This window comes from Musa acuminata, chromosome BXJ1-6 (genome assembly GCF_036884655.1).
Source record: "Musa acuminata AAA Group cultivar baxijiao chromosome BXJ1-6, Cavendish_Baxijiao_AAA, whole genome shotgun sequence".
Lineage (NCBI taxonomy): Eukaryota > Viridiplantae > Streptophyta > Magnoliopsida > Zingiberales > Musaceae > Musa > Musa acuminata.
In genome coordinates this window covers 43,885,809-44,122,347 of record NC_088332.1, presented here as the reverse complement: position 1 = coordinate 44,122,347, position 236,539 = coordinate 43,885,809, and the positions used below count along the sequence as shown (strand labels likewise).

The window sequence follows — 236,539 nt, the reverse complement described above, 5'->3', positions numbered from 1 at the left end:
AAATACTAGACTATGCAAATCTAAACTAGTCCGGACTGTCACGGACTTAGCTGGAATTGCCTAAGTCGTGAGGCACCTTTACATTATTTGTCCGTAAAGGATCAGCCTAGTTGTAACCTTGCTCAGGTTCCGAAGGACTTGTAAAAAGAACAAATTGATTAGTTTCGAAAACGAGCAACATATAAGTCTCAACATCTTGCAAAAAAGATAGCTTTACAAGCAATTCAGCAAACACTTTGTGTATAAGAAAGAAAAAAGAGGAAGAAGAAAACAAGGATTTTAGAAGATAAATGAATAGTTGCAAGTCCGTAAATGACTGCTTACTGGGTGTCGGACACGTTGGCAAGTTCCCATAGGCCTTACGTGTAAACTTGTGAATTCAATCAACACCCAACACTATCCCAAATCCCCATCCAACCCTGTGCCACCCAGGTGGATCTAGGATGCTAAAATGGCTGACATTTTGCACCGCATCGCAACTTACAAAAAACAGGCCATGACACAAGAAAACTAAGCCATTTTGGGACAATTTTGCCCATTCTAGTGAGTGATCGCTCTGCAACCTTACAAACTATTCTTGTTCACTTGTCCTACAATCCGCTAAATTGACTTCAACTCGTTTTTTGTAGGAGGCACTGGTATGTAGTAGCCCAGTTAAAACACTTCGGGAAGCATATTACAAATTTAAGTGATAGGCTTTCAAGTTGCTCGCATGGAAGACATTGTGAATTTTGAGTCACGCCAATAGCTGCAACTTGTAGGAGACATTACGTATCCTGCTGATAATTAGGAAGAGCCCTTCATACTTGAACACCAATCCCTTGTGCACTTTATGCCTAAAAAACTAGAGTGATACTGGTTGGAGTTTCACCAGCACCAAGTCGTCGACTTAAAACTCTTATGGTCGCCTTCTCATATTTGCCCACCACTTCATCTTTTTGGTCGCTTTCTCCAAGTAAGCCCAGACAATATCTGTTTTGGTGTCATTCCTTTACAAAGTAATATGCTGACAGTCTACTCTCGGTATAACCGATTGCCAAGGTGTAAGGAGTTGACGACTACTGTCCAATAATAATCTCAAAGAAGCACTTGTTGGATGTACAGTTCCGCTACAAGTTGTAGGAGAATTTGACTATGTCCAACTTCACCCAATCTCGCTGGTAGGCACTCATGTAGTGCTGAAGATATTGCTTTAGGAGCAAATTTATTCTTTCAGTTTGGCCATTTGTCTAAGTGTAGAGGCTTGTGGAGAAGTATAACTTAAATCCCAACAATTTGAACAACTCGGTCCAGAACCGTCCCAAATATTGTGTGTCTTGATCGTTGATGATATTGTGCGGAACTCACCAATACTTCACAATATTTTTCGTCATCAACTTGGTCACCTCCTTCGTTGAGTAGTGTACGGATGCAACAATGAATGTTACATACTTTGAAAACCGATTGACCACCATGAGTATCGAGCCAAGTCTCCTTATTGTCGGCAACCTTGATATGAAGTCCAAGGAAATGCTCTCCCATAGGATTTCTAATATAGGCAATGACTCCAAAAGTCCCACCAGTTTCTGTTGCTCTACCTTATTTTGTTAGCAAGTAAGGCACGTCCGAACATATTCCTCTACATCGGTCCCCATCTTAGGCTAATAGAAAGCCCTCTCCACGAGAGTCATCGTGCGATGAATACCCGAATGTCCTACCTAAAGAGAATCGCGACACTCCTTTAAGAGTTCACGCATCAAATTGTCCGCTTAGGAAACATAAACTCTATTCCCTTTGGTGTAGACGAGTCCCATCGGGACCCAAAATTGTCGTGCTTGCCTTCCTTGATCAGTTGCATCAAGGTTACCACCTAGGGATCACTGTATAGTCCATCTATGATCCTGGAAAGAACGTTGGAGTGCATTTGACTTGCTTGGCCTTCGCCTTCCAATTGTACAACATTCACCAGCTCCACTTTCTACTCAATGCATCAACCACGACATTTGTTCTTTCAGTCTTGTGCCCCATTGTCATAACAAATTCAGTTAGGAAATCTTGCCACCATGCCGAGAAGGTAGTGCCGCCATACTCGTAGACAGTGGACCACTGCTGTCATCTTTTTCTCGTGCATCGGATACTGCTACTCAGTCTTGCGACTCTTGTAGGGCACGGGGTGACCCTCCGGCATAAGTACTCCTTCAATAGCGAAGTCCTAAGCATCTATATGGACTTTGAAAGGTTTCTCATAGTCCGATAATTTAAGTGTCGGTTCTTCTAACATTGCAGACTTAAGGTCTTGGAAAGCCGCTTTACGTTTGTCCGACCATCGGAAGGCTGCTCCTTCAGCAACTCCACCAGTGGAGCTGTGTGCTTCAAGTACCCAGCTATGAAGAGCCAATAATAGTTGACGAAACTAAGGAAGGATCCAATACCTTCTTTGGTGTTTGTCACTCCACCATAGCTTGCACCTTCGATTTGTCCATCCGAATGGATCCTCTCTGCCGATTCAACACCCTAAGAATAAAATATTCGTTTAGGCAAAGTAGCATTTCTCCTTTTTCATGAACCAAGTGTTCTCCCTCAAAATCTTGAAAATTGTTCGAAGATGTTTGATATGCTCCTCAAGCGTTTGGTTGTACACAAAGATATCGCCAAGTAGATGACCACAAACTTGTCCAGATACTCCTTGAATAGTTGATTCATGAGAGTGAAGAATGTAGTCGATGTATTGGTTAGGCCGAAAGATATTAAGATCTCAAACGCTCCATACCTAGTCACACAAGGAGTCTTTGCTTCATTGCCTTCAGCTATACACACCTGCCAATACCTCGACTGAAGGTCAAGTTTAGAGAAATGCTTCGCGTTGCCTAGTTGAGCGAACAAGTCTACGATGAACGGGATAAGAGACTTGTTTTTCACTGTCACCTTATTTAGGGCCCGATTGTCGACACATAATTGAAGACTCTCATCATGTTTCTTCTCGAAGAGACATAGAGCTCTAAATGGTGCTTTAGAATCGCGGATGAGACCACCACTTAGTAGTTCATGTAGTTACTTCATAAGCTTTGCCAACTCTAGAGGGACCATGCTGTCACGGACTTAGCTAAAATTGCATCAACGATCGAGGCACGGTTCTTAGGACGATTCTGGACCGAGCTGTTTAAATTGCTAGGATCTAAGTAATACTTCTCCACAAGCCTCCACCCCCAGACAGATGACCAAACTGAAAGAATAAATTCACTCCTTTAGTAATATATTCGGCACTATGTGAGTGCCAACCAACAAGATTATGTGAAGTTATTGGACATAACCCAATTCTCCTACAACTTGCAAGGGAGCTTTACATCCACCAAGAGCCCATTTGAGATCATTACGGGATAGTAGCCATCAAATTCTCACACCTTGGCAATTGGTTATACCGGGAGTAGCCCGTCAACATATCATTTTGCAAAAGAATGGAATTGAAATATAGATATTGCATGGGTTTACTTAGAGAAGACGACTAAAAAGATAAAGTGAGTAGATTTTAGAAGGCGATCATAGGAGTTTAAAGTTTGTGACTTGGTGTTGGTGAAGCTTCAACCAGTATCACTTCAGTTCTTTAGGCATAAAGTGTACAAGGGATTGGTGCGCAAGTACGAAGGACTCTTTCCAATTATCAATAGGGTAGACGATGCTTTATACAAGTTGCAACTGCCGATATAACTCAAAATTCACAATGTCTTACATGCGAGTAACTTGAAAGTCTTCCACTCAAATCCGTAAGATGCTTCCCAAAGTGTTCCAACTTGACTACCCCCCATCAAAACCTCTCATGAAAAGCGAGTTGAAGCCATTTAGCATATCGTAAGACAAAGCTATCCAACGGAGTAGAGCAGATCAAGTACTTGGTGAAATGATGAAAGCTTCCACAAACAAAAGCCAATTGGGAGCATGAAGACGCCCTACGACACGAATAAGTAGTCATCAAAGCCTACCAGCAAGCATCGACGAGGGCATTAACAGTTTAGGTGAGGGAGAATATCATTGATGGTCATCGTGCACCCGCAACGCCTTTATCAACGGACCGTTCGTCGCTTTTGTTTGCTTGTATATATGTTTGGCAGTGTGTTTTGCTTTGTTTATGTGTGATATCGCTTGAAAAATATAAACAAGAATAATTTGCAAGGTTGAAGAGTGACCACTCACCAGAATGGGCAAAACTGCCCTAGAATTGCCCAGTTTTCGTGTGCCATGGCATGTTTTATATAGGTTGCGATGTAGAGCAAAACAGTAGCCATCTTAGCACCCCAGAACCCTCCGAGTGACACAGGGTTGGATGACGATTTGGGGTAGTGTTGGGCGTTGATTGGTTTCACAAATTCGTAGGTTAAGCCTACGGGAACTTGCCAACGCGCTCGACACCCGATGAGCAGTCGTTTGCCGACTGTTTGGTTGTCTTCTAAAGTCCTTGTTTTTTACTTCCTCTCTTTTCTCTCTTGCACACCAAGTGTTTGTTGAATTGCTTGTAAGGCTATCCTTTTCGCGAGACATTGAGGCTTGTCCATCTCTCGTTTTCGAACTAATCAATTTGCTCTTTTATAGGTCCTTCGGGACCTAAGCGAGGTTATAACTAGGTTGACCCTTTGCAGATGAATAACACAAGGGTGCCTCACGACTTAGGCAATTTCAGCTATGTGCGTGATGGTGTGCATGAACTCTATTTTGAGAATCACTTGGAAGTCATCCAGCGACACTGCCATTATGTTTGTGCTTTCGCTCCACATCGTAATTTTGATAGGGACCCTCCTTGCTAGCCCGAAGATCTGCTTAGCCTCCAAGTTCACAGCCTTCATCCAACTTGGGCTCTTCTCTAGGTTCAGCCCAAGTCTCCTTGCTTCTTGGTTGGCAATAAAATTATGGGTAGCACCCACGTCCACCATTGCACGAGTTGTTCGACCATTTAGCATGATGTCTATGTACATCAGCTCACTACTTCTTACTTTCTATTGCTTCGTCTTCACGTTCTCACCCACCTAACACTGCAACGTGTTCAACAAACACATTGATCCCATCCGGAGTCCTTGCGACTCCTCATCGTCCTTGTTGGATTCCAAACTATTTAAACTAAGCGCGACGACCTTACCCTTGTCTGATCTAGGGGGATGAATTGATGATGTCAACACATTTAGTGCTTGCTTTTGCGGGCACTCCCTCACTATGTGCAGTCCTCTGCACAAGAAGCATCCATCAGGTATTGGGGCCTTGTCTTTTAAACTCGACCCTTTGTGGGAACTTTTTTTTTTGCTCGATTGCAAACTCCTTCCCTCAGGAATACTTAGATGAGCGATTTTCCAAAAAATTGTTTCTTCTTCCCCAAATCCTCCGAGGAAACCGATTGCCCCAACCAAATCAATGACATTACTTTGATGCAGTTCCTATTGTACTTATAGCTTCAGGCCATCGAGGAAGCTAAACAACTTGTCCTTCTCGGACATGTCTTATATGTCCAACATTAGTGCTGAAAACTGCTTTACGTAGTCCCGAATGGAAGTGTTTTGGCGGAGTTATCTCAGCTTCCGTCTTACGAGAAATTCAGTGTTCTGAGGCAGGAGAGGAGTTCTCAATTCCTGCTTCAAGTTCTCCCATGTGTTCACTTGACACCAACTTTGTTGGATCTCTGCTCAACGTGATCGCTACCAAAGTTTTGCATCCCCATTCAGATACATGGTTGCTATCGAAACTTTAGTTTCTTTATAATCAAGCCTCGTAGCTAGAAAGTATTGTTCCACGTCGAACAAAAAATTCTCGAACTCCTTCACATCCCTAGCACCCCCGTAGCAATGTGGCTCGGGTGCACTTTAAGTTTTGTAATTGAGCAATGCAAGTGATGCTCCCTCCCGTATTAAGAGACCTGGTAAGTAACATAATACCGGATGTGAGTTCCGCCATGACTTCGCATGGGTACTACACAGAGTCTTTAATGTCTTTCGTCAATTGATCTACTTAGGACTTGACCTTGTCGATCCGAGATTTTGCCTGCCCAAGAAGCCTTCATTGGCCTTAGTGGAGTTCCTCTAGACTCATCTCGAGAACATCAAAGCGGGTTTCTGCAACTGTAAGCCTCTTTTTATGGCTTTTCTTTCCGGTTGAAGCTCCGAAATGCACTTCCTCTGCTCGAGGGAGAATAGCCAACTTCTCACTCGCCATTTTCGTTGTCACACTCCTCTTGAGCGACTCCAACAGCTTGAGAGTGAGTTTGCACTTGCAACCTGCCTATGACTGCTTGGGGCAATAGTCCGACTTGCTTCATCTTACTCGATTCACTATGGTGCTTCGCTATGACAAGATTATGAACTTTTGTTGTTTGCATGAACTGCTTGCCCGCTTTGATACCACAATGTCACAGACTTAGTTGGAATTGCCTAAGTCGTGAGACACTCTTGTATTATCCGTCTACAAAGGTTCAGCTTAATTACAACCTCGCTCAAATCCCGACGGACCCATAAAATAATACGTTGATTACTTCCGAAAACGAGCAATGGATAAGACCTGACATCCCGCAAAAAGGATAGCTTTACAACCAATTCAGCAAAAACTTGGAATGTAAGAGGGAAAAAACATGAAAGATAAAACAAAGACTTTAGAAGGCAAATGAACAATCGCAACTCCTCAAATGACTGCTCACCGGGTGTTGGGCGCATTGGAAAGTTTCCGTAGGCTTTATGTGTGAACTTATGAATTTAAACAACGCCCAATATTATCTTAAACCCCATCCACCCTGTGCTACATTAGTGGTTCTAGGGTACTAAGATGACTGACATTTCGTACCGCACCGCACTTTGCAAAAAACAAGCCATGGTGCGAAAATTAAGCCATTCTAGGGTAGTTTTGCCCATTCTGGTGAGCAATCACTCTGTAGCCCTGCAAATTGTTCTTGCTCACAGTTTTCAAGAAAAAATATATAAAAACAAGGCAAAATACATTGCCAAACATATGTACAAGCAAAAAAACCAATGAATGATCCGTTGACAAAGGTGTTGCAAGTGCGCAATGACCATTTATAACAGGTCGGTTCAGTGATTCATTGTAGCTGCAACACCAACAACCATACAAATACAAATAAACTAAATCATCATATGTAAACTTTGCTAGTTTATAAATAAGATCAACCTGATCCATGATGGCTTGGTTTTGAATGATCAAATAGGGTGGTATGCTCAGTTTGGGGTTATTCATTCCATATTTAGTCAAAAATATTCCTACAAGTAACCAACATTAATTAAAGATTTAGGTTAAATAACTAAGACAAGTTGAAGGAAGTCTTAGAATCCATTTCAACCAATATGTCAATAAGTCCGTTTATGGTTTATTCTAAAATACAGGTCTAAATCATCTGTTGTATGATCCTAGAAATGAACTAAATTTATATACAGTGAGGAAAAAACTTATTGGCAAGAGAGAACGACATACACAACAAATATGGCCTTCCAAAAAAGTAGGAAAACCATTAGTTTCTGCTACCAAAGAGACTCAGTTTCACATTTCCACAGTTTGGAAACTCCAACTTTAGAGTAATTGTTGAACAAGTTTAGAATTGACAGGCTTTCATATTTTCCCACATACCATATGTATGTTTTATGATATAAATGTTCCCTCACTCAAGCATAACATCAAATCAACTAAAGCATCAATAAAAGCTACTAAACATGTGAACTTATAAGATTAGTCAGGATTCTTTTAATGACCACCATCTCTGAATAGGTACAGAATGTAGTAATATAATGTTTACTTCTTGACATCCGGAAAGAAGTGACTACAACTTCAAGAAGCAGCAGCAGCAAGGCATAAATTAAGATGCAGCATCGAGATTATACTAAAAGACACCCGAAAAGATGACCCTCATGCAGAAGAGTTAAGAACAGCACCAACCAAACTTCAATCTTGTAATGCACAGCATTTCTTGGATTCAAAGCTCGAATTCCTCTTCCCGCAGTGCAGCTTCAGCAGCCTGCTCTTCCTCATCATCAAGCGCAAAGTACTCGTTCCTCTCCTTTGGCCTGAACATATAAAACATGACGACATAAAAAGCAAAGCTCACAGTCTCCTCTGCCGCCATGCTCACCCACCGATACTTGTAGGATGCGATCGTCTTCAAAGCATACACCACGATCCTTGTGAAGTACAAGTATCCAATCACGGCCATGTAAAATTGCCGAAAAAGAGAGAGCTTGGCGAGAGTCCTTGCGGCCTTGCCATCAGTCTTGGAAGTCTCCTTCAGGGTTCTTATCGACCAGATGATCGGGAATATGATAGCACAGCAGCAGGCGATGTCGATCAAAAGGAAGACCTGGTTCCATGTCACCCAACCCTGGATGAATGGCCCGGTCTCGCCGATCACGGCGGAGGCAATGTTCGCAAGGACCTGAAGGGGGATCACGATCATGAGCACCTTCTTCTCGCGGTCCTGGAGGAAGGGCTTCAGGAAGGACCATCCGGTGCCAATGAGGACGATGACGGTGAAGAAGAGGACGCCTTTTACGAACTTGAAGACGTAGAAAGCGACGTCCCAGCCGTGAGGCGTGCCGGTGGTGCGTGTGTAGTGCAGGTCCTCGGCGGCGAAGAGGAGGTCGAGGGCCTTCGCGAGCAGGAGGCCGGCCATGAGAAGGTGGATCCGGTGGGCGTCAAGCCGGTTCCGGAAGCAGATGTAGATCCAGGCAGCGAGGGCAGCGAAATAGGCGACGGCGAAGAAGGTGTAGAGGGAGGGGACAGCGGACTGGCCGACGGAGAGATAGTCGGGGGTGCCGTCAGAGCGGGAGTTGTACATCCCGGTGTGGACCGACATGGAGACGACTGCGCCGGGGGCGCAGTTGGCGAAGAAAAGGCCGTACTCGTCGGGGTGGGTGATGAGAAAGGTATCGTTGAAAGAGTGGGCACGGGAGAGTCTGGCGAAGGTGAACAGCGGGCGGACATAAGGGCTCTGGAGGGCGCAACTGGGGACGGGGGCGGGGTTCTGGTGGGGCTGCTCCGAGTCGTGGATGGACTGGAGGAGGCTAGCGTCGGAGAGGAGGAAGAAGCCGAAGAGGTCCGGGGAGGCGGCGGAGGACGAGAAAGAGACGGCGGAGAGGGCGATGAAGACGCCACCGGACGGGGCGAAGCCGAACTCCTCCAAGAGGATGAGGGGGCGGGAGTCGGAGGTGATCTTTAGAGCTTTGATCTCCGCCGAAGAGGGGGAGATCAGCGCAAGGAGGAGAGCGAAGAAGGCAAGGGGGGCGGCGCTTCCGCCCATGACGCGAGGCGGCGGTTCCGACGACGCAGACTCTGATCTAATGGTTTCTCGGCCGAGGTCGAACAGAAGTCGCCGCCGCGGCCGATAGCGTGGGTTGGCCGACCGGGGAGACAGGAAGCTTATTGGTGGTTGTGCCGTCAGCCGTTTGTCGTCTTCCGCGGCCAACGCTAAGACTACGGCAGCCTAATCTGCGAGCCAGGTCAAATAGTCCGTCCACAGTCTCAACTTACCGTCCATCTTTCACATATCTATCCTTGTAATCTTTCATAATGACATCTTTACCATCGCAAATTTTAATTACTTCAAATATACAATTAAAAGTTATTTTTGATGCATAAATTTTTTTTATGAATGAATCCTTAATTATTAAGGACTATTCCATGTATCTTTGAAAGTGTTAAATTGCCTAATTAGTAAAAACTCTGTCAAATCATTACAAAATATCAAATTTCACTTTTGTCATTTATTTTTTATAAAAAATAAATTATGAATAATGATGACTATTCTAAGCTTACACTATTAAATTAAATAAGAAAATAATGATAATATCAATCAACATGATAAACATAAACTTTTTTAAATTTAAAATAACATATGACAATATCTAAAAAGTATTAAAGAACTTAAAATAAATGGTTCAACAATATAAAAAACTAATTTATTTAATATAATTATCATAAATTAAATAACATATGCTATAAAGTCATTCTCGTTACGTTCAGGGATAAAGAAAATAATAGATCAATTTCTTTTTATATATATACATATACATTATATTGAAGTTAGCATCGTTCTTGACATAACGGTGGTGTGGTTGAGGTCGCTATGTTTAGAGCGGCCGGAAACCACGGCGGTGCACCACCACTCCGTGGCCGCGCCACGTAACCTTTCGCCACGCGCCCCTCGCTGACCCCTTCTCTATCAAGTTGCTCCTCCTCCATCTCCGAGATAGATCAAACCCTGTTCCCTCTCCTCCTCCTCCTCCACTCTCGCGTTCTCCTTTCTTGATTTGACCCTTCATCGTTTCTTCTGCGATTCGTTTGCATTACTCCTCCTCCTCCTCCATGTCGTGGTTGAGATCGGCCGTCGTTAAGGCCGTAGAGGTGGGCGGCCAGAACAACATCACCCGCACCGTCAAGAGCTATGCCGGCACCGTCGTTTACCACGCCGGGCAGGCCGTCACCGGCGGAGCCAGGATCATTCAAGATCGCATGGTAAACTCTCATTCTCCTCCTTACGCTCATCTTTCTTTCGATTCTTGCGCCAGACCAGGCTTGTCTCCGACAGGGCCACCCAAGACCCGTGGTAATCCTTCTCTCTCTCCCTTAATCCTCAAATTCATGTTTCTTTCCATTTTTGGGCCACAAAAAAAGGCCGTTGCCGGCGGGACCAAGATCATCCAAGACCGCCTTATTAAGTCTCTCTCTCTCTCTCTCTCTCTCTCTCCCCTCAGTTTTGGTTTCTGTCGATCCTAAGCTGGGCCAGGCCATCTCCAGCGGAACCAAGATTATCCAAGACCGCATTATATGGATCTTTTGTATCTTTCTTGGGCCCATCTACATTTGGACCGTAATAAATGCGTACAAATGGGAATTGCAACGACAAGGCCAGATAGCCGACGTCACAGTTACACGACACTGTCTTTCTGATATTTGGGATTTGCTTTAGGTATATTTTATTAGGAGAATCCTTGGATATTTTCTAGCTGTTTTGTCCTTCTAGCTACGTCTACTAAATTAGCTATGTTTCACTGGAAACAAATGACAAAAAAATTCATTCAATGTCAAACAAGAGTTCTTGACTAATATAAATCTTTAGGCAGGAGCACAAACTAGAATGATTGTTGCCTCCTAAGTTGTGGTAGTGTTTCCAAAACCCAAGAACATGCTTCCCTTAAAAGCACATAGTTCTTGCTGAGACAAGATAGTATCAAAAGTATTCATTGCCAATTCACCAAGCAGTAACAATGAAAAGCTTTTCTACTTTTATATCTTTTATATGGACATTGTTGATTATTGATGGATGCATTGTTTTATACGCATACAACTTCCTTAATTTTATAGGGCATTCGAAACTCTAAAAGTTTCAAGCAAACTGTGAAAGGATTGGAAGATGCTGCCGTATCCTGCAGGGGAATAGAAAGAGTTGAGCTATTGCATAGATGGCTATTTGCTCTGGAAGAAATTGAAAGGATGCATGGTAATTCAGTTGATCACAAATCTCATGAACGATCTCTATCATCTGAGGAGAGCTACTCATCTCCTAGAGATGTTTCATTGGTCAGTATACTAGTTGGTTTAGCATATCTTATCTTATGGCTAAGCAAAATAGATTGTTTGTTCTGTTTTCTTAGAAATATTTTTCTCTTTGTAACTTTTATTTACTGCTGATCTTTATCTAAGCTAAGTCACTGTTTTGAGCATCTGAGAAAACATGTCATTCATCAAGCAAATGAGAAAAGAACAAACTTGTTTTATATCTTTTACTTTATAATCATCATATGCTTTTCCCTGTCATTATTTGTGACTACAATTTAAATGATCTATTTTGCAGAATCAATTTGAATATCAGTGTTTCTCATATAGTGATACATTTTTATACAACATGATATTTCACCATATGATGAAATAGGTGACAAAGCGGAAAAACTTATGCAGCCACAACATTAAGTGCATATTCTAGATGCTGAAAATTTCCAACTCATGCATTTTCTTAGAAACCTATTTCACCAAACATTTGAAGTATATATATATGTATGTATATATGTATGTATGGATACATACATACATATATATTTATACACGTCACACACACACACATATATATATACACACATATATATACACATTGATGAACATCATGCTAGGCTGAAGTATTTTTGGAACATTAGTGCATATTGATGAGATAAGTTCCTAGAAACATGATTCCTGGCTCAAATGTGGTTTCGTTTAACTTTATAAGACTTTGAAGAGTTTTGTATTATGTGTGGCAATTTTAATAATTGGAGCTTTGTGTTGTTTCTTGTATTATTCAAGTTTTTTTTTGTTTAGCTTTTTGGATTAGGTGTTGCTGTTAGTATGTTCTTTGTCTAGGAGATTTTACTTTGCATGGTAGTGATTTTTAAATATCTATGAGTATATCTAATATCTTCTAGGATGGATGTAGTAATTATTTAAACTCAAAACTAACAGATTTAGGTCTGTTTTTCATAAGAAGATAGTAGTTATCTTAATTTTGCAGAAATAAGATAGGACAAAAGAAGAGGAATAAAACAAGAAGGAAGACAAGATCAGAGAAAAGTGCTTAAGTCATTGGTCGAAGACAACCTATCTTCTTTGAACTAAACAATAATGCAGCTATTAATTGACAGACATGTAACATATTTATATTCTTCATGTGATTTTGTGTCTTACTAAACTAAACAAACTTTTAAACGAACTTTTAAAGACAGGCTCCCCAAACTTAAATCGAGCGGCTAAATAATTCTCTCAACTTAGTCTTTATCTTAAATATAATTTTTAAAAACGAAAAACAACTCAAAATAGGACTTTCTACCTTCTGTCAAAAGCACTGTTTTTCCTTTGGTAATTATATTTTCCTTTGCAATATCACCAGAAATATTCTGCTAAATTATGCATGATATTGTTATTGAACCAATAATAAATTGCAAAATACTAAATTTCATAAACTGAGTTGTGTTTTTCTCCATTTTATATTGCCAAATAAATTTTTAAACTTGCCATGAGCTGAAAAATGACCGATGATTGAAAACTGTTTTTGTTGATCTTTATTGTTATATGCAGAATCTATATTTTGATTCTGATATGGGGGTTGAATCCATGTACTTCCGGGACGTATTTCTCTATAGCCAAGCTCTTGAAGGGATTACACTGTCCATGGTTAGTTTGGCTATCTTACTAATAGTTTATAAGCTCTCCTCGTTGTAATTGTATAAATAACACAATGTGTATATCCATTACTAATGTAATTGTCTGTAGACTCTGTACCATATATTTTCCAATAGTTTCAGTGTCGTATGCCATCATTTGGAACTCATTTTAGTTATCTAGATATATAGTAACCTTCAGTAGTCAGAATTTGGGTGCTTTGTATAACTTAGCATCTTTTGGATGTTCTATGTAACATGCATTTTGTATGAACTTTTGGTAGATGTTATATAATATTCTGCTTATAGCTTCTTTCTATTTTATGCAACTTGTGCCTTTATATACCTTTTCTCTGAAGAGGCCATTCTCAAGTATGTGTCGCATATATACTGACTAAATATGCTTAGGATATGTTAATGCTTCATAACAAAATGGTTTGTCAAATGGAGGTATTAAGATGGTATTGTCTCTTTTTTTTTTTTCAGTTTCTTCAATCCGTTTTCCTTGAAAGAAAACTCTTAAAAAGACAATTGGAATTGTTCATCTTATTAACTGATTGAAAGTCTAAGAAAATGGTATTGGTTTGAATATTAAAACGTGATTCCATTTTTGAGGATAAAAGAACCCTGGCTTAGAACTTCTTTCTCCTGTTGCTCAAGTGAAAGGAAATGTTGCAGTCAACCGGTTATTGTGTTGTAGCTGATTATTGTGGGTCGCTGGTGGCAAGGTGATGACTCTTAGTAGGACCAGTCTTGGTTCAAGTACCTCATTTTCTTCTTTATTATCACTTTTATTTTCTCCTATTGGCACTATTGAATCAGTATGATGCTGTGCTAAATCACACCAACGCCATACATGAGGAGTGATGCTGATAAGGCATCCTTGAGTGTGACCATGGCATGTCTGAGATCAGGTAGATAAATGCTTATGAATAATTGACATCCAATATGCCTTGCAGGGTCCAAGAATGCAAAAGACTATTGTCACCCAATTTGGCACTAAGTTGATGGGAGCTTGTGTTGGGATTGGGGAAAAAAATAATAATTGAATAGGCATATGCAGCTGTAAAATTAGATGACCAAGTAAAAGAATATGATCATACACAAAAGATGTTATTCTAGGAGGCAGATAATTCATTTGATAAACTAAGCATGATGAGTCTGAATTGCATGAGTGAGCAATGGAGGGTGGACTTCTAATCAGATCATCTGTTGCTTACTCTCGAGTCTTGACAACATTTTTTGCCTGGTCTTTTTATGTGTACATACATTGGTGGGAAGTGCAAATACCAAGATGATGAATTCTGTTCTCTGAACTTCTAAAGTCTGAAACAATCCTGATCCAAGGAATAACGATCTAAACTAATACCCAACTCAATTGAATTAATAATTTTTTACTCCATCTCCACTATCAATGTGTCTGTCAAAGCTTTCCAAATTGGAGCCAGTTTGCATGGTTAGAAGAAACTAGGGTAGTCAATCTAATTGCACTCAAAGAGTTCAATAACTATATTGCATCTCCTATTTTTAGTGTGTTTGGGGTCATAAATGCTTTGAGCTGCACAGAAATAGTCATGTACTTCCAATCACCAGCTTTTAGAGTTGGCTCACCCTGCTTTAAGCTTATTTTGAGTCAGGACTAATAACAAGCTGAGCTAGTATATGGCTTAAGCCACTTAACTAAAATTCCCCTGAGGTTTGACAGAATAGTTTGATAAGATGGTTAATGAGTTGAACTGAACCTTTGTATCACAGTAGGACTCAAGCTTGAGCAGTCAACAGAAGCTGAGATCAAGTAAACCAGAGTTCTTGCTGCAGTCTCATGTAATCAATCCAAGTGTTATGTTACACACCTTTTGTTTTCCAGGAAATTGAAAGATATTACAACAAATAATACAGAAAACTACTCCTTTTAGAAGTCATCATTTAATGCTTCTGGTCATAGTCCATTCTAATCATATGTCTCTTTATATTGATTTCTTAGGAATGAGAAGTGAAGGACTAACTTTAGGATGATAACAATAATAAGTGATACAAGGGATGGAATTCTACTTCTAAGAATAATTCTGCTTTTTTATGTATTGTTTGATATGGTTTAGGGTGACAACAAGAATAGCTCTTTTCACAATAATAAGGGGTTTGTTTGATATGTATCCTAAAGCCATATGTATTAGCATAATTGGATTCAGTCATCTGAATTTGTTTTCTTGTCGTTTAGACACAAAAATTTGACATTGAGTTTATGAACACTAACTTGCTGAGTTAAGAAATACCTTTTCATTGTTTAATCTGAAAGTTGGGAACCATGAATACTCTATTGTAATTTTGACAATTTTCTGACTGTATTTGATGTTGGGGATTGTTCTTGCTGATCATGGAGGTTAACCGCAGGTTAACTCTTTTCTATGACTCAGATTCTGGAAGCTCCGAATGATGAAGAAGTGTCTCTGCTCCTTGCAATATTTGGGTGGGTGTGATGCCCTTGTATTTTATAATTTTTTGCTATCACTGTCTTTATATCCAGGGGTCTATTTTATTGATGATATGTACTTAAAAGTTAAAATTTTACATTGCTATTATTGCCTATCTGTTATTCCTCTAGTTTTGTACACTTCCATGTAGGCAGCTCGAATAAGATTGTTAATAGTGTGATATTAGAAATCCGTAAGCCAATTCTTAGTGCAAAATAGTGTGGAGAAAGTAGTTTAAAATGTTTACTCTTGATTATGACATATCTTAGAATGGTGCTTATGCAATTCAAAATTCAAAGGGCATTCATGCTCTTAATTAGATCATAAGTATAATAAACTCTTCGTTAATTAGGTTGTATTAGCTAATATATTTTAGTTAAAAGTTTGCAGTAGGTCTGGGCTATTTTCTTTCCATTTCTATATAATCAATTTATTATCCTGTGTACCTCTGAAATAGATATTTCCAAGCCTATTTGCAACAGAATTAGCATTGTGAAAAATAAGGGAGATCTTATAATTGAAAGAAAAATTAAGGGAAGCATGACAATTTGTAATTATTTGTAGTTGGTCAGCAGGATTCTTTGTTTTTCTAGTTGAACGATATTTCAGATTCTGTTTCACCTAGTTTAGTAGGTCAATACTGTTCTGTGTTCTTATGTCCATTAAAATTTATTCTAATGTACTAACAAACTTCCTAAGTTGCATATTATATAGAACCACATTAATTTTCTCATTTACCTTTAGCTTTGTAGCTATGTATATAAGTTATTTTTCTTGGGTTGATTTTACGCAGATACTGTCTGACAGGAGGTAAGGAAGTTCATAATGCTATTATGAGCAGTATACAGGACATGGGCAAAGCTTTTTCAAACTATCAAGACGAAGTATTGGTATACTCAATTGCCTTTAAACCAAAAGATGTGATTCCTTATTTTTCCTTTTTTTGCAGGATATTGCAGTCTGACCTGATCAGAAATTCCATTGAAGTAAATTTGCATCAATAGTAAATAATATTTGAACTATATTAACAGAAATATATAATCTGTTACATTAATATGTTTTGATAAGAAGCAAAAAATTGGGTAGTCCAAGAGTTGTTTTTTAAATCATTGACAACCTTTAAGCACAGTATCTTTTGTTGTTGCATGTGGATGTATGTGTTCTGCCTAATTTTGGTCGATGTAAAAATTCTAATTTGCATGAAGTTGAACTCATAGTTGACCTTGTTAAAATGTGACCCTCATTTGGAGGTGTTTGTATGATTGCTGGAAGAGATGACATAATAGAAGTTCATTATGTTATTGCATTTACGTCAGAAGTTTAGAAATATTTTATGTTGTTGCCTTGTTGGAGATGTACATGTATGATAATAGTTCTAAATTCTAATGTATATATGAATTATGATACAGTACAAATATTCATAAATCCTTATCTGGTACACATGGCACATGTAACTTGTTGGTGCAACTTTTGCCACAGATGTCACATGTAAGGTTCAAAATTACAGTCCGCTACTAATGCCGTATTGCAAATTTGGCATAATGGCAGATCTCCTTGTTAATTATTTTAGTTTAGCTACTGATAAAGAATTAAATATTGTCACAACAGATTTGTAACTTGGTGGATATCCTTAATAGATACTGTAGTGTGATTGCTAGTTTTGATTACCGCACAATATGGTAATTGTACCAAGAAACCTGCATCAAATATTTAAACTTGGGATCTATAATCATACTAGCCCCCTATTGGACCGTTATGAATCTGGTTTACCATGATGTACCAGCTGTTGCAAGCTGACTCTAACAGGGTAAAATGGAAATAAAAAAATTGAAGACATAAAAAAATGATTTTTACGTGTGCCTTCTTCCTTCCAAGGTCCTCTTCTCCTCTTATTTATTTTGACACCTTATGGGTTAATAGTGTTTCTGGCTCTTAAGGGAGAAGGCTTGCAAGTTTTGCTAGTCATGACTTTCATCAAGAATAATTGGTCCCGTGCATTTGTTGAGCATGAAAACTGAACCAAACTGTGTGGTATTATACTTCACCAACTCACGAATTTGAGTTGATATTTATGTTTAGCCTCTCCAAACTGTGAAACTGGAACCAAACTATGTGGTATACTTCACTGACTCACTAATTTGAGTTGATGTTTATGTTTAGCCTCTCCAAACTGTTGTATAGTGCGGTCTGGTTATGCCCCCTGTCTATGGTTAATCTGACTGGTGGTCTCATCAGACTGATACATATTGCTTGTGTGAGTTGGTGTACCATGAAGTTTGATCCCCACATTTGCATATTGCTTTTGCATGTTCAGATATTATACTGACATTGTCATTGACAGTTTTCTTATGAGAATTTGGTGACCTTTCAATTTGTTTTTCCTTTTTTTTATTCTTATCATATTTTATTTAAATATTTCAGGTGAAGCGGGAGGAACTGCTTCAGTTTGCTCAAGGTGCAATTTCAGGACTAAAGTTAAATGCTGATATATCAAGGTCATCAACCAGACCTGCCTTTATTGTTTCTTTGGTTTCATTCCATGCAATTTGTCTTGCATTGAAATATCTGCTGTCATTTACTTCGAGGAGAAAAAAAGAATAAACTAACAGGAAGTTGAATTCTCCCATCAGTTAAGTTGCATAAAATTGTTCAGGCTAAGGATACAAGGGAAAGAAATTTATGAGTCCATTGGAGCCAAAAAAGGGTGAGTGAGGACAGTTTGCTTTAAGTTGTATTTTTTGTCTCAGATGCACATATTTCTTTCTATTAAAAGTCAAAGATCAGGGAGTTCCCCTTCTCAAAACAAAGGATAGAGAATTTAGGCTGTTGGTTTTACTGGCATGTAAAACTAGTATTATACATGATTGAAAGGAATTCTAGTATCATACATGATTCAGTTCTCTTTGCCTGTAAGTGAACCTTTAGAAGAGTAATCATTGGCAAAGACTTTTTTGGATAGGGAAGGTGGGGGGGGGGGGTAATGTGTGGTTAGGGTTTTGTCACACTGGGGATTTGAATTGCTTAGGGGTTGGGTTGTTGCAGCCTGGAGTAGAACCCTGACTTATGTTGAGGAGGGTTATATAATCAAGTTAGGTCACTTTAAACAGGTCTGGATTCAAGTTGGGTCAAGTTGCTCAAATCTTGACCTAGGCCCAACCCAACTATAATTTAGTTCATATCAGGCTTAGTTTATACAGCTTTGGGTTTGAGTTGGGTTGTGTTGCTTAAACCTTGATGTAGGCCCAACCCAACAATAATTTAGTTCATATTAGGCTTTTGCAACCCAGGTTTGACCAAGGTTTCTAATTTCCAAATCCAAACCCAGTTTTCATTAGGTTGGTCTCGAGCTTATAGGCAAAGTTATATTTCTATTCATGGGTCATGCTTGTGTTCTCTGATTCTCATTGCACATCATTCTCAATAGTAAGTCTGGTTCATATTGTTTCCAGGTTAGAATATGAAGTCAAAAAGCTTCAAAGGAAGGTTGATGGGATGGAAGTGTTGCAGGTCTCCTCAGGTCAAGATCATGTTGGTACATCAGAAAGGACAACTGCCTTGGTGGAGGTATGCCTGATGTTAAAAAAATTTCTTCTTTTTTCATGTACATTATGATAATGAGGAAAAAGAAGATGAATATGTTGGAAACAAAATGCATTTAGTACTTATTTTGCCATTACTTCTCTTTAATTTGTTATAGGAGTTTTTGTTCAGTGTATTGTTTTTAAGGAGCTGCAGTTTCTATGGTTAATTTTGTTGGAATCTGCTATGTTACATTTTTCTTATTAGTACTACTATTACTAAATGGTTCTAGGATTATTTTTCTTATTAGTGCTGCTATGTTAGGCCCTTTTTTTTGGTACATTTGTCCCTGCATTATTGGATGCCAGAAGATTGGTAATGTCTTGATAATTTTGTTTGTCAAGAGATTTAATTTCTTGGGTTTCTATCATCGGCTGTAGTCAAACGTAGTTGCATTTTCTAAGGGGACTCCCTTATATGCTATTTGTTGGGAGCCTAGGATATCTGATGCTGGACAAATTCATGACAAGTACATTCTTTTTTTGTTTGAGAATAGAGGAAGGGAAAGACAAAGGAATAAAAGGTGACAACTTTGGAAGATGATGATGAAAGGAGAAATTATAGAAAAAAATTTATGCTTAAGACTCACTCTGGATGAAGGATCAACTTCCAACAGTGATGATCTCACACCTCCGTACCTACCTCTTGCACATGGATTATGAAATCACACTACTGGAGATTAAAATGTGACCTCACATCAAGCACACATACATAAAATGGTTTCATTATTACTTATTCATGCTCTAGTTACAAATTTATTCTTTCTTTTTGTAAAACCCCAAGTACAAGAAGAAAAGAAAATTTCAAAAATAGGGAAAGAATACAATTACATCAAGATAAATCAATCATTTACTTTTTTATTCTCTCAAAATATAAATTTTCATATTTGTTTTGGCAACTGAACTTCCTTGTGAGAACATATCTGATCATAAAACCTCATCGTAGAGATGGAATATTAATTTTTAATCAAGATTTGTTCTTTCCGTCCAAGGGTGGGCTTGGGACAACAGTAAGGTTTATCTTTGCAACTTAAAAAACCAAATCTCTATTCAGAGGTAAAGCTGTGTACATTGACCCTCCACAGATCCCACATTTGTAAGAGCCTCATGCACTAGGTATGCGCCTTATTTGCCCTTTCCATCTCAAGAGATAGTGTCAGAGAGGATATTCAATCAAATGATAATTTGATTTCTTACCTTCCTTTTGTTTATCATAGAGTGTAAGTTGTGAAGTGCAATTCCATTAGTGTAGATAAAGCTTTAATATGAAAAAGTCTCTCCCATGTTTGATGTTATATATGTTAATATCTTGTGAAAATGTATTTGTTCTGAACTCTTGAACTTCATCCAGATGCCTTGAATTCAGAAATATGTGATCGTGGCATTATTTTTCCTGGGCATTGGGAATACATGATTTCCTGTAGATGCCTAGAATCAACTATTTTAGCGTAAATCTAAGTTGATTTGACATCAGGAATCTTCGTTGAGAAACCCATAATTGTACATCATAAATTGCATCTAGGAAGTATATTCTTGGCATTTTGAAAAAAAGTGATGCCTCAGATTATGTCTTTTGAATTTGCTTTTAACGTAGATAATGAAGCTTGTGCTCATGAGTGCTTAAAGATTTAATGCAAAAGAATTTGCAAGCAATGCAAAAATTCAGGTTTTATCTCATTGCATAAATTTGCAAAGGATTTCAGCTCCTAATAAGATAAAGGTACTGTTCCTATACATCGGGTGCTCGGTTAAGATCGATAATTATACATTTGACTGGTGGGCAGCTCACCGTTGATGATGAAAGTGATAACGGGCAAACAAAGGGCACAATGATAGTTCGAACCTTCGACCTATGGAAACAGGACCCGGATACATCCCACCAGGCTAACTAGATGAGTGCATATTCATCTTAAGTGCATATACTTATCTCTAGATTAGCGCATAAGTTCTTTCAGCATGTATTTTAATTTTTAAGTGCATTGATTTTATTCATCTTCTCCTTTTCCATATCACACATTTATGCCATATATTTGACATGATTTTTTTCCATTTTATTGCTGGTTTGTTTACAAGTGATCATGGTATTTAGGTTTCTGTGTATATTCTGTAGGTTCTAAAAGAGGCACTAGCAGAAGTTTATCTTTGTTCTAGATTGGAAGCACTGCTTTTAAGGAAGAAAAGCATAAAAAATGGGGAGTCACCAGATATTCATTCTCAAAAGGCATGTCTTATCTTTTTAATTTGGTCCATGTTTGAATATTACAGTCCGATGTATATAAAGCTAGATGCTTCATTCTCATGCTAATTTCTATGAGCAATGTGGTTATGTATTTAGCATACAGTAAGCAACTTGTCAGAATGCATTGCATTATACAGTGACCAATGCATTTACTTTATTTGGTGAACTCTACCTAAAAAGAATTCTTAGCATGACCATTTGATGCATTCATCACTGAAACTATTTTGGTTATTCATGTGTCACATTTATTGATAAAATATTTTATGCCTACTAAGAATGCTTCTTCATTCTCTCAGATTCAGAGAAAATTAATTTGAACCCCAACGTGTATATAAATAACCTTCGTGCCATTTTTGTTACATCAAATCCAAATGGCAAAGATTCAAATGAAGACTTTCATTTCAGTTTTTAGTCATTCAAGAATTGGATCTTTGATACTTAGTAGTTCATACTTGGTAGTTTGTAATGTATAAAATTATAAATTAGATTCTTCTGAGTTCTGACTGTTAGCATAGCTGTCAATCACTCCAAGACATGACATAGGTTGTTCTTTTCATTGAATACTTTTGAAGGTAGGATTTTAAATTCTAATATACTGAGAGGAAAAGTAATTGTAAATATTATGAAAATTGTTCTAGGATTGTCAAAAAAGGTTCTGTCCCATTGGAAGACGATATAAGGCAATGAGAGCACCTGGATGTTTGTTGTTAACAAGAATGGTGAAAACCAAACTGTGAGTAAGTTGGTCATGATGAAGTCCTTTTATTTTCTTGCAGAAATAGCAACGGTTTATATTCGTACTCTTAGGAGATTCACTAAATCTTTTTTGGTTATTGACCTTGTATTAGTGGGAAGTGGCTTCCTGAAATTTCTACAAAAAAAGAATTGAGGAGCCAGGATTGTGCAGGAATAGTTTCTTTTTCTTTTTGAAGTATCTTCTACTAAATACTGAATGCTACTTTGTTTGCATGTCTTACCTTGCTAATTTTCCGAATTGTTTATTTTCTCATCCAAAATGTCCACTTGCATTCATCTTTAGTAAAATGGAGTCATTGATGAAAATATTATTAATAGAGGAATTGGGGGTTTCGTGTTTTTAGGTATTAAGACAATTATAAGACCTGCAATACATTACTGTTTGAAGTATTTGAATGGTCAAGAAAAAAGTATGTATAGAAAGTTTGTGTTAGGAGATGAGAATGTTGAGGTGGATGGGCAAAATTATAGAAAAAGAACTCTACACATCAATGAATAATAAGGTTTAGACTAGAAAGAGAATTAAATGAAGAAGAATCATAGATGATGTGGACAATTCTAACGGATTTTTATAGATTCTACGGTTATATAAGATGAGTTAATTAGCATTAGTGTTACGAGAGGTAGAGTGAAATCTAGGAAAGATTTTGTAGAAACAACTAAGAGATATTTGAATTTTCTGATTTAACTATAAGTATTGTTTTGTACATAGCTCAACGATGGAAAAAAGATCCATGTGATCGGTCCCAAATGATTGGACCATCATGGATTTTCATCGTTGTTATTGTTGTAGTACCCTTGTTGTCATAGTCTCTGCATCTATTAGCATTAAATCAATCTGAAGTAAATGTTAGTTACTGTGAAGCTAAGCTGCACAATGTCAAATTTGTTCTTAAATATTCCTCATGTATACCCTCAAAAGTTTGCCTGCTGTCAGAAGTTCTAGTGCCAAAATTGTGACATTCGAGATATTACAGATATGTTGCATAATGATGTTGTTTGAACTTTGACATGATGATGATCACTTTTTGGTGTTGTGAGCAACGATTTACAAGGGTATGTGCAAATATACATTATTAAGTGGTAAACAAGTTACTTTTTGCAAACGTTGGGTTATTTGAGAAACCCCCATATATGCCTCTCCAATTTATGATTGCTAATTACTAGAATGATCAATGATGTTATATTGGATGTGTTTCTGGTGCTGCACTTTGTTTTGCAGTTCTGTTAAACATGTGGAAGTTTGCTTACTGATTTTCAACTTTATGTGCTGATTTACTGCTGAAGCATAATACTTACCATAATATGTTTAGCACCTAATTCTTATAGGTGACAGCTTGCAAGATTTCTTTTCAGATATTAATTCAGTAGTGAGATGACTTATTAAGTTTTGCCACAAAGGTTGAAGCTTGTTCTAATAATGTTATTTGAAGCTGGCAGGTTGATAAGTTGAAAGTTCTAGCAGAATCTCTTGCCAACTCGTCCATAAAAGCAGAAAAGCGTATCCTAGACCACAGGTCCTATATGACACTTGTACATCTCTTTCTTTTATTGTTTGGGGCATTTGAAATTTTGAATTATGGTTTGCTTGGCTGATCTCTTGTACATGCTTTGGAATCGATGGAAGTTCTGTTAGTAGCCAGATCAATAGATTCATAGTTCTTTTTGGTGGCAAAATACATCTGTTTCTACTGCCATCAACTAGATAGCAGTTTAACTGCAATCAATGTTGATAATTGCCCATCAAATAAAGATGATTAGTCTAATGTCAATTTAAGCCAATTTACTTTTCTTCTCCGCTATGGTGACTCAGACCCATTTAATCATGTTCTTTGCTCACAGTTTAATATGTCGAAACATGATACATCGAGTCTACCTCCAGCTTACACAACTTCCTCTTGGAATAATGTATTAATCTTATATGGGTTTTCATGTAGTGAATTACATGTGTCAATCTTAGCATCCAAAGTAGTATGGAAATTTGCCCTTTGTTTGTCTCCTCATTTCCTGCTACACGTCCCACTCAGCCCACAAATGCTGAGGTTCTAAAGATGATCTCTTTTGTTTATTAGTGCCTTAGCCTTCTGAAAGTCTGCTTCTTATGTGTGTTTCAACTTTCATATACCAAGAACTTTTCTGAATGCAAAACCGTTTATGGTTGTAGAAGGTTGATCTTATATAAGCTTAAATTTGTTGTATCGAAGGTAATATCCTCTCATGCCGACCAGCCTTCTTGTGGTTATTCCTACCACCTAAATTGCATGTGATCACCCTGACTGCCGATTTAGTATTTGCTTTAATTGAGATCGATCTTTTAAGAGGTCTAAACCTCGAACTTGATTGCTTGTCTTTTATGTCTAAAAACTGACACTATATAGATGGTACAAGATTTGGCATTTGAGGATGAAAATTGATATTTTTTATTTTAGTGCAAATATATGCTGGTTGGACCTTGAAAGAAAGTTATTCGTTTGGAAATCTTAATCATGGATTATCTAGAGGTGCTTTAAGGTTCTGAATTTTTAAATATTTCATAGTTTTCATACTTTCACCAGATATTCATCGTTTCATTAGTTATAGGTGAAGCATAATTAGAAGCGTTCTATTTACTAATATAAAGTATAGTGCAATTTATACTCTTTTCATCCTTGCCACTGAAAGTTCTCAACTTTGCCTTGAGCTTCTAGAAAAACATATTGTATAGCATTCCACTTATCTGTTGCTCCATTTTCAAAGCAGACATCAGAAAGAAGAGGCTCTCAACTTTCGCATAGCTAAAGCCAATGAAGTTAATGAATTTCAGAAGGTAAACATTTAAAAACCCATGTATGCCAGCCATCATAATTATTCACATGAAAAAAATTGTAGCATCATGGACCAATATCCGTTTTTATTTCAGAATTACAGTTCTTGCCAGAAATTTATATGCTCTTTCTTTACTGAACTTTGAGCAATTTAATTCTCGGTTGTAATATTTCAGATTCTCCACTTTTTGATTAAAAATATATTAATTTTTATAACACAAAAGTAGAATAGGTCTTGTCTCAAAGGCAACTGCCCAACCATTATAAAAAAAGGAGTTTAATAGGATATATTCATACTCATCTTTTCGTGTGATCCTTTCTCATGTTTTCAATTGATAGTCCTCTTTATTTCTTGTCTATTATAGTAGTGAAATTCAAGGTTTTAATAGAAGGACAAGTGACTAGAATGTGGATCTGGTGAACTGACTGATTTTCCCAATCGGATTCAGAACGGGGTGTATCCATTGGTACACTCATAATTTTGTATTACTGTGCAAATATGATTGGTACATACATATTTCTATTTTTAATTTTTTTGGCTGTAAATAGTTGTTGAGAGCTTTCAGAAAGCTGCAAACGGCTGTTGACAGCCAACAGCTCTTTACAGATAACCCTCCACTCTCCCTGTTGTAGCCTTCATCGCAACTGCAGTCTGCCTCCATTATTGGCACCTTGCCATCCACCACTTCTGTCTTCTCCTTGTGCAACTGCTGCAACCTCCTCTGACTCGATCTATACTGATTGACATTGGTATGAGCTGGTATTTATCAGTCCATGGCCTAATTCAGACACGGACCAGGTGATTTTACCGGAACCAGTTTGACACCAAGTATATAACCCGGTAAAGTAACCAATACCAAGCTGTAGCAGACAGTTTGCCTACTGCCTGGTACTGGTACTGGGACTGGGAGACTGTCCTTTCTCCATCAGCAACTCCTTTCTTTGCGGCAACCTGATTCGGCTTATCACTTGGATACCTTGGATCATACAATCCTGTGGAAAGGATGATCTTTTGGAATGAACAACTCACGATATGAGTTGCATGACTGATGAAAGGATTGTCCAATCCTTTAAGATTTTAATTTATTTAGATGACCTGGATTAAGAAGTTCAATTTTGATCAAAATCATGCAAACTAGATTCTAACATAGTCGATCCTGACAATATTAGATGTGCTGATTAGATTATGTGAGACAAATAGAGGTAGAGGAAAACTCAGAGAACTTTATTGGTCTTACTTTGAAATTTGAATAGTAATAGTGTCCTTACTCAATAACCCTCCAAAAACGTTGTAATGGCAGGAGCACTAGTCTGACCTTTTACATAATTGGGCTATCGTGTTGATACATCATTCAATTTCATGTTATCTTTATTTTATATTGGTGTGGACTCACCTGATAGTTGTTGTCTTGTGCTTGTCATTTTTAACTGATTCTCCAGAATAGTTGACATAACTGATCTTATTCATCAATAACTTAACTGTAAAAGAACTTGTATCCATTTAAGCTTTTATAACACGTTACTCTATGTTGTGACCTGCCTGGATATCATTCGTGGTTTGCTTTTGTCAATCTAAAATCAGGAATTGCTTTCTGAGATTGCTGGACTAGAGAAGCAAAGAGATGGACTTGAGGCTGAACTAAAGAAGGTAATTTTCATGTCAGATCTCACCTTTAGTTCATGAGCTTATACTTATTTTGACTCTATCTTAGAACTTTTCTAAGTCTATTTATTTAAAAAGATTGCTTTATCTTAAGTCATTGACATCACTCTGTTGCTCAATATTCAAGAGATCACCTTTAATATTCTGCCAAATTTTTTAACTTGCTTGTCATCTGGTAGTATGTATTCTTTTTCAATATACATTATATGCTTATCATTGCCATCGTGTTATGTGAATTTTCTAAATAAAGGCTCAGAAGATCATAAGTGGGCTCATGTAGGCTTCCTTGAATTGTAAGTTTCTTGTGTTGATGACTTGATGCCAGTTATTTGAAACCATCACAAGCTAGTGTGAACTGTTTCTGTCTCCCTGAACTTTCTGCACTCTGAAAACTCCATCTTGAATGAAATTGCATTTCAATGTCCAATTTGGATCTCACCATCATCTTTAGTTCAAATCCTACATGAACTTCCATGGACTGCTGAAAATACTTAAATTAAAGAAAAATGCTATCAGTTTATTGAGTATAGGATAATCCTTATGATGGTAGTAATGGCTCTGTTAATTTAACAGGGCTGTATGTAAATTATTTATCACATTGGGTGGAAGGTGAGATTCCCTAGGAAAGTTCATAAAAGCAAGCCTTTATTTTCATCGATTTATAAGGGAAATTTTTTATGTATTTTAGTTTTTATGAATATACCCTTTTGTAATGTATATCCATTTGTTGAAAGACAGCTGCAACTTTTATCATCCTCAAATTATGTTGTACCTGTAAATTTAATTGATTCCACTACTGTCATATTTAATTTTAACTATTTTGAGATACCTCCTTCAAGAGTAATGTTGAAATGCTAATTTCTACTATAACATTTTTCACAAGAAATAATAAATATTTAATTTAAAGAATGATGAAGCAATTTGAATAAAAAGTTGGCAGCTCTGTTGTTGCCTAATCATACTGTTAGTGTATTCAACCTGAGATTGTCTAGTCTAATTGATGAATGATGCATGATGCTACGATGTGTATAGCTTCCAGAACAACTTCCAGTTTATGCCATTTGAAACATCAACAAATTCACAATAATTTGTTGAGATTTGGAATATAAATCAGTCCTACTTATGATACTCCACCAAAATTATCATTCTTCAGATGATTCTGTTGATCTTTTTAGCAAGGTTCTTGACTGGAGCTGGACTCTGTTGTAGGTTAATGTTTCTCTGGTATCTGCTTTTGCACGACTTAAGAGAACTAGGGAAGAGAGAGACCAGTTTGATGAAGCAAGCAATCAGATTGTCATGCACCTGAAAGCAAAGGTTCTCAAAATCCAATCCTTTGTCTGAAGATATTTCCTTGTGAACACAGGTGTGATAATCCTAATACAATTTTAAGTACCAAGTCTTTGAATTTTCTTTAAATTACAGGAAGATGAGCTTGCAAAATCAGTTGCTTCATGTAAAGTAGAAGCTGATATTGTCCATATCTGGATTAATTTCTTAGAAGATACCTGGCAGCTTCAATCTTCATACACAGAGCTAAAGAACAAGCAGATTAGGTACATGCTCTAGGATAAGGATTATGATGTTGTCCCATTATCTATCAAGTTCAACAAGCTCTTTTACTAGTATCCATTTACGATTTGTCCCTTTTCTTTTATATTCTTCTTGCATAGTGATGACTTGGAGAAATATGGGAATTGCTTTTTAAAGTTGATCAAGTATCACCTTTCTTCATGCAAGGTATTGCTTTTTCCATAAGTGTAGTTGGGAAATATATGAGTTGTATAAAGGTTTTGTTGAACTGATGGACTCTTAATTTTCTTACACTAATGTAATTCTTGTCATGTTTGACTTTTGGCTGGTTTCCGTTCTTTGTACAGGATGAACTGAAATCTTCTATTGCTCACATCAGCACATATGTGGAGAACTTGAAACAATTTAATGATAGGTCATATATTCATGTATTATAGCCATTTGATGTACATGGTGGTTATTATTTTTCCATTGGTTGAATGCCTTTTGCCATCATGTTTGGCAGGTCAGACTTGACTCAGAATTCCAATAATGATTCATCTAAAGATTCAGACTCCAAAAAATATCTTGAAGAGGAATACTTGGCAACCGAAACAAAGGTATGCCAATGCATAGGCTCATTGATAGTTATGATCATAGAGTTTGACATTTATGCAATGTAAACAGATAAAAATGATACCTTTATATGTTGAACCTTGTGCAAGCAACATGAGGGCTGTCTTTTTAGACTATCTAGTACCATTGACCGAAAGGTATTATATGGTACAAAAGCTAGCACATGCTTGAGCTTGTTTCCAAGTCTGCTGCAATCGAGTTTTGACTGATCTGTATGTTTGTGTCGCTCTGTGATTTTGATTGCTTTTGACTTTATACTTATTTTAATGGGACATGGAAACATCCAAGATTATTAGTTGTTGACCCTGTTAGGAAGTCAATTGACAACCAAATATCGTCACTATGTAATACTTTGTGCACATACAGCAAAAGCTACCTTATGCATCACAATTTTCTTAATTCATGGTTGTGACATAGAACACAAGCTAGTCTGTTCTTCAAGCTTAACAATGTTTTAGGATGAATCATTAGGAAAACTTGGTCATCCATGACCCATGCCAATCCTTAAAGAAGTTTTGGAACAGACATTTCTTACCTCTTAGATTATGGAGGGATCTGAAGTTCTTGAGAAGTGGATATTTATTATAGTGTTGGATATTTATATTATGACTCGAACTGTCTTATTATTATTATTATTATTATTTTCAGATTGTGACTGCCTTCCACGTGGCTGATCACATGAGGGGGCTATTTTATACTGAAGGGGAAACAGGTTCCAGGTATCGCTTTCATCTCTGCTCCGACTCACAAGTATATGATGACCGTAGCATATGTTTCCCTTTTGTTTTTTTCTTCTCCTTTGACATATACTCTTCTCTGTCCTAATTGAAGTTTTGACTGTTGGCCAACTTCTATGCAGGAGAGACAATCCGGAAGTGACGGAACTATTTGAATCGATTGAGAAGCTGAGAGTGGACTTTGAATCCATCGAAAGACCTATTCTGGAGATTGAAATTCTTAAGGAAACGCAATCTGACGAGAGACTGCAAAAAGATCCTCTGCCTGCTGCTCAAATCACTAGTTCACCAAGACTTGGAGGTGTCGAGTGGACAACCGACGATCTATCAGATACGGAGTCAGAAATCGCCAAACTGGAAATGGAATATGGAAAAGCAGGCATGCATTGCTCAACCGATGAGATTGGAAGCTGGGAATTTGATGATCTCGATCATTAACCGAGTCTGGGTCGAAGTAATATAGATGTCTTGCATGCTGTTTAAATTGTCATATGGTGAATGATGATGCTCATCATGATCTGCGACCTGTGATCGACAGACATCCGCAGATCTGCTTTGACACCACAAGTCTAAAAGAATAAGGTACTTAATTGTATATTCTTTTGTATATCCATTGTTATCATGGGAGCTCTATCTCCATTTTTGCAATATGAATCTGTATTTTTGAACCGGCATGCATCAATGCTTCAACTTCTTAATTATTCCATCACGTCGAAGTCGAAATCATGATAAATAGACGTCGTCAAACCTGTCTCATGTGTCTCATGTTAAACAAACACATTTGGGACAAACCGAATTGTGACAAAATCGAGATAGGAAGCATCGCAGTTCACTATTTCTGGTTCATCCCACTGTAGTATCCAAGAGTTGGGAGGAGAGGATTGAGCGGCAACACGCGAAAGAAAGCAAATTATATAGCTCCATTTTGGTTTACAACCAGTCGAAGCCATGCATGTCCACTGAATCAGATTTTTAAGCATCACCTCCTAAATCATAATCGAAAATATTCTTCTACTAAATCATAGAGTCCTTTCTCGTCATTATTCATCTATTCTCTTTCTAATTATCATTTTGCTATTATTCATCGTCTTGGCGTAACTTTTATCTCGAACATCAATCGAGATTCGACAGACATTCGACATGTCACGTCAATATGATATTAAAAAAATATTCTCCCGTTCGACTGATTATTATAAAAAATAAATACTATATAAATTGGTCAGCCTCTCTCTCTCTCTGTGAATGAATATTGAGCTCCTTATAAATATTTAAAAAAATCAGAGATCAGCAATTAAAATTTATATGATACTTTCCTTGTTTACGTTGGATTCCTCCGTTATGGCGTACCTGTGCCTTGCCATGACACCTCGGCATCAGAAGAAAGATTGAAAAGCTTCTCTCTCATGCGATCAGTCAAGAAGCAAGTATATCTTCTTCAACACACACACACTCTCTCTCTCTCTCTCTCTCTCTCTCTTGCTACTGTGGCTTGGCGGTCAGCCTCATCAACTGGCAGAGGGCATTTCCGCCGTGGATGGTGGTTTCTGGTGGTGTGACCGAGCGAGAGATGCCCTGTTCCTCTCTCAGATCGCGTACATCTTATACTCACTGTTGAATAGCTCGCTGTCGGACACCCCCGACGCCGACCACGACCGCGACCGGCTGAGCGACGACCGTCTGATGTTCCTCAGCTTCTTGGCCTCGATCCGGTGGGCGATCACCCAGTAGAGCATGGTGGCCAGCGTGGTCGCCAGTATCACCGTCCCCATGATGGTGACCCCGATCGCCAGCCACCGCTGGCTGCGGCCCACCACGATGAAGCACAGGGCGAGGAAGGCGATGCTGATGAGCACGCAGGCGATCCACATCAGCTTGTTGATGATGGCCATCATCTGCTTCTTCGCCTTGCTCTCGATCACCACCACCGACGTCTGCACCACCACCACCGCCAGGGATATGAAGAGCGCCACCGAGTCGAAGACGAAGAAGATCATGAAGGGCGTCTGGTGGGCCACGTTGGCCTCACCCAGCGTCAGCCCCGGCGCCAGGTTCTCGGATTCCACGTACTCCCCGGGGACCGTGAAGATGGCAGCGAAGGCGACGGTCGCGATGAGGACGGCGACGACGGTGTTGGAGTTGATGGCGTTGTTGAGACCGTCCTCGTGGAGCTTGTTGAGCCGCTTGGCGATCCCCTGCACCCGCCGCCGGGTCTGCCGGGTGTGCTCCAGCTGGGAGTGGACCTCGTGCTTGATGTCGCTCACCGTCTGCTTCAGCTCGCGGGCGGGGTTGGGAGAGGGTCGTATCGCCCTCGCGCTTTGAACGCCGTGCTCCAACAGCATGCCGGTGACGTCCGAATTCCCCATCTTCTCGGCGGTGTCGAGTGCCGTCTCCCCCGACTTGTTGATGGCTTTGGTCTCCAACTCCTTGAACTCAAGTAATCTCCTAACGATCTGCAATGACCCATTACTCCAACAAGTCACAGTCCATTCTTCAGCTTCCAATCTCAAAACATACTGTCATTTGAATAGAGTAAACAGCCAGCATTAACAAGATATGATGATTACCGAAGAAGATAGTTGATTGTAAGGATTCATTATATATATATATATATATATATTCTTTTACGAAGGATAAATGATGAAGACGGTATTCAAACTCAGATCCTGCAACACACTATCAAAGCTTTACCAACTAAGCTAGCTGACACCTTTGAGAAGTACGAGTGCGTGCCGGATGTTGTTCTTCCACAAATCACACATCACAAGCAATCTAAGGCCATTTATATCAGATCTACCTATATCTGGAGATTCAAATTGCTTCAAAGTATCAGTCTGTGATATGACATGAATCTTCGACAAGCAGACAACGAATCTCATGTCATGGTTTCACGATCGAACTCCTTGCTATCACAGGAGACATAAAAGTCATGAGTGCAATACCTGAGCCCGGCTTTTCCTTGCTGCTATATGCAGTGCTGTGTTGCCCTTCGTGTCAACCAAGTTGAGCAGAGAGGGTTCATTTTCAAGAAGCTCCTGAACTAAATCCAGGCTCGTTCCCTTGGCTGCCATATGCAGTGCAGTCTGTCCCTTCTTATCGGTTCTGGCAGCAATTCCAGATTCTTTTCTGAGGAGAGACTTGACTACTTCCAAGTGCCCATTCCGTGCAGCAGAATGCAGGGCAGTCTTACCATTGCTCTTTGCAATCAGCGCCAGGCTCTTATCAGCTTCCAGTAGGAGATTCACCACCTCAATGTGGCCTTGTGCTGCAGCTGTATGAAGTGCAGTGGTGTTTGACAGGTCCACTGTCAGAGAGAGCTCCGGAAGTGCATTCAGCAGCTCCTTCACAACATCTGATCAATTAAGTGGTTGAGTAAGATAGTTTCCAATTGGAAAAGAAGAACTACTGCAAGCTCCTAATTTCCAGTTAGTCAATCATAAAGGAGGATCTAATAGAAGCTCCTGAATCAAAACTCTTTACTACTGTCTAATGGTTGAAACAACTTGGCTCTCAGAAAAGCTTAGGGTCACTGCTTCCAAAATTCTTCACCATTAGCTCAAACTCTAAAACATTACTAATCTAGAGAGATTTATATATCTGAAAAGGAAAACTACTATAGCAAATTTCAGAGAATAAGCTGAGATATCAGCAGTGCATATACACAATGCCCTCCTCCTTCCTATTCACAACCATGTTCTATAAATCCCTTCAATATGTCTGTTCTATTACTGACACTAATTTGCAGGTTTATATGACCAGAAGAAGATAACATATATATGGAATGAATCAAACTGCAATATCAATGCCAACTGCACAATTTTCCTTAGGATATAACATGGAAACCAATTAAATGCTCCAAATGTAAAGATGGCATTTTCACAAACACAAGCAATAACCATGTGAAAGAACCAATACCTACATCCCCTTGCTTGGCTGCGATGTGGAGAGCATCGTAGCCGTTCTTGGCCTTTATTCCAGCCGCTGCAACATCATAATACTTGATCATCTCTTGCACCACATCGACATAGCCATACTCGGCGGCGACGAACAAAGCGGTCTCCCCAGCCTGATTCTGCCTGCTCAACAGTTCCTTCAGGTCCTCGTCATCGGCTCCCGAGAGGAGCCCATTCACCACGGCCAGATTCCCTGACCGGGCAGCAGAATGCAAGGGGGTGTCGTCGCGCTTCCCGGTCAGCTGCTTCGTCATCTTCTTCCGGCGGAAACTCTGCCGCCCGACCGACGAATCCATCTCCATGTCCTGATTGAAGTGGTAACGGCTATGTCCTGTTCGACGAAATTCTCAGGCCCATCCACGGCACATGCAACCAAAGATGCCGGCTACTCAGCATGGATTTGCTCAAAAGAATGCCCGCAACACTCTAAAACTCTCGTTGGAGGATCGTCCTTCCTCAAACATAAGACCCTGCAGCAAGAAGTAACATGACATTTACCGCATAATTTTGTGCCCCTTGTTCCACCAATCCACCCTTTCAAGCTTTACATTGCCAAAGGATCCCTCTCTGAATCTTCCAAAAGGGGTTCTGCTGATTCCAATTCAAAGCAAGGGGGAAACAAAAGAATAATAAAAGGACGGAAAATGAACAGAAGATGACACAGCCCACATGACCTTAAGCACTATTCAATTGAGGATGATAGGGAAGCACATTGGCTCCACTCAGCTCCAAACCTTGCCCAGTCCCCAAAAAGATGGCATTTTGGAACCATTGGAATGGATACAAAGGGCGACAGCATGGGGAAGAAGATCGGATGTGGATTCCGATAAGAAAAATGAATCACATGGGGGCGGGAGAGAGATCGAAGTACCTCTAGCTCCGATGATCCCAGAACCCATTCCAACTTCCTGCCATGTGGAAATGGGTCCTCATTCAATTCGCGGGGAGCTCCGTGGGGGTCTCTTGCCTCTCAACCAATGATGAGGAAGACGACGCCCGATTACATCCATACCGAACAGAAAGACAAAGGCATTTATATTCCCATGAAGCATGGAACAAACTGCATGAAGCATGTGACGATGGCGTTACGGCGTAGAACAAAATCCCCAACAAATGGTCAAGAAATCAAAAGGAAAAGGCAGAATAATTAGCAGCAGGTGGCGTTACCGACCGGGTTGGACGAGGAAGACCGCGAGCGGATGGAGGGATTGACCGTTGACCTGGCAACTCCCCCCTCCGGATTCGTTGCTTCCAGGTGGGACCCGCTCGCTTCCGGCGTGTTCGTGCGGGCTATTTTTGGCGACGAGAGAATGGCCCCACTTGCGCCGTTCCTCCAATAACTGTCGAGGTGAGAAACCGGGTGGGTCCGACTCTAGGTTCCAGTTTTGGTGCCCCACAGCACACGCGTGGGGTGGTCCCACGCGTGCCGTGTGGGTGACGAGGAAGGCCGACGTGGACTGCTTCTTCGTCTACACTTTACATACGTGTGTGCCGTACGAAGAAAACAATTAGGTTTATGACATATGTATCCTCCTCCGTGCGAGGAACCTTCTTTGGGGCCCACACGAGCACTTTTATTTTATTTTTTAATATTTAAAAAGAATCATTTTTAACATTTTAAAATATATATTTTTAACATTTAGGAATTAAAAAAAATATTTTTAAACGTCCTATTTGTACCCTTTTGTGAAAAAAAATACTATTATGTGAATTATTGAAACAATATGTGTCTTATTATATTATTTTCTGGAGAATAGCATGAAACTTAATTCATATAGACGCATCTAAAACGTATTATGTCATCTAATATTCTTTGTTTTCGTGAATACTAACAACCTGCGCATGTGGCAGGTCACGACTTTGTACCTAACAACCGACGACTCATTTATTACAACGCGATGACAACCATTCGTCGCCCGACTCGTCGATTTGCTGTTGGAATCCATGCAACGACTTGACCGTGTTACGTGCACTACGAGTCCACTGCGGTCTGCATGCATGTGTGGTCAACTTTATTATTATTATTATTATTAATATAAATAGAAAAATATTTTCTAAAGATATTTAAATCTTTTTTTTATTATAAGGAGGAAAGAGAAGGCAAGCTTATTATGTATGATATTATTTTTATATTTTTAAATTTTTAAATTTTTATTAAATATTCAATCACTGAGTCAGTCAACATGCAATCCATTTATGAAAAATAATAAAATTTATTTACATTAGAAAATTATAATTTCTCATATTGAGATATATAAATAATAATAATAAATTGGACAAATATGTTGCATTCTACTTTGGCTGGTTGGGTGAAATGCACAAGAACATTTAATTGTTAACATACCTAACCCCCCCAATGTGTAATATGAACATTTCATCAGCATTTGCAAGCCAAGAGAAATGAAGTCAACTACTTAGTCATCTTAAGTTAACCAATGCCTTTTATTAGTCTCTTCTTATTAATGGCATTAATGATAGATAGGTCAACATGGACCCACGTGGGTCCCACCACTCGGGCCAAATGAAAGAGAAGGTTTTGGATGTCTATTGTTTCAAAGTTTCAAAATGATACATTTGTGCTGCAAATATTTATTTTCCCATATGTACCCTCCAATTAACATCAACTATACAAATTTTGGTTTAAGCACTGCTATTAACTTCATTATTAGGAACTAAATTGAATTTAATAATATTTAATTAATGAGCAAAATAACTAAAATTCCTGGCAATATATATTTTAATTATAATATAAAGGACAAATATAAATATATCCCTAAAGTTGGAGGAATATTTGTGTGTATGTAATAATAATAATAATAATAATAATCTCCTTTTGAAATTGTCAAAAAATTCGCCACTCACCACCTCTCGTCTCTCTCTCTCCGTCCCCTCGCGTGGCTCTTTCGCCGTACAGCTTGGCAACCTTCGCGTAGCCATGGCGTTTCCTACCATTCGGTAGCGCAAGGGAGGAGAAGGCTGGAGGAGGACGGCGATGAAGACGATGGCCCTCCAATTCGAAAAAGGTAACGCCTTTCCCCCTCCCACCACCTCTCGCCGCCCCGATTCTGCTTATCCCGATATCTCGTTTCCTCCATGAAGGGGAGAGGGACCTCGAATTGGGACCGGCGAGCCTAAACTACAGCCCGCCATTTGCTCCCATCCGCACGATGGTTCTCTCGCACTCCGGCAGGCGCTTGGACCAAGAGGTGGCGGCGTCCTCCTCGTCGGCGCCCGCCACGCCGGCCCTGGTGCTGTCCAACTCCGGGAAGCGGATGGACCAGGCGGCGTCGCCGTCTCTAGTTCTCTCCAATTCCGGGAAGCGGATGGATCCCTCGGGGAAGAAGAAATACGTGAAGCAGGTGACCGGGCGGCACAATGACACGGAGCTCCACCTCGCGGCGCATCGCGGGGACCTCGCGGCGGTGCGGCAGATCCTCGGCGAGATCGACGCGCAGATGACGGGGACGGCAATGGGCGCAGATTTCGACGCCGAGGTGGCGGAGATACGGGCGGCCGTGGTGAACGACGTCAACGAGGAGGACGAGACGGCTCTGTTCACGGCAGCCCAAAAAGGGTTTCTCGATGTGGTGGTCGAGCTGCTCAAGTACACCGACCGAGAGAGCCTCACGAGGAAGAACAGATCCGGGTTTGACGTTTTCCATATCGCCGCTAGAGAAGGGCATCAAGGTGAGAAGAGCTTTCATCACCAAACTTCCTCAATTGTGCTGTTATCGTGGAACCCTAGATTCGGTAAAAGCTGCTTCGTCAATTAATTGCCTTCCGTTCTGCCTCAAACAGTAGATTTGATGTCGGAATGGAGTGACACTAGATTTACTGGCAGATACTAATAAAGCCTATTCAACCACACCTTTGATTTTAATGCTTCAACATCTGAACTAATTGAATGCTAAGGAAGTGCATCACATTCTTGGATTTTACTATATGTCAACCTCTGTGTGATTGATGCATTACATACTGGAAGAGCTTCATACATTAGGAGATTCAGATTGCTCTCTCAGGTGACTCTTTTCAGAGTTTTGAGGAACATAACAATATATTCGATTTCGCTTGCTCTTTTGAACCTCTTAAATGTCCATGCTGAACTATTTGCACTTGTTCCAAATAATAATAATAATTGTAAAACTTGTACTGGAGATACATGGTTTAGCCAATTGTTCCTGTAGTTGCTAATTGTTTTCATTTCTTGTAGATGGGAAATTCTTGTAATTGTGTGGTATGTGTCGATTATATATTTTGCTGGTACGAAGCCTTCAATGGTCTACAATTTGTGGAAACATCTTGACTGACAAAAGGTGGAATGCATTTAAAACTTTAGGGCAGCAAATAGTGCTGCTTTAGTTTTCAAGAGGCTATAACACCGAAGCATGTATTTTACAATGATGCGAACAAATATAAAGGCACTTACTTTTATATTTTGATTCGAGTTTCAACATTCAAATGAAAACAGATTCCATTAGTAGTTAAAATTTATTTTGTTCTCTTTCTCTTTTTTTTTTTATGCTGGAATTTATGTTCATACCTATTGTTGTAGGTCTTTCTCTGATACATTTGTGTTTCATATATAATTAGGATACATCGCTATCATCAATTTTTACTATTTTTCAAGTCACCATGAATTTAGATTCAGGTGACATATCTGCCTTTGCCTTCATTTGTTCCCAAGCAAATGGTGTTATCACACGCTATTCGTCATTTGTTTCATTGTATTGTCTCCTTAGCTTCGTTTTCAACTCTTGTCCATTACAGCAGCAGATCTAGCTCTAATCATTGATGTACAGCAATTGTTCAGGTACTTTTGGGACATGATCCAACTCTTGTCAAAACTTTTGGTCAATCAAATGCTACCCCCCTTATAACTGCAGCAACAAGAGGACACACTGAAGTTGTGAATCTCTTGCTTGAACAAGATGATAGCTTAATCGAGTTATCCAAAAAAAATGGAAAAAATGCACTGCACTTTGCTGCGAGACAGGGACATGTGGAGATTGTAAAAGCATTGTTGGGAAAGGATCCACAGCTTGCCAGAAGAACTGATAAGAAAGGGCAAACTGCTTTGCACATGGCAGTGAAGGGAACAAGTTGTGAAGTTGTTAAAGCCCTTCTGAATACAGATCCAGCTATTGTTATGCTACCAGACAGAGCTGCAAACACAGCATTACATGTTGCAACAAGGAAAAAACGTGCAGAGGTATTACTTCGTGATGCTTTTTGGTTAGATGTGGATTGAGTTTTTTTTTGTGTTACAATCTGAATGCATATACTGTTCTGGTTGCCTATATTAGTTGCATGGGTTTTTGGAATTATGATGATTAAAGAGGTACACCAGTTTATTGACACTTTTTTACTTGAACTAGTGTTCCCTTTAACATTTCATTTCATCGAGGAAGTTGGAATAAGATATTGCATTTGCAAAAGCTTCACCCTCTTACTAGGTACTTTACAGAATCTCGATTGTTTGTTCTTCAATGACCGTACGAAGCAATTTGCAAAGAAGGTTGAGTACTGACTGAAGCTTGAGACATTTGGTTAATCATCATTCAGTGGCTAGTTTGTGTTGTGTGTCATGTGTGCCTGCTGGGGATGTGTATAGCCATGTGTTTGTGTTTGTTTTTGTGCCACTGTTTGTGCTACCTGCAAGTTGACATGAAACCGATATAGTTCACTAACACCTTAATGTAACACAGGTTGGCACATTGGAGGTAAAATCTGTATAACGAGCATATTACATAGCATCTGATATATGCTGTTGGGTGTATGTGAAGAATGGTACATCGGAAACAAATCCTATCACTCAAAATCACATGATTTAGATTGGTGTGTGCACTCAGTTTATTGATATACTAGATAACATTGGGCATGTAGATGCTTCTGTTGGCAAAGAAAGGGTGAAGACAGGGTAAAAGTTTTAACTATAATATGAATTATGTGGCAGATCGATCAATTTCTTGGGGAGGCCTTTGGAGTTTGTAAACGACATTACTTTAGATATGAATGTCAAAGAACAACAGAAACATGGGTTCTTTTCTATTCCTGTTCCAGGGTGAAGTAATTTAGGTATGGAAGTTTGCAAAAAAAGTTTTTTTTTCTTATTGTTTTTCCCAGCATATAATTTGTTTACATTCGCTCAATATTCATGTCCCTGTGAACAGTTCCATTGCAGAATTATTAACCCACTGATGAATTTTTATTAAGAACTTTAGCTTCCCTCAGAGGTCTTTGTTCGTCGAGATGTTATCAATATCTTTTGGCACCTTCAGCCATTGTGAGATTTGCTGATGTCTGTCAACTGTACTCATTGTTATTTTTGCTACTATGGATGGATAATCAAATAGCAAAGAAACAAGAAACCTGCATTATTTTCTTACATGCATAATTCAAATTCTTCTCACTTTTTGCAGATAGTTCATCTCCTAGTTCTCCTTCCAGATATAAATGTGAATGCATTGACAAGAGATCATAAAACTGCTTTTGATATTGCCGAAGGCCTACCTCTTTCTGAAGAGTCTTCTGATATCAAGGACTCCCTATCTCGTTGTGGAGCATGCAGAGCCAATGAACTAAATCAACCACGAGATGAGCTACGGAGGACTGTAACAGAGATAAAAAAAGATGTTCATATACAGCTTGAGCAGACTCGGAAAACAAACAAAAATGTCCATGGGATTGCCAAGGAGCTGAGGAAACTTCACAGAGAAGGCATTAACAATGCCACCAACTCTGTTACAGTGGTTGCTGTGCTCTTTGCGACGGTGGCATTCGCGGCTATCTTTACGGTGCCTGGTGGAACTGGAGATGATGGAGTAGCAGCAGTTGTGCATAAAGGGTCTTTCAAGATATTTTTCATCTTTAATGCTATTGCCCTGTTCACTTCATTGGCCGTGGTGGTGGTTCAGATAACACTCGTCAGGGGCGAAACAAAGGCAGAGCGGCGGGTCATCGAGATCATAAACAAGTTGATGTGGTTGGCTTCCATCTGCACTACTGTCGCTTTCATTGCCTCGTCCTATATTGTTGTGGGTCGGCATTTTCAGTGGGCCGCTATTCTAGTTACGCTAATTGGTGGACTGATAATGGCTGGTGTTCTTGGCACCATGACTTTCTACGTCGTGAAATCAAAGCGGACTCGTTCTATCAGGAGGCGAGAGAAATCCATGAGGAGCACTTCAAACTCATGGCATCACAACCATGAGTTATCTGATTCTGAAGTCGATAGGATTTACGCCATCTAAATCGAGGATAAACCTCAGTTTTTGCGTCCTTATACATCTGATCTCTGTTTTATGTGAACTCTTTGTTGCTACATGTCCTAAGAAATCCCAGCTGATGTTGGTATTACATTAAGGCTGTATGGATTACAGTTTGCTGCCATGAACCTGTATCTGATAGTTTTGTCTGAGTTCTCTTAGCATGCCACTGCAGAAATGGATAATCTGCAGCTCTTATCAAACTTCTCATCCATGAGGTCTTTGTATTGGTGCAATTCTTGACTATTTTAATTGAATGTTTTGATCAACTTTAGACCTCATCAGTGGTGAAAGCCCCTCTCCCTATGGAGTGGATTGCAGAGCCTTATGTAACTTAAAAGACTTTGGTGTGGACTTTGGAGCAGTTGATGTGCTTGTGGCTGAACCACATCAACATGACACTGTTTCAAATGGATCCTCTCAAACTAAACATCCCATAGAAGAAGAAAGATTCGTGATAACTAATGTTGACTATCTATGAGAAGAATGGAAAAATTATCAATACATCCGATATTATTTCAAATGAACCAATAAACCTTTTTTTTCGACACTATAACTCTGATAATCCAAACTTTGAGTCCATTCATATATGTAATAATTGGAAATGTTTTTAGAATTCATATTTATAATAATTTCGAAATGAAAGAAAAGAAGTGTTTCTAAAAACACTTCTTTTTTCATTCAAATATTGAATGGCACTAGACATAAGTAACTTAATTAAGAAATTATCATCTTTACCTTTAAAAAAATATGGATTTTTTTTAAACGTAATATCTAAAAAAATGACCAATAATAATCATCCGCATAAAACATTTGAATAACTTAATAATATCATACTTACTATTGATGAACTGATAAGTCAGTACGGCTTGGTCCACGGGTCGATGTCGAGAGTCTTTGGTCGGCTGAATTGGTTGTCAAGATTGGTCAAGCCCTTGAAACGGGGTGTTGGAGTCGGAACGTTGATTGGTGTCTCTCGGTTCGGAGACTGGTTGGCGGCTTACCGTCGGGATGCTGGTCGGCGACTCTTGGTCGGAATGCTCGTGGCTCGGGGGGTGTCCGCTTTCCTGTATGGATGGGCCTCGTCGGATGATTGCTGACTTTGGCCCCTCCGATGAGCAAGTCAGTATTTGGTTAGTTTTTTTTTTGCCTCTCCCTAGACCGGATGCTGGCTAGAGGCTTTTATACTACTGTACGAGGGTCGATCGTACGCGGATTTAGCATGGCGATCGATCCTCGAGGGGTGAGATGGTACCTTTGTGTGGCCGTCGTCCCGGGACACGTGGAACGGTGCCATACGATGTCATTAAGAGCTTTTCGGGACAAGACATACCGAGCAATGCCTTGGTACGGATTTTGGCTCGTCACGTGAGGGTGCTCCTCTTGCTGACTTGGCAGTAGTGTGGCGTGGCATTGATTGTAACGTGACCCGAACCCAAAATATACTTTATCAGTTACGTTAATCATTATTATAGAGTAAGTACTAACATTGTGGATCGATGGTTTTCTTAAATTTATAATGTACTAACATTGTAGATTGATGAAAATTAATATATATATATATATATTAATTTTCATCAATCTATCAAAGTATGAATTGAAGTTTCCGAGTGCTAACCGTTCGTGTTATAATTATATGTATTCGTCCTTTCCTACCCGTCCATCCTAATTCGAGGAAGCCGGCTTGGGTGTCGGTGGATGGGAGCTCGTCGGTGGTGTTGCTGCTTCCCGAAGGAAACGTTCACTCATCGTCCTCACAGCTCGCCGTCGTCCGATCAACTGTCGCATCCCACGTCTTCCGCTCCCCCCGCTGCTCCTCCCTTCGTTAGCGTCCCAACGGCAGCGGCGGGGGTGACGAAGGAAATGGGCGCAAAACTGCCTTACGCCCACGTCGATGCGCGCTTACGAGCCCTAGCCGGACAGGCCGAGGGCTTTGGCCGCCACGCCATCGGAGGCCTCCATGGACCCGTCTATCATGTCACCTCCTTGGCTGGTTCCCCCCTTCTCCCTCCACTGCCTCCCTATTGCTCGTTAGGGCTTTATGATTGCTCTTGTTTTGTTCATGGTTCTAGTTTTCGGATCTTAGCAATCGGTCTTTGTTGTTGTTCTTCGTATTCGCGTGCTGTATCGTTTAGATTCATCAACCATAGCCTCACAAGAAGATACCTTGTGTCAGCGTACAATGCGACCAAGATTCCTGATCTTTTAAGCTAAAGATTGTTTCTTTGTCTAATTTATTCTACCGTTTTTACCCCTTAAAATTCTAGGTTTTAAAGTACGATTATTGTTATTGCTGATTAAGGTTATATATACGTTGCTTATGCTGATTCCATCCGTGTACTTTCGAGATTGAGATTAGGCCCTCTGCTGTTCCTCTCTTCAGGGGATCTCTTTTAGCCCGTTTAAGACGTCATTTATCTTACAACGTACAATTATGTTATGACTGCATTAGGAAATTCTGAATAGTTGTGATATTGTGGTTCCATTGCTTGTTCACGAATTATTACAGATGATACATCTTACAAGTGGTAATCTCTTATCACCACCAAGAAAATAAAATAGAATTAGGAAATGAATGAAGAAATTTTATTAATGCTACTGGTTGAATTCTATTAATCTGTACCTAAACATAGGTGGTGTTGTCAAAGTTTCTTATTTACTTTGTGATTGTTAGGTTGTCTGTATATATGACTGCCATTTCTTACACCTATTTTCTCTAATTTCTGTGGTTGCTGAAAGAACCTCATTCTGCCTTATGATTGTGAAGATGATGGCCCTGGCTCGCTTCGTGAGGCATGCCGCATAAGAGAACCACTCTGGATCATTTTTGAGATTTCAGGAACCATCCATCTTTCTTCGTACTTGAGGGTATCCTCCTATAAGACAATTGATGGTCGAGGACAGAGGATAAAGTTGACTGGCAAAGGTTTGCAGCTGAAAGAGTGTGAACATATAATCATATGCAATCTGGAGTTTGAAGGTGGTAGAGGACATGATGTTGATGGTATTCAGATAAAACCCAAGTCAAGGCATATTTGGATAGATCGCTGCAGCCTGCGTGATTATGACGATGGACTTATTGATATCACTCGTGAAAGCACTGATGTCACTGTTTCAAGGTAATGTAGAAAAAGGCATTTTACTATGTGGATTTAAATTAGTTGTCTTTGTAAAAACTTATGTGATTCCATAAATAAGCATTTTAGTCATTAGAAAATTTAAATTGTCTAGTTTGACTTCCTTCTCAGAATGGTTTCAAGGTGCATGGTCTTATCATCCTAATTGGTGTAGAAGTTTCAAAGTTACCAAAATACATCCCTTTCAACTTATCAAGAAGCAACTAGTACTAACACAGTCTAATCTTTGAATGCATTTATTGAACTTGGGCAAACTCCATTGTTCATTCGCTCTGTTTGGCGATCCCCTCTTTCTCGTTTGAAGTGCATGTTCGAATGTAGCAATGTTATGATGATTTACAAGTGATAGGTGTGCCAGTCGGCTCAAAATATTATGGGGCCCAGAGTGGCAGAATTAATTGGTCTCTAACTTCCTGAATTCTAGCATTATTAGTAATGTACTTCTGACATGCGAAAAGTGTGAGAACCTTTATCCCTAGGAATCACTAACAATGCCTGTCAAATACTATAAAGTTTTGAATAAGGTGCTTTATGTGAATAGTATGAGGAGCTTATATATTTAATTAATAATAAGAATTGCACAATTATATGATTCTAATTTGTTAGCTTGAACAGATGTCACTTCGCAATGCATGACAAAACAATGCTTATTGGAGCAGATAGTAGCCACATCACAGATAGATGTATCCGTGTTACCATTCATCACTGTTTCTTTGATGGAACAAGGCAGCGGCATCCTCGACTTAGATTTGGCAAGGTCCACCTTTATAACAACTACACAAGAAATTGGGGCATATATGCTGTTTGTGCCAGTGTAGAAGCACAGGTCCTTCTGGATTACTAATAGTTCACATGTTCATTTTTTTTGAAATTGTGTTTTCATTCACTTCTAATAAATTTTTCTTCCTTACATGATTTGGCTTTAGATCCTTTCTCAATGCAACATTTATGAAGCAGGCCAGAAGAAGGTGGTTTTCAAGTACATGCCTGAGAAGGTGTGACAGTGAGCAGCTACTTCCATGCATTTGAAAGTTGATATAGGGAATAAGTTTGTTTATTTACTTATATGTGGATCTTATTTTGGCATTTGTTGATGTCAATGAGCTTTCTACAATCCATACCATGCAGTGCCAAAAATTAGAATTTAGAAAAACAGAAGATTACTCCATTTCATTGTGAAGGATTTATGGTTACTTTTCATGTTTTCTTTTTCCGATCTCTGATCTGTCAAAATTTTTCCCAGAACCAAATCAGCACTGATAACTTGCTGTTGTGCATCTCATTGGTGCAGGCGGCAGACAGAGAAGAGGTCGCATCAGGGTGGATAAGGTCTGAAGGTGATTTGTTTATGAATGGTGCCCAGCCTTGTCTGATACAAGGTGCCGGTGTTGAAAGCGTTTTCAATGCCTTGGAACACTACCCAACATGGACCATGGAGCCAGCATCTGTGGCTCTCAAAGAGGTTCTCCAGTTATGTTCAGGATGGCAAGCATTACAAAGACCAGCAGATTGGTAGTATCGCTGAAGGTGATTTTGTTTGAATTATTCAACCTAGTTTGTTTCGACCGAATCCAAGTCAATTTGCTTCCAGAGTTTGTGTCGCCGTCATTGGTTATAAATAAATGGTGAAGACGAGGACAGATGTTGATCTCAAGACCCATATTCATATTGTTGAATCTCGTATTTTGATGATGAAACCACTTTATATGTGTTTATAATTTAAACTGCATTTTGAGTGATACATGTCTACTCGATCAGGATTAGACAGTTGATGCAGGAGGAATTAACGTTGCACCGGAGGAGATCACGTCGGGATATTGGACGGCAAAAGGCTTTGGACGTCGGGCATCGGGCTAAGGAGAGCGGAATTATGCCAAGGATATCGGGGTTGCGGAGGTCAACCGTCGATTGGGCAACAAGCCGCAAGAGAGGACGATGCGCTGAAGAATCGGACGAAGTGCCAACCAATGACGTGCCGAGCAACAGAATGTCAATTCGCATTGTAATAATTGTCTAGATCGGAGTAGAGTTTTAGCTCGTGTGTGCAAGATTAACTACGATAACGACGAAGACATAAAGTGAAACAAAGTGCCGGAGTCAAGCGCAAAGGATTCGTTGGGAGTTCGAGAGTTCGACGGAAGTCCGAAGGTTCGTCGGGAATGCTGCCGGAACTAGCCAAGAATGAGTAGGGAGCTTGTCGAAGGGTTTTTCGGAAGCTCGCCGGAAGATTCGTGGGAAGTTCGCGGAGCTCACCGAGAAAGATCGAAGCTTGCCGAAGAAGCTCGTTGGAACTCGCCAAGATCAAATCGTGAAATCTAGGAGCTTGCCGGGAGTCCGCATAATGGTTTCCGAGAGTTTATCGGAAGACCGTCGGAAGTTCGCCGAAAGCTTGCCGGAAGAAGTCTTGACTTACGGACTTTGTAATAGCTTAGAAAATGTCTTTAAATTCGTAGTTAGCACGTTAATTAGGGTTAGGATTATGTGTTAATCCTATAACCCAAGTAGGGGCCAATTGGGCCCGAGTTCAGACTGGTTTGGGCCAAGTTTGGAGCCCAACCAGTGAGCTGAATTGGCCTAGGCAGTGGCACCGCCTAGACTGGGCGGTGGCACCACCCAGCACCCGAGAGCTGGGCGGTGGCACCGCCAGCATCGGGAACCCAACGAGAATTCAAATTTGGAGCCCAAATTTGAATCCTCTTGAGGCCTATAAATACCCCTCAAATCTCAGCTGAGATAACAACTTTTTGAGAAGCAATTGATTGAGAGAAAGGTCTTAGAAAAGTCTTTGCTAGTCTTGTTTTCAATTTGCTAGTGTTCACATCCTTTTTGCTGAAAATCTGTAAGAGAGTGAACCGCTTGTAAAAGTTGTAAGAGGGGTATTTACCCTTCCCTTTCAAAAGATTTGCTAGTGGAAGGTGGGAGCCTCATCGAAGAGGGGCATCGCAATTGGATGTAGGTCATTTGACCGAACCATTGTAAAATCGGCGTGATCTCTGGTTTGTATTTACTTATTGTCATTTATATTATTGCAAACCATTTGCACTTTAATGCTATACTGCTTTGTCTCCGTCTTACTTATCCCTTCAAGTTAAAACGCAATCGAAACGGTTTTAAACGAAAACGCTATTTTTATCGTACGAAGTTTCCGGAAAGTATTTAAATCGTCTTTACCGCTGCACTAATTCACCCCCCCCCCCCCTCTTAGTGCCGCTCCAATCCTGACACATATCAACATCAGAAAGTCTTTACAACCAAATTAATTAGTGCCTTTAAATAATAAAAAAAATAAGTACGTTGATTCTGTTTTTTATACCCTTGATCTTTTTGTTGTCTTGGATGTATTATAAATTCTTGTCAAGCTACCTTAACTTAGAAGTGGAGGTTTAATTGTTTTATGGGGTTGTAGTTCTTCTTGGGATATGAGCAAAAAGGGTAATGATGTGGGCCATTCTGGATATGATTGTATTGTCATGGTGTGCTCTTTGCTTTTGTTACTCTCTATTATTGAAGCTTCTATCTATCATATGAGAAAAAAGTAAAATCTTCTATCTATCGTATGAGAAAAAAAGTAAAATTGGGAATGTACTTTTGTTACACCTTTGATTAATGCTATATAACAAAATTAAAATTAACTTATAAGGATCTAATGAATGTATTATTATTAAGTTGAATTTAAATATTTTAACTAATAATTTGGATTAAAAAAAATTGATAGATGGCTTGTGATATTTGGGTCTCATGAAGTTGATCTACTCAAATTGTGATATTTGGGTCTCAAGAAGTTGATAGATGGCTTGAGTCGGGCCACAGTAAATCCTCCAAGAACACTAGGAGGCAAGATGCTTTCAGATTCGTATTGTTTCTGTGGACACAAAAGAACATGTTGATGCTGTAATGGTTTTATGGAGGCACACAAACTTGGATCAAGTTAGCACTGATCAATAATATATAAAATTTTAATTTTATTAAATGACATGTAAAACGTCATGATTGGAATATGAGATCTATGGCTTGTATTATAATGCACTAAAAATAGCTCGATAAGGCTTTTGCAAAAGAAAAGGAAATGACACTGCAATATATGAGCAGAAATGGTCATGTTCTACAAATTGCAATGTAAAATATCCCTATGCAACCATTAATGGCCTCCTTATAGTTATCAAGGTAGTAGTCTAATTGAATAGCAAAAAGTTTTGTACTGATTTAGGAAAGATAAGACTTTGGCAAGCATGATGGCAGTAAAGCTGATGACAGTTGCATAATCATTCACACTGAGACTCTTGTATACACATTGCAAAGTAAGGTTGAGAATCCAGGCATGATAAGATGAGTACTTGGTATGACATGCTGCCATCAATTTAATCGATAAAGAGTAAGTTATACATACAACACATGTAAGTTTGACGTTTGATATCATAGCAATTGTATTAACAAAGCCCTAAACTCGGATGCCACCTAGCTTTTGGAAGATATGATCCCCTAAGAATTACAAAAAGTAACTAAACCGAATCGACGAGACTAGAACATACATGGTCGATGCCTCCCGACAGGAATACTGAGCAGCGACTGGATATAACGATGCAGCTTAAAGAATATGAACATTATCATGGTTGCTAGATTAGCGACTGATGCACCTTGCCTTGTCTATTACTTTCACCAAAGCAACTCCGGTGTAGCTCTAACTGAGACAAACTCACTGACAAGTTCCTCCAAGAGGTCATCATTTAACAAGCTCTCCATCTCTGTTACGATCAAGCCGATATCATATTCCAAGCAGAACCATCCTGGCTCCAGGATCTTGTTTTCTCGATTGCAATCCACCTCCTTTTGCTTGGCCACCATTTGCCACAGACCTTCAACAAGGCCTGCACCAACCCATGATGGCTGACAAATCTTTGATGTTACCCTTGGGTGCGCATCCATGCATGAGGTGACTAAACCAGCTAGAGTGCAATTTATAAGATCAAACAGAAACTTTCTTTCTGATCTTGACCATGATGCAATTTTTTCATACTTCTTCTCAATTTTACTGAAGATATTTTGGTCCACAGGGTAACCTAGCAAGTAGCAGGCACCCACGAGCTTCTTGTCATCAACACCATGGATACCTGACTCTATAAGCATGTCAAGTAGGTACGTGAAGTCTCTATCATCATCATCTATGAATCGTTGATGTACCTCCCTTGAAGGCAGACGCTTGTGACTGTCGCTTGCAGAGTCTTCTTCGCTCAGCATGAGAACATCTGTTTCTTCTGAACATGCAGTGACAGACTCCAGTTTGAGAAGTTGAAGCTGCATGCGCAGCTCTGCAGTTAGGAGAAGATACAACTGTAAAATCCAGAAAAATTAGGAGAAGATACAAATCAAAGAAAAGGTTGTTCACTTACCCTTAAGATCTGCAGTCAATCTTTCAAAGCATTCTGAGCTGTAGGTTTTATCTTCAGATGGAGTCTCTAGAACAGAGACTGGACTTGGCTGTTCAACAAGCTTCTTGGAGCTTAAAGGATGTGATTCAGCCACACCAGATTCAGATGGGAGCAGCTTCACTTGCAGATGGTCGCTTGATGTTCCCTGAAAGTGTGTATAATTTGCTTTTGAGAAACTGAGTGATACAAAAGCTCATTTCATGTATAAATATAATAGACATGAAATCAACCTAATTCAAGAATTCATAAAGCATAATATGGACCAAAAACAATGAACTTTCACAATTTTTTATAATATGGAGTGTGCATCGATGTGACAGCAGTCACCTACTACAGACAAATAGAAGCATGTCAATTTCTGTGAGCTGTGAAAAATAAATAAATATTCACTGCTAGTAAGACAAGCTGTGCCAGGAAAACCATTTACAACTACTCATTTATTACATGTACTTTGACTATAAAATAATCAATTAACCGATGACAACAACTGATATTTGGCTGGGGTGGTAGCAACTTGAAACATGTCAAAGATCTTACATGGAGTTCACGGTCCTATATGGGTATAAAGTGATGGCTGTGTGAGTGGAAACAGAGAGAAAGCTTCAATACATCCTACAAAAAATCTTTTGCTCAATTTGCAACCAATTGCATCTAAAAAATTTTGCAATACAGAATTTAGTAAAGTGAAAAAAGGCATGAACTTTTGTGAACATATTATACTTAACATAGAGAAGAAAAGAGGTAAATCATCCTTGGACACCAAATGATTCCTTTTGGTCACGATGATCATTACCACTACCAAAGAAAATTTTACTAAAGAAATGTGATTCCAGAAGAGCACCTCAATCACTATAACATTCTTAATGTGGCCATATGATCCTTCATTCTCTAATGACTCTTGATATGCACTTTGCATTGTCTGTTCTTCTTGAGCAGTCAAATGCCATGGCTCATCTCTGAGTATTGGAATCGATGCATTGCTTATTAGCTGACTTCTGTCAGAAATGCCATAATCAGTAGGTGAAGGGTGTAATGTCCTTTTGTCAACAAAATGTCTCAAATGAATACTCTTTCTCGATCCTTCTGAATTAGCATGAATCTCCCATTCAGGTAGCATATTTTCCTCTCCAATAGAATAAGTTTGCATATACTTGTGAGTTTGATGCTTAGATGGTTTTAGTGGTGGTTTTCCAGGCTTAGTAAAACTTGCATCTGAGGAGACAGATGGTTTCATATCTCGTACATCTTTGATCATAGGTTTTCTATTCCCTTCATTTTGTTTTCTGTCGGTCAATTCAGGGCTACATGAAACTGGAAGTGACTTTAACCTTGGTAAGTATCGGGAACTCCCATCTGTGCAGCCACTGTAGCTGCTAATACCCAATGGACAGTCCTTGTTTCCAAGTACCTCATTGTTAGCCAAATTTTCTTCTGAAACTTTCTTAGTATCTAACATCTCCATGGTAACCTTCGGTACCTCTCTGTCAGATAGTGAAAGAATTTCCCCCAGTGTGCTTGAGCCATGAGGAATAAGTCTCATATTCTGAAACTCATGGGTTAACTTCCATCTTTCACACAGGCGTCTTCGAGCCTCTCTGCTCACAGAAGATTCAGTAGAATATGACAATGAGGGGCTGATACTGCTACAACACTCACCAAAATGGCCAGGAGACTGACTAATTGCTTCTGAGTGGTAGAGACTACAAAATCCTGGAAAGCTACATGAGTCCATGTTCCCAGCATATGGATTCATTTCTGAGGTAGAACCCTTATTGGTATGGCTAATAGTGTGCCTGAGCTTTCTCCTAATTTCTTTAGGAATCTCTCTTGAACCCTTGATTTTGTGGCAAAATACCTGTGTGTGATGGAACCTCTGTCTGCTTTCGTTGTCATGTAACTCGTCAGTTCCAGATGCTGCAATTTCTCTGCACCTTTTGGAACAAAACCTGAAACTCTCTTGGGGAAAATAATTAGCCTCTGCCATCTTTTGGGATTTTTCAAGGTTAGGTTTCAAGATAACAATGTGAGCAGGATGAACATCAACTTCAGTTTTGCCCACATGTGATGCAGTTAAATTATGTGAAAGAAAACCATTGTTTTCTTCAACATAGTGCTTGTTAAGTCTTGTCATATGCATTGTACAAGATCCCATGACTTCTTGTGACATAGGAAAGCACCTATCAGGATTTCTTTCTGATCTAAACTTACACCAAACTTCATTTCTTGAATGCTTAGTACCTTTAGACAGTCTTAAATTTGTAATCTTGCTTTGATCAGGTGAGGGTGGTGATCGGTTCAGATCTCGAAGATGCTTTGCAAATAAAGAATTGGGATCTTGGAGAAGTTCCAGGAAAAGATCCTTGCTCTGGTCTGGGACTTTAACTGCATCATTGAATTTTCTAGAATTTTGAAGCATTTCATGGGTTGAGAAACGCTCTATAACCATAGATTTTTGCCTTATAAGATCCATGTCAATTTTATTTCCTCTGTGACTAAGCATCCCACCATTGTTAGAGTAATTCTTGTGCTTCTTCTTTTTGGATGTTTCTGTTACTTCAAAAACATCTTTGAACTCTTGGTCCTCAATGGCACTCCTCTGGTATGAATGGTCCTCAGGATGTACATGATTCTCCAAAAAGCCTATAGATGATGAGGTCTGACAATAACAATCCATATTTTTCTGTTGTCTCACTGGAGAGGGGAGCGAATCAAGACCCATCAGCCTTGCGATTAAATTTGGTGAGGGACGCTTAATTTCTTTCTCGTTTGATACCATCATCTCTCTTATAGGAATCTGACTGGCTTTCTTGGAGGAGCTTTGCCTGATTTCAAGAGTAAACTGGGAACATTGAAGCATTTGAATAAGTCTCTACTGGGAAAAAGTTTATTCAAAGACATCTATTCAAAATTGGAAAAATGCAGCAGCCCATATTTTAATAAGTGCAAAACAAAAACTAAAAGACTATCAAAAACAAGAAAAAGTTATATCAATTGCCTACCAAAACCGTACACAACTAACAAATTGTTTATGCAACATACTTAGCAGAATATACTCAGGCTTATGCTTCACATTAGACCATCAGACTCAGCCATTATCTCCAACAAACGATTACATTTTAATACCTTGCAGCGACTCAAGGGAATGAGATCAATTACAGAACACATCAATGCCATGAGAACCTAAACATGGAAATGCAAACTTACAGAATTTTCTTCTGCAGAAAACCCAATGTTACAAGCAGAATCAACAGAATCAAATGCACCCCTTGACGCATTTGGCCGTCTTCTGATATGAAAATGCTGCCCTGAAACAAGAATTTCATGTTTAAGATGATCATTCAAATTTCACTGTTCTAATATGAAAAAACTCAACTGCATGTCATATCAAACACTGGTCAGAAAAGAAATAATGAAGGTAAAATTGATCATCTAGGAAACTATCTGGCATTTAGGGAGATAAAACACTAGTTGTAGAAAGAGCTTATGAATTGCAAATCCATTGAGAGTATTCATAGGTACTTCTAGAAAAGCAAAACGCCACAAGAGAAATTAAAGTCAAACTGGTTTTACTGAAAACGACAATTTACCTGGAAACTATTACCAGAAATGTGGAAAACTATTTTCCGATAAAAAGACTGAAGAAAACAATAATTTTCAGAAATACATCCAATAAATTTTGTGATGTAACATGTTCTTCCAAGTCTGTATCCACTGCCCAAGAACAATTGTAAAACTAAGAATGAACAAGGACATGCTTCCCAACCGATAACAAGTTCTTTACAATCTGCAAAGGTGAAATGTATCAGAAATAAAAGCAAGATATATTTTTATTAATTATTTTTACAACTTGACAGTAAGAAGAATTTGACTTCAGAGTGACATTTTAAACAAACCTCTGTAAATGGACCAAATTTTACAACCCGCTATAACATGACTATTCACAAAATAAAAGAAATTCTAAAGAATCTTCAATTTAACATACTTGATGTAACGTTAATATTCAGAAAGGATCCGTGTAGCTGACCCCAGATACTTGGGACATTGGACAACTTGTTTGTCAATAGCTTAAGCCATATATTTTCTTTTGTTAACTGTTCATCACAAGCACCGAACAGGATAACGAAACAAAGCACTGTAAAATTGAGCAACTAGGCACCAGCCTCCAAATGTTCTTTTCTTAAATGCTACAGGTAAATCAAAGTCGAACGATCTATCTTTGGATGCTACAGATACATTTAATTGCCAGCCGTAGCAGGGAGAATCAGAACGATCTATCTTTCTCTAACTGAATGCCTTAAGCAGAATATTGCATTAAGCTAGAATATTGAAAGACTTGAAAAAGATAAAGCCTTCGTTAACTGTAAAGAAAAGAAAAAAAAACACAAATATTCTTTTTCTTGGGACCATTTGAAGAGATCAGAAATTACAGTAATCAGCGAAAAAATCAGATAATATAAGTTTTTAGCAAAAATATATGATTGTAAAACAAAGTAAAATCAAGAACGCAACGCAATGATCCAACCTCATCTAAGTAGAAACAATTTCAACTAAGAGTGAAAACATCAGCATATGCTCTATAAGATAAAAAGCAAGGTTATAAAACTAAGAAAACAATTTGTAATGGAAATAACACAAAACCATGGCATCTTAGTGGTCCTTCATGTCTTTGACAAATAAGTATAACATATTGATCTGCCTTGGGCAAAGAAAATATTAGAACCACTCGGATGGACCCGATTTGAACGGTCACATCTTTCCGGACCCCAAAAAAAGTCGTTTCTTTTTCATCTACTAACCTTATCGAACCCCAGGAATCGGAACACGGTTGCGGCTTTTTGGTTCGAGATGGTGAGAAAAAGAGATGAAGACGAAGCATCCTCGGAGTCGGTCAGAGAACAGAGATTTTTACCAGAATCCAGAGGATCGTAAGCTCAGAGACTCCAAAACATCGCAAGGAAAGCAAAAAAAAAAGAAGAAATCACAAAGCAAAGTAGCAGATTGGAACAAGCTGAAGAGAAGAGACGGCACCTCCTGCACGAGCTGGGCTCGCCCAATTCCGACTGCGGCTACGTTCCGCCGCGTCCAGGGGCTCCTCCCGACGTCGCGATCGTCTACTCTGGTACATTCTCCTCGCGAAATGCTGAGAACCCAATGTTCTTCCTTTCACATAGAACCCGCAGCAACGGTGCCTCGAGGGCTCGGTCAAGAACGGGAACGCGACATCAGCCGAGAAGCAAGAGGAATATGAGGCGAGAACGAGAACGGAGGACTGAGCTGCGCGTCGGGATCGAGGAAGAAGGTCGGAGCATTCACGAGGGGTTTTGGGATCGGATAGCGCGAGCGAGAGAGACGAAAGAAGAGGCTCGAAGACTTCAGAGGGGAAGCGAAGGGTTAACGGCCGGTATGAGTCACCGCACCGCGTGGCGATGGCAGTAGGTGTGAAAGGAGCTCCGAACGCAACATTCCATGTAAATTCGTCACCCATGGGCCTACCCGCCTCGGTACGGGATCACGCCACGGTCCCGCACGCGGGGCCCAGAAAAGCGGTCAGGAAAAGTGCCGCCCTCGGTATTGTTCTTGGGAGGGAGTAGGATGTCGTCCTCGAGATTCGTGAGACGTGACATCTAACGGTTGTGAAGCTTCTGCCTGTCACCTCCACCGTCGGATGCGATGAAGCACGACAATTAAAGCCGAGCAGGGAAGAGGAGCGAGCGCAGGAGACGAGAAACTCCGTCTCGCAGTAGAGCGGCTCAGGTGCATGAACTGGAAGTTGAAGTGGAAACGGAAGAGAGAGCGAAATGGGAACTCTCCTTCCTGAGCTGAACGACTACTCGAACGAAGAACGATTCACTCGGTTCGATGCAGCAAAAGCAGTGCAGGGGAAAGCGGAAGACTTCAAAACGCAGCATGTCAGCGAGTCTACATCCGAGAGAAACGACAGAGACGCAGCTACCCATCTTGAGAACATACTGAGAGCATGGCACCAAATCAATCGCCTGTCACTTGTCATCATCAGCATCTCGAAACGTTCACAGTGCTGTAGCACTCATTCTACAGTCCTCGGAGCATCTCTAGGCTTCTGTGCAGCGACAGTGAGTAGCCTAACAACGTCAATTGGCGATGATTAGTAGACAGTGTTCTTCATGCAATTGTGCTAAGATATTGGCGTAAGCATTAAGTAATGGTTGTCGATTGGCTTAATCGAAAGGACAAGTACATGCACACGGAGACTTCGGCAGTAGCCATACGCCTAACTTTGTCTGGTAAAACAGGTTTGCCAAACTCATCACTTTGTCACTGGAAGTCATAAATATACTTAAAATATGTTTCATGGTGACTGACTTCAACACACATACCAATTATTATGATCATAATAAACACAAAAGGTCAATTGAGTGGGACTCAAAAGGCTAACACCTGGCTATCAAGTTGAGGTTCTACTAGGAACGCATTTGGTTAGAAAAGTCGACAGTGCGAACTATTCAAGTGTTGCAGCTGCTTTATATGCCGCATTTGCTACGTAATACGAAGTTGGATTTGATTGATCTTTTGGAGTGGGACGAGTTAGAACAAGTTATCAGCATTAATCATAAATCAACTATATATGGTGCTTAAAAGAGATCGACCAACGAAAGCGAAGCTTCTCTTTTCTACCTTCTGTAGCGGCATTCTTTATCCGTAAAGCTACCGTTTGCTGCACAATCTCCATCTTTCCATCGTACGTCGTCTTTCTTCATCATTCTTCTACCGACATGCTTGTGTAACTTAATCATCAGAGATGGCAGAAAACAAAACGCTCTATAGTACATCGTCGTAGAGCAACGAGCAGTAGATACCTCCTCCGGAGGGTGAGAGCCGAAACGGGCCAGCGCGACGACCGAGAGATGACAGGAAGCAAGGAAGCACGCAAGCCTGAGAAGGCGGAAGACGTGCTCGCCCGCCTCGGGACAAGGCGAGCTTTGGGCATGCAGAGGTGACGCTCCGAGATAGCATCAAACAGGTACGTTTCGTAGGCGGATGGCTAGTCCTAAAGAAGGCGACAAGGTTGGACTCCAATTTCCACGCCCCCTTCGTCCCGTTCTCTTCCCCCATCGTCGCCTTCTCTTTTTTTACTCTCTCTCTCTCTCTCTCTCTCTCTCTCTACTTTGATAGACTGCACCCGTGAAGAAAACATTGTTGTCCGCGGGGGGTCCCAAAATCTGTCGTCATCTTAGTCCTGCTATGGTTTTGACTGTAGCAAATATAAACAAAATGATTTCCTGCAATTTCCTTTTCTTTCTTTTGAGGAATGCTTTTACAGGTGATAAGAACGGGTCAGCAATGGTCTCTATCAACCATCACATGATTATGGCGGCCCTCAGAAGAGATCATTTAAGCCAATAATAATAATAATAATAATAATAATAATTTTGAAGTATAAAAATATGACTATTGATGCGTTTATAAATATTATATTAGAAATACTTAAATGCTGATATTATCACAGATAACATTAGTATTTCCATATTTATCGGATGTTAATATAATTTTTTTTAATTCTAAAATATCTTATAATTTTATCTAAATTTATAAGATTATTGAAACAATTTAATAAATATCTAAATTTATAAGATTCTTGAAATAATTTTATCTAAATATCTTATATAACATGATTTATATTTTTTAAAAAATACAATTTTATTTTATTTATATGATTATATCATTATTTATTGTATTTTTGGTCATACAATGTTACAATATCACATTTATTTATTTAAAAATATATTTATGTTGAATAAATATTTAAAAAAAAAATATATATATATATATATAAATTAATCATAAAATATTAAATGAACTTTTAAAATACAATCTTATCAAACAACACTTACCTTAATATATATTTAATATATAATTTTTATTTATTATTTATCAAGTATTTCATAAGTACACATTCACTCTATCTAAGTTGGCTCAACAGAGTCTTAAGTAGCACATTTATGCATCCCAAGTTCATCCAAAAACGATGAAGCCTGACAAATCATCAATCACAGTGATAGAAAAATGCATGGATGGATCTCCATAACGTGTTGTTATACTTCATTAGAATCAAAGCGCCATCACAAAGCTCAGCAGCATACAATAAAAGCATGGAGGAACCAGTTTACATTTTTAACATGATATATGATGTGGGCATGGAATTGTACGTGTGCCAACATGTTCCTATCTTCTTGTTACCCTTTTCTTTCCTATTTTCCTTTGCATTGATCCCAAAAAAAAGGGGGAAAAATCTTAAAAGAAGAGTAAGAGTTTGTATTGGCTTGGAATTCATTATATCTGACGATTTCAAAACACACCATCCACCAGCTGATGAAAAAGGATCACTTGAATGAAGTAAAACCCAAAGGCTTTCCTCACCGCAGTAGAAGCCACACCATTGCGTGTCAAGAATTGTCATTCCCTGAACTTGCATTTGGACCAGGAGCATGGGGCTGTGGCTTCTGTGGTTTGCTTCTCAAGAAGCTCTTTGTGTAAAGTGAGCCGAAAACAATTGCCTGATCAGGTATGAACGCTATGTCATTATTCAGCAATCATGCAAATAAGAATTAAATTGAATAGATGTGCGAAAATGCTTACGGCTCCAATCCACTGTTTCCAACTAAGGGGATGAGCGAACCAAATGCATGATAGCAATATGCTAACCAACTATAAAAAATGTCCAAACATTGAAGGTGAAATATTACCAGAATTAGTAAAAGGATCATGTAATAGACAACTTGGGTCCTTGAATAACTCACTTGTCTTGTGGTCATTATGGTAGCAAATGTAAGAGCTCCGAATGTACGGATTGTGTAAGAAATAAAGAACTGGCTAGCTGTTGCTACCTGCACATGTTTAGGTTGCCAATGAAACAGACAATGGGATCACAGCTAAGATGCTACACGTCTTGGCTTAATAGTGTTTTTAAATAAGACAAATAGATGTGAGTTGCAATATCTGATAATTTCTCCATCTGTTGTTCCACCATGGAAGAAGAACAATAGTAAAAGCAAGTGAATGCCAGAAGTAACATGGTAGACAAAGTCAGTAGTGTATGCATGTCAAAGAACTTCGGGTAAATATACTTACAGTGGAAAGAAGTGCCACATCATAGAAGCAATCTTGGTGGCGGAACATGAAATCCACTGCTGAAAGCAGATGACCCTGTAAAATGAGTCCTGTATACAGAACAAGTAACCATTTAGAGTAGCTGCAAACCCATCTAAGAAAAAAGTAGTCAAGAAATATAATGAAAATAATCCAAAGAACTGCTGATACCATATGGGTGAAATGAAAGATAAAGGCAAGCACTAAACTTTTTACCCTCATTAAGTAGAGTTATGCTTAACAACAAATGCCGTATTGGGAGGTTAAGATTAAAATTTGAACAAATAATATCCAATATCTTAATAGTCTGGAGTCTATGGACTAATTTGGCTCGATTACATAGATTAACTGAGAGCATTTCTTCCAGCATATCCCTCTATTCACTAAACCTTGCAAACAGAGACAAAAAGAAAACAAGTCATCTAGAGATCTTCAAATGAAAGTATGAAAACAAAGACAGTACAGCAGTAGATAAGAAATAAATTAGCAATTTGCACCCTTTCAGTTCAGTTCTTTTCATTTGTCTTATCTAGATACATGGGATATCAATTCAGTACTGATATAGTTTTAAAAGACTACCCATTAATAGAGATAAGCCAAATATCGAAAGAAAGATTGGCACACTAGTTTTATGCAGAATTTATGCTGATCAGATGCCAAATTTATCATGCTTATACATCAATACAGTATGCATAGTTGACATGATCAAAATTGAACTCAAATTTAAGCCCTTTGTGGCTCGATTCCACCAAGTGCCAACAACTCTGACATGCAGATAGTACATAGACTGACCATGCTACATGAACATCTTTCCAATGGGCATTCCAAATAACGATATTGTGAAAATGGCTTTAGAGATGGTTGCCACCATATTCTTCTAGTCAGATGCTATGGAAATCTCTCGGGTAAAATTTCCAGATCTGGATGGCTCAAGACATACTTTATGTTCTTCTATATAAATATAGTTTTTCTTTCCCTATTAAATATTATGTATTATATTAGAAAAGTAATCAACTTAAATAATGTCGTGGATCAGTAAGAGACAAAGCCCCTCGATTTTGCTACAACTTAATTTACAATTTCTGGTATAAATCGTCGAACAAGAACCATCAAAACTTTCCAATGAAAATCAAGCTTCAGTTAGTGACTCTACAGTCTTCCAAGGCAACCAGAACAAGCCAGTGACATTGTTAAGGGTGAACCAATCCAATGGTTTAAATAGGCACTCACTTGCCTCACTTGAGCGCCTCAAGTTTTGACTAGGCGACGTGCTTCAGAGAAAAGCCAACTAGGCGCTCGCCTAAACCCAAGCGCTGGGCACCTCGGGCAAGCGCCCGATTCAAACGAAGCAATTGAACCAGACTTTTAAGTCTGGTTCGGTTGAACCAGTGATTTAAAAAGCGCTAGGCGTCAAAAGGCGCTAAGGTCCAAAAACACCCGAGGCGCTAGGCGCTCGCTCGAGTGAAGCGAGACGCTAAAATATAAAAATATATATTATAATTAATAAATATAATTATTTAAAATTTTAAATAAAAATATGTTATTAAATTAAGAAAATCTAAGATACAAAATCATAATGTCACATTAACAAAAAGTTTCAAATAAATAAAAATTAACAGTATTAAAATCAAAATAATATATTATTAATCTATTAACAGTATTGAAAATTAATCATTTCAAATAAACTTAATAATATTAACAGTATACAGTATACAGTATACGTATACTATTAAAAGGAAGTGTAAAGAGGTGCTAAGCCTGCTGACTGAGAAAAGAGGAAGCGGCAACGGCGACAGCGGGAGCGGCGAGCAACGGGAGGCGCGAGTGGCGACAGCGGTAGCATTTGCGAGCAGCGAGAGGCGTGAGCGACAGCGTTTACGAGCAGCGACAGTGGCGAGCAGCGAGATCGAGATCGGGATCGGCAGCGGCGAGGGTTAGGGTTCGGTTGTCACTTATATCAGTTTTAGTTGGTTCGATTGAACCAACTAACCATCATAGACCGAACCAGGACCGAACCAGACCTAAAATCCTGGTTCGGTCGCCTTGGTTAACCCAGGCGCTCGCCCGAAGCGCCCAGGCAGCGCCTGTTTGAAGCGTGCCGCCTGGGAGATTAGCGAGGCGCTCGGGCCTGGCCTCGCCTCGCCCGAGCGCCTAGGCGAGCGCCCGAGCGCCTTTTTAAAACACTGGGTTGAACAGTAAATAATTGGTTCGATTGAAGAGGAGCTAGTTGGTTCAATTGAGCAACTATATACTTTCTTTTACTGTGCTAGCAAAACCCACCTGTCGCACCCTGTGCAACCCCGAGCCATAAACCCTAGCGCAACTTCTACCTCTACAACAGACGCTTCCTCTATCGTTGCCTCTGCCGCCAGCACACAGGACCGAGGCTTCCCCTATCGCCGACGGACGAATCCAAAGGCCTAGCCTTCGAGCGCAGTTCCTTCCACCGTCGTTGCTTCCATGTGCAACTCTTTCCACTGTCGAGGGAGAGAACCGCAACTTCCTCCACCATCGACGAACACCTCTAAAGTTTCCTCCACCCACAACATCGTTGTCCGCAACTTCTGCCATTGCTATCAGCCACAGCTTCCTCCGCTGCTACTACTATCGTCCATAGCTTCCTCCACCGCCGTCGTCGTTCAAAAGTTCTTCCGTCACCGCTGCCCTCTCCTTCCCCACTTTCCACTGTCCATGACTCTTTTCTCCCCTCTAACTATTGTTAACAGTAGATAATCTACTGTTAACAGCAATTAATGTCATATTTTTATTTATATAATCATATTTATCAATTATATTATGTATTTTTATATTTTTTTTATATTTTAGAGTGCCTCGCTTCGCTTGGGCGAGTGCCTAAAACCTCAGGCATTTTGGAACCTTAGCACCTCGTGCTTTTAAAATCACTGAACCAATCTACCCTTGGCATAATATAAAAATCCATGTTGAAACTTAAGCAGGTTGGTATGAATATGCTATGTATAGTTTGTACATCTTGGTCAATGCTCATTACCTACACCTTTTCTTTTATATTTTCCCTTGGTGAAGAAGACATATCATATATTATGATAACCAAAGGAGACTCATCCAACAAAAGTTACATAGGCCTACTTGAAGACATGACAAATTTGCATAAGACAAACGATATATACGTTCCAGTTGCAAAGGTAAAGATAGGCAGGAAATCTTTTAACCATGCATCATTGTCTAGAAAAAGATGTAACCAGAGGAGTTCAGAATAAATTATAACCATAATCAAAACTAGTACCACTTAAACTGAGGAGACATGAACATATGGTGGTGTAGAATATCTGATTATGTATTTCCATTTCATATCCCTTAAAAAGTTTGTCTTGAAATGTACTGGTGAAGCCATCAAACCTGTAAATACACAATAAAGAATGAAAATGATGAAACATAAACACTTGTGTGGCAATGATCTGAATTCATAAGCAACCAGAAGGATAAAAAACCAATGCAAATTTTTTATCTGTGGTTGTATACCAGTAGGCAAGATGGTCAAACAATTTGTTAATTGAAAAGGGTGCATACTAGAAGATAAATAAATCTTAAAAATGCCTGAGTTAAATGAAGAAAATATGACAAAACAAGAAAAACGGTATGCAAGATAGAGCTGTCAGTAAACAATGTCCAGAAAACTAATGATCAGACATTGAAATCCCTAGAATATCATGACCTCATGCAATTAGAAGAGCTGGTTTACAATGCTAGTTTTATTTTGGTTCAGTAATTTGCTCCAGGTCATTAAACAGTCTAAACAGAGTCCACAAAACTAGATACATATATGCCGCTAACACCCCTACACAGAACTCATACTAAATGTATGCTTGCATATACCAAACTACATGACATATTATGTTTTAACAGAATAATTCTGACTAAATTTTAATAAAATTTATTTGCAATAAATCACTAAAATCCATTTTGAAAATGAAAAAGTAACTGAAACGAATAGATCATCAGATCATAACAGTCACAAGCTCTCGTCAATTTAACACGAACAATCATATTATATTCAGTTTTGCAGACATGCAGAAGAAACAACATATTCTTTCATATAAACACCGAGCACCAAAGATATTAGGACCGGAATACCAAACAAATGTCGAGTATGATAAACTCAGAATAAGACTAAATTAGCAACTAATAGGAAATACCCAAGATAACCAAGCATAAGTGAAACTCCCCAAATGGTGCTTTCTCTTCCTGTATTATATGCGGTAATGTCAGCTGATGCCTACATTGAGACACAACAAAACAATTATTCTGAGGTCAAAATCTTTAGAAGTAAATCTCATCAAGCTGAAAAAAGATTGTTTACATAGAATCTTTTTCTTAATCTACTAAGAATCAAGTTCATGCACCATCCACATCCCTCGCATGTATCAGGTAACAATGGTAAGATCACCCATTAACCAGAAACACCATAAGATATTTCTGGTGTAGTGTACCAAGATAAAAGATCGGCATAGATGAAAGCTACAAAAAAGCTTACATATATTAAAAGCTGCAAGAATCTTGCATTTATATCAAGAAATTTGTATCCTGGAATCACATATATCAAGATAGTCAATTTTTCCTAGTCTATGGTTGGCTTGGACCTTTGAGAATTTTGAATGTAGAAAAAGGACTTCAGTACATTTTTTTAAAACTTCAGTACAATTATCTTTGACATTAGGCACAGGAGCATTTACATACAAAGGATGTCATAGTCAAGTGGCTCCTAATTACTTCAGTAAACCTGATCCCTTTATCTAAAACACCTCCCAAATTTGATCATCTAGATGTCCTGACCTTAGTTCTACATGTATTACTAGCACGCAAGGCTTCAATTACCCGTTGGTACGTAGGAAATCATATCATTCATTACTGGTCGGCATTCATTTTTTACAACAGCTTGGCATACTGATATATCATTTCAGTCTGACAAGGTGCTGAAACCAGTATTTGACCATAGCTTTAAAACTTGGTAACATCTCCGAACACACAAAGGGGAGCAGGCTTTGGAATCTACCTTATGTATGAATGTTGGTTAAACAGACCAATTGTATTGCAGCAAGAAATCTTAGAAAAACTTAAAACTAATTATTCATGTTATGATTATAATTTGCAGAAAATAAAACGTTATGCTTAGTTTCCAAGTTGCATTGATTTATAACAACTTCTGATTTATAGTGACATTTAACACTAAATGGTTCCCACAAAAAGTCCAGAACATTTAGTAAACCATCAATGGTCTTTCTTATGTAACACCCTCTTTCCATTGAGACATTATACTTGAGATACGTTCTTCTTCTATTAATTTAATCATGAGACATTAGCATATTTAGCATTTAACATGACATAGACAGTTAGACACCATGGATCAAGTAGGTAAATAGTACATTAAGTAGTTTCATACATGACCCGGTCATAATCAGGTTAGGAAACCTCAACATGAACCTAACCCATGTGTTTGACTTGGGTTTGGGTGAACCCAATAAATATTAATGATATCAAAGTACTAATAATAATGCAATAATACAACTCTGATAAAGATGGGAGCAACAACAAGGGATGAAGCTGGCAACAATCGTGAGGCAGTATTAAAAATTATTCCTAAAATTAATTTATTAGGCTTGCCTGTCAAATTCTATATCATTGGCAACTAAATTTAAAAAAATGTACATATCCCTTTGATACATCAACTATCTGTTCTAGGATCTTTATGTAAAGCCAACATAAACAAGCAAATTCATAGAAGAAGGTGATTGAGAAACATTTTGTTGATTAAAAAGACAATTTAACTAGCATAAGTTAAAAAAAGATTTAAACTTAAGATTATACTTACTGGGGATAGAATAAATATAGCACAACCAATTGTCACAAGCAGAGCAAATAGATAGTCTTTCCCATTATACTTCTTCTGCATAATAAATGTTCCCCAGACCTGAATAAACAAAAGGAGCAATCACTCGATCAATGGTATTGATTGTATATGCATAAATAGAGAAAATCATTGTAAAAAAGAGTGTTAAACAGTGCCAACATTTGACCTAATGTTAATAGTAGCAAAACTTCACTCTTCTATGAACTATGTACAAATAGTACAACACACACACACACAAGTAAATGAATTCAACAGAAAAGGTAAATATGAACACTTGTAGTGTATACAACTAAAACTGCTTCATAAAGCCATTATGCATCACTAGAAGTCATCAGCAAAAAACTCAATAGACCAGTACAAGAACCATAAAGGTTGACGGACAGCAGAACAGCAAAGCTAGAAAACCATAGTCAAACATTAAAATAGTTAATTAAGTTATATATAAAACCAAATGACCCTTGGAGGACAATTCTTTCAATCTAACATGTGATAAATGCAACAGAATCTTCTATCACTCAATGCAAGAGACAGTGATGGTTTCCATGTGAAATTTAAGGAAACTAGTGGTGTAAAAGGATACTCTGTTAAAGCAATAAGAGGGTTTCTATCAGAAAGGAGAAAAGAAAAAGGTCCATAAAGTGTTGCTATCAAACGCATGCCTGAAGCACTACTGCATCTTGTTAACTTCTTAACAGGAACAAGGACCAAAAGGCAACCTTTATAGTTTGTAGTTTCATCTTTATCACTAACATGACACCTATGCTAACAAATGATGATTCTGTACATCAGAAATCAAAGTTAAATTGTTATTATCACCTATCAGATATTGGCTGACCTTTTGCATGCCATTGTCATGAACACCAAGATAAGAAAGTTATTCCCAGATGAGATGTTCTTCGATAAAATTGTAATAAAAATGTGCTCTTTATGTACTACTTCATTAAACTTCAACTTGAAAGCTCAAAGTAACAAAAATCACAAGAAGAATCCCACAGACTTCAGTAGTTTTCTGTAGCCTAAAAGATACTGTCCAAATAGAAGCAAAAAAGAATACAAAAAGAATCCTAGTAACTTGTGGATTTGCTGGTGAACTAACCAAGAACAAATTGACAAGAAACTAGCTTAATCCATATAAATGAGAGCATCATATACATTAATGTCAATTTTTAATATCATACATAAAATTTGAATTTGAATTTAAGCCAAAGCACCATCCTCCAACTTGCCTTTTCCAACAGAGACATCACTTTCAAGTTGAATGATTTTGAAGCAAATTAGCAAAACTAGAACATAGAGATCAAAAATGAAAAAGAACTTATGTAACAGAAAGATTGATATACAGCAGTCTTAGTTATCTTCATCGCCCAACCTCCCAGGTTTAGTTCAACATCTGCCTATTCTCCTTCCTGCTGCTCTCAAGAATACTTAAAATTGATTAAATTGGGGACATATGGGATGGCTACCTCTAATAACATTGAACTAATAGAAAAGCTGAACCACTATGAACAATAATTGGCTCAAAACTAAAATTATGTAAATATTATGACATATGAAAATGGGCATACATGAAACAAAGCAGACTGAACATTAAAAACAAGTACATGATCCATATTTCCCGATTTGATAGAGACTTACCATGACAGGTATCATTTTTGCACATTTTGCAAGGGTCTGAACAGGGAAACTAACATACTTGAGTGCCTGAAAGAACCAGGAATAATCTTACTTCATGTTAGAAGGATTATAAAACAAAGGCTTAAAAAAAAAGAAAATATATAGAAAAAAAAAATACATGTAGTAAGTCTAAAAATTGATGGTTAAGTCACTGAATAAACCATTCTTACCTCATACTGGCATGTTGTAGTCAGTATGTTAGATACAGATATTGCACAATACTTGTAGATTGGTGCTACAGGATCCAAGGACTTTTTACTTGCCTATGGGACAACATAAAAGAAGTTACAAACTTAATTGATTCTGGAAGATCAAATTAGAATAAGCACCCTTTAAAACTTACTAGTAAAACACCTGCAGATACTGCAGATGTCATAATGCGGTTGCAAAAGACAAGAAACAGTGAGTATCTAAAGTATTCTTTGTTTATGCCATAGGGAACCCTCATTATCTTCTCCTGGCAGAAAAAGGCAATCTAGAGTGAGACAGTCAGGAATACAAACTCAAGATACCTCCAAGGTGACCAGCATACTGCCAGGTAGGAATTGAACAGCTAGCAAGAAAAATTCAAGTATATTCCAGCTAATTACTTTCATATCCTTAAAACTGTAAACTGCCGTGCTAATTACATAGAGCAAAGAGATTCTCATTAAATGCTACAGATGACATAGCTAGAACTACAAAACTCGCATAAACTGGCCACACCAATATGGGGTGTCTACATGTTGAGAGTAGTATACATTCTGCTCAAACTATCATCATGTACAAATAATTTTTGTTGTCCAAATCTGATCAAGCGAATCACTTCCTGGTTCAGTAAAGGGGAATGTGCTTTTTAGAAGAAGTCCCTGAAGATTTGCAAGGGATAATAGGGTGCAAAGCAAAAATGCATTAACTGAAATCATCTTATGATTTGAAAGAACAACCAGTTAAGGGAAACAAAAAGACAAAGAAAAAGAATCAAATTACAACATTGGACCATTATAACCAGTCTATGGTCAGCCTCCACAGAAAAACCTGGGGAAGAACCCAGAAAAACACGATGAAGCAAATATAGACCAAGAACCCAATCTGTCAAGGTAAATGTCACGACGTGGATTAAAAACAACAAAGCAAACCTAAAATGACTAATCAATTATTCAAACTCAAGGTCTGAATTAAACATAAGTCAAATCATGGATAAAAACACTGACCTAAGTAGCCACTCAACTTTTCAAGAAACTTACCTAAATGACAAGACACCATCAGAATTCACCACAAAGAACCTTTTTTCACTTTTAAAAACCAAATAGCATTATGAACAAAAAGAAGAGTCGTTTCAAGAACTGTCCACAAGGGGATGGTTAAAGTTTGGAAGGGTTGGTGGCCATTACACCGTCAGAGATCCCCACAAAGACTCTATTTTTCCCTTAAGACACATCCGTATAGCGTTAGAAATAAAAAAGGAAGAGCCAGACAAGGCGATGGTTAGGGCTTGGAAAATGGTTTGTGGCCATTCAACTTTTAAGAAACTTGACCTAAATAACAAGATACCACCAGAACTCACCACAAAGAACCTAAATTTCCCCTTAACACACATTCAAATATCGTTAAAAAGAAAAAGAAGAGTCACGGTTAGGGCTTGGAAAGAGAGTCGCTGTTTATTACAAATATGATGATTCACCTGTAGGATACCATAAACAAGAAGGGTGCTCATGATCCCGGTGACGGCGAAGGCGCACTGCAAGACCCTGTTCTCCTTCCCCTTCATCGATGCTGAAAGGGGTTCCGCCATTGCCCATCCAAGATCTCAAAGCAATTCTTCGTCTTATAAATTTCCTAGCTTCTTCTCGGACACGAAAATCGATATCCTCGGCAAAGAAACGAACGGCCGACGACACAAATGGAACCACCACTTCAAGAAAAAGGGGGAGGTGAAGGCGATCAACAGTACCACCACTTCGAATCAGCTCCTATCGCCTTCCTTTTTCGTCGACTATTTCCTTCTGGATTGTGGAGAGGAGGAGAGGCGGGATCATGTGATTGGGGGTGCGGGATTAGGGGATCAAGAGGCAGCGAAGTACTCGAAGTGGGCACGTGGTGGAAGAGGAGGAGGAAGAGGGGGGGACGAGAGCGATTCGACTAAAGAAGCGTGGAGGCCGGCGATCGACGAGAGCGGCGGGGTTTTGTGCCTTCTTCCAACATGAACAGTCCGAGTAGTTCGGGCTTGCGGTCCGATCCCGGCAACGGGCGCGGCTAGGCTGTGTTACTCGTTGCGGGTTGGGCTCACCGCTCACCCGCATGCGACTCCAGAAACCCGTTTCGGCCCTTCATTCTGGCCCAGTTATCAAAACCGGTGCTCGTTCGGACTCGGTGGTCCGACCGGATAAATCAAGAACCGGTTTCTTGACCCGTTCGATTCATTTGTGTGTGTGTGTCTATATATATATATATATATGCAATGAATACAGAGTTGTGGAAGGTCAATTGTGTTTTCTTTTTTCTTATCTATCAACCCCTTGATTGGTTGTATTTGTCTCTCTCAATTGTGTGGAAGGTCACTTGTAGAGACAAGGTGTGACAGACGCTCAAGCAATGGAACTCGTCTTCGGTACAGGATTGGAAGTCACAAGATATGTGATCCAGCTTCGGACAAAAACTCTTCTGCTCAATTATTTTGGCGTTTCTCGTTCCTTGATCGGCATGCTGTTCATATCGCTTTCTTACCAATCTATGGTATGGAAACCTTTCCGTCTGATGACAACAGATAAGATATGATCTATTAGGTAGGCAGGAGTATCTCATGAGCTGGACAAGCCAACAAGTGTAGGAATCATCCCAGCTCTCGTCAGGAAAGAAGAAGAGCAGTTGTTCCTATGTGCTCATGCACTTCACTACTTGAACTCCTCTTCTTGTCTCCTCCGCAAACAACTTGGTGAATTGGTGCATGTTAGTGTGGAGATCAGCACGTCTAGAACACAAAGGTATCCACCAGATCGATCTTTTAGATGATACAAGTTTCCAATAAAGGTTAACGATACCTCTATGACCTAATCTTTGAGGAACTTAAAGGAATTCACCAAGTTGACGATTACCTTTAGTTTTCTTTATATCTGAAAGGAAGCAATGGAGCTTATCCAACAGGAAGTAAGAGACAGGGAAGCTTCGGGGTAGAAGAAACATACTGCTCATCCAACTATGTGACGATGGCCATTGAAATGATATATGACTCTACCAAGCACCAGAGAAATGCTTGGATTATGTCAGTTGGTACTATGAGTACTACTACTAGTGCAAGTTCATGCCCATCTGCTTGCACTGTTTTGGATTGGTAGGATGTCACCATCAAACACGAGAAACATCTCTCCATGGTCTTCTAGCATCTTTCCATGACGCTTGCAGGTGATCCACAGTATCAGCAGTTGTTCTCAGTGACTTGTTTCGGAAAGGCAACTTCACAAGTAAGAACTTTGGGTAGCCTATAAATGCCAAGCCCTTGCTTCACTTCTTCCATACTGTGGTGGTATAGTAGTAGAAGATATGAAGAGATTTGGGGACGGAGAGGAAGGAGAGATGGAGAGCATGAACGTAGCTGATGTCCCGACGCTCCTCACTCGCGGCGGAGGCGGAGAGGGCACCATCAGCGTCCCGTCGCGGGCGTCTTCGGTGCGGGTTTTCTGGTGCAGGACCTGCCACCGTCAGTTCCCCTCCTTCCAAGCCCTCGGAGGCCACCGCGCGAGCCACAAGAAGCCGAGGCTCGCGGAGGACCGCCACGGCCACGCCTGCTCCGTCTCGGGACTCGAGTTCGCCGTCAGCCAGGCGTTAGGCGGCCACATGAGGCAGCACTGCACCGGCGGCGCGCCTCATGGCCTCACGGAGAAGAAGCCCGGCAAGAGGAGGGGCCTGTGGTTGGACCTGAACATGCCGCCGTCCGACGACGTTTGAGCCTATCTGCCATGGACTAAGAACACTATTTTGCAGGCACGAGTCACGCACGTGATAAAGATCAGAGCAACACGCTTCCATGGACTTGCTTTCTTGGGCGGAAGATACTTCTCATTTTGTGTTCCATTTGGTTATGATATTAAGGCTAATTCATGTCCATGCAAATATTTTTTAATGTATATATATATATATATAATGAAATAATTTTTGGGTTTAGAAGGGAAATATATATGTAATAAATTCAAAGCTGCGTGTGTGAATGGAAACATGCAACTAAATGGTCGTCATGTCGATCGCCAATATTGCATGCACTGCCTGCGGATCCGTCAGGATTCCATTGCCGGAAATAGAAACGGGGTCGTGCCAGCTATAATGAACGGTCAGGATACCTTCTTCGACGATGGAGCTTTTGATCCGACGATCGTGGTTGATTTGGAGACCGTAGGTCACACTGGACGGGAATCTTGTCTTTGGCCATGCCTCAATATTTGGATCCTCTCCAATCTTGGCGAACACCAAAGTGTCCTTTACTAAAATGTCGATCGTCCACCGTGGTGGGCGCCAGCGATCGCCAATGGATGGATGTTTGCAATTTTAGGTGGGAGAGTTGGAGAGGATCCCCCCAATAGGGGATGCAGCCACCAGCTAATTGTAGCCGTTTAAGGAAACATCCAGCTGCTATTTCTATTAACGAAAACACCAACCTCTTCATCGGAATATATTATGCGCAGGGGAGAGTAGGGTAGCCGGCCCAGCCAAAGATCTCTTCTTCTTCGCCGAGGAATCCGAGAGGTATGGAGACCGTGTTCTTCTATGGACTCTGTATCACCTCTTGTCTACCTTTTTTTGCTTTGCTACAGTGTCAAATTGTGATCTTGTTCAGTCTTTTTGTCAATCGGAGGATTTTGGATTTGGTACTCGCGCAAGTCGAATTAAATATAGGGAAGATAAAGGATTTTGTACTTGTATGTTTTGTCACTGATCGTTTGTAATCTGATCCTGTTTCATCCGCGGATGCTGCATGCTCCTTTTCTTTCTCCCTAATTTTTTTGGGGCTAAAGTTCACTTTTTTACCGGATATTGCACTTCAAATTGAGGATCCTGAAGTTGGATAACCGGGATTTGTGTTTCATTGTCTTCAAGTGCCTTTTGTTTAGATTGGGTAAGGTAGTATTCTAATGACGAAGTCAAACAAAAGTTTTGTGCTCCTTGTTACATGAATCATTGTTTCCATATGACTGTTTTTGCCTTTCAGTATATATGAAATTAATATCAGGGACTTTCAGTTTCATTTGTGATTTTCTTCTTAATTCATGTCAGTTTTAGTCTATCGTAATGATTGTCATGATTCTTGCTCTCTTTTAATGCATTGCGCACTCACACTATAAATCTACTGTAGGTTGTATATTTCTAAATATTGATTTCAGAAGGTCATAATAATATCTCATTCGAAATATCATCGAGACTGAGAATTATAAGCACTAATATTGTGCTAAAAGAAACAATTTAATTGGGATGTTGCCTGTTAAGAATCCACTTTCTTTACTAATTAGATCCTGAAGTTTCAAAACATATGCCATCCTAAACTTAAATCTGGTTATATTAAAATGATATAATGATGCGTGAGCATCATGAACTCTCATTGCTTTGGTTAATTCTCGCATTTATGCCACTAATATTAACTGTAGGGAAATTTTGAATGTTTGCTTAATGGATAAGAGTTGTAATCTAATGTGGTTCTTCGGTCTAATTGTCTCCTATTACTTCTTTGGTGCAGGACCGTTGAAGACTAGAACAATGGCAATACATCAAAGCACAAAAATTGCACTTTGTGTGGCTTTTCTTGGGTGTCTGTCTTTCTTACTTGGCATACTTGCAGAAAACAAAAAGGTCTCTCATAAATCTTACCATATGTTGAGGAATCCTTTATAAGTGCGATCTGAGTATGGATTTTCATCTTTTATATGACAGGATGTTTCTTCCCATATTTTCTTTTGCATAAATGTCAAGTTTCTTTTCTTTAATGCAAATTGTTTATATGGTTAATTGAAATCCCAGATTATGTTTAAATATGTTTGATCTCAAGTGCTTGCCAATCATAGGTGAGTATAGCTGATTTTTGTTGGTATATAAGTAGCAAAATGATGTTTTGCTTATGCTTTTGTAAACTGCTGCCTTTTCAACTAGTTTTTTCTTTCTTGATCTATCTTGTAATATACTCTTTGTTACAGGCTTTGTCTTGGGATTCCTTAATATGATGCTATTCTTTATGTTTCTTGAAGTTTTTGTTCTATTATGGAATTGTTCTTTGTACTCTTATTACCTTTTCGTTGATGCCTTGGTCATTGTATGAAAAAATACATTGGATTCCTTTTGTTAGACAAAGCAAAGTATGTCATTGACTTTTATTTTAGTGAAAACATTGTAACAACATTTGGCACTTAGCATATGATAAATGTTGATGGATGACATGCCATGTTTGGTCTTCAGCAAACCAAGCAACAACTTACAAGCCATGCACACAGTCGAGTCCTTTGTTTCCATGTGATGTAGCCAATCTATGAACTGTTGTTTACACCCCTATTATTTGCCATCCAAAGAGGAAGCATCATCTCTCTGATGGATCAAATGCATGCATTTGTGTGTCCATATGTTAATGTTTTGTCTTCTCACTCCTGTTCTTAGACCTCATTAAATCTTTTCATGTTTTTACAGCCTGCACAAGGAACTCCAATCATAGGAAAGGATGTTGTTGTCTGCAAGTACCCAAGTGATCCGGTAATTGCATTTGGATCTCTAGCTATTGTGTCACTCCTGCTTTCTGCTATTGTAGGACACGTCGCAGTTTACTTCCCATACAAAGGCAAGTCTGTTCCAACCTCTAGTTTGTTCCAGAACACTACATTGTTCGTCTTCTTCATCATTGCAGAGTAAGCTTCCTTCATCTCCTTCTCCTTGCAGTTTATGTCGTCCACATATAACTTTTTTCTTGGTTGATCCCAAAGTAAACTGCATCATACGTGTATTTCGGTCGTAAGTAATGATGTTGGAGTACACTGATGTCAGGGCTGTTACAACTTTGGCTCTGGTGATGTTGATGTGGGCAACCATCACCGAAGGCCTTCATCGTTCTCGCAACGTTCATCACGATCTCGAATACCTCTGCCCGACAGCGAAGACTGGTCTCTTCGGCGGTGCTGCTTTTCTTGCCCTCGATGCTGCCCTCTTTTGGCTCATCTGCCAAATGTTGACGCTCAATGCCAGAGCTGATTACTTTGACGAGGACGATCCTAAAGGGGAGTACGGACAGGTTTATGCAGATGAGTTAGAGAACACTGAGAACAAGCATTCATCAGTCTAGATGTGAACAAGAAGCAACTTCTAGTCGAGAGACATTTCTTCTCTCTGCATTGTTATTCTCTGTTTCATGACAGACATTGTTTGGTTGCCTCTGTTAATATGCCAATGCATAGTTATCACTTTAACATCTCCAATTGTGTGTCTGTGCCTTTCCATATAGCCAAGTGGAGAAGATAGAAGCACATATCACAATCTTGATTGCTTTGAATGTTTGAAGAATACATGGATGTCAATCACACATTGGTAACACAGCATTAACACAAGAAACTCTCATTTTTATTACAAAGGCTGCTGATGGTTTTAATACTGCTTGATCTGTTAATATGCCAAAGCATAGTTATCACTTTAACATCTCCAATTGTGTGTCTGTGCCTTTCCATATAGCTAAGTAGGGAAGATAGAAGCACATAAGCACAATCTTGATTGCTTTGAAATGTTTGAAGAATACATGGATGTCAATCACACATTGGTAACACAGCATTAACACAAGAAAGTCCCATTTTTATTACAAAGGCTGCTGATGGTTTTATTACTGCTTGATCTGAAACTGGAAGACATATTCTTCATGCCAACTGGTAAAACAGGTAAGAAAAGAAAAGTCAACTAGGGTAAAAAGTCAACTGGATTAAGCAAATTGAGATCGGTTAAAGGACATCACCCCAAACCGTTTCTTGGTTGCGGACAGCAGCTCTTGAGGATCAATTCGGGTTTGCGCGTAAGCCTCGATCTTGTTCAGCTCCTAAAACAACAAATACAGAATGATAAGGAGAAAGATAGATCCAACTCTACAGGCATTGAATCTTTACGAGGGACATGGTAGTACCTCAATCCACAATGCCAGTTTGGGTCTGCCCTTGAGGATGTCATAGTTCTTCACATCCAGCAAGAGAGTCTGGAACCTCTCAACAAATGGAGCATATGCAATGTCCACCTAAAATATATAAGAATTAATTCAAATTTAGAATTCATAAATACAAGAACAGAAATAAAACCTTGTCGTAAACAAAGAAAGGAAACAAAATTACAAATTTGCATGCATTCTAGAAATGAACAAAATAACAAAGAAAAGGTTTCCAAGATGGATATTTGCCAACAGTAGTTATCAGAATTGCTGTTCTCTTTAGAGCGATTCACAATTAGTAGAATGCTGGACTTATCCAGCAACCAGAAAAAGGAATCAGATGGGAGTGCAATGGTTGACTTTAGACCTTTTGTCATGAACAATGTATTAGAACTATGATTCTGAGAGCAGCAGAGAATGATCTATGTGCTTGCTGAAGGAACACAGGAAACATAATTTGTGGATTATTTTGCTTTGAAGCAAATCCCAAACATTAACCAGTAGAAACAACAAATGAAAGAAGAAATGTAGTCAAGACAGCTCCAACGCCAAGAAGAAACATTAATTCCACTGAATGAATAAAACTAAGATTGATTCTCAGTCATACAATGATGAAGAACAAGATCCAACTGCTGACTTACCAGGCTGAATTGCCCAAGGAAGAAAGGCCCATCACTGAACTTTGATAGAGCATCCTCTATTTTGTCATAGGCAGCATCTGAGACAAAAGGATTAAGCAGACCAAATCATTTGAAGTGATATTCTGAAAACCATAGAGAGTTCCTTGCTCACCAAGTTCACCACTGACATCCCCCTTAGCGGCCGTTGCTTTAAACATAACCATATTGAAGGAATCACTGTATGACAACAACTCTTCTGCAAACTGCTGCTTTGCAGGATCCTGTTGAGTTTCCAGCAACAACAGGACAAGAAGATATATACATACCTTTTGGCTAAAAACCTACTGATTAAGCAAGAAATATAGTTTTTTCTTACATCAGGTTTCAGTGCAGGCCCTTCAAAATGAGCATCAATATACTTTATCAAGTCCAGACTCTCTCCCCTGACCTCATTATTATGCTCCAAAGAAGGTACCTATTGAACTCTCAGAGAAGGATTCAGAGTCAATTCTAACATCAAAAAAGCCAAAGACAATCGCCAGGAGCAGAATCTCTCAAGACCTTGTTTGCAGAGTAGAGTTTGTCCTTGTACCATGCTGGCCTGTTGAGTAGATCAACAGGTACCAATTCGATCTTTTCCTGCAATCCCTGCTCCCACATAAAAGTAGATCAAACGACTTCTTGAAGGATCAAGCTTCAGCTACAAGATATTGCAGGCTCAGCAAATTAGTACCTTGTAATTTCTAGCAATCCAGGGGCGCTGTGCAAATGGGCAAACGTACGCTACGTACAACCTGGAATACAGACCACCCCCAAAGTAAAGGAGGATGCTGAGGATTTCATCAACCGAGGAATAAAAATCGAATCTTTCAGCGTAAATCAAAAGAAAGAGACGAGTTTGGATGCCTGGTGGTGCCATCGAAGAGGGCAGGTGGCTCCGATGCGGCAGTGAGACTTGGGGGAAGAGACGCCAATCTACAAAAGGGGGGAAGGAAGAAGGAAAGAAACAAAGCGCATCAGATGAAGAACAAGAGAAAAATCCGGAAGGAAAGAGAAGGGATTACTTGCTGGGCGCTACGGCGGCCATGGGAGGATCTCCGAGATACTTCGAGGTGAGACTCGCCTGAGCTCCCCACCTCCCTTGGACGTAATATATAGCGGCACCGCGACACTGTCGGAAGGAGACGGAGCACGTGACTGCCATCGACTTTGGATGCCGTCCATGTTACGGAGATGATGGGCGGCGACGCTCCACAGTGGAGGAGAAGGAAGAATTGGTGGATTGAGGCATTAAGTCAAACGACAATACTAAAAAAAATCAAACTTTAGCGACCAACACATCAATATCTGGAAAAAATATTTATCATCTACCTCGAGGTAAGGAGCGTGATGAGGAATGCCATTCTTGAGGATGCTGATGGCATTGACCGGGAGCCGTGCGTCGAATGCTTTCTCCGCTTCTTTGCCGGTGCCTCCATTATAGTCTTCTATCACTACTAACAGTAGATATCGGCGAAATTTCACCAATCACCGAGTAGAATTATTTAAGGTAAATATTTTGCGTATGCATTACTGGTAAATTCGTAAGAAAAATCCTTGAATTTTTCGAGGCTCGTTGTATCTAATCGTGCATCTCATAGTTCCGCATGTCGGCCAAATACTCATCCTACGTCGTTGCTGACGATACGCTAGCGTGATGGTAACGCATGACTGCCACCGCGACGGTCAACATGAAGCAGTATACTAGTAGACGCAACATCCGACTATTCAATGACTGCATGATCGATTGTTTAACATCAAATTAACTCTTCTCTTTATTTAATGGTTATCTTGATTCACTATGAAAGATTCCCTTTAAATGAGTCAAATATGTCACCATAAAAGTGTAAAAGCCAAATACGATCAAAACACGTAAGTCGAAAAAACTTGACCTATATAAAAAAATTTGTTATAATAGAGACATAAGACCAAATATACCGGAGGTGTATGAATCAAGAAAACCTAACCCATATAAAGAAAAACTCATCAGAGTAAATATACAAGGTCAAATGAGCTCAAGGCATGGGACAAAATATGCTCAAGATACGTGAGTTAAAAATCAACTGATGTAAAGTAATTTGTTACAATAGAGGCATAAAGTAAAATATGATCAATGCACATGAATCAAAAAAATTTAACCTACATAAAAAATCTACCATGATAAAGCATAGGTTAAAATGCATCCATAATGCATGGGTCAAAAAAACTTGACCCGCATGAGAAGAAATCTGTCACAATAGAAGCATAGGGCAAAATATGTCTAAGACATGTGAGTTGGAAAAACCCAACTCGCGAAGAATAAATCATGAACGCTCTAATATCAAATGAGCTAAATATCGTATTTCAACCTCCTCTTGCAAGAGTCTCGAAGCAAACCTTCGAGAATGGGGGACAAATGATACAGAATACATTGTCGAGAAAACTTGATTCATGTAAAGAGAAATTTACAACCATAATAGAGGTGCAAGGTCAAATATGCCCAAGATATGTGAGTCAGGAAAACTTGACTCGCATGAAGAGAAATCTGCCATGGAAAAGGCATAAGGTAAAAAATACTCATTGCACATGAGTAAAAAAAAATCTGACCCCAATAAAAAATCTGTTGTAATGGAAGTGCATGGTAAAATACGCTCGAAACACATGAGTCGAAAAACCCTGACCCGCATAAGAACAAATATATTATGATGGAAGCATAAGGCAAAATGTTCCCGATGTACATGAGTTGAAAAAACTCAACCCACGAAGAGGAAATCTCGAATGCTCTCATATTTGATGAACTAAATGCCACACTTCGAGCCCCTCCTATAAAAGCCTCAATAATGATAGGGAATACATTGTTAGTTAATCATCATTCAACACATAATCGCCATATGGAGTCTAGGTCACCTTTTATCCTCTTGTCAGCATGGACAAGAGTCCAAAAAATATTTCACTTAGTATTCTCCCTCAAAAAAAATTCTTTTGACCTTAATATTCATCTAGATGACACATCGGAAGCTTAGTGTTTCTATCTCGGAGTCACCTTAAAGTTTCCACCTCGGAAGTACCTTAGATAACAATGTACATATGAGCCCAGATGACTTCGAGCTGACCAAACATTAATAATATTTTCCCTCATCATCAGGCGACATGAAAGTTGTGGTCGATCCGTTCACTTTGTGTGGTTCCCAATCTGGGCGACGACAAAGGCCACGTAGCATACGTCAGAGTAGTAGAGGGCCTTGTATGGTTCAACGGGGGTGACAATAGGAGTTGTCGAGATGCACATTTCGGGCAATAGTGGATATAGCCGACCTACTATTATAACAAAAGAGTCATGATAATTGCATCGGGAGGTGGAAGCTGGTCATTATTGAACTTATCCTTTTCTTTGGAGATGCTTAAAGAAGGTCGTGGCAGGGTATGCTTGTTACTGAAGCAATCTGTAGCACTTTAACATCATTTTGCACATGTCATCGCTCGATTTACAGTAGGGATACTATGAGATACCACATTGGGCCATGGGTTGGTCATGATTTAAAAGGTTATCACTCTATAGTGGAGGTGATGCGAGGGCCTCATCGTCGCCCAATCTGCCTTGTTGCATGCTGACCTAGAAGATTGGGTTTCGGTCGCTTGATCGATCTACCAAGAGACCCACTATAAGTGAAGGAAGCGTGATCCCCACCATTGGGAAAATAATTTCACTTGACTTATAGTAGCATGGCTGATGAACTCACCTCGAGCAACAAAATCTTGTTCTACTTGGGATGCCATAGCTCTCAATTGGATCTAGTTTTTGCTCGAGATGCCTCCATCATGTGATGAGATCTCGTTCGATCAATTTACATCAAGCAAATTGCTCTAGGTTGGCCACATAAGGCATCGGCTAACTTGCTTAACTAAGGGTTGGGCTTAGCCAACCTAAGCACCTTAGGAGTTTGACAAAGATGGTGATCTCTGGAGACATGCCTTGTGGTTGAGATGCTCACTCTCAATGAAAGTGCATCGAACGTTTTATAATGCTCACCCCTATAGGGACATATCAGTGCCATTGAAATGCACACTCTGGAGGAGAGAATATTGGTCATTTTTTTATGCTCACCTTTGTAAGAGCGTATCAGTCATCTTGCTTTTCTCGATCATGTCATCCACATAGTCCTCGACATTTCTCTCATATTCGATGCTTGAACATTTGTTCATCATCCTTTGGTAGGTCATTCCAACATTCGTCAATCTGAAAAGCATGACTTAGGTATTGCATATCCATCAATTTTCATTAGATTTTTTATAAGTAAAACATTAGTTATTACACGTCGAAAATAAATCCAGTACATAACCATTTGTCTATTTTATCATTAATGGCTTGCTAATGGTCGGAGGCAGATTTTTTATGCCTATGCTTCCTTGGGCATCGCTCGAGTGAGATATTCAAGTGGTGGCTACTTCTGCTTCGACCTTTTGCATAATTTATTATACTTACCTAAGACTTTCAGCTTAACGATGATATATTGATTGACCCTCTAAAGTATCTTGGGTACTATCGTTGGGGGTCTCTTTATTAGCAATTGAAAAAGTCGGGATGGCCTAATCCAATAGAGGTTTATATGAGGAGCGATGGGTGGGTATCGACTATGCCTTGGATCTCGTATGCGAATTAGGCAACGAAGCCCGAGAGTGTCTCTTCCTTCCCTTATCATAGTCTCAGGATGGTTGTTGTTGAATGCCAAGATCGTACATTCCTGATAAAGAGTTGTTTGAACTTTTTTGCTAGTTTGGTTGAATGAGCTAATCGAGAGTGGCTTTAAATAAGTGTACCACTCTCATGTTGAATCTTGTAATATGGTCGGGTAAGTGTAACACATTAGTGCCTCCGATGTGTTGTACAAGGACATTTGAGCGTGGAAAGCTTTGATGTGCTTGATCGAGTCGACGTAACCATCAAATGCCTCTAAGGTCAGGAATCAAAAGTTCGACACCATTAAACCCCTCTTGGATCTTCTAAATAAATGATGATTGACCCGAGATGAGGTTAATCAAGTCTTCCCCCTTGTATAGTAGAAACTCCCAACACGTATCCTCTAGGCACTAGTTCATATGTTATAATTATGCTAAAATGATATCCCCCATAAAGTCTACAGATTATGTCTTAGACTCGGGTAAAACAAACTTAGGATGGTGAGATCTATTTAACCTTACGGTTGAGGATTATATTACCCTTTTTGTTGGGAGCTCAATGGGCCTTGAGCATTCTTGGGAGGTCGATGTCATGTCGATCGGGAATCTCGACGGGCGTTAATGGTACTATAGATTGTGCCAAGGTTGGAGGCATCACTAATTGGACCAATTGAGAGAGGAGCAGGGTGATGGTTGGTATCATTCCTATCAATGTTTATACTTGTTGAGTGAGGTCCAGGAAGATCTCGACGAGGATGAGCATGTGGGTCAGGGTTGTCCATAGAGGTGAGAGACCTAAGTCATTAAATAAACACCAATACCTTAGCAACGTTTACGCCAAGGTGGAAGCTTCAAGATTAAAAAATGATGGATGTTGCCCTTCTCAAGTAAAAGTGTTGTAGTAGATCAAAGGGTGGACCCTCTTCGTTAAAACGCTTGTTCAGTAGGTTAGCACGTTGACACTCATGCGACATGAGCCCTTCTTTTAATACCAATATATTAAGTAAAAAAATTGATAATATCCTAATCAACTTGACGTTATTCGAGTCTGTACGCACATGAAGGACGAGGTAATACGAAGGCATTTCTAGAGCTTGATGCACTCATATCCTTCGGAGGGTACATACACAATGATCTAGGTTGTATATAGATTTTTCGATTTCACCTCTTCCAAGTTAGTCTCGAGGTGAAGAATAAAAAATAATAAAGATATTAAAATAGTAAAAAATCTAATATGTATCGAAAGATCATTTTATATCAGATAAAATAAAAAAGAATGTCCCGTGAAATAAATAACGAGGGGACAGTGTATAGCTGTCAAAGTAGACAGGTCTTATCCCCCTATAGCTGTCACATGTGGAACTCATAGTGGGGACGGACAAAGGAGACAGGTCTTATCCTCCTATAGCTGTCACATGTGGAACTCTTAGTGCAAATATTTTTCATTCCATCTAATTCAGAGCCCCCTAATTCCAAATAATTAGGGACAGCCCAATTCTTTCACCCAGTACAGTTTCCATGGCCATTGAATGAAGCCCGGCCCAATGCCTTCCCAATGAAGCCCTAGAATGCAGAGAGGAAACAACCACTTGCCGTTCTTCTTCGACTTCTTACCCACCGCCGCTCTCCGTCTCGCTCCTCCTCGCCCGATGTCGGAGAAGAAGCGATGCCGCACCGAACCGGGCCCCCCGGCGGCCTCCGCCTCGGCCTCCGCAGCCTCGAAGAAGTTGCGGCGGCCGGACTCCCACGCCCAAGGGCTGCGGAAACTTCTGAAGCCCGACGCCGAGATCCTCGCCTCCGTCCGCGAGATGTATGATGCTACCCAGTCGGCCGCCTCGTCCTCCAAGGCCCTCACCCTCTCAGACCTGAGCCTCTCTGCCGCCTGCCGCGAGGTCTCCGACTGCGACGCCGCCTCCGTGCAGCTCGCCATCGAGCGCGCCGTCCTTGCGATGGCCCGCTCCATTCTCGCTGGCCGCGGCTTCTCCTTCGATGTTCCCTCCCGCGCCGCCTCCAACCAGCTCTACGTCCCCGAGCTGGACCGCATCGTCCTCCTCGACAAGTCCTCCTCCCGCCCCTTCGCCAGCCTCTCCACCGTCCGCAAGGCCACCATTACTGCTAGGGTCCTCTCTCTCGTCTACGCCGTCCTTCGTCGCAACATCCACGTCACCAAGCGCGATCTCTTCTACACCGACGTCAAGCTCTTCCAGGACCAGTCCCAGTCCGACGCCGTCCTCGACGACGTCTCCTGCATGCTCGGTTGCACGCGATCCTCCCTCCACGTCGTTGCCTCCGAGAAGGGCGTCGTCGTCGGCCGCCTGGTCTTCACCGATGACGGTGATCGCATTGACTGCACCAAGATGGGCATCGGCGGGAAGGCCATCCCTCCAAACATCGACCGCGTCGGCAACCTCGAGAGCGATGCCCTCTTCATCCTCCTCGTGGAGAAGGACGCCGCCTTCATGCGGCTGGCTGAGGACCGCTTCTACAACAGGTTCCCCTGCATCATCGTCACAGCCAAGGGCCAACCGGATGTGGCCACCAGGCTCTTCCTTAGGCGGATGAAGACCGAGCTCAAACTGCCGGTCCTCGCGCTGGTCGACAGTGATCCCTACGGCCTCAAGATCCTCTCCGTGTACATGTGTGGATCAAAGAACATGTCTTACGACAGTTCAAACTTGACGACGCCGGACATCAAATGGCTGGGTGTTCGACCGAGTGATCTGGACAAGTACAGGGTACCGGAGCAGTGCCGTCTACCCATGACGGAGCAGGACGTCAAGGCTGGGAAAGACTTGTTGGAGGAGGACTTCGTGAAGAGGAATGGTGGGTGGGTCAAGGAGCTCGATATGATGGTGAAGACAAGGCAAAAGGCTGAGATACAGGCGCTCAGTTCATTCGGCTTCCAGTATCTCACTGAGGTGTATTTGCCCCTCAAGATACAGCAGAGGGATTGGCTATGAACTTGTCTTCTGGTAAGACATTTCCTTGCATTCTATCTGGATTATATTACTTTCTTCAATTGGGAAGTTAGATGTTGGATTTAATAAAGCTTGTGCCTTTTTTGTATTGCAAAGATTTGGACATCGCTCATTGTTAGAGTCTTTGTGGAAAATAAGTTTTTGCCTGTGTTTATTAAGGGATTTTAACTATATTTGCAGTTCTCTAGATCAGGCAATGTTAGGTTTCGAGGTATATGCATGAATGCACTATTTGCAATTTTCATCACTGCAAATAGTTTGAGTATGATACTAGCAATTAGATGGATTTTCAGTAGAATGTGTGTGATCCAATTGATTGATGTCTTGGGCACTTAACTCAAAGACCTTTGGTTTTACACCATATCGCTTCCAAAGCTCGATATGAACAAGTCTAGGATGGCCCTAATGGTTGTTCTTATAACTCATCTAGCTGCATTAGTTTACTTTTATCTTTTTTTTCTTCGGAAAGCAGGATCCTATGTTCTTAACATTTAGAATAAGTTTAGCTTTCATATGAGTAAATGCACTTCTGAAAAGGTAGATCCTATCAAATATTTCAATTCAAATAAATGTAAATGCATTTGGATTGATATTCTCATCCTCTTTCATGGAATTGGCTGAAATGAGATTGGGATGCCAACCCTCTTTAAGTAAATAAAGATGAGATAACCAAAAGGGTAGAAGGCATGATTCTCTTGTATAATGTAATGCTTTTTTAATAGACTGCTAGTGGTAAGCTGAAGGATGGTGAGGATCAGGTTGTCATTTTAACCCATCAAACTGACAGATCCAAGTCTAGTACTTGGTCAGATTCAATATAGGATGCTGTTTTTTGTTGGGGTTCCTTACATATCTGTCCTTGCAGGGTTTGGAAATACTGTATTTGCCCTTGCAATTATGATACAAGTATGTATGCCCTCCTGTTAACATCCATCAGGAAGACTCATGTCAACCATTACTTGTAGCTACCCGATGGTGTGATTGCCGGTGTCCGTCAGCTTGAATTGGACGCATGCGCAAGAGTTCAAGAATGGCCGACGGGTACCTCGGGTGTCCGCTGAGGCGTCAACTTGCACGAAGACCAAAGGTGGGTGGGGTGCCCGACCTGGTCTCTCCAACACACAAGTTAGGACCGAGGTGGAAAGTAGAATCATGGGTGAACAGTAACTGACCTTGGCAATAATAACTTGGTGGCTTTATAGTAGGCTGGGCCCAAGGGAATAATTCTACAGTATAGATAGAATATGCTTTCCTAAGTTTACCACTGTCCCTATGCTTAGAGACAGTGGTGAGCTATGATTGAGGGTAAACTTTCCCCCTATCACTACCAATAGCTAGTTTTAATTTAAATAATATAAAATACCTAAAATCCCCTTGGTTATTATAATAGCTTTTAGAAGGTAAATGTCAATTACAATTTCAACTAACATTTAAATAATAGTGAGGAGATTAACTACAATGGCATACATGTAAATATTTTAGATTTTGCAGGGTAATATCTAGACTTAAACTTAGAAAACATGCAAATCCCTGACATACTCTGAAAATTCAGAGAGATAGAACAGAGAACTCATGATTAATCACATAACGGGCAGGTCTAACTCCATCTGTGCCGCTAGACTTGGAACTATGACCTCGAAATGAAAATGACAGTAGATTGAAATTCTGAGACTTGAATAGTTGTGTGGAGTTAAGCATTTAAGTTGGTATTGAGATATAGTCTAAAAGTAATGTTCTTTTCAGCCTAATGACAAGGTTGTGTGGACTGTAGCCTTATAAGTAGTGTATCATCTAGAGTGGTGAAATTGACTGTTTGTGTTTTATTGTCTATTCATAAGTGAACCAAATGACAATGATACACCATATAACGAAGTCTCAGATCTTTTAGCAACCAGTTGTGAATAATTATTTCTAAATGTAATTTGCATATGACATGTTCATGGATAAGAATATGGTACTTATCGGTAAACCTGAGAAATTCATCGTATTAAATTTTTTTCTGAATACATTATATAAATTTGAAAAAAAATTATGCATCATATTTTAATAATTGGAAATAAGGTGTTTGTATCAAATGACAGATATTCATTAAATGAAGATAAAAGATTATATTCTAGTGTGATAAAGTAGGCTAAGGTTCGATTTCTGCATTAAAAGTAGGTATCCCTACTCCCTAGTCAAGATAACCTTATCAACACTAGTGAATGTCCACTAGCCAGACGCAATGATATAATATTTCTCATGCTATGCTAAAATTATCAACGTTAAATGTGAGTTCATTATATGGTATCTTGATAAGACCTTATTGATACTAAGTTAATTATATTGCCATTCATTTGTTGTAACACATCTTTTATTGTCTTAATATGAACATCATTCTCCAAAAGAAAAAAAAAAAGAACATCAATCAGTTAAAAGATTTATTATTTTTGAACCAAAGAAGTATATAAATATTGAAATTATTAACGTCTGAAAGACTGTATGACATGTCATCTATATTTTCTGAGTGGTACAGGCTTGATCTTCTATCTAGCGTATTTCGATGATGTTAGTCTTAGCTTTTTTTGTTGCCTGCCATTGACCTTGTAAAGGATTGCTAGTTATAGATATACCTGAAGATTTCCACCTGTACCGAGCAACTCTCAATTTATCTAGGAAACTGATGTGTATTTAATTTTGTTTGATTATATTCCTTTACATGCCTGCAGAAACCAGCAGTGGGTAACATATTCAAGCATGGTGGGTACCAAGATGATCGTAAAGCATGAACTCGTACCATTTCCAGATACTTAATTTAAGGTAATTGATTACAGAGTTTCTACCTTGTGTATATAAAACCTTGTGGTATTTATCTTCGGGGCCCACATTCTATTGACACTTTCAACCAGTCCTATGGTTCAGTTAGATTGCATTTGAATGCACGTGAACTTCATTTATATCATGTGAGACTCGATAATTCTTTTCTTTTCTTGCAATCTTTCAACTCTATTTGTTCCAAATGGCCGGTTTGTTCTTGTTTCTGGCACAATACCTACTTTAAACAGCATATGATGAATGCTATGGTTGATTGGTTGTCGCATTGAAGCAAAAGGTAGAAGCTATTGAACTTAATTTGATAGCAGGGTTAAAGTATTGTAATCTCCTAATTATTTAGAATGGACTGTATAAATCTTTTTTCTGTGTATTATCGTTTGTATTAATGTTTTCTCAAATCTTCTTTTATACCTCACACTACTAATAATATGTAAAGCAATGTTAGTCTTTCATTTCTTTTAACCTTAAATTGTTGTACTTTTAACTCCACTGTTTATAAATAATGTCTTCATTAATTTGTCTCCCAAAATATCCAAAACTTTACTACCCCAGCAATAATTCTTTTTCCTGGGATGGAATTTTTGGATCTTTGATTAAGAATATCTCTTGTATCTTTAGATGATTGGATTTGAACTTCCATGTTTTTCACGTGGAGTTCTTCAAGAAATCTAGATTGTACTTGGTCAAAGCTTATCCTAATATTGATGATGTTCTTCTTTTGCATGTATGACTGTCAAATTGAAATCAATTGTATCAGATATATACAGTTTTATGAATCAAATTAGATGTCCTCCGGATGGATTAAATCGGCCATGAGTTGTTCCAAAGAATGCACATTGTTGACCAAGCCGCAGTACACCGATTGAGAGTAGAGAGCTTCCACGCCACGGATCTGACAAAACAATCGTCAATCGTTCAACGCGATGAGCTGTCTTCTTCTTCTGTCTGCAGTGCCGTCAGAAAAGTAAGTGCAGATGAGCTGTCTTGCAATCTTTTTCCTCTTCTTCTTCTTCCTTCTTCTTCTTCTTCCAACCGGAAAACGAAGTGCGGTCAGCTAATCTTTACTTGTGTTCTTTGTCTTTCCTGCTCCCCTAATGCGGCTGGTGGAGCCCATGGAGATCGCATCGGGGGGGACAAGCAATTGATGCTTCGGATTCGGATTCTCTTGTTCAACAGACAAGAACCGGTCAATGCTGCCTAACCTTTTACTTCTTATCCTCTTGCATGTGCGCTCTGCTTCACCCTCTCCTGTGCTCTTCCATGGTTTCTTGGAGCTTCTGCCGAGGTAACCAGCCATGCAACTGATGTTGATGTCAAAATGCTGGACAGACAGCTTGAGATCAAGGAACACATCCATCCATGCAAGTTTGAACTCCTTCTCAGAGACAAGCAGCCAGTGAATATATATATATATATATATATATATATATATATATATAATGAATTCCTTTAATACGGTCAAAATATCATCACAATAAGAAGAATTGAAAAGCTCGTGTCCAATTTTGCTTCCAAAACCATACATCAATCATCTATCGACTTGATGGACTTTATCAGCTTATCTCTCCATCAAAAAAGAAAGAAGCTGAGAAGCGCACTGCCGTACATCATCGACAGGCATTCCGAGGCCGACGAAGCTCGATCCGTCCTCACGAAAACACTCTGCTTACTTGGGTTCTAATGCAGATTGATCTGGTACGGATGACGCACGTGATGTAAGAACTACGTATCATGTAAAAGCTTCCTGGATTCTGGAAATCTACAGTCAGCAGCGTAATCCAGGACGAGAGTTACCAGTCTCACGTGTGAACGCATCGCATCGACCTCGGTGATCCACAGGAACTGAACTCTCACATGCGCCTCTCAGGTCATCAGTTGACTCACTCTTGGAGGTCCTCTGTTGAACCATTCAAAGCTTCCTCACTGACCTTGCGCTGCAAGGAAGCTAAATCCTCCATTGCCACCGCTATATATACCGTCACCACAGCTCGGGCGTCTCTCCATCGACACCATCTCCACGCCCTCCCATCTGCTACTGGTCTCGTGAGCAATGGAGTACCAAGTCCCTGAGAACAAGAGGAAGGGAAGGCCTCTGCCGAAGCGAGGCCAGGTTAAAGCCAGGATCTTCGGAGGCCTACTCCGGGCAGTCATGCCGAAGGCCTTCACGAACGGGGAGAAGCCCAAACAAGACGGCGATGGCTCCTCTGCCGACGCCACGCCGACGCTGAGCGGCTATACTTCGAGCTTCGAGGACGGTTAGCGGTACCAGAAGGCTCTTCGCCTCCTGTGTATAGCTTCAGGTGCTTTTCCGAGCTCTTCAGGAAAGAGGAAAGAGATGGAGCGGAAGAGGGGAGCATCTGCGAGTCGGATTGCGATCCTTTTTTTGGTGTGGTTTAGATCACCACCCCTTTTGATCATTCGACTCTAATTATAAGAGTCGATGTCATGTTTTCGATGTAAACTCTTTTTGCTTGTGTAAATGAATGAAATCTGTCGAGTTCTTTCTGCAATTCGCCTGTGTTCTTTCCTCTCCAAATCTCATCCCTGTTTCCTTGACTTCCCTCTCTACAACTCAAGCGACTCATAATTGCTGTCCGGAATTAAATGTGCTTTTGGTTTCGAAGAGAAGCAACTGTGTCTGACGATGAAACGAAGACTTCATTCAAACAAAGAAAAAGTCCCATCTCTAACAGAGATTTGCATAAGATACTGTGGTGCTCCCTTTGGCAAATTAGCTCAACTATTATTATATGCTGCTGGTTGCATCGAGCGTCTATTTTTCTGTGGTTTTGGAGATGAAACCCAATTAAATATTCCAAAGTTCTTGACAGCAACACCAAAGACATTTGATCACCACAAACTTAGCTAATAATGTAGCATTGAAACAGATGTTGCAGTAAGAAAGAATGAATTATTTATTTGGTATTAAAAAAATTAGAAAAATGATAGACAACAATAAATCATAGGACTAAGTATTATGATAACTTATAATCTTTTAGATATCCTAAAAATCATCTCAACTATGTGATAGTTAATTTATACACAAAGATGAGATTTAAAATACAAATGACTCAAAATTTAGCTTGTGATCCCCTATTTTGGTTATATTAAGCTCTTTCTTTTATCATCAGGAAACTAATGACCAAAGCCTCCTATTAATGAGGGGGAAGCATCCAATCAATTAATCTTCGTTATGACCCATACTCTCTCTCTCTCTCTCTCTCTCTCTCTCTCTAATCGAGTGAGATAAATGAAAGCCGAGTTTCATATGGAATAAATAGATGGATGTGAAACTCTTTTTCACTTTACCTAACCTCTACTCTCTACTCTAAATTATATGTAAATTACATGAGTATTTTATTTGTAGAAGATAAGCTCAAGATTATTATTTGAATTACGATAAAAATTTGTATCTAATCATAAATTTTAATTTAATATTTCGAAACATAATCTATGAGTTTGATCATGAGGTACTTCGTCGGCAGCTGCTGACGCCATGGGAATGACCTCAGATGATTGCCTACTTCTTCCCTTTAGACTACTATTTCAACACCTTATACTTTTGGTTAGGAATCCAAAGCAATCCGGATGCAATCCACACCACCTTTTTCTGCTGTTCATGGGCACTGCCCCAAGGTTTGGTGGCTCGGAAACCATTGACAGCCTTTAGAGGCCGTCGCACTCTGCTTTGCTCCCATTATCTTTTAGGTTGTCTTGTCATCTTCCTCTTGGACTCTTACTCCAGTCATGCAAATTATCCATTCCAGCCTTAGAGACGAAGGAAGCAACCCCTTCAGAGATCTATGGCGTCCCAAAGTTTCATCCCCGACACTGCTACCTGCACTCACAAAAGCGTATGTGAAGATTGATGGCTTCGGCAGTCTTCCTGCGTCGGTGGTGGGGTTGGGATGAGACACTGGGACCCAAATTTGCACTCCCTTTCTCGATTCCCAAGTCTTCCGTGTCTGTAGTGGTCGACTTGACATTGAATCGGGCAGGCATTTCATCGAACACATGCGTCAATTCGGTGTCTCTAAGCTCTGCTTGGTTGTATTCCACCAAACATTGATCACGTTGTTTAGTGCTCGATGTGCTTATGTTATGTCTTCAGTTGAAAGGAGGATTCAACTCACAGATGCCGTGGAGTTTGGAGTTTGGAGATCCAAACTCAAAGAAGATCATTAAAGAAGACATCTTGGTATCTTATCGTATTAAATAACTAAGAATATGATTAACTTCAAATTTTTATTGATAGTGAATATGAATTTATGTATAATTTTAATTAATAATAAATATAAATTATTTGTCTAAATTATTTTATAACATAGGAGATCATGTTAAAGTCATGATCTTCATTATTGATAGAATCATGATAATATGTTATCGTAATTTTTATTATTTAGAAATATATTAATATTGAGAGGATCATGATGAACTTATTATTATTTATTTTCTCAATAATATCTCTTCTAATATACCCTCGTAAAATTGTGTTCCCATCAGAGACACCGATTTTAGATCGAAGTAAAAAGAATTACTAACGAGACAAAAACTTAGTAACATAATCTACAAATTGAACATAAGATAAAATATGAGAGACACAGCTTACCATTATGAACATAGTAATGATTGATAGCTATGTGCTTCGTTCGAGAGTGAAATATACGATTAGCACATAGATATGTTACTCCGATATTATCACAATATATATATATATATATATATATATATATATGAAGAATAAAAAATTATGATAAATAATTCATATAGGAATCTAACATAGTTCAGAAGTTATAGAAGCAACCACTTGATATTCAACCTCCATAGAAGATTTTGCAACAGAGCATTGTTTCTTGGAACTCCAAGAGATTGAATGTGACCAAGATATATGATTGAAGCACTAGTAAATGTTTTGTCATCGTTATTATATATACAATCCACATTCGAAAATGCATGAAGCAATAGAAGAAATAAGCTACAATCAATATTGCCTTTTAAGTATCAAAGAAAATATTTAATAGTTGTCCGAATATAAGTTTATGCATAAATTGAGATAATTTATTCATTATATATGTAATGTTTGAGCTAGTGAATGTCAAATATTGTAGATTGTCAATAACTTGATAATACTTAATGACATCACTTAGATTAACACTATCATATAGGGTAAAAGGAACACTCGTAGAGATTGGTATAGTAACAGTATTGGTTTCAAATATTTTGGTGCGATAAAAAGTCATGAATATACTTCTATTGAAAAAAATATATATTGTTTGTCATGTGGATGACTTAAACACTAAGAAAATAGCAAAAGAACCCGAGATTAATTATTTCTAAGCTACTAAATAAATAAATTAATTATTATTGATTTATTACTAATAATAATTAAGTCATCCACAAACTAGTAAAAAAAATATAATTATATCTTTATGAGAATAAATGAATAACGAATTATCATATTGAGAATTATGAAATCTAACTGAGAATAAATATGTTTGAGGTTCATGGTAGCAAGCTAAAGGGACTTACTTAGACCACAAAGAGCCTTGCACAATTCATAGACATATTGAGGAAGATTGTGATCAATAAAGCTACGAGGTTATCTCATAAATATATCCTCGAAAATATAACTATGAAGAAATATATTATTCACGTCAAACGATCAAAGTCCCTAACTATTAGACAAGGTAAGACATAAAATAATATGAATTATTGTTGGCTTCCATCGAGCTAAATGTGTTATGATACTCAAAGCCTAAATGTTAATAAAATTCCTTTATAACAAATCTTGCTTTATACTTATTAATGGATCTATCAAGATTTCATTTGATACCAAAAATCATTTGCACCTTACAAAGTTTTGACTTGGATAGGATGAGACTAAGTCTCATATATCATTTTATAATAAAGATTTATGTTTTTTATATATTTTTGCTTAGCATTCGGAAATTTTTACAACTTGGTTAATAATAGAAGACATAAATAAAATTTTGAGATTTTTTTTTTAAATAGAAATATTTATTTATTTTAAAGACTTGAGTTTTTGATCTAGTAACAATCGAATAAATTGGTATAGAGTCAATGATATCACTAGGACATATTGGATTAGAAAAACTTAAAGTAAAGGATATTAAAACCAAATATTATTGTGAATTCTCTTATGAGACAGCTAGATGGACGAGGTAACCTCCTATTTATTATGCATCATTGAGAAAGAACTTGGTGGGATTTGAATAAATAAAGTGTCCGGATTGATGGGTGGGATTGATGTTTTAACCTAAACGGGAATGGGAATATGAGATAGCTCACGAATTTAAGAACCTAATCAATAAAGTTATTGGAAGTTAATCTGGATAAAAAAAGAGTCAAGTAATTTATATAAGAAAAATAAATTTCACAATCAACATGAGGAGAAATAAAAATTATTTTGGTTGATGAATCAAAACATTTAAAGACACTTTGATTAGTAGAATATCCAAGAAAAACAAATGGTTTTGATTGGGCTTCTAGTTTGATATAGGTGTAAAGTTTTAACCATTAATAACATAGGCACCAATAAACATATAATTTACTATAGTTATGAGTGGATCCAAATAAGTTTTCAAATGATGAAACCATGTTAAAAATTGGAGTAAGCATCTGATTAATAAGATAAATTGATGTGATAAATGCATGAGATCAAAATTGAAAATATAAGAAAACTTGAGTAAGGAGTATGAGGCTAGTTTGGACGATATGCTAATGACGATATTTTATGATCCTATTATGTTCAAGAGTATGTGGAGGGGTGAGAAAATGAGAGATTCTATTGGTTTCAAAAAAATTAAGAAACTTTCGAATTTGATCACCGTTATCAGAGTAAAATGAAATAATGGATCGTTAAAAGAAATTTTCAACAATAAACTTCTAATTTTTGTTTCATAGGATATAACCATATATAATTTATAAAATGATAAACAAAAATAAGATAGTACTTAAATCCATTATGAGATTGTATTCGTGAAGGACCTCAAACATTAGAATATATAAGTTTAAGAGGCGAATTACTTACGAGAGAGGATGTTTTGTTCATATGCAATAAGAGGATTTTATAGAGATTACATATGGAATGATTTGAGGAGAGAGAGATAATGATAATCCTAGGAAGAAAAAGATCTTCACGGATAAAAAAAAAAAGTATATTTATAATTAATAACTTTAAGAATATTCTCTTTAATTATTTATGGAGGAAAAATTATTATGTCATCTGCATAACCCATAAGATCATAACTAATTAAAAGAGAATAAAATTGAGTATACTAAGATGTATAGTTTGTTGATGTGAGCTTAAGTTGGACCGTAACTTTAATGAAGATAATAGTATTTTCAAAAATCAAAAAGTTGGAGATCATATGAGATAAGTGACTAATTGAAAAGATATGATCGATCATATCGAAAAGTGAAAAAGATAATGCACAAACAACTTACAAGAAAGAGAGGCAGGTTATATCATAAAGCTTAATAAAAATTATAATGCTATCTTCAATCACGACTAAAGAGGAGATAAAGCAACAATAGTAAAAAAAAATTCTTAAAGTAACTATGCTCTTAGAAGAAATGACTAGTTTGCATTTTTATGAATATTAGATATGAATTTATATCCACAAAAAGATATTATGATAATTATATATTTTTATAATATAAAATATTTATCTAAATTATTTCATAATATAGAAAATCATGTTGAGATCATTATCTTTATTATTGATAGATTTATGATAATATCATAATTTTTATAATTTAAAAATCATGATAATATTAAGGGGATGTTGATAATTTTATCATAATTTATTTTTTTAATAATATTTTTCCTAATACTAACACACGTTTTCATGCATGTGTGTCGGCTACTCTGACACACCTCTATATGCTCGGTTGCCTGGTCGCTCCAGCGACAACGATCTCTCTCTCTCTCTCTCTCTCTGTGTTTCGGAAGAGATGAAGAGCCACCAAGACGCCGGCAAGCAGGAGAGGAGGGGAAGAGGGAACTTGTGCCCACCACCAAGGGGCAGCATCAAGAAGCAGATCGCTACGGAACTGAAGGATTCATGGTCTTCCATGACCTCCGCCATCTACTCCACCTTGAAGGGGAGCATATCTGGGAGCGGTGAACGGGAAGGCGGAGCTGCGACATCGACGCGTCCTCGTGCATCTGGCTGATACTTTTATGGTTGCTTGGCATCTGTTCCTTCCATCAGATTGGAGCTCCTTCGATTCCCGTAGCTGCTTCCTCCTGCTCTGTAATATAGGAATAAACCAAGATGAGTGTTTGCGTTAGATGAGTGGAGCTCTGTAAATTAGGTCTCTGACACTGGCATAGAGTCAGCTCAGCTGCTCTGCTACTGTGTCTTTTGCTCTTCCTCCGCTGTCCATCATTCTGGTTTCTGAGAATATATACTCACTCTTTGCTTGCTTCCAACTGGGAAAGGAGGAGGAGGAAAATGAGGGTTATGAAGAAGAGGATGGCTAAGAAGGTGACAGAAGCGAATTCATGTGTGAATGCGACGACAACCTTCTGATTCCTTGAAAGAAGATCATGCAATCTATCCTCTGCAGCTGCAGCTGAGGTTACAGAGAAGGAAACCTGGCGACATATTGTATACGTAAAAGCCTATCGCCCACGGTTTCGGCCTTCGCCCCCAAGACTGCCTAACTATAGATGAAGAGTGGTAAGAGACCAACAAGATCGGCTCTTGCCACGAGACGGTCTATGGAAATTGTTTTTGTATACGCTGATCTGAGAAGTGGTCAATCTGAAATAATTAACGATAATAACTACAATATTGTTTAATATTATTCAAAAAAAATATTTTTTTTTATAAGCGTGGTCTGGTCAGACTGAGGTGGTCCTTCTTTCACTCTGACAATAATAAGATATGATCTTAATTTAGACTCGTTAGACGTTTGCACTCTGTTTTATGGATAGGAGATATTATCAGAAAACTTGGGACTCGCGACCTGAATCATTCCAGGCTCGAAAATTTGAAGTCAAAAGTCGTAGCATTTGATGGGCAAATAAGAAGACTTGGTGGAGGAGCGTACACGTGATTCATGCGTCGCCAAGCCTACCTTCATTGAGACAGCAAGTCAACCACTACCCGTCTTCTCCTTATCGCATCATTCTCAAGAGTCACGCACGGAAGCAAATGAGAGACCGGGTGATTGGACTGTCAACACTAAAGAGATTAGCAACAGATCCAGCGATGTACTATATCCACATAAAGGATCCGTTGTTGCACCTAAATGTATACTCACCGAAGAAACAAGACAGTCAAAATGATTGAGAACCACATTTCACGGTTTCAGAATAACTTACTAGTGCGGATCATGAACAATACATGTAGACGAGGGGATGACCGAAAGCCCAGAATAAAGTTCGACTGTTCTAGCTCCGCGGTGAAGAGGAAAGAACCTGAAGAACACGATAAAATGATACAGGGGTAGACCACACGATGGTTCACCAAGTATTACTTCTTTGCGACTGGCTACCCCCCCCTCGGACCTGCCCTGCCCTAAAGATGGTTCATGTGTGTAACATTTTGGCACCTCGTTGGAGCGTTACTGATTTGGATTCATGAAACGGTAATTTGATGTAGCTCGGGGAGAGAAATGAACATGATGGGTTGTTGGAGGTGGTGGCTTCAGGGGAGGAAGAGCAGCTGTCACTGTGGTAGGTGAGAATCCTGATGATGCTGCAGAAGAGAACAGTGGAAATGGACAATGTCCATTTGTCGGCCAGTTCCAGATTGGGAGAGCTTGCAAGCCAACCGCGGTCCTCTTCTCACTCTCGTTCTCCTGCATTCGCAGGCAGAAACTACTGTGAGATCAACTAGGCATGATAAACCAATCAAACAGTGTATTACGTGACCATATCAGCAAGAACAAGTATCCAACGGAGAGACAGCAGACCATCTAAATCAAATTTGTCACAAATTATTCCCAAAGAACCAACCAAATCAGGTGTTTGTAAAATTGGTATTTCCACGAGTGGGCCAATCACAGTGGAAATTTGTTCTGTCAAAATAATTTGCAACTTAACATAGCATTTTCCGAGAGACGATCATGGCAAAAAGCATTAGATCGAAATGTCTAGGCATGAGAGTGCTCAGGGGGCACGGTTGAGGCACATAGTGTATATATCTGAGCAGCAGTACAGTACTAGAGTAAAGAAGAATTCTTACAGTTGGTCAGTGTGTAATTTCTTTCGAGTCCAAAACTAATAGTTAGCAGTGAGGCACAATAAAGTAGAAATGGACTCGGACATGTCATAAACAACACAATCCATGGAATCATCAAGTGGGACTGGGAACAAATACACATTAGAGTATGCATGACATTGCAGGAAAAAGAAATCGACCACCGAAGGAAAATATGGCATGCCAATGCTTCCAATAAAACAAGGTCTATCAGGGGATTATTCAGGAAGGAACAGACTGGCAATAAGTCCAATTGTGAGAAGGAATAACAAAATATCAGAATATAGCAAACTGATTACCTTTGCTATGTTGCAATCAGAAGCTTCAAACTGGCTATTTGATGAATTTTGATATCCCTTTGGACCTTGGACGACAGATTGAGAAATCCTCAAACTCAGATCCACATCATGGCCTGCAACCAATCAAATATTTGAACTCAGATAATGAATTTTTCTCAAAGAACCATGCAATTGATTCAGAACAACACATCTTGAATTTGATGTTAGAGAGAGACTCAAATATGCGAACTGCACCTTCAGTATCACCCTCAAAAAGTAGTTCTCCTTCATAGGTACTTGGCTCAAAATTGGTAACAGCATCCCTTCCATTATACTTTATTGCTGCCTTGTCATAAGCCCTGATGTAGAAGAACAAAGAGAAACAGGAAATTGGTGTTGGTACCGAACCCTGATGAAATTAAAATTAATAATTAGAGCATCATCGACGATGAAGAAATCCATGCTTGGGACCTTGCAGCTTCTATTTCGCTGTCGAATAGCCCAAGATATATGTACCTGCACAGCATAAATTGTGTTCTAGTTAAGATCATGTTTCTTCTGCAATCTGTGAACCAAGACTATAACAAGTCAATGATTTCCCGGTATCTCTACCGATATCAGCTATGTTGCTTTGTGCAAATGATAGAACTTTTGGTCTTAGGCATCGAGACACAAATCGAGAACTAAGAAACAATGTGCAAGAGTAAGAACCCATCCTGATCCTCAAACCAAAGCCCACGAGTCAAGGACACTGGCATAATATTCTTACTTCTTGCCAAGGAACTGCCCCATGCGGGCTTCCCAGCGACCACACTTGTGAAGGGTCACTCCTCTGTATTTTGAGCTTCCTCTTGAAAAACCAGTACTCTGGCGACGAAGTATATGCACAAATTCTTCTTTTGATAGATTCCTCATCTAAGAAGGGGTAAACCGAAAAGAAATGAATTGGCCATCCAAAATTATAATTAACCGAACTATTCTTTTGCCTCTACTTTTAGTTACCTGTTTCAGATCTTCCTCATAGTCGCTGAGATTGAAATTGATATCAGCATCCACTCCACGAAACTTGATTGCAGCTCGGTCATATGCCCTGAAAGTAGAATATTGCTGCTTATATATTCTTTGCCTAAATAGGTGAAAGCCATAAGAGAAAAAGATTAAAATCAGACGAAAAAATAATTCTTACCTTGCGGCAGCATGAGCAGTGTCAAAACCTCCTATTAATGTCCAAATGTCAAATTCAAAACAACAATCAGAAAATTTCCGATCCAACAGAAATATGAATGATCAAACGAAATTTTGCATGAAAGCTTACCCAAATACACTTGCTTCCCGCAATCCCTGCCCAAGAGAAGCAACTAATGTCAGTTTACCTGAATCAGGGGAGAAGAAATAAGATTCAAAAGACCAAAATGTTAACCAGATGTGAGACTCCCATCTTCCTGTCCTGCGGTAGAACGTAACTCCCCGGTACTGAGAGCTGCGGGACCGTGGCCCCCTGCGACTCTTTTTCACCTGCTTTTGCTGCTGTTGCTGCAGAATTCTCAATTCTGATTGTGTATCAGTTTGGCAAAACGTAAGATTCATCCAAGGCAGCCTCGATGAAGACGGGGACAAAGCCACCACCGGCAGTTGGAAACCATCCGGAATCAGCATCGTTGCCGATGGAAAGAGCTGCCTGGTGATGAGTCCAGGTTGTTCCAGGACACCACTCGCATGCCCTCCAATCCCCTCTTCGGCTTCATTCTCTCCCTCTGCCGAGGTAGAGCATTTCAAGATACCGAATTCGAAGGCCATCGCAGGAAGGGTCGAGCAAGAATCTTCATCGGCCACGTCCACAGAACCCTCAGTGTTGAGGACAGACGAATTCGTAATCCCGGAGTCGTCCATCTGCCTGGCGCCAGAACTCTCGGGGACAAGCTTATCTTCGAGAGCCGTCGACTCGCCGGAAGACGCCAGGTTGAGGTCGAACATTTTGAGAAAGACAACCTTTCACAATCAGATCCGTATTCGCACACTCTCCCAAGCTTAGGGTTTGGATTCCTTGCTATTTCAGGAAGAATAGCCAGAGCAGGTAGAGATAGAAGCAGGATAGGGCCGAGTCGTTCTTACGGAACATCTATCTCCTTCCACGATTAAGATTGCCACCCCGCAACTATAATAACTATGTGCTTCACCATCCCACAGTATATATCACATCTACAAGGGAAGCAATCTCAATAAGTACACGAATCACCATCAACTAAGATCAGCAACACAGATGGCCGCACAGGCACGATGGTGGCGTCACCACCACTACAGCTGCCTGCTACTCCATCTCGCACAGACCAGACCAGCGATCTCATCCCCAGCAAGGGAAACGAGAGGAAGAGAAGAGGGAAACGAAAGAAAACGAGGGGGGGGGGGGGGGGGGATGCACAACTTCCGATCGACAATGACGGAAGTTAGAGAGAATGGCAGAGAGAGACAGAGAGATAGAGATAGAGAGGCGACTCTCCATCGCATCTAACGGAGAAGCTGCGATCTCTGCTCGGAGACCAACCTCTCCGCTTCCATCGTCCCGCCTTCTCACCTCGATCTTTCCTCACCCAAGGAACAAAAATGGAGGGTAAAACGCTCGACATCGAATCGAATCCGGAGCTCAATAACACAGCAGAGACAAAGAACAAGTATAAACTAAGAACAAGCACCTCACGAAGGATTACGGAGAGACGGCGACGGTGGACAGATCGTCGGCGTTGAGCGGCGGGGAGGGAGGATCCGTGAGAGGAGAGGAACAGCCTCGAGAGGCACGACTACCAAAGAAGCCTCTTGTGCTACAAATAGAGGGAGTGAGTGGCACCGGACGACCGGGAGCAGCCGGTCTTCGGGGTTTCCAGTGCGGATTCATCCTCGCCGCCCGATGTAATCATGTTGGATTAGTTCCGTGTGCTGGAAGATGCCGCATTCCAAACAGGGAATAGGACTGTAGGACGCGCGGAAGATGACACGTCCTCAAAAGGCGACTCGATTAGTTTAACGTCGTAAGAGTATATTTTATTATATTATATTTATATTTATCTTTTTATTTTTACGTCTTAAGAGTATATTAAAGTGTTGGTCTACGAAGTTTCCGTTTTGGGAAATGCGTGGGTGTCACAGAAGCGTGCAGATGAAGAAGCCACCTTTAAATTACTTATTTGTTTTAAATAATTGCCAAAATTTGGAAGTCAAAGGATATTTCATTTTCAAAGTGTCTATATATATATATATATATATATATATATATATATATATATATATATATATATATATATATATAGAAAGATTTATAGAGGAAAATATAATGAATTAAAAAAACTAACAGATGAATTATCAATATTTGTTTCTAAAAAGTAGAACTAATCGGAGAAATATCAATAAAATTCGGATAAATTCAACTTGATTCGAGCTCAAATTTATGTGAAGTCTAGAATATCTAAAATTACATAAATATCATTATCGTGTGAGGTTCCGAACATGATTTCTACGATATTTAAGTAATAGAATGGATATTTAAAATAAATAATAATTGATTGAGCTAGATAGAATATTTCATGATATAAGTGAAATATTTTTTAAATATTTTATATTTGGTTAATTTCAATGTGACTCAATCATTAACTAGAGTCTTACCATCCCGATCTGATTAAGCTATCACATATCGAATCTTTAATCAGATACATGAACGGGTTTATCCTGACATCGTAATCATGTTGTTATCTTGAATGGTTCGAATCATTATAATTAATTAATTAGTATCAAGAATAGTATAGGCGAACTTTCCTTGACATCATGCGAGAGGATGGAAACCTAAAAATATGAATGGCGTTGTCATGCTTTATGGAGTCGTTTCAATGGTTATAATTTCATCGCATAAATCCACCTCAGAAGTGGACGCTAAAGATGAACGGTCGATGTCCAGAGATTAGAAGATCCCAAAGTGCATCACGATTCACCAATTCGATATGAAAACTAATGCACATTAATCCATATGAAAACTAAGTGGGGAGGATCCTCTCACATCACATCATCTCAGTTGTCCACTAGTACAAAACACATCATCTTCTTATTGTAGTGGATGAAATGAGATGGGGATGGGTTAGGATGGTAGATGGAGACAAGAGTGCACTTGAAAGCATAAGACTAGGAAGGATATAAAAAAAAGACTATTTGGACTTTGTATTTTTCCTAATTTGTAGTATTTATAGTTATATATATATTTTTATTCGAACAAACAAATATTATCATGATTATAAGCTATAGGTGGTTTAATTAATAATTGAAAGAATGTATAACAATATCCTACTCCTAATTTGGTAAGAATGTCTATAAAAACTCAGAACATGATAAGTTGGGTAATCATTCTAATTTAAATCTAAATATAAATTTTTTTTGAATAAAAATTATTTATCGACACATGTGGTTATCATCTTAATATCATAAAAACGAACCTTTTTGAACGCAATATAAGTTATCTAAATTTTTTTTTTCTCTAGAATATTATTTTAAACTTTTTTTTTAGTTCCAAATCATCTCAAATATTTTTTTATTTTAATCTTAAGCATAAAAAAATATTTTAAATAATACCCTTATCATAAGTTTCATAAATTTATACTATGATCATAAACCTCTATGGAATCGGATCATCTCATATCGGGCACATTTAAGTTCAACACAAACAGACCTTAGTTACTATTTATATTATTTTTTTCACATAATTATCACACAAACTCAAATAAAAAAAGAAAAATAAAATAAAAAACCAGCTCAAAGCAGATAAAATCTGGACCGCTCATTTCGACGCCCGACCGCTGGTGGACAGATGGGGACACGAGAGGCCAATCAACGGTGATGCAGAGAAGATAGACAAAAGCCAAAGGGGCCCCAAGAAAGGCGGGGAAGAAGTCGGCCCCCCACACGAAACCACTCACCCGTGGGCCCCGCCCTCCTCCTACCCCCACCCCTCTCTCTCTCTCTCTCTCTCTCTCCCTCGTATGAATGCCTTATTCCCTCTCCGGTGTCGCGGGGGTTCCCCATGTCGACCGGCTGCAACCGGTGGTCCGACCCGGCGGACGTCGTCTTCCACCGACGCATCGGGCGGGGCCGAGCCAATCGGAGGGCGCCACGTGGGCCGTCTGTTTGTATTGTACTCCTTTGGCTGTGGGTACGACTTGTCCTTTCTTCCTCCACATATAAACCCTAAACAAATGCCAAGTACCAAAGTGCGGATGACGTTCATGTTTCTTGATTGGATTCATCTATCTAAATCATTGTCTTTTCCCCTTTAAGTGCCTCTATTTCTACAAATTTTTAACTGTATTTTTTTCTCAATACCTGAAGAATATATGATCATCTATTTTTTTCTCTATCTTTTCTGTGAACTGATAGCCAATCTGTCGAGTTGTATTATTTTTATACTATGTTATGATAATTTTAGTAATATTTAAAAAATATTATAATATAATATACAAAATCAAGATATGTAATATTGTACCGTATCGGTGTTTCGAGGTTGACTCGGTACGATACAGTACCGACGTATCGAGTGGTACACCAGGACGTACTAAATGATACATCAGGACTTACCGAGCTATTTCCTCTTACAGTATCACTACTACAATGTATTACTGTAACATTATAGCACGGTCCGTCCGGTAGTGAGCGGTCCGTACCGATATGTCGTCGGACCGGTACGTATCGCCCGGTACCGGAGGGTACCATTCGAAATTACATATCATAAAAAAATATTATATTAAAATATATCATAATATAATATAAAAAATATTATAATTGAATCAATTTATTAGATAAATCGATCCATAGAAAAAAGTTAGGTCATCAAATTTTAATATAATATCGAGAAAAATAATTGTGTTCAGTTCAAATCCCGCATAAAAATATATCTTCCATCGATTTAAGTTGTACATAGACGAGGATGAAAATTGTAGAGCTCATCGGAACTTGCCAAGTGGATCGTCGCAAGTCCAGGAGTTTGCCGGAAGTCCGCAGGAGCATCACCGAGGGTTCGTCGAATGATCGACGGAAGTTCGCCGGAAACTCGTCGAAAGAAGCGATTGACGCACCGGAGCAAACTGCAGAATTTGTCTTATGAAATAATCGTAGTTAGCACATTGATTAAGTTAGAAATGGGAGGTGATCCCATTAGCTTAATCTTGGGGCAATTGGGCCCCTGAAGAACTCAAATTGGGCTGAATGGATCAACCCATTCGGACCCAGGTTGCTATGGGAGGTGCAGCCGCCCAGGCAGGGAGGTAGCACCGCCCAAGCTATGTCTCCCAGCGAGACTGGGCGGTGCAACCGCCCCAGCCAAGAGGTGGCATCGCCCCGGGCTCAGTCTCCGAGTGAGACTGGGCGGTGCAACCTCTTCTGTCAAGAGGTAGCACCGCCAGAGCTCAAGTTTCAAGCTCTGCCAGGCGGTGCAACCTCTCCAGTCAGGCGATGCAACCGCCTGAGCTCGGTCTTCGAGCTCTGGCAGAGAGGTGCAACCACCCCTGATAGAGGTGGCACCGCCTAGAGGCTCAGTCTTCGAGCTCTGCCAGGCGGTGCAACCGCCCCAGTCAGGAGGTGCAATCGCCTGATCCCGGAATTCCGGGAATTGACAGATTTGAGCTCCAAATTTGAACTGGGTTGGGGCCTATAAATACCCCACCCATTCAGCACTGAAAGCACAGAACACACACTTGAAATCTTACTGTCTTTCTGTGTTTCTTAGAGCTCAAAACTGCTAGTTCTCCTCTTTCTATTCTTCAAGTTTGAGTTGTAAAGAGAGGAGAGAAAACTTTTGTAAGGGTTGTCTCCTAAGCCCGTCAAAAGGAGTGAATCTGTAAGAGGGTGGTTGGCCTTCGCTTATTGAAGGAAGGCTTCTAGTTGACGTCGGTGACCTCGTCGGTGGAGGAAGCCAAAAGTGGAGTAGGTCAAGATTGACCGAACCACTCTAAATCTCGGTTTGCATTTCCTTTGAGTATTTTACCTTCACTGCAAACTTCTCAATAGCTTACTGCCCTCTGCGATTTTACGAACGAGTTTCAAGGTTCAGACGTAAATCTGCGTTTAGACGTAAATCTGCTTTTTCGCATGATGATCTTATTGCATATTGCATTTACGTTTTGAGCTGTACAATAGCAGCACACTGCCTTTATACTTCTGCTTAAACTGCTTCTTATCTAATCAAGTGATTTACGAATTGACACTTAGACGAAAATCTGTTTCTTCGTACGAACGTCGGATTTCAGTTTGCGTCGATATTCTGGTTTTCATCATAGCTGCAAACTGCCTGCATAGATTGACTGTAACCTTGCCTAGTATCAACTTTCATACAGAGTTGTCTTTATCGTTCAAACGCAGCTTTCGATTTTAATCGCAGAAAGTTTTCCGCTGCACTAATTCACTCCCCCCCCTCTTAGTGCTCTCGATCCTAACATATGTGAGATTTTGGTTTTTGCAGTAAAATATGCATGCCAATCTTACATTTGAAGGGAATAAATATGAAAAAAAAATACTTATTTTACATGTATTAATGATCGAATTAAGAGTTAAACTTTTGTTCATAATTCTTTAGTTAATAACTAATTAATAGATATTGTAACATATTAATAGAAAAGCGTGATGTTTTGGTTGGAAAAAGAGATAGAGATTGCCCCTACTAATAAGTGCATGTTAGATAATAGTCTTAAGGTAAACAGTGGTAAGTTATCTCTCTCTCTTTGTCATAGAGAAAAGCTCAAAGGAGATTAGAGATAAGGAGATTAGAGATAGTAGAGGGTTGTTATTCTTATACAATTATATATAAAAGCTTATTTTTAGTACAGTAAAAAAAAAATAGATCACTATTCTACACTCACATCGACACACACTTATCTTGGATTACTATCATAGGCACTAACATATTTGAGTCGAAAAATCTTACTTGACTTTATCTCCATGCAGGTGACACCTCGGGAGCTTGACATTTTTTCCTCGAATACATCTTGGACAATCTTGCGCATATGAGTTTGAATCACATCGCGTTAATTAGGATCTCAAAAATATCTTCCTATAATAGTTCATAATTATTCAGTTTATAAATAATTAATAGATATAACAACATATTAATAAGCATAAGATATTAACTTGTGAAGTTGTCGAGATTTAAAGGGAAACAAAAAACAAAAAAAAGGATAATTTTGTGGAGTTTTAATTTTGATTTTGGATTTGTGTAGATAATCGTGTGATAGCTTCAAGTTTGTCTCCATTGGATATCATCACGCCCTCTTCACAGTTGGTCCAAAATAAGGGTTCCATCGAACAGCTCACCGTTGGTGATCGATGCGAACCCATGGCAAGCATACTATTCGTCCAATATTATTATGATGTGCCTTTCCCAACAAAAATCTTAGTCATCACGATAGCAAATCTCAGTCGTTTGTTTGTGCACAATTTATAAAGAAAACTAATCAATAATAGGAAAACATATAAAAGACAAAAAAAATAGCAATTATAATGGTCCATTATAGTTGTCACAACTTTCTCTTACCTAAGTGTTACAAAATACAATGAATAATTAATATATATATATATATATATATATATACACACGAGATTAATCAAAACTCGACATGCGAATGTCAATCCATCATATCTATCACGTCAATATATAATAAAATATAAAATAATCTTTAAATAAAAAATGGTTGAAAGAATATTTCACGTAGAGAGGACAACCACACAAGTCCTTTTCTCTCTTATTTTTATCGAAACCTTTGGTTATAAATACAAAATTCTTCGATTATGATTAGATTCTTCTCTCTCATCTCTCGACTTTAGTTATTGTTCAATTTAAAGGTTTCGTTTCTGATTATATCTCCTTAAAGTTTGTGTTATTAAATGATCATCATATCAAGATAAGATTTAGAATGGAGACATAATTGAATTGTCTCCGAAATCCAAATCGATGATAATAATTGTTTTATGTATGGAGGATTATTATTATTGTATGTATTTGTGATGCTTAATGACAAGATTAAACCGGTGGGGGAAAGATACTTTAACGACAACTCGACCATAATACTTCCTCTGTTTTCCCATTGCCACACTCGATGGCAAATAAACCGGTGGGGGCCATTGCCATCATCGATTAAAAGATCAATAAGATTCGCCCGAGCTGCCTCCCCCCATTTCTTCTCATGTAATTTGATGGGTTGGCCATTTCCTTTTGCAATCATGTTCCAATTAATATATATATTTAATCCGTCTCATTAGCAAGTGGATTACGCTTTTATGGGTGTATTATTGGCGGAGACCTCCGAGGTTGGCGACGTGGGCGCATCATGTCCATGCATGCAAAGCCTTTTTCCTCGTGATACGTGCCGTTCGACCCATCACACGTTGCCCTTTTCTTTGTCTAATATTTAGCCTCACCGACCAAATATTTTAATAACTCCCCGATTATTTTATCGGAGGAAGACAAGCTTAAGTAATCATTAGAACATTTCGTGGGAAATGATGCAATTTTCTTACAAATTATGCGTTTAATTGAAATTACAACATATCGAAGGCCCATGAGCCCGGCCCATTATGCCTATGTATTATTTCAAGCAAACACAGATTTCTCTAAGGTTATCATAAATTATTTACTGTAATTAGTTATCTTTATATTCTATACTTTTATTAATTATATCAAGTTTTTTATACTTATGAAATTGAAATATTTAACTTCGTTTTTCCTTATGATTGACAAAAATATGAGAATTTATCATCGAGCTTGACTCTGCCTCACTTCGATTTACCACTAAACATATACGGGATTTTCGTCAAAAGAGTTGAAGACACGAATGATATAATGATCAAAATATTTCACTTTTATATATTAAAGATATAATATATATTAAAGATATAATGATCAAAATATTAAAGATAACTAATTAATAATATTTAATTACAGCATGATAATGTAGACTTATATAAGCTTTGTCTTATTCTTTAAAGCTTGTCATACCTGATCGGATCGGATCAAATCGATCCGACACATTGTTGGGCCGACTCGGGCCTGTTGGCTATATGTGGAAAGGGAGGGCATGGAAAGCGCCTGCTGTGTGTGGAAAGGAATGAACACCCAAGTGGGACCTACTTGCCTAACGATAGGGACCCAAAACTAATTGAGAGTCGTCCAGCCATGGGGTCCACGAAATACACCAGTACATAATCCGCCAGGCGGTGACCCACCAAACCGACATGAGAAACATTATAATGTTATGGCCACGTCAGCCCCCAAATGGTCAAATCGAACCGGATTAGGCGATTGGGGACTGATTTAATGGGATTTGGGTCACTAAGGTCCTGTTTGGGGGGCTTAAGTGAAGACAGAACACAACTTACGAGGGTCTTAAGCTTAAAAAAGCTTCAGTTAGGGGTCCATTTTACGAAATCGCCCCCGGGGTCGGTGGCTGGCAAAACTAATGGAGCAAGGAAAGCACGGTCATATTGCGTTTATAATTACCGCACTGCCGCCGGTGGGGCCCCCTGGCGACCAATTGGTGAAGTCCTGAAACGGAATCTTTCTGCCCCACCGCCGCGTTCACACCTGGTAGGGTCCCACCGTCACCACCATGGCGCCTGTCCGTTTGATTTGTTGCGCGACTTCAGACGACGTCGTGGGGCAGCATGAAGCATCCACGCCCCGAGGACGCAATCGTCGCCGTCGGTATCACATCATAAGCCGTGGTGTAGATCCATCCGTCCGTTCCTCCCCGGAGACCCGGCGCGCACTATAAATGCGGAGGCCCCGCCGGGTTGCCACTGACGACGACCAGACGAAGACCATAATTCGGCGAAGTGGACGACGGCGATGGGGAAGTCGTACCCGGCGGTGGGCGAGGAGTACCAGAAGGCGGTGGAGAAGGCCAGGAGGAAGCTCCGTGGCCTCATCGCCGAGAAGAACTGCGCCCCTATCATGCTCCGCCTTGCGTACGCATCGTTCTCTTCTCTTCTTCTCTTTCTGTTCTCTCTTGCATAAGAATCGATCACCATCGTGTCGGGGTGTGGGGACCTTCTATCTCAGTTGGCACTCGGCGGGGACGTACGACGTGAGCACGAAAACGGGAGGCCCGTTCGGGACGATAAGGTTCTCGGCGGAGCTCGCTCACGGCGCCAACAACGGCCTCGACATCGCCCTCCGGCTCCTGGAGCCAATCAAGGAGCAGTTCCCCACTCTCTCCTTCGCTGACTTCTACCAGGTTCTCCCCCCTTTCGATCTCCCTGTCCAGATCTTTAAACAAGAGGATACGGCGCTTTCAACGCTTGTTTTGCATTCAATTACTTGGCAGCTCGCCGGAGTCGTCGCCGTCGAAGTCACCGGAGGGCCGGAGATCCCTTTCCATCCCGGCAGAGAGGTATCAAACACCCGCGCTCTCTCTCTTGCTAACACGAAGAAAAAAGGGTAAAAGATTAGGGTTAGGAGTGATCGGGTCGGCGGTTATGGATCTACTTCATTCGTCCTCAACTCTTCCTGGAATTGGAAGTGGAGAAATGACGTAATTATAAAATCATATAGTTCCCCAAAACTAACGGAGAGTAAGATTTGGAGCAGTAAATATATTCTAAGGAGGTTGCGCGTATTAGATGTGCGGTGGCGTTATTCCTTCTGGTTTGCGAGTAAATCTATTGGAAAGGTTGTATATCATTGATATGATTCCTCCAATTCATCAATCATGAACAATGATATGAAAAATATGAGCTAAAATAATTCAAGCAAAATGTTTAAGTCATTTGGACCTATTAATATCATGGTTTTAATACTCCAAAAATTTATATTGGGATCTCTATCGTTGAAACATATAATCTTATTTATCATAATATCGTGACGAAAAATATAACACATGATATCACATGTTGAATTAGCATCAAAATAATAGACAAAAAGATAATTTTAATATCTTTTTGTTTTCAATACGTGAGATATTGAAATTATCTTTTTACAATAAAGTTATTGGAAACGAAAATGGTGTTAAAATTATCATTTTGCTTATCGTTTTTAAATCGATCCATGTCATATGTTATATTTTACGTCAATATGGTTGACAACATTAGGATAAGTAGAGTTATTTATTTTATTTTTAAAACTATAGAAAACTTAATATAAATTTTATATATACATAGGTGACGATGCTAATAGGGTTCAAGTATAAAGAGTAATATGTAATTAATCCTCAAATAAAATTTTCAATCCAAAACATATAAACTTATAATATCAATGATAATTTTATTAAGTTAATTATTGTTTATCCGATATAAACATCAATTCAGAACTAATCGAAATCCTATTGATATCCATACAGTTGTCATAAGTTTCTTTAATTTTTTTCCCACTTCCATATCGATATTGCATAGAACTTATAATAAATATTATGGTATGTAATACGTAGATGAAGTCGAGTTCCGTGAAGCAGACTTCTGTTGTGCCGATCTCGGATTTGACTCTATCAGACGTTCGTTCGAATAGGATGGGACCCTTAGACTCTTGAGACATTCATTCGCAAGAGTTTAAGTGACGATAAAGCTTCCAGAGAGCAGATTTAGTGAAGGATACCTGAACAAGATTTGGTCTTGTTTTGCATTGATGATCTTGTTTTTCTGTTTCAGGACAAGACCCAACCTCCTGAGGAAGGCCGCCTGCCTGATGCCACAAAAGGTACAGCTTTAGACAAAATGTTTCAGGACATTCAAAATGACCCTCCAATGTTCCTACTTCTCATGCTGCATTTTTGGGGATATCATAAAATTAGTTCTATTTAGATGTTTTGTTCGCTTGGTTCAATTTTCAATCATCATTATATAGACTCTTTCTCTGGCTTTTGCATGCGTCCTATTGAGTTTTGTTGATGAGATGCCACAGTAACCTTATTTTGCTGTACAAAAAGAAAGAGATGATCAAATTTGTTTTTGATGGGCTTTCGGTCTCACAGGTTCGGACCACCTCAGGGATGTGTTTGGCCACATGGGTCTCAGCGATCAGGATATCGTTGCACTCTCTGGTGGCCACACGCTGGTAAATCAATATTTACACACTTCTTTATCGTCGCAGCATTTCGTTCGCTAGACCTTTTGTTATCTAATTACTTTGCGTGCGATGGCACCTTCTGATGTCTCAGGGGAGATGCCACAAGGAGCGCTCCGGGTTCGAGGGAGCTTGGACTTCCAATCCTCTTATTTTCGACAACTCCTATTTCAAGTAAGATTTATGTCGCCTCCTCGACATGTGCATGTTCTGATGTGTTCCTCTTCTCTGTATATGTTCTCATATGTCCGGTGGCAGGGAGCTCCTGAGCGGCGAGAAAGACGACGTCATCCAGCTCCCGTCCGATAAGGCTCTCCTCACCGATCCTGTTTTCCGTCCCCTCGTCGAGAAATACGCTGCCGTATGCGCTCTCGTCTGATCTTTTTTTTTTTCTCTCTAGTTGCATTGTGTGCGTTATACTGATCCGACGTCCTCACCCTTAGGATGAGGATGCCTTCTTTGCTGACTATGCTGAAGCACACCTGAAGCTCTCCGAACTAGGGTATGCATCGAAGCGTTTCTTGATCAACAAGTGCAGGTCTTACGGAAGTAGTTGACTTTTGCCTTACGTTTGTTTTCGTTTTCAGATTTGCGGAGGACTAGATCGTTCGTCCATACATGAAGTCACTTCAGTAAGCATATTTCCAATAAACCTTTCCGAGTGTTAATGCATGGATGTCTGGACACATCGAATGTTTCATATGTTTCTGCTCTCCGTTTTCCCTTTATGAATTTCACATGAAAATTCTGATTCTCGGTTTGTGGTTAACACATCTTCAATCCACATGTGGTATAACAATTGATATCAGAAATTTCTCCCGAAAGTTGCACATTCGTCATGACACGAACACTTGTTATATGTCTAAATTATGATCACAAACTACTCAAAATTTGAATTACACTGTTTTCCAATCCTAGTTATGAACAAAATCATAAAAATATGGAAGCACATCAGGTACGGTCAGCACTAGCGGAGCTCTGGCTGGGTAAAGGAATCACTAGAATAAGCATCGGGTCCAGGATTGTTCAATGCGTCCAAGTAAACTTCACCAAAGAAATTGTTGGGTTGTGTGTTTGCCGGAGCGTGCTCCAGTGCGATAGCCTCTTGGATCTCCTTGAGCACTTCGGACATGGCTGGCCTGTTTCTCATTTCCCGGTTGACGCATCTCACTGCCACTTCTGCAACCTTCCACACTGACTGGATGTCAGTGTAATCATCCCCAAGTGATGGGTCGATGATAGCCTCGATTTCTCCGCTCTCACAATGAAACTTTGCCTGTTTACAGAAATTTAGTAAGACTACTGCCACTAAAACAGGGTCAAGCGACTATTTCTAAGAGAACAGGACGGATTCTAAGAAATAAAAATTGACATCGAGCTTGTAAAAGAATTGGGAACATGTAAGTCCACTGACTTTTAACTGCCATTGCAGCTGCCTCAGATGTGTACGACAAAGAAATGGTAATTTGGTTTGATAGTTGGCCGTTAATCAGAGAATTAAAAGTTGCAGAGAAATTTCAAACAATTGTAATTAATTAGTAGCAAGGTGAAAGTGGTGCACTGACCCACGGACTTATGTTTCGGAAGCTCTCGCCAAAACTTGTGTTAGATATCGGCTCTTGACCAGAAATAAGCTCCAGAAGGATAATGCCATAACTATAAACATCACTCTTTACTGTTAATTGCTGTGAGGTGTAATACCTGCACATGACGAATAAATTCGTGAGGCCAGAATCAGTTGGGGAGCAGAAGATGAAAATATTAAACATATTATGCCGCCATGACTTCCCAGATGTAACTAATTCTTGGAAACCTGTGGCTAATACAAAAATTCCTGATTCCTCCTCATGTCATTATATCTTCGTGACATTAAACTTCATGACTTGCTCATGTATTTTGAGTGTACAAGAAATATAATTGTTATAGTGAGTATTTAACACGCTAGTTGTGCGGGAAGAAGGCCTTACTCAGGGTCTAAGTAGCCCAAAGTCCCTCGAACAACGCTTGAGACATGGGATTCGTCTGCAGCAGGCTTTGAAAGACCGAAATCTGAAACTTTTGCTCTCATGTTCTTGTCCAAAAGAATATTGCTGGTCTTCAGATCCCTGTGGATTATGGCCGGAGAACAGCCAGTATGGAGATACTCAATGCCTGATAAATGTTATATGTAAGTTCCCATTGTTATCATACTACTCCAGAAGATAAATCAACGGTCTAGATAAATGATAATTTATTTCTCAAATGGAACCTTTTGCAACATCTTCAGCAATCTCAAGACGCTTAAGCCAACTAATATGCTGTCTCTGAGATGCAGAACCTGCAAAGATTAAATAAATTATTGTACTTCCAAATATTCATAACGTAGAAAATATGAGACTCGTACCGTGAAGGTGCTCTTTCAAAGTTCCATTATGCATAAACTCATAGACAAGGATGTTCTTCCCCTCTTGCTGGCAGTAACCTAGAAATTGTACCAGGTTCCTGTGATGTATTCTGGAAAGCAGGGACACCTGAAACAGGCCTTTTTAGTGTGATGATTTGTGATAATGGCTTTCAGAAATTATCTCTACAGTTAAACAATGAACTTGCCAAGTGAACATAAACAAAACCACGGGGTACACAATCCTGACCAGCATGGAAATCTTGTTACAGTGGTGTCTGAAAATTACTCAATTACACTAAGGCTATACCCTAGAGACTCACCTTCTATAGATATCGAACAAATTTTAAGATGTTCCAACATATTTGACTCTAGTGTTCTCCCCTATTAAGCTTATGGTACCACCACTACAATGACTTCTTGGATCTCAAGTAAAAACCAAATTGACTAGCATCATTCATGACTGGTGGGAGATATGTACTTGTCCTCATGTATATTTAAGAAATCATTGTAAACGGAAGTCTTCGTTCATCGAACTTGTGAGTTGTGACAACTATGTGCAGTTAGCTACCAGGATCTTTTTCCCATTGTTGAAGCTAGTGGAAAGTATGTCACCAAGTGATACACAGCATGACACATAATAGTATTACTTGTCTACCTGATTATTTATATAGGTTACCTCAATTGAGAATTGCCGGTTCCCCTGACAAGAATCATTTGTAAGGACTTTCACAGCAATTTCCTTTCCGTTTGTCATCTTTCCATAATATACAGTCCCATAACCTCCAAAACCAACTTTTTTTGCAAAATTCTCTGTGGCACATTTAATTTCGGACAACATGTATCGATGGGCTACGTCAGTACCAAGTTCACTGAAGGAAGCACTTTGCTTCTGAAGTGGTAGGACAGTGGCAAGATCATCTGAGACACGAGTTTTCACCTTCAGTTCGCTGATAAATTGATGACCAAATTAAAAATCTTCAACGAGTATGAAGCTATACCTTTTCCTGAAAGTAACTCTCTTTTTCTGTGTGCAAATAAGTAGGCAAGAACAGCCGCAAGCAGCACAGAAAATCCAACAACACAGCACAACACAATTATAATGTGCCTCTTGCTATTTTTTTCCCCATCAAGATATGCATTTCCAGAGTACCTGAAAAACATATCAGGCAAAGAGATTGTTGGAAAGGAAGAAATAAGAAGTTGCCAACACGGCGAATGAAAAAGTAATACTTACATAAAAACAATATTTTTGCCGAGAAGACCAGTGGGCACTGTTCCGGACAGCATATTGTTCTGCACATACCTGCAACCATCAGTATTCTACTCTCAGTTCATGCAGTAGCTGGCATCCGGCAAAACCATAACAAAAGACAGGATATGGTAGAAAAAACAATCATGAGTTTATGATTTAACGGAGGCATAAGGTACAGAATAAACAATAGAAGTGTTTTTTATTACAGAAATTACTTGAAGATAACTTAGAATGACCAAATTCAAATTCAGCTACTTCTTGGATCTAGATGCTAATTTATTGTATAAACCAGCCAAAAAATAGTGTATGCTTTAAAACTGAGAGAAAGGACTTACAGTTCCTTTAAACTTGGTAGGCCCACCAATGATGATGGCAAATCACCAGTTAACTTATTGTTCTCAAGGTGACTACAAATAAGAAAAAACCAAACTTTTAAAGCATAATGTTTTAAAAGGTACAACAACTGAATTTTCTAACTATTACATGTCTTTCAGATTCAAGCATCCACCAAGTTCAGGTATTGGACCAGTAAGCATGTTCCCATCAAGCCACCTGCAACATTTGAATTTGGGATAGTTACAAAGAAGGAAGCTTGTGCCTCAAGAAACATAAATAATTAAGACATCAAAAAGGAGTAAGTTGTATTCAAACTTACAACTCGACCAAGCCTGTTAAGTTAGCAAGTTCCAAAGGTATATCTCCTGTCAAATTTTTCTTTGATAATTCACTGTTCATGCAACAAGCTATTATTAGCACGAACTGAGAATGGATCTAATTTTATAGAGTACATGCACAAATATAGGTAGAAAAATATCAACAAAGTACGGAGAAAGTGATACCAATACTAATTCAGTACATTGAAACAATTCTTGGTTGTGGATCTGAATTACATTGCACCCAGGACCATGGAGCTGGTAAGCATGGATCCCCGCCTTCTTGCGCCCAAACTGCTTGTGGGTAATGTGATGTGAAACTTTGCATGGTTGATGCTGCAATGCAAAAAAGAAAGAAACAATATTACAGATGCAGCCTGATGAAAAACACAGTTTATATCAGCTAATGAAGAAAACGATATCCATATATACCATCCATTGAGCCATAATGTATCTCCATGTACTTGTAAATCTCCAAAGCATTTAAGATGGGTCCCCTGGATGAATCATTAGTTTGCTTAAAAGCAAACGACAAGACAAAAGGGAGGCTTATATTATATGATCCTGGTTCATATAACCGATACTTCCCTTGAGCATTTTCTTGGACATTCACAATGAGACGAGTTAGTTCCTTATTCCCTGGAAGCACTAGCTTAAATTTCCTAATTTCATTCACTCCTAACTCTTCAATTTCTGCAAAATAACAAAATGCCCAACCATACCCTGGAAAACCATTCAAGTTAAGCCGATAGTTCAAGGTTCCATTTTGCCCCACTACAGCTGTTTGCATAACCTTTACAGGTGGCCTTTCATCATTATTGACATCTATAGGCATAGCAGTTGATATTCTTTCAGTTCCAGGAGCAACATCGACAAGGTAGTTTGGCCTCTTCAAAGAGTCAGATTCCCAAATTCGATCGTAAGGATCATCTGGGTACCTGTAAGCATAGAGAACATGTTATCATTGTAGCAGTTAAAACCAAGAAAAAAAATCCTTCACCACCAGAGAACCAACCCAGCTAAACAATACACGGAAATAAAACCAAAATGGAGATAGCATAGGAAGGTGCAATGTTTGAAAATCAGAACTATGGCAGAATCATTTTAGAAGGAATATCATTTTTCTTGTATATAGTTTTTCTTCTAAACCCAACCTTAAGGTGCTTTTACAGTTCATATAACGTAACAAAGCCTATTATGCATGTTGACTCGTAGGTCTGATCATTTCATATTCTAGAATACTTCCATTTCCTCAATATATACCTTAGAACACATGCACATTTCTCCGTGATAACTAATGCTTGGTGATCTGAGTTTTTTTTGTTTTTTCATGACACAAGATTCATAATACATTCTCCAAAGTCTGCATTGTTGCATGATGATTAGGTTGGCGAAGATAGGATTCAGTTTTAACATTGGGAGAATGCATGGAAAACCAAAATTATATTCAATTAACTTACCCAATAATTTTAAACAATTATGAAGCATAACAAATACCTGATAGATCCATTATTGTCAGCTCCAAAATTTAGTCTTGCAGATAGACTCAAGAAAAACTGAGTTTCAAATTCTGTGTGATAGAGTGAACCATTGAATTGCCGAAGCTCGATGGTAGAAATAAAAGGCTGTCCAGTTGTAGCATTAGACAAACAAATGCTAACTGTAGGAAACGAAGCTAGGATAACGGCCTCTTGTGTCACAATGGCTTTCTCATCGTAGATAACAATGGTTGACCAATGACTTGCACCAATTGAAATGTCAAATTTTGGATAAACATTACTTCTGTCAAAGTTCCCATATAAGAAGCTTGTTCGCACGAGGTACCGTGTCCTGATTGTGACATTGAATGTGTAGCAGTACTTTCTATTATCTGCTGGGAAGTACCGCACTGTCTTATATTGCTTGCGGTTCTCATTTGGAACTGATATATTAGCTGCTTCACCATAAATAAATTGACTATCAGGTGTCCACACCAGTCCAATATCATCAGTATATGTTTCGCTGCCTCCACAGTCAATACTGACAAAACCTGTCCAGCAATAACTATGCACGTAAGCTACTAGCTTTTACATTTTGGAAACATGAACATATGCTGCTTTTCATGAAAATGATCTCACTTCAACTTTCTTATATGAATCTGTACAACCAGAGTTAATAGAGTATCCAATGGTGTAGAATGAAAAGTGCATTCTTATCACAAACATAATCAGAAATGTGCTGAATGATAACTTTTCAACAGAGAAGATGGTCAGCAAAAAGAAGCAAAAGTATGGAAAAGTGTTACCAAATTCACCTTACATTACACTTTGCGATGAAGGCAAACTCGTAATGTGTCGTTTGGCATACAAGTTTCATATGGGAACAAAGCTAGCATACAAGTTTAACAGTTCAAACAATTAGGTATAGCCTTCGTCCCCAAAGAATGGTTGGCTTCTGCCTCTGCCAAGAAGGCTAACAAGCTCCATCGCATTTGAAGGAGAACTGTTTTGCTAGAATTGACCAGTTTCTTAGTTCATTTTGTTATGGATCTTAGATGCGTTCTCTGTTTCTGTTCTAGACGCTCTTCTTTGTTCAGATCTGTCCACCAGCTGCTCGCCGCTGGTACGATTGTCTTCTTTCATCAAGTTAGCGTGTAACGACATCTCAGTATAGCAGAGCCAAGTGAAACAGGGCTTGACATGAACGATCGAAGCTCGGCTTCAGCAGATCTTGGTAACATTTGACCTAATATCTAACCTAAACAATGCAAACAACTTCCGGAAAAGCAACTTTGACCGGCACGATGTAAGAAGATATACCAGGCATCTGAGCACTGCAGACGACGAAGAGGAGGAGGAGGAGATTGAAGACGACGAGATGAACGAGCCTCGCCATTCCCCAAGCCAGGCCACATCGCACGCCGGCTCGCTGCAAGGGCGAATGAAAGGAAAGCGGAAAAGGGAGGGAGAAGGGAGCCGATAAATAGACGGAAGCTGTAAAGAGGGTTCGAAGTGGGAAAGAATGAAAGGGAAGGGGAAACGAGAGTCGATAAATAGGCGGAGCCTGTAAAGAGCATTCGAAGTGGGAAAGAAGGAAAGGAAAGGGGAACCGAGACGATAAATCGACGGAAGCTGTAAAGAGGGTGCGAAGTGGGAAAGGATCGCCGCTCCGCTTGCCTTTAGCTTTACAGCGAGGACACGTGACCGTCCCTCAACTTGCGGTGACCCGATCTGCTTCTCTTTTACTCTCGCCCTCGGTTGTCACCTCACTTCAGTCACTTCACAGCGCTTTGTATCCGGTCACGTTATGGCGAGCTTACCTCGAAGGATCAGATTTGCCAAGGATGAATGATTGAGGAGGTGATGATTTCTCCATTTAAAGCTGACGGTCACAAATGCGACTGACAGTTGAGGAGATGTATCTGAATGAGTGTATTGTTCCTCCATGATTTTTTTTGCTCTTTTTCTTGTTGTTGATAAGAAAAGGAGTTGCAAGGTTCGGCCACTTCATCATTAGTCACTGCTCGTTGTGATAATTTTTCATGTCCCATGATTTCATGACCATAAATGAAAATTAAAATTTGATGAAGCTATAGCTATTATTTATAGTCAAATAGTGGTTATCCTCAAAGTCAGTTATTGATTTAGAATTATTTTGAATAAGAATCGTCTTTTTGGTAGGTAGGAAGAAAAAGTGAACATTGATTCGATTCACCCCTTCAATACCTAAGTTAGTGGATATCTCCAGTAAGAAAGAGTGAAAAGAAAGAAAAAAAAAATGAATTGTAATAGATGTCTTTTATTTATAACCAAGTCTCCGTAACTATTATTTATGATTAAAAGAATATTTCTCAAATTATTTTTTATTTTAAAATTTTTTAATTATGATTGATGATATTCCTATGCAATCAATTTTTTCGTATTTCTTATCTTTTAATGTCAATGTGTCAAATCTTAGTGGATGGATAATTTTACCCTTATGAATAGTAGTCTCAAACAAAATTATATCTCATCAGTTATTCTCAGTAGCAATATTGTGCTTTTCCTTCCTTATCTCTAAGCATGATTTAGTGCTCTCTGTTTATCTTTTACTGTAATGCTACTGTTAACTACAGGGTTCTTTGGATTTATTTATGAGACCAAATTTTCCTTTCTTGCAGTTGACCAAGATATAATATAAATGTATGTTTCAGCCACTCTGTCATTGATGGTTTGAATTGGATATTTACTTCAGTTTTTATTTTTGTTGTGCATGGTTATCCTTTTGATACAATCATAATGCATAAATCATGAAATGCAATCCTATATTAGATAAAACAAATATTGACTTGAGATACTGCTCTTCTGATTCTGAAGGTGTTTGCATGTTAGGATCTTATCATGTGAAGAGGATCTCACTTCCAGCAAAGATGAGGTGGGGAAGCTGTTGGGCTGTACAATCATAAAGAGGAATCAGAAAAGCAGCAAAGAAACAAGGACTATAAGATACCCAACTATTATGACAGTCCTTTGCCAGAGAAATCAGGCAGGAGTAACATGGTAACAGTTTCAGACTTTACAGAGAAGGTGAACATGGCTGTGGGCCAATGAGGGAACCAAAACTTGGTCCTTTCTGTGTTAAAGCTTCTTAAACTTGTACTAGTCTCATGGTACATGATCTGTTGGTAGATATGATTTATCCTACTTGCTCTTGCTCTTTCATCTGATTGAGAGGGAACATAGAAAAGGTTAATTGGAAGTAATTATGTGTTTCTAGGATGGTGCTACCTTTATCTTGGCTCTGAACTCCATGACCCAAGACTAGAATTTGATGGACTGTCTTGCAGATAGATCATTTATCTTGTGATAGCAGTTCACAGCTAGCAAATGATTCTAAGAAATTGTACATCTATCTTGAAAGTAAAGGATATGTTTTCATTCTTATGCTTCACATCCATTTCTCTCTTATGGTGCTCTTCAAAGAAATGGGACCAAGCCACTACCAAGTAACTCAAGTCACCTGCTCTTTCACACATCAGGTTAATGGTGCACCAATCTTGAAAGATAACAATGCTGCATTAAGCATCTAGAGACAGTAGTCATTTCCACTTTGTAAAACTATGAATTTAAAGTCCTGGAAGAACTGAAAGTTCTAGCACAATGAAACCAGTGGTGGATCTGCTTGCACCCACAGATTTAAATTTGTTCAGCAAAGTAAACTGGCATGCACTTCAAATGTCTCATAATAATATTTGTTCTAAAAATAAGTTTCATGAAGACAACCAAGACACTCGTGCTAAATAAAGAACCTAAAAAATATAGAATTTCATCACAAACTCTTCATGTTTCAAAGTATTTACAGCAGCAGTTGATGTCTCTTAAAACTAGTATGCTGGATTGAATGCTATAGCTTCTTTGTATATCAGCTCCTTCATCTGCTCTTCCGTGAGGGCATGTTGCTCAAAATCGAAGGAGAAAGGTTCCATGCAAGTGGGTTCATCAGCAATGTCATGCAACCTCTCAAGGTATGGATGATCTAGTGCTTCTTCGACTGCAGAATCGATGGAAAGCCAAAGTAAGCAAATGAATGTGAAAGTACAACAACATCAGATGTTTCACAAAGTTCTGAAAATAATCAGATCTAACCACTTCAATGTGTCATGTTGTTTATAGTTCACACAGGAACAGATACTAATACGATGCCATCACAAATTAACCTAAGTTTTCCTTCAACCGCTTGCCACAAAATAATTGGTTTCAACAATTAGGTCAATAATTTGATTTCTTTAATTCAAATTCTCTATCGTTATTGATTTGTTTGTAAGAGGATAAAAAATTTGACAATGCAGAACTGTCAAAGACCAGATACCTGTAATTCTCTTGGTGGGATCAAATGTCAGCATTCTCTCAATAAGATCAATAGCAACTGGACTGATATGTGGATATAGACTTGCAAATGACTGACGTGGATACCGAGGCAGATGCCTCATGTACCTTCTTGCATCTTCATTCTGAATGAATTCAAGCTCAGCCTCTGTTGGAGTGCCAATAAGCTGAAAACGCAGAATGTAATAAATGTCATCCCTTAGAGAGAGAGAAAAAGAATATGTTGTAAGCAATAACACTGAATAGGTGAAATTAATCATCATTGTTGATGAATTCTGATCTTACCTCTGTTATCAAACGCATCTGGTGCATGTGATCCCTTCCAGGAAACAGAGGTTTCCTGTTCATTAGCTCCATAAAGATGCAACCCACTGACCACATATCAATGGCTGCAGTGTAATCTGTGGAGTTCAGCAACAACTCCGGCGCCCTGTACCATCTGGTCACAACATACTCTGTCATGATCTCATTCTCCGATGTGGGACGTGCCAGACCGAAATCACATATTTTCAGATCACAGTTTGCATTCAGCAGAAGGTTGCTTGGCTTCAGATCTCGGTGAATAACTTTTGCTGAATGTATGTATTTCAATCCACGAAGAATCTGATATAGAAAGTACTGCACAATTTGGAAGCAAAAAGCCATCCATGACCTTGTCAGAACAAGTGGATCAAGTCTAATTCTGTGCTTGCAGTAGTATCAGGATCATGAACAACGTACCTGACAGTGTTCCTCCGATAATTCTTGGTTGGAGCGGATTATATGGTGAAGGTCAGTATCCATGAGCTCAGTTGCAATATAAACATCATTAAATGTTTGTGGAATTGGCGGGGGGACCACATCCCTTATCCCTATAACCTGTCGACGGTAAAGGCATTCAGTTACCGTAAGAACAGATCACAGATCGCTGAGAATCACATCTTTAATATATAGTTTCCAGTGAAGATACTGAAATGGGGCATGCTAAAACCAGGAACAGTTTCATTGACACAGCATATTTTAGACAAGAAACCATGGTTTTCTTTATCAGTTATCCATGCCAACTCCATATATTTTGCATATTTGGTACATCTAAGACATTCTCTAGACCAATTCCCTTAGACGTAACATATATGAAGTATAATTCCTGACTATTTTCTCTTCAGAAATAAAAAATCCAGAGAATTGAGATTTATTTTGTTACTGAATCGTATGCAGCTAAGCAAGAAACCGATATCATAACCAGTTCGCAGCTAAGATATCCAGGATTCATGATTGACTGTTATCAGGAAGGACATTTTCAGTTGTTCTAAATTCCATGAATAATTTGATGCAACATCCAGTGTTCAAACAGGTAACCTGATGACATCAAGTAAAAGTTTATGTAGGTGTCCTGTAGCTTTCGAATAAAGAAAGCAACCATTAAGGACCACCAAAATGCAAGCAATCATTCAAGAAATGGAACTTATGTAGGTTCAAAGATATTTATAGAACACACATCATTCAAGAAAGTTTTGTTATGCATGTATTTCTCTTCTTCTTCATAGCTCTTTTCATAATCAATGAAGTTATGTTTCCATTATGTGTATGTTCCACTTCCTTGACAACTTGGAATTAAGAGCAAACACGATCAATGTCAAGGTCAAAAGGCTAAGGTCCTCAATATTGTGCTCACTACCCACCCCACAATGTCCTACATCAAGAATATATATATATGGAAACAATAATAATTGTGTATTATTGGAGACCATAAGCAGTTCAAATTGGCTGTCGGATGTACTATTTTGCATTGCTGTGATTTGTCATTGAAGATGAAATTAATTCATCGAAGCTTGATCATGAGAAGGAACTTTCCCTAGCCATCACAATTCAAGAATTTTGACAGGTAATTACTGATGGCTTACATTCTCATGATCCAAGTGCCGAAGGAGCTTGATCTCTCGAAGTGTCCGCTTTGCATCCATGTGATTGTCGAACGCGTTGGCTATTTTCTTGATGGCTACCATGTCCCCAGTTACCGAATTCATCACCGAACTGTAATAAAGAGGAAAAATTAGAACCACAATCAACCAAACAATCATCAAAGCTACTAATTCATCAAACTCCCATCGATTTCCCATACGAATAGCAGAAACAAGATTAGGTACCAGACGATGCCGTAAGCGCCCCTTCCGATCGGCATGATCGGCGGCCGATACTTTGATGTAATCTCGAACAGATTTCCGAAGATGTCGTACTGCAAGTACCGGCCTCCGTGGGTCAGCGCCACCGGGAACTCGTTCACCGGAGCCCCGTCCATGTTTCGTGACAGAACTCGAGCAGAGAAGACGATGCACACGACAAAGGGAGCGAGAGAGATAACAGGGAGGAACGGAATCCGCGATCTCGATTTGGGTCCTATCCGTCCGGTCTCCGAGGCTTTATAGGTCGTCGCGGACGCGAAGCAGCGGAGAGAAGGAAGAGAGGAATGCTTCTCACAAAAAGGACAGCCCGGATGCGAGGAAGGGTCAGAGAAAGGGAGAGGAAAGCCAGCCCGCGTGAAAGCCGTCGTCCGCGGGTGATATGGACGGTCGAGATCAGCGCCGCCTCGGATCGAACGGCGAAAGCAGCGTGTGGGTTCAATGGCCGCGCGTTTGCGCTGACTCGTTTGAACGTAACCGCGTGTGGAATTGTATGAAGCGCTCTCCGGTCTCTTTGCGCACTTGGTTGGGTTTACTCGAATAAAAAGTACAATACAAGCCGAGCCATCGCCTCCGCCTCGGTCTTGGCTTGTAATGGACGCAATTGACATGAGGGTCTGACGACAGTCTATCTTATGAACCGTACAGAATAATAATCATATTTTAAGAACATTAATATCAGTATTTAATGGGATCGATAAATGCTTGTGGTGGCTAACCTTTGTTGACGTGAGGTTGACATGTGGATGCGAACTTATGTCACGTTTTACTAGAAGACTTCTCAAAGTCGTCATCCTCCTCATCCTCTTCGACACATAGTCTCCGCCAGTTCTTCCCTACCACCGCTCCCGACTTACTTGACGTCGACGTCCTTGGGCTTCGGAAAGCTCCAGGAACAACATCACGAGACGACCATGCATGAGACTTTCCTTCTTGGAAACCCTAACCCTGAACAACATCACGACACAGCCTGCAGGTTTCCTAGACATGTCGAGGACTGGTTTTCTTGATGGCACCACCGACTCGAGTGGCTTCCGCAGCATCCACTGTGGGTTTCATGGCAACAGTAATCAAATAGAAGGAATCATGTTATAGCACACATCTCAAAGCGCGATGAACACAAATCGTATATGAAAACTAGCATGCGTCAAGCACGAATCTTACGGCACGCACGCTTGCGAGAGATCAAACAACCCGATCCCCAACACGACGATCCCAAAGGAGGAAAATTCCACGTGGTGCCCAATTCAAAATGTCCCGCTCAGCCGCACCCGCAATGTGATGCGCCCTTCTTATAACTGTACACGCCCTGCCTCTGCGGTGGCAACTTCATTTTTCCGTTAGAAGCGCACACTTAACAGAAAAGATGTGCCTCTTTAACAAGCCAGGTGTTATATATATGTGAAGTGGCTCTTTCCGTTAGAGCTCGTTTGGATCATGGAGTGGCTCTTTCCGATCGATGTCTCGCCAGAGGTCGATCTTCCCATCTTTGATCCTTCCGAGGAATCAGTCGATTCACTATTTGCTGGTATAATTCCATTTATGTCTTCGATCACTCCGTGAATCTTGCTTTTCTTGGGTGATTTCTTTGATTTAAGGTTTCTTGGGTTAAATATAGATGGATGCTTTTTATTCTTGTTGAATCGGTTTCTCTTGGATCGTGATCATATATCTTGGATCGATTTAGAGTTTGAATAGGTTTATGGATGTGTGGACGATCTTCCCATCCAAATTCCTCCATATGGTCACGCTAATTCAAGAACTTTAGGCACGACTCCGCGCGTATCGTTCCTTTTTTATCTTTCGATCCATCCATGGATCTTGGTGTTTGATGAGTTTTGATTATTCTTGAATCAATTCCTCTCGGATCGTGATCATATCTCTTCGTTCTGTTTAGAGTTTATCCGGAAGATCGATATGTGGAGGATCTTCACGTCCACGTTCCACCACATGATCTCACTGATTCAAGAACGAGCCGTTCGTTTCTTTCTCTTTCGATTTCTCTAAGAATTCTTGGTATTTGATGGCATTTGCTTATTCTTGAAACGATTTCTCTCCGATCGTGATTATTTCTCTCGTTCAATCAGAGTTTGTTCTGTTTATCTCTGTCTGGACGATCTTTCACTCCACATCCCTCCACAGGGTCTCACCGATTCAAGAACTTAAGTTACGATTCCATGTGAGTCGTTCGTTTCTCTTTTCTTTCGATCTCTCGGAGAATGTTGGTGTTTGATGGCATTTGATTCTTCTTGAATCGTTTTCTCTCGGCTCATGAACATACCCCTATGATCGATTAGTGTTGTACGGATTACGATACGACGTGTTCCCCTCCGCTTTCTTTCGGAGGATCACCGATTAAAGATTTCATGTACGACTCCATCTGTTTCATTCGTTTTGTCTTTCTCTTTAAATCTCTCCATGAATCGTAGCTTTTGATGGCATTTGATTATTCTTGGATCCATCTCGGATCGTGATCATATCTCTTCGATTGATTAGATGTCATTCGGATTATCGATGTGCGGATCATGTTGCCGTCCGCTTTCCTTCAAAGCATCATCGATTCAAGATCTTCATTCGTATTATTTTCCTCTTTCAATCTTTCCATTAATCTTGGTGTTCGATGGCATTTCATTTTTATTTTGTTGACTAAAGGGCTGTCTCTGAGATTTAGGGTTCTTCGGGTATTAAACTATAGTTGGATTCTTTTGGTTGGCATGTTCTTTGTATTCTTGCCGCAGGTGATATGTGATCTGATCCATTTCACGTTCTTGTTTTGTTTTTAATGATTGTTTGGAATAATTAGTGAGGACTTGACCTGTTTGATTCTTGGTATATACAGTTATTTGCAAAAGATTGCTTTACGTTAAATTTGGATCGAAATGGACAAACACTTCTACTGACTACACTGTCAGTATTCATTTGTCATAGGTAGGGTTTCACAGTAACAAATATATACTGGTCGTCTTGTATCTCGATTAAGTTGTCAGTATGTGATCGGCATAGGAGTCAATGCAAGCATCTTTTGTCGAACTTAATTGATTTGTTAATGAATTCTGCAGATCGATGCAGGCAACACTGTATGCATTGCAAGACATTAGATTTGAGCTTGAAATTTTGGGAGGATCGTTTGGTGATCTTAAATAGTCAACATCACATCATTGTTCCATAGTTTTTTGTCCACTCACATATTCCCGTGATTCATATTTTAGTTTGTTCAGTTATTGGTTTGTTAAAGTGGATAGCGAAGAAAAGATAAAAAGATAAGAATAATTATTGAGAGCCGGAAGGATTTTCTTCAATAGAATAGAGGATTTTTCTCAACAGAATAGAGAGATTTCCTCGTATAGTTGGAGAAATCTTATCTTCTATTATATCCCTGCAAGTTGGTGTTCTTGTCAAGGATATCAATCTTGGATTGATGCAAAGAATAGTTTACGAGCGAGAGACTTCGTGAGTAGGACAAGAGCAGATCGCTATTGCTACTGCGATTGTTGTTGTTGTGAGGGCATAAGCATTCCCTTCGTTCTCCTTAAATCCATCAACTATTGACAGATCAGCAAAAACTACCGTGGTGAGGAAGATGAGGATTGGCTGCGGAGCCTCTTAGGAATGTGGCTACAGCGGTGTTGGTCGTTGGTCGTAGGCAAGGGTGAAGCTTCGCTTTTCTCAGTGGCGTCTAGCGTCTGTCCCTGGCCAAAGGCAAGAACAAAACTTCGCTTTTCTCACTGCTCTGATACCATGAAGAAAAGATAAAAAGATAAGAACAATTATTGAAGAAGCTTTATTGAAGAAGTGAAGAAGCTTGAATATATTAACATGTCCCTCTCCTATTTATACATATTAGGAGAGAATTCTTCTCAACAGAATAGAGAGATTTTCTCATATTGCCTTTTCACTTCTTTAATAAAGCTTCTTCGATGAAGTTTCTTCAGTTATCTTCTATTCTTTCCAACATGGTATCAGAGCAATAAGAAAAGCAAAATTTCACTCTTGCCCAGCGACTAACACCGCTGAGAAAAGCGAAGCTTCGCCTTTGCCTTCGGCCTCGACCAACGCCGCTGCAGCCATATTCCTAAGAGGCTCCACAACCAATCCTCATCTTTCTCATCGCGGTAGTCTTCGCTGATCTGTTAGCAGTCAACGGACTTACGGAGAACGAAGGGAACACCTGTGCCCTCATAACAACAGCAATCACAGTAATAATTTGCTCTTGTCCTACTCACGAAGCCTCTGCTCGTAAATCATTTTTTGTATCGATCCTTGGTATCCTTGACAGGAGTACCATCTTGCGGGGGCATGATAGAAGATAAGATTTTCCCAACTATATAAGGAAATTTCTCAATTCTGTTGACGAAAATCCTCTATTCTGTTGAGGGAAATCCTTTCTTTTAATCTGTATAAATAGGAGAGGGACATGTTAATGTATTTAAGCTTTTTCACTTCTTGAAAAGATAGAACATATCGTACACATTGATTTACCACATGATGTTGCAATTTATTCATCGTGTGTCTGTAAACGGGCCACCTTGTATGAAAATATTTCTTCGTTGGCTTTGAATTTTCTACACGATTGTATTATATATGCTTATGATTTTTGTTTTTTAACAACTACAAGTTCATGTTTATTTTTTGTGATCTAACCCTGAAATTGAGTTATGACTGTATGCCATTTACCTTCATACATAACAATTTGGCATGCACTTTTCGTCGGGTTGACAGATACGGAACAAGAACAAAATTTAATAAAGGGAACAAAGTTTCCCTCTGACATTGAGGATCCATAATTTTGTTGATGTCTTGGACTAGTAACTTCTTTCACACGAGGGTTACAATTTATGATATAAACTATGAAAAACAGTTGATTACAAAGTTATCAAATGAAAAGTTAAAGTTATTATCAGATTGCGTTTAAAATCATGAGTTTCAGATTGCGTTTATTATCAGTTGGGATTACTCCATTAATTTCCTTTTGCAACTCTTTCTTTTTTATGTTTTTCGTTCTGATCTTAAAACTAACAAGCATCACTGCAAGTATTTTTATCAACTTAATGCACTTGTTCATGATAGTTTGAAAACTGTTCCTGTTGTTTTGGGAAGTCATGGCTTTCTTGTTATTCATTGATTTCTCTTCTGACTTTTGACTTCTGCAGTGCAACTGCTATCCTTGTTTTGGAACATGTAAAACATTTCAACACATCAGAAAAGCAGAAGACTCGTTCAAATTGGGTGTTCAAGATCTTAATTTAAGTTTAGTTGCTTTGTAATTGATTTTTACCCTACAGAACTAAAAATCACCACACTGTCAAGATCTTTAACCTGTTGGTCTGATTAATTCACTTGGGGACAAAAAATAATAATAAAAACGGTGAGAATTCTGGCAAAGCCAGTTTACCTGACAATGTGATCGCAAGGCATGAGAATTATATATCTGATATAATTAAGTTACAACAACACAATCTCAACAATAACGATATAATAACACTTGCGCTGGCAAAGAATGTAGACCATAAATGTTTCTACCGATGAATGGTGTTCGAGAACGCCTCCTGACTAAAAAGTATAAATCCACATACTGACTGCAATTTCTCTCTTTACTCTATGGTTATATGATCACTGTTGATGCAGATATTGAATCCAGCTAAGTTTACAGTTGAACAAGTGGGAGCCAACGTCATCAGCGAGGCTGGAGGGCTGTCACGTGATGTATGGGCTCCCTGAAGCACACCTTTATTTGTTGCGCTTCTTAGATTCGCTGTAAAGAATGACACCAATGACTGTAAGTGTGTAACCAGCCATTCCTGTTACAGATACTGGGTTCCTAAATATCAGGATTGAGATGACAACAGCCACCGCGCCTTTTGCATTTCCAAGAACCTTTGAAAACAAAATAAACAATCAACATTATTTTCAACAACACACCAAAGCAGTATGAATGAGAGCACTGTGTATTCAGAATCAAAAGTACTAATTTCCAGTTCAACAGAAACTCTGATGTTCAACAACCAAAAGGGGATTTTCCATTATTTCTTGAACTCATCATGTTATCCCAATCCATACAATCAACGGACAAAGGAACAATCATTACGAACTGTACAATAAGAGTTTCCATTCTGCAAGACATGATTAAAAGAGGATAATGAACGGGTTTAAACATTTTAGGGCAATCAACCAAAATGCCATACTTTTTTGGTGCCTCACTTTCTTATTACAAGGGTACACACCCTGTGCATATACTCAGAAGAAAATTTTGGTGGCATCTCATTTTGTGGCTTGGTTAAGTTCACTCAATTAGATTGAGCCAACTTGATTAAAAAAACTTCGGTCAAACCTAATTTAAACCACACTGGCTAATTCAAATGTAGCCATTCACATTTACAGTTTGGTTTCACTTCTTGATCTGTCTATATTCTGTTATTTTACTGCACAAACTAATAAAATCCAATTTGAGCAGTTCATATCTTTCACTGCTCTTAACAGTAAAAACAATATCACTAGAAAACAAGATATTCACTCGGATATATTTTATAAGATTTAAACATGAAAGTTAAATATTTAGTTCAACAGCTATCAAACTGCTATGCCTATGCCAGTATGTCCATTTGCAGAGATTTCCCGGATGCATACACCATACAATCATTATACAGTCATCACATTGCAAGGTTTGCTTGATTGCTTGGAACTCCTTAACATTTGGTAACCCAGCTTCTTGACAAAAATTGTGCAGGTTAGCAAATCAACTAGATAGAGTGGCAGCAATTATCTAGGTGGCTCCTAAATCATCTCATCTTACGAATATAGGCATGACATCAGAAATCTTCAAGATCAAAATTGCCAACAATAGTTATATAAGGAGACATTCCTAGGGGGCTTCTAATCATGTAGGTCAGAAATTCCTGAAGACTTGAGAGTGTGCAATCAAAATTAAAGGAGCTCTAAAAGAACAAGTATAGATTGTTACTCACAAATAATAATGGGTTTTAGGATTAGGATCGCATCAGAGAACAAGGAAGGATCAAAAGCAACTGAAACCAAGACCAGCTGGAACTTGGTCAGAACCTTGTTGGAAGATGTAGATGAGGGCGGTCCAGGGTATAAGGCTTCTTCGATTGCAGGGTTAAGGAAACAAGCAAATTTCCTTAAACCAAGACCAGTCATGGTAATGATGTGGTTAACAAATCAGCAAATTTCTAAATATTAAAAATTGACAAAATCAACAACAAACAATTATATAAAAGTAACAGATAACAACATAAAATATTTTGCTTCTCCAATTTTGGCCTTTTTTTGGAGCCTACATATATTGTATTACCACATCACAAAAGTATATTTATGCTGAATGCTAGTAACAAAACAATAGTCAAAGTTCATTAAGTGGACTGTGATAGCCATCAAAGAAAAAACAATAAATTAACACAAGCATGGCTCTGCAAACCATCAAGTAGACAGTTTCTACAATTCTTTTAGGCACGGGCTTCTTTATGCATGGTGTTACATTGTGCCACATTCTTATTTATGGTAACAAAAAACAAAAATGTGCAGATAGGGAAATAAAAATATTGTAGAGCTTGAAGGACACAAGATATTAACTTCTACAGAAAGTTCAGAGTTTTATGCAAAATCAATTTGAGGAAGATGGGGAAAAAATAGGAAGGAACCTTGGGGAGGGGGACAATAACCAAGGAAATAAAATTGAGAAATGTCATACTTTATGCATTTACTTAAACTTTAATTGTTAAAAAATAAAGAATTTTAATAATACAGAACATAGAATAAGTATTAATCCCATGAAACTTACCTGTAGGGTCAAAGCACTTGTATGTTTTGTGACCAGAAAATTGGTCAAGTTCACGAAATATGCCAAAGAAGAATTGAACAGGAGGTACCAAATAATTTTGAAGTCTTCTCTAGCAAGTGTCAGTGTGATACCAATGACATTCTCCTCCATTATAATTGTTGCAGGAAGCAGAAAAATTACTGCTATTGGAGCCATATATAGGAGGAGATTCATAGAGTTCAGCTTTTCCCTGGACATGACGCGTGTGAATAAGAACATATGTTATGTAAAATATGAAATCTCAAAAGAGCCTCCTATTACAAAGTGCTATCAACATTTGTAATTATGGAAAAAACCTGAAAATTTCAATAAAGGATTTCTTAATGAACAAATAGAATACAGAACTCACCCCTCAGATGACATCAAAATTCCTTGCAACACCGTCTTAAGTGCCCTGGCAGCAGTAGCACCAATGCACATAAGAAAACCAAACAAATGAAAACTTGGCTCCCCCTATAAAGTTGAACCATCAGAGTGTCAGTTTTCACATCTTTCAGTCTTAAATCTGGAAAGACGAAAGATTATTATCTGTATAATCCCATGTGTTGAAGAACAAGACTTAGTTTTGCACAAAAAAAAAATTCATATATTTGCCAGCTTCCTACTATGTCACTCAAAGGTTTAATGTTATTGTTTCTTTATTTACAAAACACACACCTAGTGGTGCTTAGATAGATAGATAGATAGATATATATATATATATATATAGAGAGAGAGAGAGAGAAATAAAGGTAGATTTTACAAATACAAAAGAAGATTGGTCAACACAATACTTCAACACAAGAAGCCAGTAAAGAAACCTAAAAGACCAAGAGAGGAAAAGAGAGACATTTTAATGATCATGCAGAACAAATAAATCTAACAGCTCACCAAATTGACATTTGAGGACCTGAATGATATATAAGATGGAAAGAATTACAAATGTGTTACTCAATCATGACAAGAATTCGTGCTTGTCTACTAATGATGATAGAAACATCTAATAACGAATGATGTGAAAACAGATAGCATTGCATCGCAACAATGTTCATCCTATTCACACCCACAGAAATAAATCAACATAATAAAGGTTATGCCCTTTCATGTGTTCTATCAGTTATGTGCTGGAAGAGAGATAATCCAAGATCGTACATGATTTAAGCACACTTGAGACAACATATTTCACGAAAATCAACTAGATCAGTGTGTGTGTTAATCCAAATCCCCTTTTCTGGATCCCCAATTGCGACATTCAAATATTCTATGTCCTGGAAGGAGATAATCCAACATTCAATATGGTTCAAGAACCCTTGATACGGCATATCTCATAGGAATCAAATAGATGTAATCTGACTGTGACCAAGAAACAACAATCTTGATATATTCTAACTGGCAGATGTAATCAAGAAACAAGATCTTGCCATCCTACTGTGATCAAGAAAGCTTACCCCACTGGCAATAATAACACCCGTGACGACAGGCACGAGGGTAATGTACGTGAGCCACGACTCCCGCCGGAGAGTCATGAGATAAGCAAACACCGCGGTGAAGAAGGGGGTGGTTGCCCCGATCGCCTGGTTGAACGAGACGGGGAGGTAGCGGAGCGAGATGTTCCCGCTGACCACCGACCCGCAGAACACGAGGCTGAGGGTGGCGATCTTGAACAGCTGTACGCGGGACCGGATGGCCTGCATCGGCACAACCTTAAGCCAGGCGATGGCGACGTAGCTGAGAAGGGAGCAGGCCGTCATGTGGCACATGGTGAGGAAGATGGGGTACTTGAACCCGTAGTTGCTCAGGAGGTACTTGTTGAGGAGGAGCACCCCGATGTTGGAGGAGTACCACGCGGTGACAAGCCCGACGGTGAAGAACCGTCCGGTCGCCAGCGCCGGCGACAGGGCGGCCTTCGCGCTCATCTCCTCCGCCTCCGCTGCCTCTCGGCCGCTGCTCCTCCTGCGTGGATCCGTCGATCTACGTCTAGGGGATGGGCCGATCTAACGCCGACCCGCGGATATCGACGGGGAGACAGATCCCGGCCGACCCGATCGTTTCTTGGATCGGCAGGCTCGTCGATCTACGGATGGATCTCGATCGGTTCTTGGATCTAGGAGGCGGAGAGATAGGGGTTACAGTTGAGGTCTGTGGACGAAGAGGGGGGAGTGGACGTGGGTCGGATTTATTAGGCAGAGGGAGAGAGAGAGAGAGAGAGAGGGCGGGGTTGGGGGGAGAGGAGACAAGAGACTCTGATGGTAATGGGTAGAAGAGAAGGTGAAGACTTCGTCCATCGACACGAAGCGTTAATGTTTTATTTGGGGGCATTATTCCTTTAATCATCGAAATATACATTAATGTATTTTATTCCTATTCTATATATGTATATATATATATATATATATATATATATATATATATATATATATGTGATCGAATTTTTGTTAATAAAATACACATATTTTGAATTTTTTTCAAAAGATACTCTTTTTTTTACTTTTTTAATAATATCTCTAATTTAAAAATATCTAAAATACTCATCAAAAAAATTTATATTTATATTTCTATATCATATCTCGTAGATCATTGCAGTATTATATTTTTAAATTTATAATTAACTTGATTGAGATTATGAATCTATTTAAATTATTTATAATATTTTTATTATGGTGACCAAAGCATTATACTAGTTGAAAAAGTTTTAAGAGATAATTTAAGTTTTTTAATTAATAATACTGTTTGAAAAAAATAAAAATAAGGGTATCGATTGAGAAATATTTTAAATATAATTATTTTTAAAAATCATATATATATATATATATATATATATATATATATATATATATATATATATATATAACAAGTTGATTTGAGTTGGATTACGCCTGTCTTCATAATAACCCACTCATAAATGTGATGCCACGTTGCCAATTAATATACTCAAGTCTTTGGTGGCACCGACGAGTGTAAATTGAACGCACATGGGCTTCTGTGCCAGCTCGGTCAAAGAGAGAGGATAGGCTGCGTAGCGACAGGTAGGCGGTGGACTTCACATACGCACACAACCAAGTCTTTATTTGGACGTCTCACTGACTTCACACCTAACGCACCCTCACATGGTTTACGCCTCCATGCTGATTGAAGTTTAGATCGAACGGTGATGCGTGCTCCTATCAGGCCCCATCGATCCATATCAAGATCTTGAACATTGTTTTCACTGTCAATGTAGGAGTTAGTCGTCGTCGTCTTGTTCGAATAATGACAAGAGAAGATGATGGGAAGCACAATTACAATGATAGGAAGGTATTTGATGCCATATTCTTTTTTCTCTTTTAGTCTAAAAGAATAAATACTTTGTTGCCTCACATCACGAGTACAGCCAATGTTTGATCAAGTAAATATCGATTGATAATTTAAAATCATTTCATCATCAGTAACATGTGAATTAATTCAATATGATTCAAGTTCGAGGGCACAGAAATATCTAAAGGGTTTCAAGATAGCTCCAAAATAAGAGGTCAAGCTCTCGAGATTAAAATCATTTGCATTAAAACCAATGTTGAAAGAAATTTTTTTGATCCGATTACTCTAATATTCAAGTTAATCCTAAATTTTATTTATATATGAATTTTGCTTAAAAAGAAAACCTCTTGAGAGTTAGCTTTTATATCATCCACAGAGATGATAGCATGTAATTGTCCTAATGTCGATTTGGGAGAGACAGTTTCAAATAGTTTATTTTAAACTTTGGTTTGTACAAAATGATAGGTGGAGACTGACTTGAATCATTTTCTTTCACGATAACTTTCACATGTTGTTTGTATGTCAATCGATTGATCGTTAATATATTTTCTATCAAATTATATATGTTCATAACTAACATAAAATTTTTATTATTTTTTAAACTAGATTTTCTTACTCATAAATTGTTGTCTTTTAAAAAATAGTCATATCATAAATTGATGAACTTATTATGACCCTTAAGGACTTAAAATACGATAAAATTTGGACTCTTTCATCTCATTAAAATATCAAATGAATGCAATACGTACAATAGCCATATCATTCGTTCGTCAAAGGGGTTTGGTATCTGTTAGCCATCGGCGTTGACAACGAAGACGAGATTAGTTGCTCTTCCACCATAAATCGTTGCAGGCGACGAAAGACGCCTTCCCACCGCCTTCGTCTCATGTGGATCGGACGCCGTCAACGCGCCTAACCTCTCCTCCACACGCACGAGAACAAAGAATGCGCCAACCTTCTTGAAAACTGGTCTGCCGCCTCCTATCTCTTCGAAACACAATAGTTGACCTTCTGACTTGGATCTTAATGGCAACTTTTGCATTAGAACGTGAAATTTCCGCCTAAATTGTTGTGATCCAACCCAAAGAAAAATTAGTCGGTTCGCAATAATATCAAATTGTTATAATGTGACTCAATAAAAAAATAATTTTTTGATCTAATAAATTTAAAATATTTAATTGATAATCTTGTCGATCAACTCATCTCCTCTTTTGAAATTAATAATTTATTTACAACATAATAATTTGATAAATATATTACCTCAAATAACATAAAGTAATGATGTTTTTTTTTTCCTACGTTTGTCAATCATGACACAATCTATAAACTCTTTGAACTATAAAAAAATATTCACTAAAAGACTGTTTTTTCTAAGGAAAATAGTATTTGGCTCTTTATTAGACCTATAATTTGCTAACTCTTCAAGGAATTGAAGTAACTCACACAAAGATCTCTAATACATTACTGATTCCAAATCTTATAGAAGAAATAGTTTAAGTTGGTCATCAATTCATCAAGTTCATGAGAAATTCACATGGCATGGGAACTAAAATTGCAAGTGGATATGTTAATTCTACATTGCCAACAATTTTAATTCAGTTGTTAAGCAACTCTCTATCTCACAACTCGGAGTGCTTAGCTGTGCAGCTTAATGTCTAAATCATCCAGAGCAGATGAACTGTGATACTGGTTTCTTGCACAGCAAGCTGTGTTTTCTTGATTCCTAATGATCTGATCATTAAGATAGCAGATAAAAGATAACATAGCCATCAATACCTTACCATAAAATAAGCTTTGCTTTAGTGTGCAGCATCATTGCAATGCTGGTTCGAAGGAAACTAAGGATAGTATAAATAAAAGAAACCTTCATCATAATGTGTAAGCTTAATCAGCTTCACAGGCTGTGTAAGATCTCCTCTTGAATCATTTATGTTGGTGCTCAAATAAGTTGTTGCTGCTCCAATCTAATCATCTTCATGTCAGCATTTGAATCTTCATCATGTTTACATCTTTTCATAATTCAAATCATGAGTTCATGTAGATGTGAGAAAGCAATTTTCAGATGAATTAATACATGAATGAACAAATATTAGTCCTAAGTACATTTTCTTTCTCCATAAAGTCTTAGATCTACAAAGCATTCACATGTAATAAATCAAACCAAATCTGAAGTTGTATATGCAACTAAATTGTAATAAATGCTATGAATGATGACAAAATAATATATGTTAGCAGCAGTAGAGGAGCTATAACTAAAATTTAACCAATTCTTCTCTTATATTATATCCTGTTTTTCAACAAGTGGTGTCAGATTAAAACATTGACAAAGGAAAAAAAATCATAAAAAAGTAATTAAATCTGCTTGCTAATTTATTATTATATGTCAAGAATCAGTAAATGTTGCTTTGAGAACAAGTGACTCAAAGAAAAAGAACACTTAGGTTTGAGATTGGCATGATAGCTTCCAACAATCCTTCCTGTGACTATCGAGAAGAATCATACAAGTTTGAGCCACAATCTACAAACCATAATGACAACCAAAGTGCAGAAACACCAAATGTCATCAGCTCTAAGATGCAAGCACAGCAACTCAAAGAACTTTACATGTGGTGGCTGTTCCACTCAAAGAAACTTTATGTGGAGAGCCATTAAGATCTTTGGTTGGGTCCTTAGTTGATGAAGTGTTACTTCCTTTGCAAAGCAAGGAACCTTACCTTTTGAATGTGGCACACTCTCCTCATCGTGGTCACCCACCTTCTTCCATTTGCCCCTCCACCTTAAAGGGCACCAAGTAATTATGTATGTTTGAGTGGACTCTGTATTGGCATTTCAAAGAGATACTGATTCAGAGTCAATGAATTGTTTTGCTGATGGATGTCAGGGTGATCAGAGCTCTTCTGAAAGGAACCACCTGCTTGTGTCGGACTTAAATGACCAATGTGGGGGGTCTTCTGAGCATATCTACTGCTACAGCTACTGCTGCTGCTGCTGCAAGTCTGGATTCCCTTTCACTGCATCTACAGCTCCAGGAATTGTCTTCTTTGTTGATTGTCAGTCTGCTACTTCAGCTTCTCACCAACTGAGTTCTTCAATTGAATTGCTACTGAGCTGCTGAAGCCATAACATGTTTTTGAGTTACAAAACCTGGGAATTAAGCACAAAGTAGGCTTAGTGTTGTTGTTTAATTACCTTATTTTCCTTGTTTTTGGAGAGCAGAAAGGCTTGTATTTGCTGGTAACTGGACCCCAAAGTCAATTGAGATCCCTAGTCCTCCTCAAATGATGATGACTACCAAACATTTTTTTTGCATTGATTGAAGATGGAAATGAGTGTCATTAAAGAGTAAAACTACATGACAAGATTTTCAAATGTATTGGTGCATAATTTATTATGTCTGCATTAACAAATTATATATAATGATTAATAGAGAAATTGATAACCAAACCACTTATTTATATCGATGATTACCGACAACCTATTTTTTTAATTTTCTTACTCATATTCAATGCATTACATTAACACCTATTTGTAGAAGTTAAAATTAAGATTTTTTTTTTACTTTAATCAAGAAAATAACTTTTAATTTTGTTTAAACTCTCAAACAAATCTATTAATTTAGTGTTGTTTGATGATTTAACCATCTATAAAATCATCAAAAAAATATTTTTTTTTTAATTTTAAAAAAAATTATTATATGTCTCAAACTTAGATCAATTATTTACTGAATAATATATTAATCAACTTAGATGTTTCTAATAAATGTTTTATCTTTTAATGACAAATCAAATAAGCAACTATTGCTAAAAATTTGGCTACTGCAAGTGATATACAATCAGACACCCCTTTTTTAATGAAGAATTAATTCCATCAGATCGCACTTCAAAACGCTTATTTTGAAACGCATGTTTGCTTTTAACCGGTAAACTTCTCTCTCTTACACGCACACGCGAACGCCCGCACGCGCACACTTCTGCGGGACTGTCTATTTCGAATAGGCATAGTGTCGCGGGGGTGATCACAGGGCGGTGAGCCGATCCTTGTCGTCAGTCTCCGCTGAGATGCTGACATATCGAGGCCTGCGGTCAACAAAGCGGTGTGAGCACCGCCTGTAGGCGAGGCGGGTGACGACGGCCGCAACGCCTTCAAGTGACCCCCGGACGCTGTGTGACAATGCAATATAATGTAAGCCTCCCTCCGAGCGCGGCGACGAAATCTAACGCTCCTCGTTGCTCGTCCATCTCCAATCTCCATGGCCGCGGTGCAGACAAGTCATAGTGCTCGCGCCTTGTGATACCTACAATATATTATTCTTTAGTAACAGTGCGTGTCTTCTCACTTGCTCAGGGGAGTGCAGAGGACAGGAGGCGGTGAAGGCCTGGGGAACTGCGACGGAGGAGGAGGAAGAAGAAAGAAGAAGCCACTAGGAAGATCGCCGGCTGATCCAATCTTTCCGGTTATTCTCCATCCAGTTCTTCGTTTTTGTTCAGCATTCTATTGCGAAGCAGGGGAAATGTGCGGCGAAAAACTGAGCTTTTTCCTTCCCCCTTTGAACAATAGATCTATTTTCTGTTGCCTTTGCTCTTCCTACTTCCTGATGTTGGTTTCTTTTGATTTGATCGGAAAAGTTACTTTTTTTTGTTCTCTGCATCATATATGTTAGCGGCGGCTTCTGATGAAGGTAAAGTTGACATCTTCTCCTAAATATACAGCCTTTCTGAGCTGATTCTTTATTTCTACGGATACTTGACTCCGTCGTCATCATTTGGTGGTCTTGTTAGCAATCTGTTGACTCGATTGATTGATCACTGGCATTTTTCCTTGAATGGGCACTCCAACATCATTATGGAGTCTACGTGACAGATTTACCTCGTTCATGTTCAAGCTAATCAACAAACAATAAGCTCACCTGACATGTCTTTCTCTTTGGTCGATCTGTTCTTTCCTGCCTGCAGGTCTGGCTTGTGGACAAAGGAGGACAGTCTCAGCGAGAGAAGATGCAGACAACCAAACAAAGGCCTGTCTTTTCTTCTTTCGGACTTTTGCCATAAAATACTTGCTTCTGCTATCGCATAGTTTAGTGTATGATCGTTTTACTATGACATGGTTGGGTCAAAGGGTATACTCTGTTCTTTGTCTGGACTATGAACTGGACGTGGTAAGAGGGAGTCTTCCCTTCTTCCTGCATGCCTGCGACAAACTTCTTATAAGCATGAATTAGTGGGTCATAGCTGCAATGTGATCATGCTATTTTTTGTACTTCATTAAACAGCTCTTTACACCGGATTTTTTGTTTGCAAGCTTGAGTAAGAGAATTAATATTTCTGCTTCTTTACTCAAACTTTTAGTTTCAATCATAGAAATTTAGTTATTGTTTATTGGTTGGTGGAATCATAATTATGATTTCACAAAGTCATGCAAGGATATGAAGATTGTGATGCATATGGGGTTTCTTCCTTGATCTCCTTTTATTTCTTCTGGTGAAACTCTTATTAAGTTCTTTTACGAGGATCTATGAACATGGATACTTCAATTTGCTTGGTGTTACCGTATTGGGGACATATTGAATATGCTACTTATGAGGATACCTGTAGATCTTTACTCGAGCATATTTCTTTTTGTGAGACTCTTATCGAGTTCTTCTACGAGGGTCTATGAAACATGGATACTTCAATTTGATTGTTGTGATCGTATTGGGTACAAATTGAATACTCTACTTACAGGATACTTCTCAGCTATGCATGGGACACCTCCGCAAGGTGTCTGAGAAGACCACATTACCTTCAAGATATTAGTGGATGGTTCATCAATACTTGTTGGGAGAACTTTGTTCTTATTGAATGCTACTCTTTAAATGAATATATGATTAGATAAATTGCATATATGTCATTCGTACCAAACATCGGTGATCGATGAAATTAATGGAACAATCTTTAACTTCACCGACCACAAGTTCTTGTTGTCTATATATTTTTGCCATACTGTCACTAAGAATTAGAATTTCGATGATGAATATGTTATGAATGCTACGTGATTCATGGTATATGACTACCTATTCTAACACTAAACAGAAATGCCTATCTTTGTTATACGTAACATTGTACATATTAGATATTTTTTTAATTGCTTTTTCCATGTCAAGTCGTAGTGTCTCAATCCTTATCCACACTTCATAATTAGTTCTTTTGTATTGGAGAACCACTTGCTGCTTTCCAAAGTCTGCTCCTTTGTTTCTTATTGGTGCTCTGCTTTTGGATTAGAGAACTTGTTCACATTTCACCAACCTTTTGTTTGTTGATCATTCATTTAGACTATTTATGTGCCATAACTTACCTGGAAACAGTACAAAAAGCGATTATTTAGCTAGTGATCAACCATCATTTTTTGCACTTGTTCTGTCAAACGCTGTATGTGCACTGATATCTACAGGCAATTGAGTTCTTTTGCTTGACACAGGAGCGTGTCACTGGAAATTCCTCAAAGAACATCACCAGTCACCCCTAAAACTCGTGCAAGCAAGATTGGCGATAATGGATCCAACTCTTCTACTTCTGCTACATCAATCAGGAACCCCAGTGAAAGGAGTCCTAAGGTGATCGTGCGCCGGTCACCTAGAAGTCCAGTGACCGAGGTATAATATTCATGCATGGTGAAGTCATTCTATTTGTACTCTTCGATGCACATGAGTAGACAAGCAAATTGGCTACTAAATTTAAATGTTTAAATGAGGTATCATGTTCGTGCATGGAGGAGTCTTAAAGTCAAAGAGAAATGATTAAACTTGAGATTTATAAAGTTTCTAACATATCTTTGAAGGAACCAATCAGACTGTGCATTACATGGCTCAATCTAATGTAATATCAAGTCAACTTAACAGCGAACTCTTGGATGATAGAAACTCCCACAAGGTGCCCTGGATTCCCTATCAAGTTAACTCATAAGTAGGGTGGCCCAATGCACAAGGCTCCCAACAAAATGCCATTATTCTGTAGCGTAATTGCTGACACATGGATCATGGACTGACTACCTCAACCTGTTTCAAATGTTAAGGAAATTGAACATCATTAATGTCCGACCCCAAATTTTGAACCATTCATGACAAAATAGTTTCTATATTTGTAATGTGCATTTACATTTGCCTTACTTTGACATCTTGCCACTATGTACCAGATGTCCACACCAATCACTGCTTTTCAATAGGATTCTGTAATCTTACTCACAACAAAAAGGCGATGCGTACAATTTAAGATTTCATCACCTTTGCGATTTCGGATATCCGATAAATCTTTTTTTCTTAAAATAAATACACTAATCGCTTTTCAATTTGAAATCTGATGGCCAGCATGTGTACTATCACACACCAAGAGTAGCCAGGTCTAAACATCTTTCCCACAGAGTTCACCATCTTGCTATTATATTATGCTGTTTCTGTTTGTTACAACCATTAAATCAGCTATTATCTTATGAACGAGTTCCAGAAGAGGCATGCTACTAGGTTGTCCGAGTTGGATACTCAGATCTTCCAGCTTCAAGAGGACTTGAAGAAAACAAGAGAACAGCTTAATTCGTCTGAAACATGTAAGAAACGGATGCAGAAGGAAGCAGAAGAGGCCAAGAAGCAGCTTCAGGACATGTCAGCCAAGCTAGATAATTCCCAATGCCAGCTTGTCGAGTTTTCAGCAGCAGAAGAAGCTCGCCTGCAGGAATTACGGAAAATCTCTCAGGAGCGTGATCGTGCATGGCAGTCAGAGCTAGAAGCAATCCAGAAACAACATTCTATTGACTCAGCGGCCTTGAGCTCTGCCATGAATGAGATACAGAGGCTGAAAGTGCAGCTTGAAATGGTTCTCAAATCTGAGGCTGCGTATCTGAAGCAGTCTGAAGTAGCACGCACTGAACTTCAGGATTTGAAGCAAGACATGGCAGAAACACTTTCAACCATTGAAAACCTAAAGGTTCAGCTTAGAAATAGCAAGAAGTCTGAGGTTGAGGCTCATACATTGGTTGATGAGACTCAAGAGCAGCTAGAGATGGCTAAGACCACTATCAAGACTCTACATTCTGAAGGGTTGAAGCTCAAGGAATCCTTCAGCTCCGAGGCTAGACTAAACTCGCTGGAAGAAGTGAAGAATTTGAACACAAATGATCTTGGTGAGGAAGTTCACTTTGGCAAACTTTCAGAGAAAACCAGGGACAACTCGATGGAATCAGAAGTAAGACAACTAAGGTCTGCGCTAGAAGCTCTTGAAGTCAAGTATCAAGCGGACCAAATCCAAAGCACAATGCAGATCCGGTCTGCTTATGAGTTAATGGAGCGAGTGAAAAGTGAAAGTGGACTCAAAGAGGCTGCACTGGAGCTCCTGTTGAATCATACAAAAGCAGAGATTACAGAACTAAGGGCTAACCTACTCAAGAAGGAAGCAGAACTTCAACATGTAGCAGACGAAAAAGAACTGAGAACAGACAATGGAGAAGTTCAAAAGGCACAAATGCAATCTGAATTTGAGCTGAAGCTTATTAAGTCAACTAATGAGATAACAGAGTTGAAGGCAAACCTCATGGACAAGGAGACCGAACTGCAGAATATTCTGGAGGAGAACGAGATGCTGAAATCAGAAATGGGAAAGAGAGAGGTGGACAATCGAAAAAGTAACTTAACCACCATTGCTGAGCTGGAGTTGGCAAAGGCTGCAGAACAGGATGCACTTATAAGGCTTGGATATGTTACTGAAGAAGCTGATAAGAACAGCAGGAAGGCTGCCAGAGTAGCTGAGCAACTTGATGCAGCTCAAGCTGTGAATACAGAGATGGAATCTGAGTTGAAGAGGCTAAGGATACAGTGCGATCAATGGAGGAAGGCAGCTGAAGCAGCTGCGGGGATGCTTAGTTCCGGCCACGAAGATGGACGCATGGGAAGGACTGGTTCACTGGATTCTGACTACAGTTCAATTGCTGGGAAGTTGATGAGCTCACCATTTTCTGATGACCTGGACGAAGAATCACCAAAGAAGAAGAACACTAATATGCTGAGGAAGATTGGTGGCTTGTGGAAAAAAACCCCCAAGTGATATTGGTTACACGGTATGTCGATTCAAGCTTCCTCTTTTTTTTTTTTTTGTTGTCGTCGTCATCCTGGTGGACTAAACAAGCAAATGCTTGCTAGGTCATGATGTAGATGTTCTGCTCTCATGAATACGGTGGCCTGCGAAAATAATGCTCGGGGATGCAGCATTACACAAAAGATAGGTATCACGAAAAGCCTAATCTTTGTTTTGTCTTGCAGACTATAGCTTTCTTGATGATACTCGAAGGTTATCTGTAACTTTTAGTCTATCTGGAAGATGCTACTCCTGTGGTGCAGCTTCCAATTTTGTTTTTTTCGAAAGGACCAGGTTGTATCTTGTCTTAATCCATCATCTATTCAAAAACAGGGTTCAAAACTGATGACCTTTAAGATTATAGTTGGCAATTTTATATGCATTAGATATAATGAAGCTTTGTCAAATTAATGTGTCCTGATATCTGTCCTCTCTATCCCAATCAGATTAGATATGTCCATGTCAATTAGAGAAATTAGAGAACACTACAAAATTCAAGTTCTTTTCCTGGATTGTGATATTGAAATTGAAATCTGTCCTTGTGGAACACACAAAAGCCATATTTAAGGAAGACTGCCTCTTATGAATAGCGTTAATGCTTAAACCTTGTCTTCTCCAAAAGAGAGTTCTACTGCTTGGAATTATGCTCTCCACCATATGATCATGGCCCAGTTATCATTCAGTATGACTGCAGCAAATATCTTTTTATATTCGGGTTCCGATTTCCTTATTCTTTTTTGTGTAATAAAAAACAAATTCTTATATTTTCCGCCAAGTAATACAACCAAATGCATCTTTTTACAAAGAGAAGCTGGGAATTCGGCCACTTCTTCAGATCATATAGCGGGATTAATCTTTGTGAATGATTCATTTGAGGTAAATAAGCTCTTCATATGTGTTCTAGATTGGCACTTGGTGCAGGAGGAATATGTATTATTATTTTTGCTGGTGTGTACTTTTTTGTGCATAAGGAATTCTCCAGTATGTGAACCACTATCACCAAACAGCACAATCTGTGAACAGTGGGTGAAAGAATCCTCTCTCTTTCTTCTTTGTGGCACCTGACATTTCCCATGCTGTCTCCTCTCAGGATCAATTGGCACTTTGTCGACTGTTGGCACTACTATAATTTGGTAGTCCAAATCAGTCAAACTGTTTCCTGTTGGCAGGCATCAAATCTTGGTGCAATCCATGTCATATTCCACATCACCAGCTTGTGGTTGAAAGTTGAAACCCATCAAGGGAGTGCACGACAAGTGGTCTCACAGGATATGCGGGAACATGAAGAGCAGATATGGACTTTGTAGTACCTCACAACAGTAGCATATATGACGTAGTTGTGAAGCTGCGATCTGTCGGAGAGATTAAAAATATAATCTTACGACAGTAAATATCGAGATAGTCGGATAACAAATATCCGAGTTTCACATTGATAAATATGAGAATCGGATGATATATATTGGAATATAACTTATAATCTAAATATTGAAGTTTTTGAATTGAATTAAGGGATGTTCTTATCTTCCATCATTAAGCCACGGAAGGAAGATCAACCGATGCCTGATCACACTTCCAGCTTTGAAGTTTATAGCTATGCCAGAAACAAAGAACTCCTTAAGCATAATGCCTGCAGATATTAAGTACTACGAGGTCAAGAACTTGGAGCTCTGCTTCTCTCACGCATCATTTGTTCTGATTACTGCCGGGTCAAGACTGTGACTGTGTGGGCATGTGTTTCATCCAGAGATTCGGTAGATCAACTAACCTAGCTAAGAAACAAAAAGTAGATTGCAGTGTCAGAAGAATATTGGAGTTCTGAGCCATTTGAGATGGATTTGACTTGCACCTAACCATCAATCACTCTGTCAATGGTTTCTGAAGCTTAGAGATTTAGCCTTTCATGGGACCGATAGGTTGACCGAGCGGTTCATGTTAGATCCAAGTCTTTATCAGATTTGAAGGATGGAGATGACTGTCAATGAAGAAGTATTAACCACAAAGGAGTCTACCAATCTCTTGACAAGAAGCTGATGCTAACAAAGTGTTCCCGAGCCTCTCGCAGTAGTTTGCCTACCGATGCAGCTATAATCACTCAGCGACGCAGGTTGTTCTACAGCATTTATTTGCTACCGACAGAGACGATGCTCATGTCCAAATAGGTGCCTCCCAAATGGCGGCGCTGGCGCCGCCGTGCAGGCTGCCGTCATCGAGGGAGAAGGAGTCGTTCAGAGGAGCGGCCGCGAGGGCGTCGACGGCGAGGGCGGCGCCGTCATGGAGAGTGTGCGACATGCCCATGCAGATGAGGGCCATGACGTTGGCGTTCTGGGCTTGCACGTTGACGGCCTCCACCTGCGCCCGGGCCAGCTGCGCTTGGAGCTCGTTCACCTGCCTCTGGAGCTGGAAGATGGCGCCGGCGCAGCCGTACACGGGGTCCCTGATCCGGGCATTCGCCTCGTACACCATGCTGCTCACCGCGTCCGCCCGCTGGCTCACCGGAATGTCCTGAGGGTGCAGCGCCCTCTCGGCGTTAGTAATCTCAGCGTGCAGCGTTGAGATCCGAAGATGCATGCGATCGGGATGACTAAAGCTCATGAGTCGTGCATGCATGGGAGCTAGGCTGATGCGTTACCTGCAGGAGCTTGATGATGTTGCTGGCGCCGAAGACTCGATGGGCGTTGGTGAACTTTTGCGGATCGGTGGGGGGGAAGTACGGGGCGAGCACGCATTTGTCGACGCACCGGCGGCGGAGGACCTTGCAGGCGGCGCAGGGGCTGAGCACGGCGGCAGAAGGAGGCGAGGAGGAAGGAGAGGGGGAGTAGGAGTAGAGGGCGGTCTTGGTAGAGGTGGTGTCGCTGGAGCCCATGGGGACGGGAGTTCAGGAGCAGAGGGAGGCAGAGAACGACCGGGGGTTTCTCTGAACGCGGATGCTGGTGGGGCTGCCGCTCGGGCGAATTAATGGCTGATATATAGAGACTGGTCGGCAGGGTCCGTTTTGTGGCCGTGGCTGACAGCCTGACATCAGCGGTTCAGACTTCGCTGCCGTTTCATTGTTTATACTATACGGGAAAAAGAATATATATATATATATATATATATATATATATATATATATATATATATATAGTGTATTCCAGCTTAAATATCTGTCTGGCATGAGTCATATTATATACACCATGCAAAGGTAGTTAATAATAATAATAATATTATTATTATTATCATTCTTACTCTTATGATAAAAATATTGTTAGTAAATTGATATGGAAACCTTCTTCCCTAACGATAGCTCGACACCTGATAATACACATACTAATACAATCAATTATCCATAGGAAAAACTCGATCAATAATCAGATCAGGTTAACGTTAGTCCAAAAAAAATGTTAAAGAATTTTATCTAAGAATAATTTTTAAAATATTCTTTCTTATCAATCTGTTGTAAAAAGTTATATTATATCTAATAAAAAGTTATATATTTTTACTATCCTCGTTGAAGTTGACATAAACATATAAGAGAAAGATCAAGTCAGAAAACTCATCTAATCTTAACCTTTGTGTAGGTTCGTTCCGACTCTCGAGTCACTTCGATGTTAACTCTCGATCCGAATCGTGTTAGACTGATTTAGATATTATTAATTTTTTTTATAATAAATAATATCATATATGTATTGATGTAAGAATCTAATTCACCCATTGACTTATTCTGATGACACTATAAAAAATTCATCTCCTCTTATAATAAAGAAAGACCGAAAACAAGTCGTGCTTGCATCGTCTAACTTCAATGATCAAGAAAAAGAAATCAGATCAGCTATTTTTTCATCAAAATCTGACCCCAATTGTTATCATGCTTCATTTAATATACATGAATATTATATATATATATATATATATATATATATATATATAATACGTTACATAGGTATAATACATCTATTATGCGTCGTGTTTCATGCTCAAGTTAAAAAGACACAGTTCGACAAAATCAAAACATCTCAATGCAGCTTTCGAAACGAAAGACAATTTTTTTTTTCCTTCTTAAGCAAAATAAGGACTTTACTAAACACGGATCCAAAATAGGGATCACAAGTTACGAATCTCGACGCATGATGTAATGTTTGTTAGGTTGGCGCGGCGTTCGGTCATTCAAAACGAACATATATTCCCATCATCAGAAAGCGGTGGCGGCTTCCTTCGATCGATGTTGGATCCGATGGATCCAACCGCGTCGTTCACATCTAATCCAATCCATGCGTCGTGGTCACATCTCCAACATGACATGAACCTAACTCACCGGTCCCGAAACGTGGTCGACGTGAGCCAATTTGCTGAGGCCAACTGCATGGCTACGACTTGCAATGAAGCACAAGTGTGGGCGAGGTAGTCAAATTCCGACGGTTGGTTGTACATCACATGTCATCGATCTATGGACGTCACCGTCCATAAGAATCGGGGCGGAGAATATGTATTTGGTGATCATGTGCGATGATCGCCACGTGCTCTGATGTGCATCGAGCCCCCACCTAATCCAGCATAAGAAGACAGAGAAAAATTGGATCCCCTCCCACCTCTTTTCCCAAGCTTGAGGACTTCTGCCACTGCAGCTCAAGTTTCAAAGGGTGTGGCCTACGTGATCATGTAAGGCTTTTCAAGCTTGACTATTTAGCCGAATCTAATAAGAAAATAAAATATTATATAACTGGTTTTTCATGATCTTATGTCATGAATGATAGAAAAAAAAAATCCTTTTTTTTAGCTTGATAATTTATCTATCGACACAATCTATTCATTTAGATACGGCCTTTCGGAATGATGAGAGTATAGGCAACATAACATGTGATTGGAATGGGCATCAGGCTAGCAAGAACATGTTGTTGGACCATGTATCATGCACCAAAGAAGTCATCAATATGATTCATGAGGTTTGATCTCTGCCATGTCCTCTAGTGCAACTGTGAATAAAGAAAACACTTGTGTGTTGTCTAATTATTGCCAATTCCAACGTCGAGTGCTTTACATAATTTACATGTTACTTGCAAATCATAATTTTTTGGTGGTCAAATTAAACAAACAAAAAATACGTACTGGTCAAATCAATATAAAGAAAAATGGCTTCCAAATCGGAACATGTCTCGTTGATGAGCAGAATCGTAAGAAATGAACATCAAATTTGAGGCCAATTGCATGCAGCATTTGTCCATCTTTCTCTCCCCATTATTAAGGGACATGAATGGTCTCACACATCACTCGTGGTGGAAGAAGAAGACTACGCGTAACTGCGCGGGTAGGGGAACGGCGTCGACCCTCTGCTTCACCGAACTCGCGGGATGAAGTCCCGTGGAGCCGGTCGGCATGGAGGTGGGGCCTCGCGTTGTTCCCAAGAGTGGTACACACCCGCGCGTGTAGGTTTCGCGTGAAATTCTATTACGAGCCAACACGTTTACTCAACTAAATTTTAGGTATTAAAATTTTAATAAGTAATATTAGGACAGCACTTTGAGACAAAGGGGCTTAAAAGTTTCAATGATCTTGAATCAGAAATAGTCATTGATTAAGCATTTTGTATAGGGTAGTCAGTTTGGCATGATCTTATCCTTAGTTGGTGATGTACATAACTCACCTACCCGTAGAAATATTCAAATACTCATTTGATAAAATTAAAAAATATCAGCTGGTTAGCTCAAAGTGCTTAACTGTACATATTGAAATTGATTATTTTTTTTTTGGGTCAGGACAGATCTTTTTAAGAAGCTACACTTGTTTGAAGCCAACAATTTTTTCAAGTTCGTTATTGATAGGGGAAATGTTTTCTCCCGATCATACCAGCATGCGTGAATTTGATGAATACTCGTATATTATGGATATCAATTTAAAACATCGATCTATGAAATATTTTGCTTTTATCCTTTCAAGGTTAACTACTATTTACTAAGATTACTCTACTTTTGTTGGCTATTGACTTAAATATCGAAGAGATCTAAGTCAGAAAATCTATCCGATCTTCATGTAAGTTAGCCTTGGATCACACATCTAAGTCCACGTCAGCTCTCAAGTAAGAATTCGATCATGTTAGATTTCTTATACACACGACTCTAAATCAAGTTGGACTGATCCAAACATGACTGATATTATCACAGTCAATAGGATTATAAGTAATTTTAAAACTCTTACAATAGTAAATAATTTATTCTTTTTAAAACCCTTCCAATAATAAATAATTTGTTACTTAAAAAGTATATTTAATTTCATATCTGTTGTAGAGCAAGAAATCTATGGTCAACGGTAAAATTATATGAGATAAAATTATTCTTTTAAGATGAATAATTTTTTATGTTATTGTTAGGATGAATTTTCAGAAAAAAAAACCCCTATTTTGATAAATTCTCACAAAGTTAAAACAGATAATTTTACCATTGTCTCTCATTGTACTCGCCTTCGACTTTACCATGCACCATCCCCCTTGTGTCGCCTCCACCATCGTCTCGCCTCTCATCTACTTTATCGAATTTGACGTTACCTCCACGGACTTTGCTAGCTCACATCGAACTCACCCTTATCTCACCCTCGCACAAGACGACAACAATGTGTTTGAGGAGACGACGACAACCCTTGTCATTCTCATTTGCGATCCTTATGCAAAGGAGGGGGCACGAAGGTCATTACTGTCTCTACCAACCCTCGTTGCCCTCGTCAAACTCGTCGTCACCTCTGTACCCCCTCCTTCCTCGCATGAGGGTTGAGGTGTGGATGGGAGGGTCCGATGATATGATGGTGACCCTCGTGCCCCCTCCTTCCTCGTGCAAGGGTTGCAGACGATGATACTGATCGCCTATTAAGTAGGGAAGGTGACAAGTCCGACGAGGACCAAGAGTGAAACTAAAGGCAACGGTAGATCTAACAAAATAGACGAGAGGAGAGATGGTGGCGAAGGCAATACAATACTGTAGAGCGAAGGTGGAGGCGGGTCCGACAGGAACCAAGGGCAAAATTATCATTTACAAAAAAATATTATATAGCAATCTTTTAAAGTTGGGGCACTCTCTGATAAAGAGTTTTTTTTTTTTTTATAAATTCACCCTCATAATAATAATAAAAATAATATCTCATGACTTATAATTTTGCATAGTCGGAACCGTCCTTAGGATAAGGAAAATTATGACTTAATCCATGTTTTTGATCTCATTCTTTTTAGTTTTGTGACACGGGCTTCTCCGTGACCTTTCTCCAAACAGCCAAGAAGAGGGACACAGCCCCGAATCTGAAGCGAAACCACTATGTAAAATTATTTTCTATCTCGCTTCACATGGTCGACAACTTCTTATTGTGGACGCCGTGTGGACCAAACTCATCAACCATACAGAATGATCAAGCTTGAAGACCTTTCACTCCTATCATTTACTCAGGTCTCAGGGAGGTCATTCGTAGTGGTTCACTTTTCCTATCTACCAGAAGTAGCTTCACCCCCCTAAATTTGAATTTGTGTCACACATTGGACTTCCTCATCGACTCGCTGACGGAAAAGAACTATCGCCACTACCAAGTCAAGTTATAGTACCAACGGTGCCCTATCGACACCCTCATTTGGTCACTGACAATGATTACTCCCAAGACAAATGCGGTTGCATGTACACCTGCACACTGCTACTACGTGCACTGAGGCCCCCACGCGGCTTCTCCGCACCCTTGTCGATTGTTTCCCACCAAAAACCAGTGAAACTTCGCTTCCTCCTCTTCTTCTTCTTCTTCTTCGTCTTCTTCTTCATGCAGACATGGTGGTACAACGGTAGGGCTTGTGGGTTCACCAGTTCCTGAGCTTTCACTGTCATGAAATGACCGCTCAGCCTGGTGTCAACGGAAGGGAAGGGAAGGGTGGGAAGGCACTTCTCCACCCAGCCCCAACTTGGCTGTCATCTCAGGCACTGAGACTCTGCATTGAAGGGATTGTGATGAGTTTGTCGTTGGGGGCCCAAACCTATTGTGAGTCAAATACCATGTCCAACTGTAGATGGACCTTTCGTTTTCCCTTACTGTATCACAGCGAAGTTTGGTTTCTTGACATTTCTTCTTAACCCAAATCAAGAACTGCATTTCTTGGTCTTACTAAGGTATTTATATTGTTAATCTTACATTTATCTTACTTAAAAATAAATAAATAAAAACTCATCTAAGCAGCATTGTGTTATGGATTTAATTGATCTAATTTCAGATATCAAACTATTGGATTTCATGCGAATAAAACTATTGGATTTAATTGATCTAATTTCAGATATCAATTGAAATTAAATCAAATTCAATCACTAAACTGGCACTTTCTTGAAAAGTTTCTACTCAGAAAATATTCATACAAGATCTTTTTTTTTTATCCCCATTCTTCAAAATTTTCACTCTTAAGAATCTTCATCAGGAAAATATTTTAAGAAAATATTAAATTTGTTAAAAATATTAATGATCGGAACACAGTAATTGTGCAATGTTTACACAAATCAGGCAAAATTTTATTTTGGCAACATTGAGGAGATGATGCAACATGACATTGTGCTTATGGCCCAATAACAAAGCTAAGGCTGCTAAGCCAAATTGGCCAAAACAGAGATATATTAGTCCAATATAATCATTCAAACCCAAACCATACGAAAAATGTACAAAATAACGTACATATGCATTGTAGAGAAGAACACAAAGTTTGAGCACATACAGAAATTTCAAACAAGCTATGAAAAGACAATATATGATAATGAATTTCATAAACTACTGAGCCTTCATTGCATTTTCTCACAAAGCATAAATAGAGAACAACCATACTATAGTTGAGGTGATAAATAGACAACAGTGTTTAACTAGAAATTTTGTAGGGACTGAAGCAGGACTCACAGAGGTGGCTTCATGGTCAGCTGAAATGAGAACTATTAGACCAGAAAGCACATCACTTGGGCTCTCTGTATCGCCAGCACCGATTCATCTGTAATTGAAGAATGAACGAGATTATGAATCCAAAGAAATTAGTTTTTAACTTGTACAGGAACAAAAATGATTATAGAGCAGACTCGAAGCACCACCTTTGTCAGTGACAGCCTCGTCCATGCCAAGCTACAAACTGAACTTCTTAGGATAACTTAGAAACGGTTGCTAATTGAATCTCGTGTTACAAATCAGTGGATGAGTGGTTGCTTCAACTCCACAAAAAGACCTGGTTTCATGAAAATGCCTATTTTGCACTCTTACTGGAGGTAGTAGCTGACAGAGGACATATGGAAGTGAACTTACAAAAGTTACATTTCCATTTCTCATCGTCTGAGACAAAACTAGCTTCCCTATCTCCCATCCAAACCTCAAGGCACTTGTGTATCTGTTTCTGAAACCAACCAGCATCATACAGAAAAGAGTCTTCCCCCAGTAATGAATGATCTGATTGCAACTCATATCTGGATAAAGAGAAGATAGATGCATCGGTAAGTTTACAACTGAGATTCAGATAGACACTACATCCAAGTCAATCTTGTGATAGCTACCTCAGGAGAAGCTGCTCATGAGATAGGGAAAGCATACAAGAAGTGTCTTGAAAATAAGTGAACACATCTTCGAGCATCTGTTAGGTACCAAATTAAAAACATCATATCAAGTTCCCCGAGAAAAAAAGAGAAAGCTATCATCAGATTTTCAAACTGTTATTGATAAAATATTTAAACAGAATATGCAGGAGACGAAGTAATACACTAATCAACTAGGAAAGTTACAATTTTCATAACCAGAGGCATGTATACCATGCTTGGAATCAGGATAAGAGGATATCACAAGTCTCATTCAGGAAAAGTATATTGCATTGCTATAAATACTTACTGACTGAAATGGGTATATAGCTGAATAAATGACACACATATTAGTTAGCTTAAAACATATATAAATAAACAAAAATCACAATAATGTTTGCATGTGATAATTGCTCATCTTAAAACATTGCAAGAAACTAATCATGATTTTAAATCATAAAAAGAAAATTCTACCTTTACATCAAAGCCTAATGACGCAATGTGTTCCTTGACATCTCCAGACAGTATATATAGGCGATTCAGCTTAAAATGATCGAAGAATTCTTCCATGGGGAAGTTAGTGGTAACCAAATTGTCCCAAAGGTATTTATAGCACATCAGCTGGAGCCTACAATCACAAATCAATTAGCACTCAGAAATTTTATTACTCATATAACTGCAAGGAAATGTTATCAGCAGAGATAGTAACTACTTGACATAGTGACTAAAACAGTTTATTCAGTAATTGAAAGATACCATGCCTATCTAAGAGAAAGCCCATGCATGTTAGCCTCACAATTCCAAAGATCAGAAGATATAGGAGATTCAAATCAATTGGGAAATGTTTTCTTTAAATATCTGTTCTTGGATGGGTGATTGTACAAATTGAGTGGCAGATGGACAGTCAGTCATTAAATTGTGGTCAGTTTCTCCTAAACAAGCAACACCCTCACCCTTCCTTTTTTAACAATTCATAAGCAAGAGAGAAAGAGAGAGAGAGAAGAGAAGAAAGTGGTGATACTTTAAACCTCCTAATGCCTCTGGGACTCTGAAAAAGCAATGCTCCATATTCAATCCTAAGGTAAAAGGCCCGGAACGAACTTGTACTTTATGTGAAACTGAAAGCAGAATAGGCTTTTTGATGAGATAATAGTCTAAGCAATCAAAAACATACATGAATGACTAAAGAGACCAAATCAAGTACCATGTGGTAGAACTAATATGGCCAGAAGTCATGAAAGTCACCTAATTTTCACTAATAAAACTACTATAACATTTGTTTTTTCCATGCCAAAATAATTAGCATCGTATGAGTATTATGTGTAATATCTGAAAGACCTCTGTTACTGGCACTAGACATGACAATCATGCCATAATATTAGTTTACAGATAGTATCATAGTACAAAATATTCTATTTAGGTCTCTCCACCAAATTTGTCTTAGTTTGCTGTTTGGCATTAGTTATTGAGATTGGAAGTCAGCAGGATGTAGAATTTGCTCAAGTCTAATCAACTTAGAAGTTTTACCCTATATTTAACTCCATGATAAAGAAAAAAGGATTGGAGGAGGATGATGATGATTGCATGATTGCTTAATTATAAAGCAGTTGAAGGTTCTTATCTTGATAAAACCTTATTCTTAATCTACCAACATGGGTCCATTTAGAGAAGTTATAAGTCAGAAATTGTAACATTTGCTGATTAAACATTTGAATCATGTGTACAGCTAAGAGAGCCTCTGAATCATCTCTACAAAAGAATTGTAACTGGTTCAGATGAACTTGACCAGATAAATTCTCCATTACGAAGTTGTATAATTCAAATACTACCTCTGGATTTGCAAGTCTCCTACCTTTAGAGAGGATGGGGTCCCCATACAATGTGTCATGGGGAAGTGCCACAACAATCATGAAAAATGAATCCAAAATTGACATTCATCATATGTTATTTCACAAAGAGAAATTATTAGAACCCTTTCAGAAAAGCTGTGATGCTACAAATGATACAGGGTTCCTGATACATATGTATAATTATAGCATTGGCAGGTGGAAGTAAGATTATTTGCAAAAGGTCACCTGGCATTTCTCCTTTGTGCTTCCGAAGGCACCGTTGCTTTATAGCGTGTCTTTGTATCCACTAAGAAGGTGCAAACAGTATCTTCATCTCTTGACAATCTAATTTCATCAATCACTCCCACCATCCATGTATCTTCAATAATCCCTACTCTGACATAATATAATGTCAATACCATCCATCAGCAAATGTGATTACATTCTTAGATTTATAAAAAATAAATGGACCCAAAGGCCATGCCATATATATGTATTTATGTGCTAATAAAGTGGAAAGATTGTCCATATTATCAAATGAATGAATCCTCCATGCATCTACCTAAGATTAATCATGACAATGGAGAACTTCCAACTCTTGTGAAGGGAATTTATTATCCTTACAACTGTAGCTAGATTGTTGTTCTTTCAGATGATCTCCATAAATATTTTTTTACGTCTCCTGCTATCTTACTTGGGTACTTATGAAGTTTAAGGCATTGAATCTTTTTTGCACATCTTGTCACCATAATAAAAATTTTGGTTTCCAAAAGCAGATATCCCCAAGCTTCAAGCGATGTCTCGCTTCTGCATCTCCCGCTTTTAGAAAACATCTACGAAAATATATCTCAACTAACCAATTAATTTGTTGCATAAGATATAAAGAATACTTGGCCATACAACTATCTGAAGCAAAATGCCACATCTCATTTACAAGAAAGAAAAGAACCTAGTCACATCTAACTTTGAGAAACCCACCTCTAAATACAAGGATATCAAATAAAGAATTTCATGTTGAAGATTTTCTTCCAAGTGAAAGATCTGATGTTCAAGCAATCGAGAATTTCATGGTAAAGTTGTGCCATGCCATGATGATCTTAAATTACATCAATGAAAAGCATGTATATCGAAAAGAAAAAAACAAAAAGAGAAAAGGTTACCAAAATCATGAGAAGACAGACATAATTATCCTGATCTACTCAATGTTACACCACCAAATTAGCTTTAAGAAGAAGGCATAGACATACACAGGAAGCTCACGAGTTAAGCCTTCAAATAATAGTTGGTGCGCTCCCACAATGAAGTTCATCAATTGTATCGCCCAGTATTCTTCAACAGACTCAGTACAAATTTCTACCTTCTCCACAACCTGTTTTCAAGTGAAAGATAATTCAATTGCCTACCACCTAAAAAGACAGAAGAAGAATGAGAAAGTGATAGAAAGTTGAATGTTAGATTTATCACCAAATTGGAAATCAATTTACAGAACTTAATAGTATGAGAATAGAAGGGGTGCTATAATATTTTGATTTTTGATAGACCATTTTCCCTCTTGATCAAGATAACCTAAGGAACTTTCTCAGTTTCTCATGTTAAAGGTTTTAGCACATTGGTGTTCCAAGGACTATGAAAATGCATAATCTAATTTCTCAATTTAATTCTGTATGCATAGATTATCATCATAAACATGTGTGTGTGGTATGCATATTAGGATATACGCCTCTACATCATTGAAACAAGAAATCAGACATGGCTTCTCGAGATTAGCAATCAGCATCATTAATCCACTATATAAAAGGGAGACTAGAAGTTACACAACCATAAATAATTTTGCATCTTAGTCTCCGTTGATTGACTCACCTCCTTTTCGAGTTGGCTATGGCGATCTGAGCCAGCTTTCATAGCTACAGTTCTTTTTGGTTTTCCATGGGTAAGGGCAAACTCCATTTGCTTCTCACACCATTCCTAGCATTGACGGGTCTTCAAATGAGATCATAAAACAACATAAACATATCGGATGAGAGGGACATTAAATCCGTAATCAGCAATAGAATATGGTTTCAGTTTCTCATCTTAGTTGTTAAGACGACACTAAATATCCCATTTTTTATTAATCCTGCGACCCAAAGTAGCTGAACAACTGCTACAAAAGCCGTCTTAAGAAAGATAGGGGACAAAACGAATCTTTGTCTACAGCATGGATAAAAGCAATAAACCTACCGTGCCGATGATGTCAGTGACCGAAAGCCCCCTCCTAGACCGAAATCGACGAAGAAGGGAGGATCTTGGCGGGACGAAATCCTCGATATTCGGCGTCGTGGCCAAGGATTGAGGCCGGCAGGAGTGAGAGAGGACCGAGGGCAGCGGGGAGAGGAGGGCGAAGCGAGAGGCAGAAGAGCAGGCGGAGGAGACGAAGGGGGATGGGGAAGAGGAAAGGACGGAACGGGTAGAGGCGAGGGCGGCTTCGAGGAACGCCATCTCTTCTTCGCTCACGATCTCCACCGGGACGTACACGTCGTCCGTGGCTGTCGCGGTAACGGCGATACCAGTGACGTTTAAGCTGGGGGAGGATGAACTCGACGGAGCGGCGGAAGTGCTCATATCTCCGTCCGGGTAGCTCGGATCCCCGAACTGGTCTGTAGATGGACACGGTTCAGTTCAAATGGGTCGGAGAAGAATAAGCTTATCACGACCGTCGGATCTATATGATCGACGGTGCTCATGTCCATAGTTATAAATAATATATCTTCAAGATTCGTGATATCATAATGCATCCGTGCTCTCCACACGAAACCACGACTAGGAGTGCGGGCCGTTCGTTTTGCCTGATCCAGATCGACGGACCCGACGCGGCAATACACTAGCCGTCGGATGGTGGAAGCGGACGGCGGAGAAGGCGCCATACGCAAACCGGGGAAGGGCGGTGGCTCTAATTAATTGATGGGCCCCTGCGATCGATCCGACTTGTCAACCGCCTAAAGGTTCTTGACTCAACTCATTCAGAAAACAGAAGCGTACAATCAAAGAAAACATATGATCGACTTGATTCGGACTCGGTTAGACCAGCCAAGATTGGACCCGATCAATCTGAGTTGATTTCAATTGGTCAAGATCAGGTCCTCAGCACCACCAAATGCAAACAAGTTGGGTTCATGGGCTTATCGCCTTGCCCAAAGTTGGCCCGCGACACAAAAGCCCACCGTTGGATGCTGATCGAGAGTCGATCTGGATTTCGAATTTGGCATGACAGGCTTGCAGATCCTTGCAATCGATGGTAGGTTTGATTGGCTCTGTCGTGTTCGTAAGGCTAATAATGGTCTTGATAGTGAAGTGAGTAAAAGACAAGCAAAAACATGTGATGTGTTGTTGATGATCATACGTGGGGATCCTTTATCACCTATGGAGTATTAAATTAGTGCCGAAACGCATGGTTTTTCTTCATTTATATCACGTAATGTTACTACTATTCACAGTTTGTATTGGATATAAAGTTAATTGAACCAAACGGCTTTTGGGAGAGACAAGTGGTTGACGTGAACGTGCAAACCTACTCGCTGCCCCCACTACCACGCCATCTCCCATTCTTTGCCCTCTCCCAGAGACTTACCAACGACCATCCTATTCCTTCTTATCTCTCCAGCCCCAACCAAAAGGTCGTCATCACACCTCCGTGGTCGTGTAAAGAGGTCACCTCCACCCCACTAATCCTCATCATCAACCCACCTACTCCGACTCAGCATCTACATAGAATACTTCCACGCACCACTCCGATGTGACCCCTCAATCGTCGCTCTCGATCAATCACATCAGCGCAACGCTGATCCTACGGCGAGAACGACCCATCACCGAACGTAGTTGTCCTCGCGTGACCGATGCCGCTCTAGATTGAACGGTTGTTAGCACCGTCATTGGTTGGTGGTAAACCCTGTCTCGTGTTCCATCAACGGTACGCTTCTCAACGCGCCTCCACCACCCGGAATCCTAGTTTTATTCCGCACGTCCTTCCCGTCGCTTGCTGCCCCTCCCCGGATCCCAGACACGAACTACGAGGTTGTCGTCTCACAACGCGACACGTACGCCGAGGGAGGTGGAACCCAGCCTTCGACGTGCCTCCACTGGGCGCACGGGATCCGTGAGGAGCCGACCGGCAAAACCGGCAACCGCAGGTGGGCCACCCGCCCGGCACATGCCTAAAGCGTAACCGGTACGCGCATGGAGCTGACCGAAGTCCGACGTGGACCGATCTTGACCGTCGTCGCCGGCCCGTTCCACGTGTCGCCGCCGTCCAATTCTTGCCCCCAAGTGGCGGCTCTCGTATCTTCCCCTGCCCTTTCTTTCCCACTCCGAGACATTAGTGGTGGCATCAAACGAGCGATCGAGGATAAGAGAGAGAAAGGGAAAGAGTTAGAAGAAGAAGAAGACCGCTTGCCATCAATGGCGGTTGGCGCCCTCGGCCACCGGGATATCGGTGTGGCCCTGAGATGCTCCCCGTAAAATCTTGTCCGTCCATCCGCCGCTTCGCGATCTTGCTTCAAAACCACGCCACTCTTTCACTCCCTGTCTAGTCCCCACGAGCGAGGAAAATTTGGGGGCAGCGGCGATGGCGTCGGCGCGCGGCGGCGGCGGTGGGATGACGTGGCAGGATGAACTGGCCAGCCTGGTGGAGGACACCGGAATCAGGTACGGCGCCGGCGTCCCGGCGGCCGACGAGGAGGAGCGGGACGCGAGGGATCTGGGCGGGAGGGTTTTCGAGAAGGGATATTACGGCGTGTACGAGGAGGGGACGGGGGCTGTGGCCGAGGAGAGCTTGAAGGAGCAGTTGACGGGGTTCGTGATGGCCACGGGGGAGATGCTGCGGGAGCTCGGTCATGGGTGCTGGGATATCGCGCAGCAGAGCCTGGAGGGAGTGGAGGAGACCTACGTCGGGAAGAAGGTCAAGGGGCATTGGACTGTGGCATCGCAGCGGCTTGAGTTCTTGAACGAGTACCTGCCGGAGGATCGGGATCCGGTGCATGCTTGGTCCGTCATCATCGGGGTCTTTCTTCTCGCTCTTCTCGGTAACAATTTCTAGTGTTCTTGATGATCTTGTATGCATTTTGGCGAGACTGGTTTGATTTTACTAGGATCTTAAGGAATTATACTAAGAACACCAAGAAACTTCATGCATTCAATTCACAATTACTTGCTGTGTTAGAAAAAAGGTATTCTATTATCCATAGAACAAATTCTGCATAAAGGACTATTGCAGATAGTTCACTTTTAGATGTGTGCATGGGCATAAGGACTAGAATTTCTCATGTATGTTGAACTTGGTTTTGTTATTTTGTTGGCCAATAATGTTATTTCCTCCCATTTTTCTGATACATATTCGTCTTTTAGTTTGTATTGATGTCTGTCATCTGTAAACTTATTATTGTACAATAGAATTTGAAATTGTTTCTTCCAAGTTTCCCTAACTTGTTACCCTCCTGGACTCTCTCGGAAAGTTTTGGTTAAAGATTGTATTTTTCCCTTATGCTAATTTTTTCACTATTATATCATAATTATCTAACCCAAACCTGGTCAGTCCTGTCCGGATAACTAATCTTTAATTTCATCAGATTATAAAGTTTGTCTTGCTGCGTGACTTTTGCAATCAAAAAATTTGTTTGGTATTCAATTAGTATCATGTAATTCCTCTTTTTTAAGGCAAGTATCTAATACCTGTATCAAATTTCCATTTTTTAATATTAAAATTGTGTTCGTACCTGCCGTCTCCAACATTCAACAACCTTTCTGTGTATATTGTTTCCTATTTTATCTTGGTAAAGATTTCAAGGTGGCAACCAGCGCCTGATTTGGCCTACAACCAGCCTCAAGAATTAATACACAACATATATGGACAAGAATGTGGGTTTAAACTCCATGGAATTCTTGTAATTCTTTTTCAAATTGGGTTTGTTTCAAGCTTGAAAGGTTAAAAAAAATTACAATTAATTCATTCCATACAATATTTGCTAGCTAGTACAACTCTCATTTCAATGATCATTATGATACTGTCTTTAATAAAACATTATGTGTCATTGACTGACATCATCAGTAAAAATCTGTGCATATAAGTTCCATTTGGTCCATTTAATATACAGTTTCTTAATATTTGTTTATCCATATAACATGTTTTCTTTATTCTGACCAAAAATCCTGTGCAGTACTAAGTGTAAATAGTGGAAATGAGACTTCTGTTGAACTGCCAAGGAAGCTGTATATAAGTCCTCCAGGTGCTAGCCGCATCCAACTTCTAGATGGTAGATATGTTGCGTATCAAGAAAAGGGAGTTCCAGCTGAAAGTGCTAGATTCTGCATGATTGCACCGCATTCTTTTCTTTCTTCTCGTTTTGCAGGTGCAACCTGTACCTCCTTTCTTCCGTTTCATAGATAATGTAATTAACCCTCAAACATGCCTTGTTTTTCAATTTTTTAAACTAACTTGTCTTTCTATACTTAAATAGGAATACCTGGCGTTAAAGAGTCTCTCTTAGAGGAATTTGGTGTTCGATTGGTTACTTATGATCTTCCAGGTTTTGGTGAAAGTGATCCTCATCTCAGTAGGAATCTCAACTCATCAGCTATGGATATGCTTCATTTGGCGAATGCTCTTGGTGTTACAGACAAATTCTGGGTAGTGGGTTATTCTGGTGGAGCCATGCATGCATGGGCAGCTGTTCGTTATATTCCTGACAGACTAGCAGGTACTTTTTGTTTGTATAGTTCTTGCACAGTTTTTACATTACCCTTTCACATCTGTAGATGCTAAAGTTTTCCAGGGCTGTTACTTCTGTGACTGTGACTGCAAATCAATATTGAATGTTTCTGATCTAATTTGAGATGTAATGTATAAACAGGTTGTTTCTTCTTAGTGCTTCATGTGTTTTATTATTCCCTTTAAGATGAGAGCTGTAGTTAGTTTTTAGTACATAGACCTAGCTTTCTGCAACTGTAGCAAATACCACGAGTATCACTTGAATTATTTGTTCTTTTGTGATTTGGGATGAATAATGATCCGTATATTGGAACTTGTTGTTCCCTTTTTATTAAGACTTGTTGGTCCAGAGGAGTTTTAGATATTGCTCTCTGATATCCAGCAGCTAACGGATCCATTTGGGTAAGTCAATCTCTTGCTTGATGGAAACATAACACCAGTTTACGTGGATTCATGTTCAATTGCTAGTCATGTCCGTGCAGACTCCTTGATGTCTAATGATGCTCTTTTGCCAACATCAAATTAATGGCAGAAGGCTTCGGATGATAATGCTATGCGATTACAAATTATTATATGCTGGATGATCAGCAAAAGGTTTGTGAAGAGCTTTAGACCATGGCAGAGAATATTTGGGAATTTCAAACACTAGTTCAATCAAGAATATGTTCTGTCAACGATCCTTTTTTTCATAATATGTTAGGTTAGCAAGTGCTGGATGAAGCATTGCTTTTATGTTCTATAGATGACTTTGACAAATTGTGAAGTCAGACCTAATTGTAATGGAGGAACAATTTCCATCCCAACAATTGATTGCAGAGAATCTTGGGAGAGGAATGGTCTTCAGGATGGAACTAAGGTAGTAATACCAAGGGCCAGTGTTAAGATTCTATGTCATGTCTGACTGAGACCATTATGAAAACTGTCTTATTGTGACCACTAAAGTTAAAAAAGGAAATTCTGTTATAAAGCAAAAAGACAGTTTATAATGTTGGCAGGTATACAGCTCCCAGGATTTTAGATTGAATATTCATATATGCTACTTGATCATTCCTTTAAGCCATGTATGATACTTGTTCACAGGATTTGAGACTGAATGATCATATATAATCACATAGTTAATTTAAGCCAGAAATCTTAATGATGTAGCATTACCTCCATCCAGAATTTCTTGTTCATTCCTTTAATAATGGATATGTAGTAGGTGTTTGTTAATAATTATGCTATCAAATCACGGAATTGACTTCTTTGTTTGTAGGAATGATCTTTTGGTTTGATATAAAATATCAAAGAAAGAGGAAGCCCCTAATCTGAAAAGATGACGCAATCTTTACTCTGTCTGTTGGTTTACTTTTCACTCCTTGGCTGTCTCATATTTGTGATTTCAGGTGTAGCGTTGTTTGCTCCAATGGCCAATCCATATGACTCCAGCCTGAACAAGGAGGAAATTCATAAAATTTGGGATAAGTGGACTATGAAAAGGAAGTTAATGTTTGTTTTGGCTCGGAGGATTCCCTCTCTTCTTTCATATTTTTATCACAAAAGTTTTTTGTCCGGAGAATATGGTCAGCCTGAGAAGTGGTTGTCATTGTCACTGGGTAAGAAGGTATGCCCAGTTTTATTTATAGTTTTTCTAAAATTTTTTCCCACTAACTAGCTGTTTTTTCTGAAATTTGATAGAATTTCTGGAAGCTTAATGTTACGATACATCTCATAATTTTCTATTATTATCTTATCAAATGTTATTTGCAGAAAAAAAATCTTCTTATTTGTCAAGTCAAAAAAATCTGATTTTATCATCACAATTTCCATGTCAATATGATCATTTCTGGACTTTTTCAAATGGCGCCTTTATTCTTAGAGACCTCAGCCAGTGCTTTTTTGTTGATCTTTAAATGTTTTTGTATTCGCAACATTCTAGCATGTTTTGAAAATTCTAGTTTCTGTTAGCTTTGCTGTGGGCAGGTGCATAGCATTCCATATTCAACAGCAACAACTACTGCTACAAAAACAAGCCAGAATGTCCCAACTATTCTGTAAACCAATAACCAAATTCCTCAGGGAACTGGTAGTATGATGTGGCAGTTTGGTTTTACAACTACATTACTGTTTCATGCTCGGACATTTTGTATCATTTTCTTCATCTCATGTTCCTGTTTTGACTTCTATTGTTTGTCATCGACAATTTAATCAATTTAATCACCTGACGATCTTGTACGAACTGAATCAAATAGTTAAAATTTTGAATTTGTTGAAGGGGGTGCTCACATGCTTTGTTATTTTTTTATGAGTCTTTACCCATTTCTTTCATTTGATATCTATGGTCTGTATTATGCATCTAGGATAAATCTTTATTGGAAGAGCCAACTTTTAGGGAATTCTGGGAGAAGGATGTGAGTGAATCTGTCCGTCAAGGAAATCCCAAACCATTCATTGAGGAAGCTGTACTTCAAGTATCAAACTGGGGCTTCAGTTTGGCTGATCTACAAGTGCAGAGGCAGCATCAGGGAAAAGGCCTCCTCTCATGGCTCAAGTCACTATATAGTCAGGCTGAACACGAGTGGGCAGGCTTTCCTGGCCCTATACACATCTGGCAGGTCTGTGTTTTCTTCTCTTTTTCACATTAGGAATCAGGTGCATTTGTTAGCTTGCGAGCGATACTTCTCCTGCTTAACATCCGACGAACCTTTTTTACTCAACATGAGGTCAATATGCAGTCACGTTCAAAGCTCTTAGAATTTTTTATACAATTTGCATCCAGTCCACTTTCATCATTGCTTGAAAAGTTTTCATATTTCTGCATACTTAAAATGGTCATGCTGCATATTTGTCCTCTCCTAAATGTTGGAGTTTATAACCAGGGGATGGATGACAATGTGGTGCCACCATCGATGACTGATTTTGCTCGACGGATGATTCCAGGAGCAACATTGCACAGGTTGCTTGGTGAAGGACACTTGTCGTATTTCTGCTTTTGTGATGACTGCCACAGGCAAATATTCTCTGCGCTTTTTGGAACTCCTCAAGGCCCTCTCATGATTGAACCAGAGGTCGATCAGTCACTGACTGAAGAATACATCGACGAAGAAGAAACGACATTGCATAATTCTACCGAACAAGAGTAGAGCATCTCTTCTTTTTTTTCTTTACCTCTCTTTTTCCCTTTTTAGCTGGGGGGAGGAGGGGACTTAATAGTTTTGGGTGGTACAGCAGTGTTCTCTCTCTCTCTCTAGAACTCCAAGGTAAGGTTACAGTTTCAATTTTTTTGGGGAGGTATACACGGAGTAGCTGGGCTAATTTTCCTGGGAACAGCAGTCTTCAATTCACTCATTGCAGCATCTGATCCTTGAAGCTTGGCGGTAATCATCTCGTCCAAGGCTCTTAGCTATTTACTTATTTGCATCGGTTGCAATTGCAATTGCTACACATGTACCCTGCATTTCACAATCTGATTGATATATGAAAAAGTATTTTGTGATCGCTGTACCTACTTCATCTTCCACCTACGTTTATGTCCGTCTCGGTGGTGATATTATATCCTCAGCTTGTAGTATCAAAAAAATGCTTTGTAAATGGTGGATGAGACCTGTGCTTCCTGCGTGATATATCCATGGTTGATTTATCCATCCTGTTAGCTATAGGTTGATCGGGTTAACCTTGCAAGAATTCGTCTCATCCATGGTTAGGTTTGAGATTGTTTTTTCTTCGACATGCTTGACTTGACTTGGGCTAATCAGATGTTGGGTGCATTGACATCTCTTGTATGTTTGTGTTAGTAGCTAAAATGTATATGTATACTTGGTACGGTGGTAAAGGGATTATCTTTGACACCAAAACATCGTCTTGATCTCGAATTGCATCATGCGCCGCGCCCCCTCCATGTTGCTCGACTTAGCTACGTCAAATAGGGGTTGCTCAACATGAGCCCCGTTGGATGAGATCAGGAGGAGCTCAACCTTGGGCATGCTTGCATTAACTCAGCCTACTAAGATCGAGAGAAAGCATTGGATAAGCTATGATAGAGGAGTCGCCTCTTGATGAGGTCAGGCCCCATGCTTGTTTAAGCTATTAGACCGATGTGCGTTTGTCAGGCTTCTTCTGATCTATGCAGCAACCAACTTGCGTTTAACCTTAGAATGTTAAGACTGTTAAGCACCAAAACATAGTCATCCCCTTATTATAGTGTGGCTGACTTAAAAGATATAATCATTTTGAAAACATGACTATCTTTAGCTATTTTGAATGATCTGATCATCACGAGCGACGCAATATAACCAACTTAAGTAGTGATTATTTTAAGAAAATAATCATCTCGAAGGACTTAATCGATTTAAGTGTGCGATTATCTTATGTTTTTATCTTGATGATGCAACTAGCTTCAGAGCAATAATCTTGAGAAAAAAATCAACTTGAATAATAACGTGATCGACTTAAGGGATCGATCGTTTTGAGGAAGTAGTCAAGTTAGAGTGAAATGTAGCCTTAGCTGTACTTTTATAACCCTCTTAGCTAGACATTTATAACCCTCATTGAAACGACTTGACTTGACAAGATGACAAGGGTTTAAGAAGATTGTTAATCTATGTGCCACTTCTTAGCATTGTTTTTTTTTTCATCTTAGTAGAAACATAAATAGCTTGAAATTGAATGAGCGGGTGTAGGTCAACCACTAGTCTCATCTCATGACATAATCTTTTAAAGATTTATTGTTATATTATCTAATTGTCATATACATAGTTGATTTTGTCTAAATTATGTGACACTCTTATATATTTGAAGTAATATATAAACTCTAAAGATTTGCAAAAGAGAAAACAGATAAATACTTTAACAAACACTTAATAGATAATATAAAATACAAAGATAAACTTTACAATGTTTGAATAATCACTTAACATAAGATCTAAGACAATTTGTTGCACCCAAAAACCTCCACAAACAAATGCTTATATGATACTACCGTGAAACCAAGTGATAAACTAACCTAAAACATTATCTCAAAGACTCATCTAACCATGTATCACCCAGTTCATTCCAAGGTGATAGGATGACTAAATTTTTTAGCCACTATGCACATGAAAAATATCCCTAATAGTTGCCTAAAGGTTTTATTTTTAGATAAATTTATCTTTTCATGATGACCGTACAAACTTGAAATAATCACAAAATCCAAATAAAACGGGGCTATCAAACATATTGTAAACCTTTTACATGATATATATATATATATATATATATATATATATATATATATATATATATATATATTATTGAATACCTTCCTTATGAGTTGCCGACGGTCAGTATTCTATATCCCCGATCTCATTCTAACAAAAAATTATATATCGTTTGATAAAACCCCTCCAACGATTAAATTAATATGTATTTATTTATTTTAGATATCTAAAACTCATAAGAAGTTTAATTTTGTTAAGTGGGTTCCAAATAGAAAACATCCCAACATGCTCGATCGTTGTCCTTATGAGGATTCGACAAACAGAGGATGAGTCATTGGTGTATTTTATCATTAAGTTTACTAACAAGTCTTGAGGGGTCACCAATGCTTACCCTTCGATCCTCATGCATGCATTCATGATAAGGCTTAATTTTTGACTTTTTTAATAATTGATAGAGAGACGATTAGTTAATTACTGTACTTGAGATGCTTCAGAGGACCAATCACGACTAAGACGATGGTTGTGAGGAGGCACAAAGAATTGCATAAGCATCCAAAATAGGAGTATCCGACCCTTGTCTTGACTCTGAGATTATATTGATGGAGAGTCTCTACTCACATAAGACTATTTTAGCTAAGAGCCGATCTATCCCTCTCAACATATCGCATATTGAGGTATTCCTCCAGATCAAGCAGAAGAGGATACTACAGGACTCCTACTCGATGAGGTCAATGTCGAAGAGAACGGATAAATCCAAATTTTAAGTTCTTAACCTTAACGAATAGATCGAGAAACTCATTCATCAAAGACATCTCGGGCATTTCATCCGAAGGCAACGAGAGCCATTCCAACGATCAAAAACCTCAACGAAGGGATAAATCGATATGATCCTTTCGGGCTCAACCTTTTAGAAAAAATAATTCATCGAACAAATCAATATGAATGATCATTAAAGGCTCCGCTTCAGGAGAAAATAATTCATTCAATCTTACAACTTCAACAGAAAATAATGCCACGTTCTCAATCACGTTGGATTCATTATGCAGATAGATAGAAATCGAATTGGAATGATTCGATATCACTCTTGTTTATGTAGTATTAAATAAATCAACACTTAATAGAGGTTGTGCATTGTGCTTGTAATTTTAATTAGCTATTTATACGAAGATAAGGATATTAATCAAATTGGAACATTCGGTGTGAGGATAGTGACGAGATTCTCGATCTCCAATCAAACGCTCGACAGCGTTCCCTCCTCAGATTGACCACCCAAATGTCGTCCCGCCGTGCCTGTCACATAGTTCACCAGTGGGACGCACTAAGTGTATATGTGGGCTCCTCTTGTGCCCAGGCCGTGACAGTCGTGCGTACTTGCAGGCAGCGTTGCGGCGTGGTGGGGTCCAACTTGGCCTCTTGACTGCGACCGACTGACGCGTACCCGCACCGACTAAGCCCATCTTAGGTCGACGATATCGGCCGCACGACCATCATCACACGCAGGAGAACGCCGATCTCAGCCGTTCGCTTACCGCCGTCCGACCCATCGCCGTGCGGACTCGTGCGATTGTAACAAGCCCGATTTAAATCCTCCGCACACGTCCGCAATAGCGCCCCTCCTCGAGTTGGTAGAATGCGACCGAACACAGCGTGGAATGGTGCGATCGCACCTCTCGGCCGTCGAGTTCCCGTGTTCGCGAATCTTGAAGCAGAACGCTTCCCCGAGTTCCTCCTCCAACTTGACGACGACGACGAGAAAAAGCGGTTGCTCTAGTGATTCTTTCCCACCGGTTTCGTACGATTTCTCCTGTTTGATCGATCGATCATCACTTCCGCCGTTCATGGTCAATCCTTTTTGGGTTCCTTCAAAACCCTAGTTGGGATCCGCCGCCAGCGATGTTTGTGTGGCGAGATAAAGCTTGGATTGGGATCGGAGAATCTATTTTGATTCCTGTCGATTGAGAGAATTTTGATTTGTTTTTGAATCGGTCTCGAAGATTATCCGATCAAGTGGCACCTACTTTCTTGCTGGTTTTTCCAGGGGTTGGATTGCTGCCTTTGGTGGCGGAATTGGGTCGATGGATTTGGTTGCCAGTTGCAGGGTATTTTTTTTTCTCTATAAATTGTTGCTCACTTCTGCTTTTAATTGCTTGCTTGTTCCATTTGTTTCACCTTCTTGAATTGCTTATGGGGATTAATTGTGACGTTGTATCGAGATGGATTCTTGTAGTGCTTATTTAAGTTGGTTGGGCGACTTTGTGATTGGAAAACGAGGTTGATAGGCAGAATTTCACCCTTGAACTGGGTTTCCTTGCCAAGTATATCGGAGTTTATTATGCATGGGTCTCTTCTTTGTTTCTTGAATACTTCAGTTTTGAACATAATTTTCTGATCATTAAACGGTGGCTGTTTTATGACTTCGTAACTAGGATTAATAGTTGAATATAACAAGATAATGTTGATGCGATAAGGCTAAAATATAGTTCTGTATTGACTGAATTATTTGTTACATGGTAATGCATGGCTCAGTTTCTAATTGTAAAATTGAAATTGCGTCAAATGAAATAAAATAAATTACAGGTGATAAAATTTCTTGAATATTTTAAATAACTTAGGTGCAAATACAGATGTTATCTCTTCATACATCCAGTAGAATGACAGTATCTGTTCTAGCAAGATCTTCAAATCAGTGAAAAATATCAGATATATATTATAGTAACTTAAAGAGCTTGACTACTATATTCAATTTCCACAACATACATTGTTTTAACTGAAAATATATTAACCCAACAGCCAAACTACTTTTTTGCTTTTTTTTCCTTGCATGTGTGGATATATTTGGATTACCTTTTACTTCAAATTTATGTTTGTTGCATTATTTGTAACAGAGAGTTCAACCTCTGCTGATATCTCTCTTCCCAGAGGCCACTTTTATGCATCGCTTCATGGTTGTTGTTGATGTTGGGTGTTGTTTAGTTGTTGTGCTATCTGCTTTTATGTGTGCATGCATACAGTGATTATTTTGAGAATTAGCCTTTGCCAGTTTAGCAAACTCATGAATAATAAGACCAATGCGATTATTAAGAATGCTTCCCTTTCGCTCCATTTATTGATGTCTATGTTATTTACATCAGGATAAGTTGGCATGCTTTAGAATAAAAGAGCTGAAGGATGTTCTGACTCAACTAGGTCTCGTAAAGCAAGGAAAGAAGCAGGTCAGCTATTGTTATTGTTTAATAAGATTATTATTTGTTTTTTAAAATATATCTAGAGCTAGAAGTTGTGAATGTTATACAAGAAATGCCATGGGACATGGGACAATCAAGTTGAGATAAATAGGGTATTACAATAATCAGCACCTGAGCAACTTTCTGTCTTTGTTGTGACCAGTAAAATTCTTCATAACAGAACCTGAACTTGCAAGATCCATCCATAAAAATCATTGTAGCTAATGTTTTTTGTTTAGAATATTAGAAGATATTATTTTCTACTGCTTCTTCTGTTTTTAGGCTTATATCTTTTTTCTGTTTTCTATTTTGCATTATTTGCTATCCTGCATAGTTAACTGATTCCGAAGAGAAGTTTAATGCCTTCTGATTGAGGATACTCAATTAACATTGTTACAGTCTTACAGACAAGTCTCCTGGAATGTCATCATGTGGGCGGTTTATTCTTGCATGCTCAGCCATATAACCTTGCAGATTATAATCTATCGCCAGCACTAAGACTCCTTTGTGTTTTGATTTTTTTGATCTATAATTTTCTCAAATTTATTAGTAATTTGATTGTTTGTTGGTGCTATGCAGGACCTTGTGGACAGGATTTTGCAACTGCTTTCAGATGAACAAGGTAGTGACATCACTCTATTTTTGGCAGTTCGAACATAATAGATAATTTGTGATGTTGTCTACATGTCAGATTTCTTGAAATTATCTTCTGATTGTTGTTTAGATTGTCTGATTATTGTTAATCCTTATCCTTAGAGTTGGCTTGTTTGTCCCATGAATTTGCTTTCCTTCTTCAAGGCGAATGATGTTAAAGCGCCTGTCACTTGAAGTTATGTACTCAGGTCTTTTAAATATTTTGATTTCTTTTAACAACAGAGCGTCCAGTAATCATTGTGTATCTAAGTTGAACGCCACCTTCATCTTTCCGATGTGTACTTGATTGCATATGTATCTATGCATGTTATTTCCAAGGATAGTGACACAGTATTCTTTTGCCAACCAAGCAATATTCTTATCTATTGTCTTTTTTGGCCTTTGGATACCCTCCTTTCCTCTTAAATATCTCGTTTTTCCTTAGATTTTTGTCGAGTGTTAACCTTTCTACAGTTCCCAAGTCACAGGTTTGGGGAAAAAGAAATTCCTTCTGGAAAGATGAAGTGGCTAAAATAATCGATGATGCTTACAGGTGATCATGATTTTGGCCATTATCTATGTCAGCCTTCTGTTTCAAATATTTTATCAAATGTGTCCTATAATAGCATGATCAACTTGCTAATTAAATAATTAGGAGGAAGATTCTAGTTCCTGGTGCCACAGACTTAGCATCCAAGAGTGGTATTGTCACAGATTACAATCAGGTGAAGCCTAAAGAGGAAATTGATGATTATCGTTTGGAAATGAAGGTTCGCTGTCCCTGTGGGAACTCATTTAGTACTGATTCAATTATTCAGGTATATATTCTCCTTTTGGCTTTTCAATGTTCCTAAAGTTAATTTTGACCAGCATCATGTTCTTCGCTTTATATGATACAAAGCATGTATACCATTAAATTTCACTTACATGATTACATCATCATGTTTTAGTATTTTAATGGTTGAATTTATTTTTCATGAGAATTATTTGGATCAACTGAGGTCTGTTCTTCTCTAGAGATGCTGTACATGTTTTTTCTCTGTTAGGTGTATCATGACATCATCTTAAATCTTCTTGGTTCCATAGTCATACTTTTGAAGACTCTGCATCAGTCATGATGGCTCTATTAATTTGGCCATCTTTTGTTACTATGAATAAATTATTGGGGTCTGTATGCTTGTGCTATTTTTTTTAAGTGTGATCTTTGTGTGCTTATTTTGTGTATAAGGGCATCTTCTATATGTTTTTTCTTCATTTTTATTAATAATTGTAGCAGCATATAAAGTTGAGATTTTGAAAAGTATGAAAGCCTTAAAAGAAGCAACCACAAAATTGCTAGCACAATTTGAAGTGTGCTATTAATTGATTTAAGCAATACCTACAGTGTGTTGTCCTTGTGGAGTATTGTTTTGAAATGAGCTTTAATGATTATAACATCATACTTAGGAAATCAGTTTAACTTATGCAAATTACAAAACTAAAACAAACTTCATGTTCTTTCTTAATTATTCATCAAACTAAAGCTTCCTTAGTTTTGTATGCCGTGGGGCCTTATTTATAAATTTTCAATTATGACTGATGTAATGCAATATTACCGCATATTTTTAGAATTCAAGTAGTTTTGAACTATAATTTAGTTGTTGTTGCATTTTTCTCCATAAGCTTAACATAAGGAGAATGCTTAATTTGATGCTTGGACTGTACTGGAGCACATTCCCCATTACTGGCCTTATTTTGCATATTTTACATCTTTCTCTCACTCGTCATTACCATTACCATGTGATATACTTCTATTTTTCTGTTTAATACATGTTTTACCCTTTGATGTGCGTTTTTCTTGTGACTGCTAGTTATCCAAGCAGCTTTGAACATTTCTAGGGTTCTTAATGTGCTGAGCGGGCAAGGCTGGAAAGATCCAACTTTTTTGCTTTTCTACTTCTATAATATCTTCTAAAAGCAATTTTTTTCTTAAAAACCAAATTCCTCTTTTCTTGGTATTGGTTGCTCTTGTTGCTTGGCTTGTTCACTCAAATATGTTTTCTTGCTAGCTTTCCTGGTTTTATTTTTATTTTTATCTCCAGTATATGCAGTTCTTTGCTGGAGTCAACTATTCTTTAGATCTTTTGAATCTTTATTACATGATGAATTTTTGCATTGTTTGACTAATGGCGTTTTCTGATTATAGTGTGAGGATCCTGGGTGTCAAGTGTGGCAGCACATAAGTTGTATAATTATACCCGAGGGAACTCTGGAGGGTCCTTCACCTGAACTTCCAACTCGTTTTTATTGTGAATTATGCAGAATCAGTAGGGCTGATCCGTATGTCATGCCTATCCTTGTTTCCCCCCTCATATTGCAAGTACTTTGGTCATAAGAGTTAAATCTTTAATTTTTATTACAATGAATCTTGGCTAATATTGTTTGAGTAACAGTTTTTTTTATCTGTATTGGTACTACCTATGTAGTACTGTCTCGTAAAAGATACTGAACTTTGTTTTAGGTATTTGTGATATTTATGCGTAATTTATATTTTTTATTCTGGTTATGGTATATGCCTCTGATCAATTTCTGCTAAAAAATTGTAATATTATCTTTCTAGTCAGAATCAGTTTGCACTGCCTTCTATTCTCTACGATAGTGTCTATCTTCATATATAACAAGAATGGTTGGTCGCAAGGTTCGACTTACTGGTTTGAACCGGTATATCGATCGGTCGGCAGCACGGTACGTGCCGCTCCATGCTAGTATACTGTATGTCGATACGATAGGGTATATCGATGGCACAAAAAAAAGAAAAAAATAGGTCCGAAAATCCCTGAAAAATAGAAAAAAGTTAGATTAGGGTTTTTTGAGTTAGAAATAAATATAAATTTAGTATAATTTTAGCAAAAATAATCTAAGCTAGGAAAGAATAGTGGCACATGTTTTTTTGGGTTTTGAGGAGAGCAGGTTTATGGTACGTTCCAGATCTTCCTTCCGTTGATATTGAATTATTTATTAGTTGAGAGAATGAGAGAATGAGAGAAATATGTGAATAAGAGAATGAAAGAAATGTGAGTGAGAAAGTGATTGAAAGAGTAAATGAGTTAAGGAAAGCGAAAATGGAGAGAATGAGGGGGTAGAAACTCTTTCTACTAGTTCAAACGGTCAAAGAGACCGTTTGTATCAAATCAGTCCTAGCCCTTGATCGGTATCGGTCGAAATCTGGTAATGGTCGGATTTCGATTGTTCCAATCGGTACAGACCTGTATCGGGCGATACGAGACCATTTAACATAGACCACCTGGTATAGGGTGGTCCGCGTACCGATCCCCTATTAGATCGGTACGTTGGCCTATAACGAGTGGTATATTGCAGCATGGCACACCCTTACTTGGGTGTGTCGTCAGTAAGGTACACCGTACAAATTGTAATATGTGTTAGTTGTTTGATCCAAGGTTCGCCGTACCGTACCGGCGTTTCGACCCGGGCTCGGTACCGGTACGGTACGGTATACCGCTCGGTACACCCAGGTGTACCGAGCGGTACACTCACGTGTACCGAGCACTGTACACTGCTACAATGTTACTGCACACTGCTACAGTGTTACTGTACATTGCTACAGTACTCGGTACGGTACGGGGCGGTCCGCGTACCGCTGGCCTGTCGGACCGGTACGTACCGCTCGTACCGGGCGGTACAGTCGGGTACGGCAAACCTTGGTTTGATCTCTTTTTCTTTCTACTGACTCGACATAACTGAGAGGTTGATATAATACTGATAATTCTGTAGATGTGACAGTGTCCAACGTGTGTAAAATCATCTTGAAGAGCTGTAGAGAAGGAGCATACTGTCTTTGGTCACTTTAATATTTTACTTGATAAAAATATCAATTTTATAGGAAAATAAATAGAAAAAGATCATGTTGGCTGGTTGGTGATAAAGAAGGTTTGGCCTCACTCAGGGTCTGCAGTACCGAACTGTACCGCCCGGTACGGGTGATACGTACCGGTCCGACCGGTTGTCGGTACGCGGACCGTCTGTTACCGGTCCGAGTGCACTGTAACACTGAAGCGGTGCTGCAGTACTCGGCACACCTGGGTGTACCGCTCGGTATACCGTACCGTACCGGTACCGAGCCCAGATCGAAATACCGGTATGGTACGGTATTGCGAACCTTGGCCTCACTATGATGATTTTTAAAGGAAAAAAAAAGACCACTTCATGAAAGCTAAGGTAGCACTTTCCTGTACTTCAGCTAGCTTTTCCTACAGATTCTATGCCTTATTTCTCTATCCATCATATCTCCTTTTTTTACCTGTCTCAAAAGATAAGCAATTACTTGTTGATATTAGTGCCACTCTTGTGAACTACAGGTTCTGGTTGACAGTGGGGCACCCGTTGCTTCCTGTAAAGTTGACATCTTCTGGAATAATTGGCGATGGGTAAGTGCTCTGTTATTATTCTTCTTTGTACATACATAATCTCATGAACTTGTTAAAAACACCATAAAGGCTTGTAGATTTGGGATATGGAAAACAATCATATGAAACTTATTGGTTAGCTACTGTCATATGTCCTTGATCAGATAGCAAATCAATGCTTTTCTTCCCTATAAATGGTTCAGATCCACCCGCATTACCTTGTTCATTCATTCTTCTATTATTTTGTTTTTATGGTCATAAGCATGTTTGGTCTCCACAACTAATGTCAAATAGAAGTATTTGTATAATTTGTTTTTGGGTGGGAACGAGGCATGTCGTTTTTGCTTTCTTGAATTGGAAAATCAAGAATTAGATGCCCAAAAACTTGTGTTTCCTGAATTGTTAGTTGATTACTAATGATGGATTGTCCTTTTTGCTTTGAGATTCTAAAATATTATGATTTATTTTAGGAGACATCTTTTGTACTCACCTGTGAGTACCATATGTGGATTACAGGAAAAAAAGCAGTCACGTGAAGGACAAAATGTCGTTAGCAATCAATTACTATTATTATATGAGAAAAAGGCTCAAGTTTAAGAAATTATGACAATATTGGAACACTTTGGTAGTGTAATTTCTGAATATTTAAATTGACTGCAGAATTGCAGGTACCATTTATTATTTCTGGATTTTAAGAATTTGTAGGACCTCTTATATGAAATTTTAATAAACCAAAATGCTCTTTGTAAAGTGGGATTTTGGGTGATTGTCTATCTATTCATGCATTGTTTGATGTGAATTTTATGAACCAAAATGCTCTTTATATTTATTTTATGATTTTGCATTGTTTGATGTGAATTTATAGTACTGATTGGCTTATTTTGCAAAAGTGATGGCCATTTCATGATGCTTGTTGATCATGTGTACATCCTACTTTTAGTGCCTTCCTTTAATTTGTCTCTATTATGTGTTTTCTTGTAATATTTTTCTCTAATTTTGCTTGTAAATCTCCAGCACAAACACATTACAAAATGTGGAAAGGATATTTCAATTGTCAAGAGCAGATAGAGAATTGTTCCAGAGAGCTGACTATGATCTCCAGGTTAGCTTATGTCCTTGGTTCTTTTAGAATTATTGGTTTTTTCGAGTTACTAGTCTTTGGAACTTTTGATTCACCAATTAATTTACATAGACTATTGTGGTTAAGCATACCCACATCCAGTGACATCATCTTGCCATTTATACTTGGGATTGATGTGGACTTGTGAGGAGGCTATTGTGTTTGGTGAGGCTTATCTGTCACATTTGGAGTGGACTGCATAAGTAATTAGATGGCATATGCATCATGTTTTTTCCATGTGAAATCCTCATGTTTATGTGCATATAGCCATCATTTTTTAGTGCAAACAAGTAATTATTCAAAACCTCTGATCTCTCATGAATCTTTGATTATTGCAACATCCCTGAAACAGACATTTTCTCAATATAGCCTTGGGAAATGTGGAACAAGACATTTTAATGATTTGCATAATTGCAAAGGTAAGAAACAACAACCTGTACCAATGTATCTCATCTATGGGAAGAGGAGCATCACTAAGAACCTCTCTGTTGTATTAACCTAATTTTGTATACTTGCAGAAATTCATCTGAAATTACTAGACCATGACAGTAGCGATTACATGGATTAATGTAATAACACGTTATATGCTTTACGGCTCTTTGCATATTTTCATCACTAAATGCATATATAAACACATGTATCTAGACATAAAACTTGCATGTGGATTTTTGTACCTTATTTGAAATTTCAACTGATTTTTTGTTGTCTTATAATGATCCTGCATCAAGAGAATGTTCTACTGCTCTGAGTTTCAAGTCAAAATTGGATTACAGTTTTATGCATTACTTCTCATCGTTTTTCACTTTTATATTGCCACCATCTTAGTGCTGCAGCCACCTCTATCTCTTTCCAATTATCATTGCCATCTTTGCTACTACCATGTCAACAATAATTATCTTTGCTCAACCACATTCATATCCCCCTCCACATATGCTACCATCACATCCCTTGTGACCGTAATTTCCACCATCACCATAATTATGTTCACCACTGCTGCTATTGTTTTCGTCGCCTAGGTTTCAAATGCTAATCAGAACAGTATGTAATAATCCATATTTATCGGTTTGCCTAATGATCCGAGTGGATAGCTCAGTGTTGGTTGGTATTTCATTTTATTATTTATTCAGTGACATTTGAAGGTACAGGATGATATGCTTCTTAGTTTGTTGGTACCATACTAGGCTGAATGTCTCAGGACTGAGATTTTAAACCCTGGTCATCCTCGTCACCACCTTCATTCCCTTTGCCATTCAATTGCCACTAGCTTTGAAGATTACCACCAGTATATCAACGACAATCACCTTTGTCACTGCCATGGATGCCAAATCTATTATCACCACTTACTATGGACAATGATTTTAATGGTGTGTTATATTGCAGGTTTGGTGTCTACTACTCAAAGATAAGGTTCCATTTAGGATGCAGTGGCCGCAATTTGCAGAGTTGAAAGTTAACGGTATGTAAGTAATCTGCCCTTGCGTCTATTGCAGAATATGCCATGATCTTGTTGCTAATTTTTCAAATTGTTTAAACATTCTTGGTCTGTCATTCATCCTAAGCTCTTGTTTTGTCAACCTTAAAGATTGTCATATATGTTTGTAGCAGATGGTGACTAATATGGGCAAGTTATATTTGCAGTGCATATCTAATGTGCTTGATCTTTCTGGCTACATATGCTGATGTTTTCACTTTCAACAGGAGTTGCAGTCCAAGTGGTTGCTAGACAAGGGTCACAGTTATTGGGTATAAATGGTCGGGATGATGGTCCAGTGGTCAGTCACATGGTTCCTTGAGGCCCACAGTACTTTTACTGCATGTTATAGAAGCTCATATTTCTATGATTCATCTTAATCTATGGTCACTGCAAATTTATTTCCCTTTTATTCCTAAATATGTATGATATTCTTTCTCATAAGTGAAATCACAAACTGTGAAAACCTGGAGTGCAAAGATGTTAAATAGCCTTTGGTTACCCAAGGCCATGGTCTTCCTTTAAGATCCTGACAATAGTCTATGAATGTTGCCAGTGGCCCCATCGATGATCTTGGTTAAATTATATATTCAAAACCCACCATTATCTTTAAGTAATTTTCAGTATCATGTCCCTTGCTAATGCAGCATATTCAGTCAATTTTAAACTGTCATCTGTGTAAATGCAAATTTACACAACAGTATGTGTAGGCGATATGAGTGTGTAGGCTGTGAGGCTGATTTAGTCCAAGACCGTAGCCCAAGCTTTTGGGAGACCACCTGTAACAACAATGGTGGAAAGATGTTATGAACTTCATACAAGAAAACCACATATGATTTACCAATCAGGACATAGTTCTATTACAGTTTATAAGCATTATTTAACTTCCCGTGCATTTATTTCTTGACATGGATATGCCTTATCATTTGATTGTTTTATTTAGATAACCACGTGTACCAAGGAAGGCAGTAACAAAATTTGTTTATCATGGCGTGATGCTCGAGTATTCTGTTTTGGAATCAGACTTGCAAAGAGGCAGTCAATACAACAGGTAGTTTATTTAAATTTTACTTTGTGCCCATGAAAGTTTGAAATAATCTGTTGACTTAGATAATTTGTTTGCATTACATCCGACATTATCATCATTTGCTGTTAATATGAGCTAGTATGTTTGTTCATACTATTTTGCCTTGTTCATATGTTTGTTATTCGATTGATTGTTTCCTTCTAGTTAGACTCAGTATTTTGGACGACAGCTTATCAGCTGATAAAAGGAAACTTGACCTCCTAACCTGGCTTCAATCATGTCATAATGTTGATTAATGAAGTCTCTTCATCTAATGGCACTCATTTTTATAAGATAGTGGATAATGAGTAATAAACATGATAATTATGGTGTATGCCCTAATTAGGGTATTTAAAATAATTTCATGGCAGCTTATCCTGCATTGCACCTATTGATATCATGTATCCAAGTGCTAGTTGTATCATGATGTTCATTGTTCCAACAGCAACAGCCGTTCTGATAAATAAGCTGTTAAGATGGGATAATATTTTGATCTTTTGAGGTGTCATAAATTTCATCCTCTAGGACTTGTGAGATTCCTTTCTATTTCTTCTTAAGATCATAAAAACATTTTAAATATCATGAGAAAAATGAAAATACAAAATTTATAAAAGTTAATGGAATGAAGAATGATATCAAGTCCAACATAATTAATAAATGAGCATGATGCTTTTGAAATTAACTCATGTTCTCTTTTGGAGCCCGCAACACATTGGGGAAGACTATTTAGTTTGGATTATGTTGTGGGATTAGTTGATTCGTTTTATTGGGTTGTGGAACATATTGAATTAGTTACTTAGGTTGCTTGCTCCATTGTATAAGATGTTTTGATGTTATTTCTAAAATCGGGTCAATAACAGCGGTGCTAGTAGTAGAAGACCTGAAAGGTCTGGAAGTATTTCTTTTATTGTTTGACTGTTTTTGTTGTTCTGAGTTTCTTTTTTTCCTTTTTAGAGGACTTTAGAGTATTTTATGAATTTTATTTGTTTTAGTTGTTATGGCCCACAAAACATGCAAATCAGGACAAGTAACCCCGATAGCAGTTCTGAGGACTTATTGGCATTGTTGAAATTTGTGTTGGCATGTGCATGCTAGCAAAACAATCGACGTAAAAAGGATTAAAAGAGATGGAAGGAAGTATTGAATTTGCATACATGCATGGGCATGGTACATCCCCAACTTGGCATGAGGCTTGTTCATAGAGTTGCAGCCATCCATTGGGTATTGCTTCCTTTTGAACTCATCACACCCAAAAGATGTTGAGTACTTTTCTTTCTCAATTTGTACCTTAGGGTTGGGGCTTCACAATGGTTTTCAAGGTGCAGGACTTGGATGTGTGAAATTGTTCTTAAGTGGAATAACTGCTTGATACTATCTTGATTCTTTTCCCTATTGTTTGGGTTGTTTATGGAAATGTTTGCAGGTTTGATAAATGTTGTGTTGGATTTACATCTAAATGATGCCATGTAGCTCCATATCTGTTAGGAGATGGAGAGCTACTGTCTTATAAGCACCAGCAAGCCTCCTCTCCTCAAGGATCCATTTATGACAAAATCATGCGGGCTATAATTTAAAGCAGATAATACCTTTAGGGCAGCTGGAACTAGCTAGTGACAGACATGTTCCATCACACCTTGCATGAAATAATTACTTCTGCTAAAGAGTCGTAAGCGGCCCTACAAATAACCATAGACACCATAGACAGTTATCAGGAACCTCCAATTAAAAAAATTTATTTCATTGTGATGTGATTCTGTTTGCTTTTAATTTGTGTGAAAAGTCTTGGATAGTTCCCAACATATCAGAAGTGTCAAAATACAATAAATGTCTGGTACTTACAGATTTTGTTTTTGACTTCAATGTGGATAGTTTTTTCCTATTTGTTTTCCTGATTTTTAATTGATTGTTCCTTGTCTAAGGGACCTATTCTTTAATTCTAGGTTCTTAGTTTAGTGCCCAAGGAAGCAGATGGTGAGTGCTTTGAAGACGCTCTTGCTCGTGTTTGTCGCTGCATTGGTGGTGGAACTGCTACAGACAATGCTGATAGCGATAGTGATTTAGAAGTGGTAGCTGATTCTGTTACAATCAATCTCCGTTGTCCTGTAAGTGGAAGTATACAGACTAGTGCTCAGAGTGTTATATGTAATGCTGATTGAAGTAGCATTGATGCATCTGTATTATGTTTGATTTCCTACCAAGCTAACGAGTTGAGTTTTATCTAATATCCGTATGGAGCAAAGTTGTGTTTTACAAAAGAATCTTTGGAAGAAAACTATATAGGCCCACTTTAGTTTGTTACAGCTGGTTTCCCCCAATGATGACCCAAGAAATTTTGCTATTGATGGAGGTTTGTATGATCTGTGATGTTTTAAATAATAACTTGCAGACCAGCTGTCTGCCCCTAAAGACAAACCTTTTGTTATGTTGCCTTTTAATCTCTTTTCCAGTTCAACAATGATACAAATTTTGTACTCATAAAACTTGATACCTTTTATGTGAATTATTTACTAAAAAATTGTCCCTAGAAGTATATATGATGCTTGGCCTTCATCATGCAATACAAATTGATCGAGGCATCTGAGTTTCAGTGATCTTCTGTGCTCGTGTTGTGCTTCTAAAACCAATGTAGATATGATTGACTGGGATTTAAATCTTGGCCACCAGATAGTTAAAGGTATCAGAACATTAGGTGGTACTCAGAAGTACCATCTGGTATCATTGAACTTATTATAAAAAAATGGATGATACTGTACCAATATCGAGTCATGTGCTTTGATACCACTACTTGGTTGAACCCGTAAATACTGATTCGTAATGATTGGTATGTTCGAGATTTGAAACCTTGATGATTAACCTCTTAGTTATCATGCTTATGTTTAAAGAAAATAATCTGTATCCCTCTGCACATAAATTACATTGGATAAATTAGTTTATAATAGATATACTGGTAACTGAACTTCTACTGTGTCATGTCACAACCAAGGATTGAATTGTTGCCTGCACAAGGAGTTGACCTAGCTGTGCAGAGTCTTGATGGCTCTTTTATACTACTACTGCATCAGGCTAATTTTCGGCTAGTATTCACCAGCACAGAGGAATGTTAGCTGTATCAGGCCAATTCATATTGTGCTGACAACACTGAAATTCTCCATTCCGCTAATTTTAAAATTTTGGTCATAAAGTAGTTTTTCTCCCATTTCAATTTGCAGATGAGTGGTTCTCGGATGAGGATAGCTGGCAGGTTTAAATCTTGTATTCATATGGGGTGTTTCGACCTGGAAACATTTGTGGAACTTAATCAACAATCTCGGAAGGTTGTGATGATACTTTCGAATAGTCTCTTCTTACTTTTTTTCTTTTTTGCACTAAGAAATTTGTTTGCTTTCATGCAGTGGCAATGTCCTATTTGTCTCAAAAACTATTCCCTTGAAAACATTATCATCGACCCATATTTCAGTCGCATCACTTCATTGGTATGTACTTCAGTCAATCATTCTTTTAACTTTCAATTGGTTCAATATTATATGTATATATTGAACAGTTTCCCATTTTTATTTTGGTGATACAGTTGCATAATTGTGGAGATGTAAATGAAATTGATGTAAAACCTGATGGTTCTTGGCGCATTAAGAATGAAGAATTTAGTGATCTATCTAAGTGGCATCTGCCTGATGGTTCACTTTGTGCTGATACATGTGCAGAGGTGAAGCCTGACCTGGAGAAACTAAAGGAGATTAAGCAGGAAATTACTTCAGAGGTGCATAGAAATTTGAAATTAAAGCGAAACAGACGGGGATTTTGGGAAGTCGGTAAACCTGACGATATGAGGCTTCAAACCTCTCAGAATCATGTCCTCAGTAAGCTTAAAGATCATTGTCAGATCATTCCTATGAACAGTAGTGCAACCTGTAGTTATAGAGCTGTGGAAGACCCAAGTGTCAATCAAGAGGCAGGGCATTTTGGTTCATCTTTGAACAGTATCCATGAGCTAAATTCTCTGGTTTTCAATTTTGATCCAACATATAATGTTGATAATAGAGTTCAACCTGCACCATCGAATACACCAGATGTTATTGTCCTCAGTGATTCTGATGAAGATAATCATACACCACTTTCTCCTAAAACCGCCCATGACACTTGTCTGGCTGGTGGTGGTGAAATCCCTTTTCCTAGCCATCTTGAAGTTTCAGAAAGAATCATTGTAGATGCTGATCTTGAGATGTACAGTGGTTTTTGCGCTGGTTTGTTTGACAATAATACTGATGACTTTGACATTCCAAGCCCTAGCTTCCAACTATTTGGGTCAAATGCTGAAGTACAAGATCCTTTTGTTGATTCACATACTTCTCTTGACCGTGCACTAACTGATGCCTATGGCTTAGCATCCAATGGTGGTTTTGGGGACACTTCAAGAATTCAAGATCTTTCTGCTGGTCATACGAGTATTGAAATACATGAAAGCATGGTTGATAATCCCTTGGCATTTGCTAGTGATGACCCATCTCTTCAAATTTTTCTTCCTACTCGACCAGCTGGAATTCCTCTGCAGGATGAGTTGAATGACCGCAATGAAGTGCCAAATGAGGTCACCTCTGATGATTGGATATCGCTTACCCTTGCTATTGGTGGAGATGATGGTAAATCTGCCCCTGTTAAGAGACCAAGGTCAGAGCAGAAATTCACACCAAAGGAGAGGATGGAACCATTAGATGAATCTGGTTAGTACCTTCTCGATAAAACGGCCACATTATTTTCTTGGTGCCTGCATCAATCTGTCTAGGACACTAGCTTACTGTGGAAAGAATTTAAACTTTAAATATTTCTCTTACCTAAAGATTTCAGACATTTCCAAACATGGTCTGATGGTTTCACCACCTAATTTTCATAATGAAGAGCCTTTAGATAAAACAATATTGAAAGAAGAATAATCCGCTTTGATGTAAAATGCCAAGATATTTTACTGTATGTGTTATTCATTTTTAATGAATGGTGAAGTACACATCTTTCACTTTGTATTGCTTTAATGCTCTTGGGGTTTCTACCTTCTCAATGTTAAATAAATGATGATACATGTTTAAGAATCCACTGAATGCACTCATGGAACCATTGTAGCATTGGCATTTTAAGTTGTTTTGTTGTCTTCTGTACGTGGCTCTGTTTTTGCTGCTCTTTTGCATCACATGTGCTTATATTGTGTCCATTTAGACCAGAAAGGGATCCCCTATTTCTTTCTATTTGCATCCTATACCAGAAGTACACTTGATTTCATGCTCATGCTTATTTGCACTAATATTTCCATTATATTTCTTTTTTGTCAATTATGCTTTTTTTTTAACAATCTGTCAACGTTATGTAGGTGTCAATTTCTTATTTTATTACTAGTGGGCTACCACCTTTCTCATGGCCTTTTCTTTTGAACTCTTACATTTGTGAACGATCTTATAGTTATTTCATTTTTAGTTATGGTTGCTCCTCCCTTTATCTTATTCCGTAGATGAGTTATCAATTGTTTTATGGATTTAGTGAAGTTTGTTTCTCCCCTTGTGATGCAGCTTCTTTACTTTTGAGCATAAATTATAACAGAGTTGATAAAGTTCATTCAAAGAATCAAAGATCTGAGAATCCATTTTCACATCCCCGACAGCCACGGTCTGCTAGGCCTCGATTGTATCTGCCAATATATACTGACTCTGATTAGTCATCTAATGAAGATTCAGATCATGGTTTTTTTTTTCTGTAGAAAAGGACTAATAGTTGGATCTACACCTTTTTCTGTTGATTGGATAATATCATTCTTATTTATACACAAAGCAATTACGGGCAATATTTATTTTGCCATGAGTTAGATAAGTTCCTATTCCTGATCACAGTAGCAAGTGGCTTCCAATCATGCCAAGTTTCCTGCCTACTGGTGAGGCACTTTAAGTGGTTTTCTTGTTTTTTATTCCTTTATTCTTGTGTTGATTGATCTCTGACTACTACATATTGATCAGATCCTTGCGGAACTTCCTGTTTTTTCTATCTGAATTGCAGAACCAATGTGGTTGCATGCTGCAAATTGTACAATACGATTCTGTGTTGACGGGAGCCTTTCTGAGTTGTAAGTCAAATTAGTGGTTTGACTTATATGCTGTTATTGATTCTAAATTTAGTTGATTTTTGTGGTCCTTAATTTTTGGTGTCTATGAAGAAAATGCAGCATAAGCCTTCAGAAATTGGTGGACAGAAAAGCCATGTAATTAGTGCCATGATATGGTTTCCGATGATTGGTGTGTTTGATTCATGTCAGGATTCACCTTCATCAAAGACTTGTGCAAGGTCATGAGGATCATCCCCTTCCCTTACCTGTAGTGATTAGATGGATGACTGCTTCACTCACGACTTGCAGTCCTTTCACATGTATATATGTTGCTTTTATCATATTCCACATGGACTTCTATACATGCTTAACATTGTTGAAATTAGGGCCTTGCTTGCTTTCACATCTGGGTGTCACTGCCTTAATGATCTTTTTCGTGAAAGACAGCTGTTTATATACCTTCAGAGGCAAAGCCTTTGGTTTTGAAGGTACTTCTAAACCTGATTAGAAAGAGAAATTTAGTGCTGCACTTATTTTGTCAGTTCTTGAAAGTTTCCAATGAAGCGCCTCCAGAGTTGTTTTCTCTTGCCTGGCATTTGTTTCACTGGATTTTTGCTACAAGTTTATATTTCCAATCACTCGTTTTTGTTATATTGTGGCATAGTGTATGTTCTCTCCCTTTGCTGTATTGATTAATTATACATCAAACATGCGTGTTTACTGTGTAGTTATGAATATCCATGATGACATTTCTGCCAAACATATATGTATGAAAATTGATCATTAGTTCACTGATGTTGAACACTGGGTGGTGAACATCAACTTATATATAGGGGAAGAATTGGAGTTCAACTAGAAAGAGGTTGAACTTTTAATACCCATCATTTTTGTTGCAATTACAGTTAATCTTACTTTATTCTTGTGGAGACTAATCCGTTCATATGAGCACTCTTGTTGTAAAATGTCGAAGAATGCTATAGTAATTTGTTATATTCATCTATTCCTTTTTCCTTTTCTTCATTTGTTGCTGAACTTATGTTTTATTTGTTGGATTATGTCACCTTATTTAATATCTTTCTTCTGCTTCTGTTATTATTTTGCGTATATTAAGAGTTGAGAAATCTGAGGCGTGTGTGCTTTACGAATAGATTCTAAGAAAAGATAATCTTGTTCTTATGCAAGAACCGAAGTAATTGTAGAAACTGTTGTGTTGTTGTGATAAATAGTTCTGGTTTTTTTAGATTTTGTTCGCTGATATCCAATGATAAATGTCTCGCTCGGCTCTATGCCGCTGTGGGGAGGACAACCTCCTGCTGCTGCCAACGAGCCCACAGAGCGGCCGTGACTGCAGCACGGTTGTTGCCAGGCCGGTGGGCTTGCCTCATCCGCAACGAGGAGATCTGCAACAGAGGTACTGACGTTTGTGCGTTTTGATCTCCCCTCATGCTTTCTTTTGAGTTCATTGTTGTCTGGAAACTTTCCTGTTCTTGATCCGATTCTATCGGTAGCTTTGCTCGTGGCGATATTTCAGTAGCTGCCTTGTTATTTTACATCTATTGTTACCTTGATGTTGTTAACCGTGGAGTCATCACAACTTGGTTTGATCCTAAAGATGCAAGCTCGTCTCTCGTCTAGGGAGCCCACAAGAGGAGATCGGCGAATCCGGGTGGCACGATTCTAAGGCGTTACTTGTTTGCTAAAGGTAAATTTAGTGTTGTCTCGAGGTTTACTTTAGCCTTACTGAGGTCTCTACACAAGTGATCAGCGTCGAAGGGATGTTTTTGACCTTACCCCTCTGATGGTAAAGTCAGTTAAGAGGTGAAAATAGTAGAGATGCCCCCCCTTCAGGCTTTGGGCTTGCTTTTATACCCTAGCAGCCAATGGAGTGCGATCGACAGCTTGTCCGGGAACCCTTCACATCATCCAAGGGCTCATTTTATGGTAATGGTTGATAAGCACATCTCTTTGAGGTGGCGTCAGGGAATGATGATTGTGAGAGTATCGTTTGTTAGGGCTAGAGCCTGTCTGAAATAAGTTGGGGATGGTCTCCCGTGTCAGGCGCCTAGAAAGAGGGAAAAGGGGAGCTGGGTCATCTCTCATAAGATTAATGTCCTCTATAGACAAATGTGAGTTTTTTTGAAATCATGATTGACGAGGGTGATAGGTCGTTTATGATAGGTGATCCAGACAAAAGGGGGATGAGCCTCATTATTAAGGATTAATGCGCCCTGCGATTGGGTTGTTCGATCCTCCCAAAGATCGAAATGGGCAAAGGTCAGAAAATCATGCCCCTATCGACGACTACAAAAGAGGGGCAATGTTCTTCCACGTATGTTATTGGCCAAAGTTATGGTTTTGGATGAGTCAACAATGTAATACTTACATATCGTTACTTCCGCTATCAACATTGGAATGCGTATGTCTGGAAATTGCCGGTCATTGTGAGTCTCATATCTCGTCAGAACATCCATTCGCCACCGTTTCAATCTTGAGGTCAGTCTTCTTCACACCTCTCTTAGTTATTTACCTCTATGCAACATATTAAACTTAAGTGTCAGATGAAGCTACTGCATCAAACTCGACGAGACAATGCCAGCTACCGGAGCGTGGTCGGTCTTGTTCATGGCGTGACCTGCGCGGCTGCTGCTCTCACAATCATCGTAGCACGTGCAGCTTAAGTGCTTGCCCTCCTACTCGAGGCAACACGACAGTCTCCTACTCACCTGCCATTTTCCCCTTCCATTGTGCTGTCACTCGCACACGCACAAATCAATCAGCCACTCGCCCTCTGTTCGGCCAGCTTGAGAAAGGAACGATCATAATAATATAACGTTGCAAAGTCTAAGGAGAAGACTGGACTTGATGACATGTGACACTGACCCTAAGTTTACTGCTTTAGAGGTGTACGGTCACACGTAGCTGCCTGTCTCTTCTCCTATTTCCATCCCAGAAAGTGATGCAAATGACCCCCGATGACCCTTTCCATCTCTCTCGAAAACCGCACCCATACAAGTCTCGACGAGATCCAAAATCGAACGCACTACCTCCTATTGATCTATCTCATCGGAATATCTATATGTTATATTCATCGAGTCATAGTAGAAATAGTAAGTAGATCCAAATGACAGCGAGCTGTCAGTGCCACCTACAGCAAACATCAGATTAATGGCCATGGAGTCGAGGTAGGGGTTTGCTACTCGTGAGAAGGGCCCGAACGACGAGGCCAGCTGCCGCTGGTCCAGAGGCAGTTGGTTGCCTCCGGGACCGCGGCCCTCCGCGCCGGCACTGAATTGCTCCGCGACAGCACCAGCGGCCGCCGCGACTCCGACCCCCCGTCCTCCTCCTCTGTTCCCGTTACCGCCTCCGCTTCCTGCACCAGCTCCTCTCCGCCGCTCGACCTCCGCTCTTCTTGCCGCTGCTGCTGTTGCGTTGTGCCTTGCCTGACATCATCCGGCAACGCCGGATCCGGGAGCGAGGACACCTCGAATCGAGCGATGGAGAGCGAAGAAGCCCGGTTGTGCGGCGCCGATCGGCATCTCATCAGCAGCAGTGCGTTCTTTGGCGGCGTCGCTATCGCTGACGGCACGGAAACCCTAGTATCGTCTTCTTGCGCCGCCTCCTTTTGATCCTCGTTCTTGTAATCTATGTCCTCTTCTCCATCCGGTGCCTTTCCGGCTCCGACGAACTCCGGAGGCTGTGGTGGCGGCCAAAAAGGATCCGGCTTTTGCTGCCGGTACCCACTACTCCCGCCAGATCGGACGCCAGCCCATCGCCACCACAGAGACCGTCGGCCTCCCTCGCCGCTTCCGCCGCCCTTGGGCCTCCTCCGAGCGCCGAACAGGCCGCATAGAAGAAGCTTTTCCAGGCACCGGCGCGGGATTAAAAATGACTTACTTCTCACCTTCTTAGGCCGAGGCTTCTTCTTCCCCGAGCACTTGTTTCGCATCCTAACCTGGCCAATGCAGGTGACCGTGGGCGAGGAGGGCTCCCCTTCCCCCGACGCGGCCGCAGTAGCCGCCGAGGTCGAACGACCAACGCTCCTGCTCCGAGACACGAACAAGGGGCTGGAACGGGCGGCTGCCGACGAAGCGAGGCGGGCGCGTGTCCGGCTACCCCCGCCAACCTTGCATGAGAGCAAACGGGCAAAGCCTAGCGGCGACGGGAGCTTCTCCCTACCAGGGCTGGAGGACACCATGACGCCTCCGGGCTTCATCATCTTCCCGGGCTTCGTGGAGGGAGACAGAGACCGTTCCCAACCCACCACCGTATTGCGTGGACGTGGCATTAGCTTCAAGGTTTGTGCGTCCTCCGCAGCCCCTTCTCTTTGTTTCTCCTTTAATTTATCGTAAATATTTTATATTTATTTATCTTTTACCAATCTCTCTCTCTCTCTCGCTCTCTCTCTCTCCCGCTGTACGTAAACATATATACACATGAAGGAGAGAGAGATAGAGAGAGAGAGAGAGAGAGTAAGGCAAGAGATCAGAGTGAGGATTTTTTTTATGACTAACTTGTTTCGATATATATTGACGACATTAATTACCAGTGTCGGTCAGTAAAGCAGACTGGCTTTTACGTAACCCGGATCCATATCAGACGGTGGCTGTGCCACCCACGTGTCCTATAGATCTATTTGATCTTGGTCAAGGAACCATAAAGGTTCCGTATGACCCGACGTAATCTTTTCACGTTGCTTCGTACCCGACACAGATTGGTCCATCCCCACGTGTCGGGAGTAATAATAGGCACGCTCGCCGCCTCCAAATCCAATTCGGATAATTACTTCAAAGAGTTAGATTGATACCGTGATAAACTATTAGGGCTGATCTGATTTGCATAATGAGAGGAAGAGCTGGTAAAATTAGAAGGATATCAAAATATATTCCAAAATGAATGTTGCCTTTATAGTAGTGTTGAGGTTCCGACGGTAAGTTTGTTGGATGAGTGAAAGAATATTCTCCTGTTGAGTTAGATCGAGCTATAAATAAGTTTATTGATATCGTTTTCTTTCCTAGTAGTTTTAGATGGATATAATCTCTGATTTATTTGATAGCAGATTTAGGTGGATACCAATATCTAGAAAAGATTAAGATTGTATAATTATCATCTCCGAGAGGAAAGACTAAGAAAATTAGAATAATATAAAAGAAAAAATCCACTTAGAAAATTAGAAGGATATCAAAAATATAACCAACGAAATATCCAAAATAAGTATTTATTTTATAGTGTTGAAGTCCTAATGATAAAGTTGTATGGTAAGAATATTCAATTAATTCAAGTAGACAAACCAGGTAATCCAAGGCATTAGAAACTGGATATGTTGTCATCAACTGGATTCGAATGCAGTGGAATGGGACAGGCAAGATCTCCAAGCAAATCTAACAAAAGGCAAGAAAGGGGGTCCGCGTGGATTTGGCATCCATCTCGCCTCTCGAGTTATTTTATCTGATCACTAGAAACCATGGAGTGATGCTGCAGGGCAAAAAGTGGCTTTTAGAAGAATGGTACCAATGGATCTCTTAGTAACATCTCGTCTCTCTCCATCTTCCTATTTGAACTTCATATCCATGAATGACACTGACCAATCTTGTTGCTTCCTATCCTCTCGGTAACATTTTTGGCCTGTCTTCTGAGCATTGCACAACTACATGGTTGAACCTCTCTCTATATTGGAATTCTCGGATTAATCAAATTTCATATTCTTTTTATGCAGGGATATCAATTATATTCGTGAGTGAGTACAAATATTCATGACGACCCACCCATAATAAGATAAAGATATTAAAAATAAATAAAAATAAGGATAAGAATAAAATAATATTTTATATTAAGACGAGAATAGATAAAACACTCCTCATCTTATATCCATATTCGGTTCATTAATACGTAGGGTGAGTTGACACACAAAATGAATCAAACTTCCATTATTCAAATTAGGTTCGATGAACGTTGATTAAAATGATTATGATTCAATTAAAAATTATTAAATTAAATTAAATTAAATTAAATATTTTTTATTTAATAGTAATAACTTCTCTCCATCCATGGTCCCATGTATTGTGTGCATCAAATTCATAATCATAAGTGACATTATAACATCAATTTGATTTTGTCTTCATCAATCCTCCTTCTATCTCCATTGACAAACGGTAATTCTTCCTATTGACAACTATGAATGACAAAAAATGAATGATGATAGTGATTCATCGATATTCTTCTTTCTTTTTCTTCGTCACTTTCCCGTTGCATACTCCCTTCTCCCTCTTCCTAACTTTTCCCTTCGTTGCAACATCCTTGTTCCCTCATTGTGATCGTTGCAGCCCCTCACCCCCTAATTACAATCGTCCTCATCTTTCGACTGTTACAACCCACACCCCTTTCCCCCGCGTCTTTCTCCAATCCTCCTTTAGAGTGAGTCTTTCTCCAATCCTCCTTTAGAGTGACAGAGATCATCTCATATATTTAAATAATATTTTACATTCATGACAGAGGTCATAGATCAAAATGATATTTTGCATTTAGAGTGACATTACCCATTGTCACCTAAATTATCTAAGAACTCAAAGAAAATAATAAGATGGTTTTCCTAAAAAGATTATCATTTTAGATTTGTTTTCTAAACAACAGCCTTTTTGGTTTTTGAAAAAGTTATCGGAGAAAGCTCATATTTTACGATTGCTAACGTGGTATCAGGTCGGATTCATGGAGGATCCGTGTAGAACCTTCCGTCCGATAAACTGATCTTTAAAATGAGATCCGTGTCCGAAATGTCATGTCGGATGCATGGATCCAGGATTCGGTATCTTATCAGAGAAAGCTTTTTCGGATCCAAAACGAGGATCCATACCCGAGATTTTGGGCTCGGGGTCTTCCAAGGAAAAGATTCGGATCTAAAGCGGTGACCCATCGAGGCCTCTTCTCCTCCCCCTCTGCTTCCGACCCCCGCGCCTCCTCGACGAGTTCAATACCTCGATCCCCCGCGTCCCTTTCGCCGCTGCATTGGCGGCCTTCACCGCCGCCACCACCTCCTCTGTCTCTTTGTTATTCTTTCGGCACGCCGTGTCCGGACCTCAAACGACGGTTTGTTGTACACCGACGTCGCCCGATCCACCGGACATGGTTTCGATGTCGCTTTATTCGGTTTACCCAATAACTTGTTTCTTCTCTTCTTTCCTCTCCTTTCGTTACCCAAGAAATTAGCCCTCCCAAGAACAAGAACTCCCCTCCGTTATGTCGTATCTCTTCTTTCGTTTTGGAATTGGGGCTAATTTATGTTTTCTTGACATCTTGCCGCAGCTGGCTTCAAAGAATTGGGACCAACAAGGTCTCATGACCTTCCTGCCCTAGTGCATGGCATTAGGAAGATCTGTTTGGTTCTATATCTTTCAGATGACTGTTGATGGTGAAGTGGTGATCGATCCCAGCATTGTTCTCAGGTAATTCTTCTTTGTCTTATAGTTTCGTTTTATTAATCTTGAAGATTATTCTATGATCATCAAGAAAGAGGACACCTTCGATAATTGGGAGGAATCGCTGGAGATCTTTTTTGTTCTTTAGCTTCGTGCATTGAACTTTCTGAAGACATATCTTAATTCTATCCCACAATGGATGGAATATTCTTTTTGCTAATTTACAATATGATGCCATGATTATATATATATATATATATATATATAGCTGTCACATTTGCTTGTTAATATCATCTAGGATTCATGTAATTACTGAGATTTTCTGGGTTGCTTTCTTTTGGTTCATATGCGACATTTGTGGTTAATGCTTTTGCTGATTTTGTTGAGAGTTTGGTTTTAAGTGGTTTGTCATTATCTTTCTCCCAAAGCCCTTTGTGCTGTACTGGATAGATGTTCTTTATGAAGATAATAATATGGCAATCTTTTCAGAGTTTAGCAAAGATTAGATGCCATAATTTCATTAGTATTGTTTCCAGAATTTTGGGGAAAAAAATAATTTCTTGGTAGCTATCTGATCTATTGTAAGAGTTATATATGACAATTGATGAATCCACCAGTGCAGCTGTAAGCTTTTTGTGCTATCATTCAAAGATCATTGTGCTATCTCACTAAATCAGTTTCACTTAATGGAGACTCTTATTATGTATAACTGCCACTTTTGTTCTCTGTTGGTGTATGTTGAAGCAACACAAAGAACAAGAATATCGTCTCTTCCAAATTGGGTTTGTTTCTTTTTTGTATAAGTAGTTAATAGCTCTCATGTACTGTTTAAAGCAACTAAGTTGCTTGTTTAGTGGGTAAGGTGGGAATTTGCCTCAAGGTGGTTATATTTTAAGAGGTTTTACTACTTTTTCTCAATTTTTAGCTCTTTTCTTCATATTACTACTGTTCTCACTTTTTTAAGAGGTTGTACAAATGAGGTTAATTTTGTGCTTCCTTGAGGCATTTGGTAGTTTGAATGTATGTTACAAGGTTCGAGTAACACATCCTTTAGCATGAGTAGCATGACAGGAACTTTGAGCACCATATAATATAAGATCTTGGATGCACGTGGGAAGGAATGTTATGCTGGTTTAGGGTTGGCATGGGCACGAACTACAGGAAAATAATATATGGCACAATGCAAAGTGCATATTTAGGTACCTTGTGTAGAGACTGGCTCAGACACATGATGTTTTACTATGACTCATCTAGGTGCACCCTGACAAACTGCTAGTATTTTGTCGAACCAGAGTTGTTACATGCATAGGTTAGGCACAGCTTTGCATGGTGGGCTCGATGACCTGCATGAACTGTGTCCAACAAGGTGGCATGGCTCTGTAAGGTGCAGCTGCAACACTGTAATTCCACAGTTCTAAACCGGGTTGCTCATGGCTAGATGTTCCTGATCTGTTGAATATCTTTTTTGGTTTAAGAAATGATATTCTTTTGTTTGTTGCACTTTGGATGTTAGCTTATGGTATCTTTAGGGAAATCACTAAATATAAGTTTGTTTTGTTTGAGATTCCTGAGATGCTGTGCTTAACATATGGAATGCCTTCATTCATAATTAAGGATTGATGATCATGTGTTATCCTTAATTCAATAAGTCTTTTCTCTTGCCTGAAGTTTTTAAAACTCTGATAATTCTGAAGAAATTTTCATCAGCCAGATTTAGTTTGAAGCTCTCTTGATGATGTTTGTTTCAATATTTTCATCAGTCATGTAAATTGTTGTCTTCTCCCATCCATTTAAGATGTTTGTTTCAAGTAGTTTTGTCGATTACATGGCGCTAAATTAAGATCAATCAGATAAGGTTTCCCTTATAGTGAAAGGAAGGTATGTAGGAAGTCTTGTCGATGGTTGTTACACCCTGATTCATTTTCTGATATAATCACAGATGCTACGAATAATGCTCTTTTTATGCTGAAAAAACCATGAAAACTTTTGCCTTTTGGCTTTTGTGCATATTTCTTGATGTGATTGCTATCGAAGAGTGGAAATTACTGCTCCACTGCCAGCTATTCTTCAAACACAAGAACAGGTTTAAAGAAAACTGCAGAATTAGTCAAGTATAGCTGCCGATGATACTTGCATGGAGAACGATATTTTGTCTCAGATGTCTAGAACTTGTGACAGGTTTAATTTACTTGATATTTCCTACTGATCACATGACTTTTGGATAGGTGAGAACATTGTCTTGGATCACATGCCGATTGTTAAATATTGGAACTGATTAGCCTACTTGTTCACGTTGACCAAAGTAAACACACACTTTTTGCTGCCTCATTTTGTCCTTGTAGTGCCTTAGCTTGTGGCAGTTCACTAAAGTCAACTACTGCTGGATGGAGATTGGAGATGCTTTATTTGCTGAATCGGGGATGCCTCGTTTCCTCTATGCTTCATGTGGAGGTTGGTCGTTTTGCTTCCAAATTGGCCATTATTATTACTCAAAAGATGTAACCCCAGTTTTTTTGGTCAAGTGCTTTAACTGCCATGCTATACTGGCCAGGTATAAACAATTTGGCCATTTGAAGGCTCGACTTGCTCGACTCACCAGCAGCTCGAGTGGGCCGAGGATTTTAAAGCTATGCACTGATACTCCATGTGCATATCACAGACTGCGTCCTGCTCCGTGTAAGTTGTACTAGTAGTAATGCTACCCACATGGCCCAGAGAAATGCATATTACAGTTTGAAGCTCGTCAGCGATGTCATGCGGATTCCTACCAATGATCTTTAATACCGTATGAGCCATTTTTTTAGTGCTAATTCACCTCTAGTTCCCAGTGACAGTGATTCTAATCTTTTGGGCAGGCTATGGGCCCGTACTACTAATACTTCCAAGTGTGGCGGTCCTCCTCTCGTGCTCGGACGGCGGACAATGCGATGGCCCCCCCAGGCGCAGAAAGGAAGACAGTAAAACCCGTGTTCTGACCGCCTGTGCTCCACCCACATGGAGGAGGATGACCCGCATGTGCTATCTATCGAGAGAAGTTTCTTGTAATTCTCTTGCAGTGGTGGATCGCCCTGAAAACTTTCAAGGGGTGACATGGTCGCTCATCGAAACCTGGCCCCACGCAGCATCACACCGTAAATGATTGCGGTGGTGGGAGCTCCGTTACGGCTTCGATCGATCGATCAAGCAAGGTCCTTTCGGCAGCCCCGAACCTTTACACACACAAATTATGATGGTATCCTGCTGCTGACACACACAACGTAAGCCGTGGATTGCACACAAAGAGAGCACACGCCACAGTCGGGGGATGCAAGGCTCTTGCCATTGCTTTCATTATTATTTATACATGCAAGGAAGACCCACTGCATTATTGGATGGAAAGGCAAAGGCAAAGGCAGAGGGGATCTGGAGAGGGGCACGCAATGCGTACCATCCACCCTACGCCTGCCACTCTCCGGAAAGATTCTCGTCCGTGCCCGCCACCTTTTCCCTTTGTAAAGTGGATTTTTCTTTCTTTTTCTTCTTCCTTACATTCATCTGATGCTTTGGTACAATTTGGCAGAGGGGATGAAGCAGTAAACGACGCTACGGACGGAGGAGACGCGTATAATAAAGGAGTGCTGAATGACACTCCCAGGCTTTTCCTCCCCGCCTCGAACCGGCCACCGCTTCACGGGTTGAAGCTTGCCGGGAGAGAGAGAGAGAGAGAATGGGCGGTGGTCTTCTCCAACCCATAAACTCGAGTTTTTGGTCGCCATGGTCAAGTCCTTCCATGTTCTGGGCGGCGACCAACCGTTGGGCGCCCCTGTTGATTGCTAATCTTAGGATTTGTTTATTCCGTCTCGGGTCGCACTCCCCAAGGACGATAGGACGCTCCACATCTCACCAGCTAAAACTGTTTCCACATGACGCACACGCAACACGCGACCCCCGGACATGATTCGCCGCGCACGATCGGCATCGCATGATCTTTTGGATCATTAAATTAGCCTTGACCGCCCACCTCCCTCACCCACTCGCCTTCAGCCCAAAGTTTACCGTTGCAAGTGGGACGCTTGTCGTCCCGTGCAGCCACTTGTCCCCATCACCCCCCTCCCCGCCTTGGATTCCACCGCACCCCTTCTTTTCCTTCCCCACACCACACACCCACCCCCCGTTCCCCACCACCGCGCTCCTTTCGCCCTCCCTTTTCTCCACCAACACACTGCCACAAAAGACTCCCCTTCCACTCCACCAACCTTTCCTCCCAAGGATTCCTTAACATAACCCTCGTTCCAAGCCTCTCGAGCTCTCCGGCTCCTTTTTCTTTCCTAGCTCTCGAATGAAGCTATGATACACCAATTCACCAACAATGCCACGACAACAGCAGCAACAGCGTCAGCGAGTGCTTTCCTTCTGCAGTTGCCGACTGGTTCCTCTTCTTGCGGCGGTGCTTCTCGTGTCTGTGTTGCAGGTGGGTGGCGGCGAGGCGGTGGTCTTCAACTTCCGGACGCTCACACTGGGGAACCTCAAGCTGTTGGGGGACGCGCACCTTAAGAACGGTAGCTTCCGCCTCTCCCGCGACCTCCCCGTCCCCAACTCCGGCGCCGGCCGCGCCCTCTACGCCGAGCCCGTCCGCCTCCGCCACCCTGCCACCCATGTCCCCCTCCCCTTCTCCACCTTCTTCTCCTTCTCCATCGTCAACCTCAATCCCTCCTCCATCGGCGGCGGCCTCGCCTTCCTCCTCGCCCCCGACGACACCTCCGTCGGCGACGCCGGCGGCTTCCTCGGCCTCGTCAACGCTACCGCCAGCGCCGCCCCCGGCCGCGCCTCCGTCGTCGCGGTCGAGTTCGACACGCGCATGGACGTCGAGTTCGAGGACATCAACGGCAACCACGTAGGGGTGGACCTCGGCAGCTTGGTCTCGGCGCAATTTGCCGACCTGGACTCCGTCGGGATTGACCTGAAGAGCGGCGACCTCATCAACGCCTGGATCGAGTACGGCGGCGGCGCCGCAGGGTGGACGCTTGAGGTCTTCGTTTCCTACTCCACCGTTCGCCCCGCCGACCCCGTCCTCTCTTTCCCGGTCGATCTCGGCCGGTACGTCGACGATTTCGCGTTTGTTGGCTTCTCCGGATCCACCCAGGGAAGCACCGAGATCCACAGCGTCGAATGGTGGAGCTTCTCCTCACCTTCTCTCGGCGCCTCCCCACCGTCCACGACGACGACAGCGCCTCCGCCTCCTGCAACCCTAGTCTTCCCATTCTTTGGCCCATCGCCGCCTTCCTTACCCCCTTCCGCCCCTGTCCCTGTGGCCGCCGAAAGCCCCAGCGAAGGAACTGTGCGGCCCTCCTCGACCTCGTCCTGCCAGAACAACGGGCTTTGTCGCCAGGGCCCAGCCGCGGTCGCTGGGGTGGCGACGGCCAGCGCCTTCGTCGTCGCGGCAGTTGCCGGCTTGGGCTTCTGGGTCTTCACCCGGCGGACAAAGTCACCCAAGAAATGGGAACACTTGGCGGCGACGTCGGAGATCGTCAACACCCCGAGAGAGTTCAGCTACAGAGAGCTCGTCGTTGCCACTCGAGGCTTCGACTCATCTCGTATCATTGGCCACGGCGCCTTCGGCACCGTCTACAAAGGGATCATCCCGGAGACGGGCGCGATGGTGGCCGTCAAGAGGTGCATCCAGAACGGGAGCGACAGCGGCGGGCAGCAGGCGAGGGCGGAGTTCCTCTCTGAGCTCTCCATCATTGCCGGTCTACGGCACAGGAATTTAGTTCGCCTACAAGGTTGGTGCCACGAGAAGGGGGAGATCCTCTTGGTCTACGACTACATGATCCACGGAAGTCTCGACAAGGCTCTGTTCGATCCAAAGGCGCCGCCTTTGGGGTGGCGGCACCGCAAGAAGATACTCATCGGGGTGGCTTCCGCCCTCGCCTACCTCCACCGCGAGTGCGAGAACCAGGTGATCCACCGCGACGTCAAGTCGAGCAATGTGATGCTCGACGAGGACTACCACGCCAGGCTCGGAGACTTCGGACTAGCGCGCCAGGTCGAGCACGACAAGTCGCCGGACGCCACCGTCACCGCCGGCACGATGGGTTACCTCGCGCCCGAATACCTGCTCACGGGTCGTGCCACCGAGAAGACCGACGTCTTCAGCTTCGGCGCGGTCGTGCTCGAAGTGGCTTGCGGCCGCCGCCCGATCGACGGCGACGGCGACAACAACCGCATCGCAGGCGGCGCCGGCAGCAGCACCAGGAGGTGCAGTAATCTGGTCGAATGGGTGTGGGGGCTGCATGGGGAAGGAAGGATACTGGACGCGGTGGACTGGCGATTGGACGGGGAATTCGAGGAGGGAGAGATGCGGCGAGCGCTGCTCGTCGGGCTGGCATGCTCCAGCCCGGACCCGATGACGAGGCCGGGGATGCGAAACGTGGTCCAAATGCTGAGCGGCGAAGCCGACCCGCCATTCGTGCCGGTGGCAAAGCCATCAATGAGCTTCAGCACCAATCAACATTTACTGCTCAGTCTACAAGACAGCGTTTCCGACTACAACGCCATGGGACTCAACCTCTCCATGTCATCATCCTCTTCATCCTCTCTAACGAGCACACTACGAGCCTGCGGCGGCGGCGGCGGCGGCGGCGGAGAAGAGACATAGGCACACCGTGCGGTGGTAATCTCTACGAAATTCACCAAATACAGTACATATACATGTAATAACTCGATTAGTTTGTGATAATTGTTTCCTGCTACGCATCGATTCTGTTACATTCCGTAGAATTCATGCATTCACTCAACTTAGCTGATGTTTTGACTGGATAGGATTAGGCACATCGATCTTTAAACTTGTGGTGTAGGGTTGAAGACAGCGACTCTTCGACCATTGTTTTATGTTTGATCTGCCCAGTGAATTAGATATGTTGGGCACAGCGACGAAGTCGGCAGAGAAGAAACGTGCGTGAAGGACAGCGACGGGAAGTGAGAACTGAGAGGTGGTATTTAGTAGCAACCAGCAAGGAAGGAGACAGTCTGCCCGTAGAAGTTGCCTCCGTTCTAATTCGTTTGTTATGGTATCTTAATTGGTCCATGTTCACATCATATTTGCCGGAAGGAGTCAGAGATTCTTCTTTAGCATCGGTTTCGGTTTGATACCAAATTCGTCCGACTCTGATAATAATGAACCTTACAAGATTGTATCGAGATGTTCTCGATAATTCTTCTCACGTGTTTAAGGATCTAGAGGATTCGACTCGACTACTATATTTATGTAGTATTTTAAGAGAGAGAGAGAGATGTCGAAAGGAGAGTTTTGAAGTTCTTTTAGAGTGAATTCGGTCGTGTGGTGCTAAGGTGTTAGTCGTATAACGATATCGGTTACGTGGGATGCTAAAATGTCGATCATGTAGTGTTGAGGTATTGGTTGTACGACATAGTGGTATCGATTATGTGAGGTATTTAGGTGTTGATCATATAGTTTTAAAAAGTCAGTCACATGACAAATGAGATATTGTTTATGTTATTATCCCAATATTAGGAATGAATGGAGCAAAAAACTTACAAAATAAAGGATAAGTGATTTAAGTTCGAATTTATCTATAAATAAATATAAAACACCTCAAAAGTCCATCTTGTTTGATGTATATTTCTAAAACGCTAATCATCGAAAATTATCGATGTATATTTCTTAATTCGATAGGAGGGGTTGATGCGACAAATGAACCGATTGAAGTATAATAAAGTTTGCCATGTACGTAATTCTCATCTCAATTCTTTATTTGAGGTCAGTTTGTGTCAAGTTCTTCCACTCGCGACTGTCGGTGAGCCCCTCTCTCTCTCTTTCTCTCTAAAAAGACATTTACGTGACGTTTAGGTGCAAACAAGAGAACAAACAGGATGGGCAGATGCCCAAAGTATGATTGAAGAATTGGAATGCCCGTAGTGAAAATGACCAAACATATGCTATATAGAAATGATGGTTGTTGAGAAGGTGTGGTTGGTGACCAGTTTGCATTTATTTCCGTGTGATATGTTATGTGTTCCATTTTTTTGTCTTCTTCTCTCTTTAATTTATCCCTTTGGCTTCTTTTAATATCCCTTTGGCTCCTTTCCATCGGCTTTTCTCTTCTTTTTCTTCTGCTTGTTTTGTCTCATTCACATATATATATATATATATATATATATATATATATATATATATATATATATATATATATTGTGTGGTCGATAAATTGATGGTGGTGAAGGTATGCCATAAACATAAAATTTATAGAGAAAGTAGGAATAAACCATGCAATGCACATGTCATAATGGAAATGATTAAAAGTAATATAATTAATCAAAGTTCTATAAATTATATTGATAAAAATATTAATTTAAATTTCAAAAGTAATTATTGAACTATAGCACATAAGCATGACAGTGGGTGAATCTTTGCCGCCTCACAATAGGTATCATATCTTTGTGAAATCTCTTTGAAGTTCTTAAGGTTAAGCTAAAATTCAACCATTATAATTATTTAATGCAAGATTAAATATTAGTAGGATGATAGTAATTGTTACGGTCCAATTCGAATTTAATAGTGTGATTGACTGGTCCAAAATATCTAAACTCAAATGAACTTATATAGTTATTATAGGTTAGTCTATATTTTTTTATATCTTATGTGAGATTAAACCTAAATATCACAAGAAAATAATAATATTTTATATTTTTTTAATAGGTATATGATTTAAATATAATATTTATTGATAAGGAGTATATCGTCAATCAATCATCCATCTGACACGTGATCATTATGTGATATTCAGGATGAAAGGAGAAGAAGGAGGTCATCCTCTACCCGTCTACCCACATATGTAAGGGTCCAAAGTAAATAATTATGAGTTGCCACTACTACCACCCGCTTCTCCCACTCGTTACCTACATGGATAAGAGGCCAAGGGGAGGCGATTAGAAGTTGCCTTTTTACTTAATAATTAACTCATTTACAACAAGATATAAAAGCTCATCTTCAACATAATGAAAATTGGATCACCTTTTTTTCCACTGACATCCACACTCGTATATCTCATGTTACTAATTTGAGTGTCATGTGGTACCTTAAGAACTCGATTTTTTCATATCGGAGGCATCTTAGACAATCCTGCGTATACGAGTCCAGATCACATTGAGTTTATTATGTGTCAACGACTTCTTTTCTCAATATTTTCGATGCTAGGAGGGCTCGATATTATAGGAACGTCCCCTTGCCAACTCTCACAATAAATGCTCAAGTAATAAGGCTTTGCCTCTAGCCTATAGTACTTTCACTTAAGGGGGGCAACAATCACCTATTCACATATGGACGCATCCACATCCGAGAACTATTATAATAGCCGAAGCATTGACAAACATTGTCTCGGAACTAACTCCTTAGCTTGAGGTTGACAAGCACACTTCACCCGCATGGATGCTTCATTGACGGTTCCACCACCTCAAATAAAGGCAGTGCTAGATTCGTCTGAAGAGCCCAAATAAATAAATATATGAGCAAGCTCTTCGATTCAAGTTTAAAATCTTCAATAATGAAGCTGAGTACGAGGCACTTCTCCTGGGGCTTCGACTCACTTAGGAGCTTCAAATCTAGAGCTTGATAGTATTCAACGACTCACATCTAGTCGTGAACCAAGTAAAGAGGAACTACGAGACTTAAAATGCAACCATGGCAAAGCACCTCATCGAAGTATAGAAATTATCCCACATCTTCTCCCAACTCAATGATAAGGAGTACATCATTAGCTAATTGTTATTCGATACGTGATCGTCACATGGTGTTTATGATAAAATGAGAAGACGGAGCCCATCCTCCACATGTGAGGTAGGTAGAGTTACCTCCCAACAATATATTTTATAAAATATTTAGCTCATTTACGACTATATATAAAAGCTCATCTTTAATATAATAAAAATTATATTATTTTTTTTATCACTCATTTTCATACATATATATATCTCGGGTTATTAATTTGAGCGTGAAAGGATTAAGTTAGAAACCTTGGTATTTATATATGTGGTAACTCGAGAGCTTCACGTTATTATCTCGGAAGCAATAATCTTACGCATACATATCCAGGACACATCAGCCAAATTAGGACGTTAACAATTTCTTTCTTCGCTATTTATACAACATATTATCTTTAATGATATATAATGATAAGATATTTTGGCTTGTTTGGGCTATAAGTATGATTACATCAAACAGTCTGCATCCGTCGATCTCCTTTCACACTCTTATGCATCGCCGTTCGATATAATTACTCCACGAGCCCCAATCCCCAAGATAAAGAAAGCCGGCGGAACAGTCGACATCCCATGGTGTCGCCATCCTTCTCAACCACGCGCCTAGCCGACGACTGCCCTCAACCGCCACTTCTCCGCCCTAGCCATAGATCCACGCGGCCTCTTGCCGGCTCTCACCTGCGGCCCCCGCGGCAACCAGACCCTCAGCACGGACCCTGAAGTGCGACGCAGCCTCGGGCAATGAGCCCAGCATCGTCTCCTCTGACCTTGCCCGCCTCATGAAGGCCGACCTCCTGGCCGTCCTGGCGGAGCTTCAGCGCCGAAATCAGTGGCGCCTAACCTTGAAAGCCTTCGGCACCGACGGCCGGGAGCCGTGGTACCGGCACGACCTCGCCCTCCACGCCGAGATGATCACCACCTTGGCGAGGTGCAGATTGCGTGATGAAATTGATGCGTGGCCACCGATCTGCTACAGGGTGACGAGGGGTGGATCTCCTCGGAGGATACCAAGGGAATTTCTCGGTTCGTTAGGCCTTTAATGGTGGCGGAAAAGGGAGTTCTTGTTTGAGTTTCTGATGTGCGGATCGAGGAGATTGGGAGAGGAGGATGCTGCTAATGAGGTGGAGAATGATTACGAGGTCTGGTATGAATGCGGGAGCTTGCCGGCGCAGCCGCTACCTGTTTGATGAAATGCTTGAAATAACATACTCGGTTAGTCTCTTTCTTCGATCCTACTACGCATTATAGAGTTGTCGTCTTTGTTCAATTCACTCATCCGATATTGGTTGTATTGGCCAAAGCCGAAGTTGGTTGAATAGAGACTGAAACATGATAGAATTTTCTATGGTTAACTAATTATATATTCTAAAAAAAGAAGTAGATATAATTAAGGCTTATAACATGGTAAATGATGATTGAGAACATGATATTGTTAGATTTAAGACTCATAATTAAAGGGAAAGACTTGGTGCTATTGGAAGATTGTTCCTTTGCGATCTGACCAAACCAAAAGTTACTGTAGATCTGACCAAACCAAAAGTTCTCACAGGTTAGTTTGACTCATCTGCCCCAATACTTCAGAAAACTGCAATTGTTGGCTTTGTAACTGACCATTTGAACAGGCTTTGAGACGGAATCAGTGTTATATTTCTAAAGCAGTGTTGAATTTTTCATAAAGCAATTCGATCTTTATATTGTTATTTCAGGTGTTTGTGCATGCGAAGTATTAAGTCATCTTGCATGGCATGGTGAAATGTCTTGGAAACTCACAACTTAGTAGATTCAACCCTACGATGAAGTGAATCTGGAGCACCAGGTTTTTCTCATGCTATGATCTTGTAATTTTTTCAGTTTTCTTGCTGTATATGCCCGCTCCACGGTTCCAATATTTCAACATCAACATGCATGTGGGTTTCCAGAGGCTAGTTTAGTCTTTTTCTATTATGTTCATGAAATAGCCTGTTTTTCTGATGTTTATTACTGTATTTTTATGAGATTTTTTAATTAAATATGCATGGATTGCCTTTGTTTATTCTGTGATAGCTTCATACTTTTTCCTTGCAATTCTTCTAGTTGTGAGACGATTTGATGTTACCAGCTCTATTATATCTTTGTTGGAGCTGAATACTCCTCACCTGATTTACCATCCTTTCACATACCAACAAAAGCCTCGATTTGGTTCTAGCAAATATTTGATAAATTTTCTTCTTAGTGAAACGAAAAGAGATTCTAGGAGAGCATAATATATTGGTCTCAAGGGCCATGTTTATCATAGCTCTAAAGAGATGTCAGTTGTCATGCTAAACCTGCTTTAGACCTTCTGGCTCATCTCTAGTGTCACTCTCTCTTTTTGGCTTTTTATTGATACTGTGGACCTGTGTCAACTTTGTGAGGCTTAATCAACCATCAGGTGAAGTCACAAATGAACTTCTTTTTGCTAGACTGGAATTTTTTTTTTCTTTCTGGTTTTGGAGGAATAATCCTTCTGTATTTGACAGATAGCACCCACTCGATGCATTTAATGACACTTCTTTCTTGTATGTTTCCTATAATGGGGTTGCTCTTGAACTTCTGACATCTCCTTATACATTTTTCTCCTTTTTCCCTATATTCGTATTCTTCGTGTTGCATCTCTCTGTAAACTTTGGTAGCAAACACATGATTAGAATTTTATTTGGTTTATTCTCTGTCTTTGTCTATATCAGAGACTGATGCTTCAGCTAACCTACCCCCTCTTTGGTTGGGTCTGGACTTGTGATGGTCATAATCGATCCTTTATACTCGAGAGCATGATGTTCATTATAGTGGAATTGCTGTTCATTTGACTGCTAGTTAGCTATTGATGTATGGAATCCACTTCAAGGCTGTTGTTTTACATCCAAGGTAACCTAACCAAAAATATCCTACTCTCTCGATTCAGATGGTTTAACTTCCTTTCACTTGAACCCACTTCACTTAGCTTTCCTGAACTTGGTTGAGCTATCAACATCCTTCTTTTCCATTTGACATGGAAAGTTAGGTTTGTTATTGTAATGAAGTTTTATTGGACTTCATCATGTCGTAATTTGGTGGAAGGATTGTACCTTTTTTGTTTATAAATATGCAATATATATATATATATGTATATAATAAAGAATAAGTGATGATGACATGATTTAAGTTCAGATCATGCACTGAGTCAAAAGTTTTTATCAAGAATTTGATATCAGGATCTTTTAGTGATCTACTAAGGTAGCTAATATCTTCGGGGCATGGTACTCTATATCCTGTATTGTTATCTTGTGGATTAGGTTTACTGTTTTGATACTATCTTATTTACTGTTAGTTCCTAACATAATCATTTTATATAACTACAGATGGTGAGGATGATGGTGACGAAGACATTGACTTGATTAGGCCTTCCACATTGTTGATGCCAGCTCTCTTTCACATTTGATGCTGATAACTTCGTATGGCTGTTTCTTATCATCATGACATGTATTGCAACCGACACCGAAGATATTGATGGCGGCTATTAAAAGGAAGATAAGAGAAACAGAGGATGGCGGCTAGTGTAATGCAAAAAGGAGATTTGGGTACGACATTATCAGCTATGAGCAGGTTCGCAATTTACAAGACATCAATACCCTAATCATTTAGTTAGGAAACAAAAGATAATTCTTTTTATGTGACGGATAAATTATAAAGATGAAATTTGTTCTCAAAAACTTACTATATGATTTAAAATATTTTTACGAATTAAGTCAACCGACATCTGATGAATTACTCAATTTCGCGTGATATCTCGATTCTCTTAAGAGGACTTGGATGATAGTCAACATTTAAATTAACATATTTATCTTTATGAATTTTAATAGGTGTCATACATTTTTGAAATACAGATTAGTTATTTTTATTATGATTAATACTAACTTGCAAATTTAAAGAATAAAACAACGTAATTATAATTAGTTAATTTCTAATGACATGAATGCCAATTGAAATTTCAACTAATAGGATAATGAAAGCTAACTAACAAAAATTTAAATATAAGGTTATTAAATTTATAAATTCCATTTTTATATGCAATTTTATTTTTTATCTTTTGTATTTTCATAACTCAGACGAGAAAATGAAATGAATCATTAGAATACTTCTTTTCTAAATACCCCGCCTTGCTTACCGGCTGAGTCAGCAGGAGAAAACACGACCTGCCACCGTAAGCTGCTTAGCACATTGCGATGGCTTCTCGGCTCGATGAATCCTTCTTAGGGTTTGGTTTGTTGGGGCAACTTTTGGGGGTCAAGAAGCGCCATCTCGGAGTAGCATTTCCCTGATTCAAAATAATTCAAATCTCCCGCCCTTTTTACCATTTTCATCTCTCCCCGTCCTCGACTCCCGCTCTCCCACCCGTCTCCCCCCTCACTCGCCATGGACGCTCAGCCCGCCGTCTTCCCTGGTAATCGCATCTTTCTTCTACCCTCTTCCCTACCTCCGTAGTGCCCAATTCAACTCACATCGGCATTTGTGCTGATCCGGTTGCTGTTTCAGGGAAGCGCAGAACGGGCGCAAAGTCTTCCGAAGTAAAGAATGGCGACGGGGTCAAGGCTCCCAAGAAACCCCCATGGCAGTTCGTCACCGCCGCTCAACCCAGGCAAGTAACCCTAGTCTCGCAAACACTCCTTCGCTCCCTGCCACAGTTTATGCGATCGATTGCTCGTGCGATCTTTTCAGGCCGAAGCGTGCTTTTGGCGTCGCGAGGAGCACGAATGTTCCCGTCGAGAAGCCTCACCTCACCGCCAAGCCCCGGAAAGTTCTCGCTGCAGCGCCACCACCACCACCACAAGCACCAACTGGTACTAGAAAGATACGCCCTGTCTGTATTCAAGAAACAAAGACAGCAGCAGTCACCAAAACCAGCAGAAAAGATGAACACCAAGAGGCGGTCGGCACACCAACGTCTTCGACCAAGCCCACCGTTGCAGGCACGCCGTACCTCAGTGCCCTGAATTGCAGCAAGTGCAAGCTCGACCAGCTCGAGTCGTCGACGTACTGGCTCGCGCAGATAAGGTTGGCGGAGTCCACAGGGAAGCACTTTGTTTCCGCCGCTTTCTTCCGCCTCGCGTTGGAATGCCATGCCCAGGTTCGATGTCGCTTTCCCCAATGATCTCGAAACCTTCGCTTTATTTGCTTCTATATCAAAGATCCCATCTGTTCCCCTTGTCAGCCGTTACATAGGCTTCGAATCGAGCTCAGAGATTACGTGACGCGACATCAAGTTAATTCAATGGAATCCGTGTGGGTTGATCTGTCTCGGGCTTATGGACTGGGGAAGGGAGGATTGGATTCTGACTCGTGCGATCTCATTCAGAATAATTCTCTCTTAGCTGAAATGAACGGTTCAATGGATGAACCTGATGTTGATCTATGTAATCTTGATCGAGGTCATGTTTCTCTAGCCGAAAAGGATGGATGCTCAGAATATGACGATGTCGATGGCATAGCAGCCGATAAGAGTCTGCGTGATGCAGCTGAAGCGAAAGCCAATTATGGTGATGAAGAAAAATTTGCGAATATGGAGCTGATCGACAGTGCATCGATCGACACCTTAACTGGGAATAAATGTGGTGATGCTACCAACATCTGTTGCAGCAGTAATAAGCGTGTAAGTTCTTCGCCCGGAAAGATTGAGACTGCAAAATCTTGCCTTTCCACTGGCAAAGACATGGTGGTGGGCTCAGTGGTGACTCAAGAAATGTCCAAAGCCTCAGCTAACAATGCAGCAAGGAGTAACCATGGCGTAGGTAGAAGAAACAGGAGCTGTCAGGATACAAGCAAAAACAGAGAGACTGATGCTTAGTAAGCAAACCGATCTCTTTTTATCAGAGTTTTTTCATTAAGCAATATTCCCCTTTTTTTTGTATCTTATGCATGCCCTTTTTGTCATCCATCATATCAAGTAAACCAAAAAATGACAAATTTTAGACATCAGAATGGGTAATCAAGTTCTGTTTCTTTACTGTTTTGGTATACTGTTTAAGATTTATTTAGTATAGCAGGACACAAATTGCAGTTATATTGTGCTTGTTTGTGGATTTCTGCATCATGTTGTTGTCTTATATTTGTGTAGCATCTCATGAACTCGTTTAAGGAAACCATGTAAGCCAAAATAGGTTGCTTGATTATTAGTTCTTTGATGATATTATGCTAATGTTCAAAAATTGAAAGAAGAAAGATTAAGAATTTGATAGACAAAATGACTCGCCAACATAACAAGATCAAACTTGGATAGTGTTGGGGTTGTACACTTCTTAGAAAGCCTGTGGTTTAAGTCAACAAAATAGGAAGAGAAGAAACCTTTGTAAAAAAAATCGTGGTTGCCACGAACTTTTCGGTTTATATTGGGTTCAGATGCTCAGCTTTATGGTGAAATCACTCTTCTCATTCATAGGGTTAAAATCCACTGAGTTCCTTGTTATCATCATTCTATTATTATCACCAGTCAGGTATCCTCAAGAACCACCCCTTCATTGTATCCACAAGAAAGTGCTTTTACTCACAAGGAACACCTTCATTGTGTTATTTATTTATTTTATTCAATTTAAAGATCAGAAATAATACCGTGGAGGTTTGCTTTGTGTATATGAAACTTGACTTCCACTGAAGGACACAAATTGGTATACTGTTTAAGATAAAACCATGATGACAACATTACCAAGTTATTCTTTTGCAAGGTGTAGACAGTAGGAAAATATTTCCACATTGTCTTTTTAACTTCAATGTATACATCATCAGAAGTCGAAGGACTTGACTTCCACTGAAGAACTAAAATCAAATTGTGGATGCTAAGTCCTTCGACTTCTGGTGATGTATACATTGAAGTTAAAAAGACAATGTGGAAATATTTTCCTACTGTCTACACCTTGCAAAAGAAGAACTTGGTAATGTTGTCATCATGGTTTTATCTTACTAGTAGGTTCCGAAGGCCATCATGTTTTCGGTCCACATTTTCCATTATTTTCTATTAGCTTTAACTAAGCTACAAAGTTGCTCGGCGGCTTCAAATATGCTCTCTTTTTACAGGGGTTTAGCGTGAGAAATTTGAGGATGCTGATTGTAGCAGATTAACTGGGTACATTTGCAAACCTTTAGAAATTTGAGGACAAAAGATTGATTTGATTTATTGGTGTGAGTTATGTTTGTATACTGTTAATGTAGTTTTGTCGATTCTATGCTGGTGTGGTTTATATGTTTTCTCCGAGTTGGTATTCATTAGACGCAAGAATTATTCTACTTGATTTCTCCTCTGCCAACAGCTTTCAGGCTTTAAGCAGCCAGCATGGAGACGCAAGAATTTTGGTAGCGAAGTTTATGGATCTATCTCCTTTGTTACAGACAAACGACTCCTACAGCAGGGATACGGGAGTCATTTGCATGGTGATGATAACTTAAACTTAGGGGTGAAACATATATTCAGAACTGTCTAAAAAGCATCATTTGACATTCGGAAGTATTGCGTCATAGGCACTACTGCACTTCACATAACATAGCTTCAGTATCATTGACTTTTTTTTCTTTTTTGCAATCAGATTTAGATTTACAATGCAACAACATAAAACACTCAAAATAGTTAATAGTAGGAAGACAGGAAACGTGTAATCAAAACTTATATAAGAACGTGTTATCAAAACACAGAATGAAACGCACCTCATTCCATTGAGGTACCATAACACGTCGCTTATCCATTAAGAACAAAAACAAAATGAGAGCATAGTCGTAAGAAAATATCACGAGAGCATTACCTGGAACTCTATATGAAGCTGTGCCGAAGAGTAGGAATGGCAAGCAGTCGCTCAACCTCGCTCGTAGATCACATCGCCCTACTCTATCAACTGGAATCGCATATAACAATAAATCTGACTAATTCGAGACTTTTTTTTTTTTCTTTGGGCTAAAAAAAGGCTAATAATATTTAAACCCAATCCAGGGTGCAAACGATGTTGCATCGGGACGTGGGCAACAAAAGATGATGGAACAGAACAGACCCATCTCATTCAAAACCCCATCCCGTCCAGGGAGGAAAGAAGGAGATCAACCAAGCCCAAGAGATTATGGACGGAACATCAAATCCACTCCCCCCTCCCTGTTGTTTTCATTCAAATTACAAAAGGTAAATATGATACAAACAGACGTGGAAACTGCATCTATCAACCACCAACCTATATGGCCACCCTGATTCTAGAACCCCCGGCAATCACCCCCTACCGTCCATCCTTCTATTTAATCAAAAGCCCGTCTCGTGCTACCTGCCTCCCATGTCTCCCCGCCATGACTCCATCATATCAGTGCTACCTACGCTGGCTCTAGCGGCATAATGCATCTTAAGGGCCGCAACAGGGTCTGAGACCCCTCCACCACCGACCAAGATCCCTCCTCCCCCCATCATGTTGGCACCCAGAGGAGTTACCCTGCCTTGCTGCTGAAACCCTGAAACAATCCCAATCGCATTCCTCTTCTGCAGCTCAGGGATGTTCTCTATCCGCTTTCCATCTGACGACAACTGCTGCATACAAGACTGTGGATAGTCTGTTACAACCCCATTCCGAATTGGAATAGCATCTTTGGTGGAATAAAATGAGACGCCTGCGAGCGATCCTTGGTACTTTGCCAACATAGCTGTTGTATCTGGCAATGATGAATTCCCATTCTGTACTCTCTTCCCATCCCAGAAGCCATAAGTTCTTGCAGGAGGATCCTCCAGGCCTACTTGGCCATTACCAACATCCGAGACAAGTCGATTACCATCTTTAACAATACAGGCAGAATTTGCAGTTGAACAACCGTCCAACTTCGGTGATGAAGGTACATTGCTTTCATGGGAGGAAGTGCCGGATTTCTGCAAAGAACATGTGTGACTAAGAATTTTACCAAACAGCTTCACATCGCCAGTTCGGTGTTCCTCAATCTCAGAGCAAGCATTCTTGACACAAGTTCTAAGCTCAGCCTCCGAATGGTTTTCACTCCTCGATGGACATGACATACTAGACCTAGAATGCGAAGGATCACTTTTATTCCAGTGCATGTCTGACATGAAAAACTGATTCGACTGAGACACTCCACATCTCTTGGATTCAGTTTCAAGCAGACTTCGCTTCTCACCTGCTGGAAGGTCAGTTTCTCTCTTGACCTCCTGATTCAATGCCTGCAGTGGATAACCTCTCAGAATATGCATGTTATGGTCGACTTGGTTCACCGGCAGGTTTCTGGTTATATACTGCTGGTATATATCTCTTTTTACCATGTTCTGGTGCCACTTACTCCCATGCTCCTCAAAGTTCAAAGTAGTTTCGGATGACACATCAATTGGGCCCCCAAAACAAACGGAAGATGGATCTGGCAAGAATGAATTCAGTGGTATAGAATGGACATCCTCCTGCTTTAACAAGACAGTCTGGTGTTTCTTAGGTACACATGGGAGTAGATCCAGTTGCATCTGCTGCTGATAGTTGGGGCCAAAGGTCAGACGATGACAAACATTAACCTTGTTTCCTGAGAGCAAGGGAGCCCCACTTGCATTAGAATCTGGTACAGTGTTAAGAGAGCCATTGCCAATTGCTGTGAAGTTATTGTTTATCGATTTTTTATTTGATAACCCGACCTCAGTGGTTGGTGATGCTTTTGAATCTACTTCCTTCAAGCCATCAGCAGGATAACTTCCATCGGTACCTGTTTTGTGAACAATGCTAGCGGTTAATTGTTTTGACTGTCCATCCATACATGCTATAGCAACAGGGTCAGTTTTTCTGATTGTAACAACCGATTTAGTTGGAGAAATAATATTAGCAATTCTCCCAACTTTTGTTTCTGTATCAGCTGAATCTGTAACCTTACAAAGTTGTGCAGCTTTAGTACCTCCCAGTGCATCAACAATGATTTCCTTTGGACATGCATCAGATTGAAGATTATCTGCCTCCCTTACTAGCTCATCATCATGAATTGTAGATACATACTTGGTGTCGACCTTCTCTCCCCCACCATCCAGATCTGGTCCTGCCGATACATCCTCATCCTCTTTATTTGATCTCTCAGTTTCAACATGGAAATGGGTGCTTGCAACATGAGCAATCCCTTCATAGCTAATGTTAGCTACAGACTGGGAGGCGTCCACACCCATTTTTGTACAAGATTGGGTACTGCAGATAGCAGAATTCATCTCAGCAACACAGGCGTCGTCTGTGTCACTCCTTCCACCATTTGTGTCACTCAATGGCATCCCCGCATTGACAGTGCCTTGGAGAATCACATCAAGACCAAGGCACTTTCGAGCCTTACTGAAGAAGATCTTGCATTGGTCCCTTGATCTTCTCATACAGCTTGAGATCCTGGTGAAATCTTTGCCATACATGCTCAAAGCCTGGACAAATATAGATTTCTCATCATCTGTCCAATCAGCTGAGTCCAGTTCTCCACTACCCTCATCGGAACAGTCATCCTCATCTAGGTTTTGAGTAATTTCTGGTGTCAGCAGTCGGTCTGCTGTAATGCAGTTCATCTTCTCAGAAGGATCAATGGAGCTGGTATCACATGAGCTCATTGCCTCTGAGAACAGAGCACCACGAATGCCTGCTAACACATCAGCAGCTACAGATTCCCTTTCTTCACCTGAAATATTAACACTGTTTGCCCCTTCTAAGTAAGGCACTTTCACATCATTGTAGGTCCCATAAACAACACTTCCGATATTCTTTTCACTCCTTGCAGTACCATGACCATGTGCTACTGCAATCGGAGCTGAAGCCAACCTATCAGGAGAAACACAACTTATTTCATGATTCCACTTGTTTCCTGATGCTACAAGGTAGGTGTTGGCTCGTAAGCACTGCTGCTGCTTTCTGAGATCCAAGCATTTCTTCACTTCTTTGAAACTCTCTGATTTATGGTTCTTATAATAAAATTCAATGCAGTCTGCCGTTGTTTTGTGGTTCAGAGACAAAGAAATCCTAGCGAAATCTTTACCATACTTTGCAAGCATCTCCATGAAAACTACTTTTTCATCCTGTGACCATGGGTTTATCGTTGCTCTTTCCTTCTCAAAAATAAGAGGATCTTCTATTAATCCATTTTGTGTAACAAACCTGCTGTATGTCTTCTCCTTGTCATCTAATATTAATGCTGGCATCTTCAAGTTATTTCTATAAAGCTTTATCAGTGAATCTGACAGTAATTTACCAGTAAAGTCCACTATTTCAGTTGTAGGAACCAGAGTTAAATTACCTGCTGCAAGAATTATGAAATTTTCAGATGACAACAATCAGACGAATAACAAAGAAGAAAAAGATTTGCAAGAACAATAAAAAAGAAAAATAATAAGCAAAGGTCAATCATGTGAGCTCTTAGATGACAAAATATCCAAAAAATCCCAAAAGCTCATATAAAAATAAATAAATATACACAATCAACACACGTTTTGAAAAGTGCATCATAAAAGCTTGTTCAAACTACCTTGAAAACAATAATGAAACGTTACCAGCAGAAGTTGCCAAATTGATTAGAACTTGTGTTTCTACTGTTCATACTCAATAATCATAAGATACTGCATTCTACCTTCGACCAACACTTAACTTCACGTCCATTCATCCATTACAGCTAATAAGTATAACAGATTTGCAATTTACCCGCATGCATATTACAATAAAGCAAGCAAAAAAGCTCCAAGCTTCCAACAAAGCCATCCAGAAATTCATTCTTTGTCATCAGAGCAAACTGATCAAATGGTTCAATTCACAGCAATAGCTATGGATATTTGTGAGTCAATATCAAAGTCCATTAACTAAATGTCCTTCAAACTAATAAAATGGCACACCAAAGATTGCATACACCAAAGAGGAAAAAATGACACAAAAGAGCATCTGTAGTGAACAGAATGAAGTACGCCCTAGTCATTATGGCTCTGATACAAACAAGGGAGAAAGAGAAAACAAGAAGTAACAGATATAACAAAAAGATTTTAAAAGAAATGTTCCAACAGTGGTGAGGAAAAAAATAGCAAAACAAAGATGCAGAATCACATAGAGAATACTATGACCCATTTATGTACAAAACAATCTGTATTACAAGAAGAAAAGCTCCCCTTTTATGGATATAATAAACATGAAGTTTTATTCTAATCTAAAAGTAAAGGAACTATCTTCTTCCAGCTAGTTTCTAAACTAGTCCAATTATCTAATTAGCATGCAGCGTATTAAATATGATTAAGCAACATAAACAATTTGTTGATATATTTAAGTCCAACCAGGACTCTCTTAATAGAAATAAGAGAAGCAACCATTGATATCTTCACTCCAAAGTCAGCCCACCATTCCTCTTATCTATCGCAATCACCACAGGAAGGTACACTGAAAATGTATATGCATCCATTTTGAACGTGTGCAACACCTCCCAGTTAGGGCCTATTCATGACCTCTGATTCTTACTCTTACGAGTGTAAACGAAGGGCAGCTGATCAGCCATTACAATTTGCATCTGGTTATTGTTTTACAAGATCAAGTCCAAAAAAGAGAGCTTGAATAACTGTCACAATACCACACAAGTTCATCAGAACATAGATTCAGCCTCGACCGTATCCTTTAACCAATGTGCATATGGCAATAACCAGAAAGATAGGGAAAAGGCAACTTGTTTCTCAACAAATATTCCATAGGCCAATGTCATAAATACATCAAATTGAATCAATCAACTAGAGGATCACACTGCTTTTCAACACTAGTATACCTAATTATCACCTTGAGCAACCTAAACCAGTTGATGAAAGAGTAACCAAATCATCCTGCCTATGCCTACATGGTGAGTTCATTGTCACGAGTATCACGAGTAACATGTAAAGAACTGGGAGGAATCTAAAACAACATGATTAAAGAGAGATCCTATTACATACAAGAGAAACAATGAATGCAAATGATAATGAATAATACAATCAAACAGATGAAAGCAATGATGACATCCACACTAATATGATGCAACTCATACCAGCCTAATATGTCCTAAGTAACCATATCACAATATCAAACCCATGAATCCAACATATTACATTAAGCAGATATTTCCAAAGCTTATATATAAAATAGAAAAATGTGAAATCAGTATTATGAACCAAATATGGGACAGTCCGTTTCATCACGTGTAACAATATCAAAAACTGAACCTTCTCATAACAAATGAGTAAGGCAAATTCGAATCAATATTATGAAAAGCAACTACAGAAAACTCTTAAGCATATAGCATACGTGTATTTCTCAAATAACAAAAATGTGACTCAAAGGAGAATGCCTCTATCCAAAATAAATTAGGGCAGAACTATATGCTCCAAACACATACCTATTTGAAACTTCACAAACAGGAACTTAATCTTTGTGGCTCAGTCAAACAGAATCCAGTATGGTCAGTTCTTATACTGGAGTCAGACAATCTTCTTTAGCATTGACTTAATATGGTTCAATGAAGCTGCTTCTTTTGATCAGGTTCAATTTGGTAATAGCATGCACATACTTCCCTGAGCAATTATTTTAACTCTCAACTTCCACAATTGTCAGCTACAAAACCTCAAAAGATAGTATACGCGTGCCAAACCATCTGGACTACACAAAATAATAGTCCGTGCTGCAGGCATTGGCATACAATGTGATATTTTACTGTCCCTTAACATGTGTGAGAAAAACCCAAAACTCTCTTCACACCAACATCATCAGTGTGATATATTCTCCAACTGCGATATCCTCTCCAACCTGCAATCTTGTATGACCTAGTCACCACTTGATAAAAACTTCTGTTTCGATGTAAATTTTTTGTAATAGTGTCACAGAAATATAGGCTTTTACATATCTCTTCTTTTTAATGTCACAAGCACAATGCGTCCCTTATAGTGTAATTCTTTTGAGTCCCAATTGTAATGAGCCACGGAGCTTGGTGCTTCCTCCAATTTTTTTATGATCTTACTGGTCTTCGAATCTTCCTCGTCATTCCATCTTAATATCCTCAAGGAAGTCACTAGTCGGAAGTGAAACGACCAAAAATTCAGCTTGCTCAGGTAGTTGCGAAAGCACATCTGCAACAACATTCTCTTTCCCCTTTTTGTAAGTTATTTTATAATCAAATCCAAGAAGTTTTGTTACCCATTTTTGCTGCTCAGGGGATGATATATTTTGCTCCAAAAAGTACTTGAGGCTTTTATGGTCAATTTTAATTTGAAATCATCGACCGATCAAGTAGGGTCTCCACCTCGTTGTTGCGTGCACAATGACGAGCATCTCCTTATCACATGTTGACATATTTTGATGGGAGGAAGACAATGCCTTGCTAGTGTATGCGAGTGGTCGACCATCTTGCATGAGAATAGCTCCAATTCCGACTCCAGAAGCGTCGGCCTCAATAATGAAGGGTCGATTGAAATCTGGTAGTGCTAGCACCGACGTCGTCGTCATGGCTGCCTTAAGTTTGTCGAAGGTAGCGGAGGCTTTGTCTGACCATTGGAAAACATCTTTTTTCAGTAAAGAAGTGGTGCACTGATCTTTCCATAGTTTTTCACGAACTTGCGGTAGTAGCCTGTTAAACCTAGAAAGCCATATAGCAATTTTATGTTTCTCAGGGTCGACCAGTTCTACATTGCTTCTATATAGGAGGGGTCCACCATCACACCTTCCTCTGATATGATATGCCCAAGATATTCCACCTTTTGTTGAAGAAAGTAAAAATTCATAATGGCCATTGTGTGTTCGAAAGACGATTTTCAATATATCTTTCTCACACTCGTATTTGATGATACCCGATTTGAAGGTCCAGCTTTGTGAAGATTTGTGCTCCCTTTCATCTAGCAATTCATCTACTACTGGAATAGGGTATTTATCATTGATGGTTATGCCATTGAGAGCTCGGTAATCAACGCATATTCGCCATGTTCCGTCCTTGTGTACAAGTAGCACCGGTGAAGAGTAGAGGCTGCAACTTGGCCGAATAACTCCTGGAAGAATCGTTATATAATGATCATGCTGACGGATAAGAGGTAGGTTGTGTGGTTCGTCAAATATATCTGAAAATTCAGCAAGCAAAAGAGGTAGGTTTGGATCTTCAAATTCTATTAGCTCTCCCTTAGATTGCTACTCAAGTTGTACCAAAAAGCTGTTGCATGCTTTATGCAAAACCTTCTCCATTTGTTGTGTGCAAATCGTCGTTACGTCGCCCCCACGTTTCCCATGCAGAATCACATGTTTCTCCTTACTATAAAATTTCATAATTAGTTGCATAAAATTCCAAGAAACATCACCTAATGTCGTCAACCATTTAATTCTGAGCATGGCCTCATGATCATCAAGAGGGAGGAAGAAATATGCAATTATCTCTTGGTCCTGCAGCAATAGTTTCACTCGCGAGCGCCTACGATCACACTTCAAAATACATCCGTAGGCGACCTTAACGTCAACCTACTGCAATTCTCGATAGGTAAAGCCATCCGGACAGCAACCTTACTATTTAGGAAGTTATTAGTACTGCCCGTTGTCACGAACGGTCGTCGCGCACCTGCAACAACTCCGTTCAACGAACCGTTCGTCGCTCTCATCTACATGTACAGCTACTTGACAACCTGTTTTGCCTTGGTTTTGAGTCATTTTGCTTGTAAAAATGTACGTTCGAACAAGTTGCAGCGCTACAAAGCGATCGCTCATCGAACCGAGCAAAACAGCCCCAAAATAGCCCAAAACAGCTCCGTTTTCGTGTGTCGCGAGCTGTTTTCTGCAACCCGCCTCCGCTCACCAAAACGTCAGCCATCTCAGCCCCTTTGAACCCCCTAGGTGGCACAAGGTTGGATGGGGCTTCGGTATAATGTCGGGCGTTGAGCAGCCTTTCGCAAGTTCGCACGTTACCTTGACGGGAACTTGTTGTCACGCCCGGCACCCGGTGAGCAGCTGTTTGTGGACTTGCAGCTGTTCGTTCAACCCTCTAAAGTCCTTGTTTTCCCCCTCTCCCTCTTTTCTCTTGTGCACGCAAGGTACTCGCTGAATTGCTTGTAAAGCTTCCCCTCTTTTCGCGAGACGTCGGGACTTGTCCGTCGCTCGTTTCAAACTAATCAACTTTCTCTTTTACAGGTCCTTCGGGACCTGCAAGAGGTTGCAAGTGGGCTAATCTTTGCGAAGCAATATCGCAAGGGCGAAGCGTGACTTAGGCAACGCAAGCTAAGTTCGCGTCTTGGCCGCAAGGGTGCCTCACGCCTTAGGCAATTCCAACTAAGGCCGCGACACCGTGTTGATGAGAACAGTGATCGATTGTTGTTTGAGAAGGCCTCCGACTTTCATCGTTTGCGGGTTTGAGTAGCCGGCTATTGCATATACCATAACTTCGATCAGTTTTGGCTCTTCTTCTGCACCTTCTTCATGTTCAAGGCTCTTTTCTGGATGTTAATGACCTCTTCTTCTACTGGTTCAATCATAAGAAGTCTCCTTTTACTACAGCGATGCTCACGGCTCCACGGCTCATCGCAATGCCAACATAACCCCTTCGCATATCGCTCCCGAAGCTCCTCTTGTCAACCTCTTTGGTGCAGGGACTCGGTCAACAGTAAGGGGGGGTGAGGGCTTCAGTATTGCTAGTCGAGGAGCGACCCTAGTCCTTCGAGCTTCATGGTTCAATTGCTTCTCTTGATATCGTGCGAAAGAGATGGCTGCCATAAGCGTATACGGTTGTCGCGCATTAACTTCTCTCCGGATCTCCGACTTCAAGCCCTCAATGAAGGTCCCCAATAACTGTTTTTAAGATCAATCACGAGTTTGATTAGATAATCTTTCAAACCTGGTTTGGTACTCCTGAATGGTGGAGGTTTGTCGGATCTTTGCTAGTTGTCCGTCAATGTTCTCGTAATCAGTTGGAAGTCATCTCTTCGGGCTTGGTGCGATTGGGCAAAGCTCTCTCCTTGTTGTGATTTCTTCGAGCTTAGTGGTTAGCCCAATTTGAGTTCGGTAAAGAGCGTCCGAATCTTATCCTCCATTCGCGCCTCGAAGACTTCGAATTTAGTATTGATTGCATCCTCGGATGCCATAGTATTTGCCTCTAAATATGTGATGTTAAGATCTCTCTTTCATTGTCGGGTTAAAGGCATGTATAGGTTGAGAGAAGTGATGGTCGAAAGGGTTGGTGGATCGGTGGATCGATGGATATAGGCTGCGGTTTAGGCTTGTTTTGTGGTTGTTTAGGGCTGTGGATAAAAGTTTTAGATCTGTGGTAGATGGCAACAAAGGTTTGATAGAAATCAATGGAAGTTGCTGTAGGTATATGTTGTCTTGTAAGAGCATAATTGTCGTCAAAGAAACAGTGATTTCTCGATGAAATTTCTACCAAAAACTTGAGAAATTTGAGGGAATTGATAGCAAAATCTCAATTTATATAACAGCAAGGATGTCCAATTTAATCAAGAAAATTTCGATAGTATAACAGCAAGGAAATTAGTGCATGTTGCGATAACAGAATTCTCATCGAAAAATTTCAACGGTTTGCGACGAAAATTTACAGCAACACAAAATCGTTTTTAGAGATGAATTCCTCAATAGATCAATTTTAGATGAAAACCAAGATGATCTATGAAGTGTATAAGAAATTTCATTCAAAAAAGATTGCAAATAGATGGGTTAAGTCAACAATATGCGACTGAAATTTTCTGCAGCACAGATTTTCAAGTGAAGCAGATTGGACGTAAAAGATCAATGGTTTATATTAAGAATTTTTCGACGAAACCAAAGGGAAATCCACTGTTAGGATGTGTCAAAGCTATCATAAAAATTTCATAAAGATTTGGACAGAAAAAACGTAGTAGCAAGATCAAACAAATGTGCTATGCGGCTGGAATTTTACAGTGCAGATTTTCAAGTATAGCAGATTAGACGTAAAAGATCAATGGTTTATATTGAGAATTTTTTAACAAAACAAAAGGAAAATCTACTGTTAGAAAGTGTCAAACCTGTCATAAAAATTTGGTAGAGGTTTGGATAGAAAAAACGTAGTAGCAAGATCAAACAATCTGTGCTATGCGGCTAGAATTCTGTAATGTATCTTTCGTCGTAGAGATAAAACTTTGCAATGAAAAGTTTATACAGCAATATAGGAATAATTTTTTTTTGGATTTTCGAATAAGGATAACTAAATTGCAACAGCAGTAAGGTAGAAAACCAGAACCTGTTGCAATTCACGGGGAGATCAAAGGATGATCTGTGATGGTGGAGATGACAACGGAATTTGGTGACGATCTTTTAAGCAATTGTGGGAATTGCTTTGGGCGGTTGTGAAGGGCTGATGGATGGCTGTGGAAGGGCAGCGAGACACCAAGAACATTGCTCTGATACCAGGTGTTAGAACCCTTGCAGATTCTAAACTTGGGATTGATCTCTTTAGGGGATCAGCGTCCTTGGAACTCTATAGGGGTTCCTCCGTCCAAGTTGTTGCTCAAAGACTGCATAAAAGATTTATCTATTGCTTATGAAAAGAGGAGAAATACATGGCTATTTATAGGACTTCTAAACGCTAACTCTTAATAGAACTCCTACTCAAGACTCCTACTTCTAACCAACTCCTAATAAGACTCCTACTCAAGACTCATATTCCTTTACAACTCCTAATTCTTCTATAAGAAACAACCTCCTAACCCTAGCCGGTCTCTTCACCTCTTTAATAGGGGTCGGCTTAGGTAGGTTTTACATGAATGTCCCTCTCAATTAGGACTCTCCTAGCTAGAATCCTAACATTAAATTCTCCAATTTCCATTAGCATCCATCCAACAAACTCATATTATACAATATTCATCATGGTCAACAATAGCTAATTTGAATCTAAAGAACATTCAATTTTTAAAAATCTAACACATCCTTAACTTCTCAGTAATTGTTTCTCTTTATTATTCTACGCTTTTTCTTTTTCTTTTTCCCTTTCATCATGTTCTTTGTTTTCCATAACAGGAGAGCTTATTAAAGCTTGCAAAGGGGCCATCCAATTTGGCAGGTACTAATGTCTGTTGAGCTTCAAGGTTATTATATTAGAAGACAATTAATAAATATTAGATATAATGACATATTTGTACGTCTTTCGAGTTTTACATGGATATATATTCTAAACTAAAATTTAGAGAAGAAAAAAAAAATCACCGACTCTGGAACATAATTATACATACATACATACATACATACATATACATATATATATACATATATATATACACACACACATCTAGAAATGCTAAACATTTCCAAGAAATGGAATGATGGGATACATCATTAAAAGATGCAATCTAGAAGCCTACAGGCTACAAAGATGGTTTGATCATAGACCACATCAAACACCAACCTGATCCATAAAGGTATATAAGCAATCGCTATTTTGGAAGCAAACCTCTGCCTCACAGGCCACAATATGTTTAGGATTGCTCATAAAATGAATTTTAATGACTTAATGAGAGGTTTGCTTGAATAGTCTTAAAAGCAATATGTAATATCAGTTAACATGGTCCCAGTACCTCCACATCATATGAGATAATCTGAAGGGAATTATTAAACAGCTATACAAAGGTTTTTTGCTGCTTCAGAACGCACTGTTAGAATCGGCAGTTTAGTGTACCCGCAAAACAAAAGGGAGAAAGAGAGTGACAATGCAATATATTCTATGAAGTCTCTTCAACCTAGAAAATGATATGACTGCTAGAGGTAATTCGTACAAACAAATGACACATCAAGTAGCAGATTTTTTTTTAAGAAAAAACTTTCTTAGTTCACAAACCAAAGGTGAAATGTATCATACACCTTTTAAACAAAGATAGTTTTATCAAAGATCATCTAAATGGCGATTGCAGACTTTAGAAACATCTCTGACAACCCTAATCATGTTCTGATAATAATCCATGACCTCTGGATGCTAAAACTTATGATCCCCGTAATTGCAACAAAACATCAACCATTGTCAAATGGAAAATAGTGACAAAAAATTTATAAGCCAATGTACCTTAGCTGGTGAGCTTCACCAACCATATAATGCCTAATAAGATACTGGGAAACTATTATAGAGTAACATGATCAATTATGTGCAAAAAAAAGGATAACCTGCAGCACAGGGCTGTTCCGTCATAAGTGCTTAGTGATTTTCTGGATAATTTTAAGTGCATCAAACTACCACAGAGCCATAATGCATATAGGCATGATTCAAGCTACAAAGGGAAGACTATAACATTATGGACAAACATTATCTTCAAACATCAATGAGAAAAGAAAAGAAAAATACTAGAGAAAGAGGACAGACTTAGGACTCACCGGGCAATGCAAACCGAGACCGGATCGAAGACCGTTGCTTTTGAGAACCATTTTGAGACGAACGGTTACTAAGTTCAAAACGTTTGGTTGACTTTGTACGAAGTTTCCTTATATAAAGAAGGCGCAAGTCTTCCTTCCATAAGTGATGCAGTGCCTTGAATTTAAGAGTAAGAACCCGTTCTTTAAATTTTACTTGGCACTTACGAATACTGAGCTTCTCTTTGATTGTCAAGTCATTCTTCCTGCATGCTGTGAGGTTAACCAATCCCCAAATATCTGACTGCAGCGGATTTGTTGGAAGTGATGTGCCAAGTAACTTCCAGGCATGTTCTGAAGAATTCTTGTTAAAATCCATAATTGAAGTTATTAAATTAGAGTGTATATTTCCTCGCAGAGTCTCATCAGAGCTTATACAAGCACTAACGCTGCCTCTATCTACATAATCTCTGTTCCCATCTTCAGATGCAACCATTAGCCTTCCCCCATCATCTGAGTCGACAGTCTGCTGTACTTCACTAGACTTCAGTCTTTCATCCTCAATTGATGAGTGGCTTTCAGACAGTTTCTCAATGCCAAAACCAATCTTAGATGATGATGTTTCTAGATGAATAACATTGTTGTCTTCAACTATTGTGCCATGTTCAACTAGACTGTTACAAGGCACATGCTGTACATAAGCCATTTGAGTCAAATCTACATTTTGATCCTTCAAATGATTAGATTCATTTGGTACACCAACCAACGGCTGTATGCAAGCTTCTGCAGCAGAGTCATTAGCTAAATTGAAGGAAGTTTGATAAGAACAAGCTTTAGCATCACAATCCAGTGACTTAAGCCCTTTTTCTAACAAATCAATTTCACATTCTATCTTTTCCAATCCATTTGATATATCCCCTTTCAATTTCAATAGTTTGTTCAGAGCAGAATGCTTCGTGAAAGTGGAATCACCAGAGAAGGCATCCTCAGACTGAAACAAATCAGCAAGAAGAGAATAGAGGGAACTAATAAAACTGGCCTCTAAATGGTCCAAATCAATTGAAACTTCCTCACAGAAAGATCGAAGCGTGGATCCAGGTAAATCACTGTTTTGACTCATCCCATTATCATCATTCACAGTCCTGCTGCAAGGCTTATCTTCAGTACCTGCTGTAAAATGTTAAATCCAAACCATGCATATATCTGAGTTAAAACTAAGTACTCTGGCTTTAAGTCTAGAAAATTCTGTGTAAAACTTAGGTTAATAATCAGAGTTCTCCCAATAAAAGTCCCACTGACCAAAATGAGTTATACCATGAAAGGAAGGACTGAATCAGCTAACACGAAACAGAAACATGAAAGCAACATAAACGGAAACATGAAAGTAAAGATTAATGATGATGACAATGATGTCCCTGATGTTTATATAATGAAGTATTAAACAATAACAGAAACACATGAATAATTGACGGGAGTTTTGACGTCCTGAAACTACAGAATACTGCTGAATAAGGGCTATTAGCTGTCCCTAGAAAATGTGAAAATTGAGGGTTAATGAGTCTATATGAGATGCACTCTTCCTAAAAGAACTGAAAATAGTTGAGAGCTCCATTGCCAAAATACATGGGGTTCCCATGTGTCTAAGATAATTGCAGAAACCCTGTAACAGACTCATATCAATGCATGAAGAACAAGCACGACAAAAAATAAAGCAACAACCATCATGGCTCACCTGGTGATGAACTGCAAGTAGCAGACTGTGAAGTTGTGGGTGACAGACATCCGGAGATGCCTGTAACTTGTTGGCCATTGTCACTGGAGGCTCCCTTGCCACCACCAACAGAAGTTTCCGTAGATCCCTCTACCTTTTGCTTCTCATACTTAGCCAACCCCTGGCCCCATCCAAGTCGAGGCTTCTTCTTTGAAACACCTTCATCAGAAGGGAGAGAGGAAATTACTGGAGACTGCATCGGAGTTTCCTTTCCCAAGGGCAACCCTGTCTCAAGGCCAGCTTCCCCCAGCTCGGATCTGCCAGTCTTTGCCGACACCAGACTACCAGGACGGCTCCACTTTTTCCAGGGTATAGAAACTAACGAATTGTCCCGATGATCAAATCTGTGGCCTGTGTCCAAGCTGTCATCGACACCATCGTTCTTATCATTTTGTTCTTTTTGGGAGGTCTGGGATGTGCATGAGATCGGAGCAGCGACTGGCCGCTGGGCGGTCGCATGGGGATCGTGATGGTGCTGCCTCGAGTCACCAGAATCCCAATATGGGGATCGTCGGAAAGATCCCCGGCTATCCCTGCTGCTGCCACCGCTGCTGCTACGGCAGCCACCGCCATATCTAACGGACAACGGCCTAAAGCCATCTTCTTCGAACCAAAACCTATCGGACCGTGATGGTGTGCATCCATGACCACTGGAATCTTCCGGGTGGACCTGATGGTAACTTCCGCCCTGCCGGTAATGACCTTTATAAGAAAAATTCCTTACTAATTAGGACGGAAACGGGAGGAAAGCAAGTAAAACACAGAGAAAACACAAGATTTGGCCCAGATGTCCCAGATCTGCCACAAAACAGGGTTGCAAATTACCTGAGAGGGGTCGGCGAGGGGAGGCACGGGGCAAGTCACGGGGACCGTGGTAGGGATCCCTCCACCGAGAAGCAGACGAGGAGCCCCCGCCGCCGCCGCCGCCGCCTAGGGCATCCCCTCTCTCGTTCTTCTTGTGGTCCTTGAAGGCGTACTCCTTGCGATCCCAGGGTAGTGGTTCGGGAGGCATCAATTTTCACAGCTACAAAGGGCATGCAGGCCCAATAAGAACGAAGCAGCTCCACCAATCCGAGGAAGCCTCCTTCAACCCAAGGGCCTTCCTCGGATCTCAGTCAATCTATTCCCTAAGGTTTCCACCGGTGGGGCAGATCCAAAGTCCCGTTCAAAACACGCACCAGGAACTTCTATCTAGGGTTTCTCCCGTTGTGAGGAGGAAAACAAGACAGAAACAAGACGTTCTCAACGGAGGCTGAAGCAGGACCTCGTCGTGAGCTCGGGGGCGCGGAGAAGAAGGCGAAGGAGCCACCCGCCGCCACCGCGCCCGATGGTCTTCGCCGGACGCCCCGATCCCGTCTTTTCTGGTGCGTTAGGAAACGGACGCCGAGCTGCGGAAGAGAGAGAAGAAGAGAAGAAAACATGAGTCGATAAAATGAAGAACGCCCACAGCCTGGATTTTAATGCTCCTTAACCCGATTTCAATCCCCTTTGGCGTCCGCTAAAAAATAATAATAATAATAATACTTAACTGTTTTTTTTTTTAATATCCCTTTCCCCTTTTTTTTTCTTAAGGTACGTCTTCTCTTTCTTCCCCTCACGCTTTCCTGCGCTTGCCGTATGCGGACTCCAACCCCCCTTCTTCCCCAAACTACCCCCGTACCTGATTCGAAACCACGATCCAACCCGCACGCATCCCACGGCGCCGAAACGAAAGGGGCAGGTTCGTGAATTCATGGAAGTTCGAGGGGCGTTTCCCGAAGCCCGCTCCGGCTTCGAGATCCTTCTCCGCTCGATCGAGGGGTGCGCCCGGTCAACCGCGAGCCACGTCGTGTCCCAACTCACTCACGCGTGCGTGCGTGCGTGGGGCACGTGCGGGACACGTGACAATGGCAGGACCGGGGAAGGAATTAAATTAAATCAAAGAATTTTAATTTAATTTAATAGCGTCAGTTTAGGACTAACAAAAAGGAATAATAAATAGAGGGAAATGGGAAAGATATTCTTTGTCTAGTTGACAAGTATGGTGGGGCTTATCCTTGAAAAGATGCCTCGAGGTGATGATGGCATGTGTTCGTATGGTGGGGAGGGAGGGAGGATGAAAGGGAAGCTTGTAGAGAGAGAGAGAGAAAAGGATTGGATGTGGGTGGGGGAGAGAGATGGGTGCTTTTGACCTTCTACTATGACTTACGTTTCAAAGATAAGCATGTGGGGGAAGTTTTTGTTAAATCATGTCCCAAATCAATCATTTTATATGCAAGTTGATAGGGGATGTTCCAAAATTGGGATCCCCATTTATGAGAGTTAAATTAAAATGTGTTTTCTATAAAGTTATAGACGATTCTAACGAGCATGACATGAATGTTTTATGATTTTTACATTATTATAGGTATTCTAAAAACAAAAATTATTTATGTTTAATCATGACTTGTAACTTTCCATCCTAATCACATAAGATTCCTGTTATTCTAATTATATAGGAAATCTGGCATTTTTTTAATAGTAAGGATTTTTTTTAATACCAATGTTTTTTAAAATAAATATTCTAATTATATATATATATATATATATATATATTTACTAGTAATATTTTTAATAGGTATATATTCTAAAAATTATTTTTTAAATTATTTTTTTAATGACGAAGATAGAACTGAAGCTTAAGATGTTACGATAAACTATCAATATCTTTATCCATTAAATTAACTAGTAACTTCTAATAATAAGAAATTATTTGTATGAAAATTATAAAAAAAATAACGAACATTTAGAGTTGAAGGAGAATCTCTTTCTAGCAAAATTTAATCCTCTCCATAACATTTATAAAGTAAAATACAATGTTATAATATTCTCTTCGATACTCAAACTAATTCTCCCTTACTTCCTCCTTTTATCCCTTTCTATTTAAAACTTGGCAGTGGCATAAAATATTTTTATACATATATAAGAACACTTATATATATTATAGTTGGTATTTTCTTAATTATTCATTAAATATTATTTTTAATGTTTATATTGATTTAATTGAAGTTATTCTTCATCCAATCAATATTTAACACGTGAAAAAAAAAATTCTTTAAAACAAGGATAATTTGAAAAATATTTTTTAATGTTAAATAGTTGGAGACTTTAGATTATAACTAAGGATCTCTCTATGTTTTTTTTCTTATTTTCATTGTTATATTTTGCCTAAACTAGTTTTTGTTGAGAGATCATAATGGTTGGTTAGTACGTGTTTAGTTTCATATTTGAGTCTATATGAGTCTTTTTTCATGTCATTTATTATAATTAATTTATTATTTATTAATATAATCTCCTTAATGATTCATGCTATCAATTAGGTTTTATGACAGAGCATGAACCACATCAAATTGTCTCTCTAATTGGAATTGGTGACCTATCTTAATACTAAGTCTTAGATTATAGCTTATCATGTCAACAAATAAGTATATTAGTAAATCTAAAGAGGTATATGTATATGTAATTTTTTTTATTATGATTTGAAATGTGAAATTATGTTCTATTTATTATATTTTTATTTTGATCCTGTGATGATATTTACCATTGGCAATATAAATTATTATTAATTAATATTGCTCCAAAGTATTAACCTAATGGATCGTTTACAAGCTACAATTCTTATTTTTTTAAACAACACCACCAAACCTTTCTAATCACTTGCCATCATCAAGAAAATTGACTTGAAAGTTCCTCATTTACCTGCTCACCATCATTTTTATTTATCTTTAACACGATATCTATATACTATCATAACCTAATGCCTAATTTATGAGATTAATGTCTCGAGAGGAAAAGATTAACATCTTGCCGCTATGAGTTTGGCATCTTGGTATCATAAGGTCGATATTTCGGACCACGTATCAATATAACTAATATGGTGTAATTTTCTAAACGTTACAATCTCATTTACAATGACACTATGCACTCGGGATACATTATAATATGATTACATATAATACCAAAAAATTCTTATAATTTACTTAGATATTAAGATATGTTTTCGCGCATAATAATATTTAGAATCTTAATATAAAAGTCTCCAAGTGTGTTCTCTATCTCTTTCATACTCTTTTAAGCCTACCTATATTTAACTGTTAATTAATATCAATTTATATTCAAAACTAATTCAAGTATTAAAAGTGCTCTATCAAATATATGCGATATAATTTTTATAGAAATTGATTTATTCAAAACGAGTATATTCTACATATCTTGACATTAAGTTGAAATAAATGCAGAATAAGATTTTAATCGATTCTGAATCATTATCCCAATCGAATAATCATAGTATGCTTTAACAATATCAATTAAAGCTAGTCGTTCAGATTTTATATTTTATAAATCTATGCTAAATTAGTCAAAAATGATATACCTAATAATTTTTGCGCCCAAACTATCAAGAAATGGCATAATACATAATATTAAATAAATATTAGTTAAACGCCATGTAAAATGAATGGGAGCATATAAAGGATCGAATCGTTGCTCTAAAGTTTAAACCTTTCTAATCACTTGCTATCATAAAAAAAAAAAAAGACTTAAAAATTCCCAATCCACCTACTCATCATCATTTTTATTTGTCTTTGACATGATATCTGTACACCTTATCATAACCTAATGCCTAATTATAACTAATATTATGTGATTTTCTAAACATTACAATTACATTTACGAAGACACTATAGAATCTTGATTAATTCTGAATCAATATCTCAATCGAATAATTAGAATATATTCAATCGAAGTTACTCGCTCAAATTTTATATTTTACAAATATGAGTTAAATTACTCAAAAATATATACACAATAATATTTGAGGCTCAATTAGAAAACTCAAACTATCAAGAAATGACATAATGCATATTAAACTATAGTATTTTATTACATAAATATTATTTGAACACCATTTAAAATGAATGGGAGCATATAAAGGATCGAACTCATAATCTACTTTTGATCGAGTAACTAATAATTTCAATAAGCTTAACATATTTGGGTTGCAATTGCATCCCATTTTATGTTTTATATAAACCATAATATAATCATTTATAAATTATATAAACTACTATTATATCATTAAAAAATAATTATAAAACATAAAAAGATTTATGAATTAATTAACGAGAGATGGAAGTTGGAGGGGGTAATTAAAGATTACCTCATGATTAATTATGATTAGCATCTCGGTCTTTATACTTTAAAAAATAGTATTAGAGTTCATTCACTTATGAAGGTGAAATATTTAATTCGAATTCTTCTTATTTTGTTAACTTCATCAACGAAAAAAATACACGTGTTGTCACATACAAAAAAAATAAATATAAATAAATAAATATAAAATTATCGATATTCTCTTGTTCTCCTTTCCTACTTCTCATTATACTTGTTCGCCCAACGTTTGCTACCTGCTCACACATCACTTGATCGTTTCAAGCAATGGGCGAGTAGGAAGGTGCAGTAGGTTGCTAGCAAGCCGTTCAAAAAGACGAAAAGAAAAAATGGATAAAAATTATATAAAATTAATAATTTAAAAATAATAAGAAAATTATATATTTTTTTTTATTTTTTGCGCATGCGATTGTTTCCGTCGATGAAATTAACAATTTAAGAAAATTTAGATTAAATATTTTGCTTAAGGATCCAATTAAAGTATAAGAATCGAGATTATAATTATAATTAACTATCGGATAATATGTAATTACTCCGAAGTCGGAAGGAGAGAGAGGAGAGAGTCCGATCGATCCGATCCGATCCGATCCGAGATCGAAGACTTCGAATCTTTCTCGTGTTCTTCCGTTACGGGGGATGAATCGATACCGATTTGCTCCGCGGATTCCCCTACGGATTCGATTGGTGCCCTTCCCAGGTCCCGGATGCCGGTGTCCTGAATCATCAAGACCAGCGAATCACTCCGATCGCGGTACGTTTCCCTTTCACAGGGCAATGCGAATTGGCGGTTTTCTTTGATTCCACCGCGGAATCCCGTTGAGATTGATGTTGGTGACCTTCGATTGCGGAGCGGAGTTCTTGAGTTTTCCGTTGGCTTCTGAAAGGTTTCGCATCTCCTTACAGGTTCGGGAACACCGGTCGCGAATAGTTTACGAGGTCGAGGGTTTTTTTGGGATCTTATTTGGATTTACCGGGTTTATGAGAAGAGGATTAATTAGATGACAAGAAGCAAAGGCGATTTGAGTCGAGATCGAGTGCTTCTCGTATTCTTCTTCGGGTGACAACTGCGAAGACTTTGAAGATTTTGTTATGGTTGAAACTGATGCGGGTTTCTAAAAACAGCAGATTGAGGTGAACGGATTTATTTGGGGGGTTTCTGCGATTGAGAGGATCTTGCAGAGATTGATTTTCTTCGTCGAGAGATATATCTATGGGCCTTTGAAGGTATTAGTCGCAGTTGAATGTGATGAAAATTCTGGATTTTCTGAAGCCAGACGGGTAGACTATTACTAGACCTAAAAGATTTAGTTGAAGATCGTGTTAAAAATTGTAAGAATTTTAATGGCCAAGGATCTCGAGCAGATCGAAATAAATTAAAGATCTTGGATATGGGGAAGCATCTGGTGCTACGAATCAAGTGTCAAATACTGCTAATGGGGAGAATAGAGATCATGAACTGAAGTTGGCATGAGCAGCCGACAAAATATCAATGGTACAAAATTGCAATTTATTCAACCTGTAACAGAAGAGTAGAAAAATGCTGTATCGGGCAATGTCTTTGATGCTTGTTATCCATGGAAAGTTATACTAAGACTCGATGGAGTAGATTTGGGCATGCCACTCTTTATATGCTCGAGCAAGATTTTTTTTTGTGTTTGATGTTCAAGATAAGGCAACTAAACAACTAGTGGTAGAGATGGGACCTTATTTTTTTGGCTGTAAGCCTTTGGTTTCAAAGCCTTGGGGACCTGTTTTTGTTATGAAAGAAGAGAAGATAATATTATACCTATACGGATCAGTTACAAGGAGTGCCTTTGTTCTTTGATCAGTTTACATTTAGAAAGGAGAGACTTTTCGTCTGCTTGAAGTTGTGTGGAGATCAGTTACCTCAAAGCTGTTCAGGTTTTCAATGGTAATATTTGTCGATCAACCTACTGCTTATGAATGGGCACCTTTAAGTTGTAAATTCTGCAGTTGTTTGGGTGATATTTAATGATAAATGTAAGAAGGGGTCTCAAATTATTGGTATAAGGCAGAAGAAGAAATCTGTTATCGATAATAATCTTAGAACTATGCTTTTACAGCATGAAATTTATAACCACTTGGGGTTTCATATATTAACTATATCTTCTGCTTGCCAGATAAGCTTTCAACTGCATATAGAAGTATGGTGCCCTAAAACAAGATTGCTATATTAGTTATCAGCACTCTCTTCACCATATGGAGAGAGAGAGAGAGAACCTTGCATCAATTTTATGTGTTTATTATACTTCCATCAAATGTCCGGATCTGTTGTGTGAAAGGACTTACCAGTTTGGCTCCTAGTTCTTTTAAAGGTCAGTGTTTCTGGTTCTGAGATTTAGTATTCTTTTTAATGGTTGCAGGTGCTTTCTGAAACATTACCATGAAAGAATTGCTTAAAGAAATAGCATATGTTCTATTCCAGGATGAATGGAGAGTTAACAGTAGTGACAATAAGCATTTTCTGGCCATACAACTCATGCACTCTTCCACTGTTGCTTTACTGTTCTATTAGGTTAGAGTTGATTAACTTTGCTTAAGGCTACATGACAAAAGAAACAATTCTGTAGGGACATAAGTTTATAACACTTCAAAAATGGAAGGATAATTGTTCGTTGATTTTTTCCCCATTTTTTAAAATAGGCCTGTATGGTTGGTAACTAAATGTGGTTATAATTGTATTAGCTGTCTTGAAGGAGAGAATTTTTGCTTGAGAAACTTCACTACTGCGGCCCAAAACTGTCAGATAGGTTGTCAATTGTGCCTGAGAAATTTTACTTTGTGTTTGAGAAATATCACACTGTATAGGTTAGGATTATCGAACCAGCAACTTAAATATTTCATGCTCGAGTCCTGAGTCAGGAAATGATTTTTTATTTTTTTCCCGTGGATTGTGCAGCACCAGTCAGATTCAACTCCATGGCTTTTGTAGACATTCCAACAAGAGCTAGTAACCATCCAGCATCTAGTTTCAATTCAGGATCTCCAGCCTCTTTTGCTGCTTATACTGAACATTAAACAGTTATGTGAATCCTTGATGTTTTGGATGTTCCAGAAAATTTCCACCAAATCAAGCTCCAAAAGTGCCTTACATGTATAATCAACCTATAAGAAGGGATGGGTACAGCACAAGGTTTTCTCATGGGGACTATAGAAGGGTTACATTTACAAGAAAAATCCCAGTTATGCCTCTAATTGCTGACAGAGCTGATGCTACTGAATACCATCAAACTGGAAGTTTTTTCAACTGTCCCTCTTCATCTTGCTCAGATAGCACAAATGTTATTTCAAGTACTGAATGCTTGTTTTGGACACCATAAACATGCTAGCCAGCTACGGGAATGATAAAAGCAATTATATTGCTGGCGATGGACTGCAGAAGAAATCAAGACTTTGGCATAATGACGAATATCATTCTCAATTCATGTCAACTTGGTTCTTTGCTTCAAGAAATATAACTTATGATTTTTATTCAGCCTATAAGACTTCTGATCCAAGAATGACAGAACGGTGGAACCATTTTGTTGCACCCATGGAACCCCAGTGACAGGTTACATCCTCAGGTTAGTCACCTTAGAATAGTTGGTTAAACGATTTTGTTGTTAGGTTATGTGTCTTATTTATACTTTTAGTTTGTGTTCATGAGCTGAACCAGCTCACGACAAGAGGCATGTTAATGGTGGTACCATGGTGATACTGCATATTTTCTCCATTTCAATCAGAACAGAAATGCAAGTGGTCATCTGCCAGCTTTTCATTGTCCTTCCATCCGAGTTATGGTGCCAGCTCAAAGTGGCCACACCCAGATGGTAATCCCTTATAACACCATTTCAAGCTATTCATGCATGGGGGGTGTCGATTGCATCTGATAATTGAGTGCCGATAGGAGTGGAAGCAGGTGCACCTTCCAGACAATTGTGGCTACTGCTTATCCTAGGGAATATCATAGAGCTTTGCATCAGAGATCCCAATCTATGTTCAATGAACACAATGAACACAGTCGATGGGTCAGCCTTACAGGTCGATAGATCTGTTTGATCAGCACAGGAACATGAGAATGAATATGGACAACATTTGCTGTGAGGTAAGTTGAAGTTACTTATGCCAGTTTGTTCTTTTTCCTCATCGATCCTTTATGTTCTCTCTAGTTATTTTCTGCAGGAATTACTTGCTTTGGATTAAAGGATAGGAAATGCCAGTACAGTCTTGTCGGAAGTGACAGCTTCAAGGTGCATGATGGAGACAGCCTACCTTTTTTCTCATCAAATCCAGGATGAAGGAAACTGTCATATGCCCGGTAAAGACTAATATCCGTAACCCAGTTTATACACAATTCCTGCTGCCAATAATCTTGGAAGACTTGGACCAAGGTCGGAGCTGTATATATCCGTTGATGGATATTTAATTTCGTATTTTAAATTTTTTGAGTGATGTCGGCTGGTATAGATCGGTGTAATACCAAGATTCCTATACTGTACCGATTTGATCCATTATTGAAACTGACAATGGATTGAGATCTAAATCCTTGCACACTTGTAAGATCTGTTTAATCTATGAAAACCTGTACTGACTATATATTATATCTTCTGTGCTCACAGATTACATTTGTAGGAAGAGTACAAGGAGAGGGAGAAATGGGGAAGACTTCCATGTTAGCTGCATGTGGAAGCCAATAAAGAACGGTTGCCCGGTTTGCAACGACTCTCTTTTATTGGACCTTAGGAGAAGGCAACGATTCTTTGTAATTTAGCTTAGGCTATTGGTGTCATTTTGTTCTTTTAAGCTTTTGTTCTTGAAGGGCTATTAGAATGTCAGAATTTGGAAATAAGCTCAAACTTCTTTAATTAAGCTCAATCTGTGGTAAAAGCTCTTTCTTGGAGTCTAGCAGTTGATGTTGAACTTGAGATTAGACATTTTGGATTACCAATCTTGTATTAAGTTGGTCAAATACAGGTCTGACGTGGATCATTCAAAAGAGACCTTTCTAGCTGCCCAACTACACATTGATGTGTTGGGTTTTAGCCAATTCTTATATTATTTGACGATACAAAATATACTATCAATTAATCATTGATAGATAATCATCGTATAGAGTGCTCAATCTTGGATTAAGTTATCTCTCACTCATATGTCTGAATGGATAAGAGTACAAGGTAGACAGTTTGGAGTTGTCTTCTCCTTATTGCCCACATAGACAAGACTACAAGAAAAGGATGTTGGGATAATTGGAGGCTATCTCTCTTCTAAGGCTAGATATAAAAACACGTGTCTCTAACATAAAGAGATTTTTTTTGGACTTCTTTTGACTACTCGCACCCGCATTCATCTCGGATTACTAACTTGAGCATTTGAGGGATCAGGTTAGAAAACCTCTATTGACCTCAATGTTCATGCAAGAAATGCCTCGGGAGCTCGACGTTTCCACCTTGGAAGCACTTCGGACAACCCTGCACATACAAGTCCAGATCATGTCGAGCTGACCAAGACGTCAATGACACTTTCTCCTATTATTTTGGCATGAGAAGGAGGGCAAAGGCATAAGGCAAAATGTGCCTAAGGTGTGTGAGTTGAGAAAAGTCGACTTGCATGAACGAAAATCCGCTACGACAGAGATAAAAGACGAAATGTGCTCGAGGTGTGAGAGTCGGAAAAAATCGACCCACATGAAGAGACATCTGTCACGACGGAGGCATAAGATAAAATATACCCGGGCGTATAAGTCAGAAAAAATCCAACAAGTGTGAATAGAAACCCGCTAGGCGAAGGCGCAAAGCAAAATGTGCTTGAGGCACATGAGTTAGGAAAACTCAACCTATATGAATAAAAATTCGCCATGGCAGAGGCACAAGGCCAAATATGCCCAAGGCCAAATATGCCCAAGGCGCATAAGTCGGTAAGGTTGACTTATGTGAAGAGAAATCCGCAATGATAGAGGTGCAAGATAAAATATGCTCGAGGCACATGAGTCGGGAAAACCTAACTCATATGAATGAAAATTCGCCACAGCAAAGGCATAAGGCCAAATGTGCTTGAAGCGTGTGAGTTGGGAAAACTTGACCCATGTAAAGAGAAATCCACTATGACAGAGACACAATGCAAAATATGCCCAAGGCACATGAGTCGAGAAAACCTAACTCGTGTGAGGAGAAATCTACTATGACAGAAGCGCAAGGTAAAATGTGTCCGAGTCATGTGAGTCATAAAAACCTAACCCACATAAGGACATCTCGAAAGTACTCGTGTTGGATGAACTAAATACTACACTTTAGACCCCTCTCACAAGGGCCTCAAAATGTACCTTGGAGGGGACAAACGATAGGAAATATACTATCAGTCAATCATCCTCCGACATGTAGTCATTACGTGGAGTCCTTAGTGGGAGAAAAAGATCTAGATCACCTCCCACCTATCTGCCCATGTGAAAAAGAGTTCAAGACAAACAATTCGGGGCTATCTCCCCATTACCACCCACGTGGATAAGACGCTAAGAAGAGGATGTTAGGGTAATTAGGGGTTGTCCCCCCTCCAAATCCAGGTATAAAAATGTACATCTCCAACACAAAAAGGAGGGTTTTTGGATTTCTTTTAACTACTCATGTTTGTATTCATCTCGGGTTACTAACTTGAGTGTCGGAAGGATCGGATTTAGAAATCTCTCACAATCTCAATCTTCAAGTAAGAAACATTTCGGGAGCACGACGTTTCTACTTCGGAAGCACCTCGGATAATCCTACGCATATGAGTCTAGACCATATTGGATCGACTAAGACGTCAACGACTCTTTCAACTAACATTTAGGGTGTTCTTTTCTTTCTTATGAATGGATGTATCCTATACTTCAAATCCTGACCTATATATATTTATATTTATATTTGTAGATATTCATCTCTATTATGTAATTATCTATTTTAGTTTTCTATAATGAAATTTGGAAACTATTTTGCTAATTAGTTTCTCCATAAATAAAAAATTTGGATCCTAAGCATTACAAGTATAACCTTATTATTAAAAAATGGAACTTCTAATATAATTATAGAATAGGTAAATATGAAACATTTTATTATAGTATATAATTATAGAATAAATTTCATTATAATGAAATTTTAAAATAAAAGGATAACAGTTAATAATTTAAATTATAATATAACTTTACACATTTGATATGTTTAGGACTTAATACTCGTGCATAAACCATAGTCTAGTGGTATTCCAATAAATAATCTAAATCATACAACGGGGGAATACGATCTCTGCACAAATAAAGTGTGGTTGTCATATGGCTGACTAGAATTGAATGCATAGGAGTAGCATCTTTGCACAATCGTCTTCAACAATTCGTATAGTGGAAACTTCATATACTTCTTAGTTCTTTCTCTAAAAGAGAATTTACCCTAATTTATCTCTACAGCCAATTGTTCTCTTTTAATTAATACCAAGTGGGCTTATCACCTACATTGAATGAATGTATCGGATCACGAATATATCTTTTTGCCCGAAGTAAAATTTATCGATCTAGATGCAATCGACTTTTAGAACAATCATCTCCCCTTTCGCTCTCCTGTTCCCTGACTCTTATTTCATAAGGGCTTGAAACATTTCATTCCAAAAAAATCGATATCAGAGGGCGATCGAGATTTGAGTCGTGTGCCTCTTTGCTTATAAGGAAAAGTGCTTATATTGCTCTTTTCGAGATCCTGTAAACTTTGTGCAAACGATATTATACAAGGAAACCAAGTCAAGTAAGATCTCTTATTTGTGTTAGTTCTGATATAGTACATCTTTTTGTTCATTAAATTTTATTGTGAAAGCTTCATGATCATGATGCTCATAAAAGATCCATTTATCGGGTCAAATTTACCTAATCTATCATGCCAAAAGAACAAAAAAAATCAGAGAGGAGTGCTTAAGCAAGAAGATATGGATTTGTCATGTTCATGAGGCTTTGGTCACCCTTTCACAAGTCGATCTCTTGGGCTACAAACACATCATGAGCAATTAGGCGAACATTTAGGGCTATGTTAACGAGGTTCCACGTGACAACCGAGATTAGCCACGTTTAGAAAAGCAATATTGTGATTTCGTCCTTTTATTGGGCACTGTGGTTGGAGTGAGGTTGACGCTTCCAAGGCTCAAGAAATGGACACTGCCAATACCCGTACACACCCAAAAAAAGGAGAGAGGAGGAGGAAGACGAAGGGGAAGAAGAGAGGAGGAGGTTTGCCAAGCGTGAGTGAGCCTGCAAAACCCTTGTTGTCTCATCATTTCTTGTCCTTCCGACTCCATCACCTCCACTCTACTTTCCTCAGTTTTACCCTCATAAGCAATCAAATCAAGAAATAGAGATAGATAGATAGAGAGAGAGAAGGGAGGGGATGTCATACGTAGTCTTCTTCTTTACATTCGCTATTCACTAGTAAGCTTATCTTTTGAACATGCATGTGATTTTTTATGCTACAATTCATGTCTCCTAATTATCCACCTTAATTTTGAAAGAAACTAGGGTTCCATAAATGACTTGTTGATTCATTCCTACCTTAAATAATTTTCGGTTTTGCATAGCGAATAAATCTCGAATTTTGGACCCTTTTTTTAAATTTTTTTACTAATTTTAGTTGATAGTGTTTCAGGAAATCATTTCTAGATCCGCTATAAATTTCAAGTTTTTTTTGCTTAACTGAAAGATATTTGCACTTCAATATTTGTTCTCCTTTTCTTTTCCTCTCTTTATAGTGAAAAAAAAATAGATTTTTTTGATGCTATTATACTATGTGATGCATGTCTTATTCAAGAGAATAATTACACAACCATCACAATCAAACTAGATTTATGTATATGAACCACAACATACACTTAGGATCTTGTGTTTCCAATATATAATACCTTGGAAACAACCAAAGGTGATGTGTTTCTTGAGTGGTGATTGTTGCACTTCCCTCATTGTTCTTGGCACACACTATTCCTCTCTAAAAGTGGAGGATCACATAGAGACCATGGAGCACAACTACTTATCATCCATGGATGGAGCAAGCCTTCTCTTGGACTACTACTCCATGCCTATTCCAAGCTTTCCTTCTTCAGCATGCAACTGTTTTAGATTGGTCCTACATTGAATAGGCATCAATTTATTTGTCAATTAAACAATAAACTTTTAAAAAAAGTCAATAATATGCGGAGGTCAAAATTTCACTCTAGTATTTATTTTTTGTGGTAAGTACCTGAGTTCATGGTGAAGTTGATCAAAACTTCAAATGATATTAGGGTTCATCTATGTGGAAATAGTTTTGTATTTATTCGTTATGAGATGGTATTTGAAGCTAACACTGTCTCCTGCCTATCTCTAAAAGAAATTTTCTATTTATGTAGTTCATCTTTGTTAAATTTCCTTTGAAATTTGCACTGTCAAAATTAGCTTTCTTTTAACATGCACCAAATTGTTGTGATATGAAAATTATACTTCCAAGATTAATTTTATGGAAAATAGTAATATGTTATATCAGGCTTCCACCAATGCAAATGTCAACGTGTAAAGCTAATTATAATTCAAG

At 39.4% G+C, this 236,539-nt stretch overlaps 25 protein-coding genes and 1 long non-coding RNA gene across 59 annotated transcripts; 13 read left to right on the top strand and 13 right to left on the bottom strand.

The window, feature by feature from the left end:
* Nucleotides 1–7,670: 7,670 nt before the first annotated feature.
* LOC103989742 (protein CANDIDATE G-PROTEIN COUPLED RECEPTOR 7-like) lies at nt 7,671–9,450 on the bottom strand. Its single transcript, XM_018828258.2, has one exon. The coding sequence runs from the start codon at nt 9,245–9,247 to the stop codon at nt 7,928–7,930; it is 1,320 nt and encodes a 439-aa protein (XP_018683803.2). The 5' UTR covers nt 9,248–9,450; the 3' UTR covers nt 7,671–7,927.
* Nucleotides 9,451–10,038: 588 nt separating this feature from the next.
* On the top strand, nt 10,039–30,168 carry LOC135677222 (uncharacterized). The gene is made up of 18 exons (XM_065189294.1): nt 10,039–10,461; nt 11,311–11,526; nt 13,051–13,146; nt 15,548–15,600; nt 16,398–16,494; nt 18,026–18,099; nt 19,054–19,168; nt 21,293–21,403; nt 23,618–23,694; nt 24,917–24,983; nt 26,564–26,629; nt 27,854–27,961; nt 28,070–28,200; nt 28,318–28,384; nt 28,525–28,592; nt 28,683–28,776; nt 29,441–29,511; nt 29,652–30,168. The coding sequence occupies exons 1-18, from the start codon at nt 10,312–10,314 to the stop codon at nt 29,965–29,967; spliced, it is 1,977 nt and encodes a 658-aa protein (XP_065045366.1). The 5' UTR covers nt 10,039–10,311; the 3' UTR covers nt 29,968–30,168.
* Nucleotides 30,169–30,848: 680 nt separating this feature from the next.
* LOC103989740 (ankyrin repeat-containing protein At5g02620-like) lies at nt 30,849–34,446 on the bottom strand. Of its 2 annotated transcripts, XM_009408685.3 has the most exons (4): nt 34,351–34,446; nt 33,442–33,949; nt 32,469–32,878; nt 30,849–31,979 (listed from the first exon to the last, which is right to left on the bottom strand). In XM_009408685.3, exons 2-4 carry the CDS (start codon nt 33,779–33,781, stop codon nt 31,113–31,115), a joined length of 1,617 nt encoding a protein of 538 aa, XP_009406960.2. In that variant the 5' UTR covers nt 33,782–33,949; nt 34,351–34,446; the 3' UTR covers nt 30,849–31,112. The 2 variants fall into 2 exon arrangements, with proteins under 2 accessions (XP_009406960.2, XP_065045365.1); XM_065189293.1 differs by lacking the exon at nt 34,351–34,446 and having other exon boundaries at nt 33,442–34,155.
* Nucleotides 34,447–36,337: 1,891 nt separating this feature from the next.
* On the top strand, nt 36,338–40,982 carry LOC103989739 (ankyrin repeat-containing protein ITN1). The gene is made up of 4 exons (XM_009408684.3): nt 36,338–36,502; nt 36,579–37,166; nt 38,279–38,688; nt 39,899–40,982. The coding sequence occupies exons 1-4, from the start codon at nt 36,472–36,474 to the stop codon at nt 40,727–40,729; spliced, it is 1,860 nt and encodes a 619-aa protein (XP_009406959.2). The 5' UTR covers nt 36,338–36,471; the 3' UTR covers nt 40,730–40,982.
* Nucleotides 40,983–42,392: 1,410 nt separating this feature from the next.
* On the top strand, nt 42,393–45,581 carry LOC103989738 (probable pectate lyase 4). Its single transcript, XM_009408683.3, has 5 exons — nt 42,393–42,737; nt 43,512–43,863; nt 44,497–44,707; nt 44,808–44,876; nt 45,173–45,581. Exons 1-5 carry the CDS (start codon nt 42,443–42,445, stop codon nt 45,395–45,397), a joined length of 1,152 nt encoding a protein of 383 aa, XP_009406958.2. The 5' UTR covers nt 42,393–42,442; the 3' UTR covers nt 45,398–45,581.
* Nucleotides 45,582–48,215: 2,634 nt separating this feature from the next.
* On the bottom strand, nt 48,216–55,339 carry LOC135585901 (uncharacterized). 2 transcript variants are annotated; one of them, XM_065189291.1, is made up of 5 exons: nt 54,336–55,339; nt 52,512–52,612; nt 50,149–52,146; nt 49,269–49,452; nt 48,216–49,187 (listed from the first exon to the last, which is right to left on the bottom strand). In XM_065189291.1, the coding sequence occupies exons 1-5, from the start codon at nt 54,790–54,792 to the stop codon at nt 48,535–48,537; spliced, it is 3,393 nt and encodes a 1,130-aa protein (XP_065045363.1). In that variant the 5' UTR covers nt 54,793–55,339; the 3' UTR covers nt 48,216–48,534. The 2 variants fall into 2 exon arrangements, with proteins under 2 accessions (XP_065045363.1, XP_065045364.1); XM_065189292.1 differs by lacking the exon at nt 54,336–55,339 and adding an exon at nt 54,104–54,316 and having other exon boundaries at nt 50,149–52,129.
* Nucleotides 55,340–57,359: 2,020 nt separating this feature from the next.
* Nucleotides 57,360–68,185, bottom strand: LOC103989736 (UDP-galactose/UDP-glucose transporter 5B). Its single transcript, XM_009408680.3, has 11 exons — nt 67,658–68,185; nt 66,338–66,451; nt 66,165–66,257; nt 65,956–66,021; nt 64,282–64,380; nt 62,609–62,688; nt 61,699–61,811; nt 58,416–58,504; nt 58,085–58,171; nt 57,924–57,992; nt 57,360–57,841 (listed from the first exon to the last, which is right to left on the bottom strand). The coding sequence occupies exons 1-11, from the start codon at nt 67,766–67,768 to the stop codon at nt 57,731–57,733; spliced, it is 1,032 nt and encodes a 343-aa protein (XP_009406955.2). The 5' UTR covers nt 67,769–68,185; the 3' UTR covers nt 57,360–57,730.
* A 1,361-nt stretch (nt 68,186–69,546) lies between these two features.
* On the top strand, nt 69,547–69,918 carry LOC135677572 (zinc finger protein ZAT11-like). Its single transcript, XM_065189936.1, has one exon. It carries the CDS (start codon nt 69,547–69,549, stop codon nt 69,916–69,918), a length of 372 nt encoding a protein of 123 aa, XP_065046008.1.
* LOC135677221 (uncharacterized) lies at nt 69,919–73,412 on the top strand. Its single transcript, XM_065189290.1, has 4 exons — nt 69,919–70,710; nt 71,696–71,808; nt 72,634–72,848; nt 72,985–73,412. The coding sequence occupies exons 2-4, from the start codon at nt 71,716–71,718 to the stop codon at nt 73,277–73,279; spliced, it is 603 nt and encodes a 200-aa protein (XP_065045362.1). The 5' UTR covers nt 69,919–70,710; nt 71,696–71,715; the 3' UTR covers nt 73,280–73,412.
* Nucleotides 73,413–73,678: 266 nt separating this feature from the next.
* On the bottom strand, nt 73,679–76,205 carry LOC103989732 (protein IN2-1 homolog B). The gene is made up of 11 exons (XM_009408677.3): nt 76,111–76,205; nt 75,804–76,047; nt 75,646–75,714; nt 75,473–75,533; nt 75,301–75,387; nt 75,116–75,214; nt 74,912–75,020; nt 74,761–74,837; nt 74,102–74,209; nt 73,937–74,017; nt 73,679–73,850 (listed from the first exon to the last, which is right to left on the bottom strand). Exons 2-11 carry the CDS (start codon nt 75,941–75,943, stop codon nt 73,842–73,844), a joined length of 840 nt encoding a protein of 279 aa, XP_009406952.2. The 5' UTR covers nt 75,944–76,047; nt 76,111–76,205; the 3' UTR covers nt 73,679–73,841.
* Nucleotides 76,206–81,008: 4,803 nt separating this feature from the next.
* LOC135677220 (DNA topoisomerase 6 subunit A3-like) lies at nt 81,009–87,736 on the top strand. 2 transcript variants are annotated; one of them, XR_010514616.1, is made up of 3 exons: nt 81,009–82,406; nt 85,121–85,211; nt 85,984–87,736. XR_010514616.1 is itself a non-coding variant. In XM_065189289.1 (2 exons), exon 1 carries the CDS (start codon nt 81,084–81,086, stop codon nt 82,392–82,394), a length of 1,311 nt encoding a protein of 436 aa, XP_065045361.1. In that variant the 5' UTR covers nt 81,009–81,083; the 3' UTR covers nt 82,395–82,406; nt 85,121–85,353. The 2 variants fall into 2 exon arrangements, 1 of the variants encoding a protein (XP_065045361.1); XM_065189289.1 differs by lacking the exon at nt 85,984–87,736 and having other exon boundaries at nt 85,121–85,353.
* A 5,334-nt stretch (nt 87,737–93,070) lies between these two features.
* LOC135677219 (AP2-like ethylene-responsive transcription factor TOE3) lies at nt 93,071–98,582 on the bottom strand. Of its 4 annotated transcripts, XR_010514614.1 has the most exons (12): nt 98,430–98,582; nt 97,160–97,938; nt 97,055–97,080; nt 96,926–96,956; nt 96,742–96,829; nt 96,509–96,654; nt 96,211–96,255; nt 95,995–96,098; nt 95,761–95,873; nt 94,582–95,060; nt 94,335–94,432; nt 93,071–93,503 (listed from the first exon to the last, which is right to left on the bottom strand). XR_010514614.1 is itself a non-coding variant. In XM_065189287.1 (10 exons), the coding sequence occupies exons 2-10, from the start codon at nt 97,711–97,713 to the stop codon at nt 94,824–94,826; spliced, it is 1,344 nt and encodes a 447-aa protein (XP_065045359.1). In that variant the 5' UTR covers nt 97,714–97,938; nt 98,430–98,582; the 3' UTR covers nt 94,543–94,823. The 4 variants fall into 4 exon arrangements, 1 of the variants encoding a protein (XP_065045359.1); XR_010514613.1 differs by having other exon boundaries at nt 93,071–94,432; XR_010514615.1 differs by lacking the exon at nt 94,335–94,432.
* Nucleotides 98,583–106,540: 7,958 nt separating this feature from the next.
* Nucleotides 106,541–109,566, top strand: LOC103989729 (L-ascorbate peroxidase, cytosolic). The gene is made up of 9 exons (XM_009408674.3): nt 106,541–106,722; nt 106,817–106,991; nt 107,082–107,147; nt 108,397–108,445; nt 108,720–108,802; nt 108,906–108,985; nt 109,070–109,172; nt 109,255–109,313; nt 109,399–109,566. Exons 1-9 carry the CDS (start codon nt 106,604–106,606, stop codon nt 109,412–109,414), a joined length of 750 nt encoding a protein of 249 aa, XP_009406949.2. The 5' UTR covers nt 106,541–106,603; the 3' UTR covers nt 109,415–109,566.
* Nucleotides 109,567–109,602: 36 nt separating this feature from the next.
* LOC103989728 (probable LRR receptor-like serine/threonine-protein kinase At1g67720) lies at nt 109,603–116,241 on the bottom strand. The gene is made up of 15 exons (XM_009408673.3): nt 115,898–116,241; nt 114,597–115,128; nt 113,532–114,037; nt 113,303–113,435; nt 113,102–113,173; nt 112,930–112,998; nt 112,782–112,853; nt 112,429–112,497; nt 112,193–112,344; nt 111,871–112,112; nt 111,195–111,321; nt 111,060–111,128; nt 110,779–110,962; nt 110,377–110,512; nt 109,603–110,087 (listed from the first exon to the last, which is right to left on the bottom strand). Exons 1-15 carry the CDS (start codon nt 115,971–115,973, stop codon nt 109,779–109,781), a joined length of 2,748 nt encoding a protein of 915 aa, XP_009406948.2. The 5' UTR covers nt 115,974–116,241; the 3' UTR covers nt 109,603–109,778.
* Nucleotides 116,242–118,281: 2,040 nt separating this feature from the next.
* Nucleotides 118,282–121,403, bottom strand: LOC135677218 (mitogen-activated protein kinase 5-like). The gene is made up of 6 exons (XM_065189286.1): nt 121,069–121,403; nt 120,826–120,955; nt 119,663–119,800; nt 119,228–119,560; nt 118,926–119,109; nt 118,282–118,607 (listed from the first exon to the last, which is right to left on the bottom strand). The coding sequence occupies exons 1-6, from the start codon at nt 121,218–121,220 to the stop codon at nt 118,441–118,443; spliced, it is 1,104 nt and encodes a 367-aa protein (XP_065045358.1). The 5' UTR covers nt 121,221–121,403; the 3' UTR covers nt 118,282–118,440.
* Nucleotides 121,404–126,502: 5,099 nt separating this feature from the next.
* LOC135677217 (probable sugar phosphate/phosphate translocator At3g11320) lies at nt 126,503–131,150 on the bottom strand. Its single transcript, XM_065189285.1, has 4 exons — nt 130,363–131,150; nt 129,285–129,388; nt 128,897–129,125; nt 126,503–126,975 (listed from the first exon to the last, which is right to left on the bottom strand). The coding sequence occupies exons 1-4, from the start codon at nt 130,828–130,830 to the stop codon at nt 126,829–126,831; spliced, it is 948 nt and encodes a 315-aa protein (XP_065045357.1). The 5' UTR covers nt 130,831–131,150; the 3' UTR covers nt 126,503–126,828.
* Nucleotides 131,151–136,412: 5,262 nt separating this feature from the next.
* Nucleotides 136,413–141,645, top strand: LOC135677216 (interactor of constitutive active ROPs 2, chloroplastic-like). 3 transcript variants are annotated; one of them, XM_065189283.1, is made up of 6 exons: nt 136,413–136,466; nt 136,553–136,661; nt 137,161–137,222; nt 138,662–138,836; nt 139,684–141,286; nt 141,369–141,645. In XM_065189283.1, exons 3-5 carry the CDS (start codon nt 137,203–137,205, stop codon nt 141,271–141,273), a joined length of 1,785 nt encoding a protein of 594 aa, XP_065045355.1. In that variant the 5' UTR covers nt 136,413–136,466; nt 136,553–136,661; nt 137,161–137,202; the 3' UTR covers nt 141,274–141,286; nt 141,369–141,645. The 3 variants fall into 3 exon arrangements, with proteins under 3 accessions (XP_065045355.1, XP_065045356.1, XP_065045353.1); XM_065189284.1 differs by having other exon boundaries at nt 136,428–136,661; nt 141,381–141,645; XM_065189281.1 differs by having other exon boundaries at nt 136,428–136,661.
* A 1,331-nt stretch (nt 141,646–142,976) lies between these two features.
* Nucleotides 142,977–144,242, bottom strand: LOC135677881 (LOB domain-containing protein 1-like). The gene is made up of 2 exons (XM_065190293.1): nt 143,933–144,242; nt 142,977–143,805 (listed from the first exon to the last, which is right to left on the bottom strand). Exons 1-2 carry the CDS (start codon nt 144,164–144,166, stop codon nt 143,449–143,451), a joined length of 591 nt encoding a protein of 196 aa, XP_065046365.1. The 5' UTR covers nt 144,167–144,242; the 3' UTR covers nt 142,977–143,448.
* A 5,696-nt stretch (nt 144,243–149,938) lies between these two features.
* Nucleotides 149,939–155,304, bottom strand: LOC103989722 (exonuclease V, chloroplastic). The gene is made up of 8 exons (XM_009408664.3): nt 154,877–155,304; nt 154,517–154,621; nt 153,904–154,025; nt 152,903–153,052; nt 151,302–151,455; nt 150,810–150,886; nt 150,357–150,722; nt 149,939–150,259 (listed from the first exon to the last, which is right to left on the bottom strand). Exons 1-7 carry the CDS (start codon nt 155,255–155,257, stop codon nt 150,506–150,508), a joined length of 1,206 nt encoding a protein of 401 aa, XP_009406939.2. The 5' UTR covers nt 155,258–155,304; the 3' UTR covers nt 149,939–150,259; nt 150,357–150,505.
* Nucleotides 155,305–156,994: 1,690 nt separating this feature from the next.
* On the top strand, nt 156,995–162,878 carry LOC103989721 (uncharacterized). The gene is made up of 6 exons (XM_009408663.3): nt 156,995–157,713; nt 158,845–159,036; nt 159,145–159,384; nt 160,781–160,998; nt 161,735–161,989; nt 162,254–162,878. The coding sequence occupies exons 1-6, from the start codon at nt 157,257–157,259 to the stop codon at nt 162,515–162,517; spliced, it is 1,626 nt and encodes a 541-aa protein (XP_009406938.2). The 5' UTR covers nt 156,995–157,256; the 3' UTR covers nt 162,518–162,878.
* Nucleotides 162,879–166,182: 3,304 nt separating this feature from the next.
* LOC103989720 (E3 SUMO-protein ligase SIZ1) lies at nt 166,183–183,106 on the top strand. Of its 11 annotated transcripts, none has more exons than XR_010514610.1 (20): nt 166,185–166,330; nt 166,608–166,668; nt 167,701–167,781; nt 168,201–168,224; nt 168,373–168,415; nt 168,901–168,979; nt 169,082–169,244; nt 170,612–170,745; nt 172,782–172,850; nt 173,844–173,931; nt 175,330–175,405; nt 175,648–175,721; nt 176,364–176,471; nt 178,427–178,588; nt 179,696–179,800; nt 179,879–179,959; nt 180,055–181,204; nt 182,039–182,397; nt 182,520–182,586; nt 182,677–182,968. XR_010514610.1 is itself a non-coding variant. In XM_065189277.1 (19 exons), exons 1-19 carry the CDS (start codon nt 166,200–166,202, stop codon nt 183,071–183,073), a joined length of 2,994 nt encoding a protein of 997 aa, XP_065045349.1. In that variant the 5' UTR covers nt 166,183–166,199; the 3' UTR covers nt 183,074–183,106. The 11 variants fall into 11 exon arrangements, 4 of the variants coding, with proteins under 4 accessions (XP_065045349.1, XP_065045351.1, XP_065045350.1 ...); XR_010514607.1 differs by having other exon boundaries at nt 182,480–182,586; XR_010514611.1 differs by having other exon boundaries at nt 182,776–182,929.
* A 2,652-nt stretch (nt 183,107–185,758) lies between these two features.
* LOC135677571 (uncharacterized) lies at nt 185,759–186,781 on the bottom strand. The gene has a single exon (XM_065189935.1). The coding sequence runs from the start codon at nt 186,779–186,781 to the stop codon at nt 185,759–185,761; it is 1,023 nt and encodes a 340-aa protein (XP_065046007.1).
* A 2,694-nt stretch (nt 186,782–189,475) lies between these two features.
* Nucleotides 189,476–197,084, top strand: LOC135581521 (L-type lectin-domain containing receptor kinase VIII.1-like). Of its 3 annotated transcripts, XM_065189275.1 has the most exons (6): nt 189,476–189,705; nt 189,862–190,001; nt 192,317–192,425; nt 192,526–192,650; nt 192,830–193,439; nt 193,534–197,084. In XM_065189275.1, exon 6 carries the CDS (start codon nt 194,323–194,325, stop codon nt 196,609–196,611), a length of 2,289 nt encoding a protein of 762 aa, XP_065045347.1. In that variant the 5' UTR covers nt 189,476–189,705; nt 189,862–190,001; nt 192,317–192,425; nt 192,526–192,650; nt 192,830–193,439; nt 193,534–194,322; the 3' UTR covers nt 196,612–197,084. The 3 variants fall into 3 exon arrangements, with proteins under 3 accessions (XP_065045347.1, XP_065045346.1, XP_065045348.1); XM_065189274.1 differs by having other exon boundaries at nt 189,476–190,001; XM_065189276.1 differs by having other exon boundaries at nt 189,476–190,001; nt 192,526–192,759.
* A 3,183-nt stretch (nt 197,085–200,267) lies between these two features.
* LOC135677214 (uncharacterized) lies at nt 200,268–206,956 on the top strand. 2 transcript variants are annotated; one of them, XM_065189272.1, is made up of 8 exons: nt 200,268–200,942; nt 201,437–201,546; nt 203,087–203,330; nt 203,908–204,168; nt 204,261–204,363; nt 204,444–204,852; nt 204,937–205,568; nt 206,793–206,956. In XM_065189272.1, coding segments are annotated over exons 4-8 (1,173 nt in total). In that variant the 5' UTR covers nt 200,268–200,942; nt 201,437–201,546; nt 203,087–203,330; nt 203,908–204,140; the 3' UTR covers nt 206,794–206,956. The 2 variants fall into 2 exon arrangements, with proteins under 2 accessions (XP_065045344.1, XP_065045345.1); XM_065189273.1 differs by lacking the exons at nt 200,268–200,942; nt 201,437–201,546 and adding an exon at nt 202,473–202,613.
* Nucleotides 206,957–207,626: 670 nt separating this feature from the next.
* Nucleotides 207,627–223,216, bottom strand: LOC135677213 (uncharacterized). 5 transcript variants are annotated; one of them, XM_065189269.1, is made up of 4 exons: nt 222,612–223,216; nt 221,748–222,488; nt 220,040–221,185; nt 207,627–210,983 (listed from the first exon to the last, which is right to left on the bottom strand). In XM_065189269.1, exons 1-4 carry the CDS (start codon nt 222,796–222,798, stop codon nt 208,012–208,014), a joined length of 5,046 nt encoding a protein of 1,681 aa, XP_065045341.1. In that variant the 5' UTR covers nt 222,799–223,216; the 3' UTR covers nt 207,627–208,011. The 5 variants fall into 5 exon arrangements, with proteins under 5 accessions (XP_065045341.1, XP_065045339.1, XP_065045340.1 ...); XM_065189267.1 differs by having other exon boundaries at nt 207,627–210,986; nt 222,612–223,215; XM_065189268.1 differs by having other exon boundaries at nt 207,627–210,986; nt 220,040–221,182; nt 222,612–223,215.
* Nucleotides 223,217–227,504: 4,288 nt separating this feature from the next.
* LOC135677212 (uncharacterized) lies at nt 227,505–231,878 on the top strand. 9 transcript variants are annotated; one of them, XR_010514598.1, is made up of 6 exons: nt 227,505–227,724; nt 227,877–229,309; nt 229,894–230,803; nt 230,881–231,078; nt 231,156–231,291; nt 231,593–231,878. It is a non-coding gene; the product is annotated as an uncharacterized LOC135677212 (long non-coding RNA). The 9 variants fall into 9 exon arrangements; XR_010514597.1 differs by having other exon boundaries at nt 227,505–228,885; nt 229,115–229,309; XR_010514604.1 differs by having other exon boundaries at nt 227,505–229,309; nt 229,894–230,557; nt 230,650–230,803.
* Nucleotides 231,879–236,539: the final 4,661 nt, after the last annotated feature.

Bases quoted from the DNA above. Each gene is read 5' to 3' on its own strand.
- LOC103989742 (XM_018828258.2), bottom strand. From the start codon at position 9,247: ATGGGCGGAAGCGCCGCCCCCCTTGCCTTCTTCGCTCTCCTCCTTGCG.
- LOC135677222 (XM_065189294.1), top strand. From the start codon at position 10,312: ATGTCGTGGTTGAGATCGGCCGTCGTTAAGGCCGTAGAGGTGGGCGGC. The intron at 13,147-15,547 runs GTTAGTTTGGCT...TCTATGACTCAG, and splicing joins AAGGGATTACACTGTCCATG to ATTCTGGAAGCTCCGAATGA. The intron at 28,593-28,682 runs GTCATATATTCA...CATGTTTGGCAG, and splicing joins TTGAAACAATTTAATGATAG to GTCAGACTTGACTCAGAATT.
- LOC103989740 (XM_009408685.3), bottom strand. From the start codon at position 33,781: ATGGAGATGGATTCGTCGGTCGGGCGGCAGAGTTTCCGCCGGAAGAAG. The intron at 32,879-33,441 runs GTATTGGTTCTT...TTAATTGATCAG, and splicing joins AGCCAAGCAAGGGGATGTAG to ATGTTGTGAAGGAGCTGCTG. The intron at 31,980-32,468 runs GTATTGCACTCA...GGGTCATTGCAG, and splicing joins CAAGGAAAAGCCGGGCTCAG to ATCGTTAGGAGATTACTTGA.
- LOC103989739 (XM_009408684.3), top strand. From the start codon at position 36,472: ATGAAGACGATGGCCCTCCAATTCGAAAAAG. The intron at 36,503-36,578 runs GTAACGCCTTTC...TCCTCCATGAAG, and splicing joins GGCCCTCCAATTCGAAAAAG to GGGAGAGGGACCTCGAATTG. The intron at 37,167-38,278 runs GTGAGAAGAGCT...ATTGATGTACAG, and splicing joins CGCTAGAGAAGGGCATCAAG to CAATTGTTCAGGTACTTTTG.
- LOC103989738 (XM_009408683.3), top strand. From the start codon at position 42,443: ATGGGAGCTCGTCGGTGGTGTTGCTGCTTCCCGAAGGAAACGTTCACT. The intron at 42,738-43,511 runs GTTCCCCCCTTC...ATGATTGTGAAG, and splicing joins TCATGTCACCTCCTTGGCTG to ATGATGGCCCTGGCTCGCTT. The intron at 44,708-44,807 runs GTCCTTCTGGAT...ATTTGGCTTTAG, and splicing joins GTGCCAGTGTAGAAGCACAG to ATCCTTTCTCAATGCAACAT.
- LOC135585901 (XM_065189291.1), bottom strand. From the start codon at position 54,792: ATGGGTGACGAATTTACATGGAATGTTGCGTTCGGAGCTCCTTTCACA. The intron at 52,147-52,511 runs GTAAGTTTGCAT...CAATGTTCCCAG, and splicing joins TTTCTGCAGAAGAAAATTCT to TTTACTCTTGAAATCAGGCA. The intron at 49,453-50,148 runs GTGCTCTTCTGG...ACACACTTTCAG, and splicing joins AGAATGTTATAGTGATTGAG to GGAACATCAAGCGACCATCT.
- LOC103989736 (XM_009408680.3), bottom strand. From the start codon at position 67,768: ATGGCGGAACCCCTTTCAGCATCGATGAAGGGGAAGGAGAACAGGGTC. The intron at 66,258-66,337 runs GTAAGTTTTAAA...GTTGTCCCATAG, and splicing joins TATCTGCAGGTGTTTTACTA to GCAAGTAAAAAGTCCTTGGA. The intron at 57,842-57,923 runs GTAAGCATTTTC...ATACCTGATCAG, and splicing joins GGAAACAGTGGATTGGAGCC to GCAATTGTTTTCGGCTCACT.
- LOC135677572 (XM_065189936.1), top strand. From the start codon at position 69,547: ATGGAGAGCATGAACGTAGCTGATGTCCCGACGCTCCTCACTCGCGGC.
- LOC135677221 (XM_065189290.1), top strand. From the start codon at position 71,716: ATGGCAATACATCAAAGCACAAAAATTGCACTTTGTGTGGCTTTTCTT. The intron at 71,809-72,633 runs GTCTCTCATAAA...ATGTTTTTACAG, and splicing joins TACTTGCAGAAAACAAAAAG to CCTGCACAAGGAACTCCAAT. The intron at 72,849-72,984 runs GTAAGCTTCCTT...CACTGATGTCAG, and splicing joins GTCTTCTTCATCATTGCAGA to GGCTGTTACAACTTTGGCTC.
- LOC103989732 (XM_009408677.3), bottom strand. From the start codon at position 75,943: ATGGCAGTCACGTGCTCCGTCTCCTTCCGACAGTGTCGCGGTGCCGCT. The intron at 75,715-75,803 runs GTAATCCCTTCT...CCCCTTTTGTAG, and splicing joins GCCGCCGTAGCGCCCAGCAA to ATTGGCGTCTCTTCCCCCAA. The intron at 75,534-75,645 runs GCATCCAAACTC...TCTGTATTCCAG, and splicing joins CTCTTCGATGGCACCACCAG to GTTGTACGTAGCGTACGTTT.
- LOC135677220 (XM_065189289.1), top strand. From the start codon at position 81,084: ATGTCGGAGAAGAAGCGATGCCGCACCGAACCGGGCCCCCCGGCGGCC.
- LOC135677219 (XM_065189287.1), bottom strand. From the start codon at position 97,713: ATGTTCGACCTCAACCTGGCGTCTTCCGGCGAGTCGACGGCTCTCGAA. The intron at 96,957-97,054 runs GTAAGCTTTCAT...GGACATTAATAG, and splicing joins CGGGAAGCAAGTGTATTTGG to GAGGTTTTGACACTGCTCAT. The intron at 96,830-96,925 runs GTAAGAATTATT...TTCTACTTTCAG, and splicing joins ACTGCTCATGCTGCCGCAAG to GGCATATGACCGAGCTGCAA.
- LOC103989729 (XM_009408674.3), top strand. From the start codon at position 106,604: ATGGGGAAGTCGTACCCGGCGGTGGGCGAGGAGTACCAGAAGGCGGTG. The intron at 108,446-108,719 runs GTACAGCTTTAG...TCGGTCTCACAG, and splicing joins CCTGCCTGATGCCACAAAAG to GTTCGGACCACCTCAGGGAT. The intron at 108,986-109,069 runs GTAAGATTTATG...GTCCGGTGGCAG, and splicing joins TTCGACAACTCCTATTTCAA to GGAGCTCCTGAGCGGCGAGA.
- LOC103989728 (XM_009408673.3), bottom strand. From the start codon at position 115,973: ATGGCGAGGCTCGTTCATCTCGTCGTCTTCAATCTCCTCCTCCTCCTC. The intron at 115,129-115,897 runs GTATATCTTCTT...ATTGCTGGACAG, and splicing joins CTGCAGTGCTCAGATGCCTG to GTTTTGTCAGTATTGACTGT. The intron at 112,854-112,929 runs GTAATAGTTAGA...TCTTATTTGTAG, and splicing joins TGCTTGAATCTGAAAGACAT to TCACCTTGAGAACAATAAGT.
- LOC135677218 (XM_065189286.1), bottom strand. From the start codon at position 121,220: ATGGACGGGGCTCCGGTGAACGAGTTCCCGGTGGCGCTGACCCACGGA. The intron at 120,956-121,068 runs GTACCTAATCTT...TCTTTATTACAG, and splicing joins GGCGCTTACGGCATCGTCTG to TTCGGTGATGAATTCGGTAA. The intron at 119,801-120,825 runs GTAAGCCATCAG...TACCGTCGACAG, and splicing joins GGCACTTGGATCATGAGAAT to GTTATAGGGATAAGGGATGT.
- LOC135677217 (XM_065189285.1), bottom strand. From the start codon at position 130,830: ATGAGCGCGAAGGCCGCCCTGTCGCCGGCGCTGGCGACCGGACGGTTC. The intron at 129,389-130,362 runs GTAAGCTTTCTT...TCAACTTTATAG, and splicing joins GTGTTATTATTGCCAGTGGG to GGGGAGCCAAGTTTTCATTT. The intron at 126,976-128,896 runs GTAAGTTTCATG...TTGTTTTCAAAG, and splicing joins CAAGTGCTTTGACCCTACAG to GTTCTTGGAAATGCAAAAGG.
- LOC135677216 (XM_065189283.1), top strand. From the start codon at position 137,203: ATGCAGACAACCAAACAAAG. The intron at 137,223-138,661 runs GCCTGTCTTTTC...TGCTTGACACAG, and splicing joins ATGCAGACAACCAAACAAAG to GAGCGTGTCACTGGAAATTC. The intron at 138,837-139,683 runs GTATAATATTCA...AACGAGTTCCAG, and splicing joins CTAGAAGTCCAGTGACCGAG to AAGAGGCATGCTACTAGGTT.
- LOC135677881 (XM_065190293.1), bottom strand. From the start codon at position 144,166: ATGGGCTCCAGCGACACCACCTCTACCAAGACCGCCCTCTACTCCTAC. The intron at 143,806-143,932 runs GTAACGCATCAG...CTGCACCCTCAG, and splicing joins ACATCATCAAGCTCCTGCAG to GACATTCCGGTGAGCCAGCG.
- LOC103989722 (XM_009408664.3), bottom strand. From the start codon at position 155,257: ATGAGCACTTCCGCCGCTCCGTCGAGTTCATCCTCCCCCAGCTTAAAC. The intron at 151,456-152,902 runs GTGACCTTTTGC...TTGTGATTGTAG, and splicing joins GCACAAAGGAGAAATGCCAG to GCTCCAGCTGATGTGCTATA. The intron at 150,723-150,809 runs GTAGCTATCACA...CTCTTTATCCAG, and splicing joins CATGAGCAGCTTCTCCTGAG to ATATGAGTTGCAATCAGATC.
- LOC103989721 (XM_009408663.3), top strand. From the start codon at position 157,257: ATGGCGTCGGCGCGCGGCGGCGGCGGTGGGATGACGTGGCAGGATGAA. The intron at 159,037-159,144 runs GTGCAACCTGTA...ATACTTAAATAG, and splicing joins TCTTTCTTCTCGTTTTGCAG to GAATACCTGGCGTTAAAGAG. The intron at 159,385-160,780 runs GTACTTTTTGTT...TTGTGATTTCAG, and splicing joins TATTCCTGACAGACTAGCAG to GTGTAGCGTTGTTTGCTCCA.
- LOC103989720 (XM_065189277.1), top strand. From the start codon at position 166,200: ATGCGACCGAACACAGCGTGGAATGGTGCGATCGCACCTCTCGGCCGT. The intron at 168,416-168,900 runs GTAGTGACATCA...ACCTTTCTACAG, and splicing joins ACTGCTTTCAGATGAACAAG to TTCCCAAGTCACAGGTTTGG. The intron at 176,472-178,426 runs GTAGTTTATTTA...CTTTAATTCTAG, and splicing joins AGAGGCAGTCAATACAACAG to GTTCTTAGTTTAGTGCCCAA.
- LOC135677571 (XM_065189935.1), bottom strand. From the start codon at position 186,781: ATGATGAAGCCCGGAGGCGTCATGGTGTCCTCCAGCCCTGGTAGGGAG.
- LOC135581521 (XM_065189275.1), top strand. From the start codon at position 194,323: ATGCCACGACAACAGCAGCAACAGCGTCAGCGAGTGCTTTCCTTCTGC.
- LOC135677214 (XM_065189272.1), top strand. From the start codon at position 204,141: ATGGACGCTCAGCCCGCCGTCTTCCCTG. The intron at 204,169-204,260 runs GTAATCGCATCT...TTGCTGTTTCAG, and splicing joins TCAGCCCGCCGTCTTCCCTG to GGAAGCGCAGAACGGGCGCA. The intron at 204,853-204,936 runs GTTCGATGTCGC...TCCCCTTGTCAG, and splicing joins CGTTGGAATGCCATGCCCAG to CCGTTACATAGGCTTCGAAT.
- LOC135677213 (XM_065189267.1), bottom strand. From the start codon at position 222,798: ATGCCTCCCGAACCACTACCCTGGGATCGCAAGGAGTACGCCTTCAAG. The intron at 222,489-222,611 runs GTAATTTGCAAC...TTTCTTATAAAG, and splicing joins CCCTCGCCGACCCCTCTCAG to GTCATTACCGGCAGGGCGGA. The intron at 210,987-220,039 runs GTGAGTCCTAAG...TAATTCTTGCAG, and splicing joins GTCTCGGTTTGCATTGCCCG to CAGGTAATTTAACTCTGGTT.